Source organism: Leuresthes tenuis, unplaced genomic scaffold (genome assembly GCF_036924035.1).
Source record: "Leuresthes tenuis unplaced genomic scaffold, fLeuTen1.0.hap1 SCAF_15, whole genome shotgun sequence".
Lineage (NCBI taxonomy): Eukaryota > Metazoa > Chordata > Actinopteri > Atheriniformes > Atherinopsidae > Leuresthes > Leuresthes tenuis.
In genome coordinates this window covers 30927256-31177749 of record NW_027325369.1, presented here as the reverse complement: position 1 = coordinate 31177749, position 250494 = coordinate 30927256, and the positions used below count along the sequence as shown (strand labels likewise).

The following is a 250494-nucleotide window of genomic DNA, read 5'->3' as shown; positions in this document are numbered from 1 at the left end:
TGATGCATGAACAGCTTCATATGCACTAATTTACAGGGTCCACAAGAGGTTGCATATTTCTGAAAAAGGTAATATAATTTCTAATGCTGGAACAAACAACCCGTGGTATGTTTTTTGGAAGCTTCTCAGTGTTTTTCTCTTATTTTTCAGCATAAACAAATAAAAAAAACTCTCAGTCTCTCTGGTGATATTGAGGAGGAGCTTCAAATACAACTCATACATTAGTAATAATCCAACAATCTCATAAATAACTCCTACAGGTACTGGTAGTTTCATCTGAGTGAGATGTTTGCCTTGAATGAGGATGTTCGGACTTACAGTCGTGTGAAAAAGTTGTTTTTCTTTCCAGGCAGCCGGACCTTCTTTAATCTTTTAGAGGGGTCTTGAGCAACAGTTCTCCAGCTTTCTGAAGTCTTTCAGAGTTTTTCTTTGGATTATTTTCTGCTTTTTCACTCATTTTCAGTCCTTGTAGCTGAGGATTTTCAGAGGAACATGTTTTTTCTTTGTTAAGCCACTGAACTCCGACCTGTGAAGCATTCAGGCAGAAAAAAGGCTCCTAACTCAAGGGATGAACCAGTGTTGTGTCGACACAGAACAGACAACTTAGCAAAGAAGCCATTTTAAACTGGATCTTTAGGCACTTTGTTACAAAGACACATCATTTGTTCCCATTTCTTTAGCTGCATCTATGAAAAACAGCAAAGAAAACAAAGTTTGACAGACAGAAAATAGGATTTCTGCAGCAACAAGGTGATTCCCAAAGAGCTATTAGCTGAAAACTTGGCATATCTCAGCATGGTGTGCAGTGTGTCCTTAAAACATTTGAGGAAACTGGACAAGTGGAGGACAAAAGAAGAAGTGTCAGGCCTAAAAAACTATCTACAGCAGATGAACAGGATCTGAAAGTGATGTCCTTAAGAAAGAGGAAAAAATCCAGCTGTGACCTGACAGGACCTGAGAGATGCATCTGGACCTTCAGCTGATCCATCTACTGTTGGCCCAAGCCTCATCAGAAATGGTCTCCATGGAAGGGTGGCTGTCAAGAAGCCGTTCTTAAGGAAGGGAAACAGGGAGAAAAGGCTGAGCTGTGCCAAATGACACAAGAAGTGGACTGAAAATCAGTGGCAACAGGTCTTATGGAGGGATGAATCCTCCCCAGAGCCCGGACCTCAACATTATTGAAGCAGTGTGGGATCATCTGACAGAGAACGGAACAAAAGGCAGCCCACATCCAAAGAAGAGCTTTGGGATGTCCTTCAAGAAGCCTGGAGAACTATTCCTGAAGACTCCTTAAAGAAATGACAGAAAGCTTGTCTCAGAGGGTTCAGGCTGTGTTGGAGAATAAAGGAGCTCAGACCAGATATTCACTTTAAAGCTGCTGAGAACTGAGAAAAAACTCTGTTTCTGCCTCAGATTCTGGATTTAGATCCATGTTTTAACACGCCTCAATAAACCTCTGCACCTTTTTCCCATTTTCATGTCCATTAGCAGTACTGAGCTAACGTTTTGGAGTCAGATTTCATTAATTATTATCAAGTTCTCTGAAATCTGCTTGATGGAAACGTGAAAATAAAACAAAATTTCTGGTATTTAGAAAAAATAACAACAGTAACAAAGAAAGACCATCAAATATTTAGGGTTGGGGCAGAAATGCAGGGCAGGAAGTCATTTCCTCTGGATACGTAGCATGAAAAGCAACAACAGCAAAGCAGTAAATGCACCTTTTCCTGAGACCAGGCTGCAGCCAGGTTACATCGGCCAAGTAATTCCACATTTCAGCGTCTCCTTCTTTAATATCTTCCTCCTCCAGTCTGTAAATCTCTTTAAATCTTCTCATCCACACTCAGCAGATCTCAAGTCAGGAGAGACTTGTTCAGTGAAGCAGATGTGCTGCAGCCACAGGTTTGTGTGTCCAGAGGAGCTTTTAACGCATTTTAAACGATTCATTTCATGAGAGAAGAAGGAAGTAAGCAGCACACGAGCTCAGATGGAAGTAAAACAACCTTCAGCTGCTGCAGGAAACGTGGCAGAAGTAACAGAGTCGGCATAAAAAGTGACCAAAGATTCGTTCAACGAGCTTCGATTTTGTCAGAAAAACAAATTAATCAAGAAAGCTCAAAACTCCAGTTCCTAAAACCTGGAAGAATCAGCCTCGGAGGACTTTTCAGGAGTAAAAACAGCCCAAAACTTGGTTAAAACGTTGCAGGAGTTCGTGTGAAGCGCGTTGGGGGGAATATTCGGGTCTTTGGACCGACCTCAAAACTCACCGAAGAAACAAGTCTGACACCAAGAGGCTGTTTCAGCTTGAAGTTCGGACATTTTCTGACTCAAACTGTTAAATTTACGCATTTAAAAGCACGTTTAAAGCAGAGGAATCTTCACTGGTGATCAGACAAAGTGAAGTTTACTTGTTTTAAAAGATTTCCCAGTGCACAGGGAAACTGGAAGCTGTGTTTCTCATCCTTTCAATCCATACTTCAGCTTCTTCTTTAAACAGACCAAACATTTCGGATGCATTTCTTTGTACTTACATTGGAAAGCTGCTCCAGTCGGGGGACCAATACCAGCCAAAGTCACAAGAAGAAATAAATGGAAATGATTCATCCTTTACGGGCAGCAGGAGTCACACGGACCAGCAGAGATGCTGTTGGAGCTGTAAAACTGGTCTTTATATACCAACACAGAGCATGGAGGTTAAGTAAACCAGGTCACACCAGATTAACTCCGTTTCTCTTCACTTCAGGCGACTGATTTTGCCTTCTTACCTTCCAGTGTTCCAACCTCTTGGACATTTGACAGGTCTTGAAGCCTCAGAGGTTAAATCATACAAGAAAAACCCATCGATTTGTCCATAAAGTGTTTAATAAAGACGATTAAAAAGCCGAATCTTCGTCTTTGACAGGCTTTGATCCTGAATAAATGCAGATTTTTCCCATCGTCCACCTGCAAACACAGTTTTGGGCTCTAAAACCCCTTTTTCCCACTGTGGCGTTCATGGAAAACCGTGTTTTTGGCTTGCAGCATCAGAAGAGCGCCACTATCTCGCTGCTTTATGTCAGAATGGGCAAATCTGCACAGAAACTTTCACTTATCTGGAAGCGCTGGTCAAAAATAAACAGACTCCACTGTATTTCCATCTTTTTAACAGCAAACAAACAGGTGAATTTAAGGGGATGTGACCCTTTAACTCAGGGGCCTGGTTCCAGGTTACAGATCAGAACTTTTACAACTAGAAAAGCTGAACTGGATCCAAACGGCCTCGACGTTCCCGGTTATCTTTAACATTTAAATGATAATCTTGTGGTTAAAAGGTTCCTGAAGGTGATGATTCCTCTCCTGTGTCAGCAGCTACTTTTGCTGCTGCTCTTTTCCCTGCTTTACTTTGAGGAGAAATGAATATAAGACGGAGTCCACAGTTGCTTCCACGGGTCCAGGGACCGGTGTCTGCATCCTAACTGAGATAAAGGTCACGTTACCCTGGAAACACCTCGGATCAGCCTGCTGAAGGTTTCCAGCCCGGCAGTGGAGCCGACTGTGAGAGTCACGGCCCGCTGATACTTAAGGAGAGTGCTTGAAATTCATGCTCGACATGGTGCTGATGCAACCTCGTGATGCTGTGTGTGGCTGCAGATCCTCTCCTGTTGTCACGGCGCCTGGTTTATCCTCCACAGCACAACAGTTTAAGCCCAAACGCTTCGCCAGACGACTGAAGGAAACACGACATCCAAAGCAACAGATTCTGCTTTTGTTTGTGTATTTCAGACTGATTCAGAGGAACTCCTCTGACTTAATGCTCTTGGCAGCATTTCCTGTGGGGAGATAAGCTGCTGACAGATGACCTGATCTTAATTCAACGCCCCATGATGCAACACGGCAGTGTTATGGCGCCCATGTTGAAGAAGAGAGTTTCAGTTTCTTCACTGACCGACTTCGCTGTGTTCAAATGTAAAATCTGATGCCAGAAACTTACTCAGTAACAGTTCAGACGGACATAAAGAAAGACAGAAACAGCTTCTGGAGGATTCTCCAACCAGCAGGTTACCTGCTGACAGGTGAGGGCGTCAGGATTGGGTATAAAAGCAGCTTCCACCAAAGGTTCAGTCTCTCCAACTTTGTGCCAAACTCCATCAGAGAATCATCAATAAGTTCAGGAAATGTTTCTCAGAGTCAGACTGGAAAGAACTTTGGTCTTTCAGCATCTACAGAGCAGAATATTGGGAACAGATTCAGGGAGAATAAGCAACAATCTCCCCTTTGTTTGCATGGAAGTGGCCGATTATAAATGTTCAGTATGTTTAGGTGTGATTAAAACACTTCCTGTCATGTGACCTTGACTTGCAGAGACTGATTGGTCAGCTCTCGAATGTTTGAGCCATAAATGCACCAAAAGCTTTAAGTCATCTGAACTTGATAAATCTAATATCCAGAAAGGCTGGGAAGACATATTCAGAGCAGGATATTGTGAACAGATTCAGGGGAAATCTCAGTGTGGAAAAGGCCAAGGACAGAAAGCCCTGTTGGATGAGCTCGGAGCCCTCAGGCAGCACTGCAGGAGAAACCGTCAGGCCACCATGATCCATACAGCCACATGGGCTCAGGAGGAGCTGGGAAAAGCATTTCCACTCAACACAGTCCACGGCTGCATCCAGAAATGTGAGCTGAAGCTGCATCACACCAGGAGGAAGCCATATATCAGCTCTGAGCAGAACCACGGCCCAGTTCTCTGGACTCCAGCTCATCTCAGAGGGACAGAAAGACAGTGGACACGGGTTCTGTGGGCAGATGAGTTTCAGCTGCTTCTGGGAAAAACTGCTGAGAAAGAGCATCCAGCTGTTCTCAGAGGAAGATTTAAAGCCAGCGTCTGTGATGGTCTGGGGCTGCAGCAGAGTCCATGGCATGGAGGGCTTCATCTGGGTGAAGGTACCACTGATGCATGCTGGATGTTGGAGTTCTGGAGAGACAGATGCTGCCATCAGGGTGACTTCTGTGGTTATTTCAGCAGGACGATGCCAGCCCTCATTCTGCAGGACTTCCAGCAGCTTCAGACACTCAGAGTGTGTGAGCTCGGCTGCCTGCCTGCAGTCCACATCTGTCTCCTGCTGCAGATGTTGGAGCATCATGAAGAGGAGAACCAGACAACCAGGGACTGCTGAGCAACTGGAATCTGGGATTCAGCAGGAATGGACTCAGATTCCTGTGAAAAACTCATTAAAAAGAGTCATTAAAGGAAGCTGAAGGATGGGAAACTGAGTGTTGCTGCTTCAGATCCTTCATTTGGTTCTGTTTCAGAAACACAAAGAAGAAGATCAGAGAAGACTTCTTTCTGTTAAAGGAGAAATTACAGATTTCATTCATTCAGATTTTTTATTTCTCAACGATTCAAAAACAGTCTTTTTCTTCTGAATGTTTTCAGCAACAGTCGTGTTCTTTCAGCTTTTGTTTCGGGTGTTTATTTCCACAGAAAACAGCCGCCGGGCACCGCTCTCTCTGTCTTTTAAGAGCTGTTCAGGGGAGCCGACCTTGAGATCCTGCACTGAACCTCGAGGTTGTTGGAGATTTTCCTGCAGCAGCTGCTTTTCTCTTTTCACCTTCAGATGAAGAGATATTTGCTTTCAGAGTTTCTCGGAACTGAACTGAATCCATTTTTCTTTCTCCAAATGAAACGTTGCAGTAATCTGCAGTAAAAGCCTGAATTAAACCGAAGAACCTGCTGCCCAAATTAACTTCATCCGACCACAGGTTCCTCTCATTATTGATCTTTTTGATCAGGTTTCTGTGGAGACTTCATTTGTGCAGATGTGGCTGCTCCATCCATCCATCCATCCATCATCCATCCATCAATTATCCAACATCCATCCATCCATCCGTCATCCATCATCCATCCAACAATCATCCATCCATCAATTATCCATCCATCATCTATCCATCCAACAATCATCCATCCATCATCCATCAATCCATCCAACATCCATCCATCATCCATCCATCAATCATCCATCCATCAATTATCCATCCATCATCTATCCATCCAACAATCATCCATCCATCATCCATCAATCCATCCAACATCCATCCATCATCCATCCATCAATCATCCATCCATCAATCCATCCAACATCCATCCATCATCCATCAATCATCCATCCATCATTCATCCATCCATCTATCATTCATCCTTCCATCCATCCATCAATCCATCCAACATCCATCCATCATCCATCCAACAATCATCCATCCAACAATCATCCATCCATCATCCATCAATCCATCCAACATCCATCCATCATCCATCCATCAATCATCCATCCATCATTCATCCATCCATCTATCATTCATCCTTCCATCCATCCATCCATCCAACATCCATCCATCATCCATCAATCCATCCGTCATCCATCCATCTATCATTCATCCTTCCATCCATCCATCAATCATTCATCCATCCATCATCCATCCATCCATCCATCCATCATCCATCCATCCAACATCCATCAATCATTCATCCATCCATCCATCCAACATCCATCATCCATCCATCATCCACCATCCATCCATCCATCCAACATCCATCCATCATCCACCCATCCGTCATTCATCCATCATCCACCATCCATCCAACATCCATCAATCATCCATCCATCCGTCATTCATCCATCATCCATCCATCCAACATCCATCAATCCATCATCCATCCATCATCCACCATCCATCCATCCATCCAACATCCATCCATCATCCATCCATCCGTCATTCATCCATCATCCACCATCCATCCATCCATCCAACATCCATCAATCATCCATCCATCCGTCATTCATCCATCATCCATCCATCCATCCATCCATCCATCATCTATTCATCCATCATTTAGTTCACAGCAGGGGTAATAAAGAACCCCGCCACCTTCACCTACTCCACTCCATGCAAACTGTGATATTTCTTTAATTATCCTTTGACCACGGGGCCTCCTCCCAGTTCAAAGTGACTGATGAACCTCTAACAGGAAGTGACCAGGAGCAGCAGGCTACTCAGACGCTCCCTGGGATTTCTGAACTTTTAGATTAGCCCTCCTGCAGAGAGAACTAATGTCAGAAACGTGCATTTGCCACCTTGTTCCCAGTCATTGGACGAGTTCAGGGATGTAAACAGCCTTGTGAATGCAGAGCTTTGCCCTGTGGCTCAACACCCATTTTCAATCTCACGATCCCTTTTCCCATCACACACGAACAAGGCTTTGAAATACTTAAAAGTCTCCGACCGTCCGACCTCGCCTGACGGGAGCGTGAGATCCTTTTTCCATCCTTCTCCCCTCAGAGAGCTGCATCAACACAGCCACAAGGGCGCGCCTTCGAAGGTGAAGCGACCTCCTGATCTCCACGATGGAAGCCTTCAGCTTTGAAATCTTATCCAGGAAACTCATGAGCAGGAGTGGAGCGAAGGTGCAGCCACACAGGAAAGGCCATAAAGCAAAAATAAAATGACTTAGTCTGAAGTTATGAAAACAATCTTCAGTCTGTAACTTTGTCCTCTGTAGAAATCTGCACTAATTTACTCATTTAACATAAATTACAACACTGCATCCAATTATGCTGCCAATTAAATCAAAACTATAAGCGACAGCTAAATTATCCTGTAAATCAGCGTAACAAGACTCTATGACATATGAATGCAGTTTAATTAGATGGAAAACCTCTTATCATCTCCTCCTAAACCAGAATTAAATTTAGATTAAGATGGGAAATTAGAAATGTTGGTCAATTAGCCGCATATTTAGATAAAGTGACACTCAGTCGGAGCTGCGAAACAACACAGGCTTCGGAAAAGAAAAGTTTTATTTTTGTCGAGTTGCAGCTATTAATCGTACAGTCCAATAAAACGATCGATAAGACAAATCAATCAACATCTCGGATAAAAAAAACAGAATAACCAACAGGAAAACAGATGCTGCTTTGACTGGAACGCAGGTGGTTAACGAGTCCTCCGGACACTCATCCAGCGTCTCCATCAGTCATTATAATCACCTTTTATGTAACTCGTAGCCTACGGCGTCCGTTTCATATGACTCATGGACATGAAACATCACTCCCAATGTTTCCCAGCTGTCTTGAATGTGCTGGCAAGATAATTAAAGTGGCAAAATGACACAGCTTTAGCTAACACTCATGTTGTGATGGGTGAGGTGTGAAAGAAAAGCAGAAGAATCTTCTTCTTCTGCAGAAATACCTGCAGAAGGAGGACTGTGAGGGTTAATATCTTAAATAAAAGTCTTGTGATGTAGAATAAAAGAAGAGTTTTGTTTTTCTAAGGAATAAACAGAAAGCATTATCAGACACTGTGGAACACATGCCAAAGAGATAGTTTGATTGAAACTCCTATTAGCTTTTAGGCAACATATCGATGCAAAAAAGAAAAATGAAATGCTAAAAAAGTCTCACTGCTGATTCTTTACGGCCACTTTTCATCTCATCTCCGGATCAAAGGCCGGCTGATTTCAGTCATGCTGAAAATCAGCCGGGAAGCGAGAAAAGGCTCATGTATGAAGCGCCCGGTCAGTCGAAATCTGTAAATCAAATGAACCGTCATTCTTTTCTGGTGCAGTTCTTGGTTTAGTCTTTAAAATGAGGTCATTAGGTCGGTGGTTAGTCTGGTTGCTGGTTTGATTACAACTGTATTAATTCCAAAAGCAAACTGCCTCGTTTCCCAGCTTATAATACCTTAAAATCAGCAAATTTACTGAATTAAACCCACTCTATGTCCATGTGCTGCAGCTCAACTTGGTAACTGATAAACCAGCACACAATGGCCCTGAATCTGTGATCATTTTAGGATTTTAATTCAATCGTTTCTCCACATAAATACTTTCTGACGACGCAGGTCGATCAACAAAGATCACCCGATTAGCAAAGTGCGTGACTGTAAAGACACAAAACAATCCGGAGTAACTTTTAAGCGATTAAATGTTCAGAAACGCACCATCAAACCGGTTTGAACTGGTCTGAAGTTCGCTTTGGATCACGTGGATGAAGGAGAGAGATGCTGGAAGAGACCACTGGAGAACTGGATTAAATTACAAGCGTCATTTCTTTGGAACATGGTGGTGGTAGAATCATGGTTTGGACCAAATGGGCTCGCCATAATTGATCAAACAATGGATTCTGAATTAGACCGATTGACTAACCGACTGATTGATTTGGCCGATTTTTGCCACTTTCTCACATAATCGGCACCGGTCGATTATTAGCATGCTAAGCGCTGCATTGGTCATTTTTTTCATCTCATCTCCGGATCAAAGGCCGGCTGATTTCAGTCATGCTGAAAATCAGCTGGGAAGTGAAAAAAGGCTCATGTATGAAGCGCCCGGTCAGTCGAAATCTGTAAATCAAATGAACCGTCATTCTTTTCTGGTGCAGTTCTTGGTTTAGTCTTTAAAATGAGGTCATTAGGTCGGTGGTTAGTCTGGTTGCTGGTTTGATTACAACTGTATTAATTCCAAAAGCAAACTGCTCGTTTCCCAGCTTATAATACCTTAAAATCAGCGAATTTACTGAATTAAACCCACTCTATGTCCATGTGCTGCAGCCCAACTTGGTAACTGATAAACCAGCACACAATGGCCCTGAATCTGTGATCATTTTAGGATTTTAATTCAATCGTTTCTCCACATAAATCATTTCTGACAACCATTACCGATCCGCAGGTCGATCAACAAAGATCACCCGATTAGCAAAGTGCGTGACTGTAAAGACACAAAACAACCCGGAGTAACTTTTAAGCAACTAAATGTTCAGAAACGCACCATCAAACCGGTTTGAACTGGTCTGAAGTTCGCTTTGGATCACGTGGATGAAGGAGAGGTGCTGGAAGAGACCACTGGAGAACTGGATTAAATTACAAGCGTCATTTCTTTGGAACATGGTGGTGGTAGAATCATGGTTTGGACCAAATAGGCTCGCCATAATTGATCAAACAATGGATTCTGAATTAGACCGATTGACCGATTAACTAGCCGACTGATTAATTTGGCCGATTTTTGCCACTTTCTCACATAATCGGCACCGGTCCATTATTAGCATGCTAAGCGCTGCATTGGTCATTTTTACAGGTGCTCGAGGCATGCAGGACTGGCTGCAGTCCTCCTTCTAACCACTAGGTGTCACTACTTAGAAGTAGTTCAACAGGAAGCAAACATGCTAACGCTACAACTCTGAAGCATTCCCTTCCTTGTAAATTAAATTCTATTTTGAGAGAATGAACTGCTTCTGAACTGACTTTAATCAGCTGTAGCACCGTGTTATGAAGCCGTTGGCAGACAAAAACACTAAATGTTTAAAAGTGTCTTTAATTTATCGAAACACGAAAATAAAGCATGGCTATTGGCCCGTGTGGTCTTCTGCATAGTAGAAAGCAGTAAACAGTTATTTTTGTAAAGATCGGTAAAGTCTTAGATGGTCATTTGGCTTCTAACAGAGTCTCTCAACTAAAAACTCCCTTCAGGACAGATTTCTGAGGGTGTTTTTAAAGGTTTTTTACCATTTTTCTGTGAGTATGCACACAAATATGTTGCCTACATGTTCATGTTGCTCAATAAATGTTTACCATCTGTTATTAAACTGAACACATCAGCCATCAGCTGTACTGATTTGAACATACATTACTGAATTATACCGGTGAATTCTGAAGGAAAAAGACCGTGAACATGAACAATAAAATGCAGTAACGCACAACCAAAGAAGGGTTAACGAAGAATAAAGTCATTATCCTGGAACGGCCGAGTCAAAGTGGGGCGGATAAGTTGCATTTTGTGTTCAGCAGCAGATACAGAAGATAAGCAGATGAGCTGTGAGGAAGACAAACTAAAGCGAGCTGAGACTTGTTGTCGTGTTAAACAGCTGTTAAATGCAAATAATTCATTAAGAAATACAGCAAATACGTAACTCCACTGCATTAGGATCATAATAACCGGTTTAGCAATAATAGGAGGGTGAAACGTCCTTGTTAGCCACAGAAATGGGAGACTCTTCCTTTATTAATTTACGGACACAACAACACAAACAACTTACTGTTTAATCGAAGCCAGTCAGGTCGACCTGGTATAAAAGCTGCGATCGTGACCCAATTCTGTGGCTCCTTAGAGGCTCATTGGACTTCATTATTGTAGGAATGCTGCGTTATTTCATCGTAAAAGCCAAGAAAACCACAAAAAAAAGGGACAGAAAGCTAAATTTTTCTTTAACGCTCAGCTGTTGAAGGTTTGGGACTTTTTTTTTTATCTTAAATCTTTATAGATTATCTGATGAAAGCCGGCAGCTGTTGGTTTTTGGTGTTATTACGTCAGATATGTGACAGCTTCACCTTTCAATCAGAATCAGTCGATGAAATGAAGGAAAAACAATGGAAGAACTGTGAAAATAAATAAAACCATCACCGAGTCATACATCATCTTCCTGGAGTCTTATACAAATATTTCTTCTTCAGTTGTTCATACAAAAATAGCAAGGACTGGATGCATAAAATACAGCTGATTTCTCCTCCCGTACATCCGGGGTGACGCCGTCTCTTCTTAACTCTTGGAGTAGTTTCCAGAGAAGCTTTGACTGCACATGAATAGAGGGTCCATGGAGGCCACTTTGGCAGCAATAAAAGAATGTATACAGTGCAGGACGGCTGTTAGATTCGCAAACTCTAGTTCCTGAAAAACACAACGACAAGAAACGCATCGATTATTTTAACTTAAAGAACAAATCTGGTTTAGTTTCATCTCTCCCAATTGAATCTGCTCCATCACACCAAACTAAACCTGGTTAGATTCTAAGAGAAATTTGCTATATTTCACTGCATTTAACTCAGAGAAGTTCCTGATTAACACACGTTTGCATGGGAGCAAACAGCCTGGCAGTCAAACCGATCACTGCTTTCAATTCAATTCAGCTTTATTCATAAAGTGCCAAATCACAACAAATGTCATCTCAAGGCCTCTTCAAAGTAACCAATCCAAGCCAATTATTGTAATACAATCAGAATCCAATTAACCCGTCCTGCGCGTGCACGAGGCGACGGTGGAAAGAAAAAGTCTTTTAATAATGTCCAACTTATTCGATGTCGGGTCTCAGAACCAACAGGTCCAGCAGGGAAACCCAGACATCTCCCCAGTGACCCTCTTCAGCTCCTCCTTTGGATCCTGAGGCGTTCCCAGGTCAGATGGGATATATAATCCCTCCAGTGGGTTCTGGTTCTGACCCGGGGCCTCCTCCCAGGAGGCATCCTAACCAGAGGAACCACCTCAGCTGACTCCTTTCTATGTGGAGGAGCAGCGGCTCTAATCCGAGCTCCTCCCCCCCGGACGGTGGAGCTCCTCCCCATATGGTGGAGCTCCTCCCCCCAGATGATGGAGCTCCTCCCCCTATCTCTCAGGCTGAGCCCCGCCCCCCTCTGAAGGAAACTCATTTCAGCCGCTTGTATCCACGACCTCATTCTTTGGGTCAGAACCCAGATCTGTGAGCTCAGGTGAGGGTTGGAACAAAGATGGAGCAGGAACCTGAAAGCTTCTCCTTCCGGCTCAGCTCCTCTTCACCGTTTTCTGATTGACAACCACGGCCTCAGATTTGGAAGAGCTGACTTTCAACCCTTTAACAATGTTTTAAAGTTAAAACTTTATGATCGTGTCTAAATTATGGGATGCCTCTTCGTGTTAAAGAGAGTTTTTTCCTCCTACTGTCACCCACCACCTTCTGAAGGTGGTTGGATTCGATGCGATCTGTTGGTTTCCTGGTCAACTAAACTGGAATTAATTGGATTTAATTGGACTGTATTTAATCAGAATACAATTTAACTTGTTTAATTTAACCCTGAGATGACTTCTGTTGTGTGTTGTCAACACAAAATAAACCATAAAGCCTTATTTAGCTGCATCTTTGCACTTTTCACCACACAGAGCTTGAATAAGGGCAGCTGCTCTCACCAGAAAAGGTTTATTCAGTTCTGATCTGAACAGACTTTTCGGATGAAAGGTGAAGTCAAGCCAACCTTATTCAAGCTCTTAAGATAATCACGACCTGGGTGAGAATCGACAGAGACACCCTCCAAATCTGCGTTGTTATGTCAGTCATTCCATGCACAGAAGCCATAAAAGTGGAGGAAAATGACAATGAATTATTCTCACATTGATGCAGTAAAGTTTCTGAAGACAAATGGATTTCCGTACATCGGACACGAAGGAGAATATTCCGTATATTACGTTTAAGATGGAAAATGACTAATTTGAAATGAAACATGTTCACAAAATCTTTTATTTCGATGATAAAAACCACAGAATTACCTTCATTTCTATTTGATTGCTCTCTGCGTTCTTGAAAAGGAGTTTTACCCTGGTTTTCCCATCATCAGAGGAGCCTTTAAGCTGAGAGAACTTATATCGCCACAGAACGGTCTACAAGGAAGGGAAGGGATTATAAAACACAGCACGGGGATTTCCACATTGACTACAGTACTTAAATACCACACTTTACTTCAGAGAGACCTGCAGGATCAAGAAGTGACACATTAATGTGCCGCAGTACTTGGGGAAGTGTGTGATTTTTAACAGAAGATTAAGACTCTGCGCTAGCCTTGTAGTGATTCACTGCAGAGCTGAGTCAACATGTGGAGAGGCTGCCAAAACAAACTGAAAAAGGAAAAAAAAAAGACTAGAAACACAATGGGAGCCAAAGTGTGGGAGTGAATATCACATCAATACAGGAAACAAAACACTCAAGTGCATTCTGAGGAGCTATTACGTTGAGAGCAGCAAGGAAATGGACTAGAATGGTGAACTCTCATACTTTACCTTTGAAGTGCCTTCTGAGCAGGTGAAGCCTGATCCAAAATCTATGGTGAAGCACAGCACACTCCCCTGGCTGCTGCATGTGTAGCTTTTGGACTGATGAAACAGAAAGAATCAACATCAATGAACAGCTTTTAGGGTTTTTATTAAATATCACTCACTGAATGAGCATCCAAAGCAGCCATTCATACAAAACACAGCTTAAAACGACGTTGCCAAGTGCTTTACTTCGAACATAAAAGCATTAAAAACTAGATTTACAAGCACAGTGCAGTGAAAGTAATCAATACAAGTTGAATTAAGTCAGCTGATTAAATGCAGTGGTAAACAGGAGTTTGTTTTAAAAGAAGAGTTGAGGCAGAGCTGCAGTTATCTGGGAGTTTATTTCACATATATGAGCCATATAAACTGGTTTCACTCTGCAAACCTGTTCCTGGAGGTTCAGAACGTACCAGAAGACCTGAGATGAAACCATTTAAAGCTTCACAAACCAACAGCAGGGTTTTAAAATCAACTCTCTGTGTAGAGACCTCGGGATGGTCTCAGTTCGATGGTCTCTGTTACAGTCATCAGGTCTGCATGGAGCAGCTTTTCTAAATCTCTGACACATCGGTCCTTTAATCCTGGAAATATTCTCCAGGTGACTGTCGACCGACTTCATAAATGACCTGATATGGCTGTTAAAGTTCAGGTCTGAGTCCATAATAACATTATAAACTGAAGCTGAGCTCAGACTTAATTCCATTCCGACTCCTAAGAAAATCTTTGTTTCACTGAAGGAAATTCTAGATCATCCAGTTATTTTTTACTTTGAGGCTCTTCACGAGTGTTTGTCAGGGATTTTAATCTCTTGGTCTCTTGTGTGTCGTCTGCATCAATGCGGCAGCATATTTTACAAAGTCTGAGCCAGTTGGAGCATGTAAACGTTGAATAAAAGAGGCTCCAGAATCGAACCCTGAGGAACTCCACATAACAGATGTGTCATCACACAGATGTATGATAACCTACAGGTACAAAGTATTCTCTGTGGTCAATAACCCTTGAAACATTCTTCAGGTGATAGTCGGCTGACTCACAGGTTTTTGACTTGGTTTGTAGGTTTTAACATCACAGACTGAAGCTGAGCTCAGATTTCTAACCTCCGTTTTATCTTTGTTTAAATTAAGAAAAATTCTGGATCCTCCAGGTTTTTATTTATTCAAGAGACAGAGAGATATCATAAAGGATTATAATCCCCGGGTGAGATGTAGATTTACACATTATCTGCATAACTGGGGTGGATGTTGAATAAAAGAGGCCCCAGAATCGAACCCTGTGGAACTCCACATGACATTTTTGTCCAATCAGATGTATAGATACAAAGTATTCTCTGTGGTCAATAACCCTTGAAACATTCTTCAGGTGATAGTCGGCTGACTCACAGGTTTTTGACTTGGTTTGTAGGTTTTAACATCACAAACTGAAGCTGAGCTCAGATTTCTAACCTCCGTTTTGTCTTTGTTTAAATTAAGAAAAATTCTGGATCCTCCAGGTTTTTATTTATTCAAGAGACAGAGAGATATCATAAAGGATTATAATCCCCGGGTGAGATGTAGATTTACACATCATCTGCATAACTGGGGTGGATGTTGAATAAAAGAGGCCCCAGAATCGAACCCTGTGGAACTCCACGTGACATTTTTGTCCAATCAGATGTATAGACACAAAGTATTCCCTCTCTAATAAGTAACATTGTAGCAGAAAGTCCCACCTGCTTAAAGCCCACCTTTACCAGGAGATGAATAATAATAGCTCTTATTCTAAATAAAGAACATGTGCAACAAATATGACTAAAAATGACTTTGTTCTGTTTGTCAAAAAGAAATGTAACTGAGCCGTAATTCACAAAATAAGAACTTCTAAGTGGGCACACTTGATGGGAATGTGGCGTTTGCTGTTATTTTCAGTAAAAGCTGTGTTTGATAAACATCTGTCAAGAAGTTACAACATATCTTATTCGTTAATAATGTAGTTAAGTAATCCCTCAGCTCCAACAGGTTGAAAGATCTTCAATTCAAAAATCATCTGTGATACAATTCATCAACAGATTAAGAAAAAAGCAAGACTGAAATCAGGAAAATGCATCAAAACACTTGAAACAGTTTAATGAGATCAAATTTGTTTCCATAAAAAGAGACAATTTTGTACTTAATTAGGTTTTAAAATGAATATCCGGCGAAATCATTTTTTTAATCTTTGCGTCCCTCTTCCACTCCTCGACTATAGATTCAAACAAGTACTTTTAGTGATATTTTTACTACAATATGTTTCATGGAGCGCCACAGATTTGACATCACTATGAAATCATATTGCAAGGAGGGAGACGATGGGATAAATCAGAAGAATCCAAAAATCTCACCCAATGGAGCTTTATTATTCCCATTATTTTAGTAACAGCATCCTGACTCTTGATCAGGGTTTTTATCGCAGCTTCTGCTCGAGTTCGTGAAAAAAAAAGATCAGGAAAACAAATGGATTGCACATCTGAACAGTTCTTTTTATATTGGTCAAAAAACATGTCAACGTCAGCTAATACCTGCTTTTAATTAGCATACGGCGTCAGATTTCTGCAGGTAGTGAAAATGTGTAGCCAGCTGTTGTCCCTGGACATGGAGCTGAATCATCAGGGGACTTTTTTTGGTGTTACCTCTGCATTTCTTTTGATATTTGGAGAGAGGCATGGATCGTGTCATGCAATATAGACGACCCCCACTGGTTGTCTCAGTCCTCAGGCAGTGCACCCACAGCTGTGTCTGCCAGGAACAGGAGTGTACTATTATAATTAGGGAGAAAACCAGGAGGTGGATCAGTAGCTCTCACACTCACTGCTGCAAAAACAGACTGTCGGTGTGATTCTGACTGCAGACTCGGGATGACACAGCTGTCACTGTGGCTGTAGTCACGGCTGCAGCCACAGTGGTCATTACACCCATTAAAAAGTGCATCGGAGCCAGTATTTTAACACGGACTCCACACAGTGGTTGTGTGAGCAGCGACTGCTAAGCTTACCGAGCTCTGAATTGAAGTTATAACACTCTTGAACTCCTGTGGTTAGTTGGTGGGACATTTTTCAAAGCAGCACCACAGGTTCAAACAGTAACAGCTGGACATATCTTCAGTACAATACTATAGATTGAACCTCCCAGCAACTCAGCTTTAAACAATAATAAGTGAACTAAACCACTGGTTCCCCAGCAGAGAAGGCAGAACAGCTGTGTGCACAGCTAACAGCTGGATACTGCAAGATATTAGCATTTTTATAATCAATAACGAGCCCTAAATGAATCAGTTTCAGTGTAACAACATGTCTCATTTCAGTGGTATCTCCTGAATCTTTCCCTTAATTAGCCTTAACTTCTATGTTTTACTGCATTAGGTTTTCACAGAGTTATGACATGTTAGACTTTTGTTTCTGTGTAAAGTACTACATAAATATATTTTATGTACTTACATCCTCTGTCTTGTTAAACTGATCTTTTTTAACTGAATTTACTCCAACAGAGAGGCGCATGGAAATAAAACCTTTATTCTTTACATTTGATGGTGAGAAAAGAAGTTAAATGTTTGTGAATACCAGTTTCTGAAAGGCTAATACTACTTAGATACTACTAATAATACTTAGATGCCCAACCCAGATTGTTTTTGGCCACAATAAACACGTTGCTGGTTTCTTATCATTAGATATTTAAACGTATTGTCTTGGCAGAATTAGTAGAGTGCAATTAAATGCGTTGTTTGACTAGCACTGACCCGTATTTTCCTTATAATAAATCAATAATTCCAGTGGGTGTCTCACTGAGCCGGTGAGCATAATTTGGTTGATGGTTAAAAACAGAAAGGAAGCAAATTAAAACTAATTTCCTCGCATTTAAAACACCTACATGATGTTTTAAAGTTATACGGATATAGAAATATAAGGATAACAGTCTGAATTCTTAACTTTTTTTCATAGAGATGACAGATAAATTTGTAGGACCACGATAAAGACGATAAAGTTTGAATTTTTCCCTTAAAAGTGTTTCTGTAATCAGATTTATGATGACATGTCTGATACTTTTTCTGCTCATTTTCTTTTTCTTTTTAATGAAACTATGTGAGAGGTATTGAGGAAAATATCTACTGAACAAGCAGGAAAACACTGATTTGATTTGATTTGAAAAATATAGGCAAAACAATTAGCGACACAAATACAGATAATCTCAATAAAGCCTACACCTAATGAAAAAACACCATATATATTAGATATATTTAAATGGTAACACAACTGCACCAAAGGTTGAACAATAAATATATAAACACATACAAACACGCACACCCTAATTATTCATAGACCTGGAAAATTAAAATAGCTATGATTTTAGTTTTTTTTAACACAGTAGTTATTGACCTCAGGTCAGTATCTCTCTCTGAAATGTAGTGGAGGGCTAGTTGTGCTAAAGTGGAAGTAACTCCACTCAGAATGTATACTTGAGTAAATGTACATGGTCATTAAAGATCAAATATAAATAAAGTACATTGTAGATTAAACTGTTAAAATATTCCTACAACAATCAAGCTAACAGGCTTGCTAACTAACAGTAGCGAGCCAAGCTAATGAGCTTTCTGGCACATCCTGACAAAAGAAAGGGATTCTTTTATGTTCTTATGGCTTTTTATGTGTGTTATTATGTAAAATAAGAAGAAAGAAGTTACTGACACAGTAGAGAGTAAAAAAAAAAGTACATTTGTCGATTAAACTGTGAAAATTATCCCCAAACAAGCTTGATTGCTAACAGACAAACAAGCTAATACACTTGCTAACCAACGGTAGCGAGCTAATGACATTCCTGACATTCCCTGACAAAAAAAGGAAATTCTTCTTTTTTTAATGCTTTTTATCATCTGTACTTAGTAAAATAACAAAAGAAAAGAGTTAATAACACAGTAGAGAATAAATAAACTTATAAGTGACTGAACGAAACAAAATGTCTGTCCTGGATAAAACGTATCTATAGCTCTTTTGTGATCCTGCCCCATTTGTCCACATATAATCATGAAGTAGAAAGTGGAAGCAGTTAGAATTGCTGATGCTGTGGACAGAAATCACAGATGTATAGCTTCCTAATCTCTTATTTAGACCGACTACATGGCAACACAAGGTCTTGAACTCCCAGTGTTGCCAGTCTGAACATTATTAGCACACAGTGCTTCACATAGAAAAAGTGCACCGTTTTAATTCCATCTCATTTCCATTATATTTTTTTTCTTTCCTGCTGTTTGCACGAGCAGCTTCCGGTCCGGCTGCCTGAAAATGTCAAAAAATAAAGAGAAGAAAGCTATTCAGGAAGCTATAAATGTTTAACATTCCCTTTACTGCGGCAGCACAAACAAGCATGTGTCTCAATTCCTTTCACAGGTCTTTTGAAAGCACTGATGTGTGAGCTTCTTCATGCCTCTCTGAAGGCTTTTCTTGCCTCACAACTTCATTTTGCAATTGTGTCATCCACTCAGCTGGAATACCAAGAAGTGTATTCTGATTTTTCTGTTTGTGTTCCACTTTCAATTTATTTCCATTACTTTTTTTTCTCTTCTTCTTGCAGGCACCACAGCGCCATGGCGATTTTAATTATAGAGTACGGTGTGCAGTGAATGCAGCATGGGCCTGTATGGCCCTTTTACTGAAAGGGTTTTCTACTAACAGACCTCAACCTCCTGTCTTTAGCAGCGTATGAATTCAGCTGTGACACAGATGAAGAATAAATAAATATATAAATAAACACAGTGGCAGGCCAGCTGCTAAGTTCTTGCTGTCACCAAATATAAGACTGTGTTGTGACATGGTGAGCAGTGACTACACTTCACTAATTGGACAGGATTTTTCTCAGGGTATTAGTAACATGAATGTTTTTTAAAGAAAATCCTTTTAGTACAGTCTGACAGAAGAAAGTGCATGTGTGTCAAAGGAAATGTACTGGAATAAAACATGGAAAAAGTGTCATAAAAGTGCGTGTACAGTTGTATTTTCTTAATTTGGCCACAAAGTAAAGAGCAAATGATCAAAATGTATTTCAAATTATCTTGAAAATATCTAAATACCCATGCTTTTTTCCAACCATAACCTTATAAATGCATGATTGGTGGTTACTGTACTGTCATAAAACACCAGAATAGTAATTCCGTTTTATCACTGGCTTCATAGCAGAGCTAAGAAGGCAGAACCGTTGGTTCCCACTGATAAGAGATTCCAAGATTCCCTTTATCGTTCACTCCATATTCATCAATACAGAAAAGAAACTGTATAAAAAAAGATAATGGAAGACATCAATGTTTTAATGCTAAAAGAACAGTTTCTAATTAACTGCCAAAAAGCCCTCAAGCAGCCCCTCTTTCCTTAAACAACCATATCAACGGCTCTTCTTGTGGTCAAGATGTTGCTCCGTGTCAGAAGGGTCAAATTATTGGTCTTTGGAACCCAGAGGCACAATTATTTGTTTGCAACCAAACAAAACTAATAAGGAGATTGCTGAAATGACAACCACTGGGTTAAGAACTGTCCCAGGCATCATTAAAACCTCAAAGGGAAGCAGTGAACAGGAAGAAATTTAAAAGAAATGATCGTGAATGGAGATCACTGATGAAATCAAATCAAACAAAACCAGCAACAGAACTGAAGGGAATGTTTAACAGTGAAAGTATGAGCATTTCCACATACAGAATACAAAGAAAACTCAATGTTTTGGGACTAAACAGCCATAGGAAAAAAGAAAAAATCTATTAAATCTATTAAAAAAAGTATTTGATTTGCTAGTGAGCTTAAATATGGGACATCCAAGTATTACCACTGAGTGGGAAACCCCACACTGACGACTCTATACTTGATTTTACCAGTTAGCAACAATTCCTCGTTAGCCTGGAATACCTTTGTAGGCTTGAGCCAAATATTATTAAAAAATGTTTGATTTTCAACAGTCATAATTGATGACAAATAAGAAAAATGTTTTAATTACAACAGATTTATATCATTAGCAGGTGTCCTTCGCCATCTTGTGATTCTATCCCCATGATTTATTTCTTGTCATGTGACACTGATGCTAAAACTATGGTAAAAGTCCTCTTGACTGGATTATTTTAGATCAGCCAATAAAATCATTAGATGTTGGGGAAATGTCCCAATTTATCACAATTCAATCTACGATTCAGACCGGTTCAACCAAAGCCAGAAACATTGGTTTAATACCAGTTTGGACCAGTTTTAGAGCCAAACCGTGGTTATGGCAGCTTGCACTGTCAAGTCCACAAAAAAGTGTCCAACTTCAGTTTTAAAAAAAGAAATTGATTACTTTAGCCAAGAGATAATCTTGTCATCAACCTATATATGTGAGGTACTGATTTTACTGCATTTACAAATACATAGTTTGGTCAAAAAGAAGGAAAGGATGCTACTTGTGTACGGTTACGGGTATCCTCCGCTAGATCTGTCCAAATAAGGGGAGGAATGCTAAAAATATCACAAAATTATATGAGTGGCCGTCATGTGTGAGTGCTTAAAGAGCCCATCAACGCCATGTTGGGTTTCATCATCCGCCACATAAAGCAAAGAGAAAGAAAGAAAGAAAAAAGAGGGAGAAAATGCAACCAGGACAGTTTTTGTCAGTCGTGCCTCCTACTTTTACCCCATCAGCAATCCTTACGTAAAGCCCAGACCCAGTCAGTTTGAAGGTTAGTCTACTCTGGACTCAGCAGAGTCCTCAGAAGCCACAGGAGGCCGCTTTAATTGGCTGAAGAACAGAGAATCTCAAGCAAATTGAGATACTTCATCGGTTTCATAAGACTCCCAAAGGACGGTGTCCCACATTTTCATTGTTAAAGACTTTTGAAAAGAGCCACATTATCATATTTCATACTGTTGGTTTCACAACAGGGAGATAGGGGGAAGCTGGACATGCAGCCACAGCAGAGAACATGAAGCTAAAGGGTTTTATTCTTATCAACAACTTACATGACTGTAGCTGCCTTAGGGACAACTCATTAATCTGACCTCACATGGTATTATTTAAGGTGTTTGATGGACAGTTGACAGTTTGATGTCAAATCGGGGGTGGATTCAGGCCAAGCTCAAAAACTAGTGAATAATCATCTTATTACCAGTTGTTAGTCGACAATTTTCTTGTCATTTGGGTAGTTTTTTTCTGTTAAAAAGGAAAAGAGCAAGTGGTGAATCAACAGGCAACAGAAGGGCTCAAAAAGCTTTTTCCTTTGCTTATAAACAAATTAATTAGAAAAATAAATGGAAACATCCATCCAATTTGGTAAAACTCTGCCTCTTGTGGTGATAATTTTCCAAAACCAAAGTTACAGAATCCACCTTTAAACTCTTTGAAAACACTCCCATTCAACCCAAAATTGCATTAAAGCCCCTTTGCTCCGTTGTGTCTTCATCATTCCAGCAGGAAGCATCTATCATTCGACACAAGCTGCACGCAGATAAAACCTGGGCAACACTGATTCAATTTCAGCTTCCCAAGGATTCGCTGCCAAGTGAATAATTCAATCTCGATGGCAAAAACTGAAAATATTATACCCTTCACCAACAAATCATTTATCATTTTGCACTGACCGTTAGCTCTACCAGCTTGGTGAGTGTCAGCAACAAGCAGCAATGCAAATACACATCTAATATGGTTCTTAACACCATTCACCATGTTGGGTGAGACCAGTGAGCTTCTCCTTTCATTTCAATGAGCCTTTTCCCAACAGCTATTTACAGAAGCTACCACAGGCTCCATGTATTGGTTGAAAACTGCCTCTGGAAGCTTCCCAGCTGATGCACATTACCACAGAAGTCTTGTAAAAGGGGTCTTTAATGTGCACTTCATGAGCACATGCTATCAATGATAATGCACACTGAGGCCAAATAATGATGCATGTCCAAGGCTAAGAGTTTGCATCCTCATTTTACCATAAAACTAACTCTCATATCTGTAATATATCACAATGGAAGCTCGACTCGTGCAGCTCTAACGTTAAACTAATGTTAATGATATGCCAACTTGGGGTTTTGGAAGTTATTCGAGCTTACGTCTGAAGACAGGAAGCTACCAAAACGTAAATGCTAGCAGCAGTTTAGCCGTTAGCATTGGCTGCTACAGAACAGCATCTGCATGCAAGGTTAGTTTGGTAAGTTCTGGCAGCCAAAGCAATGGTTTTTTAAATGTCTTTTTAGAAAAAAGCATGCTTATGTTGATGGGTATACCATCTAGTTTCCAACGCATGTTGAGCAGTTTGCAGATCTATCTTCTTGAGAGTAGTTTTAACTCTTCTCACGGTTGTTGTCTGAAGGTATTGTTGTTCCAGGTGGGTACAAGTTGTTCAGGAGCTTTAAATCAAAGTTATAATCCCAGAAACCAGAAGCAGAAGCCAAGCAAACTTGTGAATCCCTGTTGGGGCCCGACGTGTTCTTCTTCATGAGCTTTTACTCTGAACAGTTACTGCTGCTGGCAGGAAGGACCTCCTGTATCTTTCTGTGTTGCAGCCGAGCTGAAGAAGCCTTGAACTGATCACACTGATATTATGCAGAGGATGGTGGGTGTTTTTCTTTGTGTTCACCAACTTCTCACCAATTCTTCTCTTTACAATCAGCTCCAGGGGCTCCAGATCATCCCCAGCATGGAGCCAGCCTCCTTTATAAGTTTGTTCAGTTTCTCTGAGTCTCTCTCAGATCGTATTCTTCACCACAGTCTTGTGGAAGATTTACAACATCTTGGTTTAGACACTGAAGGACCCGAGCTTCTTGTAGACTCGGGTCCAGTCTGCTGTCCAGGTAAACCCTCAGATATTTAGTCCTTAACCACCTTCTTCCCCCAACATGGACACAGCGTTTGGCTTACTCCCGGTCCTCCAAAAACCCACAATCATCACTTTTGTTTAGTTTGTGTTTGGGATGAGGTGATGGATCCCACACTGTGCCACAAACAGGTCGACCACTTCCTTTTAGGTAGCCTCTTGTCCACAAATCCCACGAACCGTGGTGCCTTTGTCCGGTCGTCAACCAGGTGGCTGCCTCCACATGCACCCGTTTTTCCTGCTTACAGATCGGTGCAGGCTGACTTGTGGTGGTGAGAGAGGGGTGATGGGAGGAGGCAAGACACGACCGGTTCGCCAGCTGATGCTTCCTAACCTGAGGATTATGGGAAGAATTTGTTTCTTGCAGGTCAGACTGAGCAGCGGTTGTGTTGCACTTGCATCATAAAACTGAGCAGGCAAAGAGAAACTGGAGCTGGTCAGAGCATCCTGCCTCAGGCAAAATAAAGTTCAAGCTGCTGAATGATTAATCCGTACGATCAAGGTGAGACTTGCTGTGAGAAAAGTTCTCTCAAAATTAGGCTCAGAGTCGCTGGAAACGATTAACACAAAACATTTATTTCTTGCAAGAAAGAGACGAGTCGGCAAAACCATTCAGGAAGCTGCTCAGAGCTGTCTGCTAACAAAATGGTGCTAATGTTATTTATATTGTTTATGGTAGCTGGCCACACAATGTTATGGGAAACGGGACATTCAATGTTATGGGAAAAGGGACATTCAATGTTATGGGAAAAGGGACATTCAATGTTATGGGAAAAGGCATTACTAGCCATTCAATGTTATGGGAAACGGTACATTCAATGTTATGGGAAACGGTACATTCAATGTTATGGGAAACGGGACATTCAATGTTATGGGAAAAGGGACATTCAATGTTACGGGAAAAGGGGCATTCAATGTTACGGGAAAAGGGGCATTCAATGTTATGGGAAACGGGACATTCAATGTTATGGGAAAAGGCATTACTAGCCATTCAATGTTATGGGAAACGGTACATTCAATGTTATGGGAAACGGTACATTCAATGTTATGGGAAACGGGACATTCAATGTTATGGGAAAAGGGACATTCAATGTTACGGGAAAAGGGGCATTCAATGTTACGGGAAAAGGGGCATTCAATGTTATGGGAAACGGGACATTCAATGTTATGGGAAAAGGGACATTCAATGTTATGGGAAACGGGACATTCAATGTTATGGGAAAAGGGACATTCAATGTTACGGGAAAAGGGGCATTCAATGTTATGGGAAACGGGACATTCAATGTTATGGGAAAAGGGACATTCAATGTTATGGGAAACGGTACATTCAATGTTATGGGAAAAGGTACATTCAATGTTATGGGAAAAGGGACATTCAATGTTATGGGAAAAGGGACATTCAATGTTACGGGAAAAGGGGCATTCAATGTTACGGGAAAAGGTACATTCAATGTTACGGGAAAAGGTACATTCAATGTTATGGGAAAAGGGGCATTCAATGTTATGGGAAAAGGTACATTCAATGTTATGGGAAAAGGGACATTCAATGTTATGGGAAAAGGTACATTCAATGTTATGGGAAACGGGACATTCAATGTTATGGGAAACGGTACATTCAATGTTATGGGAAAAGGCATTACTAGCCATTCAATGTTATGGGAAAAGGTACATTCAATGTTATGGGAAACGGGACATTCAATGTTATGGGAAAAGGCATTACTAGCCATTCAATGTTATGGGAAAAGGTACATTCAATGTTATGGGAAAAGGGACATTCAATGTTATGGGAAAAGGTACATTCAATGTTATGGGAAAAGGGACATTCAATGTTATGGGAAAAGGTACATTCAATGTTATGGGAAAAGGGACATTCAATGTTATGGGAAAAGGAACATTCAATGTTATGGGAAAAGGCATTACTAGCCATTCAATGTTATGGGAAAAGGTACATTCAATGTTATGGGAAAAGGCATTACTAGCCATTCAATGTTATGGGAAAAGGTACATTCAATGTTGTGGGAAAAGGCATTACTAGCCATTCAATGTTATGGGAAAAGGGACATTCAATGTTATGGGAAAAGGGACATTCAATGTTATGGGAAAAGGGACATTCAATGTTATGGGAAAAGGGACATTCAATGTTATGGGAAAAGGGACATTCAATGTTATGGGAAAAGGCATTACTAGCCATTCAATGTTATGGGAAGACGAGTTCAGACAGTCAAAACACTTTTGCTTGCTACATAGTATTATGAGAACCAAAAGACAGGAGTCACATAAAAGTTAATGTGAGCAGCAGGACCCCCAAATCATCCCGTCCTTTCAACTATAAGGGCTCCGAACTGCTTCAGCGGTGAGGGCAGAGTTCATAAATTGTACATGGAGTGTGTGAAAGCCTCTGTGGAACTTCTCTGAAGCACCACTCAGGTCAGTTTTAAGTCAAGTCTTAATTTTTCTGCAGTGGACGAAGCATTCAGAGGCTTCACAGAAGCAAAAGCACTAAAACAGCACAAATACTCCTTCATATAGTCTGCAATGAAAAAGAAATATGTCACTAGGAGATTTTCTCAGTTGACTTAATCATAATCTTTGATTTGTCCAATACTTTTATTCATCATAATCTGCATTTCATACAAGCTTAATATGCATTTCTGGTGCAGTAATAACCAGTAAATGAACAGTTTTAATTGGACGATTATGTGTTTATCTTGTTTTTATTCAGTTAAGTGATGAGGCTTTTTAATACAGCGAAAGAAAGGAAAAACATCAGATGTTTAGTGAGGGTTGGCAACTCCAACTCCCAGACATCTGAAAACACAGTGTTTAAGGAGTATCAGTCACAGAAAGTGCAGCAGGCATCAGTCGGCTCAGTGGGCTGCATCGTATTATTACAAAAAATAGGCTTTGAATTTGGATTTGAAAGTACAAGAAGAAGCAGAAACTCTGAAAGAAACGTTTATTCTGCTGTTGTGCCCTAAAACATTAATGAATGACGCCTTCAGTCCGCTGCAGCTGTAAAGGAACCGGCTGACGTTCCCTCTGTGGTCGGCTCCTATCGTGCACAGCGTCGTGCACAGGGCCGTGCACAGTGGTTCAGTTGGACAGCGCAGTGCATGCGGCGTCCTGTGTGAGCTCAGGGTGAAATACTTTGTTTCTCTCATCATATTCTGGGGTCTCAGGTGTTTTAAGTCGACTCCAGATCACAGGATCGCTTCCTGATGAATTATTGATGCTGGTGAGTTTGAGCTGTGATGTAAATGATTTGCTCCTCATAAACGCTGAAGGTGTGAGGCCAGTGCATTTACTGCTGTTAGTGTGCTTGTGATTTACTGCAGCACATCAATGGTGTCTGCTTCTATGGAAACTGAGCCGAGTCCTCAGCCCCATTTCGATCCATTTCAGCCCGTGTGGTCCAGACGCTTCCCTCTGAAAAGCTCAGGGAAGCGGCATTATGTGCTTCCTAAACCACCCATTCTGCCCTCTTTGTAAAGCCTATTCTCCTCTCCTTCTAATGAGGTTTGTGTGAGCAAAGCCAGTTTCAGACTACACATCCAAATCTGTGTTAGTGAGAGCAAAAAGTATCACAATAATCCTGCAAAGCAAAGAACTTTGACGTGATGTCAATGCATCCCTTTCAAAACCTGCATCCTGAGCCTCTGAAATGCTCTTTTTCTTAATTTGGATAAAAGCAAACAGAGCATTAAACTGACTGTGGGCAGACAGGAACGTTTGTCATTCATCTGATCTGTAGACATCCACTCCTCAGTGACCTGTTGGGAGTTATTGCATAACACCTAATAATCACTGTTATTTTAGATAATTATCTTCATTCATCTGTTGGGTGAGAGCTGGATGAAACTAATAGAAATGTTTGTTTTGCAGCTCTTTGAGTTGACTGGCTTCCTTTTAATGGATTAAACCCTGATGCAGCACACGGGCCAGTCCTCTATTATGGCCTCTGGTCATTAGAGCTTGAACCTTTCCTTTTTGTTCACAGCAGCTGAGCCTAAAAACATGTTTGGATTTGTTGTCTTTTCAATGAGTTTGTCATTGCGCCTCGCTGTCCTCGGTTGCCTTGGTCTCCTCCCTCCGTGTACTTTCTTCTTTGTGAATTAGCTAACATCTCCATCGCTAAGTTCCTTTCTTGTCTGTTGCTTTATTTAATCTTTCAGTTCATGATTTTTGTGGCTCAGGACTTCTGTTTGAGTCTCCCATAAGCTTTTACCAACACCGTGCTGACTTACATTAGAGCTATTTCTGTCATCATTAACTTAGTTTTTCTATCTTTTTCCCTTCTATCCCACAGCAGGAGTCCTGGCCAAGTGTTTTTGTGTTTATTTGCACCTCTGTCCCATACTCCCACGTCTCCCCTCTGTTCATTGAGCTCCTCTGGCTGCCCTTAGCATCAGATTCAAGTCCCTGATGTTAGCTACAAAGAGCTTAATGGAACGGCTCCATCTACTTGAATGCTCTTGCAAAGGCTTCTGTCCCAACTGGGTCCCTCCGTTGGTCCCAGGATTGTCGTCTAGCAGCTCCTACACCACGCCTAAGACAATCCAAACTCTGTTCATGTGGCGTCCCACGATGGTGGAATGACCTACCGAGCGCTACCAGAACAGGGGCGTCCCTGTCTATCTTCAAGAAGCTCCTGAAAACCCAGCTCTTCAGAGAGCATCTCCTATCCCAGCACTTACCTTGTACTTCCCTACCCCCTCTATCTCTGCTCTTTATCTTTCTGCACTTCCTTCTATGCCTGCACCCTATCTCTACTCTGCCCCCTCTGACAGAGTCCGACTCCTGGGTTCCTTCTATGTAGCTTATTGTTAGCTTTTTATAAAGCTGTTATATCTTCATTTGTAAGTCGCTTTGGATAAAAGCTTCTGATAAATACAGAAACAAACGGTTGAGGCCAATGGCCATCATTCCCCGGTCTAATGGAGGTTTCTTCCTGTTAACTGGGTGGGTGCTAACCCATGCATGCAGTGTAATGCATTGTTTCCTTCACTAAGCTACTCTGTTAATACAACTATACTGAATATGGCTGATTTGGAATGAATTAAATGGATTATATTGTTGTTTTTTCTCAGTTTAAAGTGATTTTAAGTATTTTGAAGTGGCGCTGTACAGATAAACTGGTCATTGGCAGATAAGTGGAGATTTAATGCCAGTAACAGCTTAACTCGATACTAACTCCGATACTGCGGCGCCACAGAGAGCACATTTTGCATGTCAGATGAATACAAACTGAGAACTCAATAGCTTGAAGGCCATTTGTTGGATCTGCAGTGAAAAGGTGGTGGTCAAAGGTACTAAACAGCACCATCGCATTATTATTAAAGATCAGCTGTTGTTACAGATAGATAACAACATAAAATATAAATCAGGAGACAAACATGTCGAAGGTTGAAGTGTAGCAGAGAGGAAGGTGTGGTAGAAACCTTCAGAGGTCTCCCAGGTCTTGTAGCTTAGCAACAACTCAGCTGATGATGTCACACACAGCGTCAGCAGGTAACTCAGGTGAACTCTCAGCAGACAACATGGACAGAAAGTCACAGCCAGCAGTTCAACATCTGGGCTCCAGGATTCCACCATCTGTTGTTAACCAGCTCTGTGATCCTCCTCCTTTACTGTTAGCGCTCTGTCTGCAGTCTCTGTCTGCCCGGATAGTCTTAAAGCATTTTATCCACCAGAGATCTCACATTTCCCCTGATGATCAAGAGAATAAAAGGTTTAAACTTCCTCCTTTTCCTCCATTTTGTTCCTGCTCTGCATCCCAGACGTCTCCTCTTCAACTCACCTTGATTTGAGGTCTTATTCCAGGCATTGCTCGGGCTTTTTGGAAAGCTCAGTTAAGCTGCTCCAACGGGTTCACAACTTTCCCGTTGCCACGGTTACGCATAATATCGGACGTAAACGAAAATGAGTTACCAGCAGAACTGCTTCCAGCAGCATTGAAACCAGCACAGAAGAATGTTTCAGGGAATCTGTGTTCTCACAGAAAAAAGCTCAAGAAGACACTAAGAAAGACTCCGGAGCTGCTGCCTCAAGGGCGACATGATAAAATCCATAATAACCGGCTGTGTTTAAGACCACATGAACATCGTAAAGTCTGTCTTGCAGCCTCAATCATCTGTGAACTACAACCAGAGGTGGATTATATCAAATATATATATATACTTATGAATATAGTTCATAGATATTGTTGTTTATAAAAGCCTATTAATCGTAGTATACTGTGTTTGCTACATTAATACATGGTAATATCGTTGATATAATAAAACCCTTCAGAGGTGACTTATTGGAGCTAATCTTTGCAGAAAGATCAAGAAGGAACCGTTTCAGTTGCTTGAACTGAGATAAAAAGCACTTTGTACTTAAGCAAATACAGCCAGAACATTTGCGATATCAGAAAAACCAAAACATCAGCTCCAGTAACAAGTTATTCAGCATCTGAATTGAGAGCAGAATAACTCCAAATGACCACATGGGCCCTTCAAGGACAGAGGGATCATACCCACTTCCCTTAGCTGGTGTAATACTTGATGCTGTTCCTTTGGTGAAATAAGAAGTCATTAATTACATCTGGTTCCCATGCCGACCCAGGAAGGATGCGAAGTGTAATTTAAATATCTTCTGACAGGTGCTCTGCTCTGTAATATTTATAAGTGTCCCGAGCACCGAAGCCCTCAGGCTTTGCAGTGTTTTTAGCTTCATCTTTGGTGTGTGTTGGGGGGGGGTTACAACAGGGACCGCCGGCCAGTTCATGATGAGTCCGACCTGACATGTGGCATTCTTGTTAAAGCCTGAATCCAGTGTGTGATCGCGGCTCTGATGCAGCAGGTCCCTGATAATGTGACTTCATTGTGCTTCGGTTCAGAGTCCAACGGTGCTGACGGAGCCAAGCTGGTTTAATCAGATGATTCGGCGCTTTTAAAACTTTTAAAACGATAAAAGGAAGTTTTTTTTTTTAGTGAAGTGAGGAATTTATCGAACTCGAACGGTATATTTCTGATAATAACTCAAACGCCGGCTTCGTGCAGAACAGGTGAAATGTGTGACGGGTAAACAGGAGAAACAACAAGAGTTTATAAATCAGATTGTGTTGTTTTATCTCCTTTTCAAAGATAACAGCCCACAAGTGCTGTCTTTATTCATGTATTGTGTTTAATATCCATCACCTCATCTGTCCTGGTATCAGTTCTGTGAGCTCGAACTCGGCTGCCTTCTTATCAGGTGGTCTTTGAGCTGCTTGTCCAAACTCCCAGACACACTATCTGCTCTCCTTAATTGAATATATCAGCAGTGTGGCTGTAACTTTAGCTTCACTGGGCTCAAAGTGTAATAATGTTCAGTATAAGTTCAACTTTTACAGCCTGACACCGGCTGTACAAACTGTTCTCTGTCAATAACGGCGTTCTCAGAGTCTTTTACTGTCTTTTACTGTCCTATCTAACGATTTAATGAGCTCCAGCCACTGTCCCAGACTAAACTAGCTGCCATATTTCTAAGTGAGCAATTTCATGGCCTGATACACATAATTAAGACTGTAAATGAGTGTTTTCACAAAAAATAAAAATAAATTTCACCTCCACCCTGCTGGACGGATGAAGCCAGCTTCTGGTGGAAATGTTCTGCTGTCAGCTGCACTGAGGAGCATGCATCTTCCATCCAGCAGCAGCCTCAGAGGATATAAGAGCCCAGTGGATAAACTATATCTGAGGCTAATGTTCCAGCAGAGTTAGCTAAAGAGTTAGCTTTATCCCACCGTTTTAACAACTTGGTCCAGTTCAACGCTGGACTGAAGGAACTGAGCCACAAAGAGGATCAGTTCCAACTCTCAGAGCCTGAACTTCAGAGCAGGGAAATGGAAGCATCTGAGAAATAACTCCTCATGGTTTATTTACTGATTTATTTCCTCCTTTAGCAGCAGCTAACGCTAACAGCTTAGCTAATGAAGATGACGTACACCAACTTCTAAGGAGTTCCTGCTGTTCCTTTCTGAAAGATGAACATTATTGTTCCCACATTACTTTGTTAGCTGAAGCTTTCTAGCTGAACGGTTCCGTTCTGTAACTCAGACAACCTGCAGCTGTGTTTAAGGTGTTTCCAACACAACTCCGGTCCTCTCCTCACTCTCGGTGTGTTAGCGTTACATTATCAGCATGTTTCTGATAAAGATGGAGGTCTCCAGGTACAACTGTTTAATGAGGTAAATATATCCAAAATGTTTAAACGCAGTAATTAACGGTTCACATGCATTACTACGAGTTACGCTGTGCACATCTCCGGCTTGGTCCATTACTGTGGATGAGAAAGCATTGTTGGTTAGCATCTGCTGCTAACTTACAGCTAACTGCTAACTTACAGCTACATGCTAAACTGTTTCCCTCCAGGATCAATACAGTAACTATCTGTATAGAGAGCTGGATTGTGGATAAGGTCCTCCATAACACCGGTCCTCTCCTCACTCTTACACCCTTTCAATCGGACTGTGAAGACAGGACTGAGAAAAGCCTCTGTGCTTAAATTAGGGATCAGAGCGGCGCACATAGCTGCACCTTTAGTGGAGGCAACAGACCGGAGCAGATGTTGTCAACGGCAACAAAACGAAGCAAAGCACAAAGTCCAATGCACGTTATGCGGGATGAAGATAGTTTACCACGGTTCCACCAGCGTGACTTACGAAACCGTCTCAAAAATGTTCAGCTTCAGGAGCAAAAAGACGCACCAAATAAGCACTTTGGTGATTAATCTTCGTTTCATGATGACGTCACCACTAAAAGGCTTTAATTGGCTTTATTAGCCAACCCCAAAAATCACCTAAAACGCTCATTTCTAACCGAAACCAAAAGCCCGACTCATCAAAAAAGAGCAGAATATTTGACCTTTATTGGCCTGGATCCCTTTGTAATATCAAACCATTTCCATTCATGTTTTTGGGCGAATGCTAAAGTTTAGCAGCTCGACTCTGCCAAACAAACCAGGCTGAGTGCTGCGTCGTGTCCCTTGTTGCGCCTCCACACCATGATAAAGGCAGAAACACACACATGAATCCCCTTTACAGTCTGCTGTGGCTCTACAGAAGCCTGGAAGGGACAAACCAAACACCGGCTCCCCTCTGTGACATTCTGCTGGTTATAATTTACAGGTCTTCATTCCAACAAAAGGCCTCATTTCTGTTTGTTTCCTACATTGTTGTCACTTCACACGGATCCAATTTTAAAAACGATTGTTGGTTAGCTGAACAGCAGATGTCACAGGCTTCATTCACCAAGTCTAACTTTACAGCTTAAGAAAAGTTTGAGCGTTTCTTCTCCTGTTCCCTGCAGTGAGCATCAAACTCAGGCTTCCAGTCTCACTGCAGGCTTTAACCTTCTTTACCTCGTCCTCTACATCCTACAAACGACCCCAATTTAACACCGACTCAACTTATAGGTAAAAAATAAACTGTTTATCCTCATTTTCACCCAATCGGAGCATATAAAACCACATAAAACATATAAAACCACCTGCCACCACCTCAATAACATTTGTTATTGCTTAAAATCTGTCGCTGTAACAGCTGCAGAACCCTAATCTGCATACAGCTGTGCTGTCTGCTGGAGTTTGATACCCGACTTTCGTCATTTCCAGTGGAACATGCTAATGATTTCTTGCTTCTCTTGGGCTAATAACGCTGTGATTTAATATTTAATACCGCGGGCTGTTGACTTTGCAGGATTTGCTGCTACGTTTGCACTGATGTTAACATTCTCCCTGAATTAAAGGCTGATGATTCAGCTTTAGATAATAATAAATGATAAGAAATGTGGACTGCAGGCATTGCGTCATAAATCAGGTGCAGGCCTAAAGAAACGAGACTCTTCCACTTAATTTTACCCACTAAGCGTTCGTCTTTGAGCCTCTTGATGGACACGAGAGCTTTAAACTTCAAACATATTTTGCTTAAGAGGCAATTTAATGGCTCATTGATGTGAGGACTAATTCTTTAGGTTCCTTGTGCTAAACGCATTTTAACTAACAATAAAAACTGAGCCTTTCAGTTTTTAAATGCAATTAACTTCATAGAAAAAATTAAAATGGTGCTGAATCACAAATGTGTCACATGCAAATCACTCCTCAATGAAGCATTAAATTGGCAGAATTTAAATATTCTAAGGCTTTAAACTACTGAGGTTCACAAATAGCACGAACCAGAAAGGTTAAACACTTTAAATGATGTAACTGATCATCTGTAAGGTTCCCTTTAATCTCCTGAGGTCGGCTGAGACGAGGAGGCAGACTTCAACATGAAGCACGGCATCGTGAAAAACAGGGAAATCACAACTGGAGCCGACGACAGCGAGAGCCTCGAGCAACAAAGACATCTCTGCCGGTCCCGCCGGCGAACAGGCGAAAGCGTCAGCAGCAGAAAAATACGGAAGCTGCACAGAAGACGCAAACTTCTGACAGCGTGGATCTGAGTCTGTGCAGACAAAAACGGGAGGAAAGAGACTCCTCAAATATTCAGGCATGTGGCTGGATGAGAAGCATAGCTTTCATGACTTACTTTACTTACAGGGTTCTTTTAAGTTCAATTTAAGGCCTTTTAACACCTTTTAACACCTTTATGAATGAAAACTCATGACCAGAAACACTCAAATGATGCCAGAAATTCAGAACCTTTTATTTTTATTTAGAATATATATTAAATTAAATCAGAAATAACTCTCCGGCTTTCAACTTCCCCTTATTTCTTCATTTTGTTCCTCCTCTTCAACTCATCTTGAATTTGAGGTCTTATTCCAGGCATTACTTGGGTTTTGGGAACTGCTCCGACAGGTTAAACAACTTCCTCGTTGCCACGGTTACACATAATCGCAGATGTAAAAAAGACCGAAAGACGCCACAGCATCCAAACCGGCGCAGAAACGTGTTTCAGAAAGCCGTGTTTTCACAGAAAAAAGCTCAGATGCAGATGCAACGAAAGTCCAGAGAGTCCAGAGCTGCAGCAGCAAGTTTTTAACAATAAAAACGTGGTTTTTAACAAAAAAAACGTAGTTTTTCTGCATAAAAACAATGCGTGGATGCGGATGAGAGGTAGCGAACAGGGCTGCAATAGGATCAATACTTTTACTCTGCATGAACGTCTCACTTAGCTTGATATTCAAATCTGATGACTGCATTCACTACTTTCTTTCATCAGAAATCTCAGCTGCAAAGACTCAACCTTGACTTTATGACCTTCAGTGTGTCTGCAGATGAAAAGCTTTTGTTACCTTCTGTGAGGATTGAGCTTCTATCATCTGTTTTCTTCACCTGGATCAGCTCAAACCAACTAATATTTGTTGACACAGAGGAATATTTCCAACATAACTCTCAGCTCACACTGACAAATGATGCTGTATTTTAGGACCTTTTCACGTTTGTATTCTACAGGCTGTTGGTGGTATTTATCTGCCTTCTGGCTCTCAAACACAAAAGCACTCAGACTTTATAAAGTGATTAATGAGCTGCACTTTTGTCTTTTATGGCTCCATATACGGCGCTCACCTGCAGATGGAAGCAACTTAATGCCAAGAAGACACTTTGGGCACGTGGAGAGGCAAGAAATCCAACCACCGACCCCGAAACTCGGCCCATCTCCCTGCCGTGTCATTGGTGGAAATACTCACTCGTATCCGCTGCACTTCCAGGAAGACGGCTCTTTGGAAGGACTTCTCCCAGATGGCCAGGTCAGTGGCCAGCTCTACCCTGAAGGTGTGGCTCTGGCCGTGGCCGACCAGAATACTGAAGCACAGAGACTCGCTGTCCTGCTGCTCAGGTGAGTGCTCCAGCCCCAGGTAGAGCCTCGCTTGGAGCCAGCAGTCCTCTGTCATCCACAGCTGTAACACCAAAGCTCAATTATTAAGTACAAGGGACAAGCCGACTCTGCTGAAACGGGCACAAACAGCAGCACTCTCCTCTTAACGTACCTTGTGAACCTTGAAAAGAACCTCATAGAGGTCATATGTTGTTTCAGCTTGTCCCCAGTCAGCGGCACTGATCTGAGGAGTAAACATCAAGAGGAGTTTGATGAGGAGGCGGCTTATCAAAACAAGCTTTTCTGCTCTTGCTTGCAGCTCCTTCTAATCCAAATATTAAATGCAAATGAAGGTCAGACAGGTAGCTTCGGCGCGACTGCCAGCGCCAGGGATCAGGACGGATTCATCCTGCATCGGGAGGATATTTGCATACTGAAAGTAACACTGTTATTACCCACAAAGGCTGTGTTAGAAGTTCACAATGTCACTGTGGAACAGGGCAGACAGAGGAGGAAACTGTTCATATTAGCTGGGATTTTTAGGCTTTTAGTAAAACTTGGATCAGGATGCTCTCAGTTTGGAGAAAAGTTTGGTTAAAAGGTGCTCAAAGTGCATTTTTCACCACAGAAAACAACTAAACCCTCAAATATTTCAAAGCAGGAAGCTAAACGGTGGATTTTTTACACATTTTCCTGCCTTCATTATCACAACCACAGACTGTCTGAATGATCACATGCTTAAAATTATATATATATATGGCATATGCTGTATATGACTTATCTGAGAAGCTTTTAGTGAACTTCTCCCATCTGTTGATCGTCTATTGTCAGTAAGACCGAATATAACTCTCCAATAAATCAATATTAGCCACAACAATAACCATAATTCAGTTAAATTCGGTTCAGTAATACTTTATCATATGGCTGGTGTATTAATCATTAAAGATATGCTGTTGTTATAGACAGATGAGTTGGGCAGCTCTTTATGTTCATTCACAGGGCTGCTAAAGGTGTTTGTTGTACAGGACGGAGCACGAGAAAGACCTTCCAGAGCAGGAAAAATGCTCCGGGATTGATCATCTGTACGATGGATGAACATTTGTCATGACCACAAAGAGCAGCAACAGCAGGGTTCCTCTCACGATGTAAAAACCTGGGCAGGTCGCTTAAATATATGTGACAACCCCTTCATATGTTCATATTTATTTATTTACTCATCCAAAGCATCTAAATCTACTATGTAAAGCTGTGTGAAACGCTTTGGTTCAGCCTGCTCTGCTCAATAAAAACAGATCAAGATCACGCTTCTGCTGTCGGACACGTCCAGGATCATCTGGGTTTAACTGCTGTTGCCTCTATGACCAGAACTCAGAGAAAGAGGGAGGAAGGAAGGAAGGAAGGAAAGAAGGAAGGAAGGAAAGAAGGAAGGAAGGAAAGAAAGAAGGAAGGAAGGAAAGAAGGAAAGAAGAAAAGAAGGAAGAAGAAAGAAGGAAGAAGAAGGAAGGAAGGAAGAAGAAAGAAAGAAGGAAGAAGAAAGAAAGAAGGAAGAAGAAAGAAGGAAAGAAGAAAAGAAGGAAGAAGAAAGAAGGAAGGAAGGAAAGAAGAAGAAAAGAAGGAAAGAAGAAAGAAGGAAAGAAGGAAGGAAGGAAGGAGAAAGGAAGGAAGAAAGAAGGAAGGAGAAAGAAGGAAAGAAGAAAATAAGGAAGAAGAAAGAAGGAAGGAAGGAAGAAGAAAGAAAGAAGAAGGAAAGAAGGAAGAAGAAAGAAGGAAGGAAGGAAAGAAAGAAGAAGAAAAGAAGGAAAGAAGAAAGAAGAAAGAAGGAAGGAGAAAGGAAGGAAGAAGGAAGAAGGAAGAAGGAAGGAAGGAAAGAAGAAGAAAAGAAGGAAAGAAGAAAGAAGGAAAGAAGGAGGCAAGGAAGGAAGGAAGGAAGAAGGAAAGAAGAAAAGAAGGAAGAAGAAAGAAGGAAGGAAGGAAAGAAGAAGAAAAGAAGGAAAGAAGAAAGAAGGAAAGAAGGAAGGAAGGAAGGAGAAAGGAAGGAAGGAAGAAAGAAGGAAGGAAGAAAGAAAGAATAAATGAAGGAAGAAGAAGGAAGGATGGAAAAAGAAAGGATGACGGATGGATGGAACACAGTGGAGACACGATCCAAGGCGAGCTTTGATTGTCTGCCTATATCCTTTCATCATGACTAAAATCCCTCTGAATATGCTCCTGAACGGCCCTCAAAGTATTCAAACTGTCCGTCTGTCAAAGTATTCAAACTGTCCGTCTGTCAAAGCAAAAGCTTTCGTTGTTGTTGCTCAGAATCCAGAAACATTTTGACAGGACAGCAACAAAAACGTTTCCAAACTAAAACGGGACGGGAGGTGAGTCCAGCTCAGATCGGCTCGGCTCGGCTCAACTTAGCTCAGCTTAGCTCAGTTCAGCTCAGTTCAGCTCAGCTCAGCTCAGTTCAGCTCAGCTCAGTTGTGTGATGGTTCTGCTCTCACAGACTTGTGGTCTTTTGGACACTTTAACCGAACAGAGATATAATTAATGTTATTATCCGTTTGTCTCAGGGTTTGAGGCTCAGATGTTTTATCTCTACCACCCACACCTGGAATCCTGCAGCTTCTTGTTTTCTGTGCAGATCCACTTTTGTCCAACTAGTTTAAAAACAAAAACACGTCAATAAGCCCAGAGTTACACTGGAACCTCCCAGCTGCACCGGCAGCGATATCGAGCTGTTTGTGGGGGAAAATAAGCTGAAAAGAAATCATCTTCATCTGCGGGTCCCTTTAAAAACAACCCAAACTACTTTGAGTTCACGTTTCATGGCACAACGTGCACTAAAATCTATCCTGTTGCATATTCAAGTCCTCTCGACTCGGGGCCGTTTTTAAACAAAAGCTGGAAGCCACTTCTGGCATTTCACAGTCCAGCAGCTGTTTAATGCCTTCGGTTACACAACCACAACCCAGATCTCCTCCACAAAACATTAATTAAAGTGATTAATCAAAACGACTGCTGATGACATCTCTCACCAACGATTATCAGCGGGATTCGCTGGATGTTGCCTGCGTCTAACAAGCCTTAAAACTTCTCACCTGCTCCCCGGCTACTTTTCTTTTCTTTGAAGCACCACCTTTCACACTTTTCTGTCCACGCTTCAGATGTTCATTTTAAAAAAAGACCTCAGTGACATTTCCTGCAGCTTTTTAAAGCACTTTCTCTGAATCATGTGGTTCATTAGGGCCATTCTTCCATCTTAACGAGCCTCCCTGCAGAAGCTTGATGACAGGTTATTAAGAGCAATAATTAGCAAATGTTACTTGGCTAAACGACCATTTTGAATCCAACAAAAGTTTTAAAGCTTTTGTAAAAAGCATTCACAGCCAAAGTCTCTTGAGAACATGCAGGCGTCACCCAACATGTTGCTGAAAAACCTCTGATGGTGGCGTTTTGGCTCCCGAGAGGGAACTTTAGCACACGTTTTGGCTCCTGAGAGAGCACTTTAGCCTGCGTTTTAGCTAACGAGAGGGCACCTTAGCATGCATTTTGGCCCCTGAGAGAGCACCTTAGCACGCGTTTTGGCTCCTGAGAGAGCACTTTAGCCCGCGTTTTGGCTAACAAGAAGGAACTTTAACGAATTGTTTACCTTTAGCACTCATTTTGGCTCCTGAGAGAGCACCTTAGCATGCATTTTGGCCCCTGAGAGAGCACCTTAGCACGCGTTTTGGCTCCTGAGAGAGCACTTTAGCCCGCGTTTTGGCTAACAAGAAGGAACTTTAACGAATTGTTTACCTTTAGCACTCATTTTGGCTCCTGAGATGGCACCTTAAGATGCGTTTTGGCTCCTGAGAGAGCACTTTAGCCTGCGTTTTGGCACCTGAGAGAGCACTTTAGCCCGCGTTTTGGCTCCTGAGAGAGCATTTAGCCCGCGTTTTGGCTAACAAGAGGGAACTTTAGCGAATTGTTTACCTTTAGCACTCGTTTTGGCTCCTGAGATGGCACCTTAAGATGCGTTTTGGCTCCTGAGAGAGCACTTTAGCCCGCGTTTTGGCTCCTGAGAGAGCACTTTAGCCCGCGTTTTGGCTCCTGAGAGAGCATTTAGCCCGCGTTTTGGCTAACAAGAGGGAACTTTAGCGAATTGTTTACCTTTAGCACTCGTTTTGGCTCCTGAGATGGCACCTTAAGATGCGTTTTGGCTCCTGAGAGAGCACTTTAGCCCGCGTTTTGGCTAACAAGAGGGCACCTTAGCATGCGTTTTGGCTCCTGAGAGAGCACTTTAGCCTGCGTTTTGGCCAACAACAGTGCATCTAAGCACTCGTTTTGGCTCCCGAAAGGACACTTTAGCATGCACTTTTCAACTATTGGGCCACAAGGAGGGGCAACCGCCCCCATGCACGCCACTGATATGCTTATTTTATCTCAGAATAAAATTCTTTAACCTGAGCACAAAAATCCTCCCAGTGCGACTCGTACTCAGAGGAAACAACATGCTAAACAGTTAAATTAAAGGCTCACTTTATTATATTTGTAGGATTTCTATGATCAGGTGTCGTTGAATGTCTTTACAGTCAGTAATTGGCACTACGACCGTTAGATTTCCTCTTTTTTTTTCTGCATTATGTTTGGCCGAGTTAATGCTCCAGAGGACTTTTCACTGTGAGGATCACCTGCTCCGAGATGTCAGCATCACACTTGAATCTGGAGCTAATCTTACACCCATTCTCCAGAAAGAAAGTGTTTAAAATACTGAAAATATGATCTTTTAGTTCTTACAAGCTGTTCATGTCTTGTTTCGGCCGTCATCCAACTGCAATCGGGAAGTAGGGGAGGGGGGGGATTCGCTCCAAATTTCTTTCAACACTTCAACAGATGCCTTTCAGTTTCTAATTTAGCTGCTTTGAACCCACAGGAGGTTTGATATGTTCTCTCCTTCACTTCAAGATGAAATATGACTGCAGTTTTTAACATGTGAAAGTCTGCAGCTCCAACAATTCTCTGAACAGTGCTGGTTTATTTCAGTCTGAGGTTAACAGGAAAGCTCCACTTCTTAGGGGGGAGATGAGATCTGCTGTCCTCACGATGAGGACACCGTATCGTATGACTCAGAGCTGTCCACTTCTTATTTTGGTCTGCAGTCTTTCAGATGTTACCTGGTGTTTGTAATGAGGAGATACAAAGAGCCGCGAACTGCAGTATTTGGAGAAGAGTTATGCCTCCGTCTGTCCGATACCGACATGATAGTTAATGATGGATCACTGGAAGGCTGCCAAACTTTAATCTGGCAGCCTTTCCACTCTACTTGGAACAAGAATTCACATAAAAACAAAATAGTTCCCCCACTTACCACTCAGGGCATGTTGGCATTTTCTGTTCCCATTTGTCCTGTCGTTAAATATAAAGACTCAACATGATATTCGAATCTTTACATGCCTTAAAAGACACGATAACTCCCCTTTCACTTTGTATACTCTCCTTCTCTTTCAGTTACAGTCACCAACACATGCTCCACTTTATAAAAGCTCACAATTACTGTCAGGAAACTCTTCCAGAGGCCTGAAAACTGCCCTCGACATGCAGCATAACTCAGAAAATGTGGAGACAGATAACTACTCTGGGAAGAATCAGAACAGAGAGCAACAATAACCTGTCAGGCAGGTCAGCAGAGACCCAACATCTTATTCTGTGGAGAACGGTTTCATTCAGCTTATTATGCAGTAACGCAGAGGTCTCATGAAGTTGTGGATCCAACGTGGAACTGATCGAGTTTAAGGAAAATATAAAAGATTAATACAGAACTGTATGAAAAAAAGTCACCCCTAATTTATTTAAATATGACCAAGAAAACAGGAAATGGGCACAGAAATTAATTAAAACATGCAGTGACATGAGTATAAACCCAGAATCTGAGGCAGAAACAGAGTTTTTTTTTATCAGTTCTCAGCAGCTTTAAAGTGAATATCTGGTCTGAGCTCCTTTATTCTCCAACACAGCCTGAACCCTCTGAGACAAGCTTTCTGTCATTTCTTTAAGGAGTCTTCAGGAATAGTTCTCCAGGCTTCTTGAAGGACATCCCAAAGCTCTTCTTTGGATGTGGGCTGCCTTTTGTTCCGTTCTCTGTCAGATGATCCCACACTGCTTCAATAATGTTGAGGTCCGGGCTCTGGGGAGGATTCATCCCTCCATAAGACCTGTTGCCACTGATTTTCAGTCCACTTCTTGTGTCATTTGGCACAGCTCAGCCTTTTCTCCCTGTTTCCCTTCCTTAAGAACGGCTTCTTGACAGCCACCCTTCCATGGAGACCATTTCTGATGAGGCTTGGGCCAACAGTAGATGGATCAGCTGAAGGTCCAGATGCATCTCTCAGGTCCTGTCAGGTCACAGCTGGATTTTTTCCTCTTTCTTAAGGACATCACTTTCAGATCCTGTTCATCTGCTGGAGATAGTTTTTTAGGCCTGACACTTCTTCTTTTGTCCTCCACTTGTCCAGTTTCCTCAAATGTTTTAAGGACACACTGCACACCATGCTGAGATATGCCAAGTTTTCAGCTAATAGCTCTTTGGGAATCACCTTGTTGCTGCAGAAATCCTATTTTCTGTCTGTCAAACTGTGTTTTCTTTGCTGTTTTTCATAGATGCAGCTAAAGAAATGGGAACAAATGATGTGTCTTTGTGACAAAGTGCCTAAAGATCCAGTTTAAAATGGCTTCTTTGCTAAGTTGTCTGTTCTGTGTCGACACGACACTGGTTCATCCCTTGAGTTAGGAGCCTTTTTTCTGCCTGAATGGGTCAAAGGTCAGAGTTAAGTGGCTGAACAAAGAAAAAACACATTCCTCTGAAAATGAGCGAAAAAGCAGAAAAAAAATCCAAAGAAAAACTCTGAAAGACCTTCAGAAAGCTGGAGAACTATTGATCATGACCACTTTAAAAGATCAAAGAAAAGAAACAGACAGAAATGAGGGCTGATCAGGTCTTTTCTTCAGGACTATTTAGGAATCAGCAGCCCTCACATCATTATCTCTGGTAAATATCATGGAAAAAAACTAAGATATTTAACATGTGTTGACATTTTAATTACAAAATATACTCAAAGGCCTTAATTAGTGTGACTCTGTAATGATGCCGATGTGCAGCATCTGGCACCAACTGAACAGAGTCGCCATTATGATGGTGGGGAAACCGATTTAAACACCACAAAGGAGTCCAACCTAAACCGAGCAGCCTGGGTAACACAGGCTGAAATGTACCGATGACTTACTGCATCGTGTCCTCTTTTATTCTTTCACACGTGCTGTTAGTTTGTAAAACGTGCGATACAGCGAGGGACAATCAAAGAGCAGCGAGCAGCAGCATGAAATCACAGCATTTTCCGTGTCCAAGGACAAAATTCAACAATTCTCAAAGCTGAACTGAGTTGTGAGCGTGAGCCATAAGGACCAGTGAGGCTTCAGACAAAAGCATCACACATCAGCTTCTCTCAAATACCTTCATTTCTGTTAAATTAAATGAGAAGCGTGTTGCTCAGGAGAAAGAAGACAGACTAATTACCGGAGGACTTTTGAAGATATAAAAATATGGTCCTCTCAGTGCCAGAAACTTGAAGGCTGAAGTTGGAGCGGCCGCGCCGCCCTCAGGACTCTCACCCGCCCAGCCCATGTGAACAACCTGCAGAGACAAGAGTCACACAGAGCCACAGTTTGATCAGGATCAAGTGGAAAACAATCGGTTCCTGCTCAGGTCAATAGAGCAGGACAGCTAAATAAGTACTGCCAAGGTAAATTAACTAAACAGGAGGCAGCAGTGAGGAGAAACCCGTCAGTAGGGTGGTGCTGCACTGCATCTATTTACCTTTGATCTACACCAGATTGGCTGATTCTCACTTCTCATCTGAGCAGAGAAACATTGAGTTTGATTAGCTTCACTCCCAAATCCTGAGACTGAAACAGTTTATTTTCATTCTAATTTTCCAAATGGATCGTCTGAACAGGCATTAGCAGAGCTGCAGTTGTGTGGAGATTACACTGTTTTGTACAAGCGTGCAACAAGATCTGTAAATAAGACTCATAAAAACCCAGTTTCAGTGGGATTCTATCCCCTCGTTGAACTCATAAAAACTCAGTTTCAGTGGGATTCCATCGCCTTGTTGAACCCAGTTTCAGTGGGATCCCATCCCCTCGTTGAACCCAGTTTCAGTGGGATCCCATCCCCTCGTTGAACCCATAAAAACCCAGTTTCAGTGGGATTCCATCCCCTCGTTGAACCCAGTTTCAGAGGGATTCCATCGCCTTGTTGAACCCATAAAAACCCAGTTTCAGTGGGATTCCATCCCCTCGTTGAACCCAGTTTCAGTGGGATCCCATCCCCTCGTTGAACCCATAAAAACCCCGTTTCAGTGGGATTCCATCCCCTCGTTGAACCCAGTTTCAGAGGGATTCCATCGCCTTGTTGAACCCATAAAAACCCAGTTTCAGTGGGATTCCATCCCCTCGTTGAACCCAGTTTCAGTGGGATCCCATCCCCTCGTTGAACCCATAAAAACCCCGTTTCAGTGGGATTCCCTCCCCTCGTTAAACCCAGTTTCAGTGGGATCCCATCCCCTCGTTGAACCCATAAAAACCCAGTTTCAGTGGGATCCCATCCCCTCGTTGAACCCAGTTTCAGTGGGATCCCATCCCCTCGTTGAACCCAGTTTCAGTGGGATCCCATCCCCTCGTTGAACCCAGTTTCAGTGGGATCCCATCCCCTTCCCTCCCCTCGTTGAACTCATAAAAACCCAGTTTCAGTGGGATTCCATCGCCTCGTTGAACCCATAAAAACCCAGTTTCAGTGGGATTCCCTCCCCTCGTTGAACCCATAAAAACCCAGTTTCAGAGGGATTCCCTCCCCTCGTTGAACCCAGTTTCAGTGGGATTCCCTCCCCTCGTTGAACACATAAAAACCCAGTTTCAGAGGGATTCCCTCCCCTCGTTGAACCCAGTTTCAGTGGGATTCCCTCCCCTCGTTGAACTCATAAAAACCCAGTTTCAGTGGGATCCCATCCCCTCGTTGAACCCAGTTTCAGTGGGATTCCCTCCCCTCGTTGAACTCATAAAAACCCAGTTTCAGTGGGATTCCCTCCCCTCGTTGAACTCATAAAAACCCAGTTTCAGTGGGATCCCATCCCCTCGTTGAACCCATAAAAACCCAGTTTCAGAGGGATTCCCTCCCCTCGTTGAACCCAGTTTCAGAGGGATTCCCTCCCCTCGTTGAACTCAGTTTCAGATGGATTCCATCCCCTTCCATCCCCTCGTTGAACCCAGTTTCAGATGGATTATATCCCCTTCCATCCCCTCGTTGAACCCACAGCGTTCTCGACCCAACATCCTTTCTGCTCAGCTCGTTTTGGCTCAGTTTCATTTAAGGAAATTACACGTCTGAGCTTCCTCAGACTCATCTGATTGGTCCTGTGCCCGGTCCCCTGCTGACTGGTTTAAAATCACAACTAACCCCACCAGTGATGCGATTTAAACTGTATCCATAATCACACATTTGTGGACCATTGTCTTTGTGCTTCTCTTTCTGCCTGCTTGTATTTCTGTGCTCTGTTTCCCATTTTCTGGAGGTTACTCGATGCTTTGACCTGTCGTTTTAAGGAAACTGGGTCAGGAAACTCGCTCCAACACATCCATTTCCTGTTAAACACAACAGCAACGGTGGTGGTGCCATCTTTCTCTTCATCTTTCAGAAGGATTTTCTTCCTTTCCTTTCTCTAGTTTCATATCTCAAAAATAAAACTGGAACTTTTCTAAACCAAAGCATGGATTTCAGTTCCTTGGAACCATCATCTGAAGGTCATGAATCGACAAAATAAATCATCTTTGATTAAAAAAACAAGACATTTTCAACCTAATCCCCATTTGTTTTGCCTCTTTGTTTGATCTTTACATAAATATGCAATAAATAAACTTAGCAGTTACCTGATCATCTGAGGAGCAGAATTTGTTGATGATCTTTATCTAGAAGAGAAACGAAAATAAAACTGTTAAACAGCTATAGAACAAGGCATCTTCTTCTTAACATTGGTCACACAATGTGGATCCTCTGTTGATTAATTACAGGATTTCATGGATTATATGTTCATTTAAAGACACATAAACATAGAAAATAAGTCTATATGTCTAATGAAACCCAGAAAGCAACATCCAGGGGACGAAAAGAGGACGTTCCCTGAAGGTTCGATTTACTTTTCATTTGTCTCGTCCCTCTGAGACCAAGTGACAACTCGTAACATCAATAAATTGGACGTAGACGCCGTAAATGTCACGAGGACTTCCAGGGGACGTGCCTTGTTCGCTGGGTAAATGTACAAATTAGGCATCATCGATCAAAGAGTTAGATTTTTCAGAAGATTGAAGCTTCCTGCTGCGTTTTGCTGAATAATTCTCAGAATAATACAAACAAAAGCTCCATCACATACACAAACACTGACATTTATAAGATGTTTAAATATGCAAATGAGACATTATCTAATTACAAATATGCAAATGTTTGCTGATTTGCATATTTCACACAGCATTGTCTTGCCAACTGTTTACATGGGTGATAAAATGTATTATGTCAAGACATGTGATGAAGAGGAGGTAAAGCCATAATACCACCAGATGCTATGAGGCGCCCAGTTAATTGGCTCAAAATGCTGAAGAAATACTGAAAAAGCTTCTGAATGAGCTGCAGCTAATTTATTAATTCATTTTCTCTCTCATTGATGAAGTTTTTGCACAACAGGATATAAATTCTGGTTCTATTGATGGCTATTGACATACTATGCAGAAGACTTTTGCTCTGCTTTACTTTTTTCCAGAGAATAACACCTTTGGTTATGATAAAGAGCCTTTTATTTCATAAAATCTACATGTGTATTTACTTTGTCTTATTCTTCGTTTTAGGTTTAAAGAGCCTTGGTCTGCCATCCAGCAGCAGCCTCAGAGGATATAAGAGCCCAGTGGATAAACTATATCTGAGGCTAATGTTCCAGCAGAGTTAGCTAAAGACTGTGAATGTGCAGCAAACACTTTTCATCCCACTGTTTTAACAACTTGGTCCAGTTCAACGCTGGACTGAAGGAACTGAGCCACAAAGAGGATCAGTTCCAACTCTCAGAGCCTGAACTTCAGAGCAGGGAAATGGAAGCATCTGAGAAATAACTCCTTATGGTTTATTTACTGATTTATTTCTTCCTTTAGCAGCAGCTAACGCTAACAGCTTAGCTAATGAAGATGACGTACACCAACTTCTAAGGAGTTACTGCTGTTCCTTTCTGAAAGATGAACATTATTGTTCCCACATTACTTTGTTAGCTGAAGCTTTCTAGCTGAACGGTTCCGTTCTGTAACTCAGACAACCTGCAGCTGTGTTTAAGGTGTGTTTCCAACACAACACCGGTCCTCTCCTCACTCTCGCTGTGTTAGCATTACATTATCGGCATGTTTCTGATAAAGATGGAGGTCTCCAGGTACAATTGTTTAATGAGGTTAATATATCCAAAATGTTTAAACGCAGTAATTAACGGTGCACATGCATTACTAGAGTTACGCTGTGCACATCTCCGGCTTGGTCCATTACTGTTGATGAGAAAGCATCGTTTGCTAGCATCTGCTGCTAACTTACAGCTAACTGCTAACGTACAGCTAACTGCTAACTTACAGCTAACTGCTAACGTACAGCTAACTGCTAACTTACAGCTAACTGCTAAACTGTTTCCCTCTGGGATCAGTAGAGTAACTATCTGTATTTATATGTAGAGCTGGAGTGTTTTTGACTGCAGGAACAGCGTCATTCTGTCTGTGTTACTGCATTAAATCACTCAGCAGGTGTCCAGGTGTTGATGACAGCTAACGCAGGTAAACACACCTGAACTCTCCACAGCAGCATGACGGTGTTTTCCTCAGACGAACATACAGAAACTAACCCTTTATCCATCAAAGCCTCATAAAAGCTCAGAAAAATGTGTTAAAAAATGTTCAAAAAGGGCATAAAAGGGTGCCTCCTTTAATTGTAATAAACAAAAAGTGTGGGAGGAAAACCTAAAAACTTGTGCAACACACCTGGAAATGTTATCACTCGGATAAAAACTGAAAACCGATCCAAAACATTTAGATAGTGACAGCCCACCTGGTGTCTCAGCATGTCCCACGCAGCATGGTGCTTGCTGCTAGCTTGCGCTGCCTCAGTTATTAAACACCTACAAGCCTCCCAGCCTCTCTCTGTTTAGTCTCTCTAAAGGAACATCAATCCTCTATCATTTCAGATGACAAGCATCCACATGAAAAACTCATACTGCCCCCCGCCAAGGATGTTAGAGTCTATTTAAAGGTTGTAGGTCATTAAAACAAAAGTTCCGCTCTCTCCCAAAGCGGGCACACAATTAAATGCTGATTGGCCATTTAGCAATCACACTCCACGTCCATAATTAGGTGATGCAGGCTTGAATTAATCACAATTTTTTTAAAAAAGGCAGCTGTGCAATCGACAGACTCGGGGCATACAGTACGTCTGCATTCTCACCGAAACCGCTTGGCATCATCAGTGAGACAATCAAAGTGAAATAAGAGGAAATGAGAGGAGCACACGCCGAACGTCTACTTAGCAGTCATTAATTAGAAATGAGAAAGCCTCTTTTTGTCAGCTCAGGGGAAAGAGGTGCTTCAGCGAGTCAATGGATGCTTATCACGAAGGATCAATTAAACTCATGTTAAAGTGCTGGAGGGGAAAAATACACGCAACCAGGGGCAAAACATGTTGCTCTGCAGGTTTCAGTGGATTTGTGTTGTCAACTTTAAAGGATAAAGCGTGGAGAAGGCACTCATCGTTTCCTTGTGTTTAATCACATAACCCTGCAAGTTCTGTCAGTGAAAAAGGAAAACTTAAATCATACAGAAGATCAGTGTTTGGTAGGATAATTATTAACACATTTAAAATGTGTACAACATCCCTAAAGTTCAAATCACAGGTCTGGTTTTCACCTTTCTTTGAGAAAACACATTTATCAGCCTTTATAATGTGCAGAGGCAGACTTACGTTCTCCTGTGTCAGGTCATTGATATTTGTAGATATTGCTTGGAGCCAGTCTGTGCTTTCTGCTGCAGTGCAAAATTGAAGAATATTGGTGCTGGCTTCATCCAAGGCAAAGACTTCAAAACAGTTGGATCTGGAGGGTTGTAGAGGCCAGAATTGGACAGAAACAGAGGAGAAGAATGAGCAGAGTGATGCTGGAGGTTTCATTACTCCATCACAAAGAACATGTTTTATGATTTAATAACTTGTTTTACACATACTTTACCTCCTAAAAAATACAGGTCATGTTTGTGGAAAGCTAACTGCTAACTGTTAGTTTAAACATGAGCTAACGACTAGCCGTTAGCTTAAACATGAGACTGCAAATAATCTGTTTTCTTGGTTAAACCAAATAAATCAAACAAATCCTGATTAATCAATGTAAAATGTGAAAATGAACATTTTTTGCATGTCCAAATATATTTATTTGGGTATAACTTTATGCTGGTTCCCTCTAGACAGCAAGGCTAGAAGTTTCCAACAGTTAAGCTAAACTAGCTAACCAGCTGCTATGTGTAGCTTATATTTCAGATGAATGCACACATTCAAAGAAGTAATGCTAAAAACACAAATCGGCAATAAGAAAGCTTTAAACTGTTATTATTTATATACAGTTAGATCCAGAAATATTTAGACACAAGCTTAATTTGTACAATTGACTCTAAAGATAACGAAAAGTTAGTTTCTGGCAGTTTGTTCAGAGTCTTGTCAGCATTAACTGCCTCTAACGTGCAACTCATGGGTTTCTTCTTTGTGGTGCCTTGCCTTTTGCTGAGGCTGCTTTTAGTTGTATTTTGTGTGTTGATTTTGCAGGATTTTGGGAAGGATCTGTAATGTTTAGTCCTGTCCAATAAACAATGCTTCATTTGGCTGAATTTCAGCAGATGGTATGTTCCATCCAGCCACTTTTGTCTTTGCAAAACCATCAATAAGCGGCAGTGACCCGGTGTCATTGGAAGACATCCATACTCGGTCCCTCGCACTGCTACAATCTGTTGTACAGATGATGTATGCCTCTGATAATGAGCTGTTCCAAACCTTCTCCATAAGCTACTTATTCCGCGGTCACTCTGGTATTGATTTGTTTTAAGTTTCATTTGTCAAAACAACGCTGTTCCATTACTGCTGTGGCTTTTAAAGATGTCAGAAGTGGCCTTGCTGCTTGTTTGCAGCCTGCAATGTTCCCTTTGTATTAATGCTTCTGAAATCTCTTATGGTAGCCTTGGATAATGTGTTTACTTCAGAGTCTTCTTGCCTTGGCTGGATATTGAAGGAAAGGATCCTGCTATTGTCATTATCTTGTGATCACATCTTGTGATGTTGCCAAATCCACCAGACCCCATTACTCCCCTCAGAAAGCACCAGACTGTTGATTTAGCCAATCATATTTGTTCCTGTTATCTCTGATGGATTGAGATGGTTATGGTGGCCATCGGACGGCTCATTTCACTTTAACCATAACGCATATAGGTTCCCAGCAACAGCTTACAAAATGAAAAGCCACTCTTGGAATAAACTCCTACATATTCAACTAATTCTGTCAAACAACCAAAATGAATCAAGTTTGAACTGACAGCCAAATATTTCCAGATCAAATGGTACATTAAGTCGTGTGGAAGAAATGATAGATTCCTCTTGCAATTCCGAGGTTTTACATATTGGGATATGAATAAAAAAACCAATCCTCTGGTCCTCACCAGGTCTTAAAACTTGGTAAACGGCACATTACTCTGAGTAATGCAACAAAAGTTCAGCACATTGTTGCCGCTTCAAAAGGAATCAAGAGGTTAAGTAGCAGCCAGATGCTGCTAATCAAATTAAACTGATTAACTAATCATCAGTAAGTTTGCTGCTCTGCAGCATTCAGCTGTGTTTTAACACGATGCCAAGGAGGAAAGACATCAGCAAAGATGTTAGAGAAGCAGCTGTTGCTGCCCATCAATCTGGAAAGGGTTATAAGGCCATTTCCAGACTATCTGGAGTCCATCATTCTACAGAGAGAAAGATTATTCACAAGTGTAAAACATTCAGGACAGCTGTCAATCTTCCCAGGAGTGGACGTCCCAGCAAGTTCACCCCAAGGTGAAGAAGCCCAGAGCTACATCTCAGACTCTACAGGCCTCAGTTAGCATGCTAAAGGTTAAAGTTCACCCCAAGGTGAAAAAGCCCAGAGCTACATCTCAGACTCTACAGGCCTCAGTTAGCATGTTAAAGGTTAAAGGTCACCCCAAGGTGAAAAAGCCCAGAGCTACATCTCAGACTCTACAGGCCTCAGTTAGCATGCTAAAGGTTAAAGGTCACCCCAAGGTGAAAAAGCCCAGAGCTACATCTCAGACTCTACAGGCCTCAGTTAGCATGTTAAAGGTTAAAGTTCACCCCAAGGTGAAAAAGCCCAGAGCTACATCTCAGACTCTACAGGCCTCAGTTAGCATGTTAAAGGTTAAAGGTCACCCCAAGGTGAAAAAGCCCAGAGCTACATCTCAGACTCTACAGGCCTCAGTTAGCATGCTAAAGGTTAAAGGTCACCCCAAGGTGAAAAAGCCCAGAGCTACATCTCAGACTCTACAGGCCTCAGTTAGCATGTTAAAGGTTAAAGGTCATGACAGCACAGTTAGAAAAAGACTGAACAAGGATGGCTTGTTTGGAAGGGCTGCAGGAGAAAGCCTCTTCTCTCTAAAAAGAACATGGCAGCACAGCTTAGGTTTGCAAAGCTGCATCTGAACAAAGCTCAAGACTTCTGGAACAATGTCCTTTGGACAGACCAGAGCAAAGTGGAGATGTTTGGTCCTAATGCACAGCAGCACGTTTGGAGGAAACCAAACACAGCAGATCAGCACAAACACCTCATACCAGCTGTCAAGCACGGTGGTGGAGGGCTGATGATCTGGGCTGGTTCTGCAGCCACAGGACCTGGGCACCTTGCAGTCATTGAGTCCACCATGAACTCCTCTGGATACCAAAGTATTCTAGAGTCAAATGTGAGGCCATCTGTCCCACAGCTAAAGCTGGGCTGAAACTGGCTCATCAACAGGACAAAGATCCCAAACACAGCAGCAGATCTACAGCAGAATGTGGGAAAAAGAGAAGAATCAAGGTGTTGCAATGGTCCAGTCAGAGTCCAGACCTCAGTCTGACTGAAATGCTGTGGTGGGACCTTAAGAGAGCTGTGCAGAAACCAATGCTGCAAACGATGATAATTTGTTTTTGTCCCGTTACATTGAATTTTTAAATCTTTTGGTACTTTCCCTGTACTTTGATTGTAATTCATGGTGACCTGATCCTTACAAATACGATCAAAACTAAGAATACCAAAGGGCCCAGTGCATTATGTCCTTCCAAACATCCTATCACCAACTATTGATCTAAGAATTTAAACCACTAATATCACCAAGTTTATGCATTTTTGGCTTTATTTGGGTAAATAAAAACACATTTCTTGGTCTATCTTTGGAGTCCCGGGAGGTTAAATGTACTGCTTTGCAAACACAGTTAAATCTCTAAACTGATGAGGTCATCTTCAAGGAATCGCTTTTCTGACATTTAATTTCAGGAGTTTTGCACGCCACGGACACTTTTGGAGGGAGTCTTCTCCCCAAACACAGTGGGAAATCTCTAAAGGACAGAGAAATGTTAAGCTGCAGCAGGGAGAGGTTGTAAATGTTTGTGAAGTGAAAGGAGATGAACAGAACAGATACAAGGCTCAGCAGAAAGTAAGATATCTTCTTAGACAGAACCTAAAGCCACCGGTTCTTCCTGACTAACAGACACAGCAGTTCCTCGAGGTTGAATGTTAAAAATTCAGCATTCTTCCCAAATGCTCGGGTGGGCATGACTTTCACACTGTATCTGCAATAGGCTTGTTAAAATCTTATGTTCCGCTGCCTGTGTACTGACCCGATGGGTCGCCGGGGGTGATTTTCACTGAACTTAAATATATATTTTTTTGATGTAACAATGGTGCAAAATTCTGTCTGCGCCAGGAAGCCAAACTTAACTTTGATTTATGCTCATAAATGATCACAAATGAACATTTAGATAAGAGTATAACCGACTAAATGACATGAAACGGAAGTGAAAATGTATCAGATCCATTTCTCTTCATGTAAACCATCTGATGTTGTGTAGTTATGAAAAGAGAAATAAAGCAAGAGCTAGAAATGCAGAGATTAAGCAAAGGAACGGACAGCTGGCGGATCAACGAGGAGGACTCGGTCCTGTCAGGAGGAACTGCTAAAGCCCTTCCACCTCCAGTGAGCAGGATTGAAATCCTCACTGAGATGGGATCTGGGAAATGTGCAAGTCTTTCATACATCGTTGCCATTCCCAAGGGCACAATTTATTGTTGCCTCGCCTGCTGACATGGCAATAACAAATCCACAGGGACAAAGCATGAACAAATCACCCAGTCAACACGAAGGATAAAACAAAGAACATAAGGAGGGAAAAGTTTGTGGAAAGAATCTCACTGTTTGTTTTATCAGAATGTGGCTGGATACGAGAGGGAAAATGTGCCGTGGCTGTGGATTAGTGACGCATAGCTTAGCATAGCTTAAAGAATGAGAAAAAGGTGTTTTTATTTGATTTCTCACCAAGAAATGCACATATGCAAGTTCAACTTTGAATTCATGACAGCATTTCTGACAGAGTGGGAGGACACATGAATATTTGGCCTGACACTCTTCATAGAAAGTTAGGCTGAAGCACTAATAACAGTATCATGTTTAAGCTAGTGGTTAGCTTAAACGTGAGCTAAGCACTAATTGCTAGCTTAAGCATGAGCTAACCACCAGCTTTTAGAGAGAAACCGCTATCTTTGTTAAACTGGTTGCACAGTGCCAATATTTATATGGGATTTAACTTTTTGTTGGTTCCATTGATGCAGCTGGGCTAGCAGTTTCCAGTGGTTATGCTAACGGTTAAGCTAGCTAACCAAATGCTACTTAAGAGGAATATACACATACAGGGACATACAGTTACAGCTAAGCTAAAAGCACAAATTTAAACACTACTTTGCTAGTTTTCAGACACAGTTAAGTCCAGTAATATTTGGACATAAAAACAAATTGTTATTTTAGCTGTCTGCTAAAATTTGACCTATGTTTAGGTTTTTTCCCCTGAAGAAAAAACGCTTACAGAAGTAGAGAAATGAGGCACATCCTGGTTGTACTTTTGCAGAAGACGTGTTTGAGCATAACCTACTTCAGAAGACTGTTGTGGTTTGATTAATTGTTTAGGATGTTGAATTTTTAAAGTCGAATTAATCATTAATTATTTAATATACAGTAGTATTCGCCAATATAAATATTATATGAGGCAATTTAAAGAACAAATCACACCACTGGATTAACAGATAATAAATAAATATTGTGAAGAGAAAAGGAGTAAAAGGAAATACACGGAAAAAGAAGTAACTCTGTGAGCTTTGAGTGAGTTTTGCACTTTTCTTCTTCTCTGAATAATCAGAAAAGTGTTATTTTCCCATCTTAAAATGTTGCCAGGGTTCACAAAGAGTCACCACAACAAGATCAGTTACGTTATCCATTTAGTTTATATTCTAAAGGTTCATCTGTTGCACAGAAATGTGTTCTTTGGTTTCATTTCAAGATTTAAGAATGCAGCAGCGGTCACGACCCCCTTATTTTCATTTCTGAAAGGTGGCAACCCGACATATGTTGACCCTCTTTTTTGTGGACTTGGGTATAATCGTACAAATGGATTCAAACATAAATGAAAGTTCTGGTAGTTTGTCTTGTAGGCAGCAACTGCCTGTAATCTGTAACCCATGAACATCAAAGAACGGGTCTCCTTCTTTGTGGTGCTTTGCCTTTGCTGAGGCTGCTCTCGGTTGTATAATATGATGGACTGGAAATGTGAGGGAAAATGTGCCGTGGCTGCTGATTAGCGCAGCAGAGATACGGGGCAGGCTTTGGGGCATTTCTTTTTAAGTATAAAGAATGAGAAAAAGGTGTTTGCATTTAATTTCTTACCAAGAAATATACACATGGAAGTTAACTTTGAATTTATTCATTGTCATGTTTCCATCAATAAAGGCTCAGTTCTTCAGATTTTTATCAAACTGAATCTTTTTTTCGTGGCTATTCATTATGTTAATGCTTCGTCATTACTTCTCTTTTACTGGTAACAAATCCACCATTTCTACCACATGGGAATAAATGATCAAAAAGAAAGTTTTAGACCCACTGCAGCTTCTTTTACCAGTCGAAACTTCACTCATTACCTAATTTATGCTGAATTAGAGCCATTACAAAGCTGTGAATTGGCCAAATCAGCTTGTATTACATCTTCAGAACAGAGCGAGTGGGCGACAGCACCAACTAAAGATGGGAATGACCCAGGTTTGAAACTGAAGAAACTCTTGGATGAAGGGTGAAACTTTTCCAAGAGTTCAGCACGATAAGAACTTAAGATACAAATTCAAGCTGATCCATAAAAGCAAAATAGTGACATCAGTGGACAAGAAGCCAGACTGAAATGACCTCTAATGATCCTGTAAGTCTGTGAAAGAATGCCATCCTTATTATATGCTGATAGGCTCAATTTAAACTCCTCTATTAGATTAATTAATAGTCTGGCCGGTGGTGAAGCAGTCTTGACCTGCTGAAGGCTACAGAGCCAAATACTAAGAATATGATAAACTTACAAGTTCAAAGCTGTGTCCGTAAGTCATCTGGTGTCCAAAGTCTGTTAAAAAGGCTGTTTTTAACTCCCCTGCTGGTGAATTTAGTGTTAACGAGGGTCGTGAAAAGCATCCGACTGTCACAGAAAGGCGAGACTCGCCTGCATTTGCTCATCTTTCACTCCTAAGACATCGAAGAAGAGTTTTTCTGTCGTGAAAAAGTACTGCATGAGCAGGAATATTAACACTGGCTGCTGAGAATTGACAATTTAGATCGATATTCATATGGAATAGGACCATCACAAGTTTAATTACAGTCTTTCTGGGTGTTTTTTGTAGCCCTAATGTTGCTAATCGAGGGAGAAGTCTACTTATCGAGTTAATCAGCCCTGCATAAAAAGTGTTTAAGTTTGTCTAATTTGAAGGAGATTTTGAAGGCTCCTTTAATACATTGTGCTGACGGAAAGATATTCATGAAATAAAAATGTTAAAAGCTTCTTAAAATCCGATTAAAAAGAAAAAAAAACATCACAAATGGTGTCAGTCAGTCAGTCACCCTGCAAAGTACTTAGAAATCATTTAAATCAAGTAATGATCATTGAAACTGAAGCAGATTTAATGTCTCTTTATTTTCTCATCGCTCCACAGTAGATTTATAATATTGAGCGAGTAAGACTGAGGTGATAACTGCATAAACATGTCTGCAGAAGTGGATGTTCAACCATGTGTCAGTTATACGCTGGACAGGGAGATTTTTTGGATCAATTCTCAACAGCGGAACAATTATTATTTATTTCAGGAGGGAAGTAACAGAGCAGTGGAAATAATTCAGGCTGCAGGATGAAATCAGACCCTGAAAGCACCTGTTTTTGAACCAAAATACTACGAGCAGCTACTTCATGAGCATTTCCTGCGTTTTTAATTGCACTTGCATCCCATTGAGCGATGCTCAAAGCGCTGCTTTTAGCTAAGGAACCCACACAGCCTGCCAGGCAGCCCGATGAATTTGCCAAGTTTCCCCCCCTATCAGATATATCTGTTTTGACAGCTTAAACAAAAGGCTGAGAACACCTCACCGTCAGACTGAGGAGCAGCTCTGACATTTCAGTCTTGCTGGAAAATGAGTGTAAAAGGTCGAAAATGAGGGCTGCTTTCAGCTTCTTAGCTGTCAGCCAACCGTGTGGCCTGGTTGTCTGTCTTAACGTGAATGCGTTTAAATTCAGTAAATCGGTCGGAAAGCTTTAAGACGGTATTTTTGGGAAGCCAGCTTAGAGTACGTATAATAAAAAGAGGATCAGAGGGACAACCGACCAGACACACTGTCCAGAGTACACCTCAAACAGGAAGTGAGGACAACAGAGGGCACAGCAAAGCTCATCCTGCTGGAACAGAGTAAAAAATACTGATCGGTGTGAACAAACTCCAGGAACTTTGTGACAAATTCTTTGTTTTGTTGGAGGCTTTAAATCTAGCTGGTAAATTTATTCTACACAATAAAATAAAATAAAAGATAGAAATAACTCACAGATGCCTCTTTCATATATGCGTTACGCCTTAAAGGGGAACTCTGGTATTTTTAAACCTTATTTCTGGCATGAAATACGTTCATCTACTCACTGAGAACAGTTTGGTGAAAGTGATATTTAGATAACTGGAGATCCATATAACGGAGTGAACGGGGCTTAGAGGATGCAGCCTCTAAATAAGGCATTATCTGTCTTTATTTCACCAATACTTTAAGAAGAATGAATGAATGAACCTGTGCTATAGCTCTGTTAGCTCATAGCTGCTGTTATGTGGCTACTTGCAGCTATAGGAGAGCTAACGGAGGGATTTCTACACAGGCACTCTACTGGGACCACTTCATCCACACGCCCCCCTGCAGCACAGCTCATTCACTCCGGTAAGAACGTCCATCTTACTCAAAGTCCTCGTTCACGTCGTCAAAATCTGATAAATATCCTGCCATGTTGCACAAAACTATCAGCAGCAAACTCTGTGTGAAGTTAGCCGACTGTCACAGAGCACGGAGTGAATAAACTGTGCTGCAGGGGGGCGTGTGGATGAAGTGGTCCCAGTAGAGTGCCTGTGTAGAAATCCCTCCGTTAGCTCTCCTATAGCTGCAAGTAGCCACATAACAGCAGCTATGAGCTAACAGAGCTATAGCACACGTTCATTCATTCATTCTTCTTAAAGTATTGGTGAAATAAAGACAGATAATGCCTTATTTAGAGGCTGCATCCTCTAAGCCCCGTTCACTCCGTTATATGGATCTCCAGTTATCTAAATATCTTCCGAAGGACGCCGACTTTCACCAAACTGTTCTCAGTGAGCAGATGAACGTATTTCATGCCAGAAATAAGGTTAAAAAAACCGAACTTCCCCTGTAACAACCCCGTTTTCGTTAACCCTCGCTGTTCCTCCTCACATGCCAAGCAGAGTCGGCTCAGTGCCGCATCACTGTGTCCTTTCACCAGCTGGGTCATAACAACAATGACGGTTAAAGCTCAAGGCTTCATCGTTTCGCCTCCATTAGCTTCATCAGCTCCAAAAGAGGAAACGACTTAAACAACCCACATAATGGTCATGTGACTCTAACGACCCGCCAAGTATAAACAGTCCTTTAACTACTTATAAACTAAGTTTATAACTGAATCTATCTGTCCAAGTGTTGAAGTGGCTGAAACATCTGGAGCATTTTAAAATAAAAGAGTTTCTGAACTGCAGAGCAGCTGAAATCCTGTGGAAACAACAGCAGAACATCACACTTTCAATGACTCAGGGTCCACATTATATGCTGTCATCAGCTACTTCAGTCAGAAAAGGGTCAAAAGTACATGTTGCTCTGTTTTTGTTTCAGTTTGGTACATATGCACCAATAAAATATCATGACTACAATAACAAAAATGAAAGTAAGGTACTGATTGGAGCCATTTCAACCACCTTTTTATGTTATTTTGAGCATATCTTTAAATCTAAGCACTCAGAAAACAAGAAATAAAAGCCAATTTACATGTTTTCCTACACTTAATAATGATATATAAGGATTTCTCCTTTATATTTTCTAAAAACCATGCAGAGATTGACATGTTTTCATGTCTTTGCTGGTCCTGCGACGGCCTTTTTTGGCATTTTCTCCCATCTTTGCCTTTGTAAACATAGATTATTCCTCTCAGTTCAAGCCATCGGAGTATTTCTGCAAAGAAAACTTTCCATTCAACACAAACTCATGACCACTGCACACCCTCCTGCTCAGAGAAGCTCAGACATCCGAGGGTAAAAGCAACAAAGAGCTTCCAGGTGAGCTCAGGAAGACAAAAACAAGGGGCTCAGTCTCACTGAAACTATCCTCATCCTTAGACATTAATGTCAATCAACCAGGTTCTGCATTCAGATCTATAATATATGTAAATAAAAGCCACATTAACTGGCTGTCAGAGCACTTTGCTAATTAAGAAAAACAAACAAAACCTGATTATCATGCTCATGTCAGTAGATTCGGGGGAAGATTTACTTTGTGCCACTCGTGTGTGAAGATATTTATTCACAAGCTTCGTCTTGTTGTTACAAAGAAATGTGACAGATTTTCTAACCTGTGTCCCCCTGAGATCCTGTCAAATTTTCATCTGCCCCCCCCACTAACATCCTCCCTGATATAATCTCCGTTTGTGCATTCTAATATACCCTCCGAGTAAACTCTCATATCGACGTGCTCTCTGCCTCCGGGGCTCTTTATTGACCCAACTCTGCTGTTTCTGATGCAGTGCAGAGTTTTTAGGGTTTAGCATGACTGAGCTCCAAATTTCTTCAATACATTCCAATATGTTGCAGCAGACATTAAAAGCAGGATTGGACTCGGCTATTGGGAGAATTAGCACTGCTAATTGGTGCTTCAAACGAGTAAAACCTTAAAAGTGAAGGACAGTTCCTGAGGCGGCGTCTCCTCAGACGGGATAAGACGCTTCGCTCTGACTCAGTGATGCGGTAAAGTGAGAACATCTGGCATCTTACAGAGAAATATTACAACACATTTAGCAATGTTGGGAGTTATTTTCCACTCACAGCTACTTACAACAAGCTTTAAGGTGCATCTTTATGAACAAACATGTTAAAGAATGACAACAGGAGGGGTTTGAACGGTGGGATTAGCCTGTAGATGTTCCCTAGTTTCAGTCTTTTATACTTTTCTCCCACCAGTGAATGGTTGCAGTTTATATCTCCAGAACCTCCATAATGTTTGGGTCTATTAAAGCAGCCATGTTTAGTACTTCGTTTGTCTTCTTCTTCTGCATCTTGAAGGCATATTCAGCTGGATCTGAACCAGCTGACGGGCTCCTCCAACATGTTTCAGCTCTGAGAAACTCTGCTGCTGCTCAGCAGGATGTTTGGATCAGGATGAAGCTCCGGCCAATGGGTTTGGAGGCATTTACTGGAACTGGAGCAGGTCAGATGTTTCCATCCAGCTCAGAGTTCAGCTCCATCAGCAGTGAGGATAAGTGAGCCAGAACCTGTGGCATCATGCATCCCCACTGATGCAGGTTCTTCTGGGTCCGGTCTGTCCAGAACACCTTTTTCCAGAACTCTGCAGCTCCTTTAAGGACTTTTAGGCTAACTGTAACGTGTCCATCCTGTTTCTGTGGCTAACTAGCGGTTAGCATGTAGCAGTGGCTAACTAGCGGTTAGCATGTAGCAGTGTAGCCTCTGTGCTTCTGTTCATGAAGTCTTCTGAGCACAGTCGTCTCTGACAGAGACACACCTGCCTCCTGCAGGCTGGTTCTGATCTGTTGGACGGGCCTTTGAGGGGTTTTCTGTCTTCTTTGGCCTAACAGAGCATTCTTTCTTCTTCATGATCTTCCAGACAGCTGCTGTTGGTGATCCTGAGGTTTGACTCATGTCTCTGATGGATTTATTCTGGTTTTAAGCCTCATAACAGCTTCTCTCCTCATGTTGAACAGACTGAAACACACCTGAGTAACCATGGGTTTAACCACGGGTTTAACCACAGGTTTAACCATTGGTTTAACTATGGGTTTAATCCTATTTTCATGAACTGGAGCCAACAGGAAGTGAACGTTTCTGTGACTTCCTGTCGAGTTTAAAGGCTGAAAACTGAGTCTGAAAACTGAGTTTCTTTTCATAACTTCCAGGTAAAGCAAAGTTAATTTTTAATAACTCTGTTATTGTCTTTTCTTGCTGTGTTTTTTTCCTCAAAGTTTTCCAATCAAAAGGAGTTTTTTTCCTCCGACTGTCACCAAGTGCTACTCAAAGGCTTGAATTCTTCCCTTTAAACACCCCCCAGATAACTTCTTGTTGCAACTCGGCGCTTCATAAATGAAACTGAATTCTTTCTTCTTCTCTTTCATCCTTAAGATGTGTGTTTCTGTAAATTTGGTCTTTTTTTTTACTCCTTAAAGCTCCTCTTTTGTTTTGTCATCAAATAAATAATGATCCTTAAAGAGAGCCTTTCATCTTTCTGCTGACTGAAATGAGCAGAAAGTCAACGTTTTCTCCACTTTAATTTCTATTTTCAAGAACTTCAAGTGCTTCTGCGGCTGCCCTGAGCTGACAGGTATTTTTTGAGGTGTTTTTGTTTCCCTGGGAGCACATTTAACACGTATGATGTCTTAGAAACAATTTTCTTATCACGGACAGCCGCCTTAGGCTTCAAATTGGATAAAACCGAATGCCGTGTCCGGTAAACAAGTTTAATAAACATTTTTAATTAAGTGTGCAGAGCAGAGCTCAATCATTTAATTATCATGAAGTACCTGGAGGGTTTTTCCTTTTTTTTTCATTTGAATTCCTGCTTCTTGACGTATCCTAAAAAAACAGAAAAACTGGACTTTTGCTCAAACTTTAGTCAAATTGAGATCAATTCAAAGACTTTGGCAGCTGTTACAGCATCTGCAATGAAAAGCACCCATTATTATGACAAATATGTTGTTTAATTAGCCACTTCTGATACTAATGTCGCTGTATTTTAGCACTAAATAGCAGGTATGCTTCATGAAAAGTAATTTTTTGTATTTTAGAAGGTTTGAAATAACCAAAAAAACCAAGACAAGAAAATGAATCATGAAGAGACGGTGAGATTGATGTAGTCTGGGTAAAATAAGAGTCATTAAGGGTGGTTTATTAGCATGCTTCATGGGAACACAGTGACAAAAACCGCCTCTGAGCTTTATTTTGTTCCCCGGTTTTGTTGTGATGGAAAATTCAGGCTGAAAACGCTTCTGTGAAATAACAGTACACAAGAAAAATCAATCAAAAAAGGACAGAAACAATAATCAAAAAGCATTTACAAGTCCTCACAATGGCACGTTGTGAGCTGCAGCCGCGGAGCTGCTGTGACCTTTTAAGCCGTTTATGCCTGTGCATAGATATTGGCATTAACACACTCCTGCTTAAATGGAAAGTGCTTGCTAAGCCAACCACTGTGCTCAGGGAACTGTGCACCTTAGAGGTGAACTATATCATGCCGGATTAGCCTTACCTTAATTTATCTGTGCCAGCTTTGTATCTGGAGACTCTGGCCATCAACAGGGGCAGGCACACGGCATCCAGCCAGCGCTTCTCATACTTTGGTTCATTAGCTGAGGGCGAAGGGGGCGATGGAGCCTGTGTGGAATACATGAACAATGCAATGAGCCTCCTGCCTCCCGCTTTGGGTCCTTTTGATCACTGCAGATGAAGCATTTGCACCACAATATGCACAAAGAATTCCCTTCTTGACCTGCTTAATTAGCTCAATGCTACAGGAACATCAACACAATGCACTTTGATAGGGAGCAACCGTGACCTCTGAGCCTCTCACTGCAGGCTGGTCTGTGAAACTCCAGCTGGTTTCTGAAATACTTCACCAACAGCAGCACGGTTTTCCTTCAGGGCCCAATTTAACTTGGATAGGAGCAACTTAACACCACATTTAGGCTGACTATCATCACATTTTCTAAATTTAAAGCCGGCAGTGGTGAGAAGCACATAATTAAACGCTTCAACACAAATGAGGACTGAACACAAGTAAATAAAATCTCCAACTTGGGGGAGTTTGGTTTGGAGTTTTTTTAAGAGTTCAAAGGACAGAATTACGAGTAAATAACTTCTGATGCAGTCAACATCACACACGGGGGTCCAGTTCAGCAGATTAACTTCTTTTTGTTCCGTTTCAGTGATTAAACTGAGTCCAGTTTTAGTACAGAAGTTATTTCACACACCAAATTCCTCGCAGAGCTGCAGCACATTCATTACTTTTCCACACAATTCTGTTCGTTTACTCCGATCCAAATGCAATTTTTCAAAATATTAATTTTGTTTCAATGGTTTCGCTCTCAGTGACTTGAGGGACTAAACATCTTATTTCTTTATAGGTTGTTGAGTAGGTCATAAATCCATTGATTTTCAAAGATTTTAATTAGAATAAACCAGAGAGATCGCGTTTAATAAGGATGATTCTCACTTGTGCACACTTTGGTTTTCCCCTTTTCCCCATCGTGTCCATTCATTTCCATCGAGCAGAGGCAGTTAATTTCCTTCATTGTTACATTGAAATGTGTGACTATTTCTACCTCAGTAGTTGCAGTATTTACGCTGGTGCCGATGCTTTTTATCCCCCTTTATAAATCCTTCTGTTGCAGCTTTTCTAAGCCTCAACTCTTTCCAAACAGCATCCCTGATGCAAAGAGCAGCAAAATTGGAGCATCTGGTTTGTGCAGGGCAGATTAAAGATGTACACAGAACTGTTTTAAAGAGCTCAGTTCTTTTAAAAAAAGGACAACAACCTAATCCTTCAATGGGGAAAGCTGACCGGTTCAGCTAAACAAACCAGGTAAGGAAACGCCTCAAGGTGTGAGGGTCTGCTGCTTTTCTGTATACGACTGGAAATTGGATTCCCCAGTCATGCTCGACCGTTGAACCTTTGAGCTCTGATGGGCAGAGATTATCTGGCAGGGAAACTGCTGGTCCTCACAGGGTGAAACACGGCATTTGGAAAAAGAAATATTCTGAGGAACATACCACAACATTTTCATCATTTAACAATTCTTTTTGAGATGTATGAGACACATTTAGACCAAAATACCTGTTGGTTTCAGCACAGTGGCTCTTTGTCTCTGGAAAGTTACAGTGTGTTTAACTACGTTAGCTGTCATCAACACCTGGACATATAATTTAATGCAGTAACACAGACATAATGAAGCTGTTCCTGCAGCCACACCAGAAACACTCAGCTCTATATATAGATACAGATAGTTACTGTACTGATCCCAGAGGGAAACAGTTTAGCATGTAGCTGTAAGTTTGCAGTTAGCTGTAAGTTTGCAGTTAGCTGTAAGTTGGCAGTTAGCTGTAAGTTAGCAGTCAGCTGTAAGTTAGCAGTCAGCTGTAAGTTGGCAGTTAGCTGTAAGTTGGCAGTTAGCTGTAAGTTGGCAGTTAGCTGTAAGTTGGCAGTTAGCTGTAAGTTGGCAGTTAGCTGTAAGTTGGCAGTTAGCTGTAAGTTGGCAGTTAGCTGTAAGTTAGCAGTTAGCTGTAAGTTGGCAGTTAGCTGTAAGTTGGCAGTTAGCTGTAAGTTGGCATGTAGCTGTAAGTTAGCAGTTAGCTGTAAGTTAGCAGTTAGCTGTAAGTCAGCAGTTAGCTGTAAGTTAGCAGCAGACGCTAACAAACAATGCTTTCTCATCAACAGTAATGGACCAAGCCGGAGATGTGCACAGCGTAACTCGTAGTAATGCATGTGCACCGTTAATTACTGCGTTTAAACATTTTGGATATATTAACCTCATTAAACATTTGTACCTGGAGACCTCCATCTTTATCAGAAACATGCCGATAATGTAACGCTAACACACCGAGAGTGAGGAGAGGACCGGTGTTGTGTTGGAAACACACCTTAAACACAGCTGCAGGTTGTCTGAGTTACAGAACGGAACCGTTCAGCTAGAAAGCTTCAGCTGACAAAGTAATGTGGGAACAATAATGTTCATCTTTCAGAAAGGAACAGCAGTAACTCCTTAGAAGTTGGTGTACGTCATCTTCATTAGCTAAGCTGTTAGCGTTAGCTGTTAGCGTTAGCTGCTGCTAAAGGAATAAATAAATCAGTAAATAAACCATGAGGAGTTATTTCTCAGATGCTCCCATTTCCCTGCTCTGAAGTTCAGGCTCTGAGAGTTGGAACTGATCCTCTTTGTGGCTCAGTTCCTTCAGTCCAGCGTTGAACTGGACCAAGTTGTTAAAACAGTGGGATGAAAAGTGTTTGCTGCACATTCACAGTCTTTAGCTAACTCTGCTGGAACATTAGCCTCAGATATAGTTTATCCACTGGGCTCTTATATCCTCTGAGGCTGCTGCTGGATGGAAGATGCATGCTCCTCAGTGCAGCTGACAGCAGAACATTTCCACCAGAAGCTGGCTTCATCCGTCCAGCAGGGTGGATGTGAGTGGGCGGGGCTTAGCAGAGGAGGCGGGGCCAACTTAAGGAGTGACGTACTTCAGAAATTAAAATCAGAATTTTAGTTTTTGCTGGTCACTTCAGACGCCCTGATATATGCTCCCAGGAACAGGAAGAAGGCATTTTTTTCCCCGCAGTATGTCCCTTTAAAGATAAAGAGTGATTTTTATCTTTTGAAATACATAGAAAATGTATCGCAGTTAAACAGAGAAAATGGATCGAAGGGGATACAATGCAGAAGGCTGAGATGGATAATGGAGTCTGCACAATGTGCACTTCTGATGAGGCACATTTCTAACTTTTATAGGTCGTAATAAGCATTATGGAAAAACTGAAAATGCTGCTTAAGATGTCAGACTTATAGTGACAATAAAATATGTTAATGTGGCATGGAAAGCGCTTTTGTTTTTTGAAAATTAGATGTTATGAGCACATGCTGATGGTGGCATTTAACAGTGCAGCAAGCCAGACAGGAAATTGCATTCGAATGCACTTCAGAGCAATTCACTATCACTGTAATATGTCTTTCTCTATATTACAGACGGCTCAGAGCAGCACTGAGTGGGCAATGTGTGTTATTTGCGGTGAATTTTTCTCTGTGAACGCGTTTGAAGTTAAATTAAATGACGGGGGAAGGCTGTATACTACTCCGTAAAAGAATAAAGAGATGTCACCATGACACGAATGTCACTTCTACTTTGATATTGGTCCATAAAAAGTGAATTCTTTCTCATACAAGTTTAATTTCTGCACCAATTTCTCAGCCCCCTGAAATTCTATTACGCCGTCTCATCCAGTGGGTTTGGGGAATAGCTTGAGCCATCTGCTTCTTCAAAACGGACTGCAGCATCTCATAACCAGCGAAGCGTTAAACTGGATTTCACTTGGTTAAATTGGTGGACTAAACTGGTGCCAGCAGCAGGTTGGAACATCTGTTTTCCGAGTTCAAACTCAGCACACACTTACTTAAAATCTACAAGCCTTAACTAAAGCTCGACACACTAAAAGGAAAAGCTGGAAAAACATTGGATTTAATGGAAGTAATTCAGTATTCCCTCATTATTAAAGAGTCGTAGATGCTACTCGATCAGTTTAAAATATTGCTAAGATTTCCAGGGTGTTTTCGTAGCCCAGCTTAAGTCCGCTGTGACATTTACAAAGAGGTAAATCAAGGAAAAAGGGTGGCGAGGTTCGATTTGGAAAGCTCAAAAGACCCCATGTACATGAGTAGCTTCAGGAATAATAATGCAGGAAGGAGCTTTTTAACTCAACAGCAGAGACAGAAAATAAAAGGCATGAAGGAATAACTCGAGTATTGAGGATAAACATGCAGGAAACAGACAGTCCATGTTATTTTTGTTTTAGAAACACAGATATCAGTGTCAGTATCTGATTAAGTTTGCTTGTATCTTTGTTGCGTAAAGAAAAGGCAGCTTTAAAATGTAGCTGAAAAGCAAAAAAAAAAGCGCTGAGATATTAAATGACCATCAAAATGCATAGAAGAAACATATTAAACTGACGCCTCCGACTGGAAACAAGCAACAGCAATTTTTCAGTCATATATATTTAAATGTGGATGCTGTGTAACATCTAGAGAGGATGTTCTGAAAAGTGTGTCGCAGGAGGAGAGGGTCGCAGAAGATAAATGTGGGTGGTGATGATTAGAGTTCGAATGCAGTGTTTTAAAAACAGAATGTAATGATTCACTAATCATCAAAACTGTTCGGATCGGTGGATTGTGGAGGTTGCAGAGGACCCAAACAGCGAGCCGGAGGCTGAAAAACCACAAACTAACAAACAAAAGACCGGGTACTGTTGTGTGAGAAATATCCACGTCAGGGGGGGGGGTTAAACACTGGACTTGTACATGAACATTTATCAAAAATGCCATGTTACAGCAACACTGTTGGCAAAAACAGAGCCAAAAAAATCCAAAACAGTGGAGTTTTTAAGAAAAAGCAATAAACCCGACAGAGACTGATCGTACAGTGGCATTCTACAGGCTTCTATTCACTCTATTTCTGGTAAAAACCCGTCTTTTCTCAGAAAAAAACCCTATTCTGCAACAATTAGAACACATCCAATGCTTCTACACAATTGGTTTGGCTTCCAGCCAGATGTCCTCAGATGTCCTCTGCACCTGTGGCCCTGTGACTGACCCCACTTGGCCTCATTTTTGGGGAAATTCCCACTGCAATTTCTACTGAGAATCTACTGCTCTACCCTCTAAAACTTTTGTTGTCTGTTAGTTTTATGATAAACTTACTGCAGCACGTCTTCACAATACATGCAACTCATTTTGATGCAGTGTTTTACTTCATAGTAACAAAAAAATGGTATTTTACTACATAACATTGTGGCGTAAACAGTATCTACGTAATATAGAGCTCACACCATGTATAATGTGATATTATGTAGATATCTAGTGGTCTCTTCTACAATAACTAAATAAGACGGAGGAAAACCAGATGAGGATTGAATACTTGACAGCAGCAGGAATAACCATGAGGATCTGAAAGCATGACTAAAAACCAGCAGCTTTCTGTATTCAGGTTAATCAACAAAAGCAGCCCAACGGCTCAGCATCTCATTTTTGGCTGCTTTGTTCTATTATGAGCCCAAATGCTTTGGTGAGGGACTAATAGAGCCGTGTAGTCATGCATGGTTGTGTTTTTCCTGCTGAAATAATCCTGAAAAAACTGTCTGGATGGCAGCCTTTCTTGCTCCGAAATCTGAATACATAATTCAGCAGAAATGTGGATCGCATGATACAACGAGCACTAAAGCATCTTCGCACCAACACCAGTAGTGGCCTGGAAATGAGTGCTAAAAACCAGTCACGCACCAATTTATACGTCAAAACCGATGTCACACAAGCTGTTTTGGCTGGTCGGGCACCTTTAAATGTAACCTGTGCACGGGGCGAGCTTCAGGGAGGACTGTGGGGTCATGTTCATCTCTACAGGCATCCGTACGACCCACCAGAACCCAACAAGGTGCAACTATTGTGAAACTGAGAAGCTGAAACTGTATCGTTACTTTTCTTTATGTATTGTACCTACTGTCAGACCTCAGCTTTTCCCGTGGTGTCGGGGTTCTGTTGCCTGAGGTGAGATTTAATCAGTTTAATTGCTAAAACTTAGAGAAATAAGTTAAAATAAGTGGACAAGATGACCAACTGAAGAATGCTTCTGCCAGGAAGCCATCCTCTCGACTAGTTTTTGACAGTTGCCGGAAATTTAGTGTAAAAGATCATTTTTAAGCAAAATGAAGAGTTTCGCCAACTCTCGCTAATCCTGCAGCTTGTTTCAAAGTGAGAACACCTGACTGCAAAAAGTTAATAAAATGTTAATACTTGAAGACACCCATCCATCTGTCATCTTCTGCTGATCTGAGGTCAGGTCCAGTGGCAACAGACCCGGGCATCCCTCTTCCCAGAGAGATTCTCCAGCTTCTCCTGGGAGAGCCCGAGGCGTTCGCAGGCCAGATAGGAAATATAACCCCTCCAAAGAGTTCTGGGTCTAAAAACCTCTAAAGGGAGGCGACCAGGAGGCATCCTGACCAGCTGAAACTGTATCGTTACTTTTCTTTATGTGTTGTACCTACTGTCAGACTTCTTCCTCAGCTTTTCCCGTGGTGTCGGGGTTCTGTTGCCTCAGTAGTGACACCTTCTGGTTAGGAAGAGAACTGCAGCGAGTCGGGTTTTAATAGTTGAGGCGCTGCTCGCACGATGACCAAAGCAGCTTCAGATGGTCCGTTTGTCCTTTATCTGTTCACCAGGCCACAGAAAAGTTTCCTCTTCACATTGAGTCCAACTTACACGAGCACAGGCCCTGAGAAGTTTTGGTTCAGTTTGGTTTTCATCACGGGAAAGATTCAGCTCACATGTGTGGATGTAGCAACAAACTCCTGTTTGCTCACAGAGAACAGCAATGATTTTCATCAGATCCGTGCACTTCTGCTTTGTTACTGTTCGGAGATTTCTCAGCATTTTGTTTCTGTATTTATCAGACGCTTTTATCCAAAGCGACTTACAAATGAAGATATAACAGCTTTATAAAAAGCTAACAATAAGCTACATAGAAGGAACCCAGGAGTCCGACTCTGTCAGAGGGGACAGAGTAGAGATAGGGTGCAGGCATAGAAGGAAGTGCAGAAAGATAAAGTGCAGAGATAGAGGGGGGAGGGAAGTACAAGGTAAGTGCTGGGATAGGAGATGCTCTCTGAAGAGCTGGGTTTTCAGGAGCTTCTTGAAGATAGACAGGGACGCCCCTGTTCTGGTAGCGCTCGGTAGGTCATTCCACCATCGTGGGACGACACATGAACAGAGTTTGGATTGTCTTAGGCGTGGTGTAGGAGCTGCTAGACGACAATCCTGGGACCAACGGAGGGACCCAGTTGGGACAGAAGCCTTTGCAAGAGCATTCAAGTAGATGGAGCCGTTCCATTAAGCTCTTTGTAGCTAACATCAGGGACTTGAACCTGATGCAGGCGGCTAAGGGCAGCCAGAGGAGCTCAATGAACAGAGGGGGGGCGTGTTCTTTTAGGCATTTTATGTTAAATTAAGTAATTCTTCTCATTTTTACTGGTGAGGAGTCTTCCACTCTTTAGATCACACAGTGTTTCCAATCTATTGCTGCTCTAGTCCCAATTTTTATGGAAGATGCAACATCACATGAAAATTTGTTGATCTAAAAGACAGTCTAGTGTATGAATGTTCCTAAGATGTCTAATGGTTGTAAAACAGACTATAATTCTCTTGGGTTGAGGGAATCGATCATAATCTTTGGTCTCTTCTACCTTTGGAATCAATCGACTTGAAGACCTGCTACTAGTCTCTTAAAGGGGTTTCATCAGTTGGGGATACATGGGTCTCCCCTTCAGCGGACCATCTCATTTCTGAGCAGTCTTTCTGTTCATGAGGCTTTGTGTTTACTTGCTTGTGTTTATGGTCAGAATCCAGGGCAGTTTGGTCACTTGCACCCCTGGTTAGTGTCTACTTCTGAGCCAAGATCGAAACTCATCAAGGGATCGTTACTAGCTTTACAGGCTCAGGGTTTGCCCCCCTCATTTCAGCCGCTTGTATCCACAACCTCGTTCTTTGGGTCAGAACCCAGATCTGTGACCACAGGTGAGGGTTAACTCCCTAATCCCTGTCCCAGAGGTTCAGCGCTCCACCCTTTTACAGAAGAACCACCAACCTGGATGTGGAAAAGCTAACTTTCAGCCCTGCTTTGCCCTGAAGCACAATATGTTGACTAAGGATTTGATAACTGGAGGTTTCCCACATTTGAATGCAAATCACACCTCTCTCTTAATGAAAAGCAGATGTATCACCCATTATCTAATGAGTTACAGGCTTATGGATCAAATGAGTGAAGCTGAGTGAACATCAAACAGCAAATCGCTCCCGGAGCTAAAGATTATCTGTCAGAGCAAAATCCTCCACCTCCTGGAAATAATCTGATGTAGCTCCATTATCATTACAGGCACAGTACAGGTAGGTGGAGGTTCACAACGCAGAAACCAAATGGCCTGCCTTCCACCGAGTTCAGAATGGCTGACAGCATCACTGGAGCATCACAAAAGCCTCTGGGTGGACAGGGGGAAAAGTGCAAAGCTCTGCAAAGTGAGTCCAACGCCACTGCTGTTACAAAGAGTCACACACAGAAGTTAGAACTACATTTCTAAAGAAATCATCATCCTTTGCCCCAATTACGTCAAGAGAGAACAAAATGTTTTAGTTAACTCTCAAGTGGAGGTCCTCAGAGGGGAGGTGGGGTGGCAGGAAATGGAGCGCTATCAGGCTGTCAGAGTGGATTACGGTGACTGAGCACCTGCCTCTGAGGAGCTGGAAAACAGGAATTTAAGCCACAGCGCCGCTCGTTCATGGCCGCCGCCGCCGTTTCACGAGTGACATGAACTAAGAATAATTATCTGAAAGCTTCCCAAAGACAAAGACCTGAGAATACCAATTCCCTGCACAAGAGGATGTTTCTATGTTTGAGCGCGACTGTGAGGCAGTCCTTAGGCACGGCTTTACTTTCAGTTCAACTATAATGTCAGCACGCCACAGTGCACGCCACAGTGCACGCCACAGTGCACGCCACAGTGCACGCCACAGTGCACGCCACAGTGCACGCCACAGTGCACGCCACAGTGCACGCCACAGTGCACGCCACAGTGCACGCTACAGTGCACGCTACAGTGCACGCTGTGTCTTAAGCTTTGCAGCGAGGTGCAGAAATCCCAACATTTTACGGATCGTCCTGAAGGAAACACGAATGTCTGTTTTACAGCAATCAAACAGAACCGTTTAATTAAAAGGCACCGAAACACTGACAGTTAGGACTAAATTCACCAAAAGTGACTTCAATGGCAAATTTAAAACAACCACAGTTGACCAAAGAGCCAAACAAGCTGAACAAATAGAAACGTATTCAATCAAGTGAGAAGAAACAGATTTTAAGCAAAGTTTTTAAATGATTGAGGGTTCCAAAGATTAGGAGGCTCGACGGAAAAGGCCCCGCCCCTTTTACTGGATCGAGTGACATCCAATAGTGTTTGATTCGTAGACTTCAGAGCTCTGGAAGGAGCGTGAGACCCTGAAAGTTAGGCAGGAAATGTGGCGTCATGCTTTTTAGACTCTTTAAAAACATGGAAGACAGATTTAAACTGGATCCTGTAATGCACTGTAAGCCAGTGTAGAAGAAGGTGTGAAAAAGGCTGCATGAAATGACGACTGATCAACACCAACATACAAAGAACTGCAATAACCTCAACGAGAGGTAATAAAAGCATGAATTTCTCTGTCAAAGTCATGTAAAGGATGGAGGGCTTCACCTTCGTGAGGAGTCCTAATTCAAAAGAGCTTTTTGTCAAATTCAACTGTGAGAATATCATGAACCAATCGCATCATCTGAAAGGTTGGATTGACCAAAAACAACCATTTCCGTTTTATTCAAATTAACAAAGGTTCTCGTTATAAACATTTCTCTTTAAGAAACTAAAGTGAACACAAAGGTGGAAATTTGACAGGCAAACATTGCTGAGAACTGTTGCCATTGAAGGATAAAAACTCAAGCTTATGGAGAGGCACAAGGAAAAGTCAGGGGGAGCGGTAAGATGAGTTAGGAAGAAGGAAGTCATCCTGTCTACAAAATTTCTCAGCATTCAGACTGTGAACTGGTCAGATAGTCCTGATCCAATCCTCACTTCTTTCTGTTTCCTTCCAAGCAGGCAGAAGTCTTTAATCTTTTAAAGTGGTCTTAAACAATAATTCTCCAGGCTTTCTGAAGGTCTTTCGGTTTTTCTTTCGACTTTGGCTGCCTTTTCACTCGGGATGGGAATGGTTAAGAATTTAGCAATTCCGTTCCATTATCGATTCGGTTCCTTATCGATTCTCATCCAGTTATATACAGTACAATATATAACTCTTGCAGTCCTCAACTAAATGTTAATATCTGACGGAAACTATTCATACAGTATGTCGCTAACATTATTACAACAGGACTCTCAAGTTTTTAAAGCAGGAAAGGGGGGGGGGGGGGGGTCTTTCATTAATAATATTATTAGTGTTGCCTGCTCTGCTCAGACTCATGGGAGACATGCTTGTTCCCTGCCGTTTCCATAGCGATGGCGGCGCGCTAGAGACATTTATATTTTCTTTTTTTTTTCAGCGTGACAAATACAATGTGTGACAAAAGACCCAAAAGCGTGACTGTCACGCTCAATGCGTGAGACTTGAGAGCCCTATTACAGTCAACGGGACCTAGAAGTTTTTTACGTTACCTGGGACTTTTGAGACGGAAGACGCTGTGCCACGAGCTCCCCCGCGAAAGTTGCCGCCATCGCTTAGCGACTTTACATCCGTGCAAAGTAATTGCATGCTGTGTGGTCAAATGTTTCAGCATGTTGGAGGTATTCACCCCCCTTCGATGTGATAAAAGCTCTGCACGTGTTGCAACTGGACCCAATATTGTCCTTTTTGGCGAAATATAACCAAACTTTGGAACGCTTCTATCTCGACGCCATTTTGAAAACTTTCTGAGCCAAAATACGAAGCAAATGACGTCATCGCGCAAATGCGTCAGATGTTAGCAGAACCTCTAACCGGATACCTTAGCAAAGAAGCCATTTTAAACTGGATCTTTAGGCACTTTGTTACCAGCAGCCTGTCACAGAGACACATCATTTGTTCCCATTTCTTTAGTTGCATCTATGAAAAACAGCAAAGAAAACACAGTTTGACAGACAGAAAATAGGATTTCTGCAGCAACAAGGTGATTCCCAAAGAGCTATTAGCTGAAAACTTGGCATATCTCAGCATGGTGTGCAGTGTGTCCTTAAAACATTTGAGGAAACTGGACAAGTGGAGGACAAAAGAAGAAGTGTCAGGCCTAAAAAACTATCTACAGCAGATGAACAGGATCTGAAAGTGATGTCCTTAAGAAAGAGGAAAAAATCCAGCTGTGACCTGACAGGACCTGAGAGATGCATCTGGACCTTCAGCTGATCCATCTACTGTTGGCCCAAGCCTCATCAGAAATGGTCTCCATGGAAGGGTGGCTGTCAAGAAGCCGTTCTTAAGGAAGGGAAACAGGGAGAAAAGGCTGAGCTGTGCCAAATGACACAAGAAGTGGACTGAAAATCAGTGGCAACAGGTCTTATGGAGGGATGAATCCTCCCCAGAGCCCGGACCTCAACATTATTGAAGCAGTGTGGGATCATCTGACAGAGAACGGAACAAAAGGCAGCCCACATCCAAAGAAGAGCTTTGGGATGTCCTTCAAGAAGCCTGGAGAACTATTCCTGAAGACTCCTTAAAGAAATGACAGAAAGCTGGTCTCAGAGGGTTCAGGCTGTGTTGGAGAAAGTTCCTTTTTCCTCTTTTACAGTATTAATATATAAATAAGCTGTAAATCCATCATGTTTCTGCATTTAAAAAAAAAAGAAGAAGTTTTTGTTAGTTATGTTCTGTTTTCCCATAAATAATAAAATGAGAAAATGAACATATATGTTAGGAAGCAGCACTTTCTCACCATAAATCCCTGATCAAACACGGTGTTTGTTGCCATCATGCTGCAGCTCTGAGATGAGGAACGACAGTTCACTTCTCAGTGGGACCATCTTTCACTCAGCTCGCCTCCACTATTCTGACTTTTTCCTCATTTCCACAATGAGTTTCGACACTTCCCCCGCCCCCCCTCGGAGAACTCGGCTGGCCTTTCAGCGCCGGCGTTTAATGTACTGGGATGGAGCTCGATATGAGCCTCACAGAAGCTCTTCTTCTGTCATGAAAATAGGAGCGTCATGCACCGAGCCCCTTGTGGCTGAGCTGCAGTCGGGTTTATTGGGGCTGCTGTCAGTAGCGAGGCTCCCGTCTCCTCCTCTCGCTGCGTGATTGTTAATGAAAAATGGGGAAAGAAGCCATTTTCCACACATCTGAGGAACTCGCTCACATCAAGGATTTCCTGCAAATGCCTCGGACGGCCTTCTGAAATAAAGTGAAATCTCTTCAGTCCTGTGCTGAATGTCATCAAGCATCATGAGTTTAACTGAGAAAAATGCATCCCTGGACTTGGCTTTTGGCCTAAAAGGCGACTTGGAAACGTAAGATTAAAGCAAAGGTTGCTGGTTCTAAGGTTTTATTGAAGAAAACGTCTCAGTTTGATAAGATTTCTAAAGGCTGCGGCTTAAAACTGGTCAGAGATGAAGGGAAACTGTTAGTGTGGCCCAAAGTTTTTCAAGACAGTAAATTCAATCACCTCATTTGCATGTGGTGACATCACTGATGACATCACGGAATGGCAACACCTTGGATTCCACAACTTCTGCCAAACATTGGATTCTGAACACATTCCCACGTTTTTTTTTTATCCTTTTCTGAATTTATGAACACATGTCAGACACAGTTAAGACTTTCTGATACAAACTAAACAGCTTTAACAGTGGGAAATGATCTCAGTTTTGCTGCCCGTTCACCAGCCGAAGAAGTAACTGCCTCCCAAACTGGTTCTTAACCTCCTTCCCGACGCTGGAAAAGAGGCCGTTTGACTTAACAACTGGAAGCAGATTCCTGCTGCGTTTTCCACAAGCACAAAGCAAAACCATTAAAGTTGCACACTTCCTCTCCAAAATAATGAGCTGAGAGAGGTAAAAGAAATCTGCCGGCTTTAGCGATGAATGGCAGTGGGTTTCTTCCTATTAGACTCGTCTTTTATTAGCTTTTCTACTCTTCTTCAGCTTAGAATTGACACCCATAAGTACGGCAGCCTTTTTGAGCAGATTAACACCGACCTAATTGATGGTAGAATATAAACACCGTCCAGCTCAGGTGTCAGTTACCATGTCGACCACGAGCCTAATGGACCCTTTCATTATCGGCCATTTCATGTGATTCAGAGCTATTTAACCAGCCTGGAGTGTCTCGTCTTATTTTTCCTGCTTTTTGGGGAAATATTAGTTTCTTTTCTGGCCTTCAGATCTTTTGCTCGAGGCTTTATGACATACAATAAACATTAAAAGGAAATTATTCCTTACTCTGCCCTGAAAATTAACCAAACACAGCGAGCAATTACGCAGAGAATGAAAACAACCCCGACTTAATAGTCCTTATTAGCGAGTTGAAAAGGATCTTTTATGATGTGGCCAGAACACTCCAGAGGCCGGCTTTCTGCCACCTCCTGTTTGCTCAGCCCTAAAATGTTATTTCTCAGCCACAGTCGGATTGTTTTGTCAAACACAATCACAGCATATTTGCTTTTGCACAGGTACGTGCACGTCAGGCTCGAGCGCTCGCCTCAGATAAACTATGTGCACAGAGCAGGAAGTGAAAGATTTACAGACCGCCGGGGAAATGCTGGCTTTTCCAGCACCTGCTCGGGATTTAAATGGAAACACTTAAAATGTGGATTATCACTGAAAGGTTTAAGTGGCCACCTGCCGTCCTTCACACCTTCTCTGGGTAATTTATGTGGAATGACGAGGCAGACGCTGTCTTTAAGGCTACTTTTTCATCATAGATTATCATATAAACATGCAATTTCATGATTCCTCATTTAAAACCAAGAAATACAGAGTTCAGGGGAAAAAATGGTCAAATTTATCTTATGTTTAGCTCGAGGAGCCACAACATCGCACCAGCTGACAGCGAAACATTTACTCAATGAAGGATTACTTGTAAAAATCAGTGAAAACACTCCGAGTGATCAACACAAGCTCAAGGAGTCGGTAAATCTAAACTAAAGTGGAGCAAAGCCATCAAAAAAAGCTGCAAAGTGGTGGAGAAACGGGTCGTTGTCACACATCGTTCATGTAACTTGTGGTTATTTTTTCAAACTATAAAAGGTCAGTTTGTTCTTCACATGTGATTAAAATATGTATAAAACTGTGTAACAGAACAAATTAGCATGTAAATGATCCATTAACCGACTATTATATGGAGCTAATACGCAACAAAGAGTTGGAAAGCTGTTAAAAATGTAAATTAAACAGAATGTCAGTATTTGAACACTTCAAACCAACACAACAACGACCTCAGGACATAGAAAATATATGTGCAGCATCCCCTCTTCCTTTAACAACATCTGTGAACATCTGGAACTGAGGAGACCAGCTGCTGGACCTTTGGAGAGGAACGTTGTCCCGTTCCTGTCTGATGGAGGATTCTAGCTGCTCTGCAGTCCTGAGTCTAAATGTTTTCAGGTGGAGAAACATCTGGACTGCAGGCAGTCGGACTCTTCTTCTACGAAGCCGTGCTGCTGGAGTAGATGCAGGATGTGGTTTAACTCTGTCCTGCTGACATATTTCAGGCCTTCCCTGAAGAAGCTGCAGATGTTGCTCTAAAACCTGTTCATACCTTTCAGCTTTGATGGAGCCTTTCCAGATGTGCAGGTTTCCAGTTCCACAGGCACTAATGCCCCCTCACACCATCAGAGATGCAGGCTTTGAACTGAGAGCTGATAACCAGCTGGATGCTCCCTCTCCTCTTTAGTCTGGAGGACGCAGCCTCAGGTTCTGATCCATCTGACCACAGAACAGTTTCCTCTTTGCTTCAGTCCATCTTAAACGAGCTTCGGTCCAGAGAAGACGGCAGAGTTCCTGGATCATGTCCACATGTGGCTTCTTCTCTGCCTGATGGAGCTTTAACCTGCATCTGTGGATGTTACGCTGAGCTGTGCTCACAGACCATGATTCCTGGAAGTGTTCCTGAGCCCAGGCAGGGATTTCCAGGACAGAATCAGGTCTGTTTTTAATGCAGAGCTGCCTGAGGGCCTGAAGGTCACAGACATCCAGGACTGAAGGTGACAGAGATGTCTCCAGATCCTCTTTGGATGATTTTAGGTTCTGTAGATGATGGAAGATTCAGCGAAAAGCCAGTTGATTTTGGTAAGTTTGGTAGGTTAGGAGCCACAAGCTCCCAGCAGGGAGACTGCTTGGCTATGAGCTCAGGAACAAGCCAAACTAGTTCTAGGGCAAACGAGTCAGGATGTCCAGAGTCAACGGAGCCTTGAGCTAGGTACTCGCAAACCTCTGGAGAACAGAATAGATAAACCAAGCTTGCTAAGCCAGCTCCTGAATGAGTGGTTTGCAGGATCCCCGCGGCTCACTGGTCTGAGACCAAGCTAAGTTAGCTTCCGATTTCCCAGCTGAGCGACCACTCAGTTCGTTCTCTGCAGAGCAAGCTGGGAACTCCAGAGCTGCAGGGACACAAAAAGCTGGCTTTCTTGAGTTTTCTTGAAACTCGTGAGCAATTAAAGAAGCTGGCCAAACAATCTGGGACCTCCAAGCTGAGCACATGGCTATGAATGCGTATGCTAGCCAGCTGGGAGCCGCAAGCTAGGTCTGCTAGCCTCCAAGCACTCCCTGTACTGTTGAAAGCCATAGAAAGTAAATGCATTAACCTATTATGACATCTTGTGTCAAACATTTATGGCTGAAACAGGAAAGTTCAGTGTCATCTGCTGGCAGGTGAAGATGTGGTTGGGGCCAGTTAGCCCTAACCCTCATTTATTGTGGTGAATATGAAGCTAAAATGTTTTAGTTGCATTTAATCTATTGTCACTGGTAAAATAATAATAATAATAATAATAATTGGGAGGCAGATTAAACAGTCCAAACAACATGTAAGATCAAATAAATCCTTCTTACTGTGTTGTTTCCATTTCCATTTAAATGTAAGCCGCTGTCAAAGAGTGGAGAAGAAACTCTGCTGTGATCCAGCCCCGGAGAACCTGAGGAGAAAAAAAAAAAGAGTCATGTTCCTGAGAAAAAGGATCTGAAGAATTCCTGTAAAACATTTAGTCTAACCTCAGCCCACGTCTATCAATATTTTATTCCCTCAGAAAGGAAGATAATAAGCTCAGAATCTGCACATAATCCTCAAAAACAGTGTGGCAGAGTTCACGGTTTTAAATTTTGAAGATTATTATCGACTGTATTCTGCTGCCCTGCCTTTAAGCCGCAGATCACAGGCAGCATCCAAAGAGAGACGGATGCTGTCCTTTGATGATGTTAGCTTGGCGTTAAGTGGACCTGCTTTCTGATTCGGTCACACTCTATAAAGTGTGACAGGCTGGCCTCTCCTGCTCGTCATCTGAGCCGCAGCAGCTTGGAGTGAAAACCACTTCAACCTTTTAGTTCTCAGGCAGCAAAACCTTGATTTTCTTTGCCAAAAACACACAGACGTCTTCCTGTGAGCGCTGCCTCACCCCCAAGATGCTGAGGCTTTAGGATCTTGCAGAGTGCTCACTTGATTTTTATTATTTTCTGCATCAGCGTGCCCCTCGTGATTAGGCCAACTGTACTTAAGGAATATTGTGTTTGCTGGTGGAAACTGAAATGGTTTAAACAACATTCAATTTTGCTTACAGTCAATTTATGAAACGACAATTAGTGGCGACTCAGCAGGGGAGATGTTGGTTTCCAGCAAACAACTGAACATCTGAAGGCGCATATGCAATGCAAAGGAGTTCCCATTCGATCTAATCTCAGGATTATGTGGCAGTTGTCTTGAATATACATGACAAGAATAGTTTGCTAAGACTTGGACAAGAAGAGATTATCAGTTTCTGTAGCCGGGAGAGTTCAGCTGTTCAGGATTAAAACTGCTCAGCACTAAAGTAATAAAATCCACAACTGGCAACACATTCATTAGTCAATTTATCTATAGAAAGTTAGCAAATGACCCACTGTTGTGTGAAAAAGAAAGTAAACTCTCTAAAGTTTGAAGTATCAGGACATTATGAGAAACAATCTGGTCCTTAAATAAGATAAATAAAACCTCAACAGAACATTTTACATAAATGAACAGCTTGTGAAAGCACCTTTAGCAGCATGATGTTGGGTTTCAGCCCAGTTCTTTGACAGCAGAGTGAGGATAAACGCTGCCCCACGCCCGGCATTCGCTAGTATCATTTCTTTCACGTGTCCACATAACAAGGGCACCGTAACCCTGTGGCACCCCGCTTCTTTGAGTCCGAGTGAGGTCAATATGCTCTGAGATCTGAGGCGGTTGACCCCAGATTCCCACCTTTACGGCTGGTCTCAAAGTAACCGGGCGCTCACACCAAAAGCGTGTTGAGCGGCCGAGGCGGCGAGCTGCCGTTCATTTTCAATGGAAGCAGCCGGCGTTGTGAGCTTTGAAAGTTGAGAGAGGCTCAGCTTTATGCAAATGAGCAGCCGATCTGGATTCCAAAGGCAGAGCGAGAGTAAAAACCATGGAGGAGAAACTTATGATTGATGGATTATTAAATATGCCTGCTATTTGAAAGCCCCGCCCCTTCAGCAGAGGCGGCGGGTTGCGAGCGTCCGGTAAGACCTCGATATAAGGAGTGAGAGCGCCAACGAAGACGCGGTCACTTCCAGGCAGGAGAAGCCAATTAAAATGTGAGCAGATACCACGGCTGCCTGGGAAAGACGACGGGACAGGAGCTGGAAAAGTAAACTGTACTGAAAAGAAATCTTTGGAGAAACATCTGGAAAGGCTCCATCAAAGCTGAAAGGTATGAACAGGTTTCAGAGCAACATGTGCAGCTTCTTCAGGGAAGGCCTGAAATATTTCAGCAGGACAAAGTTAAACCACATCCTGCATCTACTCCAGCAGCACGGCTTCGTAGAAGAAGAGTCCGGCTGCTGCACTGACCTGCCTGCAGTCCAGATGTTTCTCCACCTGAAAACATTTAGACTCAGGACTGCTGAGCAGCTAGAATCCTCCATCAGACAGGAGCGGGACAACGTTCCTCTCCAAAGGTCCAGCAGCTGGTCTCTTCAGTTCCAGATGTTTACAGATGCTGTTAAAGGAAGAGGGGATGCTGCACAGTGTCCCATTAGTTATGAGACGTGCTGCTGCCGTCAGATTCAAGTGGAAACAGTAAATTATCTCACATTTGAAATGATTTTCGACTAAAATAGTGGTTTCGAGATTTGCTTTTCATTGCATTTGGCTTTTATTTCCATTCAACACAATGTTCCAGCTGTTTTTAAATGTTGTATCATTCAGACTTAAGATTAATCAGCCTCCCCCCTCCAAACAAACCACAGATTGCTTTGTTTCACCCTTTTTGTGATGAACTCTGGAGCCATTTCAGTATCACTCCCCGCTTCATATAAAAAGGACAAAGTAGTCCCACTTAATATGAAAAAGTGCTCCACAAAACTTTAACTAAACTTTATTTCCGCACCTTCATCCTTCACTCTTTCCTCTTTATTGGCTCCACTTGGATGATTTTACTGTCTCTGTTGTCTTTTCTAGCTGCTCAGCTCCATTTCTGACATCACTGACCAGCTTTGAACCACAAACTGATGGAGTTTGCTTCCTTTTTTGCAGAGAAATTAGGTTTATTGTGGGTTTGAGGAGCGAATGCTTACCCAGAGGCAGTTTTAGAAAAGATGGGACTTCTCGCAGGTAGCGAACGGTGATGGTGACCTCATCCCCTGCAGTACGCAAGAGGTGAACCTGGCAGGAGCGAGAGATTGATACAGATAACAGGGATGGAGATTGTGAGTGATGCAGCAATATAAAATGTAATCTCATATAAATAAAACAAGCCAGATTCATGTCATGCTGTCCACTGCCTGTTCAAAAAGATGTAGCAGGAGATGAGTGAGGAATATTTAATCAGAATTTAAAGCTTGACTGGAGTTATTTAGCTCCAATCATCAAACACCAGCTGAATGTCTGATTTTCTGACGCATAAACGACACAAAATAGGTCCTAAAAACTGGTCATGAGTCTCCATTTCGAAGAGGTCCACCTTAAATAAATGATTGTAACAAGCAAAGTCACTTCTGACACCCCAAACAAACATCTGCTGTCAGGTCCCCTCCCCCAACAGTAAGTGGCAGCTTTAGCCCGAACATCTGTCGGCGCCGGCAGCCACACAGGCTGCCATTAACAGCTCTGGATGTTGTTCTGAGGAGAAACTGCTCGTGTTTTGACGCTCTGGAGGTGAATGCAGCGAACAGCTGTTTGGAGGCTGATGGCAGAAAATATAAGATATTTAACAAAGGCTGAAGCTCAACTGGAATAAGAGTTGGGGAGATGAAAGGAAACAGCTGGAGACTGTGCAGAAACTTAAAATACTGGCAGCTTCCGATGCTCGTCTGCTTATTTCAACTCAATTAATCTCTGCGTCATCCAAAAAGCAAACGGGCTCCTGCCAGGATGACGAATCGGCTGTTGAGGTGCACCTCTGTGCTGATTACGGTGGGATTTAGCATCAACTAAAACCTGTGGGAGAAAGTTGGAAGAGTAACGGATGCAGGAGGGTACTGATGTCTATTAAAAGTTCATTATAAATATACTCACAACTTCCTCGTGGGTGCAATGCTCAACGTTTATGCCATTGACCTAAAGAAAGCAACAGAGAGGAAAAGGGAAGATGTTAATGTATGTTTGAGCAGATTAAGATGTAGCTCTTTCACAGCAGGGTTCCTCTCACGATGTGAAAACCTGGGCAGGTCGCTTAAATATATGTGACAACCCCTTCATATGTTCATATTTATTTATTTACTAATCCAAAGCATCTACTATGTAAAGCTGTGTGAAACGCTTTGGTTCAGCCTGCTCTGCTCAAGAAAAACAGATCAAGATCACGCTTCTGCTGTGTGACACGTCCAGGATTGTCTGGGTTTAACTTCTGTTGCCTCTATGACCAGAACTCAGAGGGAGGAAGGAAGGAAGGAAGGAGAAAGGAAGGAAGAAAGAAAGAAGTAAGAAGAAGAAAGGACAATGAAAGAAAGAAGGAAAGAAGGAAGATGAAAGAAAGAAGGAAGAAGAAAGGAAAGAAGAAAGAAGAAGAAAGGATGATGAAAGAAAGAAGGAAAGAAGGAAGAAGAAAGGAAAGAAGAAAGGAAGATGAAAGAAAGAAGGAAAGAAGAAGAAAGAAAGAAAGAAGAATGGAAGAAAGAAAGAAAGAAAGAAGAATGGAAGAAGAAAGAAAGAAGGAAAGAAGAAGAAAAGAAGGAAAGAAAGAAGAAAGAAAGAAGAATGAAAGAAGAAAGAAAGAAGGAAAGAAGAAGAAAAGAAGGAAGAAGAAAGAAAGGAAGAAGAAGAAAAGAAGGAAGAAAGAAGAAAGAAAGAATGGAAGAAGAAAGAAAGAAGGAAAGAAGAAGAAAAGAAGGAAAGAAAGAAGAAAGAAAGAAGAAAGAAAGAAGAATGAAAGAAGAAAGAAAGAAGGAAAGAAGAAGAAAAGAAGGAAGAAGAAAGAAAGGAAGAAGAAGAAAAGAAGGAAGAAAGAAGAAAGAAAGAATGGAAGAAGAAAGAAAGAAGGAAAGAAGAAGAAAAGAAGGAAGAAGAAGAAAGGAAGATATTCCTGCTGTGTCCTCATCAGGGCTCCAAACCCGTCCGTTTTATCCACCAGAGATCTCACATTTCCCCTGATGATCAGGGGAAGAAATGCTTTAAACTTCATCTTTTTTTCTTCATTTTGTTCCCGCTTTACATCCCAGACGCCTGCTCTTCAACTCATCTTGATTTGGTTTCTTATTCCAGGAATTTATTGGGCTTTTTTAAAGCTAAGTTAAGCTGCTCCAACAGGTTAACAAAGTTGCTGTTGCCATGGTTACGCATCATAACAGATATTTAAAAAAAAAAAAAGGACCAGAGTTCACAGCAGAAGTCCTTCCAGCAGCATCCAAACCAGCTCAGAAAAAGGTTTCAGAAATCACCCAGAGCTGCTGCAGCAGGCTGCTGCCTGCAGGGCGGCGCTGTTTCAGAACCTTCCTGCAAAACGCAGCCAGCAAACAACCTGAAAGACCTCGAATTTCTGCATCACTGATCAACAAACAGAGCGGGAGGCAGAATGAACAAGGCCAACACGACAGCCTGCAGGCTTTCTGCTGCAATGTAAATAACACAGAATAAAAATGTAAATGAGGGAAAAAAGCTACCACCCCACCTTCTACAGCCATACCGCCATAATTATAACCTGATTTAGTGGGAAACACTGCACTGACAATGAAGAAAGATGGATAAATGAAAGACAGGCTGTCTCAGAAACAATCAATACAGCCTAAAATAAACACAAATTGTCCTAATTTTGGTGTCTGGCTGCAGGAGCCCCCCCCCCTACCACCCAGTCTGTAAGAACTGACATATTAAACTCACTCTGTAGGGACTCTTAGCTCTTACTTTGGAGAAGTTACTCTCCCTTTATTGGTTCAGATGCAACATACTGACGTTCTTTTTAAAACACGAGATACAGACATAATCATTACACCAGAAATGCCAGCTCTGGATATCTGATATCTCCATCTCTGAGAACTAATATACTCAAACACTCAGTTACCTACCGTGCAATAATGTCCTTGAACTCTTTACTTAGTCAAATAACTCGCTCACAAAGCAAATTAACCTTTAAAAAACGACTTAAGACTCACCTAATGCAGCAGATTAGTAATGATATTGAAATTGGTATTATTATGATAGTAGTTACTGAAAATATATCACTAATGTAAGGTATTATTAGTGCCATTATAGTGTGTTGGTATAATTACAATATTATTAATATATTATGCATATGTAATTGATGGTGGGTGTGTATCATTGCTGTTGTAGTTTTGCTAGGAACTGTTTCTATTTATGTTATTATGTTATATTCAGGGACATCTGGTATAATTGGGCTAACCGGGCTCAGCCCTCCCTACATTATTCAATAAAAATGAGAATATAATATATAAATATTTCAATAAAAACTTTAAACAAATTGTTTGTTAATTTTTGATCAGAGGCGGAGCTGAAACCCATGAAATCGGTGAAAACGGGCTAATTATCTACAGCCCAAGCGAAACAGCTCGGTTACACTTGACTTTTTTTTACATTTGAGTGACAGGTTGCTAGTCCCGCCCCCTCCATTTGGGCTAAATCTGTACAGCCCAAAGCCAGCAGATTTGGGCCAATCACAGACGACTCTACTTGATTGCGTGTGTCGGGCGAAACTTTGACAATGGCAGGCATCGGCGTTAAGGAAGTGGATTATTTACTTTGAATCCGTTTTCTTCAATGTCCTGAGGTGAAAAAAGTAGGGGCGCATCATCCAAAGGATATCCAAATTACACCAATAATTCGTAGCTGTTGTGTAACTTGGTTTGAGAGAAAGGCTAACGGCTAACGTTAGAAAGGCTAACGGCCTCTTGAAGCTTCTCTTCAAATAAGGTTACTGCCCTGCTGCTGCCCTGCTGCTGCCCTGCTGCTGCCCTGCTGCTGCCCTGCTGCTGCCCTGCTGCTGCCCTGCTGCTGCCCTGCTGCTGCCCTGCTGCTGCTATGTTTACTTTGCCCTCATCAGCCATCTTGGCTCTGGCTTCATCAGCTGTGATAGAACAGGGCAGCAATAAGGTTCTTCATGATGGAACAAGATGGAACATTTTGTGGAGTATTTCTTTTCAGGCTCTCTTAACTGTCTTTCTGGAGTGTTTTTCTGGAGTTACTATTTTAGTTTTGTGTTGATGTTTGGATTATTGTGTTCCAAAGCAAATTGCAATAGGCTATAGTTGAAACCAATTTTTTAGCACAAGTCTGGGTTGACCTTTTTTTTTTTTTTAAACCTTTTTATGGTGTGAAAGTATTTGTATTTACATAGAGATGGTAGATGGTTTATTTTCCATCAGCGCATTCTTCTAAATAGTGTTTTGGTGGTTTGTTGAAAAGGCCCGTGCTGTTGTGATAGTTTAAACTTACATTCTAACAGGACACCTTTCATGTTGAAATACAACTGCTTGGCTTTTATAATACATTAGCCCCCCCATTCAATGTCACCACAAGCCATCACTGCTTATATTATATATATATTATGTATTATTTTATGTACTTTATGGACCTCAGGATGATTAGTGGTCGCCAAGGCGGCAGCTGATGGGGATCCATCCAATAAACAAACAATCCAGCACAAGACCAACCCTCAGTGAAGCAGATGTACAGAATATCTCATCTGTACAGTCGTTATTTCACAGGTTAAGACTGAGGTTCTTGGGTCCTGAGTGTCCCCAGAACAGTTTGAGTCATTTCTCTGTAGTAGAGACTTTATCAGATATTAGAGAAGTCATAAGTTACTTTAAATCAACCCCTGCAGCTTGGGCTCCCTGTTGAGAAGGTCCCAAACCGCCACTTTCCTAATTTCCTGCGTCTCTTTCGGTGACACGAAGGACGATAATGGCGGCATAACTCTGCAGTGCGTCACTTCAAAGGTGGCGGCAGCCATTATAATCCATATGAATGTTTATGTTGCTTTGTTGTCCATCAAATCTATTTTATATTCAAAATAAACCATCCAAACAGGCTCAAAGTAACTTTTTAAAAAGGTTAAAGTCTCAGTGATATTAGCACATTTTTATTGGTGACATTTTCCATAACGTGCCACAGAAAGACAACGTTTGTTTCCTTAAATTCGGTTTTTGGGTGTATATCGTCCCTTTAAAAGGGCGCAGAGACACAAAAATGACTCATCATATTCCAATTTAAATCTGACATCATTCAAATTAATTACAGAGTCAAAATAAAGGAGAGTCACAAACCTGGAGCACTGCATCCCCGACGAACAGCTTCCCCGTCTGATCGGCTGCAGGCGTCAATTGTCAGAGGTTAATGAAAACATTACAAAATAATTGCTCATTTCATACATGGTAATGTGGTGGAAATGGCAATCAGTGTCTCCGTCTGAATAATCTCAAGCAACATCCTAAAGCTGGGAGAGAGAACACAGGACAGCATGAAATTTGAAACTAATCAGGATATAAACTCATTCGCAGCGACGCGGGTGAAAACAATGGAAGCTGGGCGGTGAAGACATTCGTCAAGCTCTGGTAAAAAGAGGTCTTAATGTCCCCGGGAAGCGAATGCGTGGATTTCTACCATTCACAGAGACATTAGGAGATGTGTGGACAGAAAAGAAAGAATTACAGAGCTGTGATTCACTCACATGATGCTGAAATATCACAGCAGGCCACCAAGAGGTCATCACTTCTTACAATTTCACTGACAGACTTGATTAAAGGCTCCTCGCCTCCCACCGGCCATCAGCACGATCGGCATGATATCATTTCTCCACTCAGGCTAATGTTCATAACATTTCATGCTCAGTGGTTATGAATAACTTCCCACTCGACACCCAATTAACATTTAATGTTTTGTAAGATTGCAACAGCTCATCTTTTACTTAGTGCCAACCAATTAGCTGTTCATAAATAGTCCAACCAGTGAAACAGATTCTGAAGGAAGGCATCAACAAACCGTCTGGGTTTCATCACGAGAGGAAGGAGGAAGGATTCATATCAGGAGGAAATCTACGCCCATGTTTGGGCTGGCTTAGAATAATGTGCCAAGCATAGACTGGATATCAAAGTTGGATTCAGTGTCAGAAGTGAAGCCAAAAGTGCCTCTAAGGGCTTTTAAGGCTTTAAAAACATCCAATTCCAATTGACTCCTATTTAATAAAGTAGCATCTTCTTTTATAAAATATATGTGGATGAATTTATTTTGGTCATTTCGGTCTCAAAAGCTTAATTTTCACCAATGCAAAACAAAAATTAGGTCATTTCTGGCTCCAAAAAAGCCAAAATGAGACCAGATATATGTTTGAGATAAACCAGTTGACAAACCAAAGAACGATGTCATTCAGAATATTTCCATCCCATTAAATGGATCAAAACCAAGTCAATGCTTTGAAGACAATGTGGAATAAGTCATGTGGTTATTACATAAAATGGTGTGTTACGCCAGCTTGATTAACTGCCCTTTTAGGTTTCTCTTCTTTATGCTGAACGAGGTTTAACATAAGAGATTATGACAGCAATTAATCCTAATAAAAACTCTTTCCCCAAATCGCTGATGCATGCCTGTAACATCGGAGCTAAATCTCCTTCCCAAAGTGGCGAAGAGAGCTCAGAGTTCTGCAAATTGGAAAGAAAAATCGTGCAATTAAACATGACAAAAGCAAACTGAATGAAAATTAAATACATTTAAACAGAAAACTAAACGTTTACTGGGCCAAAATGTGACAAATGAGACTGAGGCATGGTGGTTTTATCCCGAAAAGACCAAAAAGTTCAGCCAATGAGAAGTCTCCTAAACCTGCCTTCTATCTAATGGCCAGCAGGGGGCGAGAGGAATTTAAGAAATTATCTAAAATATTTTCCTTACGACTTAATGCTCTTGGTGTTACTTATGGTCCTCTTTAGGCCAGGAATAGACTCTATTTTGTTCGTTGCTGCTTCCTCATATAAATACAGAGTCAATATAAGAGGTTAGCATTTTTTTTTCGTATTAAGATTGCGATTATCGCGGCGTTATCGCAGATTTTTTGGGAGGCTCCTAAACCAGCACGGTGCGAGAAATTGACGATGGAAAACAGAAAAAAAAATCAGAAGTTAGCTTACTCACCCCCTACAAGATGTAGCTGGCGTACGCGCAACTTTAATTTGTGAGGACGTGCACACCCGACGTGCACGTGTCGTAAACAGCAGCCGTATTTTCAGCTTCAGAGTTAAAACAAAAGGCGATAAACGATTGTCCGGCTACGCTTTCACCCTCCAACGAGCACATTTTCTGCTCATTTTTAGCTTCAAACTGTCTTTTCTTCAGCCTCAGCATATTTTCATCGTCTTGTAAAGCTGATAAAATGACTTTGTGCACGTGCCGTCACATAATCATGACACTTTTAATGGGCTAAGCTCTCACAGACGACACAGATTTCAACTTATTTCAGTTCTGAAATCAGCCGTCAGGTTGATCTCAAGTCAGCATTTGGAGAAAAGAGATTTATTTGTTATGAAATGTGGTGTAGAGTTAAAAAGGCATGATTTAAATCCTGAAAGAAAAGAAAGTAAAACTATATAATAAAACTACAGCTTGTTGTGCTTTCTTACCTACTTGATCTTTAAAAATCTTTGAAATAACCACCGGCACGTTGTGCTCTGCACCTCCCTGAAGAGCCGGAGAGAAAGAAGAGGATGAATACCGTTTAGTTTTTGTGGTGCAGTGATGTCTGCCATCCAAATCATTTTAATTTCCACAGCAGCCTCTCCCAAATGAAATTTGATCTGCTTACTTTGATGCTTAAGCCCAGACCGCCAGCCGCCTGTCTTCGCAGTACAACAGTTCTGTGCTTTAGAAAGTGGGAGTTTCTTATTGGCAAAGAGATATTGTGAACACTGAAACGGTATTCTGGAGTTATGCGGCATGAATTACAATGTCGAGCCGTCGGGTGCACTTACATTTACTTGGGATTCGCTTCCACTTATGCAAACCACATCCAGCTTCTGTATGGTCAAGACTTCTTTGGTCAGTTTCAGGCAGACGTCGTAGGTGTTCTTGGTCTCCTCATTGTACAGCAAAGCAATTCCAGATTTTGTCTGTTGGGATTAAAAGAGCAATTATGTACACAATGTGCATTTTAATCCTCTTTTCTAAATGTGTCATTTATGTACCCTGTTCTTCTGGTCCACGTTTGGGTTAATTGCTTCTGCTTGACGCTGTAAAACCTTTCAGTAATCGCTTTCATAACGTTAAATTAGAAAACAGGGGGCACAAAAGTGACAAAAGACCACAGCGAAGATGCTTTAACTGTCACTTTGATAATGGAGAATCCCCAAATACCTGAACACAGAAGTTTTATCTCTTTTTTTCAGATGTTCTGCAAACACTGTGATTTTCCCTCCTTTCTCTCTTTATCTGCACACAACAAATTAAATAAAAGCTAAAAGAAATCTCCAATAAAACACCATTAAAGTTGGTTAGAAATGGTTTTTTTCAGCTTCTACACACGCTTGTTGGTATCATTACTTAAGAATAAGAGTCAGCCATGAAAATAGTTGCTTTGTAAGGGTTTCTATAGGCAGTGTGGTGCTATAAGATCAATGCTAAGAACACAAATACCCATCTTGGTGCTTAGTGTGAGGATGAAGGATAAGAATGGTGGAAGATGCAGGGTTTTTCCAGCTAACGGCTGGTTTTCAATCGATAATTTCACCAAGTCTTTCCCCGTTGGGATCCATCATTTTATGTAACTGCAGTTACACGAAACCACCAGTAGGTGCGGTGGCGCTGTGTTGAAATTAGCACCGGTACGTACTAGTATGGACTTGTTAGAAGTACAGTCGTCTGAGGACGTAAGTACGCTCATAATGCATTTGCATGCATTTCAGCGGACTGCTGAACATGTTAGCATCGTCATTATGAGTGTGTTAGCATTTAATAGTCCTTTAATAATCTTTCAAATTAGCTTTATAAAACTTCGTAAAGTCTGGAAGCTCCAGACTCTCCCTTTAGGGTCGAAGTATAAGTTAAATCAAGTTAAATTAAAGGTGAAACAATGTCTGTAATTATGTTTTCTAACCAGCTGCATATATTTGTACGATTGTTAAAAGTGGTGCGTTTCTCCCCACAAACACAGTTAACTTCCCTGCTCAAACCTCTGCCTCGTTCTGCTGGAAAAGGCTGACTTGATGTGGAGATTTAAATTATTTTCCTCGAGCTTCATCTGCCACAAGAGTCAATATGACTGACGGATGATCTGGCATGAAAACAAATCAAAGAGCAACTGTCTGTATGTGAAGGACGTTAAACTGAAGTGACTTGATTATAAAGCACAGAGCTCAACGCACACAGAAAAGACTAAAAACCCATAAAAACACAGTTAAATTAGCATGTTATTCACCAGAAATTAAGAATTCCTGGCGACAAACATTTGATTTGACTTGTTCAAATTAAACTGCTCTGTCTGATGTGGGTTTCACTGAAGAAACTGGTCAAATACCTCTTGAGATACAGCAGGCAATAGGAAGCCCACCCTGTTAACCTGTTAAAGCAGCTAACTGAGCTTTCCAGAAGCCCAAGTGATGCCTGGAATAACACACCAAATAAAGGTGAGTTGAAGAGGAGACGTCTGGGATGCAGAGAAGGAACAAAATGGAGAAAAAAGAAGGAGGAAGTTTAAATAATTTCTTCCTTTGATCATCATGGGAAATGTGAGATCGCTGGCGGGTAAAACAGACGAGCTTCGAGGCCAATTTAACTGTTCAGAGGTTTGTGGTGTCCAAAAGTTATGAAACGATTCCTCTAATAACTATTACAAAAAAATCCATCCAGTCTTTCACACAAATACTGGCTTAAAAAACACGAGACGCAAATCTTGGCAACCACAAATTCCGCGCTCGCCTCCTTGTGTTACACCGTAATCGATCTGTTCACACGTAGCATTCTGGGTTTCATATATATATATATATATATATATATATATATAAATATTTCTTATATTATATATATATATATATATATATTATATATATATATATAATATAAGAAATATTATATATTTCTTATATACTGGCTTTAAAAAAACACCAAACTGCCAAATGCACTCTCAATCTCACCCTATCCGTGACCTCTTTACAGCGAGTATAGAAACATAACCATCATTTGCCAGGTATATTCAGCTGATATTATTTCCACAATCTCCGTCGGGATCAATAACATTTCCATCTATCTCTATCCATCAATAATCAAAGACAGTGTTTTTTTGTGAGTGTGTTAAAAACAAAACACAAAAAGGTTTGATGAAGCGCATAAAGATAGTTTCTCTAAGAGGAAAAGCTCTAAATGCTTATAAACTACAGACTCCAGATAATGAAACCCACAAACATCGCTTTGTAACCCGTAATGAGCGCTAGGCTTCGGTTATTCGGCACGTTCCTGCGATGGAACCAAATCAAATTCAGACCTGTGGCTTTTTCGTTTTTTGGTATCTGCCAACTGAAAATGGAAAGCTTAAAGGGGAACTCCGGTATTTTTAAACCTCGACCTTATTTCTGGCATGAAATATGTTCATCTGCTCACAGAGAACAGTTTGGTGAAAGTCGGCGTCCTTCGGAAGATATTTAGATAACTGGAGATCCATATAACGGAGTGAACGGGGCTTAGAGGATGCAGCCTCTAAATAAGGCATTATCTGTCTTTATTTCACCAACACTTTAAGAAGAATGAGTGAATGAACGTGTGCTATAGCTCTGTTAGCTCATAGCTGCTGTTATGTGGCTACTTGCAGCTATAGGAGAGCTAACGGAGGGATTTCTACACAGGCACTCTACTGGGACCACTTCATCCACACGCCCCCCTGCAGCACAGTTTATTCACTCCGTGCTCTGTGACAGTCGGCTAACTTCACACAGAGTTTGCTGCTGATAGTTTTGTGCAACATGGCCGGATATTTATCAGATTTTGACAATGTGAACGAGGACTTTGAGTAAGATGGACGTTCTTACCGGAGTGAATAAACTGTGCTGCAGCCATGCTTTTATTCTATGTAAAGCACATTTATTTCACCAATACTTTAAGAAGAATGAATGAATGAACTTGTGCTATAGCTCTGTTAGCTCATAGCTGCTGTGTTGTTGTTATTGGCGGCTATCGGGGGGCTTATAGAGGGCTTTCTACACACTCGTCTACTGGGATGATGTCATCGACGCTCGCCGCTGCAGCACAGGTGGTTTTTTGTTTATTTTTAAATTTCACATCTTCGATATAAACCGCATGAGCTAGTGGGCGTGGCTTATTCCACTACACTCACATCTTCTGGACTGGATAGTTTAGTGGTATGATTGCCACCTTCCATGTGGGAGACCTGAGTTCAAATCCCCTGCATGAAAGGTACTGTCTCCAGTAGGGGTCCTTAACCTTATCCTATCTGTAAGTCGCTTTGGATAAAAGCTTCTGCTAAATGCATAAACATAACATAACATAAATGCTGCTGTGAAGTGTTGCTTCTTAATGTCTCCTGAGTCTTTGCGTCCTCCTCCCCTCCCTCCAGCATCTCCTTTGCTAAACATTCTAAGGTCTGTCAACCACAAAGTTACTGAACAAAAAACTTTGGACTTTATTCTTAATCTAGAAAACTCTGGACAGAGTCCTGGGCGAAGATTAAAAGCTCAATTGTTTCTTAACCGAAGTGAACTTTGTAACTACTGATGAGAATTAGCTCTCACGAACAAAGCAAAGAATCAGAAACGTTTCTTTTGTCGATTAAGACGGTCCAGTGGTGACAGCTCAAAGAAAGGACGTCCCTAAACAAAGCAACTGGGGTATTTAATGTTGTTTTCAAGCCAGCAGTCCCTGCAGATAACAAGAAAATGTGCTACTGCACAAGAAAAATGGTAAAATAGGTCCCCTTCGATGCTACAGGGAGCACAGTAATAAGAGAGAAAACCTCATTTTAAAAGGAGCTACTTATAACGGCTGTCACAGTAGGAACAATACTCTTCACCTCTCATCACACAATTACATCCACTGAAAGCTGAGAATTAAAAACACATTTCCACGAACTAAAGATGGGTGAAAATGGGCAAAAACAAGTGGTTGCAATTTTCTGCAGAGCAGCAGCTGATTCACTTTTCCATAGTTGCTCTCTTGAGGGATCAGAGTGTTTGAAAAGGTCACAATCAGTACATGAGGAAGGTCAACCAATTCTCTTTTAAGACACTTGGGGATGAAGGTCACGCTCCGTTTCTACCAAACAAGCCGAGGTTTAAATTGAGACTTTGGTTTGTTTTGTGTCCCCTGAATGTTGCCACTGTTTTGGCACACAAAGCAGAACAAGTCAGAGAAAGGAAGCCTGTTTCCTCTCGGCTACATCGCACTTTGTCACTGCCAAAATCTTCGACAGGTCCCTTGTGAATCCCTTCGTCTTTGAGCAAACAGAAGAGCTGTTTGGTCTGAATAATCACACACCATGATACACGGAGCGAAGTCAGCATTCAGTCCGGTCAGTAGTAAATTACATCTGACATCCATTCAAACGGATTCAAAGCTATAAACTTTACACACTCCTGTGGATGGAGCTTTATTGCACCGGGGACAAAGAAATACACACTTTTTAATGACAAAATGTGTTTCTCTTTGCAGCAAAAGAACAAACCTCCAGACACCGTCCAAATAAAGTCTTAAAATAGGGTCAGAATACATAAATCAACGAAGCTGGAACTGTAAAAGCACGTTTTTGAGAGCATCTTTGTCTAAACTGTGCCAGCTGACAGTCATACTTTGTGATTGGTCAGGACTGTCCAATCATGTTGAATTATCAAAACAAATGCTAATAAAATAAAGAGTTCACTCCTTAAAGCCAGTTCAGGTTAATTTACCGTAACGGTTGGGCTGGATTACCAAAGAATTTACATTGGATCCATCCTGTTTTAACTTATCTTAAGGTTTAACTTAACTAACTAACCTTATTCCCCATTTCATGATCTACAATCACAGGCAAGACGGCAACCCCACTGTCCATAAAATATTTAGGGCTTTCGAGCATTTTTATGATGAAGCTCCTGATATTAGCTGGTAAACAGCTGGTATTGGAAAGTTTTCTACCTCAGGACTTTTTAATTAAATTCCTATAAGCCATTTTTTGTTTCACAATATTACACCATTTTACAGGCTTTGGTCGAACTACCTGTTGGTTTAGGCACGCTGCCTCTTGTCTTTCCTCTGTTTGACATTAATTAACATTTGTAAATGGGGTAAATCACCATTCTAATATTTATACGTTGGCTAAGTGTGTTTATGCACGTTAGCGGTCATTAACACCTGGACATATAATTTAATACAGTAACACAGACAGAATGAAGCTGTTCCTGCAGTCACACCAGAAACACTCCAGCTCTATATATAGATACAGATAGTTACTCTACTGATCCCAGAGGGAAACAGTTTAGCAGTTAGCTGTAAGTTAGCAGTGAGCTGTAAGTTAGCATGTAGCTGTAAGTTAGCATGTAGCTGTAAGTTAGCATGTAGCTGTAAGTTAGCAGTTAGCTGTAAGTTAGCAGTTAGCTGTAAGTTAGCAGTTAGCTGTAAGTTAGCAGTTAGCTGTAAGTTAGCATGTAGCTGTAAGTTAGCAGTAGATGCTAACAAACAATGCTTTCTCATCAACAGTAATGGACCAAGCTGGAGATGTGCACAGCGTAACTCGTAGTAATGCATGTGAACCGTTAATTACTGCGTTTAAACATTTTGGATATATTAACCTCATTAAACAATTGTACCTGGAGACCTACATCTTTATCAGAAACATGCCGATAATGTAACGCTAACACACCGAGAGTGAGGAGAGGACCGGTGCTGTGTTGGAAACACACCTTAAACACAGCTGCAGGTTGTCTGAGTTACAGAACGGAACCGTTCAGCTAGAAAGCTTCAGCTAACAAAGTAATGTGGGAACAATAATGTTCATCTTTCAGAAAGGAACAGCAGTAACTCCTTAGAAGTTGGTGTACGCCATCTTCATTAGCTAAGCTGTTAGCGTTAGCTGCTGCTAAAGGAAGAAATAAATCAGTAAATAAACCATGAGGAGTTATTTCTCAGATGCTTCCATTTCCCTGCTCTGAAGTTCAGGCTCTGAGAGTTGGAACTGATCCTCTTTGTGGCTCAGTTCCTTCAGTCCAGCGTTGAACTGGACCAAGTTGTTAAAACAGTGGGATGAAAAGTGTTTGCTGCACATTCACAGTCTTTAGCTAACTCTGCTGGAACATTAGCCTCAGATATAGTTTATCCACTGGGCTCTTATATCCTCTGAGGCTGCTGCTGGATGGAAGATGCATGCTCCTCAGTGCAGCTGACAGCAGAACATTTCCACCAGAAGCTGGCTTCATCCGTCCAGCAGGGTGGATGTGAGTGGGCGGGGCTTAGCAGAGGAGGCGGAGCCAACTTAAGGAGAGACATACTTTAGAAATTAAAATCAGAACGAATCGTTAAAATTGGAAAAAAATAGTTTTTAGGGAGTTTTACACTTGCTGTTGACTTAATATATGCCCCCAGAAACAGAAAGAAGAGATTTTTATAGAATATGTCATTTTAAGTCAAATCTTAAAACTAAATTTTCATTTAGTCAAAACATTTCTGAATCTTTTATATTCTCCCATTTCACGTGATTTGATCATAACTTAATCGCTGAAACAGGACTATATACTGAGCTCACACTGGATTTGTAAGAGCTGCAGAAATGATCTGATATTTGTCCTTTTGTCATTTCAATTCAATTCAATTTTATTTATAAAGCGCCAGATTACAACAATTGTCATCTCAAGGCACTTAAATAATACAGTCCAATTCAAGCCAATTGGAATTCAATTCATTGTAATCATAATCCAATTAATTCATATAGAGCCAATTAAAAAAATTAATATCCTAGCTAAGGAAACCAACAGATTGCACCGAAACTTGTCTTCAGTCCAACTCTTTTTCTTGTGTTTAGAGCTCCATCGGTCCTTGCTTTGATAAAGTTAGTCGTAGATATGAGGCAGAAACACAAACCAGACATGGGAGTTCAAGGTATAATCAACTATAAGATTTACGAAAGAGAAAAACACCAATAATGCTCTGAGAAACAAACTGTTTACGACAGAAAATGAACTATAATACATAAATTGTATGACAGCTGCACAGTGACATATCACACAAGCACTGCTGTGTTATTTGCTGTTTTTTCAAAGCTAACTAGACTTCAATCTTGCGGCAGTATATCATAGTCATTATCCTTTTTCCTTTTAGAATACAAATGAGGAGATGCAGCAGTCACACTAATGTAATCTGATACAACAGACCTGCAGTGAAACCCATCTTCGTGCTACTTTAGGAGCTAATGTTGGTGGCTGTGTGAAAAGCATGACCGTTCAAAATGCTGCAATGAAGCCACTTTTGATGAGGAGCCTTCAAAAGGTGGGGAAATTAAACTTGTGACAACACAGCCAGTTCAGCTCCTCAGCTGAGTGTCGCAATCAGTCTGGTTACCTGACATCAAACCCCAGCCCAATCTCCATCAATGAGGTTCGATAGCTTTGAACTGAACTCTTTGGCCCCTTATAAACCACTTTAACCCTTTAATGTCCACGTTGACAATAAAACTATAGAAGAACTAGTAGAAAAACCAAAGTGTGACTCAATTAAATTCAAAACCACTCATCATTGGGCCATTTGAAAAACAAAAGGCTTCAGTTTTCTGGGGAGCATGAAGATCGGACTCTGGAGCAGTCTCTAAAGTTCATGTGGTGTCATGAGGTCAGATGCCGACTTGAATAGGCTAATTGACTGTTTTTTTCTATCAATAGATCTTTTCTTCCAGGATTCATACGGCTTAAAACATGAGAGGGTGGTTCAGGGAGTATGAAGAACTTTAAGTCCAGACCTCAGTGCTACTGGCACAGTTCCTGCCTCTAGGCCTATTTAGGATTTTATCCAAGTTTTGATCAGTTTTTCAAAAGTTTGAATGATGATTGCTGCTGTTTTATAGCACCAGGTCAATCTGAAGGAGTTAAAGGTTTCCAGAACGCTGGGATTAGTTTGGTTTGTTAGGACTGAAAGAAAGAAGTTCAAGTTGGCCGAACACAACATGGAATTGTGCCAAAGGGCGAAATTTCATTATACATGGAAGGCATCTTCACATATACAACAGATGATAAAATTCAGAGTCAGACATTGCATAACGTCTCACTTGAAGTCTACAGTTACCCAGGAGTGCATTAATTTCATTAAATGTTAAACTAAAAGCATTTTCAATTAACAATCCTGATGTCTTGAGGGCAAAAGTAGACATTTTGAGACTCTGACCCAATGAAACAATGTAAAACTTCTGTCTGGAGTTTGATTTTTCAGAAAGTGTAAGACAAATAATCCCAGCAGGAGGCACCGATTCAGTTCCAGATCAAAAAGCTCACGGCACTCCCGCTGTGGAGACAACTCAAGAGACGAGAAGGTCGAGGCTGAGCTTCTCCTGGATCAAATCAGAGGATAAAGTGGAAGGCAATTTGACCCGACAGCTGCTGATTCCTAAGATTGGTCACACTGAATACAGGAGTGTTTATGAACCGTCACTAGCTGAGATCGTGTTTTTACAACAAGGGGGAGGCCAGGCAGAGAGTGAACTCATAGAAAACTAGACATAAAGTACAATAACTCACTAACAAAGAGGACTGGTGGACTGAAAACCAACAGAAACTGACAAGAGAGGAAGAAGTGAGGAAGAAGTGAGCCAAAGAGAGGAAGAAGTGGACCAAAGAGAGGAAGAAGTGAGCCAAAGAGAGGAAGAAGTGGACCAAAGAGAGGAGGAAGTGAGCCAAAGAGAGGAAGTGAACCAAAGAGAGGAAGAAGTGAGCCAAAGAGAGGAAGAAGTGGACCAAAGAGAGGAAGAAGTGAGCCAAAGAGAGGAAGAAGTGGACCAAAGAGAGGAAGAAGTGAGCCAAAGAGAGGAAGAAGTGGACCAAAGAGAGGAGGAAGTGAGCCAAAGAGAGGAAGAAGTGGACCAAAGAGAGGAAGAAGTGAGCCAAAGAGAGGAAGAAGTGGACCAAAGAGAGGAAGAAGTGAGCCAAAGAGAGGAAGAAGTGGACCAAAGAGAGGAAGAAGTGAGCCAAAGAGAGGAAGAAGTGGACCAAAGAGAGGAGGAAGTGAGCCAAAGAGAGGAAGTGAACCAAAGAGAGGAAGAAGTGAGCCAAAGAGAGGAAGAAGTGGACCAAAGAGAGGAAGAAGTGAGCCAAAGAGAGGAAGAAGTGAGCCAAAGAGAGGAAGAAGTGAGCCAAAGAAAGGAAGAAGTGAACCAAAGAGAGGAGGAAGTGAGCCAAAGAGAGGAAGAAGTGAACCAAAGAGAGGAAGAAGTGAGCCAAAGAGAGGAAGAAGTGAGCCAAAGAGAGGAAGAAGTGAGCCAAAGAGAGGAAGAAGTGAGCCAAAGAGAGGAAGAAGTGAGCCAAAGAGAGGAAGAAGTGAGCCAAAGAGAGGAGGAAGTGAGCCAAAGAGAGGAAGAAGTGAGCCAAAGAGAGGAGGAAGTGAGCCAAAGAGAGGAAGAAGTGAGCCAAAGAGAGGAAGAAGTGGACCAAAGAGAGGAAGAAGTGAGCCAAAGAGAGGAAGAAGTGGACCAAAGAGAGGAAGAAGTGAGCCAAAGAGAGGAAGAAGTGAGCCAAAGAGAGGAAGAAGTGAGCCAAAGAGAGGAAGAAGTGAGCCAAAGAGAGGAAGAAGTGAGCCAAAGAGAGGAAGAAGTGAGCCAAAGAGAGGAAGAAGTGAGCCAAAGAGAGGGAGAAGTGGACCAAAGAGAGGAAGAAGTGGACCAAAGAGAGGAAGAAGTGAGCCAAAGAGAGGAAGAAGTGAACCAAAGAGAGGAAGTAGTGAACCAAAGAGAGGAAGAAGTGAGCCAAAGAGAGGAAGTAGTGAACCAAAGAGAGGAAGAAGTGAGCCAAAGAGAGGAAGAAGTGAGCCAAAGAGAGGAAGAAGTGAACCAAAGAGAGGAAGTAGTGAGCCAAAGAGAGGAAGTAGTGAACCAAAGAGAGGAAGAAGTGAGCCAAAGAGAGGAAGAAGTGAGCCAAAGAGAGGAAGAAGTGAACCAAAGAGAGGAAGAAGTGAGCCAAAGAGAGGAAGAAGTGAGCCAAAGAGAGGAAGAAGTGAACCAAAGAGAGGAAGAAGTGAGCCAAAGAAAGGAAGAAGTGAACCAAAGAGAGGAAGTGAACCAAAGAGAGGAAGTAGTGAACCAAAGAGAGGAAGTAGTGAGCCAAAGAGAGGAAGTAGTGAGCCAAAGAGAGGAAGAAGTGAGCCAAAGAGAAGAAGAAGTGAACCAAAGAGAGGAAGTAGTGAGCCAAAGAGAGGAAGAAGTGAACCAAAGAGAGGAAGAAGTGAGCCAAAGAGAAGAAGTGAACCAAAGAGAGGAAGTAGTGAGCCAAAGAGAGGAAGAAGTGAACCAAAGAGAGGAAGAAGTGAGCCAAAGAGAAGAAGTGAACCAAAGAGAGGAAGTAGTGAGCCAAAGAGAGGAAGAAGTGAACCAAAGAGAGGAAGAAGTGAGCCAAAGAGAGGAAGAAGTGAGCCAAAGAGAGGAAGAAGTGAGCCAAAGAGAAGACAAAGTGAGCCAACAGCACGAAACCAAAGGCGCAGAAGCCAACAAATAAAAAGGTGGAATATGTCTGGTGGGCAGATGTGTAAAAGCGAAGAGGTGTTAGTTTGTTTTTAAACTCGGTGTTGCTCCATTGCATCTATTTTTGTTGTACACAAGCCGGCTGAAGGTCTTGGATTTACGTTCGATCATCAGTTTTCCTCTTCCTCGTGCTTTTTTCCTTCCTGGTCCTGGTCGTTTCCTGCAGTACCGCCCAAACAAGCAGCTGTTGCAGCTGTGGACCAAACCAAGTGAAGGTGGGCATTACCCGCCCAATCTGACCCAATCCTGCGGACTATCCTCTGTGTGAAAGCGCTCCAAGAAGCCAAAATACAACAAAGACATGGATAGCGACACATCTGCGCCCGATGCTTCTGCCAGGATCAACATTGTTCATTTACTAAAATGGTAAAAAGTTGTTTGCACCATTCATTTGATATTTAGCAAATAAGTACAAATGCTGCTTCTGGAATTTTTCAGAAGGGTTTGACATAGATTATCGTAACTCTTAAGCAAAATCCTAAAGAACAATCCTTTAATAAGCTTGAGGACTTCCACCACTTCAGCTTCTCTGCCTTTTTATTCTGATCCACATGTATTTTTTGAAGAAATACACTTAAAATTCGTTGTCGTCTCTCCTTTTTGTGGAGATCTTTTAACACCTTCCTAAACTCCCAATGGACTTTGGTTTCCACCATCCGTGATCTGCTTGTAATTCACATCCCAGATGTGAACACATCTTCATGCTTAACCTGTCGAAGCTAAGAGGAAACAGGGGAAATCAAACGGTTCTGTGGCAGAGCGTCCTAATCGCTGCCTGATTCAGTCTGATTTAGTGAAGAAGACAGGATTGTTTTAACTTAATGAACAATTCACAAGCCGACTTCGCTGTTTGCATCTTAATGACGTGACATCAGGAGACATTTCATCCGCAACATCCAAACATAATTTGTAAAAACTGGGGAAGAAAAGGCTCGAAAGCCCGACTATACACCATCAAAAGCAGGAGTGGATGTGTCCGGCTACAAGAAGGTCTGAATGTGCATCAATAATTGCTTTAAAACATGAAAGAAAATTTTCAAATATCAAACTGCACATGATCATAAGCGGGAGAGGAGGTGTTTAGCTGCAAGAAGGTGTGAATGTCCACCCATAATTACTGAAAAATGGGTAAGAAAAAGGTGTGAATATCCAACCATACATCATCAAAAGCAGGAGTGGATGTGTTCTGCTGAAAGAAGGTTTGAATGCCCAACCATAGTTGGTAAAAAGCAGGTAAGAAAAGGTTCGAATGCCCGAATATACACCATTAAAAGCGGAAGCGGAGGTGTTCCGGTGTAAGACGGTGTGAATGTCCGACCATAGTTGGTAAAAAGCGGGTAAGAAAAGGTTAAAATACCCGACTGTACACAATCAATAGCGGGAGCTGAGTTGTTCGGCTACTAAAAGGTTTGAATGTCCGACCAAAGTTTGGAAAAAGCAGGTAAGAAAAGGTTCGAATATCCAACCAAACATAATCAAAAGCGGGAGCAGAGCTGTTCGACTGAGAGAAGGTGTGAATATCCGACCATAATTGCTGAAAAATGTGTTAGAAAAGGTAAGAACGCCGGACCATTCATCATCAAAAGCGGGATCTGAAGCAAGTTATTCTTTTTCTCGTTGCTCTGTCCGAAAAAAAAGAGGTTTTCCTTTACTTTTCATCCCTTTGGATCGATGACAAACTTATTTTTTTCTTTGCCCGAGGCAGAACAAATGGAGTCAAAGTCTACAATTAGGTCAAAAGATGAAAACCTGCTCATGACCATAACTTTGGATACCATTTGGTGTTTCATTCATTAAATTAAATTAAATTAAAATTAAATTCATTAAAAATGGGTAAGAAAAGGTGCGAATGCCCAACCATACATCATCAAAAGCAGGAGTGGATGTCTTCGGCTACAAGAATGTTTGAAAGTCCGACCATAGTTTGTAAAAAGCAGGTAAGAAAAGGTTCGAATGCCCGAATATATACCATTAAAAGAGGGAGCGGAGGTGGTTCAGCTGCAAGAAGGTGTGAATATCAGACCATAATTGCTGAAAAATGTGTTAGAAAAGGTAAGAATGCCGGACCATTCATCATCAAAAGCGGGATGTGAAGCAAGTTATTCTTTTTCTCGTTGCTCTGTCCGAAAAAAAGAGGTTTTCCTTTACTTTTCATCCCTTTGGATCGATGACAAACTTATTTTTTTCTTTGCTCGAGGCAGAACAAATGGAGTCAAAGTCTACAATTAGCTCAAAAGATGAAAACCTGCTCATGACCATAACTTTGGATACCATTTGGTGTTTCATTCATTAAATTAAATTAAATTAATTAAAAATGGGTAAGAAAAGGTGCGAATGCCCAACCATACACCATCAAAAGCAGGAGCTGAGTTGTTCGGCTACAAGAAGGTTTGAAAGTCCGACCTTGGTTTGTAAAAAGCAGTTAAGAAAAGGTTCGAATATCCAACCAAACATAATCAAAAGCGGGAGCAGAGCTGTTCGACTGAGAGAAGGTGTGAATATCCGACCATAATTGCTGAAAAATGTGTTAGAAAAGGTAAGAATGCCGGACCATACATCACTAAAAGGTGGAGTGGATGTGTTCGGCTGAAAGAAGGTTTGAATGCCCAACCATAGTTGGTAAAAAGCGAGTAAGAAAAGGTTCGAATGCCCGAATATATACCATTAAAAGCGGAAGCGGAGGTGTTCCGGTGTAAGACGGTGTGAATGTCCGACCATAGTTGGTAAAAAGCGGGTAAGAAAAGGTTAAAATACCCGACTGTACACAATCAAAAGAGGGAGCTGAGTTGTTCGGCTACTAAAAGGTTTGAATGTCCGACCTTGGTTTGTAAAAAGCAGGTAAGAAAAGGTTCGAATATCCAACCAAACATAATCAAAAGCGGGAGCAGAGCTGTTCGACTGAGAGAAGGTGTGAATATCCGACCATAATTGCTGAAAAATGTGTTAGAAAAGGTAAGAATGCCGGACCATTCATCATCAAAAGCGGGATGTGAAGCAAGTTATTCTTTTTCTCGTTGCTCTGTCCGAAAAAAAGAGGTTTTCCTTTACTTTTCATCCCTTTGGATCGATGACAAAGTTATTTGTCAGAACAAATGGAGTCAAAGTCTACAATTAGCTCAAAAGATGAAAACGAGCTCATGACCATAACTTTGGATACCATTTGGTGTTTCATTCATTAAATTAAATTAAATTAAAATTAAATTCATTAAAAATGGGTAAGAAAAGGTGCGAATGCCCAACCATACATCATAAAAAGCAGGAGTGGATGTGTTCGGCTACAAGAAGGTTTGAATATCCGACCATGGTTTGTAAAAAGCAGGTAAGAAAAGGTTCGAATGCCCGAATATACACCATTAAAAGAGGTAGCGGAGGTGGTTCAGCTGCAAGAAGGTGTGAATGTCCACCCATAATTACTGAAAAATGGCTAAGAAAAGGTTCGAATATCCAACCATACATCATCAAAAGCGGGAGCAGAGCTGTTCGACTGAGAGAAGGTGTGAATATCCGACCATAATTGCTGAAAAATGTGTTAGAAAAGGTAAGAATGCCGGACCATTCATCATCAAAAGCGGGATCTGAAGCAAGTTATTCTTTTTCTCGTCTGCTCTGTCCGAAAAAAAGAGGTTTTCCTTTACTTTTCATCCCTTTGGATCGATGACAAACTTATTTGTCAGAACAAATGGAGTCAAAATCTACAATTAGCTCAAAAGATGAAAACCTGCTCATGACCATAAGTTTGGATACCATTTGGTGTTTCAGTCTTTGGGTCCTGATCACTCGGGTTCCAACAAAAAAGGAAAACTATTCGGCCACAAAACTGGAAACACTCAATCTGAATAATTTCAGGACTGCTATGTATGAGACACTGAGTCTGCACAATGCATTTTACCTCCCACATACTCAGGAATATTTATGGTGCATCTGTTGGAAGGACAGAAAGTAGAGAGGACTGCTGTTCTACCAGAGCAAAGCGCACAAACAGTATTTTTACAGCAGGAGACAAGAAAACTCGGCCCAAGAAATAATGCAGTGACTTATAGACACAGCAGCACCTCCGAATTGTGCGAGCCTGCAACATTATCTCGGCTGTTTATAGTGTTTGCACCAAGGTATCACAGTTGTGGATCTAATGGGAGAAGCTAAAGTACACTGTCACAGTTAAGAAAGGTGAACCAGAGCAAGAACTGACTCGGCTCAGCTGAAGATGAGGAGGATGGACTTTTTTTTCTGCTGCAAAGTGTCGTTTTATCAGCCGTTCCTGCACATTCCCAGATCCCTGCAAATAAAACCCTGCTGTGATCATGTGAGGCTCAGACAGCAGCATGTTCTCCCTGTGGAATTATCACATTTACAGAGCTGAAACACCAAGGCTTTTACCAGCTCCTACACTGCTGCTTTACTCTGATTCCTATCTTAAAGAAGTGGTGTTTGGGCTCAGAAGACAGGTAAAAGTCATGAATAATTTAAACTGAAAGACTTGCTCTGGATCTGTAACCAGCTTTTGTTGACTGAGGATGCATAAACAGCTCAGTGGCAAATATGATGCAGGAAATCTACAGCACAAATAAATGAGCCGCAGCTGAAAACATGAAATATCGACTAAATGAGTCTTACACGTCGAAATAAGAGCCCAGTGGATTGAAGTTTCAAGTATTGATCCGGTATAGGGAATAAAGAACATCAAAGGCCTCATTTGGACAGCAGCTTATTGGGATCTTATGTAAAAACCATGTTTTAAATCAATATTGATAACGTAACGATGATCTTATGCCAAAGCAAAGTTCCTGCTGGTTATGTGGGGATATGACCGGTTGGGATGGACATCTGCGGTGAACTTAACATGAGCTTTACGAAGAACAAAGAGGAGTTATGATGAAAGGGGAGAGAACAGAGCCATCATCTTTCTACCATCAGCCACAGGTATGTCTTCCTCCTGGACCTCATTCACCGAGGCAGCAGCACATTGACGAGCTTTCAGTTTGGTTTTCTCAACCCACAGAATAATACATGTTGCTGAACTTCAATCTTTAACCACCACTGTGTTCATCTGCCAAAAATGTTCTTTTTCTCTTTCTGCCTGTCCCTGATTAAACCCTCATTTGCTCTGGCCTTACAATCTAAATTGATAGATTAAATTCATTTCAGACATATGGATTACAGCGGCAACCTCATTCTTTTCAATAGTGATGGAAAGAATGAGGTCGTGGATACAAGCGGCTGAAATGAGTTTCTTTCAGAGTGTGGCTGGGCTCAGGAGTGGAGTCGCTGCTCCCCCACACAGAGAGCTGAGGAGGTTCATCTGGTTAGGATGCCTCCTGGTCGCCTCTTTCTGGAGGTTTTTTGGGCACTTCCAACTGTGCCTCTTTTGGATAAATTGCTGATCTTCAGGCCACTGATCAAGAAACGGCACATATCTGATTATTTTTCAGTTTTATCAGCCAGAAAGATCATGTCACGGGACACCTTAAGGACCACCTTGTGGTGCAAACATCTCAGCGGGCCAGCAGAGGAAGCAGCAAATGAGCAGAAGATGCCACTGATGGATGCAATCAAACCAGCTTGCAAAGCACTGTACCATCCCGCCAGGAGCTGGCTGTCGGTGCCACCAAGACTAAGACTGGCATGACGCAGTATATAAAAGCAAAACCAATCAAGTTGGGATTCAAATATGGACTTCAATGTGTGCACTAGCACTATAGGGACTGGATAATGTAGTGGTATGATTGCCACCTTTCATGTGGGAGATCTGGGTTCAAATCTCCTGCATGAAAGGTACTGTCTCCAGTAGGGGTCCTTAGGCAAGACCCCCTTACCCTATCTGCCTATCAGTAAGTCACTTTGGATAAAAGTGTCTGCTAAATGCATAAACATAACACTAGCAAAAGGGAAGTCGCATCAGGTCATGGGTTGTCCTATGACCTACACCGTGGCATTTTTACACCAGCACCAAGCTTTTCAAAGTGCTCTATGCACAGAGGATTGGTGCCAGGTGCACCCAGAGGGAAAAAAGAATTACCCAAGGCTGACCAACAAATCAGCCAGATCTCTGGCAGACATCTCCCTGTTTCTTGCCGTGACACCGGCTGTGACCCCCCGGCAGTAGGCAGCCCTGCCTCCCAGGGATGGAGGATCTGTGCCCAGAGAGAGAAGGATCAGAGAACAGAGGGAGAGGAAAGGCCAAAAGGACACACCATGGACATGTGATGCCCCCCTCTGCCTCCAGGTGGAGCAAAACTGTTTCTATGAATGGCACAAAGTACCACGATGAACAATTGACCGACTGAAAATATGTCCTCATTTATTCATTTGTTCGATTGCACAGTTTAGACAGTTTTCCTGATTCAAAAGGAAATTGAGAAGCATCTCAAAAAAGAAACTTGTGTTAATTCTGTTAGACAAATCGTGTCTAATTTCCTTTTAAATGTCACTACAACTACTCAGTTTTGTTCTTTTGACATGCAATTCAAAACTTAAATTTGTAGCATTTAGTAGTAAAAATAAACAAATGATTGGTTCATGTTAATAACTTACTTTTCTTAAAAAATGCCAGTCAGTGTGGCAGCCATTTTGGAAAGACAGATCTTCAAAAAGCCCAACAAGTTTTATTCTTCTTTATCTTTTTTTAGATAAAGCTGTGAAACTCTTGTCCTATACAGAGGACAAAAATCCAAAAGTAAGTCAAAAGTAAGCGCTACAATACTCGATTACCTAAATAATTGTTTGCTGCAGCCCTAGTTACGTGTCCTCTCTAATCAATTTGTTTTCTTTCAAAGCACCAACTACCAGATGAGATCCAAACTGCTGATTGGATACTCCAAGATTCGAACTGGCCAATCAGCTTGGGCAGCCCATGTGGAAGGCTGGCCTCGACCCTTTCTCTGCACCTGGCCTTTCAGTGCTGCAGCTGTCTGGTTAAATGCTGATGGAAAGGCATGTGGTGGGAGGTTGTGCTAAGTGTGGGCTACCCAATACATTTCCCTCACTACGTTATTGATCGGTGCCTTCTTGTGCTGAACATTTTCTTTTTTGTTGTCAGAGCAGCTTTTGAGTTTGTCCTTCAGTTGGAACCTTTTTCTCTCATCCTCCACCACATTTCTCCTGGTTTTACACTTTTCCTCCATCTTTTCTCAACTCTTAAGGAGGACAGTGAAGGTGTTCGAGCCGCTTCAGTCTGAGGAGCTGGTGTATGAGATGCCAGATGACCAGTTATAAGGATACAACATCTGGCATTGGGAACGTTTTCTCAACATGTGGCAATATAACACCAAACATGGAGAGTCTCACAAGCTCTTATGCCATAATGCGAACTGAAAGAACTGAAAGGAAAATCTTGTCAAAACCCTTTTTTTAAGAATATATTCATTAAGTTTTTATTCGCCATGTAAATAAATCATGCATAAAACCAAATGTAGTCAAGGTTAACTGCTCTTAATCAGACATGACATCACACAGCTGATTTGGATGTGGCTGATTTTTCTCTGCTGCTCACTGATCCTTCCGCCTGACACGTTTAGGCTCTTATTTGTTTTGCATTCATGAATATAAAATACAGAGCTTTTATATGCAGAATTTTACAGAGCATGCTCAGGTTTTTTCCTGCGTATCTCAACACAGACAATCCTGCTGCCTCAATCTCCCCTTCAGATGTGGAGATGACATTTGAGCTCGCTGTGGCTGCTGAGAAAGCCAAAACTTTCCAGACACTGATAACCTTGAAAAGCACCACAACTGTCAAGGGACACACACACATAGCTGATGCATAGCCAGCAGCCAGAGTCAACTCTCACTACTGCAGATGCACTTTATTTTTTGTCAAGATCAATCATATAAAATCTGGGACAGTCATCAGAACATGTGTATACAGCGTAAAATGAGAAATGTGGTGAAATGCGCTCAATTTAATCCACTCACAGCGTTCCCCAGCCAGCCACGCTGTCGTTCCATCACATCAGTTTAACATAAAATAAAAACAAACCTCATGAATCCCAGCTTTCTAATCTCGTTCGCCAAGAACTGGAAGTTATGAGTTTACAACCATGACTGTGTTGAAAGAAAAATCACTTAAACCACTACTTTTTGCATAAAAACAACAGCAACATCATTAACTTTGGAGCCGAATTTAGAATATCTCTATACTTATTGTTTCAGTTCAGTTTTTAATCTTGGAAACTGTTGGCTAATTTTATCTCCTTTCAGGACACCGTATATGACATTAAATCACTCACATTAAAGGGGAACTCCGGTATTTTTAAACCTGGACCTTATTTCTGGCATGAAATACGTTCATCTGCTCACCGAGAACAGTTTGGTGAAAGTCGGCGTCCTTCGGAAGATATTTAGATAACTGGAGATCCATATAACGGAGTGAACGGGGCTTAGAGGATGCAGCCTCTAAATAAGGCATTATCTGTCTTTATTTCACCAATACTTTAAGAAGAATGAATGAATGAACGTGTGCTATAGCTCTGTTAGCTCATAGCTGCTGTTATGTGGCTACTTGCAGCTATAGGAGAGCTAACGGAGGGATTTCTACACAGGCACTCTACTGGGACCACTTCATCCACACGCCCCCCTGCAGCACAGCTTATTCACTCCGTGCTCTGTGACAGTCGGCTAACTTCACACAGAGTTTGCTGCTGATAGTTTTGTGCAACATGGCAGGATATTTATCAGATTTTGACGATGTGGACGACGACTTTGAGTAAGATGGACGTTCTTACCGGAGTGAATGAGCTGTGCTGCAGCCATGCTTTTATTCTATGTAAAGCATTTTGAATTGTTTTGTACAAATAAATTAGACTTTATATGGATCTTGAGGAATGTAAATATCTTCCGAAGGACGCCGACTTTCACCAAACTGTGAAAGGGAAGTGAGTAGATGAATGTATTTCATGCCAGAATTAAGGTCTAGGTTTAAAAATACCGGAGTTCCCCTTTAAGACGTACCTTCAACAGTAAGAAACAGTTTATAGGATATCTGCCATTTTGCACAACTGGACATCAAGTAAGACTAAATAATTTAGACCTCACTGAGTCAAATGTTTCCTACCAACAACCTGTCATGTTGCCAAAACTCATGTTAGCATCTCAGGTGTGCTGTAGTTCCCTGAAAACAATAGCTTATTAATATTTAAACCTGTTTAGAGCTGTAGTTAACCATTTTTTTAAAAGAAAAAGTAATTAATCTAATGATTGTTTTCCGTTTAGTTAATTAAAATTTTGGTCACTTGACCAATAAATAATTACCACAACTTCAATTAATCTTTCGCAACTAATTGCAACTGTTCAATTCTAGCTAAAGTCATATTTAAAATAATTACTAATTGACTAAGTAACACTAAAAAATGTGGCTCCTCCTGCAGTTGTGGGATGTCTAAAACCCACTGTCTTAAACATAAATCTCCTTCTGAACACTGCACATGTACAGTCATGTACAAAGACACCATCAAAAGTCCCAAAAAAGTCAAGCAACCATAAGGTCAAACCGCCTGGTGCAGGGCTGGAAACCAAAGTAGTGAACTGCGGTAGCTCAGCCCCCCACTGCCCTATCGGGCAGTTTCAGGCCTAAGAATGTGCATAACAGAAGTCATTCAAAATGAGTCAAAAACGTATAGTTTTAAAGGTTCACAAACTTCTCCAGTGTTACTAAATTAACCTTTTGTTTCCTCTAAATAGCTTGTTAAACTCTTTGTCCATAATGCTGACATGAGCTGAGACAGTTTGAGCTTTAATGGCAAACAGTGTGCCACGATGAAAGGATAATAACAATATAATATAACACAATAATCAAATCATTGAAAGCCACGATTATAAATTCAATTAAAATTCAATTAATCTCAGAGCATCATGCATAAACAAATGCCTACAAATGCATTAGCTTTGTTAAACCGGCCACAATGCTCATTCAAGGCATTCGAGTCTTACTTGAGCTGATCTTTAACACAACAGATAATCACCAAAAAGACAACTCCCAGGTACTGATACCAACCAACAATTGGCCATAACTCATTGTAACAAATGCTTATGTTGCTGTCTCTTGAGTTTTGATTTATCTCTGTTGTTAAAAGCCCTCGAGTCTGCAAGCAGCACAATAACAACCAATTCCTGGTTTAGTGCAGTTCAGGGTTGCATTAGAAAAAGATATCGTATCTCCCACAGAACACCATAAAAAAAAAAGTTATTAGACAATTGAAAGAATATAACAGCACAACAAACCTGCCAAGAAAGGGTATCCCACCAACTCCAGAGTAAAAGGGCTTTGATCAGAGCAAACAAAGAGGACAACAGTAACAGCGACAGAGCAGCAAAGTTTCACTACAGAGATGGGAGGCCGACTGCTACAGAAGACTGAAAAGGCCATTATTTTTATAATAAACACAAAAATCTATTAATAGCTAAACATATAAGTTTATATTAGGGACGCATTGAATTGAAAATTTGTGGCCGAAGCGGAATAAAAATCAAATGTTTGGTCGAATACTGAATTTTAAAGAGTTTTTCATTATTTATTTTTTAAAATATTCCATAAATAAGATTTAGACATGATTTTCAAAGAAAGCAAATGTTTTTTTTTAATATTCTGACATTTGAATATTCCAGTAGTTTCACATTTATATTAGGCCTATATAACTTTGCCAAAGGGCTTTGCAGAGGAACCCCTTCTAGATACTTTGATTAAACACTCGTTGCAAGGATTTTTACCTTCAACCTCACAGATGTGTTCAAAAACACTTCTGTGCATACAAATCGTTAAATACACTCACGGTGATGCGCATGGACCAGACCACGTTTACAAGTGCACGTGGGATTTTGAGATTCCTGTAACACGGCCAGACTCCCGGGTCATCTGGATTTTAATCAGATGTTGTTCTACAGTTATTTCAGATGCTTTATATGACAGAACAGTTCATCACCCTTATAGATTATTACATGGATGGATGTATAGATGATGAATGGATGTATAGATGATGGATGATGTATAGATGAATAGATGATGGACGGATGTATAGATGAATAGATGATGGAAGGATGTATAGATGATGGATGGATGTATAGATGATGGATGGATGTATAGATGATGGATGGATGTATAGATGATGGAGGATGGATGGATGTATAGATGATGGAGGATGTATAGATGATGGACAGATGGATGTATAGATGATGGACGGATGGATGTATAGATGATGGACAGATGGATGTATAGATGATGGACGGATGGATGTATAGATGGTCGATGGATATATATATAGATGATGAATGGATGTATAGATGATGGACGGATGTATAGATGGATGGATGTATAGATGATGGATGGATGGATGTATAGATGATGGACGAATGTATAGATGGATGTATAGATGGTGGATGGATGTATAGATGGATGGATGTATAGATGATGGATGAATGTATAGATGATGGTTGGATGAATGTATAGATGATGGTTGGATGTATAGATGATGGATAATGTATAGATGGATGGATGTATAGATGATGGATGGATGTATAGATGGATGGATGTATAGATGATGGTTGGATGTATAGATGATGGATGGATGAATGTATAGATGATGGTTGGATGTATAGATGGATGGATGTATAGATGATGGATGGATGAATGTATAGATGATGGTTGGATGAATGTATAGATGATGGTTGGATGTATAGATGATGGTTGGATGTATAGATGATGGATGTATAGATGATGGATGGATGTATAGATGATGGTTGGATGTATAGATGATGGATGTATAGATGATGGATGTATAGATGATGGTTGGATAGCTGATGGATGGATGGTTGGATCGAGTTGTTTTTACTCAACAGGACTCCATCGAGTCATATACATGAACTAATTCTATGAAAGCAGACAAAATTAAATTCATGGTGGTAACTCCTCAGGTTGAAGGTAAAACTCTCTAAAATATCTGCGTTTGTACAGTTCGTAATGATGCATGTGTAAATTCATTTTCATGTGTTCAGAATGCCCAAAGTTATGCACAAAATGGTTTACACCATTTAAAAATGACTCGAGTAAATGCACCAAACAGAGACAAAGCAAAGATTTGCAGCTGTAATAACAGAAAAAAGAAGAAGAGGTAAACTTTTGTTCTCTCAAGGTTTTAGCCTTCTTTTATTTATCATCTGCTTCACAATTAAAATGTTCCGCACCTTCAAAGTGGTTGGTATGTTCTTGAAATGAAATGATATACATTCCACCAAAATCCATTTAAATTCCAGGTTGTATGGCTACGATTTATGAAGAATGCCAAAGGGGGGAATGCTTTAGCAAGGCAGCGACTGCAGCTTTCACTTCACCTTGGGAAACCGTCCTCAGTCATCTCAATGCTGTCCACATGAGAGAAAAGGCTGCAGCACAACTGAAAATGCTGTAATCAACATTCAGTAATGCTTTTTCTTTTCCATTTGACTCCAGATGTCTTAAAACACTTATGTGTTCCACCAAATATTAAAGAAACTTGGAGTTGACCATCATCGTTATCTGTTGGATTCCTGTAATACTTAATAACTTATTAAGCGCTTCTTTGTGTTACACCAGTCGAATAAGTTAATAAAAACAATATAAAATAAAACAGTTCTTGTCAACCAATAATATCGCCTTTTATGAGCCGTTCAGACTTTACGTGATAAATAAATCTGACAGGGAAACACAGCTGTTACGAATTGTTAAAGAAATTTAGACGCTTGTGTTTAGTTATCCTTCAATAAATGGAAAGTAGGGAAAGTTTGAAACGAGCTATTGTGATAATTTCACATCTAGTAATGTTATTAATAACTTATCAAGCGCTTCTTTATGTTGCACCAGTCGAATAAGTTAATAAAAACAATATAAAATGAAACAGTTCTTGTCAACCAATAAAATTATAAATTAAAACTCCAACTAAACCAAATTTTAGGGGGTTTGAGGCGTAACTGCTTCATCACTTCTGGTTTTCAGCCTTTTCTTAAGGATCTCCATCTACATACGAGCTCCATCCGTCCAGCAGGGTGGATGTGAGTGGGCGGGGCTTATCAGAGGAGGTGGAGTCAACTTAAGGAGAATCAGAACATCTCGTTAAATGAGGAACTTTCAAACAAAGAGGAACTAAAATAAAAGCCCGGGTTGTGTTTTTGGGGAGTTTTACACTTGCTGGTGACTTCAAAGATCCTGATATATGCTCCCAGGTACAGGAAGAAGGGATTTTTACTGAATATATCACCTTTATAGCACATAAAATGGTCTTTTCACCCTTTAATGACCTGCTCTACCAGTACATTTTTCACTGACTATACTAAAAATTAGTTGAAGTGAATCCATCTAAAAATAACTTGGTAATGCTAAAAAAAGAAGTGTTATGACATTACTTTTTTTTTTTTTAAATGTCACCACATTGATTCAGATTATAATTGGTCAAAGGAAATTTAAAAAAAAAGTCAGATATCATTTTTTATTTGCTTTTTATGTCAGAGCAGACTTTAACGGGTTAAAACATATTTCAGACAGGATCAGAGGCTCCAACTGGTGAATAAAGAAGAGTGTCATCAGCATAATGGTGAAAAGAAACGACACATCTCTGGACGATATGTCTGAAAGGAAGCATGTATTATGAAAATAGCACTGGTCCCACAACTGAACCCTGAGGGACACCAAATTCTACTGGAGAGAAGGTTATTGATTGAGTAGCAGTAAGCAGTATTGTAATGCTGTGCTATGGACTCCTATCCAGAAGGTGTGTCAAAGGTAGCATTATTGCAACAAAGAACCAGAATTAATGGTTAATTAATTAGCTCGAGGAAGGCAATGTTTACAGAAACCTAACTAAAATTTCCCAAAGATACCAATGGCTACAGTGTGATAGCATCAATCACACCACAGCAATGACATCAGTGATGCATTTATGAAATGAGAATACCTATAAATACCTATAAATATATACCTGTAATTAAACTAAAAAGACACGTCACTTATCAAAGCTCCAAAAACGACAAAATTATAGCTGAGCATCACAGCTGAGGACCAAAAGCAAGATATATGTAGATATTTAAAGTCAAATAATTGTGGAAAAATTAATATAAAAGGCAAATATTTGGAAACACAGCCTCATCTGAACAACAATTTGTCTCTTTAGACATGAAATGGCTTTTTGTATGACAAGAGCAGGATGATGTTGGCAGGTGTCATAATTACTACTTTTGTCAAGCTGAGCACTTTCATCTCTGGATCCTTTAGAGGTCTTTTCATTTTAAAAATCAGGCTGAGTTTTAAAACAAGAGGATGAAAGGCAAAACTCTTTGCTCTTTCTGACTTGTTCTCTTTTTTTGAGGTCAATTAAAACTACCCTGAGGTGGTGTCAGTTGGGGATATACAAGGATGACTCACGGTTAAAGAAATGCATCCAAGCAGTGAGCTACACGTCGCCATCATTTATGCCAGTTATGAAGAGCATATCGTCATTATCTGCAATGTTTAATATGCAGAGAACTTTGATTTCTGCAGCTAAAGTGCAAGCACATACATTTTCACTGCGAGTTTGCTTTTTTCTTTATTTTTCACCAGCGAGCAGGCATCAGAAACACTGCCAGAGAGCAGCAATTACCTGCCTTGTTTGCAAATATCAGCATGCGATATTTCAAGTTTTACTGGGAAAAAAATAGATTAAAAATATTGCTGTATTGAAAGAGAAAATCCATAGAAAAGGAACAGCTGCATCAATGAGCGTAATCCATCATTTTAAATGAGGCAACTTGGTCATTTCTCCTTACACGGCTTTACATTGCTGCTAATTACCAAATTCAGTGGAACTATTTTCTCTTCTTTTAATCAAAGACAAACTCTTAAATCATGAAGCAAAGAGGTGAAAAACTATTTCTCCTGCAGAACAGACCCTCTGTAAGATGGGTTTTTATAAAATGTATGTATACGTATGTAGTGTGAAGTACAGATTATTCAAATAGTATTCTATTGATTAATTAATAGATTAACCAGATACAAAGCTCCTCTGATGGGCAGCGGAAATGAAAGAAAATACGATGGTGTGTATGTGCTAGCGGCGTAAATCTGGTGACATTTCAAAATAAATCCAAAAATGATAAAACACAAGTTGCTTTTTGGAAAAAAAATAAAAGGACAAAAATGAAAAAGCGTCTCTTCCGCCCAGCCCAAGCCTCAGCCTCCTTTTGTTCTCTGCTAGCCTCCTTTTGTTCTCTGCTAGCCTCCTTTTGTTCTCTGCTAGCCTCCTTTTGTTCTCTGCTAGCCTCCTTTTGTTCTCTGCTAGCCTCCTTTTGTTCTCTGCTAGCCTCCTTTTGTTCTCTGCTAGCCTCCTTTTGTTCTCTGCTAGCCTCCTTTTGTTCTCTGCTAGCCTCCTTTTGTTCTCTGCTAGCCTCCTTTTGTTCTCTGCTAGCCTCCTTTTGTTCTCTGCTAGCCTCCTTCCGTTCTCTGCTAGCTTCCTTCCGTTCTCTGCTAGCTTCCTTCCGTTCTCTGCTAGCGTCCTTCTCAGCTAACAAGCCGACTGATTTCCATTAAAATGCTAACGTGAAATCTTCCCTTGTGTTTTTTCCGCTCAGTGGACTCTATGTGTGACTCTATGCTGCTGAGATGCTGTAGCATTTATGCTGTGCTACTGCGCTAAGCTAACTGCCGTTTATCAGTTAGCTTGCCAGCTGTTTATCCCTCGGCACACTCCAGTCCACTAGTTGGCGGTAATGTACCTCTAAGCTAGTTGCTAACCGCCAGAAAACTGAGCAGAAATGAGTGTAGCCGAAGAAAGCCAGAAAAGCTGAAACTAAACTCACGTTTTCCTCCCAAACTGTGGAAGTAGTACCAAAAAGGTCCGACTATGTCTGCGGTTATTGTCCGTTTGCACAGTTGAGTGTTTGCGTGGTTTCACCAACTTTATTACGATACTTTTCCAGGATGCAGTGATATTATCATTTCAAACATATCTAGGCAATAGATGAACATAAATGCATTAGAGTCTGGATTCAAAACACAAAGAACGCAGACTTGTTGTGCAAAGGACTCCAGAGTTGCCAGGTTGGCAACAATAAAGTTTAATTTTTTGTACAAACTCTGTATAAACGCGACAAAAAAACCTAAACACTAGAAAATGGCCGTGCTTTTCCTGTCCAAAGGAAACCAGGTGCAGGAAGTGCCATTTTCCAGTGTTTCCAGTTTTATTTTAAAGCAACACAATTACCAATGAATGTTTTCCACATAATTTCAAATTTCTCATGCAAACATGCAGCTGCTGAGAATCCCTGATTCATCAGAGATAAAAATGTATGTGAAGCTTTGCTGATCTGGGTGTATTAATGATGAGGAAATTAGTTTTTTTTTAATTACACAGCAGGTAAATTACCACCTGTACATGAGGATAAATTCCCCGTGTATTCACTGTCTGCAGTACTGCTGAAGGTCAATAAACTGGAGCCAGGACGGAGCTTTTCTCATATGCAACAAGATTGTGTTTCTGCAATCATCCTTGTTCAATCCTCCCCTTGGAGCGGCTCCACGGGGAATCAGATCCACTCGATGCATTTCCTCTCGATTGTTTCCCCGTTGTTTGAATAGGTTTATCTCGCAGAGCTTTACTGCTCAAACAACAAGACGGCCGACTGCGTTACAAACAGTTTTGGTCCAGTGTGTGAGATTACTGCCTGACATGAGGGAAATTAACACAACATGTCTTCATATACTTACAGAAACACAAATCTGTCATTTTCTGTCCGTCATCGGCTCGAAGCGGACGTAAAAAAACCCAATCAAACCTATTTCTGACGTATTTTCGCTTTCCAAGGACAAATCTCAGATGTCAAACTACTATTTCAGAGTATTTTCTGAAGTGCAGTTCCCTTCAAGTGGCGAGTAAAGTGTCCACAACAATCCCCCCCATCAGCTGTCGAGGGGACAAGGTGAATTTCTTCATATCTCACTTGGAAATGAGTGAAGACATTAAAATGCATAAGTTTCCTGCTTAGAATCTAAATAAAAATGCTAATGAAACTCTGTGGGTATTAATGATGAACGGGACGTGTTTCTTTTTATTTGCTAAGGAAATGGCGAAGTTCAAAACTGACTGGCGCAGCTTGTTTTATGACACTCGATATCCTCCAGACGGTTTAAAAATTTAGACCTCGTCTAATTAGGACTTTAATTACTGCCAGATTTGGTAGTAAATGAATAATGAAATATGGACTATACATAAAGCGTTTTATATATGTATCCCTTCTCTTCCTACGGGGACTAATTATAAACCTTAAAAAGAAAAAAGAGACTAATTCATGATGTAACACTGCCCTTTGGCCCATTTCGCAGCTCCCTTGGGTTCGGCCTGATCCTGTCATCAGCTCATATGCCAAAAGGAGGATAAAAATTGGATTGTGGAGCCATCTGATTGGAAATTACATCCATATCCAATGATTTTGTATACATAATGAATGTATCACAAAACATTTAAGCTAGAAAGAGGAAGAAATGCTTAAAGGAGTCAAATGTTTGCATTTTCACTCTAGTTTCATTTAATTAAACCAAAGAAAATTAGACATTGTTCATCGAGTAAAAAGACACTAAGTACGACCTTTGTCTGAAAAACGGGGGGGGCGATTGTTTTGAGTCCTTCCCAATTACCTGAGCAGCTCCGGGACAAAGAGCATTTACGGAGACGAAATGTTCATGCTCCAACAGGAGTGATTTGGTTAAAATATGATTGACTTGCTGAATACAAAAGCATCGACTTTCACACTCCGTTGGGGTATAATTAAGCTTCTGCGGCTCCTGCCAAGAGAAACCAAGGCGTGTGACCACAGGGGGTTGGGATTTTATTTATTTTTACTGATGACATGTATGCCACTTACATTTTATGCTTTTAGAAAGGGACAAGCCAGGGTCTGACTGTCCGATAATCATAAAGCACCACCAGCTTTTAACCCCTGTTTGCACCAGAATCGAGTAAAATCGTCCTTTTAAAGTTTATGTTGAGCAGCACATGAATATCTTTACGTTTCAGTGTGAGACTGTAAGGCTCTTTGTGATGAATTGTTTGAGGTTTTAGATTGTATTGCGTTGATGGATGACGCCTTCATGCGTTCTTCTGTGCCGGCGCATAATGAACTGAGGCGTGCACATTATAAAAGGCACTTTTATTCAGTGAGCTGGACGCCAGAAGAACCAATACTTTGTTTAGGCACCCTCTAAATATGGGAACCGGTCTGCCTTTATGTTGCATCAGGTCTTAATAGAACAGCCAGGGCCCCAGTTCTGAAACCTGATGGTATTCCTTTAGTATTGCACCCAAAGTACCTGGATGCTCCAGAAACTGCAGACTACAGCTTCGGTTTCTTTGAACACAAACACTTAATTTCCAGCTATCTGTTGATTTTTTTTAACACCAATTTGTGCTTCGTCTGCATGAAAGTTTCTTTATGATGGAACAACCAGAATTCAGGCACAAGGTGGCAATTCAAAAGATAATGGAAAATAATGAAGATCTCCAGCTTTCTGTAATGCTTTTAATAATTTATTCTCCTGTATATCAATGTTTCTGATTTCATTTCATCTCTGCTGAGTCAACACCTCCTTTTTTGTGTAAGGAAGGAATCTCTTGAAATGTGCATCTGTGCACGTCAATGATGAATAAAAGTCGAATAAGAAGTCTTTCTGTACATTTTCTACCTTCAAAATCTGTCTGATAAATCCATGACTTGCGAGGATCTTTAGAAATTTTGTCAGTTATGTGAGAAAAAAGAAGTTAATCCTCTTTTAAGGTCCTCAGCGTGTCTCAGAACGACGTAGAACCTCAGATTGAACAACACATATCAGGTGTGAGCACCTCTTTTTCTCAGTTTGCTGCTCTGCAGCATCCAGGTCATGATCTGAGAGAAGCAGCTGCTGCTGCCCATCAGTCTGGGAAGGGTTATAAGGCCATTTCCAGACTATCTGGAGTCCATCATTCTACAGAGAGAAAGATTATTCACAAGTGGAAAACATTCAGGACAGCTGTCAATCTTCCCAGGAGTGGACGTCCCAGCAAGTTCACCCCAAGGTGAAAAAGCCCAGAGCTACATCTCAGACTCTACAGGCCTCAGTTAGCATGTTAAAGGTTAAAGGTCATGACAGCACAGTTAGAAAAAGACTGAACAAGGATGGCTTGTTTGGAAGGGCTGCAGGAGAAAGCCTCTTCTCTCTAAAAAGAACATGGCAGCACAGCTTAGGTTTGCAAAGCTGCATCTGAACAAAGCTCAAGACTTCTGGAACAATGTCCTTTGGACAGACCAGAGCAAAGTGGAGATGTTTGGTCATAATGCACAGCAGCACGTTTGGAGGAAACCAAACACAGCATATCAGCACAAACACCTCATACCAGCTGTCAAGCACGGTGGTGGAGGGCTGATGATCTGGGCTGGTTCTGCAGCCACAGGACCTGGGCACCTTGCAGTCATTGAGTCCACCATGAACTCCTCTGGATACCAAAGTATTCTAGAGTCAGATGTGAGGCCATCTGTCCCACAGCTAAAGCTGGGCTGAAACTGGCTCATCAACAGGACAAAGATCCCAAACACAGCAGCAGATCTACAGCAGAATGTGTGAAAAAGAAAAGAATCAAGGTGTTGCAATGGTCCAGTCAGAGTCCAGACCTCAGCCTGACTGAAATGCTGTGGTGGGACCTTAAGAGAGCTGCAGAAACCAATGCTGCAAACCTCAATGAGCTGAAGCAGCGCTGGAGAGAAGAGGGCCGAGATTCCTCCAGAACCATGAGAGGAAATGCTGTGGTGGGACCTTCATGTATCACCAGAGAATCGTCCTACAGAAGAAATGTACCAATATAGGGTGATGTTACAGGACCCAACAAGGATAAAACTGATACCTGACGAGCAAACATGCTCTCAATGTTCCACTTTATCTGGAACACAGTTTGTTTTTTCTACATTTAATTATTGAAAGATGTGAACGTGTGAAATCAGAGATGAGTTTATAACTTTTTAATGTCCAATAAATGCCATGCAGCCTCTCTAATGTTGAGCTCTGCTGTACATGTCCGGGGTATAAAAACAGGTTTCATTAGTTTTATTACAGCTTCGGTCTCCTCTGATTTACAGCCTACACACAGCAGAGGGAGAAATGATGGGAGCGTATTCCTTTAATTCATTTAAACCTTAAACAACAACTACACAGACAGAAATAACAGAACACCAGAGCTGCTACAAAGCTGCATCCAGCAGGAAAATCTCTTCCTCTGGTAGGTTGTTTTGGGTCTGTTTGGTGCATCCGCCACAAGGCTTTCTCTCTTTTTTTTAACTTTATACATCTAAACAAGTCAGAAGAACATAGCTTTAGATGTTCAAAAACCTCTGTTGTGTTGCTTTAAGAGAACGATGCATAAATCAATGCCTGCAAACCTCACTGAAGTCAAGAAGTCTTGTAAACTGGGCCAAAATTCCTCCATTTTTGAGATTTTGAAGGTAGAAAATGTACAGAAAGACTTCTTATTAGACTTTTATTCATCATTGACGTGCACAGATGCACATTTCATGACCTCAGGAGACGGCTATTGATGTTGGTTCTACAAGCTGTGAAATCGCCAGGTTTTCGTGGCGTGGACCTGACACACGACTCAATAAAACCGGAGCGCGTCAGCTTTTATTTCGTGAGACAAGACGAAATACTTTACCACAAGTTTGAACTCATAATTCAGAGAAAAGTGTAACTGGAGTTAAAATAAATCACATTGTAGTTGGTGGTTTATTCGTGGGGGAAAATAACCACACAACAAAAGAATTAGCGGCTAATTTGAAGATGAAATTAGGAGGAAAAGACGTTTTTGAAGCTAATCAGGCTGAAGAAAGTCACTAAACCATCACTTCCCTCATCAAAGTTAGTCTTTTCATAACTCGTCACCTTTAATCCAATAAATGTTATTGCAATACTTAAAATACCCTCCAACACCCCTAAGTTAAAGCTGTTCTCTACCTTTCTGGTTTGCAGGTATTGCTGCACAATGAGGTCAGATAGTTTGCAAACTTTGAAGCTCTACTGGAACTATGCTAATGTTTCCCTGGATTAGCAACCAATGAAAGTTATTTAACAGTGGCGAGTGGAAGAGGAAGTAGTACAAGGTAGAACAGCCACTGCAGCGGCAGAGAACAACAACTCACAGCTGAAGGGCCTGAATTAAGTCAGGGATGGGGAGTCTCTCCCGGGAAAACACCAGGCCTGTCCATCACACCCCCGACATGCAGCTCAAACCGATGCATGTTTGGACAGGAAGAAGCAGTCCAACGCATCTACTGTGGCTGCCCAACACTCTCAGACCGCATTTCTCTGCCGTTCTACACCAGACTTCATACCAGTCACTTCTCAGATGTTTCTTCATCCAAAGCCATCTTGTTTTTATTGATAAGTGAAGGATTTAATTGACTGATTCGGGTCCCCAAGACCAAAGTACCAGTAAAGAAAATGCATTTGGTGACGATGTATCAAACATCAAGACCTTTAATTGTTCAAGAACCTGCCAAAAGCTGAGTTTCTTCCCATTATAGCGCGATCAAGTTCACGATCAACCCCCTGAAACTTCACTCCAGTGGGGAGAGTCTTCTCCAGCAGGATAGCACACTGTATAATTACACCCAGGCCCAGATATCCAGTTTTAAAATCCAATACTTTATGATCCCAAAGTGCCTCCCATGCAGGACTCCAGGGGAGATGAAATTAGAGGTGCTGCATGCCTCGTGGAGGTGATAACAAACCAAATGTAGGAGAGGATGGTACAGAAGTCATAAATTAAAGTGAAGCAAGTTCTAAACTCTACATAAAACCATGACTGACAAGCACAGGAAGGTATCCATGGAAACATGTGGACATCACATGGCACATCATGTCTAATGAGCATGAAATTGGTAATGTGTCTGCACCTCTTCCACTGAGCTCAAGTTAAAAAATGACATGTCAGAGTTTGTGTTGGATTTTTCTTCAAGCAGCCAACAGACTGAATATGAAACAGTGTTTTAAAAGGTCAGATCATTTGTTTTCTTGTTCAAACAGCCCAGAAAGCAGCTCAGTTAGCAAATGTGTGACACCAGTAAATAATGGCAACACTGGTTGTGATAAAAATACCAGTACCTTATAACCACAGAAAAAGCAGCTTAAAATGCAGTGGCTGCTGGTCGCAGAGATGCACCCACAGATAACATGTGTAATATACTGTTATGTTGGGAAATAACCTGCACAGCACAGCTGCTGTCACCTTTAAAACACTCAGAAACAAACATTTTCACTAATTTAATTAAGGATATTCGTTCTCTGAATAATTCGGCTTGTACGTAAAGACAAACCAAACACAAAGCAGCGGATTTGAGCGGATATTGTAAAAAAAAAACTTGAAGCGTGGCAGGCATCAGTTAATCACACCTTCTGGACAACGTAACCTTATTAACGGAACACCCCTTAGAAAAGTTGTAAGTTTGTTCGAGCAGGAGCGTAATAGATGACCAAATGTACGCCGATGTGTGCAGATTGTCCGACTGGATTGAAAATTATAATCGCTCGAATCTACTTCGGGGTTTTTAAGTGTTTATATGTGAGAAATCCCAGAAAGTCGCTTTTTTAAAGGGTAGTCTGGAGTTCCCTCTGGACATCGAACGATCAGCGCGTGTGCTCCGTTCACGGAACTCACCCTGAAGCCAAACGACAAACCGCTCAGTGATTTAAGTTTATTTCGGATGTCTAAAAAACAACCTGAGGGTTTACTTACCGAAGTTGGAACCGGAAGGCTGGCGGGTCGCTCGATCAGCTCAGGTTGCTGTTTCCCGGTCACATTCATCTCCCATACAACCGCTTTCTCTGTCCGCTGACTTCAACCAGAGTTTCTCAAGTCATTTATCCAGCAGCTGACAGCGAGTGTTATTCACCAGAGCTCCGTTTAGCGACGGCTGCTGGCTGAGACTGCATGCCTGGCGGCTCTGTTGGGTGCTGTTCGCATCCTGAAACGACAACAGTTTTCTCTGCTGGAGGAACTAACCGGAGCGTTGCTGATTCCTCCGCGGCGCAGCTCCGACTGTCAGCGGCTCCTCTGCTGCTGCTGCTGCTGCTCATCAGTCCGCATGACTCCCCACCTGCGGCCTGTCCGCCTGTTAACCATTTCTGCGTCAGAACACATTAACCCATTCACTGGTATTTGATTCCTGGGTGTAGAGAAATGCACACAGCTTCATTTTCCATGAAGAAATATAAGCCGACAGACTCTCCTGGATGAATCTTTGGGTAACTGGGGGGTCATTACTCGGGTTACAAACCATATTATGAGGCTCCTCTTTGCTCTGAGGTTGATTTTGACCTCACATACTAACTTAATATTGTGTTTTTAGGCTGTTATTATTAGGCTGACCTCTGAAATCATGTTTCAGTCCATTTCTACAGAACATAACCAAATGGGACTCTGTTTAAATCTGTTTTTTATCAAGGTTCAAGATAAGGACAGATGTTTAAAATCACATAAGGCCATGGTTTTTAAAGTCTTATTAGTGGTTAATTTGAATAATTTGGGGAAAAAAAGAATAGATGTCCCGGATTGTTGGATCAATGTCAGAAATCCAGCTCAATGCACCAATTTACCACTTTAATTCGGCTCATTTTCTCTTTCTCTCATTTTCTCTGTGCCTTCCCCACCAAATTTGACCATTTTTAAATTAACGTTTTCAAGCCAAACGAAACAAAAGGTAACTCAGTGACAACATTCCTCACAAGATGGCGCCAAGTGTGCAACATGCCATGACAAACCTTTACATTTTTAATAGCTTTATCATCCAAACCTGTCAAAATAAATAAATAAATAAACTTTTTTTTAGATTTTAACTTAAACGACGTCCTAAAAATGTTACATTTGGACTCGCTGGATTTCCAGAGCTGGTAACATCACAATAAAATGATCTTATTGTGTATTTTATTGCATAAATCTGATGTTCTCCACATCTTTTACCGTCTGATTTTCACATACTTTTAGCACATAAAGCAGTAGTCCAGCAGTGGGGTAAAAATGGTTTTAGACCCATAGTTAGGACTCTACTGGCTGTACCCTTTTCTCCTCTAATCTCTTTGCACAGTTTGTGCTGCTTGTTGATAAGCCGGTATAGTAGAAAGACATTTCCCTGTCATCATTTTCTATCGAAACAGCTGGTGCATGACTTATTTCCACAGGAAAGCTGCAGTTAGCAGCTGTAGAGCTATTCTCCGGTGACAGAAACTCAAGGTAAACTGTGGGTTATGAAAACTCGCTCGTCGGGCTGCTGATCGAAGGTCAGCAATCTGACAAAGTATTGTATCGTAGAGTTTTGATAGAATCTTGAATCTTGGCTCCAACATCTTCAACAGACGGGCTTCTTCATGACAGAATAAGGAAACTGATGCTTTACAGCACAAATCGGGTCCTTTTGTCCTGTTTCTAAACACTCAAATCAATGCCTTCTTTCACCAAATAACCCAAATGAAGAAAAATAAAGCTGACACAACATTTCATCCACAATAAAAACGCACAAGAGACACACAACATAACCCTAATGTTCCTCTTCAAAATGTATCTTAGTATCAAGACATTTCTCTTCTTAATCTTTAATTAGTGCCAGCAGGAGCACTGATGTGGTCGACTACTGTACTTATAATCAGCGATATTTATCCACAGTAAAGATAGAGGGGCATGAAAAAGAGTCCTTTTGCCTGATGGTCACTTGCTTCCCTGAGCAACTCTTAAAGGATACTGACACAAATTGATTTCTGGCACGTAGGAACACTCGAAGGCAAAGCTTGAGGGTGGCTCACTGTCTTAGAGGTGCGATGCTATAGGGCTCACCTTGGATGTTACAGAAAGGCTTATACACTAAATATGATGCCTCCTTTAATAACCCTGACTCTGTCAGGTGCAAAAGAGGTTATAAAAAGACGCAGCTACCTGGGTGCAGGCAGCTCCAGAGAGATGATTCATTTTGTGTGTTCTCAGACCTATAATCAGTGACAGAGCGTTCTTTGTATTTTCTGTGTTCAGGATTAGAGCTTTATGTGAATCTGGGAGGGTAACAATGTTGAAGCGGTACAGTGCAACGTATTACAGCAGCGCTCTATCATCAGAGAGTATGAAAAGGTATCATCAAGGGATTGGAACAGGTGTGATTGTTAGGAAACCTACTTCACTGCTATTCTTCAGTGGCAAGAATCCCCGAGCATCCCTCAGTATTTGATAAGGAGATGTTTAAGGTCTGCCGTGGATTTAAGGGAAAGAAAGAAGAAAGAGATGGGCTTTAACTGCGACTCGCTGTGTGGAATTTAATGTGCAGCCTTGAGTTTTAGTTTAACATTTCTTGAGTCAAAGCAGAGCTGCAAAGGAACAAAAAGGAAAACAACCCAGAGTCAGTGTTTTAAGAGCAGAAACAACATGACAAAATCTAAATTAGCACAAGTCACTGAGGCAAAGTGTGCGATAAAGAGCTCAAGAAGAGTACAAAGCACAGCGAGACAGGACTTCTGTTTTCATATAAGATATGATAACAGGTTAGAGAGGGAAATAACTAAATTAATGATGGTGGTTTCCATTCAGCCGCTTCATTTTCATGTCTTAAAGCCATTTAATATATATAAAATCAGGACTTTGTATCTCATGGCGTCCCACAGGGCTCAGTTTTAGAGTTCCTGTTATTCTCTGTATATTTGCTGCCATCTGGACAAAAAGACAAAGTTTTAATCTTATATACCTATGATTTACAGATGATAATCAGCTTTATTTTTGTGTGTAAACCTAGAAAGACTGGGGGGTTATCTCATCTCCTGGCGTGCCTTAATACTATCAGGGACGAGGGTCCTCTCTTACTTTAGCATTTGTTTATACAGCCAAATAGTAACAAAATCAAAACAATTCTCTTTTGTAGCTTTAACATGCTTACATGATGGTTCACACTCAAATGTTTTGGTGATGTGATATTTTAGCTATTAATTATCAGTATTTGGGTATTTTGGGAAATAACTAAATCTCTCGAGTCAAAGCAGAGCTGCAAAGGAACAAAAAGGAAAACAACCCAGAGTCAGTGTTTTAAGAGCAGAAACAACATGACAAAATCAAAATTAGCACAAGTCACTGAGGCAAAGTGTGCTATAAAGAGCTTAAGAAGAGTACAAAGCACAACGAGACAGGACTTCTGTTTTCATATAAGATATGATAACAGGTTAGAGAGGGAAATAACTAAATCAATGATGGTGGTTTCCATTCAGCCGCTTCATTTTCATGTCTTAAAGCCATTTAATATATATAAAATCAGGACTTTGTATCTCATGGCGTCCCACAGGGCTCAGTTTTAGAGTTCCTGTTATTCTCTGTATATTTGCTAACATCTGGACAAAAATACAAAGTTTTAATCTTATATATCTATGATTTACAGATGATAATCAGCTTTATTTTTGTGTGTAAACCTAGAAAGACTGGGGGGGTTATCTCATCTCCTGGCGTGCCTTAATACTATCAGGAACGAGGGTCCTCTCTTACTTTAGCATTTGTTTATACTGCCAAATAGTAACAAAATCAAAACATTTCTCTTTTGTAGCTTTAACATGCTTATATGATGGTTCACACTCAAATGTTTTGGTGATGTGATATTTTAGCTATTAATTATCAGTATTTGGGTATTTTGGGAAATAACTAAATCTCTCGAGTCAAAGCAGAGCTGCAAAGGAACAAAAAGGAAAACAACCCAGAGTCAGTGTTTTAAGAGCAGAAACAACATGACAAAATCAAAATTAGCACAAGTCACTGAGGCAAAGTGTGCTATAAAGAGCTTAAGAAGAGTAGAAAGCACAGCGAGACAGGACTTCTGTTTTCATATAAGATATGATAACAGGTTAGAGTGGGAAATAACTAAATTAATGACGTGGTTTCCATTCAGCCGCTTCATTTTCATGTCTTAAAGCCATTTAATATATATAAAATCAGGACTTTGTATCTCATGGCGTCCCACAGGGCTCAGTTTTAGAGTTCCTGTTATTCTCTGTATATTTGCTGCCATCTGGACAAAAAGACAAAGTTTTAATCTTATATACCTATGATTTACAGATGATAATCAGCTTTATTTTTGTGTGTAAACCTAGAAAGACTGGGGGGTTATCTCATCTCCTGGCGTGCCTTAATACTATCAGGGACGAGGGTTCTTTCTTACTTTAGCATTTGTTTATACAGCCAAATAGTAACAAAATCAAAACAATTCTCTTTTGTAGCTTTAACATGCTTATATGATGGTTCACACTCAAATGTTTTGGTGATGTGATATTTTAGCTATTAATTATCAGTATTTGGGTATTTTGGGAAATAACTAAATTTCTTGAGTCAAAGCAGAGCAGCAAAGGAACAAAAAGGAAAACAACCCAGAGTCAGTGTTTTAAGAGCAGAAACAACATGACAAAATCTAAATTAGCACAAGTCACTGAGGCAAAGTGTGCTATAAAGAGCTTAAGAAGAGTAGAAAGCACAGCGAGACAGGACTTCTGTTTTCATATAAGATATGATAACAGGTTAGAGAGGGAAATAACTAAATTAATGACAGTGGTTTCCATTCAGCCGCTTCATTTTCATGTCTTAAAGCCATTTAATATATATAAAATCAGGACTTTGTATCTCATGGCGTCCCACAGGGCTCAGTTTTAGAGTTCCTGTTATTCTCTGTATATTTTCTACCATCTGACAAAAACACAAAGTTTTAATCTTATATACCTATGATTTACAGATGATAATCAGCTTTATTTTTGTGTGTAAACCTAGAAAGACTGGGGGGGTTATCTCATCTCCTGGCGTGCCTTAATACTATCAGGGACGAGGGTCCTCTCTTACTTTAGCATTCGTTTATACAGCCAAATAGTAACAAAATCAAAACATTTCTTTTTTTGTAGCTTTAACATGCTTATATGATGGTTCACACTCAAATGTTTAGGTATTAATTATCAGTATTTGGGTGAAAGTGGCAGATTATGTCCACATTTGTTATGTTCCGAACAATATAAATTGGTAGTCAGTGGACTGAGTGATGCTAAAATATGGTCGGATGTTTACATTTTACAGATTATATCATGTGTTGATCATCTGGCTTCTCATGTGATCTGCTTGGATCAGTATATGTGCTCAAGGGAGCATTCATCCTTATAATTTGTATAACCTGTCACTACATACTTAAAAAAAATCTCCTTTTCCAGGCTTGCTGGGTGACGAGTCATGTCTTTACGGCTAAATACACTGAGTGCGTGAAATAGAAAAGTCTGAACATCAATTTCCTCAATCCTTTGTTCACTTTTCTATGAATTGTGAATTACATTGGAAGCAGTTACAGTCTTGCACGATTCAAGAGGAAATCTATTCTGCCACCGAACTCGTTTGTAGCCTAAACACCACCAGCATACTGTAGCAGCAGCTGATGGTGGGCTTTAGGTGTTGCAATCATCAATAAAGGCAGCTCCGATGCACAGACCGGTCCTTCGAGCTCGTCATTAATCTGATTGTTTCACATTTGCATGTGACGGTGATAGACCGATGATTACAGCCTACAGACATCTTTTGATGAGCTCCCAGATGCTGCTTTTGGTTAGTTCTGGAGGTAGAACAAACCCTGAAATTAACTTTTTCTCAGCACTTCTCACACTGTTAAATCTTTTGTTCAAACTTTCATGATACTGAGATGCATGTTTGCTTCTCCTACATATTAGTTGTTGAAATTAAGCTAAATAAGTTTCCCCAAACTTGAAGGGAAACGTAGCATCGGGTGTTTCACCGAGCTGAGGGAAATGGATCTCCTTTAGCTCGTCAGATATCTTTAAAGCTCTGCTGGACCTCACCTTCAGCATCTTTCTGGATCTCTTACATACATGGGGGGGGGGGTTAAAACTTATGATAAAACTTCAAAGTGCCTCTCTACCCTTTTCATCTAAAAACACTAGCAGTACGCTACGTTGCAGCCACAGTTCGAGGCTTCATCTGGTGTTGAAAATAATTGATTTAGCTCTTGACCAGTTCCAGGAATCACCGCTGGTCGTCTAGTTTCCGCCGCTCCGACTCGTCCTCGTTTCCTTTGATGTTGTTTTTGTGTTTGTGAGCTTTGAACTTCTTACAGATGACAAAGTCTCCGAGGTTTTTAAATTCTGTCAAGTAAGGCACGTCTGGAACTTTTCAATCTGTTTTTTTGAACAATAACCCGAACCCGGTGGCTGCCCTGATTAAAGTATCCAATGTTATATAGTGAGTGAATTTAGGTGGAACTCCTGTTTTAATCCTGCCATATCTCAGCACAGCCTTTGTGTGGCTGGATTCTTTACTTAGGCACCAAGGAGTCCTCTGTAAATTGGTTCAGCCTCTGTCTTTCTCGTTCTGTTCAACCTTTTCTGTTCGAATAAAAAAACTCATCAGACAGTAATCCTCTGCAGACAATAACACGAACAGGGTTCCTCAAACTTCATCTTAAGATTCTTGTACTTTCTTGCAATCAGACGGTTTCTCCCGGCTTCATTTTTATTCTAAAATAGTTTAATATAAAGTGTCACTCATTCCAATCTTGATATTCTGCTTTGTAACACCCGAATGATTTAACGTGATGAATCAAATCCACTCATCCTTAAAGAAAGCCGAGTCTCTGCAGTTATTCTGGCTTGCACAACCATTTACCGTCTGAGATTTTTATTTGAGTATCTGAATTGTGAATGATTGAAGCCATTTACTGTATGGCACTCCTAAAGAATTCACAGCCAAAATGACTCATCACTCAGAAGCAGATGGTGATGATGCAAAGTGACTATGACGAGAAAATGTCTTGATTTGCTGCTCTCTGTTGGGTTGAATGTTGAATGGAGTGACTTTGGACACAGTTTAAGAGTTCACAGCTACTTTTTTAAAGCTCTGAAGAAGCAGCATTGGGCTCTGAGTGGCAAAGAGAAGACCCAAATACAGGAATACTGGAGGAGGAGGTGGATTTCACAGGTTTTATTAGCAAACCTGTGAACAGAGATTAGCAGGGAACTAAAGAGGAACAATGGAAGGACTAACGAAGGAAAAGGCGACCGAGACCAACGGGGAAACAATTACACACAAAGTTCTGGCACTGAACTAAGAAAACTAAGGAAAACCAAACAGAAGTAAACACAACAGATGGTAAAGTCAACAAAATAAAACAGGAAGCAAAGAAAACTGAAGAAAACCAGATCACAGGACCATGACAGGAGCATCACAGTCCTCAGATTGGGATAGTGCGATATTCTCTGCCCAATAAAGTCTAGAAAAGAGCCATTTGTTTGTTTAATACGGTGGCCCTGAAGTCCAAAACACGACAACATTTCACAAAACACCACCACGAAAGAATAAAAACACAACCAGGTGTCATTTTTTACGTAAAATGTAGAGACAACAGATCTTGCTTGTGAATGGACACAGTCTAAGTCTATTGCAACACGTTGATATAATTTCCTGAATCTTAAAGACTGAAAGAAGAGCCTCCCTCTGCACAGCCACATCCAGATCTTCAGGAGGGACTCCAGGCAATTGAAACCAGCTGAAAGATAAAATCTCTCAACCCGGTCTTGGGTATGCCCAAGGCCTCCCTCTGGGGGGATTTACCCAAAATCTCCAGACATGTTGACCACCTCCACTGGCTTGTTTAATGCCCTTATCTCTTGGAGAAATGTCAGTCTCCTCTTGGGGAAAGCTAATTTCAGCAGTTAGTATTCAGAAGAAATGGAGCAAAAGGACTCGAACCCAGGATAGCATCGGTAAGGAACTACAGCCTCTGAACATGGGGCAGGAATATAAACTATACCGTTTATATTCATGGTCTCTACCCACAGCTCATGATTATTGGTGAGGAATAAAATGTAAACCAACTGGTAAATCAATGACTTTGCCTTTTGGCTCACTTCTCGAATCACCACATGTCCGATTCGTAACCTTCATACCCCCACAAGACCCTTTGGTTCGTCATCCAACCGAAGCAACACCTCATTCCCAGTCTACAGTTGGCGATCCATCCCAGCTGCTTCCCATCAGCTACAAACTGCCCTTATGCTCAATGGAAGTCTTTGAGATAAACACTGACACCCACCTTGAAACCATTGTTTCTGTACTTATTTTCCATTAGAAGTACAGTTGATCTACCTGAGAGCTTCTTCTTGATGCTCCTGTTCCACATCCCTAAATACAGACTAAGAGCTTTAGTTAAAAACGCCTCATTGTCAGGAGTCAGTCGTGGTTTTTGTAGCAGGTAAATCGCTGTAATCCTCAGTATTTCCGCTTCCCAATGTCTGGCAGCAGAAAGTCAGAGTCATCCCTCTATTAGACGGGAGTTTTATTACTGATACAGTGCAGGTATCTGTACCTCTCAGGCTGGTGGCTGATAGCCAGCTGTGAACCCATAACGCCAAACTCAAAATGTTCCCCTGGGAACCTTGTGGCATCATTCATTCGCCCTGTGATGTGTTCAGTCACTCAAAAATAACCTTTGACAGCACACACCTCTGGTTATTAACCCTCCCATCTAAATTCTCCGAGAAGGAGCTTTTTTTATTCCTCATCAGGGCACATTTTGTACAGGACTGAATACATTCTAAAATGCTCTTTCCCTGTGGTTTTAATGTAAAAAATGACCTTTTTTGTCATGTTTATTACACATCCTGCTCTGAAGTCTGAAGACTTTGTGGAGCCATACATAAAATGTTCATAATCCACTCATATAGCGGAGATGACATTTAAATTTTCAACATTAGAACAAACAGTAAATGTCAAGAAACATTTAATATGTTAATATATAACAAAAATTACCAGTATGGTGTAGCTGATTAGAAATCCAGATTCATATCATGACCTTACACTGTCTTATATCTCAATGTTGCAGGTTTCTAACTTTTATAAGTTATATACATTATTTTTGGCCTTTTAGCCTCTTTGATCTGAGCTCTTTTAAGATTTATTTAGGAAAAAGAGCATTAAAAAATGATTATTTCAACTGTTGGAAGTGCTCAAATTAAATATTTCATGCTATTTATCAGAGTTTTACTTAGTTTTAACACTTAAAGGTATAATTTTATGTTTAAATTAGTGCTCATTCAAAGATAATCTGATGAACTGTTCTGTTTGTTAGTTTTTTATAGTGCAGATCTTATTATTTAACTGTCCGATATTTAACTTATTATTGACTTTTCCCTGAAACTGAGCAGATTTATTCATTTTTAATCTTGGGACATAAAAGCCTTATCAGTGGTTTAAGTCCATTATTAGTCCAGCGATGATCTCAATGTCCGTTTTTATGAATTCGTATGAAAGAATTCGTAGTGATTCGAAGATGATCTAAAGGACAGAAAGGCTTAAAAACTGCTTTCTTATTTCTCTATGAAGCATATTTCATTTTTACTTGGCGTTAAAGGGAAAACTCATTAAAAAAATAACTAAAATGATCATTTTTAACATCTGTAGCGGTATGCAGATGTCAATCGGTGCATCCTGAAGGGATCTAAAGCGGCTGGTGGGCTTTAAGAATTAAGCCTTAAGCTTAAGTTTAGGGCCATCAAACATCTGAGAGGGGGGGGTGGCTCCAAATGATTTGCTTTAAGGCTTTTGTTGACGTAGTTTTACCAGTTTTAACAACGATCCCTGGCAGCACGGGATGCGATGAAAATAATCTCAGTCGATCCTGGGGCGATGACCTCATCGGGCTCCTGGGGCGATGACCTCATCAGGCCCCTTGGACTGAATCACCTCTCATCCTCGTTTACATAAATCTGAATAATCTTGGGTCACTGAGCAAATCCGACGTTGTTGTGGTGCCCGGAGAAATGTTTCTCCAGGCCGGATGAATTCAGCGGAGCCAACTTGAGCATACGTGACATTTCCAAACTTCTTCCACTCTCTGGTCATCTTGGCTGAAATTGGCTCCTGCAGTGGAAAGTGCAAACTGTGTGTTTGTGTGGCGATGGAGCTGCATGTCAGTGTGTGGGTTTGTTTGGATGAAGCCACAAAATTTATCTCTCACTGCCAGAAATAAGTCTGACAAGTCGGTCAGCAGCGTGACATGCCTTCTGGTCCTGAAGGAGTGTAATTTCTTGAAAGAATTGGCTGGAATGAAACGGCTTCTCCCAATACTAAGCATCTGTGATACAGCCACAGGCTTCTCAAATACTGCCACCCCATAAATGTGTTCCAGTGCACGCTGTTTGGTGTCTAACAGCCTCTGTCAGGTGGAATATGGGAAGTCTTTCAGTGGACAAAGGCAGCCGAGGTGCTTCATTTTCAGCAGAAAGCAAAACAAAGAGCCGGCAGACACTAAAACACCTTACAAAGCTGAGGGGAGTTGGGCGATAATGGCTCGTCTCCCTGTTCCTGCCCTTTGGGAGCAGGACTGCTCTGACACAAACATTTGCCTACAGTGCATGTTCCACAGGAGGAGAAGAGCTAAATACATATGAAGTCATGTTTGGGCTCAGGATTCGTCTCTTGTTTTGGCTCCTGGTGCTTCAGCTGCTCTCTGTCCACAGCTTGTGTTTAACAGCTTGTATCTGTCAGGTGGAAGCAGACAGGTAGCACTCAGACTGTTTTCAGCTGAAAATAACAACGGCCCAAAGGCAAAATGACAAGAAAAACAACAGCGTTGGATAAAATCCAATAAAACGTATGGAAACAAAAGGTAACACTGGATGAAATACAACAATAAACACTAAAAATGACCAATTTGAGCAAAACAACAAAACAGAAGACAGATTTTCTCACAAGAAAACACAAATTTACCTCCAAAAAACAACCTTTTTTTCCTCAAAAGCAAGAAGGAGACAGTCCACAAAACACCAAACAAAGATATTCCGCAAAAAAGTGGAAAACCAGAGACTAACCAGAGACCTCATGAAAAACGGGAAACAAACAGCGAGGATCTGACCGAGAGAAACCGTGGAGCTGATATTCTGAAGGGAGCAGGTGACAAGAGACAGGTGTGAAGGAGCTGAAAGATGGTGAGGATGTGAAAGAAAGACCGAATAAACCGAGACGAGCACTGAAAGATAAACACACGAATTCAGACCCGACTAAAAAAACTATGTAAAAACGTACGAAAAACGAAAACAAAAGGTAACACTGGATGAAATACAACAATAAACACTAAAAATGACCAATTTGAGCAAAACAACAAAACAGAAGACAGATTTTCTCACAAGAAAACACAAATTTACCTCCAAAAAACAACCTTTTTTTCCTCAAAAGCAAGAAGGAGACAGTCCACAAAACACCAAACAAAGATATTCCGCAAAAAAGTGGAAAACCAGAGACTAAACTCATGAAAAACAGGAAACAAACAGCGAGGATCTGACCAAGAGAAACCGTGGAGCTGATATTCTGAAGGGAGCAGGTGACAAGAGACAGGTGTGAAGGAGCTGAAAGATGGTGAGGATGTGAAAGAAAGACCGAATAAACCGAGACGAGCACTGAAAGGTAAACACACGAATTCAGACCTGGACTAAAAAACAACGTAAAAACGTACGAAAAACGAAAACAAAAGGTAACACTGGATGAAATACAACAATAAACACTAAAAATTACCAATTTGAGCAAAACAACAAAATAGAAGACAGATTTTCTCACAAGAAAACACAAATTTACCTCCGAAAAACAACCTTTTTTCCCTCAAAAACATTCAGACCCCTGACTTAAAAAAAAAAAAAAAGGAATTCCACCAAACAAATGGTGTCGTTTGCATCTGAAACTTTGAGAGATTTTCTTTCTCCACCTTTTCTGCCATCTTCAAAGTTTGTTTTAGTCATATGAAGTCAGGCAGAGTTTGTATAGTATATATATATATATACTATACTATGTATGAATGCCGTTTGAGGTCATTAACGTAACAAAACTTTTCATTACCGTAACAGCTTTTCATTACTGTAACACTTGCTGTATATGTAAATATTTGGATGGTAATGAGTGATACCTTCAAATTTTATTTTTGTACAGGAACTATTTGTCGAGTCTGTTCAGATTACTGAATTGCCATTTTTTAATTACTTGTGAAATTTACACTACAGGAAAAATTTAGTGTAAAAAAATGCAATTTTGTTACGGTAATGAACATAATAACTAAAATTACTGTATCAATAAAAACATTTCTGAACCTGACTATTCTGAACTATTAATAGAACATGCATGAAAAAAATTAAAGGTCTACCTTTCATACATATTCAGTTATCATCAATTGAAAATGTGTTACGGTAATGAATTTATTTGGTCAATTTTAATTGAGCCAGTTAATTGAGACCCTGCTAATACTAATAAGAGAAAAAAAATAGCAAAATTGACCTAAATTTGTTTTTGCAAAGGTTAGGACAGTTTCGTGAGAATCACCCCATATACTGTTGTATAATATATGCAGACGAGCCTAAAAGTAGACCAATTTTGCTCCCTTGAGCTCTATCATCGAAGCATGAAGCTCAGATTGTGCCAAAGTTCAGGCGACAGGTTGGTGGGGTTTTGGACGGATAATCATGAACTGAGCACTTGACAAATAATCAACCACCAGCTTCCTCTTTTAAGCCAAATTGTTACAATGAATTATTAATTCGAGGTGAGGCTGATGAAGTGGAACAAGCAATTAGAAACTCAATCAAAAAGCAGCTCAGGTCTCCGGCTGCACATTTGTGGGAATCCAGCTCTGCTGCATTCAGTTTGATGCACTTCAGTCTTTATTGGCCCTCATGGGCGCGTTTGTTCTGTTCAGGCATGGATTAGGACAGCTTTGAAGGAGTTGCAAAGATTCTTAAAGGTACCACACCTTCCATCTTTGTATCCATCATTAGGCTAATGAGGACTTTCATTTCTCTGAGATGATTGGAGAAAGATGTGAAATATATTCTTCCCAAAGCAAGCAATTATCTGGAAAGGCTCCGATAACTGGAGCCATTAGGCTTGTAACTTAATGGTTTTTGAGGAAACACTATTGGTCTTAAACAGGGTGGTGCACTGCGGTGGTGGAGAAGAATCAGTGTTAAAAAATACTCTAATGACGATAATTACAGGCTTTCAGAAGAAAATGTCCTTTTATCAAGTTCATAATAATACGTTTATCCGTGTAAAAACAGTATTAATACGAAGGATTCGTGTGTGAATAAAAGTGAAGGAGCTAAACGCAGGAGGTGAAGACAGACTGTGGTTTTAATAAGAAAATCAAAGTATGTAATAACAGACTTAAGGAAAGATGGACTTACTAAAAACAGGGTTGACTGGAGAGCTGGGAGGGTTGATGAGTTATTATCAGAAATACGACTGGAAATTAAAACAGAGCAGAAGGAGTAAAGCTCAAACTAAATACCAAACAAGGACACAAAACAGAGGCTGTAAGAAATAACCAGAGCAAAGAGTAAGAATCCAAAAGACAGAAAACCAACAACACAAAAAAGAAGAACCATGACTGAATCTGTGAGAAAGTAAAAGACATAAAAGATATTCCTGAAACTGCTCTTTGGTACCAAAAGTCAAACATTCAGTTTAGGGCAGCGAGTTAACTCAGTGAACTTCACACAAAGACAGAAATAAATGGAAACCAACAGCTTCTGCTGAGGGAAACACAGCTTTTATAGCGAGATGGAAAAGTCAGTATTATTTCCCTCCGAATGGTCAAAGATTACCTGTTAAAACATCAGAAATAAAACCCAGAAAAAGCTCATAAAAATCCCAAAAAAGCTCATAGAAATCCTAAAAATGCTACAAAGAAATCCTAAAAAGAAAAGATAATAAAAATAAAAAAAGCTACAAAAAATCCTAAAAATAAATTATAATAGAAATCCTAAAAAAAATAATAAAAATCCTAAAAAAAATAATAATAATCCCAAAAAATTCTTCTGCTCTTACAGTGAAATGGAAAACTCAGTATTATTTCCCTCTGAATGGTCAAAGAATCCCTGTTAAAACATCAGAAAGAAAACCTAGAAAAAGCTAATAAAAATACTAAAAAGAAATGATAATAAAAGTCCAAAAAAAAAAGAAAATCCTAAAAAAAGCTCACAAAAAAAGCTACAAAAGAATCTCCAAAAAAAAAAAAAAAAAAGAATAAAAATCCTAAAAAATTCTTCTGCTCTTCCAGTAAAATGGAAAACTCAGTATTATTTCCCTCTGAATGGTAAACGATTAATTGTAAAACACATCAGTGAAAAGCTCATTAAACCCCCCCAAAAAAAAAACAGCATTTTGTTCACAATAGAACATATAAAGTTTTACTGTTTAATGAATAAAATATAAATATATAAAATAAAATATGAGCTCATATTTAATCTGACGGCAGCAACACGTCTCAGAAAAGCAGGAACAGGAGCAGCAAAAGGCTGGAAAAGTAGGTGCTGCTGAAAAGAAACAGCTGGAGGAAGATGTTGAAACTAATCAGGTTAATTAGCAACATGATTGGGTATAAAAGAGCACCTGAGAGAGGCAGAGTCTCATCTACAGAACCTAAAATCATCCAAAGAGGATCTGGAGACATCTCTGTGACCTTCAGGCCTGGATGTCTGTGACCTTCAGGCCCTCAGGCAGCTCTGCATTAAAAACAGACCTGATTCTGTCCTGGAAATCCTTGCCTGGGCTCAGGAACACTTCCAGGAATCATGGTCTGTGAGCACAGCTCAGCGTAACATCCACAGATGCAGGTTAAAGCTCCATCAGGCAGAGAAGAAGCCACATGTGGACATGATCCAGGAACTCTGCCGGCTTCTCTGGACCGAAGCTGGTTTAAGATGGACTGAAGCAAAGAGGAAACTGTTCTGTGGTCAGATGGATCAGAACCTGAGGCTGCGTCCTCCAGACTAAAGAGGAGAGGGAGCATCCAGCTGGTTATCAGCTCTCAGTTCAAAGCCTGCATCTCTGATGGTGTGAGGGGGCATTAGTGCCTGTGGAACTGGAAACCTGCACATCTGGAAAGGCTCCATCAAAGCTGAAAGGTATGAACAGGTTTTAGAGCAACATCTGCAGCTTCTTCAGGGAAGGCCTGAAATATTTCAGCAGGACAGAGTTAAACCACATCCTGCATCTACTCCAGCAGCACGGCTTCGTAGAAGAAGAGTCCGGCTGCTGGACTCGGACTCTTCTGCTCCCAGAGGTCCAGCAGCTGGACTCCTCAGTTCCAGATGATTACAGATGTTGTTAAAAGAAGAGTCGATGCTGCACAGTGGGAAACATGGACCTGTCCCAATATTTATGAGACGTGGTGCTGCATCAGTTTTTATTTAAATCTTTCAGTTGAAGTTTTTCATCCTAACTTTAAGGTAAATAAACAGCTAAAACAGCATCTTTCACCCTTAAACCCACAGAAGATGTGACGAAGTTACATGCAAGTTTACATGTTTACTTGTTCTTTCAGATTACTGAATTGACATTTTTTAATTATTTGCACTACAGGAAAGATTTAGTGTAAAAAAAAAAAAAAAAAATGCAATTTTGTTACGGTAATGAACATAATGACTAAAATTACTGTATCAATAAAAACATTTCTGAACCTGACTATTCTGAACTATTAATAGAACATGCATGGAAAAAATAAAAGGTCTACCTTTCATACATATTCAGTTGAAAATGTGTTACGGTAATGAATTTATTTGGTCAACGACTCAATAAAACATTCCGAAAATGTATTAAAGAACGTGTATTGATCACTAATTTTAATTGAGCCAGTTAATTGAGACCCTGCTTTATACTAATAAGAGAAAAAAATTTACAAAATTGACCTAAATTTGTTTTTGCAAAAGTTAGGACAGTTTCGCCCAAACGTGCCTTTTTAAGAGGTGTCCCATTATTAAACGGTTTCTAACCATCTTCATCCCACTGATGCAGGCTGCTGGATACTCAGAGGCCGCCCTTCATTGGGCAGCTCAGACCTCAGAGGACAGACTGTGGAGCACAATTAAGTTCAAGGCCAAAGGAGGACAGAGGGAGGCAATTTGGTCTGTTTTTCTTTTCTTTAAATAATTCAGAGGCTGCAACAGGGAGGCGTCATTAAGGAGGAGCGCAGCTCGGGGGACGGCTGGCTTTTGACTCCATCTGCTGGTCATTCTCTCCTCTTTCATGTTTATTCGCATCGAGTTCAGCTCCAAGAAGAAGGGAGAGAAATAAAAGTGATATTCTGTAGTGATATGCAGATGAGAGGAAACTTCAAAGGCAGCGTGTGCAGCTGGCAGAATAAAATCAAACATAATGTCCGGCCCGGGCGGGCGGGAGCAGAGACTCCAGCTTTCTGTGGGTTTCCTCAGGTGACATCGCTGCAATCTCACAGCAGACATCACAGAGGAAGCAGCGGCGCTCTTCACCTCCGCCGAAAAAAGACAAAAAAAACCACAGCAGGGAACCGAAGAGGAAGAGGGGGGGGGTCTGAGAGAGGGAGGGAGGGAGAGAGAGAGAGGAGAGAGAGAGGGAGGGAGGGAGGGAGAGAGGGAGGGAGGGAGGGAGGGAGGGAGAGGGAGGGAGGGAGGGAGGGAGGGAGGGAGAGAGAGAGGAGGGAGAGAGAGAGGGAGGGAGGGAGGGAGAGAGGGAGAGGGAGGGAGGGAGAGAGGGAAGGAGGGAGAGAGAGGGAGGGAGGGAGGGAGGGAGGGAGGGAGAGGGAGGGAGGGAGGGAGGGAGAGAGAGAGAGAGGGAGAGAGGGAGGAGAGAGAGAGGGAGAGAGGGAGGGGGGGGGGGAGAGAGAGGAGGGAGGGAGGGAGGGAGAGAGAGAGAGAGGGAGGGAGGGAGAGAGGGAGGGAGGGAGAGAGAGAGGGAGGGAGAGAGGGAGGGGGGGAGGGGGGGGGAGGGAGGGAGAGAGAGAGAGAGAGGAGAGAGAGAGAGAGAGAGAGGGAGGGAGGAAAGGAGGAAAGAAGGAAAGAAAGAAAGAAAGACAGAAAAAGGAAGAAAGAGAAAGAAAGAGAAAGAGAAAGAAAGAAAGAGAGAAAGAGAAAGAAAGAAAGAGAGAAAGAAAGACAGAAAAAGGAAGAAAGAGAAAGAGAAAGAGAAAGAAAGAAAGAGAGAAAGAGAAAGAGAGAAAGAAATAAAGAAAGAAAGATAGAAAAAGGAAGAAAGAGAAAGAAAGAAAGAAAGAAAGAAAGAAGGAAAGAGAGAAAGAGAAAGAAAGAAAGAGAAAGAAAGAAAGAAAGAGAAAGAAAGAGAGAAAGAAAGAAAGAAAGAAAGAAATAAAGAAAGAAAGAAAGAAAACGTCTGGATGAAAACTCGACAGCTTTTAGTTCCCAGAGTGCTGAGCTGTAAAACCTGCAGAGGCAGAGAAATGTCAGCTTAAGTTCTCCTTAAAGACGACACGTTATGGAAATAAATACAACCACCTTTTCTCTGTTCTGGGCAGCAAACATGAGGGTGAAGCCGGCTGATGAAACGGGAGCGCTGGCCTCAGTCTGGAGAGGGTTTTTGGAGGCCTTTAACCTTTCTGAGCTGCACTTTATGAGCTTTAAAGGTGACATATTGCATAAAAATCCCTTCTTCCTGTTCCTGGGAGCTTATATCAGGGCGTCTGAAGTCACCAGCAGGTGTAAAATGCCCCAAAAACACAACCCTGGGACTTATTTAGTTCCCCTTTGTTTGAAAGTTCCTCATTTGACGAGCCGTCACTCCTTAAGTTGGCTCCGCCTCCTCCGCTAAGCCCCGCCCACTCACATCCACCCTGCTGGGCGGATGAAGCCAGCTTCTGGTGGAAATGTTCTGCTGTCAGCTGCACTGAGGAGCATGCATCTTCCATCCAGCAGCAGCCTCAGAGGATATAAGAGCCCAGTGGATAAACTATATCTGAGGCTAATGTTCCAGCAGAGTTAGCTAAAGACTGTGAATGTGCAGCAAACACTTTTCATCCCGTTGTTTTAACAACTTGGTCCAGTTCAACGCTGGACTGAAGGAACTGAGCCACAAAGAGGATCAGTTCCAGCTCTCAGAGCCTGAACTTCAGAGCAGGGAAATGGAAGCATCTGAGAAATAACTCCTCATGGTTTATTTACTGATTTATTTCTTCCTTTAGCAGCAGCTAACGCTAACATCTTAGCTAATGAAGATGACGTACACCAACTTCTAAGGAGTTACTGCTGCTCCTTCCTGAAAGATGAACATTATTGTTCCCACATTACTTTGTTAGCTGAAGCTTTCTAGCTGAACGGTTCCGTTCTGTAACTCAGACAACCTGCAGCTGTGTTTAAGGTGTGTTTCCAACACAACACCGGTCCTCTCCTCACTCTCGCTGCTACATTAAACGCCGTGTACCGCTCTCGGTGTGTTAGCGTTACATTATCGGCATGTTTCTGATAAAGATGGAGGTCTCCAGGTACCATTGTTTAATGAGGTTAATATATCCAAAACTGTTTAAACGCAATAATTAACGGGACACATGCATTACTACGAGTTACGCTGTGCACATCTCCGGCTTGGTCCATCACTGTTGATGAGAAAGCTTGTTTGCTAGCATCTGCTGCTAACTTACAGCTAACTGCCAACTTACAGCTAACTGCTAACTTACAGCAAACTGCTAACTTACAGCAAACTGCTAACTTGCAGCTAACTGCTAACTTACAGCTAACTACTAAACTGTTTCCCTCTGGGATCAATACAGTAACTATCTGTATCTATATATAGAGCTGAGTGTTTCTGGACTGCAGGAACAGCTTCATGCCCCATAAAGCTGCATCCACCCCAAAAACAGACTGTTAACCAAGAGGTTTAAAAACAGGGCTCAGACAGAGAGCCGCTGTGCTTAAACCAACAGGTAATTTAACCAAAAAGACTTCAGAAAACTGTGTTAAAGCCTTAAAAAGTGAATAGATGCCCTGAAATGAGGGGGACTGTGTATAAAAAGTGTTGTAATTTCCACACAGTGGAGCTGAAATGTATGAAAATGATCATTAAAGTCTGTGAATGTGAGCTTTAATCACAGCTGAACTGTTTGATTTAGAAGAAGAAGAAGAAGAAGTTAACAAAAAAACAAAATGATAGTTTGAGGAAAACAGATGAGCTGTTTGGAGATGAGAAACTGCTGGAACAGGAGATTAAAAACGCTTGCAGCAGCTGTTCTCCATTCGTTTATCTCTTTAAAAGAGCCTGAACTTAACGAAACACTGATTAAGTGCCAGCCGGGCTCATCTCGTGCTTATTCCCACCTGAAAAACACCACAAAGCTCTCCGGTTTAAAACTGAATGGAAACAGTTTAATTAAGTTAAGAAATCAACACATTTAAGAAATTTAACTATGTACACAGGTTCTACTGTGTGGATTAAAAAAGACAAAAAGAAGCTTGACACACCAAGCTACAACATTATATCGACTTTGCATTCCACATACCCATAAATAATGATCTCGGTTTAAATTATAATTACAATCATCCTCGACACCGAGCGGGAGACGTGCCGCAGCCTCCCGGTAATTAACTCGTTCGTGTGAAAAAAATCAAGAACACGTCACCAAACTGTTCTTAAATATCACAAAAGCTACGCTAGAGTTACATAAAGCATACCTACCACGTGTTCCATGGGAAACAAAGAAAAGGCAATGGTTTAAGAAGTCATTTCTCATGAGCTACCGGTAAGCTTTAAATCAAACGTTCGAGCGGTTTCAGTGAGGTCATTTACAACAGGTGGGCGGGGTTTAAAGCAGTCGAGTCATCGCAACATTAGCTACTTTGTTCAAAAATGTACAGAAAACAAGATTGGTGCAAAACGCTTCAGTCGGAGCTGCTAGCTAGCTAGCCCGACGGTAAACAACTACGCAGAAACTCGCGGGGTTTTAGCGTGTAAAGTATCGTACAGTAGTGGTAATACAGTGGCTCAGCTTTGATTCCAGTGTTAGCCGTTTGGTTTCCTCAGTGTTCCTCTTTGTCTCGGCCTTTCTTTTCCTTCTCGTCCTGCAGGGCGGTGCCCAGCTTCTTGATGAGCACCGACAGCACCTTGTCCAGCGGGTCCATCACGCCCCTCTGCAGCCACTTGGGGATCGTCGTCCTGGCGTGGTGGAAGCCCAGTTTCTGCAGGATGTAGTCCACGCCAACGGGGTCGATCTTCCGCCCCGTCCAGGAGATGAGCCTGAGAAGAGATTATCAGCATCAGAAGTTTGTTTACAAGCCCTTTGTCTGCCCCCTTGTGGTCAAAGTGGGGAACTGCGTCTATTTAATTCAGATGGAGACTTCATTTTAATCTTGGTGTTTAATTCCAATTAAACAGTTTTTAATTCGTCCTTTAATGGCGCCATCTGCTGCTGAGAATGAGTTATCAGCATCAGACGTTTGTTTACAAGCCCTTTGTATAAAACGCAGAGTTTGCCCCCTTGTGGTCAACATGTGGAACTGCATCTATCTAATTCAGATGGAAACGTCACTTTAATGGTGTTTGGTGTTTAATTCTGTCCAATTTTAAGGAAAAAGTGCATTTAATCGCACCAATTTAATAAATTAACCACACCTTTTCTTATTACTCGTGCACATCTTCCAACATCTTTGTGCACATCTTCTAACATAAAAACCCTGCTAAGGCAGTTGGGATTTTATCTGACACGGTTCATGAACTGTTGGCGGTGTGGTAAAAGCGTAATTTAGTAATATTGGCACCTTTCTCTGTGCGTCTGTAATTCTATTTGATTTACAGATTACACCCCCTTGTGGTCAACATGTTGAACTGCATCTATTTAATTCAGATGGAAACTTCACTTTAGGGCTAATTTCTGTCCGGTTTGATGGAAAAAAGTGCCATAAATCGCACCAATTTAATAAAATTAAAACTTTTTTAGTACTAAAATAAGGATTTATAAGAGCGCCATCTTGTCATCCTTCAATGGTGCCGATTAATAAATTAATTCTGAATCACTTTGGGTTCGTTTTGCTGCTGCTTTTGGTACTCGTGCACATTAAGGTCGATGAGTATTTATCTGCTACACCTGGGGAAATGTTAACTGTGTGGTAACAGGGATTTAAACACTTCCCTTTATGCCCCCTAGTGTTCATAGCAAGGAACTGCAATAAAAACATAATTACATCAATGTAAAAAGCTAATTTTGGCTCTTTTCTCAGTTTTTAAAGCATGTTTTCTCTCTGAAATACATCAAAGTTAAAACGTTTTGCATCTGAGTCGAGTTTTGCACATTTATTTCATATAAAAGGATTAAAACGGGATCAAATACACGACTCTTATGAAACGAAGCGTTACGTTGACAAAGCTGAGCAACTTTTACTGAAATGATCTAAAGTTTTATGAGGGGTGAGTTCCAGCTGAAGCATTTCCGGATGCCAGCAGGTGAAACCCGACAGTTTTAATATGTTACCGCTCAGTTCTGTCGGCTGCAAACCGTGTGGAGCTCAGTTTAAAGGCCAGGCTGGAATGAAACGGGTCGAACGATGTTTGTTGGAGCCGATGCATTCAGGCACCGACGCCGAACCCCCGTTTGGTTCGTCTAATGAGGAGGAACGTCTTCAAAAGGAAAGCCAGCAGACTTTAAGGCCCTGATGTTGCAGCTTTCTTAATGAACTTCTTTACTTTACACTTGTTAGCGAGCAGCTCGGTTCAAAGCATTTTCTGACCCCAAAGTTGACTTTCAGGGTTGATCTGAGTTCAGATTTGAGTCAAATTCATGGCTGTCGACTGCGTAAAAGTGATTTTTCTGTGAGTCTGACCCTGAAAACAGATTCTCTGTTGTGCGAGTTGTTGTTTTCCTTCTGATTCTCGGTGATTTCTGGTTTTGGAAATCAAACTTTGGCCTGGTCGTGCACAAACGAACCGAACCGCGGCGGCGGCTGACCTGAGAGTCGGTTCCAGGTGCCAGGTGTTGCACTGGAACTCCCTCCAGTCCACCGTGGTGTAGTTGATGCCGTCGTCCTTGTCCTTGTCCGTGTCCGTGGCGCTCTCGTCGTGCAGGGCGGTCGGGCTCTTCTGTCCCGGCCTCGCCGCAAACATCCGCGGGGCGAAGAGAGCTGAGGGGGAGGGGGGGCAGAAAGGCAATCAGGTTGTTGCTTTGAAACACTCCACTACCCTTGTGTTTTCCTTTGAAACAACCACCCAGAGCGCAGCACAAATTCATTAAAACCACCTTGATGGTATAGATCCAAACACCTGCCTGCACGCCTTTAATTAATCAGGATTAATCCAACACGGATGAAAAGCTTCAGGCGCTCTTTTCTCCAACACAACGGCGCCTCGGCCCCGTTTTAATTGTTGTGCAGCACAAAGGCTGCTCGTTCGTTGCTTTGTGACCATGTGAAACCCATTAAAAAGCTCCCTGACCTCGGCTAACACTCTGAAGTGTGTCCAGCAGCAAACAAACAGATGCAGACAGATGTGCGCCACACGTGGACCGCCAGAGGCTTTTTGTGAGGGAAAAAATGACCAAACGAGTGAGAATAACAAAGAGAAAACAACCTTTCTCCTTCTCTTTCAGGTAGGCCGACACCAGGTCGTGGAGAAACATGATGAGCTCGGCGTCCATGGTGACGCAGATGTGGTCGGTGAACTCCGTCACCACGCTGCACTCCACTTTGGGTTTGCTGTTGGAGTCTGAAACACATAAGAAGAAGAAATGAGACAGAAACCAGACCAACAACGGACCAAATATCAGAGAACAGATCAAATAAAATCCCCCAAAATGCTAAAAATCCGGTTTTTTATGCACATTCTGAAGCAGAAAAGCTATGAAAAACATTACATGTGGAACTGCATCTATTTAATTCAGATGGAAACTTCAATTTAGGGCTAATTTCTGTCCGGTTTGATGGAAAAAAGTGCCTTAAATCGCACCAATTTAATAAAATTAAAACTTTTTTAGTACTAAAATAAGGATTTATAAGAGCGGCATCTTGTCATCCTTCAATGGTGCCGATTAATAAATTAATTCTGAATCACTTTGGGTTCGTTTTGTTACTGTGTGGTAACAGGGATTTAAACACTTCCCTTTATGCCCCCTAGTGTTCATAGCAAGGAACTGCAATAAAAAACATCATGTCTGAAACACATAAGAAGAAGAAATGAGACAGAAACCAGACCAACAACGGACCAAATATAATTACAAAGACATTTCAGAGGCCAACTTTAAGGCCAAAGCTCTCAGAAGAAGAAGCTCTTTTTAGCCTCCGTGAGTCGGATCTGATCTGGATTCAGGTCCGGTTCCGTTAGACAGAAGTTTGAGCGAGGAAACAGACTGATTTCGTCTTCTTCTGCACGTCGGTTCAGACGCGAGCATCAGCAGCTGAAATGTCAGAAAGGTGCAGGTGACGTCCCACCGTGAAGGGAAGAGCGTCCATTTGTCCCGACTGCATCAGAGGAGCGGATCGGGGGTTCGGTGAATATAAGCGGTGATATTATCGATAATGTGACGGCGACAGAGCTGAAACAGTCTGTGAAAATTAAAATGGCCGCCCTCTGAAAGGGGCTTTCCACCAGGAGAAGAAGTCCAACTTCATCGGATGCCCGAGGACGCCGTCCCCTGCTGGGAGTAACCAGGCCCGGGTCAAGGCTCCGGGTCAAGGCTCCGGGTCAAGGCTCCGGGTCAAGGCTCCGGGTCAAGGCTCCGGGTCCTGGCCCCGGGTCAAGGCTCCGGGTCAAGGCTCCGGGTCAAGGCTCCGGGTCCTGGCCCCGGGTCAAGGTTCCAGGTCAAGGCCCCGGGTCCTGGCCCCGGGTCAAGGTTCCAGGTCAAGGCCCCGGGTCAAGGCTCCGGGTCGTGGCCCCGAGTCAAGGCTCCGGGTCAAGGCTCCGGGTCGTGGCCCCGAGTCAAGGCTCCGGGTCAAGGCTCCGGGTCCTGGTCCCGAGTCAAGGCTCCGGGTCAAGGCTCCGGGTCAAGGCTCCAGGTCAAGGCCCCGGGTCAAGGCTCCAGGTCAAGGCCCCGGGTCAAGGCTCCGGGTCCTGGCCCCGAGTCAAGGCTCCGGGTCAAGGCTCCGGGTCGTGGCCCCGGGTCGTGGCTCCGGGTCAAGGCTCCGGGTCGTGGCTCCGGGTCAAGGCTCCGGGTCATGGCCCCGGGTCGTGGCCCCGGGTCAAGGCTCCGGGTCCTGGCCCCGGGTCAAGGCTCCAGGTCAAGGCTCCGGGTCAAGGCTCCGGGTCAAGGCTCTGGGTCCTGGCCCCGGGTCAAGGCTCCGGGTCAAGGCTCCGGGTCAAGGCTCTGGGTCCTGGCCCCGGGTCAAGGCTCCGGGTCAAGGCTCCGGGTCCTGGCCCCGGGTCAAGGTTCCAGGTCAAGGCTCCGGGTCCTGGCCCCGGGTCAAGGCTCCGGGTCAAGGCTCCGGGTCCTGGCCCCGGGTCAAGGCTCCGGGTCAAGGCTCCGGGTCAAGGCTCCGGGTCAAGGCTCCGGGTCCTGGCCCCGGGTCAAGGTTCCAGGTCAAGGCTCCGGGTCCTGGCCCCGGGTCAAGGCTCCAGGTCAAGGCTCCGGGTCCTGGCCCCGGGTCAAGGTTCCAGGTCAAGGCTCCGGGTCAAGGCTCCGGGTCAAGGCTCCGGGTCAAGGCTCCAGGTCAAGGCTCCGGGTCAAGGCTCCGGGTCAAGGTTCCAGGTCAAGGCTCCGGGTCAAGGCTCCAGGTCAAGGCTCCGGGTCCTGGCCCCGGGTCAAGGTTCCAGGTCAAGGCTCCGGGTCAAGGCTCCGGGTCCTGGCCCCGGGTCAAGGTTCCAGGTCAAGGCTCCGGGTCCTGGCCCCGGGTCAAGGCTCCAGGTCAAGGCTCCGGGTCCTGGCCCCGGGTCAAGGTTCCAGGTCAAGGCTCCGGGTCAAGGCTCCGGGTCAAGGTTCCAGGTCAAGGCTCCGGGTCAAGGCTCCGGGTCCTGGCCCCGGGTCAAGGTTCCAGGTCAAGGCTCCGGGTCCTGGCCCCGGGTCAAGGCTCCAGGTCAAGGCTCCGGGTCCTGGCCCCGGGTCAAGGTTCCAGGTCAAGGCTCCGGGTCAAGGCTCCGGGTCAAGGTTCCAGGTCAAGGCTCCGGGTCAAGGCCCCGGGTCAAGGCTCCAGGTCAAGGCTCCGGGTCCTGGCCCCGGGTCAAGGTTCCAGGTCAAGGCTCCGGGTCAAGGCTCCGGGTCCTGGCTCCTCCCAGCCATGGTTCCATGGTTAAAAGCTTTTTGGCCTCATTCTTTCACAGAACCACGTCTGGACAGCTTAAGGGAACCGCAGCCTCCCCCCTCGCGGTTCCTTTTTGTTCTCTTGGGGGAGGGTGACCCCCCCAGAAAGGCCACTTTTTGCTCGGGTAAGTCCCACCTTGTGCAGCCCCCTTTGTGGACCAGTTCCACTGCTTTCGCCCTCCATCCTGCCTCCTAAAGGCGTTCGGGTTTCCTGGGTGGTTCCAACCTCTGGACTCATCATGGCTCTGAACTTTGAACTCTTCCACCACTAAACGCCGCTCTTTCACAGTCACGGAAATAAAAGGCATCGACAGCTTTTGTAATCGACTGATTTGAGTCACTGCAGGAATCCGAAACGTTTCGGAGCCACAGAAGAAGAACACAGACTGAGGTCTTTGTGACCTACCCGTTAGCGACGGCTCGTCTGGATCTTGTACGTGACTGGACTTAAAGTCCAGCTGCATTCTGGGAAGTGCAAAGATGGTCTCCGTTTCGTGGTTGTAGCTGGAGGAGCTGCGGAAGCTGCTCAGCAGACTGGAGCTTTTGGCAGCCACTCCGCTCTCCTGGTTGTTGGCCTCCACGTTCCTGAGCAGGTTGAGCTCTGAAACCAGAGATAAAACGGGTTTAAGGTCACGCTCAGCTGGGATAAACGCTTCCTGCCCCCCCCCTCCTCCGGTTTACATCTGAGATAACCGGCAGCTGCTGCAAGACGGAGAAAAAGCAGTCAAACCATTTCTCCATCTGCCTCTTAATGAGGCTAAAACTCATTCTTAGCCTAAATGTTCACTAAATATTTAATATTGGATGCTATTCTCGAGCCCCAGCTGCATTAACCTGAGTGGTTTCCACTGCTTTCACTGAATAAATAACAGTATGAACCGTGTATATCCATCAAAATCTTCATCGTGTTTAAAATTGATGTTTAAATGGGGAGAAGTTCTAAAAACTTGGCATTTTATTCCAAATATGCAGCCCAGACAGGACTGAAAAGCTGTTTTAGTTGAGGTTTATCTCATGGTTACCTTCATTCCTCATGGCAGTGACGTAGTTGAACCACTCTTTGACCGTGGCCACGCCGTGCGGAGGGTTTTCATGCCGCCGCCGGGTGATTTTGGTTATGGTGGCCATCGGGCTTTCCAGGGCGCCGCATGGTTTCGTCACCATGGTGTTGTGTCCGAGGTGGAAGTCCAGCGTCTGCACAATGTAGGTCGACTCGTCTTTGGAGCCTGAGGGGAGCAGGAAGACGAGCCGGCGAATAAAACGGGATTAAACGGGCACAAGGCGGTTGCTTAGCAACAACAAAAACGTCCTTTTTGTCTCACCGTCCTCCCAGATCTTCTGCGCCTCCGTCCAGAAGGTGATGTTGGGCTCCTCCAGGTGGAACAACGCCCACGACTTGGAGCGGAAGTTGGGCCCGTGGAAGCAGGCCAGCGTCGTGTGGTTGCCGTGGAGACTCATGGACCCGCCCAGCTGCACGGCGTCCTCGGGCAGCGGCATCTGGAAGAGGGAGATGTGGCAGCCGGCGATGACCTTCAGCACGCCGGGCCAGTGCCGGTGGTGGGCGGCGTCCATGTCTGCGGGACAGAGGAATAACGGGCTCCGTTTAGGGCGCTTTCTATCGTCTCCTGACCTTTTTTTTTTACTTTTCTGACATGAACACAGACTACAAACAACAGAACAACATGGCCACAAATACAAATATCTGACTACTTGTGTGTTCTACACAGTAAAATACAAAAAAACCACATCTCACTATAGAAATAAGCTGTGAGGATGTGGGAACAAAGTATATAAACATACAGATATATTCACCATCACACAAATACATAAAGAAACGCTCAGTCCAGTTACCACTGACAGCGATGCAGCAAATACAAATGAGCAAAGAAAGAAGAATAATAAAGAAAATAACTTAATTTAGAGAGAAAAGGCTACTTTTTTTCTCTTTTTCTTTTTTAAATGAGAATGAATAGGTTAAATACAAATGAGCAAAGAAAGAAGAATAATAAAGAAAATAACTAAATTTAGAGAGAAAAGGCTACTTTTTTTCTCTTTTTCTTTTTTAAATGAGAATGAATAGGTTAAATACAAATGAGCAAAGAAAGAAGAATAATAAAGAAAATAACTTAATTTAGAGAGAAAAGGCTACTTTTTTTCTCTTTTTCTTTTTAAATGAGAATGAATAGATTAAATACAAATGAGCAAAGAAAGAAGAATAATAAAGAAAATAACTTAATTTAGAGAGAAAAGGCTACTTTTTTTCTCTTTAAATGAGAATGAATAGATTAAAAACAAATTAATGTCCAGCCTTATGATCCAAAAACGTCAGTCAGCCAGTTCCCCTCAATGCCATCTAACATCCCTTTTAGTACAATGGTTGTGAGTCTTTTACCTGCATATCTAAAGAAAAGGGTCCAAATCCTACCAAAATCATCCCTCTTCCATTTGGATCTGCACGTTAGCTATTCCATTGGTAGGAAATCAAATACTTTGTGCCATCCCCTAATTGTAGGTGGAGCCTTATCAATCCTTCTCGTGACCTTTTAATTAATTTTATTTACCCAATGAGAACCTCTGATTACATGCAGCCGCTCAGAAAACTTCCCAAATGAAGCTCATTAGAATTAGAAACGCCTCCTGTGACCTGAGTCACGCCCGCCGGGTCGAACACTGAAACAGGAAGGACGCTTACAAAGCTCCGCAGATCCCTTCTCGGCGTTGATGATGGGCGTTTTGGGGGGCAGGTAGGGGCCGGGGCCCCACGTGGACAGCGCTCGCTTGCTGGTGTCGAACTGCTGCGTGAAAAACTCCTGCAGCTTCATGCCGATCTTGATGAGGTCCGGCGTGGTGGAGCGAGAAATGATCACCTGGAAGATGTCCCACTGCAAGTCGCCGTGGACAAAGATCACACTGGAAGGACACAGGGGGGGGGGGCAGGTTATTACCTGAGAACAACTGACAGAAACTCAGGAGGAAGTGGAACTTGAGGCGCACCTCTTCTCTGATATGCTGGTGTCCACGCTGCACAGGTTCACCTTCCACTCGTCCTGCAGCTTCAGGTCGGCGTTGCTGAACACCCCCATCAGGATGCTGGAGCCCATGTAGTCCACGCGCGCCTCCGTGGAGCCCATCGTGATCTGGATCTTGTGGCTGGGCTGCTGGTTCGGGTGCTCGGAGATGTGGGCTGTAGATAAAGAACATCAGAGACATGAAAATATTCACACATTTTGGAGAAAAATCGGGTGAAAGTCTGAAGAATGGAGCCACGAGAAGAAAATAAGAATCAGAAGAATTTCTGTATCTGACGCCCAGCACACGGAAACAGACATTTATTCCATTTTATAAAGCAAGAAACACAGAAAACAGCTGCAGTGATTTACTGGAATGTGGTCAAACATGAATATAAATCCAGAAACAGAGTTTTTTTTATCAGTTCTGAGCAGCTTTAAAGTGAATATCTGGTCTGAGCTCCTTTATTCTCCAACACAGCCTGAACCCTCTGAGACAAGCTTTCTGTCATTTCTTTAAGGAGTCTTCAGGAATAGTTCTCCAGGCTTCTTGAAGGACATCCCAAAGCTCTTCTTTGGATGTGGGCTGCCTTTTGTTCCGTTCTCTGTCAGATGATCCCACACTGCTTCAATAATGTTGAGGTCCGGGCTCTGGGGAGGATTCATCCCTCCATAAGACCTGTTGCCACTGATTTTCAGTCCACTTCTTGTGTCATTTGGCACAGCTCAGCCTTTTCTCCCTGTTCCCCTTCCTTAAGAACGGCTTCTTGACAGCCACCCTTCCATGGAGACCATTTCTGATGAGGCTTGGGCCAACAGTAGATGGATCAGCTGAAGGTCCAGATGCATCTCTCAGGTCCTGTCAGGTCACAGCTGGATTTTTTCCTCTTTCTTAAGGACATCACTTTCAGATCCTGTTCATCTGCTGGAGATAGTTTTTTAGGCCTGACACTTCTTCTTTTGTCCTCCACTTGTCCAGTTTCCTCAAATGTTTTAAGGACACACTGCACACCATGCTGAGATATGCCAAGTTTTCAGCTAATAGCTCTTTGGGAATCACCTTGTTGCTGCAGAAATCCTATTTTCTGTCTGTCAAACTGTGTTTTCTTTGCTGTTTTTCATAGATGCAGCTAAAGAAATGGGAACAAATGGTGTGTCTTTGTGACAGGCTGCTGGTAACAAAGTGCCTAAAGATCCAGTTTAAAATGGCTTCTTTGCTAAGTTGTCTGTTCTGTGTCGACACAACACTGGTTCATCCCTTGAGTTAGGAGCCTTTTTTTCTGCCTGAATGCTTCAAAGGTCAGAGTTAAGTGGCTGAACAAAGAAAAAACATGTTCATCTGGACTGAAAATGAGTGAAAAAGCAGCCAAAGAAAAACTCTGACAGACCGTCAGAAAGCTGGAGAACTATTGCTCAGGACACTTTAAAAGATTAAAGAAAGTCTGGCTGCTTGGAGGGAAAATCTAAAGAAATGAGGAGTGACTCGTCTGCCCTTTCCTGTAGTTTTAAATGAGCCAGCGAACATGAAGCAGAAACTTCTGAACTCTGAGCAGAGAGTCAGGAAACACAACTCAAATCATATTGTTTATTTCAGACGATGCTAATGTATTCAGATGCTTTAAATAAAGCATCTGTGCACAGAGTGAGTGTGAGAAGTGCAGCCCGAGGACTCAGCGAGTCGCAGAAAAACAGCAGATTTGTTTACTTACAGACCATCTCCAGGGTGTTCACGTCGATGTTGCCGCCCACCACGCCGCCCTTGGAGTCCAGCTTGGAGCGGCCGAGGCCCACAGACATGCTGATCTCTCGGTCGCGGTTGCTGCCCACGGAAAGGCGTCCCTGACTCTTCAGCCCGCTGGTCGTCCAGCTGCAGGGAAACACAACGGTTGTGGTCGTTTATCTGCTTTTCGTGCAGCTGGTTTGTCGACGGTTTTCGGTATGAAAGAGGAAAAAAACGTGAAGTCTTAAATGATTTAATCGTAGCTCAACAGGTTTACTGAGATAAGATGTGTGTGATGGCAAGAAGCTCGAGTATTAAAGGGGAATTCTGGTATTTTTAAATCTTTAAACCTTATTTCTGGCATGAAATACGTTCATCTGCTCACAGAGAACAGTTTGGTGAAAGTCAGCGTCCTTCTGAAGATATTTAGATAACTGGAGATCCATATAACGGAGAGAACGGGGCTTAGAGGATGCAGCCTCTAAATAAGGCATTATCTGTCTTTATTTCACCAATACTTTAAGAAGAATGAATGAATGAACGTGTGCTATAGCTCTGTTAGCTCAGAGCTGCTGTTATGTGGCTACTTGCAGCTATAGGAGAGCTAACGGAGGGATTTCTACACAGGCACTCTACTGGGCCCACTTCATCCACAGCATGACTGCAGCACAGCTCATTCACTCCGGTAAGAACGTCCATCTTACTCAAAGTCGTCGTTCACGTTGTCAAAATCTGATAAATATCCTGCCATGTTGCACAAAACTATCAGCAGCAAACTCTGTGTGAAGTTAGCCGACTGTCACAGAGCACGGAGTGAATAAACTGTGCTGCAGGGGGGCGTGTGGATGAAGTGGTCCCAGTAGAGTGCCTGTGTAGAAATCCCTCCGTTAGCTCTCCTATAGCTGCAAGTAGCCACATAACAGCAGCTATGAGCTAACAGAGCTATAGCACACGTTCATTCATTCATTCTTCTTAAAGTATTGGTGAAATAAAGACAGATAAAGCCTTATTTAGAGGCTGCATCCTCTAAGCCCCGTTCACTCCGTTATATGGATTTCCAGTTATCTAAATATCTTCTGAAGGACGCCGACTTTCACCAAACTGTTCTCGGTGAGCAGATGAATGTATTTCATGCCAGAAATAAGGTTTAAAAACACCGGAGTTCCCCTTTAATTTTAATCTGAGCTGCTTCTGCAGTTGGAGATAAAACACGAGTTCCTGTTCTCACACCTGAGACGTATTTGCACCGATTTGGAAGGTGGAAATGAGCCGGATTGTCTGTATTTTATGGAAATATCCAACAAAAACGAGCCCGTGTGTCAGCGAACATTAACGACATCTTTCATCCGTTTCTTTTTACTACAAAGGTGACATATTGTGTCCTTTTTCCACGATTTGACACAGTTTTCAGTTCAGACTCTCGAATAAAAGCTGCCAGGAGCAGAAAAAGGCTTTCTTCCACAGACACTTTATCTCACACTCACGTGTTGTTGCCCATGACGTTGCTCATGTTCATTTGGACGGTGAGTTGTTTCAGGTTGATGGCGAACACCACCAGCGTCTCCCAGGGAGACCCCTGCGGCCCGGCTGCCTTCCCATTCTTACCGAAGGCAGGAGTGGATGTTTTCGTCACCGAATCTGTGGGAAGATTAGCACAGATGAACGGGGAGAGCTCGTTGCTGCGTTCGTTCTGCTAACACAGAGTGCGCCGAGCTGCGGGACTGTTTACCCCGCCGTGGAGCCGAGGAGTCCGACACGCTGCGGGTGCGGCCCGGGGCCGGAGACTTGAGGTGGCCCAGGCCGCCGGGGGACATGTTGCTCCCAGCTGAGTGCTCGGAAAAGACGCTCGGGGACTGGGGAAGGTGCTGGGCCCCGGTGCTGCGGTCCCACGTCCCCCAGTAGGCTTTGCGGCTGGACTCAGGGGACAGGTGCTGGGTGACGTTTTCGGCCGAGTCGGGGGTGGCGGGACCAGAGGCTGCAGCGAGATAAAGGTTTAGAGACGTGAGGGGCTTGTTCCAGGTCAGAATTGGTTCAGACTCGGGCAAAAAGAGCGGTCACCTGGGAGGATGATGGTCTGGTCGCCCAGGAAGAGGCGTCTGGCGATGCTGCGGCGGTACCAGGCTCTGGGGAAAGCCAGGATCTCGCTCAGGCGCCTCATGTCGTACTTGAAGGAAGCTGAGCCGATGTCACAGACGGCTGAGGAGGAAACATCAAATTCAGCTCCTTTAAAAGGTTTCACAGCGCTCCTCGGGAGCCATTCGTGTGAAAATAACCTCTTTGTGTACCTGAGATGTTGATGAGGGTGGTGTCCATCTTGCCTCCTTTGGCGGGAATGAAACTTTCGATGAAGGTGGGACCTCCGGTGCGCCTCATCCTGGACAAGCTGACCTTCACAAACTCCAGGTTGATGCTCAGAGAGTCTTTTCTTCCCGTCACAGAGGACGGCTCCTCGTCCACCGTACCTTCAGAAAACACGTTTTAACCACCACCGAAGTCCCTAAATTACAACATCGTGCATCAAACTGACCTAAATAAGTAAGTTTTGGTCATTTTTAATAAGATTTCAGACTAACTGCAGCTCAGAAACATCAGTGGAATCACATTAAGTTGCGTTTTTCACACCTAATGGGCCTGGGCCTGGAGGCAAGCCTGTAACTGCTGATTTCTGCTTCCCGGCGCCGTAGGGGTGGAAGACGTAGAGGGAGAAGTCCGACATGCAGGCGGTGAAGCTGAGGCCCGAGGAGTTACTGGGGGGGCCGGTGAGGTCGGACTGGCTGCTGCTGTGGCGGCTCCTGCCCAGAGGGCTCCCCAGCAAAGGAGACGCTGGAGGGGGGGGAGGACGCAAAGAATCAGGAGACATTCAGAAGCCAGTCTCAGCCAGTTCTGTTTATGCATTTAGCAGCCGCTTTTATCCAAAGTGACTTACAGATAGGCAGGTAGGGTAAGGGGGGTCTTGCCTAAGGACCCCTTACTGGAGACAGTACCTTTCATCCAGGGGATTTGAACCCAGATCTCCCACATGAAATACCACTAAACTGGAAAGTTTAGTGGCATTTAGAGGATTTTAGAGCAAAAACAAGGTGCTCTGCTCACCTTTGCTGGGAGGAACTTTCGGGACATGCTGCCCGGGTGGAGTGGAGGAGGGCGGGTGTGAGCCCTCCGTGGCGTGGGATGCTGTCGGGGTCTCCAGCTCTCCACGGTTGGAGGAGAAGACCAGGTCCAAAGAGGGCAGCTTCAGCATGCACTCCACCCTGGACATGGGCAGGCAGCTGAAGCGGATCTGAGAGGGCTGGAGACAGACGGGAACCAGGATGTTAAGTTCTCCTCGACTCCCGTATGAAAGTGGAAACAAGGCGTAAAAATACGGCAAGTTGAACTAATATCAAAGAGAGTTAGAAACAAAGGGGATCGGAAGAAGCGCTGATTTGGGATGAAAAGCAGTGAATATAGAGGAAAACATGGGATTTATTGGAGTAAACTCAACAGAGCGGCTCCAAGGACTGATGACGTTCAGACATGCTGTGTGGGGGAAGTTTCTGGAGTTTAAGGGAGAGTTTACCGGGAACCAAGGGGGGGGGGTGAGTGTCAGTACCTGGACTCTGACGTAGACCACCACGTCCACAGGGAAGGAGGAGTAGGCCGACGTGGACGAGGAAACCAGCGAGGTGGTGGATTCCTCCAGCTGCTCCACCGTGTCGAACTGCCCCATGTCCTCCTCCTGGGTTGCCACGGCTGCTCACATGCACACAAATACATGAGGTTACTGTGCACGTGAGGACAGAAGTGTTCAGAGCACACATCAGAGGTTACTGTGCACGTGAGGACAGAAGTGTTCAGAGCACACATGAGAGGTTACTGTGCACGTGAGGACAGAAGTGTTCAGAGCACACATGAGAGGTTACTGTGCACGTGAGGACAGAAGTGTTCAGAGCACTCATGAGAGGTTACTGTGCACGTGAGGACAGAAGTGTTCAGAGCACACAGATACATGAGAGGTTACTGTGCACGTGAGGACAGAAGTGTTCAGAGCACACATGAGAGGTTACTGTGCACGTGAGGACAGAAGTGTTCAGAGCACTCATGAGAGGTTACTGTGCACGTGAGGACAGAAGTGTTCAGAGCACACATGAGAGGTTACTGTGCACGTGAGGACAGAAGTGTTCAGAGCACACAGATACATGAGAGGTTACTGTGCACGTGAGGACAGAAGTGTTCAGAGCACACATGAGAGGTTACTGTGCACGTGAGGACAGAAGTGTTCAGAGCACTCATGAGAGTTTACTGTGCACGTGAGGACAGAAGTGTTCAGAGCACTCAGATACATGAGAGGTTACTGTGCACGTGAGGACAGAAGTGTTCAGAGCACACATGAGAGGTTACTGTGCACGTGAGGACAGAAGCGTTCAGAGCACACATGAGAGGTTACTGTGCACGTGAGGACAGAAGTGTTCAGAGCACACATGAGAGGTTACTGTGCACGTGAGGACAGAAGTGTTCAGAGCACACATGAGAGGTTACTGTGCACGTGAGGACAGAAGTGTTCAGAGCACACACGAGAGGTTACTGTGCACGTGAGGACAGAAGTGTTCAGAGCACTTAAATACATGAGAGGTTACTGTGCACGTGAGGACAGAAGTGCACGTGAGGACAGAAGTGTTCAGAGCACACATGAGAGTTTACTGTGCACGTGAGGACAGAAGTGTTCAGAGCACACATGAGAGTTTACTGTGCACGTGAGGACAGAAGTGTTCAGAGCACTTAAATACATGAGAGGTTACTGTGCACGTGAGGACAGAAGTGCACGTGAGGACAGAAGTGTTCAGAGCACACAAATACATGAGAGGTTACTGTGCACGTGAGGACAGAAGTGTTCAGAGCACACATGAGAGGTTACTGTGCACGTGAGGACAGAAGTGTTCAGAGCACACAAATACATGAGAGGTTACTGTGCACGTGAGGACAGAAGTGTTCAGAGCACACATCAGAGGTTACTGTGCACGTGAGGACAGAAGTGTTCAGAGCACTTAAATACATGAGAGGTTACTGTGCACGTGAGGACAGAAGTGTTCAGAGCACACATCAGAGGTTACTGTGCACGTGAGGACAGAAGTGTTCAGAGCACTTAAATACATGAGAGGTTACTGTGCACGTGAGGACAGAAGTGTTCAGAGCACTTAAATACATCAGAGGTTACTGTGCACGTGAGGACAGAAGTGTTCAGAGCACTTAAATACATGAGAGGTTACTGTGCACGTGAGGACAGAAGTGTTCAGAGCACTTAAATACATGAGAGGTTACTGTGCACGTGAGGACAGAAGTGCACGTGAGGACAGAAGTGTTCAGAGCACTTAAATACATGAGAGGTTACTGTGCACGTGAGGACAGAAGTGTTCAGAGCACACATGAGAGTTTACTGTGCACGTGAGGACAGAAGTGTTCAGAGCACACATGAGAGGTTACTGTGCACGTGAGGACAGAAGTGTTCAGAGCACACATGAGAGGTTACTGTGCACGTGAGGACAGAAGTGTTCAGAGCACACATGAGAGTTTACTGTGCACGTGAGGACAGAAGTGCACGTGAGGACAGAAGTGCACACAGACACATCAGAAGACTCACCAGCGTAGTTCCTGTCCACAGGAGTAATGGGAATCGTCTCCAGTGCTTTTTCCAGGAAGTCCAGCAGACAGGGGCTGATGACCATCTCCTCTGGCAGAGTCTGAAGGGCCACCCAGGCGTACAGCTTCGCCGTCTTCACCCCCCCACTGCTCTTACCCTTAGCTGCAAAAATACAGGAGAGTTAGTCACCTGTCCACAGACTTCCTTTCTCAACCTTAAACAAACAGAGTGGGTTCGGGTTAAACGAGGCCGTTTGGTCCTCTAGCTTCATGCCTTTAAATAAGGGAGGGGGCCGCATGCATTTGATTCGGTGGCTCCACACCAGATCGCAGGGCTCTGGTGTCGGTGATTACAGATGATGCGAGAGCATGCAGTTAAAATAAGGGATGCTCAGTACCTGATGGAATAGGTGGGGGCGGGGGAGGTAGGAGCGAGTTAGTCTTGCTTTGGACAGCATTGGGAGGATTTGTAGGGCCGCTATCTTTCATACCATACAGCTTGGACTCTTTGGAGAGGGTGCGGGGGAGGGAGGATCCACGCGAGGCGTTGGGCGACTCAGTCTTCAGGGTCTTGGAGTTGTAGTGCAACTGCGGGGAAAGTTAAAGAGTGAATGAGCTGAAGCACACAGACTGCAGCCTGGAGGCGGAGGGAGAAGCTGACCTTAACGTCTACTCCTGGAATGTAGAAGACTGTGGTCTCCATGTCGTTGGATTTGGTCTGCAAAGAGGAGGGGCATTTCTTCCCAGCGAGGAGGTGCGTGGTGGAGGTGTAGGTGGGCTGCAGCTTCTTCTTCTTGGGGGGAGACTCCTGGTCCAGACTCTTCAGGCTGCGCTCACAGCTCCTGCATGACCCACACGGACAGAAACACGTTAGTGCAGAAAACCCTGCAGGAAAAGGGTTAAAACGGCGAGGAATGAGCCCTTCGTGCACCTCCTGAAGGACACGTCCTCGTGCTCGGGCTGCTGCGTGGTCGGGTGAAGGACACACTTCCCGCTGTCGATCTCCACACGGACATCGAGCTCGAAGTCGATGTTCCTCTCGGTCGCCGGGCCACTGAAGCCGCGGCTGGCCGCCGTGCTCGGCCAGCGCTCGCTGAACAGCTGACTCACGGCAGAGAAGCCGGAGGGCTTCTTGTGAGGCGTCTGGCTGGGAAGCCAAAAACAAAGAGGGCGGTTTTTGGAAAAAGAAGAACATTTCGGAGCTTTGATCCAACATGCAGCAAACGCAACTCACACAGGCCTGCGGTAGCTCGGCGCTCGCTCCCGCTCGAACTCGTCTTCCTTCTCGGAGTCCTCGGAGGAGGAGGAGGACAGCTCGTCACGCCTCATGTCATCGTGCTGGAAGGGAATTGTGGGTGAGAAGACAGCAGGGGTGGCGGGGGCACTGAGCACTGACTGCTGGCCCTCCACAGCAGATGGAGAATGAAGGTGAAGGTGATGATGAAGATGGGATGGTTCGTCGATGGTGACCGACAACAGATCCACCTCAGTCTCCTCCGGAAACTTCACAGAAGGACAGAGAGTCAAACTCACACAGTTTGGAGCTCAAAATAAAGAAGGCGTGAACCCCAGACAACGAATCCGAACTCTGGAGGAGGCAGTGCTCATCATTCAGGCTTCACTTTAACACAAATCTCTCAGCTGAGTTTAGATCGGGCGCCACATCGGGCACATCCGAGCACCACAGCCTGCAGGAGTTCAGAGTGTGGGGGCGAGGAAAGGAGGAAGACGGGACACCCCAACAAGAGGAAAAAGCGAAGCAAACTGTCAAGAAGGTGACCCTGAAACGCCCACAAAAGGCCACAAATATGCAAGACCTCCACCTTTAGCAACAGCCGGAGAAAAGGACCCGAGACCAGTCTCAGTGGTCAGAGCGACATCGTTTTACTTTAACCGGTGACCTCTGTTAACCAGCGACTACTGGAGGCGAAAACCACTGCCGGAGGATTCACCGACGACCAGAAAACCGAGTAAGACCTCAAAGGTTCCAGTTAAATCTGTAAAACTTTCGTGAATTTTGATCTAAAAACCATTCGGGAGGAGAAGCTGCGGGTTGCGTAGCAACAAGAAGTCGCAGCGTAATCTCCCCGAGCGGCGGCGGCGTTCACGCCGCAGAGTGTGCACGGACTGAACAAAAGGAGTTTTTTTTTTACAGTTTTAGATGTTTTAAAGGTGCCTCCAGGTGGATTTCTGTCACAGGAACAAGTCCCATCGTCAAAGTCCTGAAAGGAAAGCAAATTAGGCTTCGAAATAAAAAGAAACGTCTGAAAGTTTCATTGATTAAACACAACCCTCGCTTTCAAACTGTTTCAGTATGATGAAAGAGTGATGCTTTAACAGGTAAAACATCAAATAAGGCACAGAGGTGAGGTCAGACCCTTTTAAACCAAAATTTGTGCGAAAATTATGAGTTTTTGTGCTCAACGGGTGCGAGAAACTTCCTACTTTTGTGTCAGACAACAGCAGACAGACAGTTTGTGAGGCCACACATGCAGAGATGTTAGAAGCCTGTCGACACGTTAAGGTTAAAGAGCAGCTTCAAGACAGGATGAGAGTCTTTAATCAGACTTTAAAGCCTGTAAATGTGCTGATGTCATCTGAAAACACAAGGTTAAATGCTTTAAACCCGGGGCACAAAGAGCAGGATTCTGGTGCGTTATTGTGCAAATTAAATCTCATCATCCTGTTTTGATTTGCATATTAGAAATCCGACCCAAACCCAGCAGGTGATCACAGAGGATAGAAACAGAGGAGTTCTGCAGGAGTCGATTAGCAATTTTAATTGGTTAATTCAAATTTTCTTGAACCATATACCTTGAACACCTCTCCTGGACTGACGGGTGCAAACGCAGGGTCCAAAGCCTGATTATTGATTTTCAATTGAACAAAAAAGGGTTATTAAAGAAGTAAAAACTCTCCTTCCTGTGAAAATTATGACATAAATAACACCCGAGTGCTGGGATCAATTACACTGTCGAACACAGGGATGGAAAATGAGATGGTGATGATCCACATAAACCTGCTCAAACACATCTAGAGACTATAAAACAGTGGAGTGCGCCACGTTAAAGCGCCTCGGCGGGCCGGAGGTCAGGTTTACCGAGTCCTGGATGTTGAAGGTGACCCGGGGTCCAGGAGAGGAAGCGTCCACACGGATGTCTGGAAAATCGTCCACATCTCCGATCCTGGAACTGAAGGCAAAGTGTCAGAGCAGAGCAGCTCAAATCGGATCTGATCCCACTTATCTTTGTCCCTTTTTGGCAGAAGGTTAATGGGAACAAGCCCATGTTTGCTCGGGACACGGAGCTCCGTTAATCTCTATGATAGTAGAAACCGGAGCTGCTTACTTTTGTCGGTCCATCCTCTTCAGAGGCGGTCGACCCGCTGCGGCGGATATGCTTTTGGAGCGGTTGTAGCTCGGCTTGTAGCCAAGACCCCACTTATCCTTCAGCGAGGCCGCCTGGGTCGGGACGAGCAGTGCGAAACGGGTCAGTAACAGCGGAAATTCAGCCAATATTCTGGCATAAAGGATCTTCTGCTGAAGGAAAGGAAGGAAACGAGCGCTCACCCTCATGCTGGAGCGCCGCAGCTTCTTCCTGACGTCTCTCCTGATGTCGTTGACGGCCACCGACTCCAGCTGCTGGTAGCGCTGGATCTCCTGGTTGATGGTGCCCTCGCTGGCCCCCAGCTTCCTGGAATCGAGAAAAGAGGAAGTAGATGGTCACAAAAGGAGAAGTGTCCTCGTAAGGAACTGCGCGGGCAGGCAGGAGTCCTACTTGAGGTCATCGATGACTTTGGCCTGTTCGTTCAGCTCTCGGATGTCCACCACCCGCTTGGTGAACTTCCTCCCACGAGCGTCAACCACCTGGTTCCCCAGAACCATCTGCCTGCGGGGGTCGATGGTCTCCTGCCAAATCACAGAGACACGAACAACCGATCAGGCCAAAGTTCTCATCCCAGATCTGTACGATTAAAGGAGAATTACTTCGATTCATTTGATTGAATAAGAGACCAGGGACCAAAACGGGACACCACCACCCCCACCACCACCTCAGAGTCAAAAAGGGGGAAGATTTAACAGTAATTTCGTTAATTCACCCATTTGTGTGATTTAATGAAGGCAGATGCAAAGCAACACTATTCTGCATCGTCAGGCTTTTTAATCACAGCACAAACTAGCGTTGCTTGGCATTCAGGGTCCACAACCTTCATCCGACAGCTGGAGACTCGACACTGCAAGTGATTGTGTGAGTCCAGAGAAAAGTCAACCCTGTGGGTACATACACAGCACCAGGAGAGGGGTCTTTGGGCCTTGGCTCTGCCCCCTTGGAGGCAAGGCGAGTCATAGTTTAAGCAGTCGGCAGGGACAGATACACTCTGAGGTCTGGGGCTGAGGCCCAGGATGTGGTTAACCAGACGCTTCTTTAAGGTCAGCCGAGGGCTGAACTGGCTCTCTGGACTCTGCAAACAACGGCAGAGACAGACGGATGGAGAGGCGGATTCAGACTTCACCTCCTGAAGACTCCTTTAAGCTAAACCAGGTTAGATTTGGACAGAAAATAGCAAAAAAAATACACATATATGCTTCCCAGCTGATGAGAAAACAAACGCCAGGCTTGGGTTTGACTGTTAACTCCTAAGATTCCTCTGAAAAGACTCGGAGCTGTGATCTCAACCCAGACAGGATGAGACAACCAGCGGAGATTCGCGACTCCCCCACATTAATTCAGCCACTTTGCAGGTTTAATTACCATCTGTTTTTCCATCCGATCGCAAAGCCAATGTGGAAGAAACCTTCTGAAATAATGAAGGAATCGTTTCCAACTGGATGCGTCGGGTTTATTCTTCCATGCCGGTGACTTTTTGGTGGTTGTGCTCCAAAAAAAGGACATTTTTCTGAAGGGTTCGACTCTGTTTTCACTACATCTGCTGCCTCTGGGATGGATTTACTGTCTTTACGCTGATGACATCCACGTTTACCTGGATGTCTCCGTCCCTCTGCAGCTTCTGTTTAGCTCTCTATAAGACGTCAAAGTCTGGGAGACTGAAATTAACCGATACTCTTGGCCCTCTTGCTTCTCACGGTTTTTAGATAGTTTGAATAAATTAGAGAAACAGTCGAGTCAAAGCATTAAACCCACCTCCCTTTGGTATCTATCCATCTATCTATATATGTATCCATCCATTCATTGTTTGTGTTAATTTTAAGATTCTTTTCCTTACTTTAAAATTCTTAAATGATGTTTAATAAAGCGGCTCCACTTTTTTTAAACCTTGGCTTTTAAGTTTGAGGTAGTTATATCTTTTATGTTGTGGCGTCTCTTTGTTTTAGCTCCTTTTGAGTCAATTTCATCGTCTTTTCATCTATTTATCTGTTTTTTTTCTTCTTGTAAAGCACTTAAATCTCAGTGCTTTTAAACGTGCCACAGAAATAAAAAGAAAAAGAAAGATTTTTCATGCTTGATATCTTTGTGCTAAGCTAAGCTAAGCTAAGCTAAGCTAATCAGACAGATGTGAGAGGGTGATCCTTTGAGTCAATTTCATCGTCTTTTCATCTATTTATTTGTTTTCTTTTCTTCTTGTAAAGCACGTAAACCTCAGTGCTTTTAAACGCATTGACAAGATTTTTCATGCTTGATGTCTTTGCTAAGCTAAGCTAAGCTAAGCTAATCAGACAGATGTGAGAGGGTGATCCTTTTGAGTCAATTTCATCGTCTTTTCATCTATTTATTTGTCTTTTTTCTTCTTGTAAAGCACTTAAACCTCAGTGCTTTTAAACGCACTGACAAGATTTTTCATGCTTGATGTCTTTGCTAAGCTAAGCTAAGCTAAGCTAAGCTAAGCTAAGCTAAGCTAAGCTAATCAGACAGATGTGAGAGGGTGATACTGTCATAAAAACAGCTGCTTCTGAAGAAATATCTCCAACTGGAGCCGTAAAGGATTCGACCAAACGGAAAGTTTCCTAAAACATCATCACATCCAATCTGAGAGGTGAGTTTAAATAACTAAAAACAACAATAACAGCTGGAGCTGTGTGCGAGTGATCTGGGTGATGTCTGACCATGTGGACGGTGGGCGACATGGTGTCGCCCTCGTCCTCGTCCGACAGGTCCGCCATGTTCACAGAGTTCAGGTCGGTGATGTCGTCCACGTCCTCCTCGCCCGTCAGCGACGTCAGCGTGTTGCCCAGAGAGTTGAGGCGCTTCCCGATGTTGGGGTCCATGTGTACGTCAATGCCGCACATCTTCCAAAGCACGTTGAGAGTCCAGGTACCGGCGCTGCTGCTCTCTGCTTCCACGAGGAGGGAAGAAACAGAAGAATCGGGGGTAATTAAAGTTTGAGACAGCGCTCCGGGGTGTGATTGGTGCTTAAAGACTAAAGAGCTTGCCTGCAGAAGGTTGCCCCGTGGTCCTGGAACACACCTCATACGTGCCGTCAGGGACGACGCCTGAACAGAGAACAGCAGCCCGTCAATAATTCAGCGCTCATGAGCAGGTAAAACGCAAGCAGGAACCAGCGGTTGTCATAAAGCTACTTTAGAAAGAACAGAAGTGCAGCTGAGGCCCAATCAGAGCAGACTTTGTTTGTAGCCAATCAGCATGAGCCTCACTGAGGAATAGGTTAGGAAACACACATTTTGAGCTCTTTACCTGTAAGATGAGCCCAGTCAGCTGGTCAGGCCACAAACATGTCTTAGAGACATAAATACCTGGATTATTCTGAACTTTCTGCCTCTAAAGTCACATAAAAAAACAAAATTGTTGTCTTTGGACCATTTTCTAGTTACTTTACATGGTATTTCTTTGGCTTCTAGTCCTACAGTGAGGAACCTTGGAGTTATTTCTGACCAGGATCTGTCCTCTGACTCACATATAAAACTGGTTTCTGCCTTCTTTCACCTTCATAATATTGTTAAAATCAGGACCATCCTGCCTCAGACTAATGCAGAAACACTGCTCCATGCATTTGTTACTCGTGTAATTCTTTATTTTTGGGCCGTCCCACAGACTCTCTGAAAAGCCTCCAGCTGATCCAAAACCCTGCAGCCAGAGTTCTGATGAGATCTAACAGCAGAGATCATGTTTCTCCAGCTTTAGCTTCTCTTCATTGGCTCCCTGTTAGATTCAGAACAGAATTTAAGCTTCTTCTCCTCACATATAAAGCTCTTAATGACCGAGCTCCATCACATCTTAAAGATCTCACAGTTGGATATTTCCCCAACAGAGCACTTTGCTCTCAGGCTGCAGGTTTCCTTGTGGTTCCCAGAGTTTCTAAAAGCAGAATGGGAGGCAGAGCCTTCAGTTATCAGGCCCCTAAAAGCAGAATGGGAGGCAGAGCCTTCAGTTATCAGGCCCCTAAAAGCAGAATGGGAGGCAGAGCCTTCAGTTATCAGGCCCCTAAAAGCAGAATGGGAGGCAGAGCCTTCAGTTATCAGGCCCCTAAAAGCAGAATGGGAGGCAGAGCCTTCAGTTATCAGGCCCCTAAAAGCAGAATGGGAGGCAGAGCCTTCAGTTATCAGGCCCCTCTCTGTGGAACCAGCTGCCAGTTTGGCTTCAGGAAGCAGACACCCTCTCTACCTTTAAGATTAAAACTTTCCTTTCTAATAAAGCCAAATAAAAAGCGTAAATGAGGACCACTTTAAACCATTGATGACAGCTACTTTGCTCTCAGGCTGCAGGTTTCCTTGTGGTTTCTAAAAGCAGAATGGGAGGCAGAGCCTTCAGTTATCAGGCCCCTCTCTGTGGAACCAGGATCTGTATGAACTGGACCATTTGATCTGATCTGATTCGACTAAAATCTGCTGTTTCCTTCCAAGTGAAGTGAGGTCATCAGTCACATGACAGCCGGCTGTGTGAAAATGTGTCGCTCACAGGCATTCATGACCAGGTCTCCACGGATTTCGGGTTTCCAGTCGTCCCAGGAAGTCTCGAAGCCCTCTGCGAAGCGGATGCAGAAGTTCTTGAAGTGCCCTTTGCTCACCAGGGACTCGGACGAGCAGGCGGTGATCAGCGTGCTCTCAATGGTCAGAACCAGAGCCGACCCGGTGTCGAAATCTATGCTGTGATTGGCCTGGAGGGAGGAAACAGAGACGGGTCACTCAGAGCTCGAGGGAGGAGGAGATCAGGGGAAAGATCCCACTTCCAAACGCTCAGAAAAGGCAGCCGGCTGGTGACGTTTCACTCTTTTCTGCTGCTACTTCGTCAATGAAATGTCAAGAAAACTGTTTTTTAAAAGCCGATTCCAAATGAAAATCAAATTAAAGGTAAATTACGGATCCGAGTGAAACGTTACCAACCTTTTCAGCTAGTTAGAGTCAGTTTAATTACAGAATTACATGTAAAAACACCCATATCACATCAATTTGTGGTCCTAAAATAGCAATCTGATGATCATCTCATCACCACAGGGGAGGCACTGACATGCCGACCTCCTCATAATCCAATTAACTACTTTGATTGGCTTGGATGAATATCAGATTGGATTTTAAGAGGATCAATTATCGCAGGAATTCAGATCACTTCCCGACGTCCCACTCTGCAGCACCTTTGATCTAAAGCAACATCTAAAAACATCCACACATTAAATCATTCGTGAGAAGTAGCGGAGCACAACGACTGGCATAACCTTCCTTTTAGTGGTTGTTATGCCAGCTTTGTGGAGGAAACATCTACAGTTAGAGAGTGTTAAAACTAAAATAAAAAGCACTTCAGTGCCTTCGTGACAGTGAGTCGCTGTCCCACAACAAGCCATCACAGGAGATGCAATAAACTGGACGGTTACTTTTCGTGCATTTTTTTGCTGGCCCGCTGACGTGTCGGCGCCGGCCTCAGAGGCGACGCCCTCCTGCCCAGCGGGAGCTTGTCCTTTCTATGGAAATAAGTGTGAAATAACAGCTGTATTTCCTCCAGATGTGGACACACTTTTCAGTACAACAACAGCTGATGATGAGCTTGGAGTTTCCTGTGACATGTCCCCCCCCCCCCCTTTGCTTTCAGAGTACTTCAGCTTTAAGGCGGTCGTAAAGCGCCGTCCAGGCTCTTTTAAGGCGGTATTTCTCACGTTTTGGGAGTTACGACAAAATCAAGCATGTTTAATGTCACCGTAAGTCTCGTTTTGTGCAGATTGACTGTAAACGGGAAGCTGCGGCTGAGTGTAACCATGGCGACGAGGCTAAAAACGTACGGTTTGGCTGGACCGAACAAAAGGAGGAGAAACTAACTGCTTTAAGGAAACATCTCCTTTGTGCCACGACCATCTTTACTGTAAAACCTGACTTATTTTACCTTTTATTACCTTTATTTTAGCTGCTTTTATTCATTTTTCTGCACCAATCACCAAAATGTGAAAATCTGCTCGATTCTGATCAGAACGGAGGAAATTTGACTTGTTTTTTATCACCTTATGTGACATCATCATCGTCGTATGTAATTAACACGACAGTCTTCACTTTCTACATCATCAGGCGGGTTAAATACACAGAGCCGACATATGTCATTATCTGTGTGTGGCATGATGGGAAATAATCTGTTGTTTGAGGAAGGAGAAGCTTCTCATCACATCTTTGAGGGTTAAATAACTTAATACCAGCTGAAACATGTGAATTATTGTGGTAATTTTCCTCTCTGGGTCATTAAATCTGTATTTCCTTTGGTTTTCTCACAGTTTTACAGTTTATGGGAGGCATTCATGAGCAAGATCACCAACTTTTAAAGTAAAATATACACTGATTTGCTGCACTTTGGTCCAAAACCAAAGAAAAGAAAAGTCCAGTCTGTTATTTATTTAATCTATGCAGACTTAAATATCAGTGCTTTTAAACGTGCCACAGAAATAAAACCGACACCGATTTTTCATGCTTGAAGTCTTTGCTAAGCTAAGCTAAGCTAAGCTAAGCTAAGCTAAGCTAAGCTAAGCTAAGCTAAGCTAAGCTAAGCTAAGCTAATCAGACAAAAAAAACAAAACAACAGCTGCTTCTGAAGAAAAATCTCTAACTGGAGCCGTAAAGGATTCGATCAAAGAAAAGAAAAGTCCAGTCTGTTATTTATTTAATCTATGCCGACTTAAATCTCAGTGCTTTTAAACGTGCCACAGAAATAAAACCGACACTGCCAAGAAGTCTTTGCTATGCTAAGCTAAGCTAAGCTAAGCTAAGCTAAGCTAATCAGACAAAAAAAACAAAACAACAGCTGCTTCTGAAGAAAAATCTCTAACTGGAGCCGTAAAGGATGCGATCAAAGAAAAGAAAAGTCCAGTCTGTTATTTATTTAATCTATGCCGACTTGGTTCATTTAAATATTCATTTTATTTGAATAAAGGAGGAGCGAGCAGCAGAGGAAAGTGGTAGAAGTAGAATAAAAACTTCCTATCAAGTGAGAACAGAGAAAGAATGGAGTGGTGGATGCTTAAGGAAGGGATTTATATTTCATCCAGATCACTGGCAGCTCTCCTGCTGGTGAAATTAAAGCTGAAAATCAAAACAAAACCAGAGAAAGTGCAGCAGAGACTAATCTCTACGAGCTCCAGATGTAGACGACTGCTTTAACGGCTGAAAAATCTGCATTTAAATCAAATGTGGCAATAAAATGAATGAATAAATGGGCAAAAGAAGGCAGCAATGACGTCTGCGTGGTTGATTTTATCCAAGTAAAACGCACCGCGTGTTCATTTCACTTCTGTAAACGAATCCTAGCAACATTCGAGACGATTTGCTTTCAGGTTTTCACAAGATTTAATGTCTAAACTCCACAAACTGACCTTGATCTGAATGATCAAGGCGCCTTTCTGCTGGGAAAGACGCTGAAGCTCCAAAGCACAGTCGGCAGCTTACCTGTGAGGTGTTGGTAATTGGGAGGCAGATACCCAGGTCATTGACGGTCAGCTGCAGGAACAGGGTGCTGAAAGCCTGGGCTGAGGTCTGCTGAATGCCCGGCAGCTTGTCCACCACCTCTTTGGTCGCCATGTGGATGTCCCTGTTGAGGGCCATGCGCTGCTCGTTCCAGTTGTCGTACGCAGCCTTGTAATTCAACCAGAAGAGGACGGCTGGGATGTGGGAGGAAAGAACGCAGATTTAGATCCCGAACGTCAACCAAACGGGTCACATTTGGTGCCGAGTTAGAATCCCACGCAAGGTTCTTCCTCTATGAAAACAAACGAGCTTTTAGGTTAAGAGGAAACTCCCATTTTCTTTAAAGAGGACAAAATACTCGAGCTGAGGAGAGTTTTATGGAAAATGTTGAACTAAAGGACAGATTACATGGGTCTCATCACCCTTCACTCGCTGGCTTCCTGTTGGCTTTAGAACTGATTCTAAGAATTTACTGATCACTTTTAAAGCTTGTTTGGGTCCATATGAGCCACCCAGCAGCCTCAGATGCTTCCTGGAAGCTCTTTGGAACAACCAGCCTGAGGAAATAAGGCTTTCAGACCCGTTTTTTCACATGACTGTGTCCTTTTATTCATTAACCTTTGGTTGTTCCTCATATTTTTTAAGTTTTATTCCCATTAATGTTGCAGTATCTAACAAAATATCTCACAAACAGAGAATTCTTTGGACAATCAATGATCCAAAAGCTGCAAAACTAATTCTGGTGTTCCTCAGGGTTCAATTTGAGGCCCGGCACTTTTTAATCTTTATATGCGACACAAAGGAAACTTTTTACCGCTCAATCAAGACAAAACACAAGTTCTAGTTCTGATTAGAGTAATAAAAGTCGTCTCTGACCCGGATCTTAGTGCATCAGAATACCACAAACTGTTGCCCCCCCCACAGCTCTACTACACGGGTGCTGACCCAGTCCAGAAATGGATTGAACAGCGGTTTTAAAGTCTCTGCACCGGCGTCCTGTCAGCTTCAGAATAGATTTTAAGATTCTTTTAGTGGTTTTTCAGGCTCTTAACTTAGATTCGACCCATTTTACCAGAACCGCTTCATGTCACGAGCTGATAGAAACCTCAGGTCTTCGGGTTTTTTAATGGTCCCTAAAGTCAGAACTTTCTGTTTCTGTGGTCCTTCCTGAAGACCCGAGGACAGCAGAGAATGTTAAAGCCAAACTAAAGAACCATTTACCCTCTTTTATTATTCGTATTTGTTTTGTTTTTTCCGTCTTTTTGGTGCATTTCGTTGTTCTTTAAAGCACTTTGAGCTGAATAAATAAACTTTTATTCCCTGTCGTTTGTTTCTTTGATCCTTAACTTATAATTGCTCGTCTCACCTGGTCAGTCGAAGCACTTTGTGAATAATAAAGTTATTCTAATAATATCTGAGATGCAGAAGAAAAGTGAACCTCTGTCAAACGCCACCGGTTGAGCGAAAACAATCGGCCTGTTGAGCGTGATGAGCACAGCCTCCTTGTCCGAGGAGCCGCTGATTTCTTCCTGCAACGCGTTCCGGAGACCGATCCGAGTTCGGAAATACGCCACCTGGTGGAAGTCAGAGCCGGCCTCTTCGTACACCTGAGAATGAAGAAGAAATGAGGATTTGGGGTCTTTATCTAGCTGAAGACATGCAGCCTGGCACAGCGGGAAAACCTCCACCTGGTGCTTGACGATCTGTCCGAGGGCCAAGTTCAGGTCAACTTGGCATTTGCCGAAAAGCTTGAGGTAGCTGCTGCTGCCGCCGGGCTGAGCCTTGCACTGGATCCTGTTGGAGAGCTCCAGCTCTATCAGGCCCGTCTCAAAGCGCACGGCTCGCATGGACGGGGTGGTGGCCGTCATCTGGATCCCCTGTCAGCACACAGAAGTCAGCGTCAGCTTTATTCACCCAAAACACCACCAGGGGGAACCATCATTTTTTGAGCTACCTTGAACATGAGGCTGAGGGAATAAAGCAGGATTTTTGGCTTGTCTGCATCTGTCGAGGTGTCGTGTTCGTTCCACAGCGGGATGGGCTGCTCTCCTCCTGCAGCAACGCAAAGAGAGCCTCACAGTTCACTTCACACGGGATAAAAGGCGCCGCTGAGGGCTAAAACGCCATCTTTTTACCCTGAAACTCGCAGAACACTCTTGGTTGGGCGATGTTAGAAAAATTAACACAAAACATTTATTTCTTGCAAGAAAGAGACAAATCCACACAACCTGTCGGGAAGACCGCTCAGAGTTGTCTCCCGACAAAATGGTGCTCCAGCTATTTATGTTGTTTATGCTTGCTGATCACACAATGTTATGAGAAAAGGCGCTTTTCTCACCATTTCTTGTTATGGGAAGGAACATAAGAGGTGCTTCTCACCAGTTAATATTATGGGAAAGTCTAGCACCAGAGTCAAATCACTTTTGCTTGAAGGTGAACAGATGGAGTGACTCTTCTGACATAGTATAACTATATCATTTTTCCAACAGGCGATTACACTGATCGAGCTTTGTGAGTTTAGCACTTTTCTGTCAGTCCAGCAGTGGAAATCACCAGTTTCCCAGTGGACCACTGCAGAGGAAAGACTAGTATAGTAATGGTGGGGTACTTGTGGAAACCTGGAGGTCATTTCTAGTTTCTTTAAGCTGAGTGGACCTTTCGAACCAAACAGGAATTGTGCAGCATTGTTTGAGTAAAGTTTTCTGCCCACCTTAAATTTTCCTCATTTGTTTACATTCCACCTAAGAGCCCCCGCCTACAGTTTGTATACATTTGACACAGTCCATCAGTCTATTTTCCAACAAAGATAAACAGGAAGTACATTATCTTCTCTTGATTCCATAAAATAGTCGACAACACAATCTACCCAACCCTGTAGCCATTTGCGTAGGAACCAGGGTGATCCAACAAAAGGCTGCATGTATAAAAGAAAACTTTTATACTTTTATCTTGGTGGTTTCCTGCTCCAGCAGAGCAAACAATATGAGTTTGTGGCAGAGCCGCCGTATTGTTCTGTGCAGCTCAGATGTTTAAGATTGGATGAACTTTATTGATGTGAACAGAAAACCTGGGTCACTGCAGCACAAATAAGCGTAAATTAGCTTAAATAATTAGCATGAAAGCTACGTGTAAAAGCGATACACCACCTGAAACCTTCTGAATGACCTCATTGACCTCCTTCATGAAGACCCGCTGCAGAAAGACCAGGTGGTTCAGCAGGTCTGTGGTCAGGTTGTGCTCGAATGAACCGATCTGTGCACCAGAGACAGGAAGAGGATGGTGTTTTTTAACGTTTAAAGCCTGGAAACTGGTGTCTAAATGCCGGTTGGGAGACTCTCACCTCAGCTACACAACGCAGGTAGTTGCCTTGCAGGTAGTTTCCTTGCTTTGCGGGGAAGTCATCCTGCGCCCAGCCCTGGTCCGAGTGGCTCTCGTGGTCCTCCATGATGTACTCGCCCGACATCGTGACCGGAGGCAGGGTGAGGCTGGCTGACGGAGACATGGTGGACATGTCCACCGGGGACACTTTGGACTGGAAGCAGAGCTTGTGGTTCGGCAGCTCAAAGGTGAAGCTGGTTTGTGCTCCTGAACACAAGAAGAGAACCGATTCTTTTCACTTTCTGCACCCTCTGAGGAACCAGCCTTCGGTTTCCTTGGAAACGGGCCTCGTTACACACCTGTCATGCCGTGGCTCTTCATGCGGCCCATTTTGTACTCTGCTTTCAGGGAGGGCAGGAGGGCGGCGCCGATGGTGATGCCATCCATCATGGCGCTGAACTTCAGGACGATGGGCTTCTTCTCCAGGCCTTCGGGGAGCTGGGGGAACTCGTTGGCCTCCACGGGGGTCTGATTGATGCTGGAGGCTTTGTCAGACGGCTGCGGGGTGGGGGTGTCCTCCCTGTTCGGAGGTTGCCTGAAACAACACAAAATAATGAGACATTCTTTCACATTTTGTGACTCCGATTAGAAGATCTGCAGCCGGCCCACACCCCAGACTCCCTTTAATATGTCAGCACGACTCAGGTAATCACCGTGGCAACGGGCTGTTAGCTCGTCACTGAAGGTTTTGATGAAAAACAGAAGACAAACGAGGGAGACGTACACGTTTGAGGGCTGGCGGATGAGGTCGGAGATCTGCTTGGAGAGCTGGTGGGAGCTGCGCACCATCATGCTGTGCAGAGTCGCCGGATGCTGCGGGATGTTGATCAGGATGGCGCCCACCTTGAACACGGCGGCGTTGTTGGTCTTCAGACCCCGCTGGGCGCTGTACAGCGCCTGAGATTTGGCGATGTTGCACTTGACAACCGTTCTGCAAAAAGAGGGTGAAGTGGAATGAGCAGCGGGAAGTCGCCATCACCGAGACGATTTGGACGAATGAATGAAGGTGGAATTACTGAGAGGACATCGAATAATGAAGCTTCATGCGGATCGTTCCTTTAGGGGGTAAAAATGGGTCGAATGAGCAGTCACCACAAGCACAACATGAATATTAACGATGATTCTTATCCAAAAATGAGCTTTTCGACTGAAAATCCCAACAGATTTTAAGATAATTCAGTGTTTCAGTGTCAGATTAACTCAAAAATGAGTCACAAAACTCGGAGGATTAATTAAAAAATGCAATAATTTCCCTTCAGTGGCGTCTCCACTCTGCTGCTCTGTGATTGGATGACACTAAGCTGACCAGCAACACAGATGTGGGAGGTTTTAAACCCACTATTTTCTGACATTTACAAAGAACTTGCCAAAACAATCAGCAGAATAACCAGAATTGGCTTCATTGAGGCGTTTCGAATGGAATGAGCCTTTAAAATACAGCTGGCAGACAGGTGACTGGGACAAATGAAGGATGTACAGGTAAGACAGTTGTGGTTTGGGTTTAGGGATGCATGAGAGCCCCAAATGGCAGCATTAACATACAGGAACTCTTGTTTAGCAGTGCTGGTGGGAGATGTGGGGAAATCCTCCAGTCTATGCAAGTAGTTGAGGGGAAAAAAGAGGAATAAGAACAGAAGAAAGTGTAAAACAGCTCAAAAACGGAGTGAAAACAACTTCCTAAAAGGCAGAAATAAGAGGATTCTTTATATATCCTGATAGAGGTCTGAACAATAAGAAGCTGAATAATAATAAAAGCTGAAACGATCTTATGAGTGGATACAGCAGCTGTTTCCTGAGCTCATCAGAAACGGGTCGCCAGGTCCATCCTGCTGACCGTAGTGTTGAAAATAAGAAAAAAGCTCAAAATCTTTACAACAGCTTTAATCTCCAGACCTTGGGAACAACGTTCCACATCAAAACATGAAGAAAAATGACCATTAGGCCGTTTATAGAAGCAAACATTTACTGTACAACCTGAAAAACGAGCTTCAGCTTTAACATTTAGTCGCATAATCGCTGTTTCTGAGAGCTGCTTCCTGGAAGTGTTCCTGAGCCCATGCAGTGATTTCCAGGACAGAATCAGGTCTGTTTCAAGGAGACTCTTCCTCTCTCAGGTGCTCTTTTATACCCAGTCGTGTTGCTAATTAGCCTGATTAGTTTCAACATCTTCCTCCAGCTGTTTATCATCAGCACCACCTACTTTTCCAGCCTTTTCTTGCTTTTCTGAGGGAAATATTTCTCATTAAACACTAAAAAATGTCTAATTTCCACCATCTGACATGTTTTCCATGTTCTAATGAGAGAAAAACGCTGGTTTATGACATTCACACAGCGTCTTTTTCATTTGAAAGAGTAAAATCACTGCATGCTCACAACAAAACCTCATTAATAAACCATCCCACCGGAGACGGTTTGGATCAATGCACTCAGATGTTCGCTGAAGCGCACGAACTGACTGACTGAGAGTGTTTTTAAAGCAAATCTGCTGGAATAAGCCATTGACTGGCTGGGCTGAAGCGGGCTGCTGTACGTACTGGATGTCGGGCGTTATCCCCTCCAGCAGGACGATGTTCACGCCGCCGATGTGAGCCGATGCGCACGTCTCCGTCATCTTCTGATGGAGGATATCTGCAAACCGTCACAGGAAACGTTACACGGTTCCTCTCTACCTCTTTCTGGCGGCGTGTCAGCGACACGGCGGCTGTGAAAACTCGCCTTTCATCTTCTCCTTCAGCGTGAAGCTCCCGTGGATCTTCTTCAGCTCCGCCTCCATGGTCAGCCCGCCGATGTCCGCCTCCAGGTGCGTGCGGTTCACCATGCCGATGCCGAACACGATGAGGGTGACGTGCTGCGGCTCGGAGCTCACCAGGCTGCGGCGCCGCCCGCCCGCCGCCGGCTTGTTGGGCGTGGCGGGTTCCTGCTGCTCGTTCTCAAAGATCACTTTGCAGAGCGGCTCCGAGGGGCGACGCCCACCTTCTGCGGACGAAACGAGGGGAAAAGCTCGCATCACGAGTTCGATCTCAACATCACCCGCCAACACTGGGACGACTGCACATAATTCAGGGCGAACTTTGACCTCTACGTGACCCAAATTTGACCCAAATAGAGAAAATTATGCCCTCTGAGGAGCTCTTTCTGCTTATTTCCCACCACTAGAGTCGCCTCAGTTTTAACTAACAGTCAAAACAGCAGAAAAACTAAATCTTAACATGGAGAAGCGGCTGCTGATGATCAAATATTCAACATATGGAAAGTATTAAAGGGCAAAGGATGTCAGTGATGCATTTATCCTGATTGAGTGCAACATGCATGTGACAAACAGCTACTTTGACCATGAAGTATGCAATAAATGCAAAGCGTGGACAGCAGAGCAGTGAGTCCAGGCAGAGATGGAGGCACAAAGAGTAAAAATAAAGCCGTATCCTAGCAACAAAGGTGCAAAGTAAAGATTTGCACCTGAAAGGCAGGTCTCCGGGGAGCTTTTCTCCAGGATGCCGGTGGGATCGGAGATGAGGGAGTAGAAGTTGAGCAGCTTGTACATGTTCTGCCAGCACTCTGCCGACGGCTCGCTCTGCTCCGACACCGTGATGGAGTCCGAGTCGTCCATCTGGATCGCCATGTGGTCAGCGACGTCACGGGAGCCCTTCCTCGACACCTGAAGATGTGACGCAGGACATGAAACAAATACCACCACGACAGGCGGGGGCCGAAGGGTCAACCAACGGCCCCGCGGACCCATTTCATTGCAGTTAGATTTCATTTAAAGCAGCTTTAAAGCAGCTTCGGTCAACAGGAAGTTCCACATGTATCACAGCACCGACCGATGCTGCCTCATCTGAGGAAGTCTTATTATCTGTTGGCTCCATCTAGAGTTTCTGAGGAGAATATGATTTGAAAGGCCTGAAATCGCTTCATCCCACACGGTTTATATCTGTGTTTATACACGAGGAGATAATGCTGACAGCATTTTTGATCCTGTATTTACCAGATATATCAGCAGCATTGGAGCTTTTCTATGTCCTCAATCGTTCAATCGGAAACCCGAGAAAAAACTCCCCTTCTATCTGCAACTTTTACAGCATCACAGATGCAGCTTCGGCACCCAGATCTGCAGCAAATATCACCACGAAGACGCCGTTTTAGGGTTTAAATCCAACGCTGTTTAAAGCCACGAGTTGCCTCGTACCAGCAGATAATCGGGTGAAAACATCCGAATTAAAAGCGTAAACCTGAGGAGAAAACCTGCTGTTGGTAACTTAGCAACCTAGCAGCAGGAGGAATGAAAGAGGAGGAAGAAGGGTTTGTTTTCCTCGTCACAGCGTTGTTTAAACTGATGTTGTCCCCGACAGAGAAGCTGAAATCTTCATCGCACCGTTTGACAACAGCAGGCAGCCGTGACCCGACGCTGGAGGAGAGAATCCAACAGCTGCCCTTTGTTTTAATAACAGGTCACCATCTTCACTTATTATTCATTCTAACTTTCCTGGAACTTTGATCCACATCAGGCTACAACATCATGAGAGGTGGCTTCACTGAAGGCAGTAATATCTTGCTGCTGACTAAAGGGTTTAAAGGGGAACTCCAGTATTTTTAAACCTTATTTCTGGCATGAAATACGTTCATCTGCTCACAGAGAACAGTTTGGTGAAAGTCGGCGTCCTTCGGAAGATATTTAGATAACTGGAGATCCATATAACGGAGTGAACGGGGCTTAGAGGATGCAGCCTCTAAATAAGGCATTATCTGTCTTTATTTCACCAATACTTTAAGAAGAATGAATGAATGAACGTGTGCTATAGCTCTGTTAGCTCATAGCTGCTGTTATGTGGCTACTTGCAGCTATAGGAGAGCTAACGGAGGGATTTCTACACAGGCACTCTACTGGGACCACTTCATCCACACGCCCCCCTGCAGCACAGCTCATTCACTCCGGTAAGAACGTCCATCTTACTCAAAGTCGTCGTTCACGTCGTCAAAATCTGATAAATATCCTGCCATGTTGCACAAAACTATCAGCAGCAAACTCTGTGTGAAGTTAGCCGACTGTCACAGAGCACGGAGTGAATAAGCTGTGCTGCAGGGGGGCGTGTGGATGAAGTGGTCCCAGTAGAGTGCCTGTGTAGAAATCCCTCCGTTAGCTCTCCTATAGCTGCAAGTAGCCACATAACAGCAGCTATGAGCTAACAGAGCTATGAGCTAACAGAGCTATGAGCTAACAGAGCTATAGCACACGTTCATTCATTCATTCTTCTTAAAGTGTTGATGAAATAAAGACAGATAATGCCTTATTTAGAGGCTGCATCCTCTAAGCCCCGTTCACTCCGTTATATGGATCTCCAGTTATCTAAATATCTTCCGAAGGACGCCGACTTTCACCAAACTGTTCTCAGTGGGTAGATGAACGTATTTCATGCCAGAAATAAGGTTTAAAAATACCGGAGTTCCCCTTTAAAGTGGTGCTCCTGAGTCATACTGCTAAACACATCTTATGCACCTTTACAGCAACCAGCCTACAAACAGCAGCTTCGAGGATCAGTTTTACCCAAAATAAGTGACTGATTTATACGGTTTACCTTGGAAGTGCGCCGCTCTGAACGTCCGAGCGAGCTGCGTCCTCTGGGCTCCCTTCTTCCCAGGGTGTCCATGCCTGAGGGCGGCCCATTCGGAGGTAAACCGCCTGCTCCACCCGCCCCCGCCCCTCCTCCTCCGCCCATCCCCCTCTTGCCCTTCAGGGTTTGGGTGCCGCTGCGGCCCGCCCCGTTCAGGCTCCCACGGGAGCTGCGGCTGAAGTCCGAGGACCTGAAGTGGCGGTAGGGCCGGCCCTTGAAGGTGGGCGTCGGGGAGGCCGAGCCGGCGGTGTAGCGGTTGAGCTTGATGTCGGTCTGCGTGGCCTTGATGTCGTCGATCATGGTGCTGAACTGGTGGATGAGGCGCACCAGAGCCATGTCGACACGCTGGCTGATGGCCTGGCAGGCCGTGGTGAAGTCGCAGTGGAACGTGTTGTAGTGGCGGCGGTTGAGGTCGTGGAAGGAGAGCGGCGCCGCGGTGGGGCCCTGGGGAGCGCTGGTCGACTTCTCCATCACCACGGCGTTCACGCTGAAGGTCTCGATCAGCAGCGCTGGCTTGAACTCAAGTGGAGGGAGGTTGACGGTGCCCTGCCTGTGTTCCACACAAAATGAAGCGCGACTTAGACTCCATCCCACATTCAAACACATCAGCAAGACCAGAATCAGCGACTCGTAAAGCACTCGGATCATTTCACCTCCGGGATCGCTTGTTTTTACGCTCTTTGGACGTATCGGAGTCAACGATGTCTGCCCTGAGACACTCCAGGTTGCCAGAGAAGGACAGGTGCTCCCCAAAATACATCTTATAGCTAAGAGGAGTGGCGTCTTGGGCCTGGATTCCCGTGTAGCTCAGCAAGGGCTTGAAAACCACCTGAAGGGGTAAAAAGAGTTTATTCAGGAGCAGAATTTGGTTGGAGTGGACCTTGATGTCCAACTGGAAAAGTTAGACTGACTATTCATAGCTGGATTACCTCATTTAGTGTCAGAAGATTAAAATAATGAAGCTTTTTCACATATTAATGGACAGATGAGATACTGTTCGAGTTTAGATATTAAAACAATCTCAAACCAGCCCTAAAACTGCCCATTGGGCAGCAGCAGATGCATAAACCAAGTGAAAAACAGCCACAGATCAAAGTAAAGACACTCAAACAGATGCTGACCTGAGCGTCGGCCAGCTGGACAGCAGCTGGACACTGGTTGCCCTCCTCGATGTCGACTATGTCGTCCTGGCTTGTGCTGTGCTGGGAATGCTGGGAGTGGGTCCCATCCAGGGTGTTCTGGTCACTGGACAGCACTGTGTTGAAGTCTGAGGCCGAGGGGATGGTGGGCAGGTTGCACATCCCACCTGAGGGCGGACAGGACGGGGACACCTGCTGTCAGAGACTCCAGCTGCTCCGAAGGGTGTTAATTCATTTCATGCACAACTGTAAACAGCCACGAGCCGCTTAATTTGCTTGTGAGGAACAGAAGTTAATCATCCCGGGCACAAATCCAGACATTACACAGATATAATTGTGCCCACAAGTGCTCAGCACAGCTGGAGAGATAAAACAGGTAATTCCACACAATCATTCTTTTATTAAGAGAAAATGGAACAAATTCAGAGCGAGGCGGCTTGTTACTTAGAAGACAGAGAGCAGGGAAACAGCAGCGCTGTGAGGGATAGCTGTAATATCAGGCAGTTAAACTCTAATCTACGAGCTGATTCTCATGGAACACAAATAGAGCCCTGGTATTAGATTAGTTAGATCAGTTATGTCTGAGCTGAAAGAGAAAATGAGACGGTTTCTAATTGAGTTGCTCCACTGTTTATTACAAAGATTTAACAGGCTGACTCAGTGACTCTGTGTACTTTCCCTTTAATTTGAGATATTCAGCTCCGTTTTCTTGGAGTTTCTCTTAATAATCTTCACAGAGAACTTCACTTAAAAGAAGTTTTGGCTTTTCGGGAGAGAAATGCAACATTTTAAGATGACTGGAAGCCAAACTCACTCTTTCCATTTTAAAAGCTTTTTCGTTTCTTATCTGAGAGGCACGAATTACTCCGAATGGTTTCCAGCCATCAAAGTGTCACCGAGGGAGCGTAAAATTAAAGATTTGCTCCGTGAAGCGTTTAAAAACTCAAACCACAGAACAGCTAGAAAAATCACCGCTAGTCTGACGAACACACACAAAAGCATCAGCTGTTCCCAGGTTTGTCTGGAGCTAACAAGCTAATCAGAGAGATAAACCGCTAACAGCTTCACCAACGCGACACCCAACGAAGCCGGACCGCGCTCTGGGTGGTTAGCCAGCAGAGGCTGGTAGTTGCAGCTGTTAAAGGGTGAATCCGGAGAGTCTGAACAACATTAAATGGAAATTTAAGGTGAATTCCTGGTGTGTGAAACCTTACTGTGAAGCTGCTGAATGATGTCACAGATACTATTCATTCATAGTCTTTTTGCTGGTCATTTACACCAATTTTCCCTTAAAACTGTAACCAGTTAGCACATATATATATATATCTATGCATTAATATATATATTTTAAATGGAAACTCATTTAATCAATTAACGAACTAACTTCTCTCCCAGTTCTGACTGGAGGAGAAATGGACGGCAGCCCTTTCTGACCCTTAGATGATCTTTCACCCACTTTTAGGGAACGTGAATCCGGAGAGTCTGAACAACATTAAATGGAAATTTAAGGTGAATTCCTGGTGTGTGCAACCTTACTGTGAAGCTGCTGAATTAAAACGCAACATGTTGGCTTTTATCTGTCAGATACTATCCATTCATAGTCTTTTTGCTGGTCATTTACACCAGTTTTCCCTTAAAACTGTAACCAGTTAGCACAGCTATATATATATATATATATATATATATATATGCATTTTTATATATATTTTAAATGGAAACTCATTTAATTAATGAACTAACTTCTCTCCCAGTTCTGACTCGAAGAGAAATGGACGGCAGCCCTTTCTGACCCTTTCTGATGATCGTTCGCCCACTTTTAGGGAACGTGAATCTGGAGTCTGAACAACATTAAATGGAAATTTAAGGTGAATTCCTGGTGTGTGAAACCTTACTGTGAAGCTGCTGAATTAAAATGCATCGTCTGTGCAACATGTTGGCTTTTATCTGTCAGATACTATCCATTCATCGTCTTTTTGCTGGTCATTTACACCAATTTTCCCTTAAAATTGTAACCAGTTGGCACAGATATATATATATCTATGCATTAATATATATATTTTAAATGGAAACTCATTTAATTAACAAACTAACTAACTTCTCTCCCAGTTCTGACTCGAGGAGAAATGGACGGCAGCCCTTTCTGACCCTTATATGATCGTTCGCCCACTTTTAGGGAACGTGAGCTGAGTTTTTATGTGAGACAGGCTGGTTTTACATCACTTATGATGCGTTTTTACAGATATAATCCTGCTCGGCACAAAGTGTGCAGCTGTTTTATAGATTGTTTTTAAGTTTTGGGTTAAAAAAGTACAAAAAAAACAAAAAAAATTGACCCAGATAGTATATTTAGACAGGACCAATGATGAATACCCCTTCCCTGCCAACATGTGGTCCCTGGCCTTTCACCTGTTTGGAGGCTGTTGTGCTGGGAGCGGTTCACCGGGGACTCCTGAGCTACACCTCCAGTCCGGTTACCCACAGCGTTGGACATCCAGTTGTAAAAACTGACGGAGGAGGGCTCAGACAGCAGCGGATGCTCAGTCAACATGTCTGTTCCTGAGGTAGATACAGAGAACTAAAGCTGCAGCACACCATTATTCACACATGTTGGGGGGAATCGTTTCAGCCCTACAGACAACATGGCAGTGACCTCCACCCCTTCAGTCCTGTTAGCCACTAAGCTGCCTCAGAATAGCTATTTTCCCTTCTTATGGAGCAGGGTTCGGGTTAAGCTAACCCTCGCCTGGTAGAAAGCAAGACTCTTAATCTCAGGGTCGTGGGTTCGAGCCCCACGCTGGGCGCCATCTATTGACCATCTGGACCTTATAAGTCACTATAAAACCTCACAAACAAGCCCCATAATTAATCCGTCGACGCTCGCAGTCAACGCACAGACGGCCCTCTGTCTTCTCCCAATGCCTTTCGATTTCAGGGGGAAACGCCCACTCACAGCAGAGTTCCCCCCTTTGGTAGAACGGACGACCGCTCAGACCCTGGAGTTAATGGTCAGGAATAACACGATTCCTTGAATTTAGAGTTAAAAAGCAAACTGATACATTCTAAAAAGTTAAATCATTATTTTTACAGAAGAAATCTGGTTTTCTTCTCCCTAAATAAAGCTTTTTTGATCAGTTTGTGGCGTAAAACCTTTCAGTTTCCTTTGATTTGACAAATGTCTGAAAGATAGAGGCTGAAACATCGTAAATAACTCCCAACACCTCAACTCTGCACACTTGTGATCACAACCCTTTAGTTCCTGACCAGCAGAGGCCAGTGTTGAAGCAGAAATGTGAACCTGACGTAACTCGTGAGTCTACCAGAAGCTTCCCGGCTCTGAACAGCGCCTACCTGTGCGTGTGAGGGAGCTGCTCTTGGCCGCGGCGGCGGCGGACGGCTCGTTCCTCTGAGGCGTGCCCTCCAGCAGGTTGTGCAGGCTCCGAAAGCTGCCCGTCAGGTTGCTCAGGAGGCTCTCCTTCCTGGGGCTGTCCTTGGCCGGCAGGCCCACACGGCTCACGTGGGCGGGGGAGTCGGCGGCCGTGTCGCCGCTGGTGTAGCTCAGCGACTGGTAGGGATGGGAGCCCTGGGAACGACAAACGCGCAGGTTACGTTCACGCCGTCGGGTGGCGTCTCATTTAAATGACAGGTCGGGTAAACTGTGTCGGGCAACGTCAGGGAGAGGCTGAATTAAAGGTTGAGCTGAGCTGGCTTAATAAAAGCAGAGGTGACATCAACACGAGCCACTTTAATTTGGCACAGAAAGAAAAGCGTCTTCCATCTCGCCTTTAAGTGGACACTTTAATCCTTCTGGCTGCCCAAAGATGGAGTCACCTTCATTCCACACTGTCAGTCAGAGCTGTAGATCATCTACTTCCTTTAAAAAAGGTCACAGCACCCACTTAGGCAGAGGGATTATTACAGCTGAAACCTGCCTCCTTAAAATACCAGAAAATAGAAAACAGCCAACGGTCATCTATAAGAACTAAAGATATAAGATCAAACTGAAGGTATTAAAGCTCCTTTCAGAGAAAACTGAGAGAAGAAGCAAATGTTTCCATAAAAAGAGATGAAGTTGGTGACCTTCTAGCAGTTTAGCTTGAAATATTTAAAAATAGTTGAGGCTCATTGCAGCTCCAGGAAGGGTAAAAGGAGAGCTGATATGTTGCCATATTCTGTAATGCTGCTCCTTTGGAAAAATGAAATAACCTCAGCTGATAAATCCTGGAAAGCTGACAGCATGCGACTCTAAAAGCAAGATTTATGGCTGCCTTGGAGGGAACCTTTCACAGCTTTCTGTGCATCACTGGACGAGCAAGGATGGATCTGCTAAAACTGCAATCTGCCATCTATACCGTCTGGTTTACAAGCAGAGAAGGAGGGGGGCCGATTAATAGTCAAACATTGTCTGTATTGTGAATATTAATGTGTAAACTGAATTTATCAGCCGATTTTTAACCCGTTGCTGCTCCGTTTGGTCAGATAGAGGCGTCTCAGCGCCGCATCAGTGTGTGCTTGCAGCAGGCCTTGAACTCGTACCTTTATTCTGAGCGCAGACTCGCTGTGTGTGTGGGACTTGGAAAGCTTCCTCATGATCTCCACTCCGCTGACGGGACCGGTGTTTGCTTCTTTAGGTGGAGGACGGCTGCATGCTCCCTCCAGCAACATGGTGTGTTCACTCACTGTGGCTTCACAATAATCAGATCGAATAAAACTCCAAGAAAAACACAGGGTTAAGAATCTGCAACACCACTTTAGTATCGGCACAATGAAAGCTGGTCGTTCCCACCTGCGTCGAATTCAAACTCGGCTCCATCGGCGCTGGTGTCGCTCTGCAGCGCAGCTCCGCTGTCCAGACCCAGGATGGTGTCCACCAGGCTCTGCGGAGGCTCATTGGGTTTGGTAAGCTGGCTGGGTTTCATCAGACCAATAGCCTTAAAACCCTGAGTGACAACTATGAATTTCATCCACTGTCTGGCCAAAGCCACCAGGCCCTTCTTCAGAGTCACCAAAGCCGGGACGCCATCGTTCTGAGGTGAAAGACGTGATTAGCACCACGGTTTACCACAGAAAAGCAGTTGTGGTCACCATAGCTCACCATGGTGGCCTCCTCTATGATGGAGTAGTCGGCTTGTTGCAGGTAGCGGTGCAGGATGTTACAGAGCATGCAGGAGGGATTCTCGTGCAGGTAGCGGGCTCGTTTAGTCACACGGTTGTATTTGCTGCGGATCGGGATGTGGATGCTCTTTTTCTGTGGGGAAAACAACCAAACGCACGGCAGAAAGGTCAAAAATACAGTGTTGTTGTTGATGTTTATGCATTTATCAGACGCTTTTATCCAAAGCCACTTACAGGTAGGCAGATAGGGTAAGGGGGCCTTGCCTATGGACCCCTACTGGAGGTAATACCTTTGAGTACCAGGAGATTTGAACCAAGGTCACCCACATGAAAGGTGGCAATCTTACCACTAAACTATCCAGTGACAAAAAGAAAAAATGGAGATGTTGGCGCTGCTCACCTCCAGGGCTTCGGTCATGATGCAGCCCATGACGGCGCACACACGCAGCGTGCCCTCCATGTCCAGCTTACGGAGCGAAGATTTGAGTTGGTCAATGGGAACCAGCCAGGCTCCAATGGCAGGTGTGGCGGTGCTGAGCAAATTCAACTGCCTGGACGCACAATAGAGAAAACGTCAGCCTTTATCTGATCAATCAATACAAAAATATGCTTATTCTTCTATTTTATCAGCATTCAGTCCATTAAAAGGATCCGGTTTGTTGTTTTAAAGAGTCTCAAAGGCATCATCAGACCATCTGAACTTTTATAGCCTCAAACTCAATCCAGAGCTCTGAGGTGTAGAAAGTGAGTGCAGTTGGATGTCCCTAAATCCAGGCTGGAACCCATTTATTGCTAGTTGAGAGGTCGATCTTGGCTTTTAATCATAGAAGCACTGCTTTATTGTTAACTCGTGTTTTTTGCTGTATATTTGCACAGCTTATGAAACACTTTGACTTAACCAGCAGTTAAAATGCGAAACTGTGTAACATATGAAGTAATATGTTAAAAGACTTTTGCATTTTCTGTTTGTTTCTCTGACGCCAGATAAATCGAGTATCAATAAAACTCTAAATTCAGGGTGCAACTCCCTGTGTGATATGTTTGCTGAGCTGTCAGACTGACAGATCTGCACAGACAGTGACTGACAACTGTAGCCATGAGGGGATTTTCATAGAAAGCTACTCCAGGAACTAATATTGTATTGAACACACTGTCCTGTTGTCACAGCACTGATATTAATTCACTTACTTTTAGTTCCAATCACAGACTACTGTAATAACATGTTTCTTTGAAAGAGGGCTTAGTAATCAGTGGGGTCATACCCCAATATGACCCTAGTAATCGGTGCGGTCATACCCCAATATGGCCTTAGTAATCAGTGCGGTCATACCCCGATATGGCCTTAGTAGTCAGTGTGGTCATACCTCGATATGGCCTGTGAAGGTGAGCGCACATTAGTGGGAGCAGCGAAGCTGAACCAGATCTCTCTGATGGTCAGCTTCATGCTGCTGGAGTCTGGGGGTGGAGGCATGAGGGGTAAGTCTTTCTTCAGGTCGTCAGACTCGACTCCTTCATCCTGCAGAGAAGAAGAAAGTTGGATTTAGTTTCTTCTGTTAGAGCAGCAGTCGATCTACGTTTTAATTGGACAGCTGTCCTTTCCCATTATACGTACATGTTTACACGCACCTTAAAAGCCCATTTTTAATCATACTAAACATACAAAAAGCTTTTTAGTTTCATGTAAACATGCTAACTTCCAACCCAACCATCCCAAGTTGCTTAATCTCCTCCATCTTAGTCGGACCAGGCACAATTTTCTGGTACACGTATTCACATCTTTACGCTGACAGCAGCTTTTACACTTTAGTGGCATTTAGGATTTGGTTTGTTGCAGGAAATCCTCACTAAATGTGACCAAAATCAGCTTTTAATGCATCAGTCTGTAGGTCAACCAACTGTGATTATCATTAAAAAATATTCTTCAGTTAAGTAAATGCAAGTTGAGAAGACTTAAGCTACCACGGTGTGACTGGTTACTGCCAGTTTCGGCCCTTTTTAATCCAAACTGATGTGTCTTTTCTCTGCTTTCATCAGTCTGAAGTTCTCCACCTGTTTATTTTGTGCTTTTGCAGAAAGGTTAACACGGCACATCTGGAAACATCTGCTGCTGATGCACAATGACCACCTTCTGTGTTGTTACCTTTTCTTTTACTAACTACTTTAAAAAAACAGATAAGTTAATGATTTTAGTTCTTTCGACACTGTGTTTGTAACTTTTTATTGTTTATGTATTTGACGCTTTTATCCAAAGTGACTTATACTGGTAGGAGGGTAGGGTTACCCGAGGACCCCTACTGGAGGTGGGACCTTTTATGCAGGGGATTTGAACCCAGGTCACCCAATCTTATCACCAGACTCAGATTGCTCCTTTTTCTTAAGTCTGTAACTTTGTTGCTCGTTTTTACAGCAGAAAACAGAGTTTTTCTCATCTAAAATGTGATATTTCCTTTTAAAACACTGATGCAGAAGACGTTCAAGGAAAAATGATGATGATAAATATCAAAATGAGTCACGCCTCGTCACGTTTAGTTCAGGAAAACATGACAAAAAGCACTTAAATGAGTGTCTCACCTGGTCGTCTGAGTCTGAATGCTCGTTAGCATCGGAGGCGGGACTGGTGGCGTCGTTTGGGAGGTTGTCATCAGACACGTCAGTGCTGTAACCACTTCCTGTTTGAGAGCCGGTCGAACCATTCGACTTGGACATCCCGGTCTTCCCTCCAGCATCGGAGCGACCCATCACACCAAACGCATTGTAAAGAATGGCTCCTGATTGGCGGCCCCCTGTGGCACAATGGGAAGTATTTCACTGATCTGCACACAAACGGCAAACAGTCCTCATCTTGCTGGACTTGGTTACCTTTGACCGTCAGGTTCTCTATGCCACATTCAAACATGATCCAGCCCCATTTCTCAACAGATGCAGCAGAACGGCCCAAATCGCTCGCTGCTGCCTGGGCGTCGGTTTCATCCACCAAGGAGAACTCCTCCATTTCCTCCAGACCAAACAGCACTTTGGACTTCTCAAACGGGATAGCTGTGATGGCACATGTGCCAATGTCTGCAGAAGGAGCAGAAATGATAGAAATGATGTCGTGGCCGAGTTAAAACTAAAAGCTCTGACTGCGATACCAACCTGTGGAGTCCAGGCCGCGAAGCTGGCTGTGGATACGGTGGATATAGAGTCTAGCGGCAATCTCTTTGCCTTTCTCAATGCCGGCATTGGAGCGCAACGAGCCAGAAGACTGAGGCTGCATCTTGGTGGCTGACGCATACTTCTCCAAATTGACAGAGGTTCGGCCATGTTCCAGGGTGTTTGGAGTCTCCTCTACGATACCCCTGAAAGGACCAGAAGGATCACGTGAGCTTCAGAGGCTTGTCTGCTCCTACATTTACATTCTTGTTTGAGATGCTGCAGACGGGCCACTTTTTGTGAGTATTTAATCTTTCTATAACGGGGATAACTGTCCAACACAACCACAAACAAGGGTCTGATGAGCTGTGGAGGAGTTACCTGTTCATCCTGAACTGCGTGGCGATCCTGTCGAAGCACAGCGCCACCAGAGACACATGTGTGACACACTTACTGGAGCATGACGGTGACCCTTCCTCTACAGACGCCTGCAGGAGGCAAAGGTTCACCTGCACAGAAAAGGACAATTAAAGAAAAGACAACTGAAATGTGCTGCAAAAACGCATCTAAAATGATGCGTTTCAGTCCCAGAAGGGCGTATATAAGGGAGTCACTCTGCATTCATCAAACTTTTCACATGCCTGATGCAATAGCTTACAAATTAAAGCACTTTGTTATCTAGTATCCAAACCACTGTCTGCATCCAGTTGCTCTTGAACCTCTCGTGGTCAGAGCACAATTTGTGCAACACGGCTGGCCTCTCATTATTCGGGTCATGGGTCTCACCTTGGGGATGGAGACATTGGCTTGAAGGCCCTTGATTTTCACATTATCCGGTTTGACGGACAGCTCGGTCTGGCCCTGGGAGATGTTGAGCGAGCCAGGGGTCGTGCCCTCTGTCTTGGACAGCTTCGGCTCCTGCTTGCCTGTTTGGCTCTGCGTAGATCCACATTCAAAACATTGAACAATTATTTCTGCTTTTAAACTAACAGTTTAAAGCAGAAACATCTGACTGTGAGCTGCTCTGTTGCACGTACAGACTCTGTGACTGTGGACTTGCTGATCTGATAGGCTTCATTCAGGACTTTGCCGTGCAAGTCGTCCAGAATGGCAGCCGGGTGTCGAATACTGACAAAGTGGACCATGGACTCGATGTACCTGAAACAAACCAGGCACACAAACAGCCATTCCAAGTGTTATTTAAACATATTTAGTTAAAAACTGGGTAAAACCTCAGTTGGGAGCCACTTTCTCAATGAAACCAGAGCAATCTGGCCTCTGAATGTACCCCTTTCTCTATGGGAGGCTTTTCAGATGTTCATTTGTGGAGGAAACCTGCCTTTACTGGCAGCACAGAGGCCAGGAGACGGAGCTTCATCCTCACAAAGCAGATTGCTGTTTTCTGCTGTATTACACTATTGTATTCTGTGTGAGACAGCTGCAGAGATCAGTGCTTTTAATGCCATTTACAACCACGTGCTGGTAGCCAAACCCAAACTATTCCTAATGACAGCAGAGTCTGAAGCCCCGTCAGCAGAATCTTAGACCCGAGATGCTGTGTGCAAAGGGATTAAACTGGCTTAAGTTCAAATCTTTGGCCTCAGGCTAAAAATAACTCTGAAATAACTATGAAAGTGCAGCTCTGTGGCAGCAGCCGGGTTATTGTTTTCAGGGTTGTTACCTGTCCAGGGACTCGGCCACAAGGGGCGTCAGCACCACATTGATGGCGCCCTTAACCTCCACAATGGCAGTGGTTCTGGTCTGAGCCAAAGGCTGCTCCAGAGTCCAATCATCCGTCGTTGTGTCCTCATCCGTGTTCTCCATGGCCCTCTTATCCAGGGGAGTGTATGGTGTGCTGTGGCGGAGAGAAGAGGCGACCGCATCAAGCATCAAAGACGTCTGAGGGGCTTCTGTTTCATACTTTATCACCACTTTATCATCATTTACAAGGGAATAAGAAATTAAATGAATAAATATCTGATTAAAGTCCAGCTCAGATACCTGTTGCTCTCATCCATCAGCTGAAGTCCTCTGTCTAGCAGCGAGCTGGCTGAGAGGCCCTGCTTCACCACCTGTGGACGGTTTAAATAAGTGGTTCAAATACGTTCAATTTCACCTCCGACGGAGTTTATAAAACGGAAACTTCGGTGACCACTGAACAAAGTAAAGACCTTAAAGCTGGGCACAGAGAGCTGGTCAAAGGAGGCGGAGCTCTCCTCACTGGTGGGCGTGTCCAGATCAAGAGGGCGATGCAGAGAAGACTTGGAGGTTCGCTTGTTGGTGGGCTGCTTGACGGACCAATTTGAGACCTGGAAGAGTTAAAGTTAGCAAACAGAGGAATTAAGCCGGAAGGATTCTGTAAAATGTTCAGGCTTTAGGTCTAAGGCGAGTGGAGGTACCTGGTAATGGGCCAAGTAGCTCTGGTAGCACGCCATTACGTGGGGCTGCCGCGTTACCGGGCCCGGTTCGGCCGTCTTCTCCGCCTCCACTGAGCTCTCCTCCTCCATGGCCAGGGCTGAGACGAAGGATGCCTGGGAGGTGTGGCTGGGCAGGGGCTGGGGAGGCAGGGTCGGGGGTGGTGGCCGAGGACGGGGCTCGGTGATCAGCTCCCCATTCAGGACGTAGGTGAGGGGACCCTCAACGCTGTGGTAGATGGAGCTCCGGCTGGATAAATAAACATGTTAACCTTTAGAGGCAGAAATACCGTAAAGCTGGTTGATTTTAGCGTGAAAAGGCCTTTTTATTTTTTATTTTTGAGCTGCACAGGGCTCAGAATGTCTCTCTGAAAATGAGCCTCATGTGTGCCATTTGAAACTTTCCACGCGACTAAATTGAATATTTGTTTTTGTACCGATCAGAAAACATGCTGAAATCAAAGTGAGAACAATTTATGCTAATAGAAAAAAAAGACGAGGCGGCTTCGCATCAGGAGTGAAATCCAATTTTCCAGACATTCATAGCCGTGGATCAAACATCTCATTAGCTTCAGCCCCTCTGAATCACGTCCAGCCACGGCGTGTTTGACCGCGTCCAGGTAATAAATCAAAGCTGCGGCGTGTTCTGCCTCCGAGAAAGTTGTTTTTCACAATGAAAGTCATGATTTGGTGAGTATTAGGAGTCACACAGTGGATGTGTTCCAGCTGAGGTCCTTATTTCAGGGTTCTGTGTCATCTAAAGTCAAAATTAACCTCCCATTTCTGTATTTAGAAGTCATTTGACTGAAGTGACACAGAAACAGTTTAAAACTGTACCAATTTCTGCATTTATCACACATATCATTCATCCTTCAGAACGGCTGCTTCATCTCATTTCTAAACACTTTGGGAAATCTGGCAAGGTCAGAGCTCGACAGATCATTCATTCATCTGCGCTTACAGATGATAAATAAGACTTTCGATGCTACTGTGGAGGAAACCTCCCTCCCTCCATCACAGAACTCTTATTCTTGCAGCTTTTCTCATAGTATAACTATCATTTTTCTGCAGACGGGTGTTGTCCGTGTGGCCAACTGTAACCTGCACAACCTGCTACTATTTGCAGCGTTCGCCCCGTTTATCTGACCTGTAGTTCTCCATGTGATACGGCGGCTGCTGCGGCGCCTGCATCTGCTGCCTCCTCTTCTTCTTGCGCCCCGGGTACGTCCCGGGACCTTCGTCGGCGCTGCTGATTGGCTCAAAGTCCTCAGCGGCAGAGAAGTAGGCCTCGCTGTCGGCCACCGACATGCTGGAGTCGGCAGAGCGGTACTGGTGGAAGGTGTTGGAGTCCGCCGACGGCGTGAAGGGAAAGGAGCCGTAGCTTCGGCGCTGGCGAGGAGAATCCAGGACGTTCTCGTCGCTGCGGGAAACCTCGCTGCTGAACTGCACGCCTCCAGACAGCACCGGGGGGGGCTTGTCGGTGAAGACGGCGGCCGACAGGCTCTTGGTGCTGCCCAGCCGACCGGAGTGAACAGATGACTGGCGCTTGAGAGGCGAGCAGAGAGGCGAGCGCACTGAGGAGCGATCCTGGGAGCTGTTGGGTGAGACGGGTGAGACCTCCGGGACCTCCCCCAGGGTGCTGCAACGTAACAAGAGACAACAACACTCAGAAAGCACCTCAGGGCCTGTTGCTGTTCAGTTCACGGCTCTCAGACACGCTCTAACTCAGGGGTCGGGAACCTGTGGCTTGCGAGCCAGGTGCATCTGGCTCAGATAAAACTAAATATTCTCACTTGTTTTAATCCATCCATCGATTTTTCATGTCCTGTTCAGGGCTGCAGGAGCATTATTTTAAATTGGATGATACTGGACTAAACAGGTAAACGCCCCCTTTTGAATCAGTCTGCTCGGTCATTAGCTCAAAGCTAACCCTTCGACCAAGAAGATGGCGAAAAGAAAAAAAGAGTATCGTACATTTCAGGCCGAATGGACTGAAGAATTCGCCTCTGTGGAGAGAGCAAATTCTGCGGTGTGTCTAATTTGCAAAGACAAAATTACATCGATGAAACGGTCGAATGTAAAGCGGCACTTCAACACGCGCCATGCTACCTTTGCATCAAAATACCCGGCAGGAGACAGCAGAAAGAAAGCGTGCCAAGAGCTACTGAGCAGGGTACAAGCTAGAGCTACTGAGCAGGGTACAAGCTAGAGCTACTGAGCAGGGTACAAGCAGCTAGCAGCAACCCGGCAAGGTGACTATAATTCCGCTAGCTTTGCTGGATCTTTAGCAATAGTGAGGAACGGAAAACCATTCACAGATGGCGAGTATGCTAATAAATAATATGCTAATAAATAATATGCTAATATATGCTAATAAATAATATGCTAATATATGCTAATATAATATGCTAATAAATTCAGAGGCTTATTATACTGACATTTAGTTGAATTCACTTTTAAAATATATTATATGGCTCTCATTGAAATAAATTTCCAATTTTTTTGTTTTCGTGGCTCTCTTAGTCAAAAAGGTTGCCGACCCCTGCTCTAACTATTCGTGACGATGCTCACTCAGCAGGACTTTTGCCGTTCACAGGGAACACGCGCTCCTCGTTGCTAGGTGACGGGGTGTCCCTCTCTCCAGCCAGGAGGGGCAGGGCGGCGCTGGAGGAGCTGTTTTCTTCGGAGGAAGAGGCGGAGCTGTGGGAGCGCTGGGGCACCTGGAGGCTGAGGTGCTGCTGGCCACGCCTCTCAGGCAGCTCAGGAGGCAGGCAGGGGGAGTGCGTCTCTGTTTTGAGTCCGACGACCTTTCCTGAGAAACCATGGATACAACAGAAAGAAAGCTCAAGATGCTTCATTTCTGCAGCGACATAAACAGCCAGTGATCCTCAAGCCTTCCTTTAAATGCATTCGAACCATAAGGAGACATATCCCTAACAAATCCATACCATCCACTTTTGGAGTTTCCTTTGTGATGATCCACTCCCCCGGCTGCAGCAAAGACTGGCCGTAGCACATGTCCGACTCGGTGCTGGAAGAAGAGAACGCCGACGAGGAGGAGGGCGTCAGCTCCTCCAGCCTGAAGAAGTCCAGGCCCATGTTGGTGCCTCCAAAGAACCTGCAGCCTCCCAGGCAGCCGCAGCGGTTCCTGCCTCGCTTGTTGCGGATGCTGGGCTCATCGGGCCACAGGAACCACAGCCTAGAGAGGGGGGGAAACCGAGTGTGGGGGTCCAGTTACGAGCTAAAACAGATGATTTCATGGTGAGTATGGACTGGATAGTGTAGTGGTGAGATTGCCACCTTTCATGTGGGTGAAAGCAAGTGGATTAATCTCCAACTTGCATTTTTGATGGAATATCCATCCATCCATTGTCTAAATTCTGTTCAGGGTTGCTGGAGCCTATCCTTAGCCCCACAGGTCTAAAACATAGTAAAGCAACCATTTACACTCACATTATACCCACGTTTAATAGAGAATCTCCAGTTGACCTAATATGCGTGTCTCCAGACCAGGGATAGAATCTGGGCACCCATAATAAACCCATGTTAATGGATATATTGTGCTGAAAGTTCATGGGTTCAAATCCCCTGCATGGAAGGTATTACCTCCATTTGGGGTCCTTAGGCAAGGCCCCCTTAGCCTATCTGCCTACCTGTAAGTCGCTTTGGATAAAAGCGTCTGCTAAATGCATAAACATAAGTATTTGGCCTTTATCGTCGTATGTTTCTGTGACGACAGGAACAGAGTCATCTCCCCTTGTTTTAAATCTCTGTGTTGCATTATGAGCCGAACACTGACTGCATCGGTGACTCACTCCACAGAGGTGTGACACAACAGATGAGTCAGTTCCTCTCTGAAAATAAGTTTCAGCACTCACAGTTGTGTGAAACGTGTTTTAAAGCGTCACCACTGAGCTGCGATGCATTCAGGCTCAAAGTTAACGTCAGAGCGTGTTCTACCTCTTGGTCTGAGCGTCATGCAGCTCCAGAAAGTGCCTCTGGACTTCACATTTGGCCGGGTGGTCGGCAGCCAGGGCGATATCTGCTGTGATGAGGTTGAGGTTGACCGAACCGGCCTCCAGCCAGACTGAGCGGCGCAGCAGAGGCAGCTGACCCAGACCTAAGGGCTGAGCCGGACCTGGACCCTGCCCGGCCAGCAGCAGCCTGGCGGCCTCGCTGTGCTGCTGCTGCTGTTCGATGTACTGTCGGATGTTCACGTCCTGCACCACGGCGCTGATGCCCTCGCCCACCGCCTGGTTGTGCAGGTTACAGTTGGCCACACGGACAACACCCGTCTGCAGAGGGTGTTGGAAAAATTATAGTTATACCATGAGGAAAGCTGCAAGAATAAGAGTTCTGTGATGGAGGGAGGTTTCCTCCCCCCATCTTTTCTCTTCTCATAATACTATGTATCAAGCAAAAGTGTTTTGACTGCATGCACTAGTCTTTCCCATAATATTAAATGGTGAGAAATGCGCCTTTTCCCATAACTTTGAACGTCTCTTCCCATAATAATGAGTGCCGAGAACTGCCTTTTCCCATAACATGGAACGTCTCTTCCCATAATATTAAATGGTGAGAAATGCGACTTTTCCCATAACTTTGAACGTCTCTTCCCATAATATTAAATGGCGAGAAATGCGACTTTTCCCATAACTTTGAACGTCTCTTCCCATAATATTAAATGGTGAGAAATGCGCCTTTTCCCATAACATTGAACGCCTCTTCCCATAATAATGAGTGGCGAGAACTGCCTTTTCCCTTAACATTGAACGCCTCTTCCCATAATATTAAATGGTGAGAAATGCGCCTTTTCCCATAACATTGAATGCGCCTTTTCCCATAACATTTTGTGGTCATAAACAATATAAATAGCATTAGCACCATCTTGTTAGGCAGACAGCTCTGAGCAGCTTCCTGACAGGTTGTGCCGACTCGTCTCTTTCTTGCAAGAAATAAATGTTTTGTGTTCATCGTTTCCAGCGACTCTGAGCCTAATTTTGAGAGAATTTTTTTCTAACAGCGAGAAAAGGAAAAAAAGATATAAATCTGCCCAAAAACCAGAAATCTAACATGTTTCTAAACCGACAACCTGCAGGGTTACATGCACAGCTGAGCCAACACATAAGCCTCAACATGTCCATCTGCTTATTTTAATCATAAAAAGGGCCAGAAAACGACCTGTGAGGAAGTCCAACATCTGGCAGTGATCCATAATTTACTGCATGAAGAAAAAAACGCTGCAGTTCCACATTCACAGCAGATTAAATTTGACATCTGAACAGTACAAAACATATTTTTATATTATTTTTGTCTCTCAATGTGCAAAAACAGGCCAAAAAAAAGGAAACTATGTGCATTTTTTCCCTTTTTTTGGAGACATCACAGTCCTCACATGAAGATCAGATAAAATGGCCCTAAACTGGTCTCAGGGCATGAAGGCAGGTGGGAATGGAACATGGAAAACGGTTTCCCTACAGCAGGAGCCTCTAATCTTAAGCATGCTTTCATTTCTTCTGGAGTTATTTCAGTCCAGTCCAGTTATTTCCAGGTTTTTGGCTGTTAAAGTGTGAACTGGAGCTCCGTCGCTACCAGAAAACATTCTGCTGCTTCTAAACTTTCTCTGAGGCACATCTCCATGTCAGTAGAGCTGAATTCACTGCACAGATGTGTGATTTTTATCTGCCACATGTAATAATCAGGAATTTATTAGAGCAGAGCGACCAGAAGCTGACATGTCGTCCAAATGTGCTGCTTCCAAATCCCAAATATGAGAGCCGCTGGACTGGGAACTGGGCTGGATTAACATTAGGATTAACTTTAGGGCTGCAGCGATACACTGATCTCACGATACGATTCAACACGATTTAATACACATCATTTTCTGAAAGATTTTAAAGGGACAGTGTGATTTAATATGAATCGTCGCTGATTGGACTGATGGTCTGACCTTTGACCCGGAAGAAGAACACCACCAGACAAACAGAAACAAACAAAGATGTCTTCAGCCTACTCAGACTCATGTTTATGTTAATATTACATCATCAACCTGCTTGTTTTACTTGCTAAATACCAGAAAACACAAATCCAAATTCTCTAATAACAAACCATCTTTTTTCGTTTTTGAGAAGGAGCTCAAACAATAAATTACAACAATCCTACGTTCTATAAACAGAAAAGCCATCAAAACCACTGAGCTATGCTCTTTATATAACATTTTTATCAACTGATTTATCACTGTTTTGTACAATGTTAATGTTCTGTGTTTTCACTAATTGTAACGTCTGACTTTTCAATAAAGTTGCTTTAAACATATATATATTTTTTTTTTTCAGATTTTCAGCCGCGATTATCGATATATATATCGATAATCGCCCCGATACTTTACCGGTATCGATAAAATGGCTCAGCCCTAATTAATTGGACTGGGAACAGAAAGATGGAGGTTTGGGGCAGTTGAGCGTTTAGATGCAGGACTGGTTTGAACTGGTTTTATTTGGGTGTTTTTGTCCGGTTTTGTGCAGCTCGATTCTGAATGATTTTGGTTCTTCTAACATCGTCAGACTAACTCAATAAGTCTTTTCTTTACACATCATCGCTGCTCGGGGTGAGTTATTACCTTGATATTGGCGGCGCAGCCGTGCTCCACAAAAAAGAGGTCGACTCCATCCATGGCGAGCCGCGTCATGGTGTACTTCAGGTCCTCTGATGTGCGACAATGACCAGGCAGGCAGTTCAGCTGCAAGACAACCATTGTTCAGAGGCTTTTCAGTGCTTTCTCACAGCCTTTGACTGTGCTTTACATTGTGCCTGCGGCCACAGCTGCTCAGTTGTCAGAAACTAATGAGGGCTCTGGGGTAGAGATTTGAAAAAAATCCTTGTTAAAATACACATACAAGCAAGAAGTGTTGAGAAACGCTGCGATAGAGCCTATCACAGCGGTGTGTGCGTCTCCAATGGAAGGCAGCTGCGAGGATATAAATAGACGTGTGTTGTCGCCTTCTCAGTTTCTTAAATTGTGAAAAAAAAGTGTCTTTTCTGAGTCAAGCTTCATTAGAGGAAGGTTTTCAGTGGTTTCTGTTGAGTATCGGATCACACAGGCTAGATCTGACCAACATGCAAGTCCTGCAAAAGCAGCCTCCAGCTGCAACCATGTGAAACTAGTTCAAAGCAAAGCTTGACAGCTGCATCAGAGCTAAGCTCACAGCTCCTGCAGCACTTCTTACTACCAGTGGGTACCTTTGCATCGCAGATGCGCCGATCAACGCCATGCTGGCAGATGACGGAGGGCTTGGGCTGTTCGAGCTGGAACTCTCGAGAAACTACGTGGAAAAGGAAAGACTCCCCCCACTCGATCATGCTGGCCACCTTACAGGAGAAAGAGAAAATACATAAATCAATCTGTAAGAGTAATACTTGAACCCAGGGACTCAGCTCGCCTCAAGATCTTTAACATAACCAGCTTAGATTTATCTTCTTAAGGCTCTTTAGCTCCAGCGAATAAAAACAAAAACTCCCACACACCTGAGGAACGGTGACCCTGCCGGTGAGGCCCCCGGCCTGCATGTCGATGAGCCAGGCGTACTCCAGAGTGTCACTGCCCAGAGGGAGGCCCTGAGCCGAGAACATGGCATGCGCCCTCATCTGCAAGCCAGACAGACTCAGGTGTCCATCCCTCAGCACGCCATCCGCCGTCGGACGCTGCAGGCAAAACCAGAGATGAGCACACGATCGAAAAAGAACCTCTTCCTCCAGCATAAGCTGTTGTTTCTCTTTGTAATATCCCAACGAGAGGCACAGAAAGGGCGTTTTATCCCGCTGGAGGAGGTGAATGTGTCTGGGATTATGGAAAAAAGGATTCAAAAACATGTAGCTGCTTATTTAGAAACGTGGCTGAGAGCAGTTTTTATTGAGGTTGTTTTCTTGTGACTGAGTCATCCCCTCTGGTTCCACCTTAAAGAGCCGGTTGTGTATTTACTGCCGACTCCACAGAGCAGGAATTATTCACTGTGCTGGGCTGGCTTTGCTGATGCTGTAACCAGTGAGAAGGACAAAAGACACCAAAACAGCTGCTTTTTTGTTCTTGTTTTCACAAATATGAGAAGAACATTGATTTTCTGAGGGATTACTGACCAAATAAACTGTAAATATAATGTAAATTAAAACCAAAATTCAACACAGAAAACATCAAATGAGGAAAGTGAGACATTTTTATGGAAAATATCAGCTCTTATTGAGTCTGATGGCAGCAACGTGTCTCATAAATAATGGGACAGGTCCATATTTCCCCACTGTGTAGCATCGACTCTTCTTTTAACAACATCTGTAATCATCTGGAACTGAGGAGACCAGCTGCTGGACCTCTGGGAGCAGAAGAGTCCGGCTGCTGGACTCTTCTTCTACGAAGCCGTGCTGCTGGAGTAGATGCAGGATGTGGTTTAACTTTGTCCTGCTGAAATATTTCAGGCCTTCCCTGAAGAAGCTGCAGATGTTGCTCTAAAACCTGTTCATACCTTTCAGCTTTGATGGAGCCTTTCCAGATGTGCAGGTTTCCAGTTCCACAGGCACTAATGCCCCCTCACACCATCAGAGATGCAGGCTTTGAACTGAGAGCTGATAACCAGCTGGATGCTCCCTCTCCTCTTTAGTCTGGAGGACGCAGCCTCAGGTTCTGATCCATCTGACCACAGAACAGTTTCCTCTTTGCTTCAGTCCATCTTAAACCAGCTTCGGTCCAGAGAAGACGGCAGAGTTCCTGGATCATGTCCACATGTGGCTTCTTCTCTGCCTGGTGGAGCTTTAACCTGCATCTGTGGATGTTACGCTGAGCTGTGCTCACAGACCATGATTCCTGGAAGTGTTCCTGAGCCCAGGCAGGGATTTCCAGGACAGAATCAGGTCTGTTTTTAATGCAGAGCTGCCTGAGGGCCTGAAGGTCACAGACATCCAGGCCTGAAGGTCACAGAGATGTCTCCAGATCCTCTTTGGATGATTTTAGGTTCTGTAGATGAGACTCTTCCTCTCTCAGGTGCTCTTTTATACCCAATCATGTTGCTAATTAATCTGATTAGTTTCAACATCTTCCTCCAGCTGTTTCTTATGAGTAACACCTACTTTTCTAGCCTTTTATTGCTCCTGTTCCAGCTTTTCTGAGACGTGTTGCTGCCATCGGGTTCAGGATGAGCTCATTTTATCCATTAAACAGTAAAACGTCTCACTTTTACAGAATATTGGCTGATAAGATTTCTGAATCATTGCATTCTGTTTTTAATTCACATTTCAAACAGCTTGCTAAGTTATTTTGGACCTGGGAGTTGCAGTTTAAAGATAAAATCAGCACCTGGTAGTTGTCACTGACGAAGATGTGAACCGGAGACAGGAGCATCTGAAGCATCGTCTCCTTGTAACCCTTTTTCATCTCAAAACACAGCCGCTCCAGAAAGCCAGACGGACCCTCTGGACCTTCACTGCTGCAGTGCTGGAGACGCCAAAAAGAGTTGGTTACAGTCAGAAATGCACAAAGAAAAGGGTTACTCGGGACATCTTTTAGCATCTGTATTACTGTGCAGATTTGGCATTTGGCACGTGCAGCTGTTGCCCATAGCAACGAGTGATGAGGCCAGACTCAACATGGCTGCCCTATTGTAAAAGCTTTATGCCAGCCTGTGTTATATGTGCTCCTAATGCAATGTAACATGATGTTATCTGTCTCACAGCACAATATTCACACTAAATATTCACATTTTCCTGCATTGTTTGTCATCTTTCTGATTTTTTTCCCCTTTTAGTTTTGCATTTTTCTTCTCTTTGCTGTACTTCTCTGCCTTCTTCTAGCTCCAAGCCCTTTCAAAAATACATTTCAGGCCTTTTGAAACTGCAGCAAATGACTTTCTACTAATATTTCACATTTTTTAACTTTTATAGCAATATTTAAAATAACTAACTGCACATTTTTCCACAAAAATTTTCAATCCTTTAAATCTTTCTGTCCTTTTTAACCTTTCAACTTTTTCAACTAAGACTTCTGCATTTTTTTGCAAAAGGTTTAAATGGTTGAACATTTTTGTGGACAGATTAGTTATTTAAAATAGTTTTAAAAGTATAAAAGTTAGAACCATCAAAAGTCAAAACTAAGACTTTTGAAACTCGAGCAAATCATTTTCTGCTAAATATTCACATTTTCCTGCATTGTTTGTCATTTTTCTGATCTTTTTCCCTTTAATTTAGCATTTTTCTTCTCTTTCCTGTACTTTTCTGCCTTCATATAGCTTCAGTTGATTAAAATATTCATATTTTTCTGCATTATGAACAGAATTCATCTCAAATGTCCTTCTTTAAACCTTCAATTTTTTCTGCCAGGACTTGTAACTTTTTTTTTAAGACATTTAATCAATTTTGCCTTTTTCCAGAAAGTTCAAGTCATTCCAATGTTCAAATGTTCAAATTCTTGTTCAAACTGTTTTCTACTCAATTTTCACTATTTTCACCTTTTTTAGCATGGTCAGCTATCCCCATTCAGCGAATAAGCATTCTCACTGCTGTTTTGCAGGAACAGCTCTTTCTAGTGGATGTTTGATCATCTTTAACTCCTGATGCCTCCATTTTCCTCTTATTCTTAAAGCCAAAGTTTAAAACTAAATGAAAGGCAATCATCAGTCTTACTATCGGCAGCCGGCCGTGGACTTTGTAGAGGTTGATGAGCACCGTGATGTCCCAGGGCCGCAGGTCCAGGGGATGGATGTCTGAGCTCTCCTTCTGTTCGCTGTCCTCCATCCCCAGAGGAGACCAGCCGAGGCCTGAGGAGGTCGAGGCTGACAACACAGGGCTGGACACGGCCTCCTCAAAGTCTGTGTACATGTCATCCTCGCCAAAATAGTTTTCCTGTTCCAACAGCAGAAAGGGAGCTCAGAAAGCTCTCAGACTGGGATCTCTGAAATATCACTGACAGATTTAAGGATTTCTCTACCTTGATGGCGATCAGGGCTCGGAGCAAAGGCCCGTAGAGGAGGATTTGAGAATCTGGGGACATTTCCATCTCCACGTGGAGTCTGTCAGGAGGCAGCTCGGAGGGGTCGGTGGCAGCCCGGCTGTTGGCGGCTGAAGCCGACGTGGAGGTGTAGCGCGGGGGGGCGCCGGTGTGCTCCGGAGGCCGCAAAGCTGACAGCATGGACTCCTCCATCTCAGACACTGGGCGACAAGATGACAGATCGGTGAGTTTCAGGGCGGTTAGAATGTCTTCCGCAGTCTTAATGCTTTACTAACTTTACTAAGAAATAATCCTGGTGAGCTTACACGACTGCTTGAGCTGCTCATCAGCCTTCTGCGGATAGATGGGGTGCCAGGTGTAGTCAATGATGAGCAAGAAGTTTGGCACGCTCCAGCAGTCCACCCAGCCAGCTCTGGTGGAAGGATGAGAAAGACGTATAGGCAGCACAGCTTTAAGGCCGCATCATCGTTTAAAGCGGATTTCACACTTCATCGTTTGCTTTATGACGCGTTCAAGTGAAGGACGAAGAGGAGGCGGCGGACAGCAAACAGGTCACGCCTAATTTCCCCCGATCGTAACCTCCCAGATCTCACAGTCATACATCAGCACAGCCAGACTCAGGGCTACGAGCATTTTAAATGATCATGCACTAAATCTGATGAGGCAAACCGATCGATGTACGGTTGTTCAGGTCAGGACTGTGCTGACGATCATTTCAAGCTGCATAGCTGCTCATATCAACCACATGTTGACATGCATGGACCGATCGTGGTTTTAGTTTCAAAGTTACACATCAAATTCGGGTTAAAATCAAAAGAAAAAGGGAAAAAAAGGCTCAGAAAATGAGCTATTATTTCTCATTTTGCAGCTTAAAAAGTGTTGCAAAGGCGCTAACACCATGTGACAATTTATCAACAAACTTCTTCAAATGCTGATGCGCTGAAGTCACTTTTTATTTCATAAACTTTACAACAAAAGGTAAGCTTGAGACGTCATGGAGGTTCTACAAAGGTTGAGAACCTTTATTTGGACAGTAAAACAGCCAAATGAGTGTCCTGATTGGCATGAAGGCTCATCAGTAGAAAACAAAGAAATAATGAAATGATCATGTCCAAACTGGTTTGTTAGGGTCCTTTGACCCATTTAAAGTCATGCAGGACTTGGCTTGCATGTCAATAAACAACTCCGCCTTTATAGGAGTAATTCTTATGTAGAAAACTGAACAAAATGAGCCTTCGCTCGTCTTATTGTTACTCGTTAGTCGGTTGATTTTTCAGTTAAGATAAAGAATGGAGACGTACACAACATCTGGTAAAACAGTGCCCCCTTGTGGTGACGTTTTTGAGGCGTAAAGTTACAAAATCCACCTTTAAACAGTAAAAATGCCCGACTCAACAACAGAAACACAACGAGAAGTGTTTGTAATAGTGTTTCTACCAGAGTGAGAGCTGCCAAGTGCCTCAGCAGAAAGTATTAGCACAGCTTAAAGTTAGCGTAATGTTAAAAAGGTCAAGTTTATTCATAAAGAAGCGACCAAACGATACTAAGAAGAATGAAGTAATAGGTAAAAACAACCAATAAAACACAACACAGTAGTAATGCCTGAGCTGTACAGATGTGCATTTGGCTGTTTAAAACCCTAAAAGTGAGCAATAAAATCCGAAAATCAATCTGAAAATAAACTGGGAGCCAATGAAGGGAAGACGAGACCCGAGTTATTTGATCAGGCTTCAGGTTGAAAGAGGAGCTGCTGCATCAAAGCCCGAATACAAAGACTTACAGCGGCCCGAGCACCAGGTGATAGGAGCCTGATTTACCAGCTCAGGTTCCACCTCGGCAATAACGTCCCAAAACAAATCACCTCAGTTTTACTTTCATTAAGGTTAAGAAAGCTGAGCTTCAGCCAGGTCTTTATGTCATTTAGACAGTTTAGTAGGGGTGTGATGGACAGGTAAACCAGGATGTCATCAGCAAAGCAGCAGAGTGGCACGTTACGTTTCCTAAAGACAGCCGCAAAGGCAACATATGCAAAGAAAAAAGGATTGGACCCAAAACGCACCCCTGGGGCACTCCTCAAGTGAAGAATCCTGATCCAAACCACAGTATCAAATGTCTAAAAGCACTAAAACCGCAGAATTATCAGAACCAACCGCTGAAAACAGGTCATTAAAAACCCCAGTGAGCCCAACTCAACAAGCACATCAGATCTGAAATAAACAGCATCAAACTGAAGGCACATTCTCACTTCTGTCTCAGCACTCGTGTGATGAGTCATCCTGCTCCTTGCTAACACACTCACTTTTTTGCCCACAACAAGAGATTAAAAGTGTGAAGGTTTATCTCACTCTGCGTGGGTGATGTTCCTCCAGCGGGGCTTGGTGGGTTTTGGAGGAGGAGCTCCTTGACTCTCCCCTGACATGAACATGTCAGGGGGCAGCTTGACGTTCTGGTAGTCTTTGGCCAGGGTGAGGAGGGGGCAGCGGCTCGGGTGGCACTCGGGCAGCGACAGACGCATGTCTGTATCTTCCGCCTGAAGAGGACAGAAACACCCAAGCACCCACACACATTCACAGCCGGTGTCAAAGTGCTAACATTTGTGGGCGCGCAGCAAATACAGCTGCAGCTCAAAAATAAGTCTTTAAACCAGCATGAAAAATTCCCTAAAAGCAGTCGTACGTCTGCAGGTGCACCTCCAAAACAGTAAAAACTCAATTAGGAATCGACATTTTAATGTGCAGAACAAAACGCGTCCACTTAAGGCCGGACTCACCCTCAAGCTGAAGCGGGTATGGCAGATGGTTGGAACAAACTCATTGAAAGGCAGAGTGAAGTCTATATTGAGCGTCTCGCCACAGGCTGCCAGGTACACTATAGACAATCAATAAAGCAATTGATTAGTCTGCCTGTTTGAGGATTAAATGGAGTACACGCACTGTACAGTGCATCATGACTTAATAGAGTTAAAGTATCCCATCATGGACACTAGCTTCCAGTGTTAAAGAGGCATTACAGCGTTGGCTGCCTTCATTTCTGCCAAAGCACAGAGCAATGGGTTCATTTGACTTACTTTATTAGTTTTAAACCTTTAAAAGGAAAAAGATTTGGGCCAAAATACAAATGCATGTGTCTGAAAGTGATTTTCTCTCTAAATGTGTTTATTTTTCTACAATCTGCCACTAAAGTTTCATGCTTTTATTTTCCACCACATCCGTATCAGCAACAAAACTGAGGGGCAGGAAACAAATGAACGGAGCTATGTGACACCTCCAGAAGGAAAAGGTACAGAGATGGAAACAGCCCGCCGCTTTTGGCACTTTTTAAGCTTTTGGCGACTCATTTTACATCGTTCAAACATGCTAAATGTTTAGGGTTAGGGTACAGTATGGTGGAGAGTCTCCTCCTATCACACTAAATACCATCAAGGTTACCTCACATAATGTCTAATGTGTTATGTGTTAGGGTAAAAGTACAGGGCAGGACGCCATTTTGTCCAAATACATAGCATTAAATGATGCGCAGAAGTACAAAAAATACGCCTTTTCATTCATATTACAAATATTTGTTAACCAACCATTAACCTTCTCTGACAGGAGATAATGCAAACAGTACATAAGATGCTCAATAATGGTACCAAATGCCATTTTTCTACAGTTTATCTGGGGAAAACGTGACAAATAGCTGTTAAAGACAGGCTTTAACATGAAAATACATCCAGGATAGCTGAGGTACAAAGTAAGATCAATAAGTACCAACAATACTGGGAATATGGATTGTGTTTACATCCAGACTCATTCTAAATTAACTGATATGTATCCTGTGGAAGAGATTTTTAGATATCTCATTATCACGTGTACTCGATATTAAGTCTGAAGTTACTCATTTTATTGTTATTATGAAGTAAAACACTACATTTAACTAATGCGCACGTTATATGAAAATATATAGTAACAAAGGAGAAATAAAGGTTTTAGAAATACAGTTGGATATGGCCCAAAAGCAATGGTGAAAAACAAGTTTGAGAACAGCTTAGAACCAGTTGGAACCGGTTTGGTCCTGCTTGAGAACAATTTGACATGTTGGCCGAAAGCCAACCAATCGGGGACAAGTATTAGGTGTGATGTAATTGTTGCTGGGCAGAAGACAGTTTGGGTTTTCATCTTTTTTAAAGAAAATGTAGGGCTTTACCAGAAAATTAGTTAATAAAAACCTGCACAATGCAACTGTGAACGGCTTCCAGTAACTTTGAAGGTGCTTTTTCTTAAAATGTTGAAGAGCCGAGTCAAACTCTGGCCCCGACTGGGACTTTGTTTTACCAAGTGATATGCAGAATATCACTTGTATGGACGCCTGGGTAACCAAATGCCTATGTTTTTTTGTTGTATTTAGAGGTTTTATTCATTTAAACAGGAGTTCAGGTGTGATTATTGCTCATGAGTTGTCTGTAAAATGGCATAAACCCTAAGCCTTCCATAAATCCAACATTTTTGTGCACGCACACGATGCAAAGTACACGTCTAAGCTTGCTTGAGTTTAATCCCATTTTAAATTCCTCACTTTTGGGCACAAGCCAGTATGACGCGGTGGCAGTAAAAGCATAAAACTTTAGGTTTTCAATCAATTTTCAGAGGCAGATTTGAATAAAATATCAAATATAATGAAAAATACACCATTGAGGAGTTTTTCTAAATGTGTATTTTTCTTAAATGAAATATTTACATTTCTAAAACCTTTATAAAGCTACATGGAATTAGCAGAGCATCAATGAGGCCGTTTCTTTGTCAACTACCTGCTGACCAACGACTAAAGGAAGGATAATCTTATCTAATCTTAATTCACTGAAACAACAGCTAAATTAGATGGCAGCTAAAACATTCAGACATCATGGAAAGGAGCAATAATCTCTAATAAATCATGTTCATTTGCAGTGGGAGACGTTTAATTACACAAAAACCTCATGAATACTGTACAAGAGATGCTTTTGTGGATATTTCCATGTTGAAGTCTTACCATTCTCCTGCTGCTTGGTGGAACAGTCGATCCAGTTGTGCTGGTTTGCCGCCCAGATCATCTCAAACTGGTGGAAAAGGATCTTGAACTTCCAAGAATAGGGCACAAAGGAGTAAATGTCAGGGGCACTATCACTCGCCCAGTCCCGGATCAAATCTGTGGAAGGACGGAGAAGTGGTTCTCGTAAACGGCTACATGCTAATAGCTTGATCTGCCAATCGTTAAATCAGAGTAAACTTTTACGGTTTTAGGTTTAATATTAGAATAAAAAGAGAGAAAAAGTAATTTGCTTTATTTTTATCACTTTCATCAAAGTCAGAAGTCTTTAAACAACAAAGAAAATTCCAGATGAATCCAGTCTGAGCTTTAGAAGCTTCTGATTGGCTAAGAGCCGCCTTTCTGTGACATCATGGAAAATAAATAAATAAATCAAGAGAAATCAACCGGGCCATCGAATCTGGTTTATCCTTTGGTTCAGTTTCCAGATGCCTGAAGGTCCCACGTTCATCCGTTCAAACAATACCTCACCGCTCAGGAAGGAGACGGCTTCAAAATGTGCAAATCAACCCCAGAACCACAGAAGAAGACTTTGTGAAGACACCGGCTGAAGCTGCTGAGATAGAATGATGAGCTGAAAGGCCACTCGGCCCATAAAAAAAGCTGGACTATAGTTTGAAAGATCTTAATTTTGGGGGCCTCCCAAACTGTAAAGCACGGTGGTGGCAGCATCATGTTGTCTTCCAGGAAGTCTTCCAGATGGACAATGAGCCCCAGCATAGTTTACCTCCACATTAGATACAAAGTTGGCATCAAAAAGCCCCGACCTCAGCCCTTCTCTGCTCTGAGAAACCCGACCCAGTTACACCAGTTCTGTCCTGGGGAACGGGCCAAGAGAAGCTCGTGGAAGGAAACCCAAAACATTTGGCCCAAGTCAAACAGTGTCAGGGCAAAGCTGCCAAATACCAAGGAAGGAAAGTAGATTTAACACATGCAACAATAGGTGGGCGATCCTAAGTGAGCACAAACAGAAACTCGTCTTCTTTGTTTGACGTTTGATTCACTCACCAGAGAAGAAGTTCTTCTGGGCGTATATGAAGTGGTAGGTGGCCTTGTACACCTCAATCTCACACTGCCACGACTGAGGCATGTTCCACACTCGGGGGTAGCTGGCTATCACATGGAACTGGAAAGAGAAAGCCGAGGGCAGACACGTTTTCACACGTTTTCCTTTCACAGAAGGAGAAAAAGAAGCTTCCGCTGCATCTTGCTTCCACTTACAGCCAACATCTCAGCCTCCAGGAGAGTCCGGTACTGCATGCTGCTGGTGGTGTCCACGTGGAGCAGCTGACCTTTGATGGTGGGGGAGTAGCCTGAGGCAGGAAACAGAGAACGGGAGAATTCTTACGTCTGAGTTATTGGAAATGAGGTCATTCACACGTAAACCGCATCTCTGGGGACGGAGGACACGATATCATCTGCTCAGGGGGGGTGAAGCGTTACAAATGCTTTATGTTTCTGTATTTATCAGACGCTTTTATCCAAAGCGACTTTCAAATAAAGATATAACAAGCTATATAAAAAGCTAACAATAAGCTACATAGAAGGAACCCAGGAGTCCGACTCTGTCAGAGGGGACAGAGTAGAGATAGGGTGCAGGCATAGAAGGAAGTGCAGAAAGATAAAGTGCAGAGATAGAGGGGGTAGGGAAGTACAAGGTAAGTGCAGGGATAGGAGATGCTCTCTGAAGAGCTGGGTTTTCAGGAGCCTCTTGAAGATAGACAGGGACGCCCCTGTTCTGGTAGCGCTCGGTAGGTCATTCCACCATCGTGGGACGACACATGAACATGTTTGGATTGTCTTAGGCGTGGTGTAGGAGCTGCTAGACGACAATCCTGGGACCAACGGAGGGACCCAGTTGGGACAGAAGCCTTTGCAAGAGCATTCAAGTAGATGGGAGCCGCTCCATTAAGCTCTTTGTAGCTAACATCAGGGACTTGAATCTGATGCTAAGGGCAGCCAGAGGAGTTCAATGAACAGAGGGGGGACGTGTTCTTTTAGGCATTTTATGATAACATTTACTATTTATGTGGAAATTAAGTAATTCTTCTCATTTTTACTGGTGAGGAGTCTTCCACTCTTTAGATCACACAGTGTTTCCAATCTATTGCTGTTCTAGTCCCAATTTTTATGGAAGATGCAACATCACATGAAAATTTGTTGATCTAAAAGACAGCAGTCTAGTGTGTGAATGTTCCTAAGATGTCTAATGGTTGTAAAACAGACTATAATTCCCTTGGGTTGAGGGAATCAATCATAATCTTTGGTCTCTTCTCCCTTTGGAATCAATCGATTAATTTCACAGCACAGGCTGGGAAACCAGTTAGGAGACCAGTTAGGAGACAAGTTAGGAGACCAGTTAGGAGACCAGTTAGGAAACCAGTTAGGAAACCAGTTAGGAAACCAGTTAGGAAACCAGTTAGGAAACCAGTTAGGAGCGCGTTGCAGTAGTGAAGGTGGGAGATGACCATGGCCTGCACCAGGAGCTGGGGGGCATGTTGGGTCAGGTATGGTCTGATCTTTCTTATGTTCAGTAATGCAAAGCGGCACGAACGAGCAGCTGAGGTAACGTGATCTTTGAAGGTTAGTTGGTCATCAATCATGACACCCAAGTTTCTAGCAACCTTTGATGGAGAGAGATAGGGATTCGGTTTGGATGCAGATGCTGTGATGTGTGGTTGGTTTGGCTGGGAAGACCAGCAGTTCAGTTTTTGGGAGGTTAAGTTGGAGGTGATGGGCTTTCATCCATGTTGATATGTCAGAGAGACGGTCTGAGATTCGTTTTAATTGCTTTAATCTGGTTATGGCTTTAGATTTCATTTGGGATGGTCTGAAGTGATCTTTGTTCTGTTTAACTGTAGCCATGAGGAGTGTAGGAGGGAAAAGTGTGGAATAAACCCCACTCAGCACAGAATACACCTAAAATAACACCAAAATACTGGTTTCTGACTTATATGACTTATAATTCAACTTTATTCCAGTTTTTAGCTTTTCTCTGCCTTGCCGGCATTACAACTGTGCAGAGTGCTGCTCAGCAGCTCAAAGGAAGCTTCTGAGTGGGTTTCAGAGAGGACTGGCTGGGCGCCAACTGGCGAGCGGCGTGTGGCGTTATCGTGTCCCGGGGCTCTGAGTGGCTGGATTAGAGACCGGTGGCTTGGCTGAGGTTAAATGAAACGAGCATGAAAGTGTGGGGAAGTGGGCACGTTTTGTGGGTTGGCAGCTAAAAGAAAAGGATAAAGAGCTGAACTGTGAATGAAAGTTGTTTCTCTGTTTTTAGAAGCAGGAGGAAAGCAAAACTCTGGAAACTGACGGCGGCGGCGGCGGCGGCGGCTTCCAATCATCCAATAAATAAACTTATCAGGAGAATCTTTCATGGGGCTAAAGATGTTAAATGATCCTTTAATGTTGCATTAATGACAACTGAAAGGAACGTCAGTCTCAAACATACGTCAGCATTAGTTAAAATGAAGATTGGAGCTAAAATTCCTCATTCACACCAACAAAAACTAGCAGATTTATTAAAAATGTGACAGTTTGGACTCAATTTGTCCAAACCTGCGCATTTAAACAGGTTTTTGAGCTGTTCAGTAACTCATCTCACTGTGTGAAACACCGTCTTCCCAAAAATTAAACAAAATCCAACATTTTTGTGCACGCACACGATGCAAAGTACACGTCGAAGCTTCCTTCAGTTTGATCCTGTTTTAAATTCCTCACTTTTGGGCACAAGCCAGTATGACGTGGTGGCAGTAAAAGGATGAAACTTTGGGTTTTCAATCAATTTTCAGAGACAGATTTGAGCAAAATATAAAATATAATGAAAAATACACCATTGAGGAGTTTTTCTAAATGTGTATTTTTCTTAAATGAAATATTTACATCTCAAAAACCTTTATAAAGCTACATGGAATTAGCAGAGCATCAATGAGGCCGTTTCTTTGTCAGCTACCTGCTGACCAATGACTAAAGGAAGGATAATCTTATCTAATCTTAATTCACTGAAACAACAGCTAAATTAGATGGGAGCTAAAACATTCAGACATCATAGAAAGAAGCAATAATCTCGAATAAATCATGTTAATTTCAACTAAAATGAAGATTGGAGCTAAAATTCCTCATTCACACCAACAAAAACTAGCAGATTTATTAAAAATGTGAAAGTTTGTCCAAACCTGCACATTTAAACAGGTTTTTGAGCTGTTCAGTAACTCATCTCACTGTGTGAAACACCGTCTTCCCAAATTAAACAAGATACATTCACTTAATTAAACTTCACCTCCCTTAACCTGAGCTGGGTTTGGCTGCTGATGGAGACTAAACTCTTTATAGAAGCATAACGGTTCCAACATTCGCTCAGAGGCCGCCTTCGCAGCTCAGCCTCAGCATCTCGTCCAGCTTTGGGCGTTACTGGACCTTGAGGCTCAAGCTCAGACGGTTTGGATCCTTCACACCGATCCAGAAGGTTCTGGAGGAACTCACATTCCCATCAGTGTCAGCTTCTTGTTCACATCTGATGGGAGTTTCTACTTGAACGTGATCTAAAGGTTACTCTGAGCTTTAATAAATCTAATTATTCTGCTACTTTGCTGCAGAAAACAGAGCTTCTAACATCCCTAAACAGGTGTTCGTTGTGACATTTGTTTAAGCCTCTAAGATGACGACAATATTTGAGCCTGGGAGCCGTTTGCTGACATTTTAGGTCTTACCGTTCTCCCCCACAGTCATGGGGATGTTGACTTCCAGGTAAGAGCCGGCACCTACATTCACATGGATGGCATTGGTTTCCTGGCAACAGAAACAGAAACAGAAACATGTGAGCTGCACGATCACGAGAGTCAGCGTCTAAAACCTGGAGCAACAGCACAATCCTCAGAGTTCCTCCTTAAAAAAGACACACACTGAGCTTTAAAAATCCTGGGAGGAAGATTTGAAAAAGCCTCAAACAGGAAGCAGTATATCACCCTGTTTTTGGTGAAAAGCAGATCGATGGTGGCGTCTGCAATGATGTTCATGCGCAGCTCGAAGGCCTGGATCTGCCGGGGTTGTCCTGGCTGGGCGACCTCGGTCACTTTCATGGCCTGGTAGTCTGCGGGCAGGAAGAACTTCCAGAGACAGTCCCTGAGAGAAGAGAGTTCACAGCCTGAGCTCAACACTTCCACAGCATCTGCACCAATACTGATTAAACACATGCAAAGTACAGGAGGATATCGGCAAACTTTCTGACTTGGTTTTCTTTCAGAAATGGAGCTGGAGTTAAACTAATTAGATCAGTCCTCGAATAGCTTACGGCATAGTTTCAGTAGTGGTGCAGTTTTGTGCTTATTTGTGATTCAGAAGGGACACGAATAGATTCTGATGTCTGTATGATCTTTTTTAGCCTACTTGTTCATTAATTTGCCTGATTTACAGCCTTACAACTGCATTTTTCTCAGCTCCAAGATGAAATCTTGCCCCTCGGCAGACTTCTGGAAAGCAATAGGTGACAAAAACAAAGGCTGCTTTCTTTTCTTTACTCAAAATGAAACGTCGGAGTCTGGATCCAGAACTAAATACCTCAGAGGAGACAGCAACAAGTAAATTTCATGAGTAAAGAGCGAAGATGGACGCAGCACCGATAATTCACCCAAAATACTGTAAAAATCTCTTCCTTCGATGAAGGAAAAATGTCCGTTCATCTCAAGTTTCAGAGGAAAAACGACAAAAATCCATAAATACTCTTTTTTTTGGTAAAATTAGCTCTAGTTTTTGCAAAAGAGATCATGTTTCTCATGTATTCTCGACTCATTATGTCCTGATGCTTTTACCTTTTAAGTTTTATTTTGAGCTTCTAGTTTAAAGGTCTGACTCAGATGGGGACTTTTCCCTCACCTCTGGCGATCAGCCCAGGGTCCATAGTTGAAGTCGGTTCCTTTTCCACAGACGATGTCCAGACCCCAACACGGAGGGAGGTCCTGCAGCTTATCGTCCTCGCTGCTCGTCTCCGCCTCCTCGCCACTCTCCTGCTCCACTGGTACCAGACCTGCACACATTCAGATGTCACAACCTGGGGGATCCTGAGGTGTTCCCAGGCCAGATGGGACCTGTAACCCCTCCAGTGAGTTCTGGGTCTGCCCCGGGGCCTAATCCCAAAAGAACCTACAAAGGCTGCCGACCAGGAGGCAGATGGTGGAGCTCCTCCCCCCGGACGGTGGAACCCCTCCCCTCGAATGGTGGAGCTCCTCCCCCCGGACGGTGGAACCCCTCCCCTCGAATGATGGAGCTCCTCCCCCCAGACGGTGGAGCTCCTCCCCCTGGACGGTGGAACCCCTCCCCTCGAATGGTGGAGCTCCTCCCCCCGGACGGTGGAACCCCTCCCTTCGAATGATGGAGCTCCTCCCCCCAGACGGTGGAGCTCCTCCCCCTGGACGGTGGAACCCCTCCCCTGGACGGTGGAACCCCTCCCCTCGAATGATGGAGCCCCTCCCTTCGAATGATGGAGCTCCTCCCCTCGAATGGTGGAGCTCCTCCCCCCAGACGGTGGAACCCCTCCCCTCGAATGGTGGAGCTCCTCCCCCCGGACGGTGGAACCCCTCCCCTCGAATGATGGAGCTCCTCCCCCCAGACGGTGGAGCTCCTCCCCCTGGACGGTGGAACCCCTCCCCTCGAATGGTGGAGCTCCTCCCCCCGGACGGTGGAACCCCTCCCTTCGAATGATGGAGCTCCTCCCCCCAGACGGTGGAGCTCCTCCCCCTGGACGGTGGAACCCCTCCCCTCGAATGATGGAGCCCCTCCCTTCGAATGATGGAGCTCCTCCCCTCGAATGGTGGAGCTCCTCCCCCCAGACGGTGGAGCTCCTCCCCCCGGACGGTGGAACCCCTCCCCTCGAATGATGGAGCTCCTCCCTTCGAATGATGGAGCTCCTCCCCCCGGACGGTGGAACCCCTCCCCTCGAATGATGGAGCCCCTCCCCTCGAATGATGGAGCTCCTCCCCTCGAATGGTGGAGCTCCTCCCCTCGAATGATGGAGCTCCTCCCCCCAGACGGTGGAGCTCCTCCCCCCGGATGGTGGAGCTCTTCCCCTCGAATGATGGAGCTCCTCCCCTCGAATGATGGAGCTCCTCCCCCAGACGGTGGAGCTCCTCCCCCTACCTCTAAGGCTGACCCCCGCCCCCCTCTGAAGGAAACTCATTTCAGCCGCTTGTATCCAGGACCTCCTTCTTTGGGTCAGAACCCAGATCTGTGAGCTCAGGTGAGGGTTGGAACAAAGATGGAGCAGGAACCTGAAAGCTTCTCCTTCCAGCTCAGCTTCACCAAACGGACCGGAGCAGCGCCCTCATTACTGCTGACGAAGCCCCGATCCGTCTGTCCATCTCTGATCCAACTCACCATCACTGAGAACCAGGTCCATGACACTGAAGAGGCGTGTCAGCCAGGACAGCCTCACCATCTGAGATCAAATCTCACACAAATACAATCGTGTCTGCAGCCCAGAATCAGGTGAACAGAACCTCGCCATCGTACCTGGTTCATCTTGGTAATAGTAGATGTCGACATCGTTTGACTGCATCACCACAAAGCCTTCGCCCATCAGTCTGGGAGGTCTGGATGGGAAACGCAAAGGGTCACAGTTTAGAGCCAAAGTACAGAAACTATGCATCCAATCCAAGGTCACCGAGCCTATCCTGACGGGACGAAATACAGAGAAAACAACCGAAGGAGGAAAAACAGCAATTCAAAAGGAATTATTCAAAATCACACACAGCGAGTCCTCTGCCTGTTTGAGTTAAAGATTCCCTCCTCAGAGAGAAACAGTTCAGGATAAATAAGAAGAGAGCGGCATATTAATCCCATTCTCTGCAGTCATTATGACGTGCTCAGAAAAATAAGGATGATTGGAAGTTATGATTCTTCAGTCGAGGGAGTTCATCTCTAAAAATAATCTGGGGAAAATGATTTTCAAATAGCTACATTTTCACATTATTCAATGTCTTTGCTAATCCTTTCAGATCTGTGTAAACAACCAGGATTTCATAGAAAACTTACTTCTGTCTTCATTAGGGCTGTAGTGATAAACTAATCTCACGATACGATTCAATACGATTTAATTTAAAAGATTTTAAAGGGACAGTGTGATTTGACATGAATCATTGCTGATTGGACTGATGGTCTGACCTTTGACCCGGAAGGAAAACACCGCCAGACAAACGGAAACAAACAAACATGTCCCAAACGTATCTTCAGCGTTCACAGACTCATGTTTATGTTAATATTACATCATCAAGCTGCTTGTTTTACTTGCTAAATACCAGAAAACACAAATCCAAATTCTCTAATCACAAACCATCTTTTTAATTTTTGAGAAGGAGCTCAAACAATAAATTACAATCCTACATTCTATAAACAGAAAAGCCATTAAAACCACTGAGTTATGCACTTTATATAACATTTTTATGAACTAATTTATTTTTTTTACAATGTTAATGTTCTGTGTTTTCACTAATTGTAACATCTGACTTTTCAATAAAGTTTGCTGGAAAAAAAAAAAAAAAAAAATATATATATATATATATATATATATATATATATATATATCGATAATCGCGGGTGAAAAATCGATACTTTACCGGGAAACAAAAATATCGATATATTGCTGTATCGATAAAATCGCTCAGCCCTAATTAATTGCACTGGGGCTGGGAACAGAAAGATGGAGGTTTGGGGCATAATTTTCTGAGAGATTTTAAAGGGACAGTGTGATTTGACATGAATTGTCGCTGATTGGACTGTTAATTTTTGAGAAGGAGCTCAAACAATAAATTACAACAATCCTGCACTCTATAAACTAAGAGCTATGCACTTTATATAATATTTTTATTATATAAACACTCATTTATCACTGTTCTGTATTATATTAATGTTCTGTGTTTTCACTAATTGTAACGTCTGACTTTTCAATAAAGTTTGCTAAGAAAATAAATCAATAAATAGAAATTATAATAAAACAAATAAATAAATATCGATACTCACAGCTGAAAAATCTATACTTAATCGAGAAACAAAATATCTATATCTATATATCTATATCTATATAGATATAGATATTTTGTTTCTCGATTAAGTATAGATTTTTCAGCTGTATCTATATATATCTATATAGATATAGATATAGATATAGATATATATCTATATCTATATATATCTATATAGATATAGATATATATATCGTGGTATCGATAAAATGGCTCAGCCCTAATCTTCATCTATTTGCTGTAATTCTTGTCCTTGAACATCAGTCCAGGCGAGTCGGACTCACTCATCGTTCTGCATGCCCAGGTACCGAGGACTGGGAACCAGCATGACCCGCACATTCTCCAGAGAGCCTTTGACGATGTGCATGTACTGGTCCAGGTGGCTGGATGGAGGCTTGGTGGCGTACGTCAGGAAGGCATCTTCAAAGTTCACGCACAGGGTCTGGGGGAGGTAGTGGTTTCCAAACGCCAACCGCCCCTTCAGGAGAGCAAAGGTGCGTTCAAACAGCAAGATACTCATGCATTCTCCTCAACCACGTCACCAGAACTTCAGATACGTACGGTGCTGATGTTGACCTTGATGACGGGGATGAGGGAGCGCCACGATGACGTTGGGTCAGGACTTTCAGCTCTGATGTCCACACTGTCGGGGAAGCAGAAAAGAACTCAGATCGAGGACACTGGCGCTGCATTTTCTGTAAGATAAAGTCATCTCTGGGAGATCTCCTCTGTTTCTCAGTGCCTGATAACATCAGCGTGGTGTTCGGCAACCTTTATGGCTCCCAATCCTCACTGGATCTTGATTAGATCACTGCTCTTTTAACAGAAAACACAGAGAATCGAGCTTCCAGACCTCCTGCTGCCTCTAACTTCCTCTGAGGGACGAGTTCAGCTGAATTCACTGCTCAGACGCCGTCTTTACGTTACTTCAGGGGTGATTTTTGTCAGATTTTATCAGAGCGGAGCGACAGTCTCGTCACATTGTCTTAAATGCTTTATGTTTCTGTATTTATCAGACGCTTTTATCCAAAGCGACTGACAAATGAAGATATAACAGCTATATAAAAAGCTCCATTCGTCGCTCACTGTGAACAAGACCCCGAGATACTTGAACTCCTCCACTTGGGGAAGGATCTCATTCCCGAACCGGAGAGAGCGTTCCACCCTTTTCCTGCTGAGAACCATAGTCTCGGATTTGGAGGTGCTGATTCTGCAGTTTGAATATAGTCACCTATAAATTACTGTGGATTTGCTCGTTGACTCTGATGATTCCTGAAGAATGTATTTTTAGTAACTCTTTCCAAAATCAGAGCTATTGTTGTGGCCAGTCCACATCCACAGATGGGAAATTAATCTTTACTTTTAAGCTTTCAGGTTGAAAAGCTTCTGGAATCTGGAAATATTACGAAGAGTTGCTTATGTTTCTGTATCTATCAGACACTTTTATCCAAAGCGACTTACAAATGAAGATATAACAGCTTTATATAAAGCTAACAATAAGCTCCATAGAAGGAACCCAGGAGTCCGACTCTGTCAGAGGGGACAGAGCAGAGATAGGGTGCAGGCATAGAAGGAAGAGCAGAAAGGTAAAGTGCAGAGATAGAGGGGGGAGGGAAGTACAAGGTAAGTGCTGGGATAGGAGATGCTCTCTGAAGAGCTGGGTTTTCAGGAGCTTCCTGAAGATAGACAGGGACGCCCCTGTTCTGGTAGCGCTCGGTAGGTCATTCCACCATCGTGGGACGACACATGAACAGAGTTTGGATTGTCTTAGGCGTGGTGTAGGAGCTGCTAGACGACAATCCTGGGACCAACGGAGGGACCCAGTTGGGACAGAAGCCTTTGCAAGAGCATTCAAGTAGATGGAGCCGTTCCATTAAGCTCTTTGTAGCTAACATCAGGGACTTGAATCTGATGCTAAGGGCAGCCAGAGGAGCTCAATGAACAGAGGGGGGACGTGGGAGTATGGGACAGAGGTGCAAATAAACACAAAAACACTTGGCCAGGACTCCTGCTGTGGGATAGAGGGGAAAAAGATAGAAAAACTAAGTTAATGACTACAGAAATAGCTTTAATGTAAGTAAGTAAGAGATCAGTCTTTAGCAGGGCGGCTAAGGGTAGCCAGAGGAGTTCAATGAACAGAGGGGGGGGCGTGTTCTTTTAGGCTGAATGGGCTGATTTTTAATTTCTGTGACAGTTTAGACAGTGTGTGAACGACGCTGCCTTATTTATTGTGTTATTATACACATAAACTCATTGTTTTTACAAAGAATTGCAAAACAATGGACCTTTGGGCCCGTTTGACTCCAGTTCTGCATAAATGTTCAGGATGGAGCACACTGGGTGCTTAATGTCAGACTTTGATTCATGTAAATGGGTTTAATGAGGCACTGGTTGAACCTTTCCAGGGTCTGGTTTCTGTCCTCACAGCCCCTCTCCTCGTCCTTCTTGGACGTGAGAAGCGTGGGTTCCAGACCGAACGTTTCTTGCAGCCGAGCGTAGAGGTCGGTCCGGTTGTAGACGTGAAACTCGAAGCCGTTGACTGTCACGTAAAGCCTGGTCTCTGCCTTGGGATCTGCAGAAGTACATGTTTAGTAGCATCGACAGACAGCTGAAACATAACCCGCCACCAGACACCTTCTGCCAGGACAAATGAGGCAAGGACTGATTTATTTGGTAAATGTTTCCCTCCACAACACGTTAACCCAAAAAAACGTCCGTTTTTCACCTCTCGGGCAGATATTAAAACATTAGAATTGGACCCGGTTTCCTCACCGTGCTGCTTCTGTTTGGGGTTAAACATTTTCCACCAACGAAATATGAGGAAGCCATCCTGTATCCTGTAACAAGACAAAAAGGAAATAACAGAATCCATCAGAAGGAAAGCGATAAGACAACAAAAGGGCGGACAAAGGCGACGCAAACAGAGAAGCGCGGCTCAGATTACCTGATAGACATGTCCTGGTTGATGAGATAAACATCTCTGAACATGACTTTGCCCGACAGCACAGAGAAGGAGAAAGAGCCTGAGGACAAAGAGTCACGTGTTACTGTTCATTTCACCAAGATCTGGGAATCTGTTCAGAATCGAACCGGTTCATTCAAACGCCCCACAAGAGAAAAAACAGCATGAAAGCTGCTCTGATACTAAACCACTCAGTTTCATCTTTATTAGGATCTATTGGGTGGGGCCTCTGCGGGGGGGTTTGGGGGCGCTCGGGCTCCTGGGGCCCGTGTCTGGGCGGCTGGGGCCTGGTGGGGTCGGTGGGCTGTTGCCCCTGGCTCCCGGGGGGCCTCTGTCCTATGCTTATGGGGGCTCTGTCCTATGCTTATGGGGCCTCTGTCCTATGCTTATGGGGCCTCTGCCCTATGCTTATGGTGCCTCTGCCCTATGCTTATGGGGGCTCTGTCCCATGCTTATGGGGGCTCTGTCCTATGCTTATGGGGCCTCTGCCCCATGCTTATGGGGCCTCTGTCCCATGCTTATGGGGCCTCTGCCCCATGCTTATGGGGGCTCTGTCCTATGCTTATGGGGCCTCTGTCCTATGCTTATGGGGGCTCTGCCCTATGCTTATGGGGGCTCTGTCCCATGCTTATGGGGGCTCTGCCCTATGCTTTTGGGGGCTCTGCCCTATGCTTTTGGGGGCTCTGTCCCATGCTTATGGGGGCTCTGCCCTATGCTTTTGGGGGCTCTGCCCTATGCTTTTGGGGGCTCTGTCCCATGCTTATGGGGCCTCTGCCCCATGCTTATGGGGGCTCTGCTCTATGCTTATGGGGGCTCTGTCCTATGCTTATGGGGGCTCTGTCCTATGCTTATGGGGCCTCTGCCCCATGCTTATGGGGGCTCTGCCCTATGCTTATGGGGCCTCTGCCCCATGCTTATGGGGGCTCTGTCCTATGCTTATGGGGGCTCTGCCCCATGCTTATGGGGGCTCTGCCCCATGCTTATGGGGGCTCTGCCCTATGCTTATGGGGCCTCTGTCCTATGCTTATGGGGGCTCTGTCCTATGCTTATGGGGGCTCTGTCCTATGCTTATGGGGGCTCTGCCCTATGCTTATGGGGGGTCTGCCCTATGCTTATGGGGCCTCTGCCCTATGCTTATGGGGGCTCTGTCCTATGCTTATGGGGGCTCTGCCCCATGCTTATGGGGCCTCTGTCCCATGCTTATGGGGGCTCTGCCCTATGCTTTTGGGGGCTCTGTCCGGGGGCTTCCTCTGCAGTCTTCTGGGTGGATGCCTGGTTGTCCCTGCGGTGGGCTTCCTGGGTTCTGTGCTCTGTGGGGGCTGCTGGTGGCCTGGGTCTTGTGGCCCTCTCTGCCTGCTTCTGATTGCTTGGGGGGGCTGTGGATTGTGGCCCTGTACACTTATACACTCATAACTAAGCAGGGTTACCATGTAGGTCCTGTGCCTTGGGTGTTGCATGTTCTCACACACACAGTAGCAGTAGCATGGTCGCTAAGCAGTTGATGTATCATCCTGTGGTTTCAGGTCATCTATATCCACAGCTGTGTTGTATGCGATTGCTGCTACTTGTGCTTGTTTTTGTTTGTTTGTGTGTTTGTTTTTTCTCTGCTTGTCTGCTTTCAGGAGCTCCTGGTGGCGCTAAGGCTGGATTCCCCTCAGAGGCCATGGATTGTTGTCTGTTTTGTTTTTACAGGTGTAGCAGCTGGTTGTCTGGTTTTTGTTTCTATTTTTGTTCTGTTTCCTCTTCTTCTTTCCTTGTCCCCCGGTCCGGTTCAGTTCTATTACATGTTATATATTGTAAACAGAAATAAATAAATGGGCATCAAGGGGAGCTTTACATTTATAAAACTTCCCTTGGCAAAGCAAATCTGTTTGGCATCAAAAGGTATTCAGACTACAATTCTGCTGCCATAAAGCTGAACAGGACAATGGGAGAAAAAGATCTAATTCCACAGGTTGGTGAGAAGCTGTCAGAGCGTGGAAACAAAGTGCTTTTCAATCATTAATCTCCTTTTGGTTCGCACCTCGGTTTAAATTATTCCACGACAGCCTCACGTTTCATCTTCCCAGCTGACAGTTTGTCATATTTGGGTTTTTCTGCCTCTCAGACCACAGAACCAGGCCTGTTCCAACCGATGCTGCAGAATGAGCCTTCAGGCGTGTTCCCGCCTGCTCCACACCTCAACACCAATGTGTCGGCAAAGATGAGATGTTGTGTAACAATCCATCCGAATCGTTTCACACAATCATACCAAAAAGCAGTGAGTGAGTCAGGTGACACGCCGGCAGGAAGCCGTAAACTTTGATGCTGACTTTCATAAATATTAAACACGAATCTGTGGAAAGTACAAAGACTTTTTTTGGTGCTTTTTACCTTTAAAGTACAGAGAAATTAGCCGAATGCTACAAAACTGCAGAGTTAATGTTGCAAAAGCACTTTGCTGTTCATTCTCCTGACTGCGAGGCGCGTTATGAAACATTCAGCAGCCCCCCCCCCCCCCCCCTTCCTCCCGGTTCACAAACCGATGTGAATGTAGCCATCCTTGTAGAGTCTGTTGATGATGAGGGTGAGGATGAGGCCGATGTTGCGGGAGTTGTAATAAGTTAAGTAGATGATCCATCCACAGGACAGAATGGTGGCTGAAAGGAGGAAAAAAAGGTGTTTTCAGAAGAGTTTAAGCTCAGTTTTTATTAAAAATTATGTGAAAATAAACAGCTCAAATGTAAAAAGACACAACTGAGACGTCAGACCTCCTCACAGGACCAACAATGAACAGCAAACAAGGCCAGAACATGTTATTGATCTCATCTGTCAGTGATCGAAAACCTTATTTATGGATTTCTCCGCAAACTTCAGCTGGTTTAACTTTTTATTTTCATTCTGTTCTGATATGTTTTTTCATGGAGTTGTTGTTTCTGTTTATTTGATCTGTGAAGTTGGTGAATATTTTATCTGCTTCAGAGCAAATCCGTGAGAAATATGTACGGGAGGGACAGCATTTCCTTAGTTCAAGCCTGGATTTTGGGTTTTAGAAGGTACTGTTTATGGTTTTTTTGCATTTACACTTTGTGATACATCCAGCTTCTGAAGGAGCTGCTTATTATTCCAGGTCTGGTTTCACTGCATCAGCAGGTTTGATCCATTTCCTCCATCTTTCTCAGGTTTCTCAGTCAAACGAAGCAGCAGCAGCTTGATTCTGTGAGGGATTCGTTATCTTATTTAATTTATATTTATTTATACTTATTTAATTATTTCATTTATTCGTTATCCTGTTTAAACACCACTTTACTCAACTTTGACTGGAACAATAAACCTCAATCTAAGAATATTCATGAAATACACGACGCATCAGAGCATTTTTATCCCAGAGTTAGGGCTGCTGCTCCCTCTGAGCTGCTGTTTGGAACCGGTTTGGTTCTCCAGAGTCAGACCTGGAACAAACCACGGTCCAGTGCAGGGTTTAGTCAAAGGTTACTGCAGATCATTTATTTTATTATTTCGGCTGAGATGCTGGTATTGGTGCATCACTATTTAAAAAATGACCAGTATTAAAGGGGAACTCCGGTATTTTTAAACCTTATTTCTTACATGAAATATGTTCATCTGCTCACCGAGAACAGTTTGGTGAATGAACGTGTGCTATAGCTCTGTTAGCTCATAGCTGCTGTTATGTGGCTACTTGCAGCTATAGGAGAGCTAACGGAGGGATTTCTACACAGGCACTCTACTGGGACCACTTCATCCACACGCCCCCCTGCAGCACAGTTTATTCACTCCGGTAAGAACGTCCATCTTACTCAAAGTCGTCGTTCACATCGTCAAAATCTGATAAATATCCTGCCATGTTGCACAAAACTATCAGCAGCAAACTCTGTGTGAAGTTAGCCGACTGTCACAGAGCACGGAGTGAATAAACTGTGCTGCAGGGGGGCGTGTGGATGAAGTGGTCCCAGTAGAGTGCCTGTGTAGAAATCCCTCCGTGGACAGAGCAACGGGTTTAAAATAAGTAACAACCAGCGGTTTCACCCCCTCCGTGTGAGACTTTACGGCCTTTGTCTTCACCAATAGTCAAACAATCTCACATTGCACTCAAAAGCCATGAGTTAGCTGGTGTTTGAGCAGATTAAAAAGGGCTTTAGAACATTTCTAATGAGTATGAAGGCCGCTGAACCAGGTGACCATCTCTTACCAACGAGCAGCCAGATGAAGTTTGAGTTGTGTTTGTTGAGAAATTGATCCAGATCCTCTAAGGTGGGGAAGGTGTTGTTTTTGGCAGCATGCCCATCCATGGCTACAGGCTCCGAGCTTGATGTCTAAAACTGAAGACAGCGAAATGTCAGGTTACTTTCTGTGGAGAAAGAACAAGTTCAGGAGGGGAAAAACAAAAAAAAAACGGGAGAAAATAGAAACTTTTTCCACTTAAAAGCTGATCCTGTCTCTAAAGCAAGGGTATCACTACGAGGTATCACCCAAAAAGACACGAGGAGGGAAAAAAAAACAGCATTTCAAATTATTCTAATAGAGCAAAACAACTGTTGAATTGTGATTATGTCAAATATAAGTTGGAAAAACAGATTTAGGTGAAGCTTTAATAACAAAGGTTTCATCCTTGCATGTTTTTTACATGTTAACAAGTAAAATAAGTGTTCAGATTCCACTTAAATTCATCAAATAAATCTCGAATGTCTGAAAAACGCCTCAACAAGCATCTAATGACTGAAGGAATAAGACCTGTGGGTATATGACTCTCACTCATCATGTTTATTATCACCGTCGGCGACGTAAATCTAGATAAAGCAGACGTCTGATTAAGATTTCTGTGGTTTTAAACGACTCAGTGAGAAGCAGATGAACTGGTTTCATTAAGTTAAAGAAGGTAAAGATCATTTCCTCTGACTTTAGGAAGACCGATCAAACCTTTCTTACATCCACACCATGAAATTCAACATCAGATGTTTGCTGATTAGCATCTAAACGAGTCTGACGATGAGCAGAAATTCAGGAAACTGACTCATCTACATCTTTGGGAGCTTTTAGCTACGACTGCTGGCATCACAAACATTTCACTCTTAGGGGTGAGAAGATGAAATCTGGCTCGGACAACAGCAAAGAGTGACGATAAGAAGTCGTCCCACAGACTAAATAAATGAACAACACACTCTAAAAGCACTGACTGATAGATTTAAACAACAAAAGGACAAGTAAAGCGACCATAAAAGGACAAAAAACACACAAGTGACCTGTTTATGGACTCGTTTGTCCAGCAGAAACTGGAAGAAACGGGTGGCAATAACTCATAACTCAGAATACAACTGGTTTAAAACTATACTCTCATATAAAGAGTGGAGGGATGTGGCTGCTGATCACTTTCATGGCTATTTTCACCAGTTCCTCAATCTTATTTGTACACTGCACAGACAGAGAGTCAAACCAGGCTGAGACTTTCCAGAACTGGGTGATAAACTGCATCTTTGAGCCTTTTTTAACCACAAAAACAGCCAACGTGATCCTTCCAACTCAGAGAACTACCCAGAAAGATACCTTCACATGAGCAAATAAAAAAATATCAGCTTCCAGAGTTCAAGATGAGGGCTCACAGTTTCCTGAGCAGGACAGCCAAGTCTGTCGACACATTAAAAACGAGAAGTGCATGCAAGACAGGAACAGAAAGACTCTTAAGTGGCAGAAAGACAGTCGAAACGTGTCGTCACAAAGCACCGACCAGACGAGCTGCTCAGAGTTACACTTCCTGTCCTTTTCTAGATTAATTTAAAACTGTGATGGATGGAAATAAAAAAGTAATGTTGCTTAAACTATGAGAGAAATGTGTCACGTTCAAGTGTTGAACCTGACTATACAAGCCAGCCAAAACATGACATATGCACCATATCACCAAAAGTATTCACTCATCTGCCTTTACACATGAGTTTAAGTGGCGTCTCATTCTTAATTCACAGGGTTTAATACGACGTCGGCCCAACCTTTGCAAAGCTTAAACTCTTCTGGGCAAGCTTTCCACAAGGTTCAGGAGTGTGTTTATGGGAACTTTTAACACATTTGTGAGGTCAGACACTGTTGGACAGAAGTCTGGCTCTCAGTCTCTGCTCTAATTCATCCCAAAGGTGTTCCATCGGGCTGAGGTCAGGTTCTTTCACACCAAACTGGCTCATCCAGTCTTTATGGACCTGGTGTCCAGATGGAGAAGCGTGATTGGTCCCTCCAGAGAACGCGTCTCCACTGCTCTGGAGTCCAGTGGCGGCAGCTTTACACCACTGCATCCCACGCTTTGCATTGCACCTGGTGATGTGTGGCTTGGATGCAGTTACCATGGAAACCCATTCCATGAAGCTCTCTACGCACTGTTCTTGAGCTAATCTGAGGGCCACATGAAGTTTGGAGGTCTGCAGCGACTGACTCTGCAGAAAGTCAGCGACCTCTGACCCCGCTCTGTCAGTTAACGTGGCCGAACACTTCCTGGCTGAGCTGCTGTCGTTCCCAATCGCTTCCACTCTGTCATAAAACCACTGACAGCTGACTGGAATATTTAGCAGCGAGGAGACTTCACGACTGGACTTGTTGCTCAGGTGGCCTCCCATCACGGTGGAATCCACTGAGCTCCTGAGCCAGTCTTTCACAGATGTTTGTAGAAGCAGTCTGCATGACTCGGTGCTTGGATTTATGCACCTGTGGCCATGGAAGGGATTGGAACACCAGAACTGAATTATATGGATGAGTGAGTGAATACTTTTGGCCATATAGTGTGAAATATATACATATCACACGTGGTGGGGTCGTTGGCTGCATGAGTTGAAGTGAACTTTGCCTCAACAGAAGGATTAATATTGTTTGCATGTGGCAGGGGGGCTGGTGAAGGGTGTGTGTGTGTGTGTGTGTGTGTGTGTGTGTGTGTGTGTGTTTGCTGCGACCTCAGCCGGCCCACGCTTAGGAGTGAAAAGCCTGAATACTATACACACACACACACAAACACAAATCCGCAACTAATCCACCTCAAATGACGTTAGCTGTAAAAACCACTGAGAACCAAACCAAACCAAACCGTTCCTCTTACAGAAACCACACTTTCTAAATATCCGCTTTGCAAAGACACATTTAAGAAACACAGTGTGTTTATCCGTTAGATCCAACTAGAGTAATTTAACACAAGATGGAAAGGTTTGACACGGAGAAGAGACTCCTGTAACGTGTGAGATGATAATCCCCTTCGGTTGTGGCTTTTGAGTTGGATTACTCAGGAAAATTAGGAAGGTGGAAAGTGCTTGTTTAGTTTGAGGTAAATATGCCCTAAAGTACAACAACCACATGCGCTTCAGTCCATTCCTGAAATACAAGTTCAGATCTGCCATTCCAGCAGCAGCAGAGGTGTTCGTGACTCACAACAGATACCCGGAAGCTCAACTTCTTTTTGTTTTGGTTCACACATCAGTGCAGTTTGAGGTTCACCTTTTGATCACCTGAGGACCACAAACCATGAGCCAACACGGATGCTACACCGACTACACAAATCTCTGCACCTTGCAACAAACTTGAAGAGCAAGTTTGTTTACATCAACGATATTTATTCACACCCATTTTTGACAACACAAACATACACATATGACCATTATGAGTTACAGTGATATAGCTGTGGTGTAAAAATATAACCCAAATAAATGGATGTAGCTTAAAGCTTGTCTACATACCACCAGACAAAATACTATGTGTTGAGATAAAGTTCAACACGATCAGGTGTTTTCTAGGTTAACACTTTCATTGACCTAAAATGCAATCTGGAATCCAGAGACATGTCAAAAATAACTCACCCAATCCCAAGTTTTTTGTCATTTCCTGCACTCATCCTCAGCCTTGGCTGCTTTTAATGAGTTTCACTTAACAACGCGCTGTGACAGCACTACAAGACACTGCCAATCGTCCGCAACAACAAGCCTGCGCCTGTGCTCATTAAGTTTCAGTTTGTGATAACAGAATAAGTAAGCTAGCTGCTTACAATAACGTTAGCGCGAACGTTAGCATAGCAAGCTAACGATAGCAGGCCGCACCCTATGACTTATCTTTTATAGTAAAATGAAAACAACTCCGTTACTGCTTGTGAAATACCTTAATATCTCCAATAAAGCAGGCGGTTTCATCTTTGCTCCAGTTATGAACGAGTTGCTGTCCTTTTGTCGTTTCGGACACAGGTACAGCTAGCATCCTCTGTTCAATATTTACATGGCAGACGGCCAGTTAACATCTCTTCCTATTCTATCGAGAGCGGTCAGCGAATTGACCAATAAGGATAAGCGGCAAGTCAGAAACTGACCAATTACAGAGCACTGTGTGTGTGGTCACGCCCACATTTGATTGACAGGTTTTTCGACCTATCAGTACCAACGTTGTCAAAGCGGTAGGATTTACGGAGCGCTGTTTTGATATAACTTAATTTCACAAGAGAAAAACAGCTCACATTTGTTGGAGTCCAACAATAACAACATATTATTTGCTGCAAAAATAGTGTAACTTTGATTTGCAACAAATACAATTATTTACAAAATGCGAATTAACATAGCACCCATAAGTTTAGTGGGGAGTATTGTAAACAAGGATCCATATTCTTTTATATTTGTAGCTTTCTGCTGTCATATATGTCATATTGAAACAGAAAGTAGAATGTATCGGCTGGTGACATCGAAGTAGTATGTTTACTGCGATCAGGGGGTTAAAATATTATCCACACACAAAAACAAAAAAAGAACCTGTTCAAAGAAAATGCACAAATACATAAATAAAGAAGAAAATACATGAAAACAGATAATATTACTGCACACTTGGTGGAAGTGGAGAGGCTGGGTTAGTCAGCATCAGAGCTACTACCCTGGAGGAGACAACAAATGAGTGAGTGCCTCCGGCAGCTGAAACCCGGGGATTTTAGTCCATTCCTGGACCTCCAACTGAAGAGGTGTCTGATACCGAGGAGTCTCCTCTGTGGCTCGAGAAGCTCGAGAAACACCAAGGGCTGAACGAGGAAGATGAAAGGATGAGGGAGGTGAAGGCAGCACTGGTGTCAGAGGTACTCTGGGATCCCAGAGCTCAGTCTGAGGACCAGCTCAGGGGGGAGTGTCCGGTTATCTGCTGCAGCTTCGCTGCGTCAGCACTTATTTTGTTTATTAAGTTTCTTGCTTCACGAGTTTTCAGTGATTCATCATTTTAGTTTGTTTGTTTCATTTTCTTTTCTTTGGTAATGGTTTCCTTTATTTTTCTTTCATTTAATTTAGTTTAATTTCATTTCCTTTATTTTTCTTTCATTTAATTTAGTTTTGTTTCATTTAGTTTAGTTTAATTTAATTTCCTTTATTTTTCTTTCATTTAATTTAGTTTCCTATCTCTTCCTTACGTTTCCTTTCCTTTCATTATGTTTCCTTTCCTTTCTCTTCCTTTCCTTTCCTTACGTTTCCTTTCCTTTCATTGTGTTTCCTTTCCTTTCTTTTCCTTTCCTTATGTTTCCTTTTGTTTCCTGTCCTTGTTTCCTTTCCTTTCCTTTCATTATGTTTCCTTTCCTTTCCTTTTGTTTCCTTTCCTATCCTTATGTTTCCTTTCCTTTTGTTTCCTTTCCTATCCTTATGTTTCCTATTGTTTCCTTTCCTTTCATTGTTTCCTTTCCTTTCCTTTTGTTTCCTTTCCTTTCCTTATGTTTCCTTCTGTTTCCTTTCCTTTCATTATGTTTCCTTTCCTCTCCTTATGTTTCCTTTTCTCTCCTTGTTTCCTTTCCTTACATTTCCTTTCCTTATGTTTAATTTCCTTTCCTTTCCTTTCCTTTCCTTTCCTTCTGTTAATCTTTTGATCTTTTGCTTGCCCTTCTCTGCCTCTTTATCACACCTCTGTCCATCATCCCTCCTTCACCACAGTGTTCATCAATGTTCAGGAACAATTCAGTGTGAGCGTAGCAGAAAACAGGTCCAGGCTTCCTCCTCCTCTCCTCGTTCTCATTAACATAAGACATTATTATGCTCTCATCCAGTCACAACAACAACGTTTTCTCAGAGGTTGCCCATCAAGCTTTCCCCCTAAAGACCAACCTATTTTGGTTGTGGCCTTAAAAGAATCTGCATCTAGCTTGAATTTGTTTCCCAGTCTTGTGAATATTTCTTCAGCTAAATTCCTGAAGGACGTCCTTGATGTATTCCTCATAGATGTTCTGTTAGTAATTAACAACTCCTTCACTTTGCTTCATTCTCATCTTGTTTTAAATATGCAGCACTTCAAGGCCCTCCAGAGGACATATAATTACATTCTTGCTTGAGGCAGTTATAGACAGGCAGAGATCTTAAAGTTGCCTTTTCATGCACGGCTTTAGGAAAAGCAGACTTTTCACAGATGTTGTCGTTTCCAGAAAACCACGTCTACTTTAAAGGCTTCGTGATGAATTTTGATCTTTAAACTCAACAGAACAAACAGACAAAGCTCTTAAACATTCCTAATGATAAGTGGTGCATCTGGTTGATATTTTCTTTGAATATTAAAGGCAAGATCCCTTTCAAACAGTGTGTGAAAACTAAGTGAACCCCACATGGTTGTGGAGGAATCTCGGCCCTCTTCTCTCCAGCTTCAGCTCATTGAGGTTTGCAGCATTGGTTTCTGCACAGCTCTCTTAAGGTCCCACCACAGCATTTCAGTCAGGCTGAGGTCTGGACTCTGACTGGACCATTGCAACACCTTGATTCTTTTCTTTTTCCCACATTCTGCTGTAGATCTGCTGCTGTGTTTGGGATCTTTGTCCTGTTGATGAGCCAGTTTCAGCCCAGCTTTAGCTGGGGGACAGATGGCCTCACATCTGACTCTAGAATACTTTGGTATCCAGAGGAGTTCATGGTGGACTCAATGACTGCAAGGTGCCCAGGTCCTGTGGCTGCAGAACCAGCCCAGATCATCAGCCCTCCACCACCGTGCTTGACAGCTGGTATGAGGTGTTTGTGCTGATATGCTGTGTTTGGTTTCCTCCAAACGTGCTGCTGTGCATTAGGACCAAACATCTCCACTTTGCTCTGGTCTGTCCAAAGGACATTGTTCCAGAAGTCTTGAGCTTTGTTCAGATGCAGCTTTGCAAACCTAAGCTGTGCTGCCATGTTCTTTTTAGAGAGAAGAGGCTTTCTCCTGCAGCCCTTCCAAACAAGCCATCCTTGTTCAGTCTTTTTCTAACTGTGCTGTCATGACCTTTAACCTTTAGCATGCTAACTGAGGCCTGTGGAGTCTGAGATGTAGCTCTGGGCTTTTTCACCTTGGGGTGACCTTTAACCTTTAGCATGCTAACTGAGGCCTGTAGAGTCTGAGATGTAGCTCTGGGCTTTTTCACCTTGGGGTGACCTTTAACCTTTAGCATGCTAACTGAGGCCTGTAGAGTCTGAGATGTAGCTCTGGGCTTTTTCACCTTGGGGTGACCTTTAACCTTTAACATGCTAACTGAGGCCTGTAGAGTCTGAGATGTAGCTCTGGGCTTCTTCACCTTGGGGTGAACTTGCTGGGACGTCCACTCCTGGGAAGATTGACAGCTGTCCTGAATGTTTTCCACCTGTGAATAATCTTTCTCTCTGTAGAATGATGGACTCCAGATAGTTTGGAAATGGCCTTATAACCCTTCCCAGACTGATGAATTGCTTCTCTAAGATCATTGCTGATGTCTTTCCTCCTTGGCATCGTGTTAAAACACACCTGAATGCTGCAGAGCAGCAAACTTACTGATGATCAATTAATCAGTGCATTGATCAGCAGCACCTGGCTGCTACTCACCTTCTGGCCCAGTTGTTGCTAAATAAACAGTAAAAAGGTGGAATATAACATACATTTGACCTCAGTTTAAGACTTTTTCTGTTTGTATTGACAAATCTAAGAGTACATTTTGGAATAAAAGCTGTTTTATCTCAAAATGCCTTCATGAGATATTCGGCCCGGTTGGAGTCCAAAGACGCATAATAATCACCATCTCACTTGAATTTCATGTCATGTGATTAAACATTTCACAGCTTTCTTTTTGGGACTCCAGTTGAAATCTCAGCTTTTTAATCCTGGCATGAGTCAGAGCTTCGGCTGCTATCAGAAGGTGTGATTCAACTTTTAAACCCATTTAAGAAGCTGCGGCGGACCCATTAACTTCCATCCACTGCTTCAGGTTTGTGCGAGTCCCTTTAAATCTAAAATAAGAGACATCACTCATTGTGTTGTCTGAAAATGGAGCAAAGAAACATCTGCTTTGGTCTTCAAAGGATCAAAGCAAGTTTGTGTTTGGAGTAAAAGCGGATAATCTTACAGGCAGATAACCGGGTTGTGATCAAAGCAAATACATTTAATAACAAAGCTGAGATACATGCACAGATCTGCTCTGACATCTCCTCTCCAGCACACACGTTCACTGGAAAAAGTCCATCCAGAGGTTCATAAAAGCTTAAAAGGCCAACTTAGGTTGTTGTATAATGCAGCAACTAATAGCTCATCGTTTAATAAATATTTCAAGTTAAACTGAAAATGCCTCAGTGGGCACCTCAGCCAATTTTAACACCATAAATTAAGCCAGACTCACGATTAACAGAAGGCATGGAGCACATGAATAATTCAGCCAGCTTGGAATAAGTCTTCTTTAAGCATTACACACACATTGATGAAGAAAATATATGAAAATCTAATGGCTCATTACAGCAATAATGTGAAGTCTGGCCTCAGATTGATCGAAGGCAGAAATAATACTCTCGGTCTGACAGAACACAGCGAAACATCCAGAACTCAAAGTGCGGCTGAGTGACAGCGCTCAGAAGCTCATGAGGACGTCTCGCTCCTGCATGCTGGTGAAGAACGGCTTCCCGAACACGAACGAGTGAAGCCCGGCCCTCAGCTTCTCCGCAAACGCCAGGACGATGTTCAGGTCTCCCTCCGCGTTCAGATCCAGGTCCGTCTTCAAGTTACGCAGCGACCGAAATGGCTTCTTCCCTTTTTGCCTGCGGAGAGAGCAGTGGAGACATTGGGCTACCGTGCAACTTGCAGCTGTGCATGCGGACGCATCGCCGCGGTGAATTATTGATGCTGCTGCAGGACGGTAACAGAATAAACAATCCTGTCAAGGCACCTGTGAAACAGCCTTAGATCTCAGGCTGCTGGCAGCAGGATAAATAATAAGGCTGCTTTAATGCTCTCACACGAGCACACGGGTGACGCTTCTTCTGGTCCCAGGAGCGAGGTTTTTGCTCAGGACTTTATTTATGCATGGAGAGATAATTAATCTGAACATGTGAGACGGGAGGGAGGGAGAAATCTGCACTGAATGGTGGGGGAGGTCAGGGAGACGTGCTGTGGAGCACAGAAGGAGATGAGTCAAGCCCAGTTGGAGCGATGACCAGGGAGGGCGGGGGCATGAAAACCTTCAGGCCTTTTCTCTCCGGGCAGGACTGGGGAGTCTCAGATGAACTGAAGGAGCTTATGAAGGAGCTTCTCCAGCATGGACAGAATCTAAAGCATCTGGAAATGCCATTATCTTTATTCTTATTAGCAGATTACAGAACTGGGTTGGGATCACTGGCACTGGACACTTCATGTCTGAGAACACGTCCCCCCTCTGTTCATTGAGCTCCTCTGGCTGCCCTTAGCCGCCCGCATCAGATCCAAGTCCCTGATGTTAGCTACAAAGAGCTTAATGGAACGGCTCCATCTACTTGAATGCTCTTGCAAAGGCTTCTGTCCCAACTGGGTCCCTCCGTTGGTCCCAGGATTGTCGTCTAGCAGCTCCTACACCACGCCTAAGACAATCCAAACTCTGTTCATGTGTCGTCCCACGATGGTGGAATGACCTACCGAGCGCTACCAGAACAGGGGCGTCCCTGTCTATCTTCAAGAAGCTCCTGAAAACCCAGCTCTTCAGAGAGCATCTCCTATCCCAGCACTTACCTTGTACTTCCCTCCCCCCTCTATCTCTGCACTTTATCTTTCTGCACTTCCTTCTATGCCTGCACCCTATCTCTACTCTGTCCCCTCTGACAGAGTCGGACTCCTGGGTTCCTTCTATGGAGCTTATTGGTAGCTTTTTATATAGCTGTTATATCTTCATTTGTAAGTCGCTTTGGATAAAAGCGTCTGATAAATACAGAAACAGAAACATGTCTTCATCTGCAAGCCTCATATGTGGAGTTTTATTCATTTATACTCTATATATATATATATGTGTGTGATGGACTTAATAGTTTCAAAGGAATCTCCTGCCATTGCTTTGCAGATGATACTCAGCTCTACTTCACTAACTTTCCTCCAGCTCAGTTCTTTGAATGTCTCAAACTCATCCAGTCTCCTTCCTTCATCTCATAAATGCTGCAGAAATCAAACCTTTTCTGCCGCTCGATCATTTTCGGACACACTTCGGTCCTCCACAGCTCGTCTCCCCCCTTCTTCCTTCCCTTCCCCGGCTCCCAGTGAAACTTTAAAACCCTGTTATTAGCATATGAAGCCGTGCGTGGAGCGGCTTCATATCAGAGCTGCTGGGACCTTATCCCTGACGTCTCAGATCATCTGATCAAGGTCTCCTAATTATTCCACCAGAAGCCTTTAAAGGCTGCGGCGCCCACACTTTGGAACAAGCAGGTCATCCTTTTTAGCTCTCCCCTTCATCTTTCTCCCATTATTTGATGCTGGTTTACATTTATTTTCATGTGTGAAAGTGTTTTTTTCACCTTGAATTAAACATGCACACAAACCGTGAAGCTTTTTGTAACTCTGTGCTGTACAAATGACGTTTTATAGCTATTAAAGCTCTAAAACCTGCTTAATTCAACCTTATATTATAACAGTGTGCCTCGAGGTCACCTTGCAACCTGCAGCCTCATTTCTGTGCCTGAGGGGAGCAGAGAAAACTGATCGAATGTTTGGATGATGGTGCACCGCCCCGGCTGAGCTCCGGTCAGGGCCAAGGTGCATCGAGGCATTTTTCTGGTGCCACAAAGAGGGAGAAGATGATTCAGAGGACTCATCATCCTGTTCCCAGTTCCTCTCTCATCCGATGCAAAACGGGTGAAATTGCCTTCCCTCTTTCTTAATTAATGACGCTCTTAGCACTTTGAGCCTTGATGAATCACCTTCTCACTTGCCTCTAACCGGGGGCTCATATCAAAAGCCGCTTCTACTTCTTCTGCCGCCAGAAGCGGCCAAAGGGGAGGGGCTTATATGTATAGCAACTAGCATATATATATATAATAATCCATCCATACATCGGTTCCCTCTTTCACCATGTATTGTACTCTTGGCAGCCTTCTTTGTGTTTGCGCTCTGCCGTTTTCCACCTTTTTTCCCGCTTTTTTCCACCTTTTTTCCCCGCCTTTTTTCTGCCTTCGGAATCCAGATCGGCCCTAATTGGCTGTCGTTGCGTAGCGTCACTGCTCATTTGCATAAAGTTGAGTCTTTCTCAACTCTTGAAGCTCACGAAGCTCACAACGCCGGCCGCTCATCGACGCCAGCTTACATTGAAAATGAACAGCAGCTGGCCGTTCACGACGCTTTTGGTGCGTTGATCAATTCCTCGATTAACTCGACTACAAATGAAATCTTCACACAGATGTTCTGCTCAGTGGTCACCTCATTTCACACGGACAGTTATTACCGTCGCACAGCGTGCGCACGTGCTGCGTTTGTTTGCTTACTTGCATTTGTAGCAACAGCAAGGAGCAAAATCAGAGTCTACAGAGCGGAATAAACACAAGGGAACATTTCATGTTAGCATTTTGATGGAAATTAGTCAGCTTGTTGGCTGAGAAGGAAGCTAGCAGAGAGCAGAAGGAAGCTAGCAGAGAGCAGAAGGAAGCTAGCAGAGAACAGAAAGAAGCTAGCAGAGGACAGAACGAAGCTAGCAGAGAGCTGAAGGAAGCTAGCAGACAGCTGAAGGAAGCTAGCAGAGAGCTGAAGGAAGCTAGCAGAGAGCAGACCGAAGCTAGCAGAGGACAGAACGAAGCTAGCAGAGGACAGAACGAAGCTAGCAGAGAGCTGAAGGAAGCTAGCAGAGGACAGAAGGAAGCTAGCAGAGAAAAGAAGGAAGCTCGCAAAGAGCTGAAGGAAGCTAGCAGAGAGCTGAAGGAAGCTAGCAGAGGACAGAAGGAAGCTAGCAGAGGACAGAAAGAAGCTAGCAGAGGACAGAACGAAGCTAGCAGAGAGCTGAAGGAAGCTAGCAGACAGCTGAAGGAAGCTAGCAGAGAGCTGAAGGAAGCTAGCAGAGAGCAGACCGAAGCTAGCAGAGGACAGAACGAAGCTAGCAGAGAGCTGAAGGAAGCTAGCAGAGGACAGAAGGAAGCTAGCAGAGAAAAGAAGGAAGCTCGCAAAGAGCTGAAGGAAGCTAGCAGAGGACAGAATGAAGCTAGGAGAGGACAGAAGGAAGCTAGCAGAGAGCTGAAGGAAGCTAGCAGAGGACAGAAGGAAGCTAGCAGAGGACAGAAGGAAGCTAGCAGAGGACAGAAGGAAGCTAGCAGAGAACAGAAGGAAGCTAGCAGAGAGCTGAAGGAAGCTAGCAGAGAGCTGAAGGAAGCTAGCAGAGAACAGAAGGAAGCTAGCAGAGAACAGAAGGAAGCTAGCAGAGAACAGAGGAACGCTGAGGCAACTTCTGTTTCACAAATTGTGGCTCATTTCTGTTGAAATGTCACCAGAACTACAACGAAAATATTCGAATACGGCTCTCAAACTTGGTTTTGTTCATTTGACATATAGTTCAACACTTAAATTTGTTGCTTTTTTTTTCGGTTACCCAACTGATTGACGGGATAATTGATAGAATACTCGATTTGTGAGGTGGAAATCAATGGAAATCAATGGAAGAAGAAGGAGCTGCTGAGCAAAGCATGTCGCACACCTCAGTAAACGAGAAGCTCTGCTACAAAAATAGTACCGGTGCTGTGTTGCTGCGACTCTTCAGGACTCTGACACACTGTTAATCCCTTTTGTTAGCTGGATTCAAGTCTCATGAGCGACATCTCTTACGTTTCGTCCTCGATGTACTTGAGCAGCGTGAGGGCCTTCCTGTGGAGCAGCAGCAGGAACTGGGCCAGATAGGTGCTCCGCAGGGACAGGCCCGGCTTCAGCACGAACACCTGGGAACGACACAGGACGCCCATTAGTGGTCGGGCTGGAAAAAAGGCGAAACAACGCCCTCCTCCTCGTCATAACCTTGAGAAAACAACATGTTGCTGCGGATGTGTGGAAAACTTGTAACTGCAACCCAGAGACAGATTTCACACAGGGAGAAATGATGGGTTGTGAGCCCCCCGAGGGCGTAAATTCTGCTTCTTAGTCATATCAGGGCACATATTTCTGAGACTGATGCAGGTCTGAGCCAACACTGACGAGCTGTGGCTGGAACACAACAAACCGACGTCTCAAACCCTGCTGTGACCGCCGTAGTTTTGCTTTAATTAGGTCAAAATAAACAGTAAATCTGCCATATTTGGGACATTTGTGCGTTAAACACTTCTGCAATGATTAAAATCCAAATATTCTGTTTTTCTTTTCTACTTTTCACTGAAACTGTGACGTTCGGAAACAAATATTTCTGCAGAAACCCACCAGAAAACAGCTGTGAGTAAAAATCAATCAAGTGATGTATTTATTTGGGTTTTTCAGAACCTCTACAACACATATGTCAAACTCCGGTCCTCGAGGGCCGCTGTCCTGCAGGTTTTACATGTTTCCCTGCTTCAACACACCTGATTCAGATGAAATTGAGCTCTTCGAAAGATTGTGAAGTTCTGCACAAGTCTGCTAATGAAGCATTGATCTGAATCAGGTGTGTTGAAGCAGGGAAACATCTAAAACCTGCAGGACAGCGGCCCTCGAGGACCGGAGTTTGACATCCCTGCTCTAGAACAACGCTTTGGTTCTACTTCTTTTTCTTTATTGTCTGAATGATAAAAATTCAGATTATTGCTGCTTATTTCTACATGTTTTCTTCTAATTGGTGACCATTAAAACATATATTTCTTCCTTTTTTCCATATTCTTACCTCATCGATAAAATTCCTCACCAAAGTGTCGTTATGCATGACGTCTTGGAAGATATTTCTGAGGGAAAAAAACGAGTTGTGACGTTAGATTTCTTTTAAACGCTGATAACTGTTAGAAAAATTATATAGTTATACTATGAGAAAAGCTGCATGAATTAGAGTTTCTGTGATGGGGGGGGAGGCCTCCTCCTGTCTTTTGGTTCTCATGTAGCAAGCAAAAGTGTTTTGACTGTCTGAACTCGTCTTCCCATAACATTAAATGGTGAGAAATGCGACTTTTCCCATAACATTGAATGTAGCTTTTCCCATAACATTGAATGTGCCTTTTCCCATAACATTGAATGTACCTTTTCCCATAGCATTGAATGTACATTTTCCCATAACATTGAATGTACATTTTCCCATAGCATTGAATGTCCCTTTTCCCATAACATTGAATGTCCCTTTTCCCATAACATTGAATGTACCTTTTCCCATAACATTGAATGTACCTTTTCCCATAACATTGAATGTACCTTTTCCCATAACATTGAATGTACCTTTTCCCATAACATTGAATGTACCTTTTCCCATAAAATTGAATGTACCTTTTCCCATAACATTGAATTTACCGTTTCCCATAACATTGAATGTACCGTTTCCCATAACATTGAATGTCCCTTTTCCCATAACATTGAATGTACCTTTTCCCATAACATTGAATGTACCGTTTCCTATAACATTGAATGTACCGTTTCCCATAACATTGAATGTACCTTTTCCCATAACATTGAATGTCCCTTTTCCCATAACACTGTGTGGCCAGCAAACATAAACAATATAAATAGCATTAGCACCATTTTGTTAGCAGACAGCTCTGAGCAGCTTCCTGACAGGTTGTGCGGACTTGTCTCTTTCTTAAAAGAAATAAATGTTTTGTGTTAATCGTTTCCAGCGACTCTGAGCCTAATTTTGAGAGAATTTTTCTGACAATAACAGAAGAAGAAAACACGGCAGGCGTGCGTTTACAGGTCAGGGGTGAAGGTTTCGTCGGTGTGGATGACCGAGTCCGGCGGTAAGTCCTCCTCGCTGTCCGTCTTCCACAGCGCGCTCAGCTCAGAGCGCATGTAGCGGCGCTGGATGTAGGTGTGTTCGTGGCACGGCGGCATCTGCTTGACCGTGTTGATGTCGACGTCGATGTGCGTGGTCGGGTAGGGCGAGTACAGCACCTGGCGGAACGGCAGCACGAAGCTGCCCGTGGAGTCCTGAGGACGACAGAAGCAAACCGGGTCTATTAACACTTCTTCTTCTTTTCGTTTTCACCTGCTGCTTCCATTCAGCGATCCATACACAGACCGAGCACGAGGTCAAAAGCAGAGCAAGGTGACAAGTCTGAAAGTATTTAAGCTTTCGCATCATTTCCAGGTAAACAAACCTGTGGCTCCGGCGTAGAAAAGGTCGTATCGAATGAACCGAGTTGCATCTTTCTCCCAAATAACACACAGCTGGATCTGATCGACCCCTCAGAGGCTCTTTAAAGTACATCAACCTGCTGCTTTTCAGCTGTTATAAACATGACTTTGCCTCCAGTTTGCAGAGGAAGAGGCAACAGAACCGAGACAAAGTGTCAGAGCTCCAGCTGCCACATCACGGCTGCTCTGCTGCTGACTCAGTCAGACCCAGTTCAGAACAGGAGGGTCAATAAATCAAAGCTTTTTAAAGAAAACTGGGCAAGATGCTTCACTGGAGCTACAGAATCTGATAAGCTGAAGGAGACGAGACTCAGAGTCAGTCAGGAAATCGAACCCATCGTTCCTGTGATGATGAAGTCATGTCATTATCAGATTATCTCTGATGTGATGCAGCATCCTTTTCGTGATAAGATGCAGCATCTGAAGCACTTTTATTTTTAGTTAATGTGTGTAATCTCCGCTCCCTGCAGCTCTTTTCCTGCTTCTGTTCCTTCAGCCCTCGATGTTTCCCATGAGGTCAAAGAAACAGAAGGCTGGTGGTGACTGCAGAGTGCATCAGACCCACACTTTATTCCTCAGATCCACTCTCTGGTGTCTTTCTTTGTGGGGAACGAGCTCGGGGTGGGCGATATGACGATATTAAAGTATTGGAACGTGAAGACGATCCGTAACGATCTGTCAAACTGCAGAGATCGTGGGATCGTCTCGGGCACATTCTATAAATTGCAGTTCTATGCTGATGCACCAGACGTATTACGTCATCAACCTGACCGACCAATCACAGCGAATTACAGGCAGTGACGCACTTTCTTACCCGCCTCCTTGTTTGTGTGTAGCCGCATGGAGAGCTGTGGCTGGAAGCCAAACGGAGGAGTTGGTCACTAAAAAAAATGCCACCTCCATTATATGGAATTGGTTTGGATTTTTACGCAACTGATCAAACGCAAACAAATGTAATTTGCAAAGTTTGCACAGAAACGGTTCGCATGCCGGGTGGCAACACGACGAACCTGTTCAATCACTTGAAGAGGAAGCATCCAGACAGTATGCTGAGAGCCAAACAGCGAGGAGCCCGGCGGCACCGGCACCGTAGGGGGAGGCAGCAGCTAGCGTAAGCAGCGGCTAGCGTAAGCAGCGGCTAGCGTAAGCAGCGGCGAGCGTAAGCAGCGGCGAGCGTAAGCAGCGGCGAGCGTAAGCAGCGGCTAGCTTTAGCAGCGGCTAGCGTAAGCAGCGGCTAGCGTAAACAGCGGCTAGCGTAAGCAGCAGCTAGCGTTAGCAGCAGCTAGCGTAAGCAGCAGCTAGCGTAAACAGCAGCTAGCGTAAGCAGCAGCTAGCGTAAACAGCAGCTAGCGTAAACAGCAGCTAGCGTAAACAGCAGCTAGCGTAAGCAGCGGCTAGCGTAAGCAGCGGCTAGCGTAAGCAGCGGCTAGCGTTAGCAGCGGCGAGCGTTAGCAGCGGCGAGCGTTAGCAGCGGCGAGCGTTAGCAGCGGCGAGCGTTAGCAGCGGCGAGCGTTAGCAGCGGCGAGAGTAAGCAGCGGCTAGCGTAGGCAGCAGCTAGCGTAAGCAGCGGCTAGCGTAGGCAGCAGCTAGCGTAAGCAGCAGCTAACTAAGACCAAAACAGACAACATTAACACAGGCATTTGACAAAGGCACTCCTATGACAAGTCAAGGAAGCGATGGAAAGAGGTAACAGATGGAGTTAGCTTTTATCTTGCAAAGTATCGGTAGAAAAGGAGGCGTTCGAACGCCTGCTTCAAGTAGTTGAGCCGCGGTACGAGCTGCCCACCAAAAATACTTCTGTCTGTTTTTCACTTTTCAATTTAAGATTGTGATAAAATCGAAATCGTGATTTTATTTTTTAAAAATCGTGATATGATATTTTTGCCATATCGCCACCCACAGAACGAGCCAAAATCCTCCTAAAGGATGCCGCCCTGAACCGTCACCCTGACCTCAAACCCAATGACCGTCCATCAGAGAAGGCAGAGCTGCGGCAGCTTCATTTCTCAGGTTTCCACACATGCACTGCGGCACAAATGTCCACATTACTCACTCTGGACTTCTTCAGCCACATTTCCAGAAGATCCTCTGAAGCACCTCTGCGCGGTGCTGAAATCTGACCTCACAGCAATCTTTTGCATGATGGAGATGCACCGCTGCACTGGAAGCAGACGCCTCCTCAGCACACCGAAGTGCGTGAGTGGACAGCTGGAGAGATGTGTCATCCTTTGCCAACGGTCGAACATCTATTACATCTATTTGTTCTACACCCGAGCAGAGAATAGCTCCAGAAAACAGAGGGTGGGCTGCAATCTCCCATGATCCTCTCTGCTTTCCGCTCTAACTTCACACAGAGGATCATTGAACTGTATCCCAGCGGTGTTGCTGCACAGCTGCTCTGGATGTATTTGGACCTGTTGGAGCTGAACTGAGGTGGGAACAACATGCACACATGCAGCTTACTTTGAGCAGGCCCTGGACGAACAGACCGGTGTCGTATTTGAAGGACGAGTCGGCCCGGCAGAGGCGAGAGCACTTCCTCTCAGCCGGGGTGAGGAAGAGGCAGAGAGTCCGCACGATCTGCAACAACACAGGCACAATCTCTGCTTTGGATGATTCAAAAAGGAACATATTCACAACCACTCACCGTAGAAAGGCATGACGAGATCTGGGTTACCGTACCTAACTGTGTTTTCACATGATTTAAGAGAACTGAACCTGCCAAGTAAACTGTTAAATCTGAAGAAAACTAACTAAACTTGAACTAACTGTAGCTTCACTTCGACCTGCTAATTAATTCAGTGTTTTGCTTTTGATATTCACTGAGAAAAGCAGCAGCTGCTCTGCTCTTTGTGAACAGTTTCACCTTCTTTTCTGTCGAGTAGCTGCATGCTGAAATGCTTTGAGCTCCTTTGTAACCTCCATGTTTCAGCAGAAGGTCAGACTGACATTCAAAACACCCTCAGATATCATACAAAGTACACAAGTCTGCGTGCAGCGACTGACGCAGGAAATTTACCTTGTTTACTTTGTCCGGGTTGCTTCCAACAACTATTGAACAGCCACATGTCTGCAGATGAGAGCTGATGGCTCTGAAACACACAGACAAACAATTAGTTTCAGAAGAATCCCTCTAATTATCAACGACAGCTTTTAACCGGCTCCGATTTATCGATACTGCGATATATATCGATATTTTGTTTCCCGATATTTTTCAGCCGCGAGTATCAATTTATTTATTTAGCAAACTTTATTGAAAATTCAGACTTTACAATTAGTAAAAACACAGAACATTAACATAATACAAAATAATTTATATAAAAATAAAAACATTATATAAAGTGCATAGTTCAGTGGTTTTGATGGCTTTCCTGTTTATAGACTTTTTTTATTATAATTTTTTATTATTATAATATTTATTTATTTATTTTCTTAGCAAACTTTATTTAAAAGTCAGACATTACAATAAGTGAAAACACAGAACATTAACATTATATAAAACAATGTGGGGGGGGGGTCACATTATACAAAACAGTGATAAATTAGTTGATAAAAATGTTATATAAAGTGCATAGCTCAGCGGTTTTGATGGTTTTTCTGTTTATAGAATGTAGGATTGTTGTAATTTATTGTTTGAGCTCCTTCTCAAAAATGAAAAAAAGACTATTTGTTATTAGAGAATTTGGATTTGTGTTTCTGGTATTTACCAAGTAAAACAAGCAGGTTGATGATGTAATATTAACATAAACATGAGTCTGATTACACTGAAGATGTCACGGTTCGGATAGGTAGGACCCAGATGCAGTTCTTCCAAAATCAAAAGGTTTATTAACAAAAACAGGGAGCAAGAACAAAAAACAAGACAAGGCCAAAAAAAACAAAGCGCGGATCAAAAATACTTAACAATGAAACAAAAACGAGACTATGAATAAGCTACGGAACACAAAACAAGACTGAGATCGGCAAAACGAGACTTATCTGTGTGGCAAGGCATAAAGTGAGGAATTTGAATTTGTGTTTATGGTATTTAGCAAGTAAAACAAGCAGGTTGATGATGTAATATTAACATAAACATGTTTGTCCTTCCGGGTCAAAGGTCGGACCATCAGTCCAATCAGCGACGAGTCATGTTAAATCTCACTGTCCCTTTAAAATCTTTCAGAAAATGATTGTATTAAATCATATCGAATCGTATAAAATAGTATCGAAACATTGGCTGAATGTCGTGTATCGTATCGTAAATGGTAAATGGACTTGTACTTGTATAGCGCTTTTCTAGTCTAACTCAAAGCACTCAGAGCGCTTCTAACACCACATTCATACAGCACGTCTTACACAGGATACACATAACTAGGTGCTTTCTAATCATTCACACACATTCATACCCTGATGGATACAGGGTAGGGGTATAGGGGTTCAGTGTCTTGCCCAAGGACGCTTCGACATGTAGCCAGAGTCGAACCACGACCTTCCGACTGTTCTTCCTCCTGAGCTACAGCCGCCCCAGATTAGTTTATCACTACAGCCCTATGTGTATAAATATCTATTGTACATAAGCAAAGTGATCTTAATTCACATAATAATTCATATTCTGGGCTCCTGAGCAAATTCTTGGAATAACAATTTAAAACCAAACCTTTAAAGTGTTTAAAACATCCCTCAGAGAGCCTTTTATTCTCAAAGCTTTCCAGATGCTCTGAGTAATTCAGAGCTCTACAGCCCGAGTGGACTTCCCAGACTCTCCAGACTTAACAGCGATTTAGCCCTCACCCCCCCTCTCCAAGTGGAGAGCCATCAGTCATCAGTGCACGGCTGACAGGTGTTAAACGGCCATTGTTCATCATCCGTCTCCATTTGCCTGCATGGGATTGCTTACTTGTGAAGGAAGTCCTCGTGACAGCTGTCCCCGATGTCATCATCGTTTAGCACGGTGTCTTTTATCTGCTCGGCAGGAGCAAAGCAAATGAGTCACCGTTAGGAGAGCAGAGTGTGAAAGCAAGGAGATGAAGACGAGCTGCAGAAACACAGTCAGCCTCTTCTGTTCACTGATAATCTGGCCTGATAAACCTCTGGGATAGAAAAGCCGTTTCAACGAGGAAAATAAAGAAAAGGTTCTGTCAATAGATTTCATGTGTGGCCTCCAGTTACTTTCAGCCCGACGCCATGAACTCAGCCTTCATTTAGCTCAGGGGGGTCAAACTCAAATACACAGTGGGCCAAAATTTTAAATTGAACAAAGCCGAGGTTGAACAAATGAACCTTTTAATATGGAACCCAACAAGTTTTGATTTAACAATGAATACTGAACCAGCAAGGCTTATAGAACTTTAAAGTCCAGGGGTGCGAAACTGAGTTGCTAATAATAATAATAATAATAATAATAAAAACATATCAATGGCATATTAAATTAAATTTAAATAAAAATTGAATGCCTCCTTTCTGTTTGCAGCCTTCTGATTTATGTCAAAATTAGCTTCTTACACAGGCTAATAAATGTGAAAATAAAATAAGATAAACCTCTTTTCATCTCCTTTACTTTCTGGCTCCTTTGAGCTGAGTCCAGGTGTTTCGTTTCATAGTGTCGTCTAATATTGTACTCCTTAGTTACTCCTTAGTTACCCCTTAGTTACCCCTTAGTTACTCCTTAGTTACTCCTTAGTTACCCCTTAGTTACTCCTTAGTTACTCCTTAGTTACTCCTTAGTTACTCCTTAGTTACCCCTTAGTTACCCCTTAGTTACTCCTTAGTTACTCCTTAGTTACTCCTTAGTTACTCCTTAGTTACTGACGCGTTGGCTCCACAAACAAGACAAACAGGTCTGTCTTTTACATAAACAGATATTCTGTCTCCCACCTGTCCAGAAAAGTTCTATTTTCTGCCTTTCTTTTGGCCATTTTTTGGTAGGTAACAGTGACAGCTGTGGTTTGAGGTCATAGTGTGGTCTGGGGGAGAGGCGGGGTGCACAAGAAGACCGCTAGCATAGATGCTACTGACACAGAGGAGGGGGCGTGTCTGCCTCTGTTCTAATTGATGCGCCAAAACAACAGCAAAGCATTATGGGATTTGTAGTATAAGCGCTGAATGCGCTGCCGCCGTATAATACTGGTGGGTCAGCTCTAATATTAATTTGGAATTGCCTCGCGGGCCAAATATAATTACACTGCGGGCCAAAGTTGGCCCGCGGGCCAGAGTTTGACACCTATGATTTAGCACATCGTTAAAAGCCTTTCGTCTTCAAACGTTAACGAGTAATTACATGATTTCTCTGTCACGTGTGTTACTTACATCGATATCTTCGGGCACACTGTGGGATTTCATTGAGGCCAACAGCTCCATGATGGGGACGATCTCCAGGCCCAGAACTGAGATGATATTATAGCCCTTAAGTCAGAGAGAGCAGATCAATCGTGAGCTTAAATGATCACAGCCACTTATTTCTGATTTGTGTCCCTGTTTTCCACCAGCAGAAATACAGACGATTCTTATTGTACGAGGAGCAGGTGAAGACATCACAGCTGCACACCAACGGGCTTTTTCTGATTTTACAAGCATCTCATCAGCTGCTCAGAACAACAAAGGCACCCTGAGTGAAGCTGTATGCACCGGAGCACAAAGCTTTTCTCATGGCTGATTTAATGATGTGAAAAAAGGCAGCTTTCAACAACAGGATCTGAGGAAGAAAAGGCAGAAGTGGTCAGAAATCCTCCACTCGTCCCATTCAAGATGTTCACCATGAACCAAAATTAAAGCTTAGTAATTACAGAAGATTAAAGAAACACCCGGTGAGACCTCCAACTTTGATCTTATCTTTTAAAACTAAATCTAATTTATAAAGACATGAAAAGAACGAAGAAAATTAATGATAATAATATCACTCATTATGATTCTAACCATGAAAATATCCACAACAGGTTTAAATATTAGACCTACAATGGAAGTGCAGGTGATATAAACTCCTGAGTCACTCCTCATTTCTTTATATTTTCCCTCCACGCAGCCAGACTTTCTTTAATCTTTTAAAGTGGTCCTGAGTGATAGTTCTCCAGCTTTCTGAAGTTACCAGCAGCCTGTCAGAAAGACACATCATTTGTTCCCATTTCTTTAGCTGCATCTATGAAAAACAGCAAAGAAAACACAGTTTGACAGACAGAAAATAGGATTTCTGCAGCAACAAGGTGATTCCCAAAGAGCTATTAGCTGAAAACTTGGCATATCTCAGCATGGTGTGCAGTGTGTCCTTAAAACATTTGAGGAAACTGGACAAGTGGAGGACAAAAGAAGAAGTGTCAGGCCTAAAAAACTATCTACAGCAGATGAACAGGATCTGAAAGTGATGTCCTTAAGAAAGAGGAAAAAATCCAGCTGTGACCTGACAGGAGCTGAGAGATGCATCTGGACCTTCAGCTGATCCATCTACTGTTGGCCCAAGCCTCATCAGAAATGGGCTCCATGGAAGGGTGGCTGTCAAGAAGCCGTTCTTAAGGAAGGGAAACAGGGAGAAAAGGCTGAGCTGTGCCAAATGACACAAGAAGTGGACTGAAAATCAGTGGCAACAGGTCTTATGGAGGGATGAATCCTCCCCAGAGCCCGGACCTCAACATTATTGAAGCAGTGTGGGATCATCTGACAGAGAACAGAACAAAAGGCAGCCCACATCCAAAGAAGAGCTTTGGGATGTCCTTCAAGAAGCCTGGAGAACTATTCCTGAAGACTCCTTAAAGAAAGGACAGAAAGCTTGTCTCAGAGGGTTCAGGCTGTGTTGGAGAATAAAGGAGCTCAGACCAGAGATTCACTTTAAAGCTGCTGAGAACTGATAAAAAACTCTGTTTTTACCTTAAATACTGCATTTATATTCATGTTTGCACATATTTAAAAAAACACTGAAGCTTTTTCCTGTTTTTCTGAGAACAATAAAGAAAGAACTAAAGATTAATACTCAGAGAAACACATGGAGAGAAAACATGACTGTTAAATACAGGAAGATAAATCCGCCTCTGAAACACGGCCAATATGTTAAATAACAATATGTTAAAGTTAAAGTAACAAACAGAAAGAAAATGTGATGATTTCTCTCCTTTATTACCGGCTCACCTCAGAACCGATTATCCGACTTCCTCCAGCCTCTAACATTATTATCATGTCAGTGTTACTGAAAATCCAAATGCGTATTAAAAGTGTGACACATTACTGAATAACGCTTTAATGAACAGAATGTGTAATAATTTCTTTAATCCAGCGTGAATGCAGGATTTTAAAGGATCAGCAGGAATAACATCCTACCTTCTGCATCCAAATCCGCCCTTTACGGATGACGTGCTTCAGCCTCTCCACGCAGACGGTGTGCAGCGGCAGGTAGAACGCCAGCTCTGTCTGAGGCAGAATGATGGACAAGGCGCACGTGTTCTTATCCCCCTTCAGCTCGCCGTCAAAGATGAGCGACACAATGATGACGCCCTTCTCAGCCAGGACAAAAAACTTGACATCCACAGCGCCGCACTCTGCACTTCGCAGAATCTCCCCGTTGAGTGTGTGATTAGCCAGAAACGTGACCTCTCCGTCACTGAGGAACATCAGCTGGTCGCCCTTTGGCGTCCAGATGTGACGCACACGTGGACCCAGGATGTTATCCCAGTAGGCGAAGGTGGCGGCCAGCAGCGGGCATTCCCCCTCTACGGCCACCTCAGACTTAGCCACAGCAGGCGATTGGGGAGGACAGCCAGAAGACATCGGGACACCCAGAGAAGTCTTCCACACGGTGAATTACAGTAAACCTCCATCATAAACAGAAAAGAACACATTTATGTCCGATAATTTCACTCAAAGCTCTCTGAAACGACTCATAAAATGTAGCACTTGCAATTAATAAAGATCAGTGATGCCCACAAGAAATATAACCAAATAAACGTTAAAAAAAACTTTGAAACGGAAATGAAAGTGATTTGTTTGAGAAAATATTCAAGTCAGCTGATGCTACTTCTCTTTTTCTGGAAAATAAAGAAGGAACAATCCCTTCTTCACAGGATTTTTAGCATCATACACATTTGGGTGAACTTTCCTAAAAAAACACAAGGCATTCTGGCAGATTCTGCACATATATTTAATACATTTAATTAAACTACACTCCACTTAAAGTGTGAGACCTTAAATAAAGTCGAAGGCAGGTTGTAGCTTTGACATCTTGTTTTACTAAATGATTTTACATCGTCACAGAAAAACAGCCGCACGAAAACAAAACTTAACTGCATTCACACATCACATATATCCACACATTATATATGTATCCTGGTATTAAATATCCGTTGACTAAATGGCGGTACGGATGGTTATTGGTAAACAACGCTTCGGCTAACTCAGGCTAGCCGGCTACTAGCGGTTCAGTCAAAGCAAACGAATGACGTCGTTACAACTTACTTCTTCGTTGTTTTTGCCCTTTGAGGTGTAGAGGTTAAAATCTCACCTCTGACTCAGAAGTTCTGAGTCACAATTGTACGCACGCTGCGTGCCGCCATAGCATCTAACTTAAAGCGTGATTAGCCAGCTGCAGTTTTGTTGTGCACCCTCAAACTTCCTTGTACGTCACATCTACGTCATTCCCTGGTAACGGCAAACAGCGGCCACTAGCGGCCGAAGCCTGGCAGTGGACGGGACGTCAATGATGTCATTTTCATTCCAAGCGACCACCTGCAGGAAATTAGGTGTTTAAATTCATTTAAATGAAACCTGGTCATACAAATGGATGCATCTGCAGGCAAAACACGCCGTGTTTGCCTTTTAAAATGGACTTCTGAGGGTAGTGTGACTCTAAATTAATGGCACATGACTTCAGTCCAGAAAGCTGCTCCCCCCTTCTTCTTCAAGTGTTTGTTTATTATTATACTGGGTTTGTTTGACATTTTCTAATTTGAAATATCCTTCTTCTTCCCACACAGTGAGGACATACTCACCCTTCACACATCCACAGAGGAGTCAACACAGCCCCACACCTGCACTCTGCACTGTGTATTCATCCACACTCTTTACACATACTAATTGACAATATTATTCCTAATGGTCTCAAAAGATTGGTGCTGTTTGCTTTAAATGGCTCATCTGCGATTCAGAGACTGCTCACGCAAACAAAACAGTCAGCTCAAATGATGTAACACGGTTACAGAGAGAGCTCAAAATGGCCATTTAAACAGATGTATCGTGCTGTTCTGCCCCAGTCCCTGTAATAGTTTCTATGCATTGGATCACAGATCGTGTCTGTTCTCCTCATTCAATCTTTGGCTGCCGTCTTCAATTTCTTCTGAGTTCTCTTGTGGCCTGCTGCAATCCAGAACTGTGAATCTCACAGGCTAAACTAGTTATAGACAGGCTACAAATACCAAGCTGCTACCATCTTTGGGTTTCCAGGTATCTGAGCCCAATCCTTTCTTAAACCTCCTCTAATCTATGTATCCTCCCACTCCACAGCAGGCTCCCCAAAGTAAACAGTTTGATTATCCACAATAGATTGATGCGTGAAAGTCTTCGTGTCTTCATTCCCAATCATTCGCTTCCTTTATTGCTCTAATTTGTCTATTGGGCTTTTCTCCTCTCTCTTCACAGCTAAACAGCTTAAGTCTTAAAGGTTTGACATCAGAGGAAATTAAATGATGAGGTTGACATGATAACAGGAAGAATTTAAATAGTGTGTCACTGTTCGAGGCCAACTTTTCACTTTCATTATTATTGTCTTCTAATTACACAAACATGATTTTAGAGCCTCTTTGGCACATTTAACCTCCAGAGAACGAGCAGATAATGAGGAATATGTCCACTGTTGCCCATTCACACGTGCGCTCCACAGCGTGAGAAGCGTTTTAGCTGCTCATCGTGTGCTGACAGCAGCCAGCAATAAAGGAGAAGGAACAGCAGCGACTGTTTCACATGAGCACGGTTCAGCAGGGCTGCACGGTGCTGTGGTGCCTCACAGCAACAGGGTTACAGGTTCGATTCCCAGCTGGGATGATGGATGGATTAATGATAGATGGATGGATGGATGGATGATGGATGGATTAATGATAGATGGATGGATGGAAGGATGGATGGAAGGAAGGAGGGATGGATGATGGATGGATGGATGGATGATGGAGGGATGGATGGATGGAAGGAGGGATGGATGGATGGATGGATTAATGGATGGATGATGATGGAAGGAGGGATGGATGATGGATGGATGAATGATGGATGATGGAGGGATGGATGGATGAATGATAGATGGATGGATGGATGGATTAATGGATGGATGATGATGGATGGATGATGGAAGGAGGGATGGATGAATGATGGAAGGAGGGATGGATGATGGATGGATGAATGATGGATGGATGGATGGATGGATGGATGATAGATGGATGGATGAATGATAGATGGATGATGATGGATGGATGATGGAAGGAGGGATGGATGATGGATGGATGAATGATAGATGGATGGATGGATGGATGGATGGATGATAGATGGATGGATGGATGATGGATGGATGGATGGATGGATGAATGATGGATGGATGGATGGATGGATGATGGAGGGATGGATGGATGGATGGATGGATGGAGGGATGGATGGATTAATGATGGATGGATGGATGAATGATAGATGGATGATGATGGATGGATGATGGAAGGAGGGATGGATGATGGATGGATGAATGATAGATGGATGGATGGATGGATGGATGGATGGATGATAGATGGATGGATGGATGATGGATGGATGGATGATGGAGGGATGGATGGATGGATGGATGATGGAGGGATGATGGAGGGATGGAAGGATGGATGGATGGATGGATGGATGGATGGATTAATGGATGGATGGATGATGGATGGATGATAGATGGATGAATGGATGGATGGAGGGAGGGATGGAGGGATGGATGGAGGGATGGATGGATGATGGATGGATGGATGGATGATGGAGGGATGGATGGATGGAAGGAGGGATGGATGGATGGATGGATTAATGGATGGATGATGATGGAAGGAGGGATGGATGATGGATGGATGAATGATGGATGATGGAGGGATGGATGGATGAATGATAGATGGATGGATGGATGGATTAATGGATGGATGATGATGGATGGATGATGGAAGGAGGGATGGATGAATGATGGAAGGAGGGATGGATGATGGATGGATGAATGATGGATGGATGGATGGATGGATGGATGATAGATGGATGGATGAATGATAGATGGATGATGATGGATGGATGATGGAAGGAGGGATGGATGATGGATGGATGAATGATAGATGGATGGATGGATGGATGGATGGATGATAGATGGATGGATGGATGATGGATGGATGGATGGATGGATGAATGATGGATGGATGGATGGATGGATGATGGAGGGATGGATGGATGGATGGATGGATGGAGGGATGGATGGATTAATGATGGATGGATGGATGAATGATAGATGGATGATGATGGATGGATGATGGAAGGAGGGATGGATGATGGATGGATGAATGATAGATGGATGGATGGATGGATGGATGGATGGATGATAGATGGATGGATGGATGATGGATGGATGGATGATGGAGGGATGGATGGATGGATGGATGATGGAGGGATGATGGAGGGATGGAAGGATGGATGGATGGATGGATGGATGGATGGATTAATGGATGGATGGATGATGGATGGATGATAGATGGATGAATGGATGGATGGAGGGAGGGATGGAGGGATGGATGGAGGGATGGATGGATGATGGATGGATGGATGATGGATGGATGGATGGATGGAGGGATGGATGGAGGGATGGATGGATGGATGGATGATGGATGGATGGATGATGGATGGATGGATGATGGATGGATGATGGATGGATGGATGATGGATGGATGGATGGATGGAGGGACTGATGGAAGGATGGATGATGGATGATGTCCCAGACCCACACCAGACATAACAAAATAAAAGCCAAACAAAACACCATTTCCTGAGACCACCCTTCCAAAAAAAATTATGATTCCATCAAAAAACGTGACCATAACGCGATGAGCTGGGGGGAGAACGTGTACAAAATAAAACGGCCACAATTGTTTATCTTTTTCCAACTTTTCTTTTTAATTCACATAAAACAATCGATGAGTTCTTTGGTTATTTTCAGCTCGATGAGGCTCATGAAACCGTGTCGGCCGCAGATAAAAGAGGACTAATGCTCGAGGTATTCTTTGTTCTTCTTTGTGTTGCGACTATCCATCTAAAACTGGATCCTGGCTGTATAAAAACACACATTCTTCCTGTCATATCTTCTCCATCCTTGACCAGTGCTCTCAGTGCTCTTAAGACTTATTCTTATCTGACTCCTGTCAGCATGTTGCCCATCTTCCCATGACAGAATACCAACAACCTGCATGAAGAGCAAGCCACTGAAACCTTCCTCTGCAGCTAACACGGATGGTAGCCAAGTAGAAACACAAAAAAGAAAGCATTCTGGCTCAGGCTGATGTTTTCAAGGTCAGTAAGCGTCGACAGCCACTCCACTGTGTACCCTGAGGCCACTGCACTTATGTGATTGCTCTCTGAGAGCATCACTTCAGCCTCACACTGCTTTCTTTATATTTTTCAGACACAAAAGTGACAATTTCCCCCAAAAAATATGTCCTCTTCTGAAGATCCTGTGAGGGTTACACCCCCATGACCCAAAATAAGAGAAGCAAATCCAATCCAATTTATTTATGAAGCACATTTGAAAAATGACACAAGAAGTGTCGAAAACAGTGTCGAAAACCAAAGAAAACAAGTGTGTTGCGGCAGCAAAACTCTGGATTTATGCAGCCGCTGGTCTGCAGATCATAGAGACCATTAAGGTATTTGTATACAAGCAAAATAACTTAAAATCAATCCTATGGCGCACTGGACGCCAGCCGAGGGAAGCTAAAATAGAGTAAATGTGCTCATATCTGAGAGCTCCTGCTACAAAATGAACCCAATAAAGGC

The 250494-nt window shown here is 43.2% G+C and overlaps 3 protein-coding genes across 7 annotated transcripts; all 3 read right to left on the bottom strand.

Annotated features, from left to right (window-relative positions):
• Nucleotides 1-7875: 7875 nt before the first annotated feature.
• On the bottom strand, nt 7876-122064 carry sntg2 (syntrophin, gamma 2). The gene is made up of 17 exons (XM_072365889.1): nt 121786-122064; nt 88326-88463; nt 88160-88216; nt 87978-88035; nt 85629-85672; nt 81427-81468; nt 80487-80574; nt 77769-77851; nt 61671-61795; nt 48505-48634; nt 45405-45443; nt 42997-43113; nt 35635-35706; nt 35335-35544; nt 13823-13915; nt 13316-13426; nt 7876-11689 (listed from the first exon to the last, which is right to left on the bottom strand). Exons 1-17 carry the CDS (start codon nt 121852-121854, stop codon nt 11561-11563), a joined length of 1605 nt encoding a protein of 534 aa, XP_072221990.1. The 5' UTR covers nt 121855-122064; the 3' UTR covers nt 7876-11560.
• A 19123-nt stretch (nt 122065-141187) lies between these two features.
• On the bottom strand, nt 141188-225308 carry kiaa1109 (KIAA1109 ortholog). Of its 5 annotated transcripts, XM_072364759.1 has the most exons (91): nt 225169-225308; nt 221243-221372; nt 219576-219692; nt 217036-217114; nt 216864-216928; nt 216489-216663; nt 214653-214734; nt 214376-214569; nt 212584-212663; nt 210952-211102; nt 210045-210201; nt 209790-209868; nt 206305-206396; nt 206092-206209; nt 205027-205182; nt 202790-202887; nt 202365-202549; nt 200325-200431; nt 199999-200219; nt 199695-199913; nt 198373-198510; nt 196557-196733; nt 196272-196400; nt 195652-195771; nt 192993-193327; nt 191981-192231; nt 191604-191844; nt 190180-190671; nt 189018-189282; nt 188790-188927; nt 188620-188690; nt 188300-188473; nt 187656-187776; nt 187405-187554; nt 187000-187127; nt 186622-186824; nt 186346-186546; nt 186058-186269; nt 184851-185002; nt 183887-184037; nt 183467-183619; nt 183158-183398; nt 182908-183056; nt 181723-181954; nt 180781-180930; nt 178357-178541; nt 177889-178064; nt 177200-177785; nt 175083-175281; nt 174342-174602; nt 174161-174254; nt 173169-173219; nt 172351-172557; nt 171926-172161; nt 171589-171833; nt 171395-171500; nt 170203-170300; nt 169937-170125; nt 169687-169855; nt 168231-168442; nt 166184-166270; nt 165274-165472; nt 163791-163850; nt 163464-163690; nt 161687-161863; nt 161179-161309; nt 160971-161094; nt 160750-160862; nt 160503-160593; nt 160217-160264; nt 158637-158905; nt 158334-158549; nt 158064-158244; nt 157801-157990; nt 157404-157565; nt 155379-155518; nt 154880-155075; nt 154409-154609; nt 154072-154248; nt 153845-153982; nt 153516-153761; nt 153271-153424; nt 151776-151933; nt 150053-150242; nt 149751-149968; nt 148381-148632; nt 148081-148284; nt 147465-147659; nt 144400-144534; nt 143783-143954; nt 141188-142077 (listed from the first exon to the last, which is right to left on the bottom strand). In XM_072364759.1, exons 2-91 carry the CDS (start codon nt 221340-221342, stop codon nt 141861-141863), a joined length of 15531 nt encoding a protein of 5176 aa, XP_072220860.1. In that variant the 5' UTR covers nt 221343-221372; nt 225169-225308; the 3' UTR covers nt 141188-141860. The 5 variants fall into 5 exon arrangements, with proteins under 5 accessions (XP_072220860.1, XP_072220862.1, XP_072220861.1 ...); XM_072364761.1 differs by lacking the exon at nt 161687-161863; XM_072364760.1 differs by lacking the exon at nt 173169-173219.
• Nucleotides 225309-229366: 4058 nt separating this feature from the next.
• Nucleotides 229367-246074, bottom strand: c9orf72 (C9orf72-SMCR8 complex subunit). The gene is made up of 10 exons (XM_072365515.1): nt 245920-246074; nt 244789-245279; nt 242794-242889; nt 241385-241449; nt 239528-239600; nt 238972-239088; nt 236066-236301; nt 235058-235115; nt 234040-234149; nt 229367-230033 (listed from the first exon to the last, which is right to left on the bottom strand). The coding sequence occupies exons 2-10, from the start codon at nt 245233-245235 to the stop codon at nt 229847-229849; spliced, it is 1389 nt and encodes a 462-aa protein (XP_072221616.1). The 5' UTR covers nt 245236-245279; nt 245920-246074; the 3' UTR covers nt 229367-229846.
• Nucleotides 246075-250494: the final 4420 nt, after the last annotated feature.

Bases quoted from the DNA above. Each gene is read 5' to 3' on its own strand.
- sntg2 (XM_072365889.1), bottom strand. From the start codon at position 121,854: ATGAATGTGACCGGGAAACAGCAACCTGAGCTGATCGAGCGACCCGCC. The intron at 85,673-87,977 runs GTAAGAAAGCAC...TGACGCCTGCAG, and splicing joins GATTTTTAAAGATCAAGTAG to CCGATCAGACGGGGAAGCTG. The intron at 45,444-48,504 runs GTAAGTCTGCCT...TTTCTCTTCTAG, and splicing joins ATGACCTGACACAGGAGAAC to ATAAAGATCATCAACAAATT.
- kiaa1109 (XM_072364759.1), bottom strand. From the start codon at position 221,342: ATGGATGGGCATGCTGCCAAAAACAACACCTTCCCCACCTTAGAGGAT. The intron at 200,220-200,324 runs GTAAGCTCACCA...CTTGTCGCCCAG, and splicing joins TGAGCAGCTCAAGCAGTCGT to TGTCTGAGATGGAGGAGTCC. The intron at 163,851-165,273 runs GTGAGCGACACA...TTCTCTGTTCAG, and splicing joins AGACCTGGTCATGAATGCCT to GCGTCGTCCCTGACGGCACG.
- c9orf72 (XM_072365515.1), bottom strand. From the start codon at position 245,235: ATGTCTTCTGGCTGTCCTCCCCAATCGCCTGCTGTGGCTAAGTCTGAG. The intron at 241,450-242,793 runs GTAAGTAACACA...CCTGCCGAGCAG, and splicing joins GTGTGCCCGAAGATATCGAT to ATAAAAGACACCGTGCTAAA. The intron at 230,034-234,039 runs GTAAGAGATGTC...CTCTCTCCGCAG, and splicing joins AAGTACATCGAGGACGAAAC to GCAAAAAGGGAAGAAGCCAT.